We start from the raw sequence: 273,827 nt of genomic DNA on the forward strand, positions 1-273,827 counted from the left end.
TGCACATGGAGCAGCGGCAGCAGACGGAGCGGACGGACAGGAGGGAGCAGCGGCGACTGGAGCAGGTAAGTGATTTCTATGTATGTTCGTGTTTCAGTGTGTTTTACTAGTGTATGTAAACCTTCTACACTGTGTGTTAGCTCAAAAAATGGCGACACACAGTGTAGGAGGTTAGACCGTTCAAACCCCTCGTTTCTCCCGGCACTAGCCAGGATAAAGGAGGGGGGGATTCTGAGAGCTCACTAGAGCGAGGGATTTTTTCCCAATTTTGCAGCATAAAGCAATGTGGTTGCTTTACCACATGCAATGCTGCAATTTTGGGAATTGCTCCATCTAGTGACCAGTGCTGGGAAATATTATAAATTGAATCCAATTTATAATATTTCCTGACTCGTGAAAAAAATAAAAAAAATTAGAACAATGTTTAATCACCTATACACTAATTGTTTAACTAAAAAAAAAAACATGTTTTGCTGGCAACACATTCCCTTTAAAGGGAATGTCTATGTATTTGATTTTGGTTTCATGAATTAGATTTTAGTCTATATAAGAGAAATAATGTGTTCCTTGTTATGAATGTTATGGCTATTTATTTATTATGATTAAAAACTGCCTTAGAGGTGGCCATATTAGAAGAACACTCTTCCTATAGTGTCTGTATAGATAGTGCAACAGAATGTGTGTGCTTTATGGCAGCTGAAATGAATGGGAGTATAATGACAGAAACATTTCATAGATTATTATAATCTCCAGGAACTGATAACGCACAGCCCCTCCCCCAGAGACTAGGGAGTGGAAGGAAAGCTACATATAGAGCCTTATCTGTGTGTAAGGGTATGTTCACACAGCCTATTTTTGGCCGTTTTTCGGGTCGTAAACAGAACGCCTCCAAACATCTGCCCATTAATTGCAATGGGAAATACGTCATTCTGTTCCGATGGGCTGTTTTTTTACGCAGGCGTTTTTCAAAACGGCCGCGAAAAAAAAGTGCAGGACACTTCTTGGGACATTTTTGGAGCTGTTTTTAATAGAATCTATTGAAAAAAAACTCCAAAAACAGCCGGAAAAAACGCAGCGAAAATCGCGAGTGGCTTAAAAAACGTCTGAAAATCAGGAGCTGTTTTCCCTTGAAAACAGCTCCGTATTTTCAGACGTTTTTAGTCTAGTGTGTGAACACACCCTAAAAGTGTGGCTATCCTGCTTTATTTAGGCCTCCAGCAGTATGAGATGCCTCTACATATCCTGTCTATACTGCAAAGCCAACAATTCAACCTATTGTAACTTCTCTAGTGGCCATTGTGAAAATGGAAGTTGTTTTTTTTTCATATATACAGTAAATAGTCAGATTAAAAAGGAAAATGTAATTTCCTGAATTTCTCTGTGCTACTGTGACTGTTCTAATAACTGCCTGAAGACTGTTCCTTTTCAAAGAATAGCAAAGAAAAACTATAATTGCATTTGCACATTTGAATTATTTTTTATTGAATTCTTGCAACTAAAATAAAAAAATGAGTCAACTTGCAAATAGTCTTGAATAAAGAAAATCGCCTACAGTTTTGTGTATACAGCTCCTATTCAGATCTACGTGTCTCCATTGTTACAGACCACACACACCCTGTGTGGTCATTTGTTACTCCCTTTCATCTACCCTCCCCCTTCCCTTTGTACTGTCTGTAGGTTGGAAAGAAGAGGTGGCAAATGGATTAAAGTAAAAAAAATAAAAATTAATAAAAGTGTGAGTGTCTGTAATTTAGGGTCTATTTATTTTATACCGGCATAATTTTAAGAATGGCTTGAGATCAAATAATTTTTTAAGTGCCAGGACAGTGCCCTCTCAAACAACACTGCCAGAAAAGTGCCTATAATAAATAATACTGCCAGCAGAGTGTCCCACATAAACACTGCCAGCAGACTGCCTCTTGACAAGCAATGCCATCACAGTGCCCTCAATAAACAATACTTCCAGTAGCGTACATCCTCACTGGCTGTTTCCAGCTGCCACTAGGGGGAGCTCACTGCGTACATTTATACAGCTCCCATTATGGGCTAGTGGAAGCAATATAAATAGATATGCAGATTGCTTCCCCAAATGGCATCTGACAGCAGCATTTTACAGGAGATGTTACTGCTCTGCTAGGAGTCTGCTGGGTGATCTCCATTTCGGGAGACTCTCGAACAATCTGGCTGAGCAGGCAGAAATGCTTTTCCTGACTCCACACAAGTCATAAAAAAAACTGGTAGATTAACATATGATGTAAAACCTTCTGATTAAATGAAAAATAAAGCTGTTTCCTTGTTTAATTAATTTGGAAAAGCTCCTAGATCACCTCAAGGACGCGTCTCCCACCTGCGTGATTTGACCTTAAATGTGAGATCTCTCTCACTACAAAGTCCAGGTATATAGACTGACTGAATTTATGTGGAAACTAAAAACACATAATCTACATCATATCACATGAGATTATGGAAATGATCAGAATAACCTTGTGTCTCTTCATATAGTCACTAATCTCTGGTGTATACTAAAGTCATGAAGTCAGTGGTGTTACACTTCAGCAATGCACATATGCTCACGCTAAAATCGAACACACAAAGCAGCTTTTAGTACCATAAAAACACTGCGCAGACTTCACCTAATGTACACGGGACACTATGAGCTATGCTGTAATCCATTACCTGTCATATACAATAATATGGAATAGTCCCTTAGTGTACACCAGAGGTCCACAGCCATTTGTATTTGTATTTTTTTTTTTACATTTTTATATTCAGAAAAGACAACGAGAAACACAAATGTAATATAGCCGACTAAGGCCCTGTTCACATGTGCGTCAGGGCATTGCATTGTTCTGCTCTGGCCGCGGGAACCCATTGACTATTGTTTCCGGTAATTCCTGCCGGAACTGCAATGGAGGCCCCTAACGGAGTCACCGACGCAGATGTGAACAGCCCATAATTTAAGAATTAAAGCACAGTTTTTATATAACAGATTTATTTTCTAAAAAGGTTCATGAGTGGGTCAAAATATTTCGTTTTTGTCCAGAGGGTCAATTTAATAACGAGTCACATAGAAACTCCAGGATTAGCTGCAGCAGGAAGTCCTAGCATGGCACAAATACATACATGTCTTATGAAAAGCTAATTGATACTTCCAATAAATCCATCCAACAACCTCCACCCTTATTTTGCTAAGGAGACATACATATTTTAGCCAACTATCATGAACCACAATAAAGGTATTGTGAGAACAGAAAACAGGTTCACCTGAGTCATATGATGATCAATGCAATTGACATGATTAATATTAGCCTGTAAAAGTTTGCTGTTAGCTGTTACCCCAGAATTCTAGAAATTGAGATAATGATAATCTGTTTGATGACAATTGGTAGTCGTGTTTATTAAAAATGAAAGCATATAGTTATATCCATAGGACAAAAATATAACTGCTATAATACTGCCTCCTATGTACAAGATTACAACTGCTATAATACTACCTCCTATGTACACGAATAACGAAAATGTACTCACCAAAATTTTTATTTCCTGGAGTCCGTAGGCAGCACAACACATATGGATTTTAGTCCCCTAGGTACAATCAAGCAGAGACAGGTTAATTAGCAATAAGCAATTAAACAATTAAGGACTTCCCTATAAGTATGTACCGGCAACCAGGCCCCAGCAAAATTTTACGAAGCGATAGTCATAAGTCCTGCCAGGGGGGAAGCTTGACAATCTCCCAGGTCCCTCAAATATGGTTCTTTGAAGGAAAGGACCTGCAGCTCGCTTATGCGCTTGGCCGACGTGATTGCCACCAGGAAGAAGGCCTTGAAGGAGAGAAATCTAATGGATGACTCTTGCATGGGTTCAAACGGTGGCTTTGTTAGAGCCGACACCACTATTGAAAGGTCCCAGGAAGGAGAGGGTACCTGAGAGACTGGGCTAAGGTTTCTTAAAGCCTTGAAGAAGGTCTTCACCAACTGCTGGTTGGAGAAACTATTTGGGCATTAATTGCCGTGAACTGCACCTTGAGGCTGGGTTCACACGACCTATTTTCAGGCGTAAACGAGGCGTATTATGCCTCGATTTACGCCTGAAAATACGGCTACAATACGTCGGCAAACATCTGCCCATTCATTTCAATGGGTTTGCCGACGTACTGTGCCGACGACCAGTAATTTACGCGTCGTCGTTTGACAGCTGTCAAACGACGACGCGTAAAATGACTGCCTCGTCAAAGAAGTGCAGGACACTTCTTTGAAACGTAATTTGAGCCGTTTTTCATTGAAGTCAATGAAGAACAGCTCAAATGTTCGGGCGTCAAAGATGCATAATGCATAATGCATAATGCGAGGAGGAGCTTTTACGTCTGAAACGACGCAGCTGTTTTCTCCTAAAAACAGTCTGTCTTTTCAGACGTAAAAGCCAGTTCTCGTGTGCACATACCCTAAGGGTATTTAGCTTCAAACCTTTATTGAAGCCCTCCGGAAGAAATTGTAGGATAGTATTCAGAGAGACTACATTTGCTGAATTTTTAGAGCACCAGGAGGTAAACGGGTTCCAAACTCTGTTGTATACTTTGACCGTTGAAGGTCGTCTAGCTGACAGCAAGGTATTAATAACTTCTGATAAAAGCCCCATTTCTGTCAGGTTCTCCCGGTCAGTCTCCAGGCCGTAAGATGTAGACTGCGAGGGTTCGGGTGATACACCCCTTTCTGGGACAGGAGGTCCAGTGATACTGGTAGTTTCAGGAACCTGCCCTTCGAGAGAGACAATGCTAGGGAGAACCAGGCCCTGCGGGACCAAAATGGTAGGATTGCAATAGCTTCCACTTTCTCATCCCAAACTTTTTTCAATACTCTGGGAATTAACGGGAGGGGAGGAAAAATGTAGATTAATTTTCCTCCCCAACTGACAGACAGGCCATCTAATGCTACTGCATGGCGGGTGTGGTACAGAGAACAGAAGCTGAGGACTTTGTTGTTCTCTTCTGATTCCATCACATCCACGTCTGGCATACCCCACGTGGCAGCTAAGCTGCTGAAAACCTGAGGGTTAAGACTCCACTCCCCTGGATGGAGGATATTGCGGCTGAGGAAGTCTGCAGTGTGGTTCAAGGAGCCCTTGTTGTGAACTGCTGAAATTCCCAATGAATGTTGTTCTGACCAACTCATAATTCGTCTGCACTCGGTTGACATTGAGGCACTCCTCGTTCCTCCCTGTTTGTTTACATAGAACACAGTTGCAAGGTTGTCTGACTGGATCAGGATTTGGGTGTTTCTCAGATGGGATTGAAAGGACATTAGCGACAATCTCACTGCCCTGAGTTCCTTTATGTAGGAAAATAGTGACACTTCCCTCTGACTCCATCTGTTCTGAACCCATAGGTGATCTACATGGGCACCCCAGCCCCAGGAGGCGGCATCCGTTGTGAGGACTTTCTGTGGTGGGGGAACCAGAGACTTGCCGGACCGGAGAGTGTCCGGGATTAACTACCAGCTGAGGTCTTAAAGGGTGAAGTTGGAGACTTTGAAGAGGGCGTCCAGATTTCTGAGATTTTTGTCCCAGGCTCTGAGGATGTCGAGCTGTAATGATGGATGAGGTAATTAGGCCTAGGATTTTCATAGCTCCTCGAACCGATATATTCAGATGGCAAATAAGGCGTTCTATTGAACCCCAGATTGCAGAAATCCTCTCTGGAGACAATTTGACTGTCATCGACTGGGAATTCACCATGAACCCTAAAAATTTCTGTGATTCTGTGATGGTGAGAGCTGTGACTTTCTGAAGTTCACCAGGAACCCGTGAAAGTGAAGAAACTCCAATGTGGTTTGCAGATGTTCTTGTAGAAGGGACTCTGATGATGCTTTTATTAGCCAGTTGTCCAAGTAAGGGACCACACATATCCCTTTCAGCCTCAGTGCTGCTGTTCGGACCACCACGATTTTCGTGAACACACGGGGTGCCAACGAAATCCCGAAGGGTAGGCAGGTAAATTGGAAGTGCTGTACTCCTTATTGCGGCTGGACCGCCAATCGGAGGAACCTTTTGTGCGTGGCCAGAATCGGGACGTGCAAGTATGCATCCGTGAGGCCGATTGTTGCCAGCACGTTGTTCCTTTCCAGAAGGTTAATCACTGACCAGGTAGTCTCCATCTTGAAGGTTTTCCTCACCAGATATTGATTGAGGAAAGTCAGGTCTATTACCAGCCTCCAACTGCCATCTGATTTGGGCACAGGGAACACTCTGGAGTAAACTCCTTGCCCTTTTTCTGAGACTGGGACATCTTCCAGGGCTGCTTTCTGGAGAAAGACCTGCAGAAGCTGATGGACGTGATGCCTGTTGAGGAAAAAGTGGTCTGGGGGGGAGAGTTCTGAACTTCAAAGAGTATCCTCTCCTGATGGTTGCCGTCACCCAGTCGTCGGATTATGTCACCGACCACCGAGAGAAGAATCTCTGAAGCCTTGCTCCTACTTGTAGGATTGGCTGGGCATCATAAACTGTTTGGATTTTGAGCGGGGTTTTCCTTCTGAAAGGAGGAAGGGTTTTCCTGCTTCATTTTAAACGTGCGCTGACGGTCTGGAAACCTTCTTTTGAACGTCGGGGATTTTCTTCTCTGATCCCGAAATTAATGCCTGGTATCCTTCCTTTTAGGTTCAGGGAACCTAGCCCCTTTGCCTTCCCCTAAGGAATTCAAAATATCCGTTAATTGGGGGCCAAACAGAGATTCTGGCTGAAAAGGGGGGCTACAAAAATTATTTTTGGAGAGATTATCCCCAGACCATAACTTAAGCCAATGAGCCCTTCTAGCCGCATTTGATAGGTACAAGATCCCTGGATGCATAATTGATGTTATCCAGCAGGGAGTCACAGAGGAACTCCGAAGCTGACTTCATTACTGGGAGGGACTGGAGAATTTCTGCCCTTGGGACTCCACCTTCTAGATCCCTTGACAGGTGGTTTAGCCAGACCCGGAGTGCTCTAGCCACCGGTACTGAAGAGAAGGAGGCTTTGCACGAGCCCACTGCTGAAGTATACACCCTCTTCAGAAGGGAATCCACCTTGCGATACATGGGGTCTTTCAGTAGGGTTGATTCATCGGGTGGAAAAACGGCTTTCTTTGCCAATTTAACCACTGACAAGTCCAGTTTTGGAATATTCTCCCAATCTTTGGAGCCAGTTTTATCCAGTCTGTAGAGGTTTTTGAACCGAGAGCCCAGTTCTGATTTTCTCTAAGGCTTATCCCAAACCCGTTTCATCCATTCCGTTAGGACAGGATGGCTGAGAAAATTTTTACCCTTGGTAATGGGAAAATAAAACAGTCTGTCCTTTTTAGGCTTATGCTCAACCTCCTTCCCCATCTCCAATGCATCCTTCACCGCTCTGAGGAGATCATGGAGCTTATCCTTACACAGGATGTAACATTCCTCGAGGTCGTCAGAGTCTGGAGAGTCAGAGACCACCTCTGAATCTGAACCTCCTGCAGAGGAGGAATCCTCCTGGTATTGAGGATGTAGAGAGGGAGAGCGCCTGGCCCTCTTAGCATGGTGTGATGATTTTACATCCTCAAAAACTACAGACAGCTGTTGTTTAAACCATTGCATAAATCCCCTAGAATCTTCCCTGGGAGGGGAAGCGACACGGGTGGAGCATGAGATACACAGATCTGACGCAATGTCATCAGGCAGAAGCTGGAGGCATTCTCTGCAAAGCCTGTGCCTGGATTTGTGGGTCCTTTTCCTTCCTTCTCTTCTGGCAGACATCTAGAGAAGAGGCAGAAAGAAACGCATGGTAGGAAAATGTGCATAGCCATCAGCATCAAGACACATCAGGACCCATCAATGCCAGGTTTCAAAACAGGACGCAGGCATTATGAGCCTGCTGCGTCCGCGCGTCACATCCGGGGGTGGGGCCAACCTGTAACGGGGTCAACCCGGGGGCAGGGTCAACCCGTGGGGCTGGGCCAATGATGACATCACTTCCGCCCCCATCCATGCCTCTGTAACGCCTACCAGCATTTCCGGGTAACCGGGAGAGCGCGGGCGGTCGGTCCGGAATCCACTTTGGGGGATGCCCCAACAGGGGGTCTTCCTCCCCTGCTACCATTACCAGGATCAGGTAAGGTGCCCTGTCGCCGTGTACCAAGACGTTGACCGCCATCCTGGTACACCTTCGCGGCTGAGGGACAGAGGCGCAGCCCTATATGCAGCCCGGAATAATCTTTTCCTCTGTTAGAAGAGAGAAAGAAAAAATACGCTGGGGCCCGGTTTCCGGTACATACTTATTGGGGAAGTCCTTAATTGTTTATTGCTAATTAACATGTTTCAGCTTGATTGTACCTAGGGGACTAAAACCCATATGTGTTGTGCTGCCATCAGGAAACAACTACTATAATACTGCCACCTATGTACAAGATTATAACTGCTATAATACAGCCCCCTATGTACAAGAATATAACTACTATAATACTGCCCCCTATGTACAAGAATATAACTACTATAATACTGCCCCCTATGTACAAGAATATAACTACTATAATACTGCCCCTTATATACAAGAATATAACTCCTATAATACTGGACCTATATACAAGAATATAACTACTATAATACTGGCTCTATGTACAAGAATATAACTACTATAATACTGCTCCTAAGTACAAGAATATAACTACTATAATACTGCCCCCTATATACAAGAATATAACAACTATAATACTGGCACTATGTACAAGAATATAACTGCTATAATACTGCTCCTATGTACAAGAATATAACTACTATAATACTGCCTCCTATGTACAAGAATATAACTACCATAATACAGCTCCTATATACAAGAATATAACTACTATAATACAGCCTCCTATGTACAAAAATATAACTGCTATAATACTGCCACGTATGTACAAGAATATAATTACTATAATACTGCCCCCTATGTACAAGAATATAACTACTATAATACAGCCTCCTATGTACAAGAATATAACTGCTATAATACTGCCACCTATGTACAAGAATATAATTACTATAATACTGCCCCCTATGTACAAGAATATAACTACTATAATACAGCCTCCTATGTACAAGAATATAACTGCTATAATACTGCCACCTATGTACAAGAATATAATTACTATAATACTGCCCCCTATGTACAAGAATATAACTACTATAATATTGCCCCTATGTACAAGAATATAACTGCTATAATACTGCCACCTATGTACAATAATATAACTGCTATAATACTGCCCCTATATACAATAATATAACTACTATAATTGGAAAACTGAATGAATGGTGAAGTAATTTGAACAGCAGAAGAAAGTGACCTGGGAGTTATGAGATCATATGAAGGTAAGCATGCAAGCACGGTAGTCAAACTGTCGGGAAAGGCAGTAGGTTGCTTGGTTGTATAGTATGATGTTTTAGTAGTAGGAAGAAGTTGGTTATATTGTCCCTTTATAGTTCACTAGTAAGACCTCACATTGAGTGTGTCATAGGAATGCATTGTGAAAGTGACTTCCGGTCCACGCAGACGCTGTAGGATTTGTACAGTCTCATTCGTAACATAACCGCGTATGTTCGGCAATAAAGCGCCCGGTTAGAGGATTACCTGCCCTACCTTTTACCGGGTGTACTCATCAAATAGGGGCCAAAATATTTTTTTTTTTACTGAAGTGCTGCTTTAAAGAGGTTCTGTCACCAGATTATAAGTGTCCTATCTCCTACATAATCTGATCGGCGCTGTAATGTAGATAACAGTGATTTTTATTTTGGAAAAACGATAATTTTTCACCAAGTTATAAACAATTTTAGCTTTATGATAATCAGTTTCTTAACCCCTATCCGCACGAGTAAGTAACTGTACGTCATTGCAGGAGGTTACTTCCCGCACCTGGACGTACAGTTACTGAGTTTTTTCCGGTGCACACTGTCAGCGACAGTGTGAACCGGGAACCGGGAGATCAGCTGTCGCCGACAGCTGACACTCCACTCTTGCCGGCCAAAAGGCGCTCCTTCCCTCCTGAGCCCTGCAGTTTATGACCACATATGGGGTATTGCCGTAATCGGGAGAAATTGCTTTACTCCTCTACTCCTTGGGGTGCTTTTTCTCCTTCTAAAAATGAAAAAATTCTATGTTTCCACAGAAAAAAAGGTGTTTTTCATCTTCACAGACTAATTCCACTAAATTCTGCCAAAAAAACTGTGGGGTGAAAATGCTAACTATACCCCTAGAAAAATGCCTTGAGGGGTGTAGTTTCCAAGATGGGGGTCACTTTTGGCGGGTTTCGACTGTTTAGGTACCACAAGACCTCTCCAAACCTGACATGGTGCCTAAAATATATTCCTAAAAATGGAGGCCCCAAAATCCACTACGTGCTCCTTTGCTTCTGAGGCCTATATTTCAGTCCATTAGCAAACTAGGGCCACATGTTGGATATTTCTAAAAACTGCAGAATCTGGGCAATAAATATTGAGTTGAATTTCTCTGGTAAAACCTTCTGTGTTACAGATTTTTTTCATTACAAATGAATTTCGGCAAAAAAAATGAAATTTGTAAATTTCACTTCTACTTTGCCTTAATTCCTGTGAAACGCCTAAAGGGTTAAATACTTTCTGAATGTGGTTTTGAATACCTTGAGGGGTGCAGTATTCAAAATGGGGTGACTTCTGGGGATTTTCTAATATATAAGGCCCTCAAAGCCACTTCAGAACTGAACTGGTCCCTGAAAAAATGGCCTATTGAAATTTTCTTGAAAATATGAGAAACTGCTGCTAAAGTTCTAAGCCTCATTGTCCTAGAAAAATAAAAGGACGCGAAAAAAACTATGCAAATATAAAGTAGACATATGGGGAATGTTAACTAGTAACTATTTTGTGTGGTATTACTATCTGTTTTACAAGCAAATACATTTAAATTTAGAAAAATGCTAATTTTTGCTAAAATGTGAAGTTTTTCACAAATAAATATTGAATTTATTGACCAAATTTTTTCACTAACATAAAGTACAATATGTCACGAGAAAACAGTCTCAGAATCGCTTGGATAGATAAAAGCATTCCGGAGTTATTACCACATAAACTGACACGTCAGATTTGAAAAAAATCATCTGTGTCCACAAGGCCAAAACAGGCTGTGTCCTAAGGGTATGTTCACACGGCCAAATTTCAGACGTATACGAGGCGTATTATGTCTGAAAATACGGCTCCAATACGTCGGCAAACATCTGCCCATTCATTTGAATGGGTTTGCCGACGTACTGTGCAGACGACCTGTTATTTACGCGTCGTCGTTTGACAGCTGTCAAATGACGACGCGTAAAAATACAGCCTCGTCAAAAGAAGTGCAGGACACTTCTTTGGACGTTTTTGGAGCTGTTTTCTCATAGACTCCAATGAAAACAGCTCCAAAAACGGACGTAAAAAACGCCGCGAAAACGGCGCGAAAAACGCCGCGAAAAATGCGAGTTGGTAAAAAAACGTCTGAAAAGCAGGGTCTGTTTTCCCTTGAAAACAGCTCTGGATTTTCAGACGTTTTTGTTGACTACGTGTGAACATACCCTAAAGGGGTTAGTAGACAACTGGGCGTTGTGAAGAGAAGTGTATGACGCTGACCAATCAGTGACCAATCAGTGACCAATCATCGTCATCCACTTCTCATTGTTCCAGCACAGTGTGATTGTGCAGTGAAAGAAGCTGGGCTGGAACAATGAGAAGTGGATGACGCTGATTGGTCACTGATTGGTCACTGATTGGTCAGCGTCATACACTTCTCTTCACAATGTCCAGTTGGTAAAAAGTAAAAACACGCCCAGTTGTCCATTAAGAAAGTCATTAGCATATATCTAAAATTGTTTATAACATGGTCAAAAATGATCGTTTTTCAAAATAAAAACCACTGCTGTTATCTACATTATAGCGCCGATCACATCATGTAGAAGGGGCACTTCTAATGTGGTGACAGAGCCTCTTTAACCCCTTAATGACCGGGCCTGTTTGGGCCTTAATGACAAAGCCAGATTTGTTAAATCTGGTATGTGTGACTTTATCAGAGAATAACTCAGCGAAAGTTTTGAATATCCAAGTAATTCTGACATTGTTTTTTCGTCACATGTTGTACTTTATTTTAGTGGTAAAAGTAGACTGATACGATTTACGGAAATTAATAAAAAAATAGAAAAAATGAAGAAATTTTGTAAAAATTATCATTTTTCCCTATTTTTAACGGCAATATGTCACATATGTACATACATACAGTACAATTTTTTTTATTAAATATATATTTCCATCTCTTTACTCTATTTTGGCAGCACTTTTGAAAAAAAAATATTTTTTTTGAGCAATTTAGAAGACTTACAAGTTTAGTAATCATTTTATACATTTTGAAGTACATTTGGTTTTCCTGCATCAAGCCAGGTTTTCACAGGCTCATAGGAGTCAGAATGGTGGAAACCCCCACAAGTGACCCCATTTTGCAAACTACACCCCTTAAGGTATTTATTAAGGGGTGTTGTAAGTATTTTGACCCCACAGTTTTTTTGTAAGAATTCATGCAAAGCAGGCGTAAAAAAATATAATCTCACTTTTTTCATAAAAGTATAACTTTGAAGACCGATTTCTTTGTAAAGCGACCATGAGAATGAAGAAACACACCCCAAAATATATCACCCTGTTTCTCCTGTTTTCAAAAATGCCCCCATTGTGACCCTAATGCATTGCCTGGACACACGGCAGGGCCCGAAAGGAAGGGAACACCCGGAGACTTTCAGGTCTCATATTTTGCTTGAAAATGTTTTAGGCCCCACTGTATATTTGGAGAGGTTTTGAGCTACCAGAACGATAGAAACTCCCCATAAACGACCCCATTTAGAAAACTAGACCCCTTAAGGTATTTATCTAGGGGTGTACTGAGTATTTTGACCCCACAGTTTTTTGCTAAATTTAATGCATAGCAGGTGAAAAAAAATAAAAAATCACTTTTTCCATAAAAATATCACTTTGAAGACCGATTTCTGTGTAAAGCGACCATAAGAATGAAGAAACACACCCCAAAATCTATCACCCTGTTTCTCCTGTTTTCAAAAATGCCCCCATTGTGACTTTAATGCATTGCCTGGACACACAGCAGGGCTTGAAAGGAAGGGAGCACCCGGAGGCTTTCAGGACTCATATTTTGCTTGAAAATGTTTTAGGCCCCACTGTATATTTGGAGAGGTTTTGAACTACCAGAACGATAGAAACTCCCCATAAACGACCCCATTTAGAAAACTAGACCCCTTAAGGTATTTATCTAGGGGTGTAGTGAGTATTTTGACCCCACAGTTTTTTGCTAAATTTAATGCATAGCAGGTGAAAAAAAATAAAAAATCACTTTTTCCATAAAAATATCACTTTGAAGACCGATTTCTGTGTAAAGCGACCATAAGAATGAAGAAACACACCCCAAAATCTATCACCCTGTTTCTCCTGTTTTCAAAAATGCCCCCATTGTGACTCTAATGCATTGCCTGGACACACGGCAGGGCTTGAAAGGAAGGGAGCACCCGGAGGCTTTCAGGACTCATATTTTGCTTGAAAATGTTTTAGGCCCCACTGTATATTTGGAGAGGTTTTGAACTACCAGAACGATAGAAACTCCCCATAAACGACCCCATTTAGAAAACTAGACCCCTTAAGGTATTTATCTAGGGGTGTAGTGAGTATTTTGACCCCACAGTTTTTTGCTAAATTTAATGCATAGCAGGTGAAAAAAAATAAAAAATCACTTTTTCCATAAAAATATCACTTTGAAGACCGATTTCTGTGTAAAGCGACCATAAGAATGAAGAAACACACCCCAAAACCTATCACCCTGTTTCTCCTGTTTTCAAAAATGCCCCCATTGTGACTCTAATGCATTGCCTGGACACACAGCAGGGCTTGAAAGGAAGGGATCACCCGGAGGCTTTCAGGACTCATATTTTGCTTGAAAATGTTTTAGGCCCCACTGTATATTTGGAGAGCTTTTGAACTACCAGAACGATAGAAACTCCCCATAAACGACCCCATTTAGAAAACTAGACCCCTTAAGGTATTTATCTAGGGGTGTAGTGAGTATTTTGACCTCACAGTTTTTTGCTAAATTTAATGCATAGCAGGTGAAAAAAAAACAAAAAACACTTTTTCCATAAAAATATCACTTTGAAGACCGATTTCTGTGTAAAGCGACCATAAGAATGAAGAAACACACCCCAAAATCTATCACCCTGTTTCTCCTGTTTTCAAAAATGCCCCCATTGTGACTCTAATGCATTGCCTGGACACACAGCAGGGCTTGAATGTAAGGGAGCACCCGGAGGCTTTCAGGACTCCTATTTTGCTCGAAAATGTTTTAGGCCCCACTGTACATTTGGAGAGGTTTTGAGCTACCAGAATGATAGAAACTCCCCATAAACGACCCCATTTAGAAAACTAGACCCCTTAAGGTATTTATCTAGGGGTGTAGTGAGTATTTTGACCCCACAGTTTTTTGCTAAATTTAATGCATAGCAGGTGGGAAAAAAAAAACAAACACTTTTTTTCATAAAAGTATCACTTTGAAGACAGATTTCTGTGTAAAGCGACCATGAGAATGAAGAAACACACCCCAAAATCTATCACCCGGTTTCTCCTGTTTTCAAAAATGCCCCCATTGTGACTCTAATACATTGCCTGGACACACAGCAGGGCTTGAAAGGAAGGGAGCACCCGGAGGCTTTCAGGACTCATATTTTGCTTGAAAATGTTTTAGGCCCCACTGTATATTTGGAGAGGTTTTGAACTACCAGAACGATAGAAACTCCCCATAAACGACCCCATTTAGGAAACTAGACCCCTTAAGGTATTTATCTAGGGGTGTAGTGAGTATTTTGACCCCACAGTTTTTTGCTAAATTTAATGCATAGCAGGTGAAAAAAAAAACAAAACACTTTTTCCATAAAAATATCACTTTGAAGACCGATTTTTGTGTAAAGCGACCATAAGAATGAAGAAACACACCCCAAAATCTATCACCCGGTTTCTCCTGTTTTCAAAAATACTCTCATTGTTGCCCAAATCTGCTTATTAGACGTGTGGCTGGGCCAAAAAGAGAGGGAGCACCCTTTGGCTTTCAGGGCACAATTGAATAAATTCTAGGCCCCATATCATGCATTTAGAGGCATTGAGCTGCCTGAACAAAAAAAAAAACCACGCAGAAATGACCCCATTTTGAAAACTAAACCCCTAAAGGTATTCATCTAGTGGTGTAGTGGGCATGCGGACCAAAAATTTTTTAAAGGAGGAAATAATGGGTATCATTTCAGACACTATGGGTATATAATGTTTTCTTCAAACTCTTATTCGTTTCCACATGAAATAGAGGAGACGTGGTAGAAGGTTATTTTGTTAGAAATACGCCACATTAATAAATATGTGCGGCATACAGAAGAGAAGTGAAGCCGTGTATTCATAATGGATACATGTCGCTATAGACGTATTTGCCTGTACTTATGACTATGTCTTGCTGAAGAAGCAGTTGGTGCCATTATGATGTCATTGTGGACAGAATTCTGTCCTAATATAAAATCAGTCAGAGAGGAAAAAATAAACTGTACTGGAGTGACGGGCAATATCTTCAAACAAATGGAGGAAAATGTATCCAACTATGTTGCAAACTCGAGTCTGTTCACTAGATAGAAGAACACCTGCAGGGCTGTCATGACAAGGATTTTTTTTTCAGTGACTGGTTGTACAACGTCTCTTTAGCTCCATCAATCCCTATGAGGGACGAATGTGCCAAGTGACGCGGTACACCATAACAGGCCCCTGCCCGGCAAGGTAGGAACCGCTATGTGCACAAAACAACCAATCACCTACAGAATATATGAAGGGACAGTGTCCAAAACCATCTATAGGAACAGTAAAGGATCACTAATCCCCAAAATGATGTCAGTATTTCCAGAAGAACCGTAACAAAGACCATGGTGTATTGATAAGGAAAAGCTCGATTATTAGAGATCCTCAAAAAAAAAAATATCATGCCCGTATCACGGTACAGAATTAGGAATGTAACCGCTGTATGTGGCAGGACATAGTCATAAGAAAAAGGAAATACATCCCCAATTTATTCTTGTAACCATTTCTAAAATGCACGACTTCCACTAATTCAGGGGCGGCACGGGCAATGCCCACATTTATTTTTTATTTCAAGAACACTTGTGGGGTCCGTGTTCTGAATAGACAGATGTGGCTCCTGCACAATAAACTGTATTCATTTGTGAGTGATCATGTCCTGGATTTAATTGTCCAAGAATTGTATAAAAAAAATCATAAAGGGGAAATTTAGTTTTACAGTCTGAAATAAATACACTTTACTACCTCCCCATGAGAATCCCTCCCTCCCTTGGAAAGCCCAGAAACGAAACAAAAAAATATGCATAAATGAAATTGACTCCCTAAAAAGAATCCCCCCCCACCCCACCCTTTTTGGTTTCCCCTAAATTATAGATAAAATTAATAATTAGAAACGGTGTGGTAGGTCTCAAAACAGGGGTAGTTGCACAGGCCTGGATTTGAAGGGCACATGGGGCAGTAAAACCGGGAATCGCTCCTCCTTCCGTGTTTACTGCACACCCGGCATCTCTTTTGGGGGTATCTTTGGTTCACAGAGGCAGGGACGGGGTGAAGGAAGTGGCGCTCAGTGAGCCTTTTGACATCCTCTGACTCGAAGGAGTCTCTAGGTGCGGGGGAGTCAAACAGGAGGTGCTCTATAATTTTCTCCTGATACTGGAGGAAACTGAGCGTTCCCTGGGTCTTGTACAGCACATAGCTGTTGTAAGTGGCCATCTGGATAAGGTAGATCGCTACCTTTTTATACCAGGCCCTAGTTTTGCGCTTGACCAGGTACGGTTGTAGGACCTGGTCAGATAGATCGACTCCCCCATGAACTTGTTATAGTCCACCACGCAGACCGGTTTCCTCTTATCAGAGGTAGCGCCCCTCTCTCTTACTGCCACTGTGGTGTCCTCGTGCACGGTGGAGAGCATGTACACGTCCTTTTTGTCACTCCATTTGACAGCGAGCAACTGGTCACTTGCAAATGAGAGTGACGCACCCCTTACTAGTCGCCTGGACATCAGTCGTTGAAGGAAGCCGACTCTATTTTTTCGTACCGTCCCACAGGCCCCTGTATTCGCAGCATGGAGGGACTTATACAGGGGGACACTGGTGTAGTAATTGTCGGTGTACACATGGTACCCTTTTTGTAGGAATGGCACCATGAGTTCCCAGACAATTTTCCCACTAATGCCAATATCCTCTGGGCATCCTGGGGGATTAAGGTGGCGTTCCCTGCCCTCATAAATGAAAAAGCCACAGGTGTAGCCCGTTGTGCTCTCGCACACCTTATAGAGTTTCACTCCGTATCGGGCTCTTTTGGAGGGGATGTATTGTCGAAATGATAGACGGCCCTTGAAGGACATAAGGGACTCATCTACCGCTAGTTTTTGGCCTGGGGTGTATAAATTGAAAAATGAGTCACTTAGGAGGGAGATTAGGGGTCTCAGTTTGTTGAGGCGATCATAGGCTGGGTCACTTCTTGGGGGGATTTGTGTATTGTCAGAAAAATGCATGAAACGCATTAGAGTCTCATAGCGCGTTCGGGCCATAACGGCTGCAAATACAGGCGTGCTATGGATAGCGCTGGTAGCCCAATAGGAGCGGATAGAGGTTTTTTTTACTATCCCCATGTTTAGGGTAATTCCCCAAAAAATTTTTATTTCAGAAACTGTTGTGGGGATCCATCCTCTGGCAGAGCAAGACCTGGGATTTTGGGTGCCAAATTGCCTGGCGTATAAATTCGTCTGCTGGACGATTAGTTCCAGGACCTGATCGCCTATAAACAAATGAAAAAAATTATAGGGACTAAAATTTGAGACATCTGCGTTGATGCCTGGAGTCGCTGTAAATGGCAAAACTTGGGGGGAGAAAGCAATTGCAGGATCCCAAATTGCGGAAGGGACTGCAGTACTAGGCCCGTCTCCTGACGCTTCAACGCTGACCGCTGTGTCCACCACCATAGGGCTGGGGGGTCCAGTGGCAGAAGCAGAACTTGTGTCGCTTTCTGAGCCAAGTTCTGCTTCTGACGCAGTGTCCGTATCACTGCCGGAACCGCTAGAGCACAGCATGGCGTATGCCTGCTCTGCAGAGAACATTCTGCGGCTTCTGCGGTTCATGTTCACCACACTAATAATTGTTTTTTTTGTTTTTTTTTTAGAAGACAAACAAAAAAACGGGGGTGATTACGTGTAATCTGGGGTGATTACTGGTAATCTGGGGTAATTACGGGTAATCTGGGGTAATTACGGGTAATCTGGGGTGATTACGGGTAATCTGGGGTAAATTACGGACAATATTCGGACAATATCGGAACACTGGCGAGTAAGTATGTGGTGTATTTTACAGTATAATACAGCACAAGATTTGTATAGTATCTCTCTCTCTCCTCTCACAGATCAACTACAGTGAGAGGAGGGAGGGAAAGAGCACAAATCTTGTGCTGTATTTTGAAAATATGGGACTATGGTCACTGTGATAGGTATATCACAGTGACCATCTGATCAGGGACCAATTATAACGGTCCCTGATCAGTTTCCATTTACAGGCAGAATAGCTGCCTTTCACTGACAGCGCATGCGTGCGCCATTTTTATTTTTTCCGGCGGTTGGGGGGAGGGGGGGCACGATCGGAGGCCTAACAAATAGTTTTTTATCTCTTCTCACCAAACATTCATGGTGAGAGGAGATAAAAAGTCAGATTTCAATGCTGCATTAATTGTAACGGCGATCGCCGGTATTCGTTGAATACCGGCGATCGCCGGTTTGGGGACCGCAAACAACGGTCCCCAGACTGTGCTCCAAGCCCTCAGCTACCTCTGGTAGCTGAGGGCAGGGAGCTATCCCTCTGCACGGCGCCGCAATCTTAATTAGATTGTGTGCGCATGCGCGGGCGCCATTTTTTTTCTCTTCCCGGCAGCTGCGGGAGGAGAAGAGAAGGGGGACACGATCGCGGGCATCGGAGGCCCTTCAGGTTAGTTTTTTATCTCCTCTCACCAAACATTCATGGTGAGAGGAGATAAAAATGTCCATTTTCCACCGCTGCACTAGTTGTAACGGCGGTCGCCGGTATTCGTTGAATACCGGCGATCGCCGGTTTGGGGACCGCAAACAACGGTCCCCAGAGTGTGCTCCAAGCCCTCAGCTACCTCTGGTAGCTGAGAGCAGGGAGCTATCTCCTTTCACGGCGCCACAATTTTATTCTGATGCAGCGCCGTGAAAAGGCGTATGTATCAGAATAAAGGCCGTTAGTGGCCGCCGTTAAAAGGCGTATTGGCGGTCACTAACGGGTTAAAGCATTCAAGAATGCTTGGGACACACATGTGGCTTTTGTAAAAAATGTTAAGAAATGAAAAATGGGGAGGAGATATGTATAGATTACTCAAGAAAATATATATAACAATATACCCACAAAACGCACAGGCTGGCTGGACCTTTATGCTCTTTTCTGCCATCAAATATTTCTAAGTTCTTTTTCCTCTTCATAGATGTGATGTCACTTGCAGACATCTATTATCAGCCATTTCAGACTGAAGAGAAAATCTCTTTGCATTATAATTTTTGTATAAGAATAAACCCTCACAATGAACCTTGTTCACACATGCGTGTTCACAGGCTGTTTTTCATGCATATCACTGTCCATGTTGCGTTTGTGTGATTTCCATGTGTCATCAGTTTTTTCCACTTCCTGATTCCATTTTTTCCCTGCATTTATTTAGCAACTAATGCGTGAAAAACAGACAGCACACGGAAGTCATCTAAGGTGTTGTCCGTTTTTTACCCCCACCCATAGACTTTAAAGGGTTATTCCCAAGTTGACTAAAATTTTTTTTTTTAGACATTCTAAGCAGGAAATGAATTTTAAAACATTTGCTGTTAAAAAATTTTAAAAATTCATTTCCTAAGTACCTTTTTTTTACACTTGATAACTCAGCAAGTGCTGGTTATCTTTTCTAAAAAGGGGCGTGAGCGGCTCGATGTCAATCAAGCCGCTCTGCTCTGCAGTGTGCGCGCTCCCGACGTTGCTAGATATTGTAGTTCTAGCAACATCGGGAGAATGTTTGTCTCAAGCGGGCATGGTAAGCCCGATTGAGACGAACTTACTGTGAATGTCATCAACTCTACACTACACTACACTACATTCACCCCGTTTCGGCAAGCCACTTTTCCATCACCCACCCTGTCACTGTATGTAATTTTTTTTATCCGCCGCACCGGTTCTGCATCAGAACCCGGCGAACAACTAAAAATATATTAAAAAAAATACACTCACCTAAGACGTTCTAACGGCGCTCTGAACGGTCCCGTCACTTGTCATCTTCCTTCTTCTTGACGCCGCTCGCATTCATAGTAACAATGCGTTGTGGCGCAGATGACATAATCATATCAGGCACACTTGATTACGTCATCTGCGCCCACCGCTCTGTTATTGTGAATGGGAGCAGTAAGAAGAAAAGTGACGGGACCGTTCAAATCTTCGTGGGAACGTCTTAGGTGAGTTTATTTATGTATGTATGTTGTCATGTATGTATGTTGTCATGTATGTATGTATGTATGTGTATATGTGCATGTATGTTTGCATGTATGTATGTATGTTGGCATGTATGTATGTATGTATGTATGTATGTATGTTGTCATGTATGTATGTATGTATGTATGTGCATGTATGTTTGCATGTATGTTGGCATGTATGTATATATGTGCATGTTTGTATGTATATTTGCATGTATATATTTGCATGTATGTTTGCATGTATGTTGGCATGTATGTATGTTGGCATGTATGTATGTATATATGTGCATGTATGTATGTTTGCATGTATTTATTTTTGCATGTATGTTTGCATGTATGTTTATATATATGTGCATGTATGTAATTATGTTTGCATGTATTTATGTTTGCATGTATATATTTGCATGTATGCATGTATGTATGTATGTTTGTTTGCCTGTATGTATGTATGTTTGCATGTATGTATGTCTGCATGCATGTATGTTGGCATGTATGTATGTTGGCATGTATGTATGTTGGCATGTATGTATGTATATATGTGCATGTATGTATGTTTGCATGTATTTATTTTTGCATGTATGTTTGCATGTATGTTTATATGTATGTGCATGTATGTAATTATGTTTGCATGTATTTATGTTTGCATGTATATATTTGCATGTATGTATGTATGTATGTTGGCATGTATGTATGTTTGCATGTATTTATTTTTGCATGTATGTTTGAATGTATGTTTATATATATGTGCATGTATGTAATTATGTTTGCATGTATGTATGTTTGCATGTATGTATGTTTGCATGTATGTATGTTTGCATGTATGTTTATATATATATGTGCATGTATGTAATTATGTTCGCATGTATATTTGTGCATGCTTGTATATATGTATGTATGTATGTATGTTTGCATGTTTGTTTGTATGTATGTATGTTTTCATGTGTGTATGCATGTATGTATGTATGTATATATTTGTGTGTGTGTATGTATGTATATATGTGTGTATGTTTGCATGTATGTATATTTGCATGTATATATGTGTATGTTTGTATATATGTATGTATATATGCATGCATGCATGTATGGCCATGTATGATATTGTCTGCTGGCACCCTGTATCTAAGTCAACTTCGCGGCAGGCTTCTATACATGGTATAACAGTCAGTATCACACATTAAACTGAATCTAAGCCTACGACATGTTTTATTTCATTTTTTTTTATTTATTTTTTTACAGGTTTGGTATTTGGACTACGTCGGTAACGAGGACTACTTAGATGACTTTTTTTTTTCTACAATAAAATGGTTAATGCAGGTTGTGTTGGGGGTGTTTTATTTCAATTAAATATTTTATCTATATCCTTCTCTTCATGTCCGTCATACACGAATACTGGCTGGTGACCGGCTCATGCAGCTTTATGTTACCACCGCATGTGTATAAAAATGGCCGGACCATTGTACAGAACAAACACTATTACACTTTGTGTCTCCCTTATGTCCTCATAGATTGTAAGCTCTTGCGAGCAGGGTCCTCACTCCCCAGGTTTGAATTGTAAATGAACTTTGTCACTATGTAATGTCTGATATTGTTTGTTTCATGTTCCCTCTAAATTGTAAAGTGCTGCGTAATATGTTGGCGCTATATAAATAAAGATTATTATTATTATTATTACTAAGGCGAGGCTTAGTGTTAGCCGGTGCAGAGGCTAACACTAACCACCATTATTACCCCGGTACCCACCACCACCAGGGGTGCCGGGAAGAGCTTGGTACGATCCAGCTGCTGCTGCGGCGGCGGCGTATCGGGCTGGTTATAAAAATGGGGGGGGGACCCCCACGTCGTTTTTTTTAATTTAACAATAGACGGGTCCCCCACATTTTTAATAACCAGCCATATACAAGGCCGCAGCTGTCTGGCATTACATGGGTGGGAAGGGCCACTGGTTTTGTCCATTCCCAGGCTAATAACACTGTGTTAATAATGGATGCTGTCAATCAGCCAACTGCCATTATCTAGGCACTAATAAAGTTTAAAAAAAACCACAAAGACAATTCTTTTTTATTGAAATAAGAAATCCCCAACAAAACCCTCGTTAACCATTTTATTAAAATTTGAAAAAACGTAGATCTACGCAGTAGTCCAACGAATCGAAGATGTAGTCCAATCGGTACATCAAAATCTGCAACAACATAAAAAAACAGTTATCAATGTGAACAATAACAATACTTCTACTCACCTACACACATATATATATATATATATATATACACACACACGCGCACACACACAAACAAACATACACAAACACAACAAGATATATATACACACACACACACACACAAACAGACAAACACACATATACACGAACTCACACATATACAAACAAAAACACACATATCCAAACACACACATATACACAAACACACACACACAGTTATATACAAACACAACAAGATATACACAAACACACACACATAAAGAGACAAACACACACACATATACACACATACACGAACTAACACACATACACAAACATATATACAAACAAAAACACACATACCCAAACACACACTTATACACAAACACACACACACACACACTTATACACAAACACAACAAGATATACACAAACACACACACACACACACACACACACAGAGACAAACACTCACACATATGCACACATATACACGAACTAACACATATACACAAACACACATATACAAACAAAAACACATACCCAAACACACACATATACACAAACACACACATATACACAAACACATGTACACAAACAGACCCATATATACACAAACACACACATATACACACAAACACACACACAAACATATACACAAACACATATACACAAACACACACCCATATACACAAACACACACATATACACAAACACACATATACACAAACACATGTACACAAACAGACCCATATACACACAAACACACACCCATATACACACATATACGCAAACACACATATACAAAAACACACAGACAAACATCTACACAAACACACACACACAAACCCATATATATATATATAAACACACACACACACACACACACACACATATACAAAAACACACACAAACATCTACACACAAACATATACACAAATACACCCATATGTACACACACATATACACAAACATATACACAAACACATATACACAAACACACATATAAAAACAAAAACAGACAAAGACACATACCCAAACACACATATATACACAAGCACACGCACACGCACATATATATATATATACACATACCGTGCGCCTGGTGTCTTGCCTGGTGTCTCGCCTGGTGTCTCGCCGTGCATCTCAGGAAGGAGAGGATGTCATTACGCATGCGCGGCCACCGCTAAAGGTAAATAGCGGTGGCCGGGAACCTAGACAACGCGCAAGATACAAAGAGGGACCGACCTGGACTTCAATCAAGAATCGCAGGAAAACGACATCGCTGGGCGACGGACAGGTAATTAGAAAAGTTCTTATTTTTACATGGGGGAGCGTAATAGCTACATTTATCAACTTGGGAATAACCCTTTAAAGAGGACCTGTCACTACAAAGTGGGTTATTATACTCAACTAATAGCCGCTTTGTCTAAGAGTCCAGAGGTATTTGTCCTGTACTTGTGTGTCCCCCCGTTGCTGACCTATGGACCCCACTATATTTAGCATCCAATATGGAAATGACAGGTCAGCGTCAGAGGCTCAGTGGTAGCTCCACCCATTAAGAAGCGCTAGCGGCCAAATACACTTGACTAGCCAGCGGGTCACTTCCATATTGGTTGCTAAATAAAGAGGGGTCCATAGCTCAGCAACAGGGGGACACACAAGTAGAGGACAAATACAGCTGGACTCAGACACAGCGGCTAGTAAGTGAGACTACTAACTCACTTTGTAGGACCTAGTGACAGGTCCTCCTTAATGGGCGAGTCTGGTCTGCAAATATGGACCAGAATAGGACATGCTGTGAGTTTCTGGCAATGGACACATGCTCCGTTAAAAAAATAAAATAGGGATGTGTGAATTGTCCCATTGATTTGCATGGGTCAGCGTGCGGTCTTAAAACCGACAGCACACTGACGAGAAACACGTCCACGTGAAAACGGCCTGACAGGGAGTAGCGTTGAACGAAGCGTGCTCATAAACTGTGGGGGGGGGGGGGTCGTAGTGATCAGTCAATTACCAGTGGCGTATATAGGGGTCACAATTGTGACCGGGCCCCAAGGCTTAATACTTTCTGTGTCCTCCACATCCCACACTGTGCACCCGTCGGCACGCAAGGTAGGAGAGAGAAGACTGACCACTTGGACACTGCCTCACAAATTAAAGTTTAAGGGTATGTGCACACACACTAATTACGTCCGTAATTGACGGACGTATTTCGGCCGCAAGTCTCCCGGACCGAACACAGTGCAGGGAGCCAGGCTCCTAGCATCATAGTTATGTACGATGCTAGGAGTCCCTGCCTCGCTGCAGGACCACTGAAAACATGATTACAGTACGGGACAGTTGTCCTGCAGCGAGGCAGAGACTCCTAGCATCGTACATAAGTATGATGCTAGGAGCCCGGCTCCCTGCACTGTGTTCGGTCCGGGACTTGCGGCCGAAATACGTCCGTCAATTACGGACGTAATTAGTGTGTGTGCACATACCCTAACTGTAAAGCCTGCAATTACACTTCAACTTTTGATGCCATAGTCGGTAACGGTGTAGCGGATTATGATCCACTCCACGGTCTGTACCAAGCAGCCGACCTCCTCCATGTGTCGGCCAGTGAGTGAGTGATCTCACTGCCGAGAGAAACTATAACCTATAGAGTCAGTCTCCGGCAGATTGGAAAAGCATGTCGCGCCGTGGCTGTTGCCAGCTGGAACAGTGTAGTCCCTCACCGCGCGGCCGATATCAATTAGGTAGCCAGCTGCTTGCTATATGCCTAGTATCTTGTCCTCCCTCAATCGTCGTCCTGGGGCATCCTCTGACATCATTTTCACCAGGCTCAATTGGCGCCAGCATATCCGGCCCCCAGAGAAAATAAATATCAGAAGCACAACCAGCAACCAGACCATATGGACCACATAGAAATCCCAACTTCAGGGGGTTGCTCGCAGAAGATAGTCCCAGTCCTGGGGAAATAGCAGATCCAAATAAAGAGAAGGAAGCCGCAGCACTCCAGTGGAAAAATTTGTCTTTAATTCACCAACACATCACCTGCAACGTTTCAACCCTCATAGGGTCTTTTTCAAGCATATCTGGCCCCAACGGTTCTGTATTGGTGCTGCCATATAGTACCTCCATGAGGCATCTGATCATAGCCTGAAAGCAATACGGCACTACATATTCTAAAGAAGAATACCTTCATACTACGGCATCCAGTGGAGTATGCCACAATTATTTTCTCACATATTCCTTATCAATTTGAGACAAAAAACCTGTGTGCCACCTTAGAAAATTGTGGGCACATGGACACCATTATACAGACCCAAACAACCACATACATGGGCCCTAACCCAATGCGAATTCATACTTTAAGCCTGAGTAATGAGACAACTAGTTGCTAAGGACATACTGTGCCTAACAACCACAACTTATTCACTGGTATCAGTGTATCCATAGCAAACAGACGGTCAGACATGTCTCCACTTTTCCTCTGAAAAGCTGGATTGGCACTGCTGGGCGCAAAGAAGGGGGAAAGCAGCTTTGTCCCAATTTCTTGTCACCACCTACCCAAACAAGCATACCACGCATAGTGCTGCGGAGGACGGTCCACTCGTATCTTCCTTTCTCATGTCCTCCCTCCTGCTCCGCTGTAAGTTCTTCCTATACCCTTCGTCTATAGTTTGCTACACAACTGGGTCCTTCAAAAAGCATGCGTGTTCATATTCTCTCATGAATGCCAATACAAGAATGACAATCCCACGATCTGCCAATGGTTTATAATGAACTTTCATCTGATCTTTCCATTTGGAGTGCTGCCTTAGGCCCCATGCACACTAATGTGCTTTTGCGGCCGGAATTCCCCCGAAAATCCACAGAATTGCGGCCCCATTCATTTCTATAGGCCCATGCCCATGACCGTGGTTTCCACAGTCTGTGTATGGCCCAGGAGCCTGGACCGCAGGAAGAATGGACATGTCTTATCACGACAGTGTTCTGCGGTCCAGGCTCATAGGAAATAACGCAAGGCCTGAGATTTGCCGGCGGCTCACGGCTGTCACTCCGTGGCCGGCCGGCTGGCCAACCCAAAAATCACGGCCGTACACATGGCTACGGTCGTGTGCATGAGGCCTTAATCTAATCTACGCTGTGTATTTTAGGGACTGTCTGGACTAAGTCTCTAGGAGACGTGCACCAAATTCTTTGGTGCAATATCAAAGTGCTGCTGTTTTCCTGTGAATGTATGTATGGATCACTGTACCAGGTAATCAGATTATAAGAAATTAAAGCAATGGCAAGGATAAGTGAATATGCCATTGTTCCCTTCTATAAGAAAGCCTCATTTGCATAAATATAAAAATGGTAATAACTTGGCCAAAAAAAAAAAAAAAAGTTACTCTTATCTCCATTGCAGCGCCGATCTGCTGCAATAGGAGATAGGGGTTGCAAAATCTGGTGACAGAGCCTCTTTAACTGTACTACAAAAAAATATTTAAAAAAAAAAAATCAACAGGGCAAGACAAGTCTGTGTTGTGGCCTCAGCTTAAAGGCTATGAAAACCTTTGAAGACTTTTTTTCTTTTATTTATGAAAACAATGTATTATAGTGTTTAGCACAACTTTGTAATGGTTTTTATTAAAACATTTTCTTTACTTTTTGATATAGAAGCTGTATCTTGTGCTGAAACCCGAATCCATCAGGTTAGTGGGACTGACTGCTTCAGTGATAGCGGGTCCTGCGTGTCTCTGCCACGTAGGATGCACCGGTTATCGATCACTGAAGCGGTCAGTCCTGTCCTGCTGACCTGACAGATTCAGGTTTCAGCTTCTATGTATCCAAAATACATAGAAGCTGTATCTCAAAAAGTAAAAAATAATAAATTACAAAGTGGCGCTAGAAATTAAACACATTGTTTTAGTCAAAAATTTATCCATAGCCTTTAAGGCTCCACAGCAACATTCACGAGTCAAAGTAAAATCATAGTATTTCTGCAACCTGACCATCATTACTTACATATGGGTATAAAAAAAAATAAAAAAGGTGCAACAAAGCAACAAAAAAAAAAATCGGACTTGGTTGTTGCGGTTTTGGAGCTGAATACAATGAAAGACAAAAACCAAGACTCTTTAACATACAGTTTTTAATTATTTTTTTGCTCATATTTTCTTTTCATGTGCTTCACCCCCTTTCAGTGCGACAAGTGCGTGCAATGCATCGGACTAATGTACTGCACACCCCTGTAGAACCTGAAGGATAGGCGACTGCAGCTGTATCTGCTGTAACAAATACATTATATATATTTATATTTCTCTGGGGAAAAAAAACAAAATTCATGCATATTGCACATTTCAACACTATGTATATAAAATAATTTGCCTTATATACAAATACAAGTCATTTAGTTGATTTTTTTTTTTGCAGTTTGCCTTTGTGTTTAGTCATTGAACTGGCATGGCACAGTTTAAAATCAGAAGATACAATAAAAGCAGTGACCACCTTTGTGGGTCCTGCCTTGGCATAGAGAAGGCAGAGTTGGCAGTAATACCCAGAAGGGTCGTGGAACAGAGCAGTAGATTGCGACATGCAGTGGCAGCTTCCAGGGAACGATCGGAAAACCTGAGCCTCTAAACGGGAATATCCAGGTAGAATGAGGTCTAGATTCAGCATGCAGTAAAGCGAAAGACCACATTTATTTTCATTATTAACGCACTGGGCAACTTTACATGAGGCCTAATTGAAGCGAATAGCTATAGATGGCTTGTATCGACGTCACCTGTTTATTTCTTGCTTCGTTCATTTGCCCTGGTTACATTGGGCATCTACGTATTAAAGCTACTGACTTCATCCCTGAACGTTTGCTAAGCCCATTAAAACCTTTATATGTTGCTGCTCAGTGGACGTTCGGAAAAGAGAATGGCCGACGACACAGTACGCGACCTACAGACACCACTGAGCGACCCAATCCTCAAAGATCTCCAGAATGGTATTCACTGATGATCGAGAGCAGAATAGTGTCAGAACATGAAGCCGAAAAGGTAGCAAGTACACAGTGCCTCACTTTACAAATGTCTGACTCGTCTTTAAAAAAATAAATTAAAAAAAGAGACTGAGGATAAAAAGGGTTAATTTGATGTTTTTATATAATTATACCATACGGCTTGATTGAGGAGGTGCCAGCCCATGCCAGTGTCTCACTTTTTTTTTTTTTGACATGCATCATATTCCATACATTAGCTAAATAATGTGGCTGCTATAATAACTTCCAGGTTTCAGAAAACTTGCGGTGACCAAGATGTTCCGGAACTACAACCCCTAGCATGATCAAAAGTCACAGACCACTGCTGTAGCCTTAAGATGCATACAATGAGACGCTTTGGGCAGCAGTCACCACCTCTACCCTGGTCATCCGATTTACATGCATGTTCAGCCTGTGCACATTACGGTCTATTCGCACAGGTGTTTATATTTGGTGCATAAGTCAGGAAAATCTCACAACATATTTGCCAAATATAAATCCTGTAAATCATCATGCCATACGGTATACATATTGTTGCGGTAGCCAACTGTATAGGAAAGCGCACTATAATAATAATAAAAAAATTGCGACCTAATCCTTCGGCATCCGTTGGGTCTATGGACTATTTAGCATACGTGACGGGAGTAATTCACACTGATCATGGTATGAATAGAGCCTTGTGTCTAGAGACGGATCATGACATACGATGGATGTTCTGCACGTGTGAATAGAGCCATAGCTGAAAAAAAAAACCATCACAGCTAATATTGTGTGTCAAGAATGACCAGCTGATGAGTGACCAGTGCCCAAACCCACTCAATGTGCAGGTCTATTTTTTTTGAAAGAATCAAATTTCCATGGAGAGCTTGAGCAGATTTTCCCGATTTTATATAAATAAAGCTTAATGATTGTTTAACGAAACGTTATACAATTTTCGAATAGACTTTGCGCGTCAATTTGTAATCATTTTCAATATTCCTGCTTGCGGTCAGTGAGTGGAACTTTCTTCTTTACCTGCAGTCTGATAATATTCACACGTGAACGTTTGCTACAGTTGTATACAGCGTGGGTAATCCTCTGTGAGCCAACATAAGCACACATCTCTCCTGTCCTGATAGTTTGCTACAATGTATCAGTGTTGGCAAAATACATTAGCTGTCTGGGCTGTTCAGCACACCGAGGATTGTCTACACTGGATACAATTGTGCCCCACTCAACTGTGAGAAGTATGATGCCCGTACTGTTGCTCCCGTTACCGTGGTACACAAGAATGTTTCCATTTTCCAGAAATCTTGGAAATACGAGCAAATATAAAAAGTTATCAGAAAGTTGCTGAACGTTTCAATATACAGGGATTATATTCTATTTACATAAAACTGGAAAATCTCTAACTATATAAATGCACGAAATTCCACACTGTGTCGTCCGCAATATTAAAAACTATGAAACTAGTCTCTAACTGCTCGTGGTAGATCATGCTCAGATAAGCATTTTCCCCTGGATATCTGTAATAAAAAGCACTGCCGAAAACTGGACTGCGGGAGCCGCTATAACCCAATGCATTGCAATGAACCGCTTTATTCCGCAAACAATGCTCTGCCACATTCTACAAAAGGATCACAGATGGTGACATTTCCCTTCCACAAGGTCTGCAGGGTACAGGTGAATGCAGTGATAGATCCCGGTGGATTTTCTGACGTATTGTTTGGTATAAGGGGACATAAAACCATATTACAATAAATTCCATAGACCAACGAGATAGGATCTGCTCAACAGACCCTGAGAGACACAACGTACGTACTGCAGACCGAAACCTATATCACATCAGTGTAATACTGAACCTTCTAATGACAGGCGGCGGGGAGGAGGAAACATTCTGTGTGCCTATGTACTAAATACATGCTGCTCGTCTAAACATAAGACTGATGTGCTTGTGTTCTGCATAGAAGATGATGAACATATGCCAAAATTCCATAGAAAGCGGTGAAACATCCGGTGCAGCTGACAGAGACCGGAAATCCTGCGCAGGGTGGAAGTCTAGCGCCTATCACTGCAATGATGGATCCACTTTCTATTGCTTTATATACAGTCCATAATACACCAAATACAAAGCAAGAGCTATACCAGCAAGGGTCCGGATGATAGGTCCCCTTTAAAGCGTCCTTCCCCCCCCACCATTCGTTTTATTAATTCACCAGGAACTACTAAAGAAAACGCTTTCTACCTGGTCACTCCTTCTAGATATTGAATGTCTGACTCCACACCTACTAGTACAATATCCTACTACAGATTCTACTTTATATTTCAGGAGGATGTAAGGCTGCTCTGTACTGGGGAGGTCATGATCTCTGTCTGGAGTGTTAGAAGTGAGCTGACACCTCTCCTGACAAGTCTGATTTAGTAACTAATTACATTACCTATAAAATAACAATTCTGGAACAACTTTTCTTACAACTCTATGATGTGCCATACCTCTGTTATTCCTCCTGGAAATGTATGAATGACAGCTGGGTGTTAACCATGCCACTTGTCATTATAAAGTATGTATGGACCCATCCAATTGAGAAGGGCAATGGTCACACCCTGTTGTCTATTTTTTCATACATTTCCAGGAGGAATAAACAGAGGTAAAGCATAATGCAGTTATAAGAAAAGATGCTACAGCATTGTTATTTTATGGGGAATACACATATTTACTAAGACAGACATGTCAGGAGAGGTGACAGGTCATCTATACTCATCTGCAGACCACCAACTCACAAAACATGTGATGGAATCAATAGGACTATCTCATGTAAAACCTGGAATCATTTAACATACAATTTGGACAATGCATCATAAAGGCGTAAACAGTGGAACGGTTAAACTCTAAAACTTGTACTGCAAACAAGTACAACCAGGAATACATCGACACACGCAATTGTTCACAGTTTTTGTGGGGGAGGGGAGGGTGAAACCTAAATCTGACAACCAGGGTTTTTATTTAAAGAGGCTCTGTCACCAGATTTTGCAACCCCTATCTGCTATTGCTGTAGATAGGAGCTGCAATGTAGATTACAGTAACGTTTTTATTTTTAAAAAACGAGCATTTTTGGCCAAGTTATGACCATTTTTGTAGTTATGCAAATGAGGCTTGCAAAAGTCCAAGTGGGCGTGTTTAAAAGTACAACTGGGCGTGTATTATGTGCGTACATCGGGGCGTTTTTAATACTTTTACTAGCTGGGCGCTCTGAAGAGAAGTATCATCCACTTCTCTTCAGAACGCCCAGCTTCTGGCAGTGCAGATCTGTGACGTCACTCACAGGTCCTGCATCGTGACGGCCACATCGGCACCAGAGGCTACTGTTGATTCTGCAGCAGCATCAGCGTTTGCAGGTAAGTCGATCTTACCTGCAAAAGCTGATGCTGCTGCAGAATCAACTGTAGCCTCTGGTGCCGATGTGGCCGTCACGATGCAGGACCTGTGAGTGACGACACAGCGTGATCTCTCGAGAACACGGCTGTGTCTGCACTGCCAGAAGCTGGGCGTTCTGAAGAGAAGAGGATGTTACTTCTCTTCAGAGCGCCCAGCTAGTAAAAGTATTAAAAACGCCCCGATGTACGCACATAATACACACCCACTTGGACTTTTACTTTTAAACACACCCACTTGGACTTTTGCAAGCCTCATTTGCATAACTACAAAAATGGTCATAACTTGGCCAAAAATGCTCGTTTTTTAAAAATAAAAACGTTACTGTAATCTACATTGCAGCGCCGATCTGCTGCAATAGCAGATAGGGGTTGCAAAATCTGGTGACAGAGCCTCTTTAAAGATAGGATTACCTAGTATACGGCTGCAGGCAATGAGGGAACGGTGTCATATAAATAAGTGTCTAGCATCGGTGCACTCTTGGTTATTGCTGGATGGATAGATCTGGTATTTTCTATAGACACGTTAAGATTGCTGGAGTGGATATAGAAGGGTTTATCACAGTTGTAGTAAGACAGGCAGAGAGGTCCAATGGTTGCCCCAAGGGTTAAACAGGTGTTTGGTTATGACAAAGAATAAAGCCATTTGTTAAGCCAAGGGAGGAAACTTGTCCATGGGCATCACCTGATGCCAGTGCCATCACTTGGGGACATGTGGATATACACACACTAGTATATATTTATAGATTATACATTAAAAAAAAAAAAAAAAAAAAAAAAGAATAAAACTATTTTATAAACTAGGATCTTCGATTTCCTTGACGTTCGCAGACCGGGGAGCTGGCTCTGAAAGTCTGGCTCCAGTGTGTGCAGCTCAATGTCAAACAAGGCGTCTCTTCTGTTCCCAATACGGCTTTCTCTGCAGCAACTGACAAATCTGGGCAGTCAGGGGGTTTTTGCCAAGCCGACTTCTAGGACTGTTTTTGACCCCAGACAGGCTGAAGGTTGCGAAGTATCTGAAGGAGGATACCCTGCGCTTCCACGTGCTGCTTCACTTGGACAGTTTGCTGATGACTCTTATCAGAGCTGCATTCTCGTCCTTCAGTCTTTGATTGTCTGCCTTCAAATCAGACAGGACCTAAAAAGGAGATCAAGTATAAAGTCAAGACTATATTTAAGGCAGGTCTGCTATAGTTTTTTTTCGGCCAGCGCTATACTAGACTTTTTGTAGCGCTGCCGATTGATTTTAACTATTGCGCTACAGCTGCAGTCCAAACTAATACATTGAGTTGCATCAATCTTGAGGACTGCAGCGGTCACTCAAAAGTTAAAACAAATAAAATAGGTAGCGCTACAAAAAATCTCAGTGAAACCGTGGCCTAACAGGACCAACATACTGGTTAGAGAATTCAAGGGGTATTCTTGTTTCAGCAAATGTATTCTTTGCAGTATGAAATATTATACAATTTGCCAATATACTTTCTGTATTAATTTGGCATATTTTTTAAAACCACTCAAAGAAACCGGTGTGATCATCGCATGACCAGGACAGAGTTTTACCCCCTGGAAGTAGACAATGACGGTTCCTATTGAATGACTGCAGAGAAAATTGTGAGGAATAACTTTACTACACAACGAGGCATGGATTACATGATTGTAGCGCTACGGATTGTCCATATAACAGCTGCAGTCCACAGGATTGCCTACAGTTCAATGTATTCCCTTGGACTGCAGCGGTAGCTCGATAGTAAAAATCAATCTTTGGTGCTAAAAAAAAAAATCTCTGTGTAGCCCAGACCTGAACAAAATGAGCTTTAAAGTCCATGTCTTGTTCTTGCACACGGCCATGACCGTAATGACAGGCCGCGGTTGCTGCCGTGGACAGCCGCCCGCATTTTCGGCCCATAAAAAGCAAAAGATAGGACATGACCTATCTGTTGCTATTTACAGGCCGTGCTCCCATACTTTGGACACCTTCCCGTAAATAAATGGGAAGGTGTCCGTGGACAATAGCAGTGAAGAGGTCCGTAATTGCGGACTGTAATTACAGATGATTCTTACGGTAGTGTGCATGGGGCCTAACAGTGTGCACACTAATAAATACAGAACACTTTATGGTGAAATCATTTACTATTAAAAGGGTCACTGATTTCATTAAACGGACAGGTCAGCTTATATCAGAGGGGTCTGGGTATTGAAACCACCACTGACAGCTGGAATGAGGAGACAATCACTGGCCTGAACACTGCCCCCTACAGCTCCGGTCACGATTTTCTTCCACTCTTCCTATGGGTGGAATAAGCTGAAGACGGACGATTATCTATCAGGCGCACTTCAGCGAGCTGTGGCTTTCCAATGCCAAAAAGGGCAGACAGGAGCCGAATGAGCACAGTGCTCTAGAAGTGTAACCCCCATCAGGACCACGGCCTTCCATCGCCGGAACGCCTGCAACTAAATTTCACTATTTGCAATATCACATACGGGTGAATTATTATTTATTTATTTTTTTATACTTTGGCCAAATATTTGTTTTTATTTTTGGGGCACAGATGAGGCTTTAATGTGTTACCAAGGCAGAATCGGCATCTTTCAATTTTTTACGTTTTATGAAGGGGAAAATGAGGAAAAATTGGTGAACACACAAATTTCCTTAATTTTTTTTCTTTTGTAATTTATCATAATTTTTTTTTAACTGGACAAACTTATGTCACAACACAATCCCCGTTCTCTTCAGTGCATAATGAGAACAAATATGCCCACATTGCCCCACTATAACACTCAAGAACAAAAAGGTCACAATTTTTTTCTTCTAGCGCAACGCTTTCCTCCAGGTGATAGATGGGTTCTATAAACGAGGCTGAGAACCCGTGTACAGAAATTTTTATTGTAGACATTAGAACAAATAGGGGCGGAGATAGGGAGGAGAAAAAAAAAAAAAGAGCTAGTGACTGGTAAGGATTTGTGCGCACTTTCTGTGATATGCACGCATTATTATATGTATATTATACGTCCATGTCACAGAACACAGTCCCTGACAATGTGGGTGGATTAGGGGAGGTTCTAATTTTTTTTCTTCTCTGGAGGAGAATGAGAACCGATAATAGTGATCTGATGTCTGCTGACCATTAGATCACTATTAGCAGTGATCTGCATAGAGAGGAATGCCAGGAAGACACAGATCATGTCCCCCCAGCATGCTCCGCTCCTCTCCACCAAACTGTTGGAAGCCTGTGATGTCATCAAGTCATCACAGGTTTCCATGGCAATGGCCCAAATGCAGGAAGGAAGCTTCCTGCACTTAGTGCCATTGCAAAACAGTGTTAACTTTGAGCGCAGAGTTTATCATATTTAGGGAGCTTAACATTAAAGCTTTCTGTAACTTCAGCAGGATTGTCCTAACAGTGTCCGCCCCATCTCTTTAATGGCAGAGCACTATACACCGCGATCTGCCATCAAACAGAATGACGTCAATTTATCTTGCTGCAGCAATGTAAATAGCCAGATTGGAGACGTGAGAGGGCTAATGAAATGATATTGATCCTTTAAAGACATGATATTGATATCACTTGTCATTCATACAATCCGGAAGAAAGTGGAGACATTACCTTTAACTCTTCTTCAAGTTCAGCTGCCTTTCGTTCTAATGCTCTTCTTTCCTGTGGGAAGAGATGGCCCAGAAAAGGTTAAAGTATTGCACAAAAAAGGACAGGGCTTCGCGAAAGGGGCCGTGGTCAGTTAGGGCATGACAAATTTACGCCAGCTTGTAGTTGGTGCAGATTTCCCTTTTAGGTGCGCAGGCAGCCAGAGACGCATCTAACTTGTAAGGCACGCCATCCTTAATAAACCCGTGTTTACGTTAAACTGACACTGCATACGCCGGGAAAGCTCTCAGCGTACAAGTTAAACGTATCCATAAGCCCCAATTAACCTGATGGAAGTCAAAAAGAGTGCCGTTTTGGTATAAAAATTTTTTTTCTTGCTGGGTAGAATAGTATGGTTGACTATGCTATTCTATCCAGAAGCCACTGTTAGGCATTCGTCACCTATAGGTTATAATGGCATACGCTGAATTTATACGTTATGAGGCGGTCACCAGAAATGTTCCTTTTAAACCAGCAACAGTAATATAGTGATAATATAGTGTACCGTCACCTTAATCTAACCGGTTTTCCTTTTGTCAACGGAGTGGCTCCGTTGCAGCGAAAATCACATTATTACTTATATGCAAGTGAGCTTTTTGGAGCAACGAGGGCGTCACCGTTACTCCAAACAGCTCTACCTTCTATCCCCAGTACGTCCCTTCCTTCCATCTTTGATTGACAGGGCCAGGCAGTTTAGCAGTAGTGATCACACCCGCACCTTTGCTTCTGAACGGCACATGCGCAGTACAGCCGATTAGCCCGGTGAAACTTCAGTGATGTACTGCGCATGCGCCAATTCAGAAGAATAGGCGCGGGCAAGCTCAGGAGAATCGGGGACAGGGGTGATCATGGCTTCTACACTGTCTAACCCTGTCATACGAAGGCTGGCTGGGTGGCTGGATGGATGGATGGCTGGATGGATGGCTGGCTGGATGGATGGATGGATGGCTGGCTGGCTGGCTGGCTGGCTGGCTGGCTGGCTGGCTGGTAGAGTTATTTGGAGCACCGGTGGCGCCCTCGTTGCTCCAAAAAGCTCATTTGCATATAAGGAATAAAGTTATTATTGCTGCAATGGAGCCACTCCTGAAAATTTAAAAATACCTTTAGATTCAGGGGAGGCTACACTATATTTCTATGCTTCTAGTTTGATAGGCAAATCTCTGGTGACAGACTCCCTTTAAACAAAGAGACTCCTGTCGCTTTTTAGTGACAAATGCCACGGTTAGGCATTCATCACAGCCTCCATCTAAAGAATACTTTGGGAGCTTTATCTACCGTATATGTCAAACGGAGACCATAAGCGTAACTTTGTAAATACTTTTTTTTACAGCTTTTATAACCAGTTTGATTTATATATCCCCATTCATATACATCGCACATTTCATGTATAGATCTCAAGAGCACCACATTACCATTTAAAGGTATTTCACAAACAGTGCGGCTGTAATGTTGAGTCTCTTACTGACTGGCATGGACGGTGACAAAGACATAAGCCATCTCCATACAGACTGTGATAAGACCTAAAGGTCGGAATCTTTTAGACAACTCACTGATCATTTAAGAATGGGCTTGTATTTTGAGCAATGAGATGTTGATAATAAAATATTTAACAACCAGTATAATACATACAAATCGCTCCAGCTCCAGCAAGGCAGGTCTCTCTGCATGGCGTTCCTGACGCTGGGGAAAGACAGAAATAGTTCATGTAAAGTTCTGTAAGAAGCGATGACAAGCATGGAAAATAAACTGGAAACATCTTTATACAATTAAAAGGTCGGCACCACCAAAATACTAAATGCAGAATATTCACGGAGGATGATCCTTGACCTGTATGTTCAGGTAGAAAAGTATCACATTACATGTGAGGAACAGGACATGGGCAAGGATAATAGTCATGAAGTAAATAAAAAATACAAATAAAAACAACAATTAATCTTAAAAGTGGAGACTATTGTACAAATATTAGTAAAACATGGCTGCTTTCCTCCACAAACGACGCCATTTCTTGTCCGAAGGCTTTGCCGGGTACTGCAGTTTTCCCCTATTCACTTAAATGGGACTGAGCTGCAATACCACACATTGCCCATGGATAAAAATGGCATTAATCTTCTATTCCCACTAAAAATAGAACATATCAACAGTAAAAATTGTTATTTTCAGTCAAGTAAAATTTCCATTAAGCCATCACTATAATCTAGGAGGCTGAGTGGCAATCAATAGGACTTCCATTACAGCACCCACATGTAATGCCACCTAGCTTGCCCAGACCCATTGATGACAAATCTACTTTTTTATCCATTGATATATCACTCGTTCCTGTATTGCTGCATAACTAAGCATGAATGCCATTCAGGAAGAGCTGGTTGACAACCTCATGGGAGCCGTAAAAAGATGCATTTAAGAGACCACTAAACAGAACTAAGAAATATGACGGAAGAGGACGACTCAAATTCCCAGAAGAGTGAAATGTTTTAGCTGCAAACATCGGACTAACTCCATATTAATGGCTATAAATTTAAAATGTGACGTCATAAAAGCTCCAGCAGGTGTCCCAATACATTTGTCCACAGTGTGTGTGTGTGTGTATATATATATATATATATATATATATATATATATATATATATATATATATATATATATAAAATTTATTTGGTCATGTTTTGACAGATTGTGAATCATGAAATAGTCCTGTACGAGAGTAAAGTTAGACATATTGTATGTCAGAATAATGGAGTGTCACGCTATTAATAAGGATTATTTGCATGAATTATACATAAGTACGATCAACACCCGTTTTGTTCCTTCTGAGCAGATTTTAATGCGTGCCTAAAAATAGCCGTAATTATGACTTTAACCATATGATGTCGTGTCCAGGGCACCACCATAAACAAAGTACCTGCGTGACCCGCTCCAGCTCCAGCTTTAACTGAGTGAGTTTCAGCTCTGCCTCCTGAAGCTGTTCTCTCAGCGACTCATTTTCAGAAATTAAATCTTCATATAACTGTGAAGTGACCAGAAAACAGAAATCTACCGTCAAATAAAGTAATTCATAAGTGCCTTAAAATAAATTACTCATAAAGCAAACTCCGGCAGAAAATAAAGTTTTACTAAATGGACCCCACAACTTCGCTAAAAAGACGACTTGGGACATTTTTGACCCAACTGCCCCACATGCTTGTTTTTTTAATGGGGGGGGGGGGGCTCTGGCAACAGTCCTCCGTGCGGACTAATTATGGCAAATTTCACCCCTTCCTGACAATGATGCTATTGGCTGCAGCTTCAGGGCATTGACGTCATTGCTGCCCACAGCACTGTATTTGCTTGGAAAGCTTTACACTCGATTATAGCCCATTCCTGATAATGTCCTGTATAGCTAATACCTGCTGGACACGGATTCAGCGGGGGGCTGGATATTGCTTAGTGTTGCTGGTCTCCTACCACAGACAAACCAGTATTGGAGGCTACAGATTTGTGAGAAGGAGGAAGGGGGAAATGGCTGATCTCCTGGGACAGATAGAAGAATTTATGTTTTTCACAGACTTGACTTTGAAGGAGTCTTATAGAAATGTTGCAGAGAACACAGGGGTTAGTTTCCTTCTGATCTCGATCAATCTCAGCTGTCAGTCAGTGGGTCTTAACCAAGGAGTTTTTAATGTATTTTTTTTGCATGTTAAAGGCTATGTATAACCTTTGAACTGACTTTTTTTTTATTGTTCATTTGCCTTCTAAATGCAAAATTAAACAACTCTCTAAAATAGTCCTCATTAAAAATGTTGTATCTTTTTTTTCTTCTGTAGAGTCTGTGTAACTCCTGTAAACAGCTGGTTTCCTGCAAATTCTAACTCAAATCCGTCAGTCAGTCCACTTCTCCTGACGTCTGACTAAACCGCTCACCCCCTCTCTTCTCTGTGTGTTCAAGTGTTCAGGGAGAGCAGATCATACAAGCGGTTAGAATCAGCGTAGATAGCGTGTGCTCTCCTCCCTATCAATATGCTTTTTATATATTCTGACTTGATGTGTATAACCTGCTGCTACCGCCAACACAGAGAAGGGAGGGGGAGAGCAGTTGAGTCAGCCGTCAGGAGCAGTGAACTGACTGATTCGAGTTAGAATTCGCAAGAGACCAATTGTCTACATGAGTTACACAGACACTACAGCAGCCAAATGGTAGGACATTTTTTTTTTTTTAACAAAGACTATTTAGAAAGTTGCTTAATTCTGCATTTAGAAAGCAAAGGAACAATAAAAAAAAATTTCCTCAGTTTAAAGGTGCCTTTAAGAGTTCCACTATAGAACAAATTTTAAGGGGTAATACAAATACATTGTTCCAGTACATGAATTAACCAGAACCATATTTCTATTTACTTATGTTGGTAAGAAATAGAAAGTTCCAGAAAACACTCTGAGATTGTCCGGTCATTCTTTGATGATCACGTTAGTTGATGTAATGCTAATATCACATTGTTTGTATGCAGAAGAATCTCATAACTTTTGTAATCTCCTAAAGTCTGAATGAAGATGAGAAGTCTCCCAAAGAGATGTCAGTGAATGGGGATTAGTGAAGAAGATGTCCACGTACCTTTTTGTAATCTTTGTCAGACTCATCCCTGTGCCTTAGAAATGAGTATGTTCCTGCTCTGTATGGCAAAATACTGTTTAGGCTTTCTGTTACCCTGCAATTAGAAAGCACCCAATGTATTGTATCTATGCAGCGGCAGGTATAGACATTTATAGCAAGCAGAACTGAAAATGTACTTTTGGGCAGAATTTCTAAAGGTAAACTTTATGTACCGTAAGTCGTTTTTTCTTCTAGGTGGAGGTATTTATTTTGTATTCTTTTTCACCCTTTCACCTGTGCACGTGTGTTCACTCTGCTCTCGCTTCCAATGGTCTAGTTTTATATTTATTTATAAGTGGGGTGGTTTATGGCCATCTGATGAGATATACTGTATATCTTTTACTTTATATATTTTTTTATAGGATATGAAGCATAAAGATCTCATCATGAACTCATATGGATCACAATAGTTGTACATAAATGCATTGGGCTTTCTATTAGATACACACTTTTTGCCCTTTGCTTTGCCCTTTCCCAAAATGGCAATTCGGTGCGTCCGTTTATGGCGCATTCGTTGCTCCCCGCCTCCATATGGTGTGGTACTAGATTGGACGCACACATATCTTTGTGCTATGCCATTGGGGATTGTGGGCAGCGCGTCCGGCATGAAGGGACTCACCCATGTATATGTCTAGCAGTTTGCCCTTTTACAATATGGAGTGCTGCATGCGCCGCCCCTGCTTCTCCCTCTCTGTAGTGTGTATTTATGTTGACGGGCATGGACATGTGCAGTCGGCATCTTCCGCATGCCGGGATTGGGAGCCCGGGGCGTGTGTTCGCCGCACATTGGATTCATTCTTTACACAGGTGTGTATTATATATTTATCGTCATAGCATTTTAATGAAACATCACACCCCGTGTGTTATTTTATTGGATTATTCTACTTAAGACTCCTCCCAATATTCCTTCTATTTAAGAACGATATCCTCTACCACTCCGTACCCCTTGAAAAAGCTGATGGCGAAACGCGCGTCAGGGCTCTTAGTGTGGTGGTGGTCGTGTGTGTGTGTGTGCGTGTGTGTGTGTGCGTGCGTGCGTAGCGAGATAGCATTCAGCACACTGGTTGATATCTGCTTTAGATTCTTATTTGGGTCCTCACATATACATTATATATATATATATATATACATACATATATATACACACACACACACACACACACACACACACACACACATATATACATACACACACACACATTTCTTCTAGTGGGATTACAATGACAAACATTGTTACTGTAGTGTATAAAATACTATTCCCCCTGTAGTGCATCATGCTGTACCATGTTGTGTTTCCACTGTGAGTTTCATTATACGTACTGCGGTCCCCTTATTCCCACCACATTAAATGTTTTTTTAACGGTGTTGAATTTAAGGTCTTGTTGGCCAATTTGTTTTAAGGTCATTTGTAATAAAGACTTCAACTGTTGTATGGTGCAAACTGTGTACTATTAGTTCTTTCTTTGATGTTGATACGAATAGGTTTACATAGAAGTCTATAGATATGCTCCCTATGTAAGTAGTGTCTGCGTGTTCGATATATAAAAAAAAAAGTATATTCCTTGAAATTGCCAGTAAAGGGGTGGGGTAGTCTATTGAGTAGGGTTTACCTTGATGGGACAACCCCTTTTAAAGGTTTAATAGAAAGAATCACTAGGAAGTGACAATTACCTGTGTCCAGATGTGTCATTGTGGTTTACAGCCTCTGTATCCTCATTGTCTGTAACCTGTAAATTGAAGAATTGAATTAGGCGCCTCTGGAAAAACGGTCAGCAATGGTAATATAAGGGCATACAGGCAAATACTGATAGAACCAACATTGTGAACGAGTGACTCAAAGCTTTGCAACACTAAAGAGTCAAAGTAAACAATGTAATAAATGTATGCCCCTCCAGTAAGGAACAAGGAAAGCCGTTTCTCATGCATGAAGATTTAATCTGGAAGATTACTAAAAGGAAGCTGCTCTGAAATCATTCTCTACCAATAGTTGTCTCTTTGTGTCCTCTAGTGGTAATATTAGTTTGTCATCTGGCCTAAACATAGGTGGAATAATGAGCATGCCGCGGATTATAAAATCTGCATCGTGGTCACTATTCCGGGCAGATTTTTACTGGAACATATGAATGAGGCATAACATACTCTATTCACATGCATTGCTTGCAGAATGGTTGTGGATTCTGTCCTAACAGTATTCATAACGTATGAACCAGGACTCATACTCTTTTAATGACTTATATTAACCCTGTTAAGGAGGACGTCCCAGCATCTTATGTACATATATTACCTTTAAACCACTCCCTCCATTACCAGAACATTTTTTTTTGTTCTGCTTCGCCCCTCTCCCCTCATTACCGAGTAATGATCATCCGTACTTTACTTTGGTAGTTCACTATAGTTAGCCAATGGGGCGTGAAATGCAGTGACTCTCCCTGGGTGGAGCCATCTTCACTGCCTCTGTCCAATCAGCAAGAGGCAGCTTTAGACAAATATGTTTGCAAAGAAGTCTTCTTTCGCGAGACCATGCTAGGCAAGGCTGGTCATAAGCTGCCTTGCAATGATTGGACAGCATCCGAAGTAGTGAAGATGGCTCCACCCAGGGAGATTCACTTTAGTTCACGCCCCGTTGGCTAAATACAGTGAAATAGCATATGGGGCACCTAAAGTACGGAGCATCATTACTCAGTAACGTAGGGAACTAGAACAAAAAGAAAAACAGTGCTGGAAAAAGGGAGGGAGCCGGCCAAAGGTAATATATGTACACATGATGTTAGGACCTGGTGACAAGTCCTCTTTAAAAACAGCTATGTTGGGTGTGGCAGTATTCCATGTATAGGGATCCTTTAATGGCTTCTTAAGGGGGTTATCCAGGGACCATAAAACGAAAAAAATAAAAATATATGTGTGTAATCAGCAATTGCACATTGCTAAATTTAACTGCCTGCAAGAAACCATATTTTTTCATATCTCACCACACGCCGGTGTAACAATGTTGCTGCTCTGTACCTTCCGTGCTTTGGGTGGGGCTTTTCCTTCAGCTACGGAAGGCACGCCCACCCTCCGCTCTGCACTTCTGCAGCGGTAATTGTTCCCGCCGCTGCGTGAACAATGTGCATGCGCGGGGAAACTAGACAGCACTGTGGGAGAGAGGACTGGCTAACTTTCTCAACATCGTCGCAGTGCCATTCCCCCCCCTCGTGGTCACGTGCTTTGATGATGCGCCAACACAGGAGAGAGAGCCTTCTCGATCACGTGACTTCAAAACGGAACTTCTAATTTTCATACTTGACATCAGCGCACAACAAGAACAAGAAATATATTAGTAAGTCAGCTTAATTTAGGTTAGTTTAATATTGAAATAGAATTTTATGGCACCGGATAACCCCTTTAAGTACGTAAATGAATGTGCAACATTGAACTAAATAGCAAAAGGTCATAAGTTCAGAATCAGCATTGTACTAGACACAGTAGACCAACAATCCATATTACAGTGCTCGTAAGAATATGCTGCCATACAAGTAATGGGTGAGTTTAAGGCAAGGTGGTTCTTGAGTTTCACTTTAACTGCTCAAGGACAGATCCAAGCCTGGCGGCAGTTTGGCTGATCACTTAGGACTTGTCAGCTGCAGCCATGTCATCATAGGTTTCTGGGTGAGGTCATTAACATGTAATGTACACCCGCTCTTCAGGCATGCAAACAGAAACTCAATTGCAATGTGTGAATGATAAGCAGAGTCACAACGTACAGTACAAAGAATTCTACAAAAGGACAATATAATACACAAGGAAGTATAATAAAAAGGAACAGATAAGAGCCCGGTGACTACAACACTGCAGCAAGGTCGTCAAATGCTGAGCCGAACAAATGACTTTCACTTTTAACTCTGTACTGAATCGTTCAGTTCAAACCAGGGGAATTGGTGCTGGAAGTCCTGTAGTTTTTCCGAATATTGATGACGCGCTGACACGGCCCCACGTGGTTGAGGGCTTGCCTCCTGTGCCGTTCTTGTTGGCATGTTATCAAGCGCACGACTGCAAGGGGCTGTCACTGGAGCCTCGAGCAGAGCATCAGCTAGCGCTCTGCCCGGGACTCCAGCACTGCTCCAAATGTCACGGACCATATATGGAGAGTGACATCAGGAGTTTCCTATTGCTGGAGTCCCCGAGCAGAGAATCAGCACTGCTACCAGTATAGCAATGTTGGAGCAGTGGTCAACTTGGATATCATAATACACTCCCCTTTAGAACAACGAGGATCTGGTCACAGCAGGAACAGTAGATGGCTTTAAAAAAGGTTCAGATCTTTTCTTATCTGAACCTTTTTTATGTCCATGTGTAGAATTTTTGTTTGAATGTTGATTCAGTCTGATCGCCACTTGGGATCAAGAGGAACATTTTTCCTTTTTAGGGCAGATTGGTTATTGGTTTATGGGTATTTATCTTATTTTAGACCTTCCACTGGATCAATAGGGGTAAAACGAAGTTCTATGGTTTCTCCTATTCCTTGGTAGAACTTGATGGACGTATGTCTTTTTTCAACCGTACTTACTATGTAATTGTCTTCTGGCATTTGATGTTTTATTAAAAGGAAGACCAAGAGAAAAATGTCAACACTTTCATGTAAAGATATCTCTTTAGGCCAGGACCACACACACTGCTTTGATGCAGTTTTTTTTAGCCAAACAGAGGAGTGGACACAAAAGAAAGGAGATGAATCGGTCTTTTCTTTATACCTTTCCTTTGGATCCACTTCTGTTTGGCTAAAACGGAGCCAAAAACTGCATCGAAAATGTGTGTGTGATCCTGGCCTTAGGGCTTTTTACTTTGTGGCAAATAAGTGAGGTCTTTCTCCTCTAGTCATAACATATACGTAGATGTGAGCTGGGTTGTCGCATTATCATTAATTCTAGAAGAAATATCTGTTACCCTCAGACACGAAGAAGCAGTTCCAGTAAGAACTTAACATTGTTATATGGTGACTGCTTCCTAATAACACAACAGATTTGACTGCAGTAAATTATATATATGAACGGATCTAATAAACCTGTTCTAGTAGATAAAATACAAGCCTGACAACCTATGCTTGTCTACAAATGATATCATTGGCACGTTCCATCATTAACACTGCTCTGAATTCAAGAGCCCCCCGGCTAATGACGTCCTACACTAATCTTTCCCTTCAGGCCTCCCACAAACAAGCGTGTTTGGTCCGTGTTATGTCCCTGCCTCGCTGCAGGACAAGTGTCCCGTACTGTAATCATGTTTTCAGTACGGGACAGCAGTCTCGCAGCGAGGCAGTGACACCTAGCGTCATAGATAATTATGATGCTAGGAGCCCTGCTCTCTGCCGTGTGTTCGGTCCGAGAAATGCGGCCAACATACGGACCGAACACGCTCGTGTATATCCGGCCTTAGACTACATAATACTCAAGCGTTACCAACAAGCTGGTCATACACATGCAATATCATTTCACCAGAAAAATTGGTGCTTTATTTCAATAGGGAAAGGGGAATATGCCATTGCCTGACCCCTCTGGCAGCAACTTATCTCCTGCTGGAAGAATGGATCAGGCACGTTGGAATCCAACATATACCATCAAGGGGCGATCAGGAGACCCCCATACACATTAGATCGGCAGGCTCGTCTAAAATTAACATGCCTAGTGCATAGCTTTACAGTACAGCAGCAAGTATTTACCCCCATGTTTGCGGATCCCAGTTCTTTCCTCCATCTTCTTCGGTCTCTTGTTGTCAAATGGTTTGTTTCTGTTTCACGATCTTCTTTGCGAACGCTTTCAAGTTCCACTGTAGGTGAAAAGAAGTTTTGTAAGCCACACCAAACATAGAAATTATCGAATTATTGCACAATGCAATATCCTAAATCTATCGATTTATGGACTTGCATAAAGTTTTTGTTTTTTTCACTAAACAAGTTAAAGAGGCTCTGTCAACAGATTTTGCAGCCCCTATCTGCTATTGCAGCAGATCGGCGCTGCAATGTAGATTACAGTAACGTTTTTATTTTTAAAAAACGAGCATTTTTGGCCAAGTTATGACCATTTTCGTATTTATGCAAATGAGGCTTGCAAAAGTACAACTGGGCGTGTTGAAAAGTAAAAGTACAACTGGGCGTGTATTATGTGCGTACATCGGGGCGTGTTTACTACTTTTACTAGCTGGGCGTTGTGTATAGAAGTGTCATCCACTTCTCTTCACAACGCCCAGCTTCTGGCAGTGCAGACACAGCCGTGTTCTCCAGAGATCACGCTGTGACGTCACTCACAGGTCCTGCATCGTGTCGGCACCAGAGGCTACACTTGATTCTGCAGCAGCATCAGCATTTGCAGGTAAGTAGCTACATGGACTTACCTGCAAACGCCGATGCTGCTGCAGAATCATCTGTAGCCTCTGGTGCCGACACGATGCAGGACCTGTGAGTGATGTCACAGATCTGCACTGCCAGAAGCTGGGCGTTGTGAAGAGAAGTGGATGACACTTCTATACACAACGCCCAGCTAGTAAAAGTAGTAAAAACGCCCCGATGTACGCACATAATACACGCCCAGTTGTACTTTTACTTTTCAACACGCCCAGTTGTACTTTTGCAAGCCTCATTTGCATAAATACGAAAATGGTCATAACTTGGCCAAAAATGCTCGTTTTCTAAAAATAAAAACGTTACTGTAATCTACATTGCAGCGCCTATCTGCTGCAATAGCAGATAGGGGTTGCAAAATCTGGTGACAGAGCCTCTTTAATAATCACCAATCCATGAACATTAAGAAAAGCTCTTGGCGTACTCGCTAAACGTGTCCAGAGGCCTCTATTAGCCAACACATGCCAAAAGAGAGTGTCCCTTTTGGCCTCAGTTGGGCTGGTATACCTTTTTTTTTTATTAGGTATGAAATAGCATAGTAGACTAAGCTATTCCATACAAAGCAGAAGCCAAAAAATATATAGCACGCTGTGTACTTTAATTTCACACGCGTTGTATGAAAATTAGGTTGGAGTGTCCTCCGAACAAAGAAGTGTCTACAGAGCAGTTGATTGACGGCTTTGCTTGTGTGAAGATGAAGAGAAGCAGAACTGTCAATCAACTCCAAAGGGGAAGGGAGTGGATGGAGCACAGCACAGCTAATTTGAATACGGCACAGCAAAAAAAAAAAAAAAAAAAAAAAAAAAGTTTTTTTTTTTTACACTCTTAGATCTTCAACACTGGTATGTTCCTACTACTTTACCCTATCGCTAACTAGTGGTGTCAGCCTAAAATCCCATCACAGACCGACTTCAACTGACAAAGTGATTGTCAGCCTTTTAACACCATATCGTTTTAAGGTTAAAAATGATGTGCTGATTCGTTTCTTAATATATCTTTATGGAGGTCAGAGCTCCCATTTTCTAATACAGAGCTCCAGGTCAACCTGCATAGAGGTTAAAAAAAAAAATTCCGTCTGGGGGAGTTCAGGAGCTTACTGCATGCAGTTTTAAAAACCAGTATGCAGTAAGCGCCCTCTAGTGGTGGCTGCAGACAACAAGAATTTCATTATTAACTCTATTCAGGGGTGTGGGAGCTCTGTATAAGAAAAACAGACCACCGCAGCCCCATCAAACAACTGATCGGCCGGGGGTGTTAACAACCAGACCCCAACCGATCTAATATTTATAGGCCATAATTTTAAAATACTGAATAACCCCTTTCAAGGAAACAATCTCTAGATCAGGGCCCATTAAACCCCGTTCTACCTTCTTGTGCTCATGCGGACTCCCGGCCACTTACGGATTACATGGTCGGGAGTTCTAGAAACATTGTATCTCGCTGAGCCACGCGGTTTCCGTAGCTGCCATAGAACTGAATAGTAGTTATGGAAACAGCGTAGCTCGCATGCTACATTGCTTCCGTAACAGCCATTCACTACTATGGGAGTTACGTAAACAGCGTAGCTCAGCAAGTTCTAAAGATAAGTGCGGGACAGAGATGGGACCCGCATCGGACGTTTATGACATAGCCTGTGGATAAGTCATAAATGCCCCTCATGGGAAAAACCCTTCAACTCCCTCCATAGAAATAACATGTCTAGCCAAGTCAAACAGTTAAGTTTATAGGGTAGCAGGGGATGATAGTTGAAGGTCACTACAGCTATTTATGATCTATGACAAGCTGCACAAGTGATGAGGGCACGATGAGTAAATTCAGTGAAGTGAATGTAAAGAAAAACAAAGAAGCAAAATGATAACATTGTATAACCTTTGTTTGATGGAGTATTCACAGTATTTACAGGTGCAGGTGTTACAGTTTCAGTGTTCAGTCCTAACCGAGATCTTCGGACCAGATCCTGTTCAAAAGCACAAAGAGAAGAATTAAAACGTTGTTCTCAAATTTCCGATACATATTCATGTGCTACAAAACTCATCTCCAGGACACTAAAAGTCCAGTTTAGTGCTGAACTGACCACTGTATATATTGTACAGCAATTCAGCACTAAAAAATGTCCTATCTTTCTACGGATATTGGACGTGACTCTGGCGGCACACACGGTCATGTGCATTAGGGCCAAGTACCTGAGAATGCATTGTGGGAAAACATGAGTACCATCACCTTAATGCATCGTCCCCAAATCTGTCCTTAGGAAAATTCATGCACAACTGTAAGCACATCCAGTGCCAACCCCAATTAACTTTATTTACAACGTCCCATAGAACTCCTTTGAAGGGGTTTTCAAATTATTACTTATGACCTATCCACAGGATAGGTGATAAATATCAGATTGGTGGGGGTCTGACTGCTGGGACCCCCACCGATCACGAAAACGGGCTTACCTGGCCATTCATGGGAGCCCGCATAGGAATGAAGCGGTGGTGCGCATGCTCGGCCACCATTCCATTAATTTCTATGGGGCTGCCGAGCGCTACCTTCAGAAGCCCCATAGAAACTAATGGAGCGATGGCCGAGCATGCACACTATCTCTCCATTCCTATGGGGCTCCCAGGAACAGCAAGGTAAGCTAGTTCTCGTGATTGAAGGGGGTGCCAGCGGTCAGACCCCCATTGATCAGATATTTACCACCTATCCTGTGGATAGGTGATGAATATTGATTATGGGAAAACCCCTTTAAGAAGCAGCCCACTTCACACGCTCACTGAAGATCTGTGAGCCAGAAGGCAATCCCTTCCTATGTAAAAGGCAATGAAGAAGATTTTCTGTACAAATGATTGCCAATAGGAGACAATCGGAGGACAAATCATGAAGACCGCTCTTTCCTAGTTCCATCAGCAGTAGTAACTTTACTAGTACTGTGTAATGCAGAAGTGAGATGAACTGGGTATTAGTAGAAATATGCATAAGACGGAGTTCAGCGTGTGCTGGAGCCTTTACAGCCATCAATGACTCCTGTAGAGACATTATTGTGGCCCCTGCTTCTATGTTACAATATAAGAGTATGAACAGGATTTTAAGATGTTCAGATTATACACATTTACAAGGACTGTACCTTTTACCATACTAGACTTTTAACCCCTTAAGGACGCAGCCTAGTTTTGGCCTTAAGGCTCAGAGCCCATTTTTCAAATCTGACATATTTCACTTTATGTGGTAATAACGTCGGAATGCTTAAACGTATCCAAGCAATTCTGAGACTGTTTTCTCGTGACACATTGGGCTTTATGTTAGTGGTAAAGTTTGGACGATATATTCAGTGTTTATTGGTGAAAAATGTCAAAATTTAGAGAAGATTTATAAAAAATAGCATTTTTCAGAATTTAAATGCATCTGCTTGTAAAACAGACGGTTCTACCACCCAAAATAGTTACTAGTTCACATCTCCCATATGTCTACTTTAGATTGGCATCGTTTTTTGAAGATTCTTTTATTTTTCTTGGATGTTGCAAGGCTTAGAACATAAACAGCAATTTCTCATATTCTTAAGAAAATTTCAAATGCCTTTTATTTAAGGTACCTGTTCAGTTCCAAAGTGGCTTTGAGGGGCTTATGTATTAGAAACCCCCATAAAACACCCCATTTTAGAAACTAGACCCCTAAAAGTATTCAAAACAGCATTTAGAAAGTTTATTTAACCCTTCAGGCATTTCACAGAAATTAAAGCAAAGTAGAGATGAAATCTACAAATTATGCTGAATTTCAATTGTATTCAATTTTTTTCTGTAACAGAGAAGGTTTTACCAGAGAAACACTACTAAATATGTATTGTCCAGATTCTGCAGTTTTTAGAAATGTCCCACATGTGGCCCTACTGCGCTCGTGGACTAAAACACAAGCCCTAGAAGCAAAGAAGCACCTAGTGCATTCTGAGGCCTCTTTTTTATTAGAATATATTTTAGGCAGCATGCCAGGTTTGAAGAGGTGTTGAGGTGCCAAAACAGTAGGAATCCCACAAAAGTGACCCCATTTCGGAAACTACACCCCTCAAGGAATTAATTTATGGTTGTTGTTACCATTTTGACCGCACAGTTTTTACACAGCACGTATTTGAATTGGGCTGTGAAATTTAAAAAAAATGAAATTTTTTCCAATAAGATGTAATTTTTGATAAAAATTTCTTATTTTCACAGGCAACAAAATACCCCATTTTGTTGCCCAATTTCTCCTCAGTGCAGCAATACTCCATTTGTGGTGATAAACTGCCGTTTGGGCCCATGGGAGGGCTCAGAAGGAAAGGAGCGCTATTTGTTCTTTGGAGTCCAGATTTTGCTGGATTGGTTTTCGGGTGCCATGTCGCATTTGCAGAGCCCCAGAGGTATCAAAGCAATAGAAACCCACCAGAAGTGACACCATTTTGGAAACTACACCCCTCAAGGAATTCATTTATTGGTGTTGTGACCATTTTGACCCCATAGTTTTTTCACATAACTTATTTGAATTGGGCTGGGAATTCAAACAGAATTAATTTTTTCCAATATGTAGTTTTGGCAGAAAATTTCCTTTTTTGACAAGAAATAAAATACTCCATTTTGTTGCCCAATTTGTCCTGAGTGCGGCAATGCCCAATTTGTGGTGATAAACTGACTTCTGGGCCCATGGGAGGGCTCAGAAGGGGGAATTTCTGGTGCGAAGTCATGTATGCAGAAGCACCTGAGGTACCAGTAAAGTTGAAACCACCAACAAGTGACCCTGTTTTAAAAACTACACCCCTTAAGGCATTCATCTAGAGGTGTAGTGAGCATTTTTACCGGAGACATACACCCCATAAACTGTAATGTGGGTTCTCCCGGGTATGGCAATACCTTACATGTGGCTGTTATCAGCTGCCTGGGCACACGGCAGGGCTCAGAGGGGAAAGATGAGGGGGATAAGCTGTGCGGAGTGCATCAGGGTAAGTAAAACTGGGGTAGATTAAAAATCAAGGGATGTATGATACATTTTGAAGCACTCTTTCATACAGAGCTCTGGTTATTCGGGACACGTGTCACATTGATATATTGTGTCCTCCCTTATCCCCCTCTTATAGCAGACTTTGTACCTCTTTTGACTTTTTCTTTTCTTGCCAGTTTGGGGAACTTTTCCTGGAAAGTGTTGCCCTGGTACGATGCGTGTGGCCTTGCTTCCAGAAGTACTTGGTGCCCCCACCCCCCTTCTTGATCCCTAAAAATTAGTTTCTTGATAACCACCTCTTGAAATTCCAGGAAAGTTCCCGTCTGGCCTGCACATCGACATAGCACGTACACATTGTACAATGCCATCTGTATGATGTGCCCGGCCAGCTTCTTATACCACACCGCATGGCGCTGTAGGGCTTCAGGACTTGATCTGACAAGTCCACCCCTCCCATGTACCTATTGTAGTCCAGGATGCAGTCTGGTTTGGGGGTCTCTGTACTGGTACATGGGTACTGGTGTGGCATCTCTCTTGTCTTGTACGTGACACACAATATGTTGCTGCTAGATTGTGCCCTGCTCTCACCCCTTCTGAGTGTTTGCCCAAACAGAGTCTTAGTGAGGCCTCTCAGATTTAGTCTAGCAGTGCCACATGCCGCAGGACTTCTGGAAGCGAGGCAGTTGAAGAGTGGGACGCTGGTATAAAAATTATCCAGGTAGAGATGGTAACCCTGGTCCAGCAGTGGGTGCACCAAATCCCACACAAATTTTTGCATTAACTCCTAGTAAGGGGGGCGGCATTCTGGGGGCTGAATACTGGTGTCCTTCCCTTCATATATCCTAAACCTGTAGGTATACCCTGATGCACTCTCGCACAGCTTATACATCTTCTTGCCATACCTTGCCCTCTTACCCGGCAGGTACTGGCGGAATTGAAGCCTCCCTTTAAAATGTACCAGGGACTCATCAATAGAAATATAATTCTCGGGGGTGTATGCTGGGAAAACCGGCCACTGAAACGGTCTAATAGGGGTCTCCGTTTATACAAACGGTCAAAACTGGGGTCGTCTTGGAGTAGGCAATGCTCATTAGGAGAAGCGAAGTATTGCCTCGTTTTTTTATTTTATTTTTAGGTTCCAGTTCAGTTCTGAAGTTGCTTTGAAGTTTCTAATATATAGTTGCCTATATATTAGAAACCCCCTATGAAACACCCCATTTTAGAAATTAGACCCCTCAAAGTATTCACAACAGCATTTAGAAAGTTTATGAACCCTTTAGGTGTTTCACAGGAATTTAGAGCAAAGTAGAGGTGAAATGGATTTTGAGGCCTCCTTTTTTATTAGGCACCATGTCTGGCTTGAAGGGGTCTTGTGGTGCCAAAACAGTGGAAACCCCCCAAAAGTGACCCCATTTTGGAAACGACCCCTTGAGGAATTCATTGTCGTTTTCTTGGGGTGCATGCGGCTTTTTGATCAGTTTTTATTCTATTTTGAGGTGGCGTGGTGACTAAAAAACAGCAATTCTACTATTGTTTTTTTATTCTATTTTTTTTTACAGCGTTCACCGTGCGTTATAAATGACATATTCACTTTATTCTGCGGGGCGATACGATTACGGCGATACCAGATGTTTATAGTTTTTTTTTATGTCTTATGGCGTTTGCACAATAAAATAATTTTTGTAATAAATCATTCACTTTTTGTGTTACCATATTCTAAGAGCCAGAACGTTTTTATTTTTCAATCAATAAAGCCGTGCGAGGACTTATTTTTTGCGTAACGAACTGTAGTTTCGATCAGTACTATTTTTAGGTACATGCGACTTTTTGATCTCTTTTTATTCCATTAATTGGGAGGTGAAGTGACCAAACAATTGTGATTCTGGTACGGTTTATTATTATTTTTTTTACGGCGTTCACCGTGCAGGATAAATAATGAAATAATTTTGTAGTTCAGGCCGTTACGGACGCGGCGATACCAATTATGTATAGTTTATTTTTTTATTTATCTATTTTTATTAATAATAAATGACTGATAAGGGAAAAAGGGGGATTTTTACTTTTATTTTCTTATTTTTACACATCTTTTTTAAACTTTTTTTTAACTTGATTACTTTGTCCCACTAGGGGACATGAGGGCAGGAGGCCCTGATCGCTATTCTAATACACTGCACTACATGCGTAATGCAGTGTATCAGAGCTGTCAGCTACTCACTGACAGCAAGCATAGTGGGTCCTGACTTTGTCAGGACCCATTAGGCTTCCGTCGATGGCATAGCCGGCGCCATTGTTTGGTGTCCGGTTGCCATAGTTACAATCGCCGGCCGCTATCGTGTAGCAGGCCGGCGATTGTAGCTTAACCCCTAAAAAGCCGCGATCTCTATTGAACGCGGCTTTTAAGGGGTTAATCAGCGGGGACACAGTGATCGGTCCCCGCTGTAGCTGTGACAGCTGCTGTACGAGACAGCAGCTGTCACAGCTCCCGTATGTGTCGCGAGGACGGCCGAAATGGCCGTTACTCCCGTGACGTACTATTCCGTCATGGAGCGCGAACAGGGCGGTTTCCATGACGGAATAGTACGTCACTGAGCGTTAAGAGGTTAAAGTTATGAACAAAACCACTTCAAAAATAAAACCTCATCAAAAAAGATTAAAATACTAACCATATTTTCTGCAGTATGCTCCTTGTCCACTCTCGCTCTATCATCTGTTTGTTCAGTAGACGGGAGATCTACAGACTTCCCTATCGTCTTCTCGGCTTCCTTCAGGTCAGTTAGAGTGACACCCTAATAATAATAATAAAAAATATATAGCCGGAATTTACTATATCTTTAACGTATATGACAAACTGATCTACATACAATAAGAGCAAAGCAATACAAATCCCAAATAATTCCTTCTATACCAACTACTCTACCTATTCGTGCTTACCATCTAAAAGGTCAGTGCAAAGCGAAGGCTTCACGTAGAATGTATATGGAAAGTTTTCTGCTTAAAAGGGGTTGTCCGACAATAGCAAAATTTTTCTTTTGTGAAATGAATAAGCTTTGTAATCTACTTTATTTTCCAAACCTACACAGATCGCAAATTTTCAGCCCCTGTCGCACAGTGCTGGAAGTTTAGACCAGCCGTTCTTGTGGTGACAGGGGGGGGGGGGGGGGGGGGGGGGAGCACTAAAGAGTGGAACCCCACTGTTGAGAACTGCTTATCAACAATACTTGATACCAGCACTTCTATAACAGAAAAGGTGACCCCCACTGCTCACCCCAAAATCATAAAGAGGTCCTAGTGCAGATGATCAGTGTCAACAGCAAATATCCATTTTTTTTTCAACATTTTTATTTAAGGCCCTGTTCACATCACGTTTTTTGGCCTACATCCCACGTATACACTGGAAAAAGATCCCCCCATATATGTTAATTGTAGGCTGTGACGGATGCCTAACCATGGCATACATTGCCAATAGGCTATAATGGTTAAAAAAAAAAAAAGCCTGCTTTTTTTTAAAACTGCCATCAAAATCCTGAAGGAAACTTGGAGACCGATTTTTTCTACTTGACAAAAAAACCCTCTATGTGAACATTTCCTAAGGAATCAGTTTAACGCAACCATCACCCATATGGTTTAATGGTAGCTGTTTAATGGATGTGTCATGAAAAGCTCATGCATATATCCATTTAACAGATCCCTGTGATGGATGCCATACAGTGGTATCCGTCATTTATAGGCGGCCATGTTAAAAAACGTATACTTTTTTTTTTTTTTTTTTTTAACAGGACTCTGCGAGATGGAATAGCAAAGTCTTATGCGCTATTCCACTTTTTTTTTTAGGCATATTGGTGTACACCAGCCGGAGGCCAAAAGGACAGTCTTGTCCTCTGTCTGACAATAGAGCCCTAAAGACATGTTTAGCGCGTATGTCAGAAGTTTTCCCAACGTACCCGCTAAGCAGAAAACATGGAGAACAATACCTAATAAGTAGCAAAAGTTGAATCTTTTACCTGAGTTGATCGCCTTGACTGCCTCATAAGCCGTGAGCGAGCTTTCCTTTGAGACTCGGATTCTTCATCACGAACAGGTGTTTGATACGACCTGATAAAAATAATTTGAGTAATTAAGTTAATGGTTCCATAAAGTATAACAATTTTCCCTATGTACGCATTCACGAAATGAAAGCTAAAGTGCTTATATAGGGGCTATTTGTGCTTATTGGACAGAGCCGATCACCACTCTAACTATGTACTTGCTGGAGCACCACAGCCACTTCAGCCTGCTGATCGTGGAGGTCAAACAATGACGGCCTTAGGCTATGTTCACACGCTTAACAAATAAGGGAAAACAGCTCCTGATATTCAGCCAGTTTTTTAAGAAACTAGCATTTTTTGCAGCGTTTTTGGGGCTGTTTTTCTATTGAGTCAATGAAAAATGGCTCCAAAAACAGCTCAAGAAGTGACATGCACTTCTTTTTACAAGGCGTTTTTTACGTGGCCGTTTTCAAAAAAGTTTTTGTCGGAACAGAACGTCGTATTTCCCATTGAAATCAATGGGCAGATGTTTGGAAGTGTGGAGGTTTGGAGGTGTTCTGCTACCGATTTTCCAGACGTTCTTCGGGCCAAAAATAGGCCTTGTGAACATACACTCACTCTAAGAAAACCCCTTTAAAACTGATAATTTTCCCATTTAGCTTGGCTCTATTCTATGGTGGTGTAAGGGTGAGGGCCAACAGGTAACTATGTAATTGAAAATCTCAGAAAAAGAACAAAATGGGTAAAAAAAAAAAAAAATCCAACCTGTCCAATACATTTTCCTTTTGATTGTCATACAATAGGTGAGGTTCTGGCAGACCACATAGAAAATTATTTTCAAATGAATTTTCAGCGGTAAGGGATTAATGTTTAAATCACAAGAATGCAAGGCTTGATAATCAGCCTGCAGTGATCGTCACAAGTGACCTGGACCCCCGAGGAGAAGAGAAGGTTTTAGGAGAAGCAGAACATGCAGGCGAGAAGGGTCTTACCTTCGCTTGTCTTTGGCATCAGTACTGGAGCTTGTGCTGGAGGACGAAGTGGAGGAAGTGGCAGTCATGCTGGACAAAGTGTTTGTGTGCAATTGTGTGGTGGGAACCATGTCAAGTTTCATCTGTAGTCCACCTTCTAAGTCTCTATTAAGATGATCGAAGTAAAGATTTGGTTTTCTAACCATTACAAAAAGCTTATACCCAAGACTTTACAGTCCATATTACTTCAAAAACTAGAAGTTAGTACAGCTTGATACAATGATATGGTTTGTGGGTGATTTTGTATTAGATTAGTGGAGAAATAGGACAGAGAAAGAACCACGGTGTTAAGTGATTTGTGGATTAGAATACAGGTGGGTGATATGAGGTTACGATGGCGGCATTGGGCTCGTGACCGGCAATACTTACTCTTTCTTGGTGTCTGGCGGAGATTCCGTCTCTGGTAGGCTGAATATCCTCCTTGTTGGAGTAGGAGCAACGCGAGCCATACGTGGCTCTTTATTCTAGGAGATGGGAAAAGAAATATAAGTGAATCCTTTCCTCTCACTCATTCATAGAGGTCATCTAAAAAAGCCCAAACACCAGGAGAATAACAAAAGGGCAAACATCCAAGTGTACATGTATAATATACAACATGCCACACGCTATATACAGTATGCAAAAAGCCACACACATGATCACATCATTGAAGGATTCAGTACAGACGCATGGTTACATCTACATTACATTGTCGTCATTTATAAGAGATGGGAAGAATACATATTCAGTATCACTATAGGACCGGTCATTACATGCAGTTAGTACACAATGATGTTTCTCTTTGCACAATACCCATTCCAGCAATTATATAAAGGCTCATAAACTGGATGCTTCTGTGTGAGGCCTAAGGGGATGATGACCATATAGTTCCCTCAGTGTGCAGATCTAACTGTAGCTGTAAAGACCCCTCTTTACTAAATGATATTTCAAGCCACTGACCAATGATCATCATTACGATCCTCGCTGCCAACGGGAAGGCATTTCCTCCCAGCCCGGAGCTTCATTAAAGGGAACCTGTCACCAGCATTTTAGCTATAAAGCCAGCAATACCTGGTGAAAGTGGGTGAAAAATCATTGTCATCTAAGCTATAAATATGTTCTAAGTAAGCTCTGTAGCTTTAGTATTCCGTTTTTCAGTGGTCCCACGCCGTATGCAAATGAGCAGAAAAGAGTCAAATCTTCATCTGAAAAGAGTCAGGTTTTCATTCCTCCAGCGTCTCAGAGTGGACTTCACCTCCTTTTTGATTGACAGCTTCTTAGCCAGTCAGGGTCAGACAGGTGGCAATGGTGGGCGGGGTTAAGAAGCTGCATCCCAGAGGGAAAAATAATTACCATAAAAGGCGGGAAGAGTTTAAACGACGATATTTACAGACAGAGGAGGACTTCAGGAAAGAAGAGAACAGGAACGCACTCTGGACAGCTGCGGCCATTGAGGGGTCAGGTGAGTTTAACAGGTAAGATGTTGATGACAGGATCCCTTTAATGCAAATCGACAGATTCACTTAAATGGGGCAGAGCTGCAATACCAGCCACGGCCAATAGACAAGAGTGAGTTGGTTACTGGAGAAAACTTATATTCTCAGGCAACGCCTTTAAAGAAGCAGTCCCGACAAAAATGTGTATTCCCTGGCCCATTGGAGAGGCACATTATGTAAATTGTGGTGAAGGTAATCTTCTTACCGGTGGCTGTATGTGTGAGTTATCCACTCCCTTCTGCTCCTCAGCTGTGTCATGTGACCAACAATAGGACTCTCCAACCGCCACAGCGTCTCGTGTGGACAGGAAGTCAGTTTCTCCATTCATTACTATCACCGCCACGATGTGAGTCTTATAGGAATGAATGGAGAAACTGACTTCCTGTCCACACGAGACGCTGTGGCGGTTGAAAAGTCTTATTGCTGGTCACATGACACCGCGGAGGACCAGAATGGAGGGGATAACTCACACATACAGCCACCAGTAAGAAGATTACCTTCACCACAATTTACATAATGTGCCTCTCCAAAGGGCCAGAGAATTTAAAAAAAACATTATGGGAGTGCTTCTTTAACTGGAGTGAAGCGGATTTCCCCCTTCTCTTCTGTCAGCTTTGAGCCATGTGTAATATGCCATGTCAGTCAAACTGGTTGCTAGGGATAAACAGCCTAACAACCAGTCTTCTTTAATAAAACGGTTAGGCAGCTCATCCCTAGTCTGTCTTACATTACCCAGGCCTTCTGCTCACATCAGAATTACAACTGACCAGAGGGCAGAGAAGGAGTAGAACCATGCTTTTCTACAGATCTTACCGCCACATTAACCATAGTATTGACACAACGGAAAACAACGTAGAAATCTTTCCATTAGAATCCATGGCGGCGCACGAGGCACCTCACCACTACTTCTTAGCGAATATTGATAGGCAGCATTTTTAAGAAGATCCATTCACATAAAACAGCTGCGTCCATTGTGTACATGAAACATCAGCCCTCATCGGACAGGGAAGACTGAAGTAATACATGAATTATAATGCGGTATACAGTACAATCATTACACAGGACATCTATTACACGACACCACTCTATTCACATATCTAAAAGCAAGCTTTGTTTTCTTGCTGCTGCAGCTACTACCGCTATACTAAAGCCCAGCTATTTGTACGTCCCTACCACTGAGACTTGTAAGCTTTTTTCCGGCGGACTGCACAATGGTTTACTGTGCGTAGTGACGCGGCTGCTCACTGCCACCGCTTCTAGATTTCTTTTCCACTTCTGAAGGATCTCCCAAATGTCTGGCTTCTGAGATAGCAGAACAAAGAAGGACTATGTAACAAACATTGAACAACTAGAAAGATTCACCTTCACTTACCAACAAAGAAGTCAGAATTAAAGTCTAAGGCTGTACACACGGGCAAATTGCAGGCGTATTTCGGCACAGAATATGCCTCGTAATACACTTGCAAGACGCCTAGGACAGCCCCATTGATGGGACATACGCAGTGTAGACCAGACGAGGAGTATTTGTACGCTGATGAATTCAAACACGCCTCATAAAAAGAAGTGGTATGTCACTTCGAGGCTTTTTTGAGGCAGATTTTTTATGTTTCCAATGGACTATGCGCCAAAAACGCTTTGAAGAAACACCTAAAAATACTAGGCAAATTTGCCTTAAAAACGCCTGGTTTACAGGAGCCTTTTCTAGGCGTATTGCAAGTGTATTCTGAGGCACATCACGTCCAGAAATATGACTGCAATTTGCCCGTGTGAACACAGCCTAACCCTACTCCAAAGCTAAAAATTAAGGCTTGAAGCGGCAATAAATGGACTTGATCCGCAGCTTAACGGTCCATGTGACAAGGACGAAACACTTTGAATCTTGTTTTCTTTCCAGTTTTTTATTCCCAATTTGTTTTTCTCCATCATGGATGGGAATGATGGTCCCAGGTTGTGCCCATTTAGTCAGCCATTAAAGGGGTTATCCAGGTTTTTAATATCATTAGACTGGTGGGGGTCCAACTCGCCACCCCTCCCAATCAGCTATTTGAAGAGGCTGCAGTACAATACCTCGCACAGCCGATACGAACGAAACGGCGTGTGCAAGGTACAAACGAGAAGGAAACCATGCAACAATGAAGAGGCTGCGGTGCTCGTACGAGAGTCGGACCCCCACCAATCTGATATTGATGGCCTATTCTAAGCATAGGCCATCAATTTTAAAAACCCGGATAAAACCTTTAATACAAATGGCATCCATCCAAACGGTTTGCTTGTTAGCAGAAATATCAGAGTAATGTCATATAGGTGTGAACTCGAAATTACAGTAGGAAAGCCCCTCGAATCCAGCAGCTGTACAGTGTGAAGACCCTCATATTTCCGCTTCCTGGACCACTAATCGTGAAAAAAGAGGGGGTCAGATATGGCGTGGCATTTCCTACAATTGCACTGGAATCGGACAGTTCTTCACATTAGTTTTGTTTGGCTTTCCATCTATTTCTCCACTCTCAGCCTAATAAGTAGGTTAGTCTTTGATGAAAGCAGTGACTAGAGAGATTTAAACTTGAAAGAAATCCATAAAGAGAATACTCTTTCCATGTTTTAAGCCGAACAGACACACTAGATAGTGGTCTGTGACCAGGAAAACGACATGAGTGATGGCCTTGGACTTATGCCTGGAAGAGTACCATAACCATAGACAGAGTCCGGCTGGCTTTTCTACCATCATGCCAGATCCTTACAGTCTCCTCCTCTAGTGATTGTATTAAGAAAATCTCAAGCATTTCGATTTTAGTAGAATTCTCATCGGAAGGAACCCTCATAATGTTACTGGGGGTAGTCCAGACTGCTCTCATGCTACAAGGTGAAAAACACCTTTTGGTCTCTTTCCCTCAATAAGTGCTGGCATGATACAATCGTAAACTGCTCAAGACCAAATCAATAATTGTAAGACATATAAAAGGTACCCCCGCACATGAGTATACGGAGAACACCTTCAAATAGGAATCTCCTCTCACTTTACTGATCAATAGAATCAAATTAATGAACTGCTCACCCTCTCTTGGGTGTCCAGTCGGGGGCTGGATGCAGAGCGCTTGATTCCTGGCTCTTTGAAGCTACTGTCCTCTACCTTGGCATCTTGCAGAGCCCCGAAGCTGCCAGTTTTCCGTAAGCCTGCCCTCAAGTTGGTAAAGGAAAGCTGGCATTTCTCTGTGATGCTGCACGGTGCCCTAGAGAACTACAGATACGGAAGAAGGGTATGTATAGGGGATTGTGATGGATGCATCCCAATTTTGCCACTCAAGAAAACAAAATCACTTCTGGCATATACATATAGATAAGGACGAGTTGCTGATTATAATAGGTTGCAATATAACAAAACTTAATAGAAAGCAGATATGACTTGATTATCTTGTAAGACTACAGGATGATGTATATATAGAGAAAATGAATATTAGGGCAAAGCAGTGCGAGCACGATGGTAAAAAACATGCTGGAATAGATGGAGGCACCACGTAATGTCATTCATACTCTAACGTGATTCCTGATCAATGAGATCAAAAGGTTGCCCGGGATTAGAAAACAGTGCCACTATTATCCATGGGCTGTGCCTGGTATTGCAGTTCAGCCCCACTCACTTGAAAGGGCATGAGCGGCGATACCAGTCCATAAACAAAAGTGGTGTGGTTTCTTGAAAAAAAACAAACGAGAAAAACAAAACAAAAAAACAGACCCTTGTTTTGAGACCCGGGCAACCCCTTTGGGTCAATATGAAGAGCGTCATCTCGTATATAATGGCTTTTGCATTGTAACCCTAACTAAGATTAGAACGAGTCATTATAGAAGCCAAAATGTCTTAATCCAAATGGATTCATTTTGCGAATAAAACGTTTTATTGCTAATATTACATAGACGTTGTAAGCACAAACCATTATACAAGTCGATAGAAGCAAAAAGGGTCAGAAAAGCCTAAACATTCAAGCTCCTCTTTAAAATACATATATCAAGAAAACAGACTAGATCCTCAAAGAGCAACTCCAGCGACGTCACCCATCAGACATTTAGGACGTATCCTAAGGCTACGCCAGCAGTGTCTATTGTCGGGATATCCCTTTAAATGAGCCAGTAATATGCTCACAGCAGCGGTTACTTACCAACCCCAAAGAATATAGCATCGCCTAAAAACATTGAAATCAATGCGGCATAATAGAGGGGATAATTCAGAGTTCTCCATTACATTCATTTTAAAGCATTTCCTCGATGAATATATCCAAATATAATTGTGAAGATCATGTGTGACTGGAGTCTCTCTTTAAAGAAACCACACGCAAGCACGAATGGGGTAATGGGTAGATATTCTCCTCGTTCCTGGAAAGAGTATTACAATTGGTGCTAAGCAACCAATCACGTCACAGCTTTCATTTTCCAAAGGGCCTCTGAAAAATGAAGGGTGGAATCCGATTGGTTGCTATGGGCAACCACTCCCCTTTTCCTTACAATAGTTGTAATAAATCTTCCCGTTGCGTTACACTGAAACCACCTGAAGCATGGCCGAGGCTGGAGCCACACACAGCCGCTGTGCATAAGAATAGATCACATTTTTTAAAGCTTATATAGTATAAGTAGTATGGTACAAAAAGAAAAGTCATGGGGTAAAATGTGCGCTACATTAGTTGTACCAGTCATGCAGCAAAATCCCATGTGTGACCCCAGCCTGACAGGACATGCTATAAGCGAAAACGCAGCACCAGGCGAGCAAAATAAACAAAGGAAGCAGTCTCGACTCCGATTCATGAACAAGGACCTGTCTCCTCTCCCGACATGTCGGTTTTAGTAAATACTTGTATTCCCCATCAAAAAAACTAATTCTAAAGCATTTTTTAATAACTCTTAGTTTTGCCATTCCTCTGCTATTCCCCCGGGAAATAGTGGAATAAATTGACAACTAGGCAATACCATTAGCCTTCTTGATAGGGTGTCGGACATTGCCAGCGTTGATTGGACAGTGACAGACCGTTTATACACCCCCGTTTGACAAACGGAATGGTAAAACCCTTTATTTATACATTTCCAGGAGGCATAAAAGAGGAACAGCACGATGCAGAGTTGAAATCAATGGTAATGCAAAGGGAAAGCTATGGTTTCCGTTTATGGGTTCCCCTGACGAAAAGGTCTGACGGAACCCGTGAACAGAACCCCGACACAGATGTGAACGAGGCCTAATCTTCATGCATAAAGCAGCACACGCATGCAATGGATGATGTGACATTTACAAGATATAAGACATTTGATTATAATAAGCAGTACATCAATATAGTAAGTCGCGGCATTATGTGCCACTAAGGCTGTGTTCACACGAGCATGTTCGGTCCGTAATGGACGGAACGTATTTCGGCCGCAAGTCCCGGGCCGAACACACAACAAGGAGCCGGGCTCCTAGCATCATAGTTATGTACGACGCTAGGAGTCCCTGCCTCTCCGTGGAACTACTGTCCCGTACTGAAAACATGTTTTCAGTATGGGACAGTTGTTCTGCAGCGAGGCAGGGACTCCTAGCGTCGTACATAACTATGTTGCTAGGAGCCCGGCTCCTTGTTGTGTGTTCGGCCCGGGACTTGCGGCCGAAATATGTTCCGTCCTTTCTGGACCGAACATGCTCGTGTGAACCCAGCCTAAATGTTAGTCAGAATTTTGGTCTGATTTTAATATATAGTCCGGTTATAATCTACCATGAGGAGAGCATTCACGTAAAAACATAGATGAACAAAAACGTATACAAATGGCTGCATGTAAAGAATGTACTAGTGGATAGGTCATGAGTCGTCTGGTAGTGGACAACCCCTTTAAAAGCCAGAAACAAGGAGGACAGGAAGGTTGTGATAAAGACACTCGACGCCAAGGCACTGTTCACATTAGCGGTTAATAGAGCGGTTTGTATAGGTGGTGTTTTTTTTATAGTTATTTACTAAACACCACATGTGCAGTTTTTCTGGTGGTAAAAATCAAGGGGCGAGGGACCACAAAAATGCCCGGGGTGAAGCATGCTGTGGTTATAAAAGTCGTAAAGCCTCAGCAATTATTAACACAAACACGTGAACGCTAAATGCCTGAGCACGTTCCCGTGACCGTGTGTACAGAGCTCAGCGGTGTCATTGTACTCCACCATATAAATACTTTTATCGATTGCTATAAAATGTGGCCAATGACTAGTTCGCTGCACTTTTTTTCTCGGTCGCATGGCACGCATACACACAAGCACCGTACAAGAGTGATGGGATCGCCAGTCACCAGCCAAATTATTTAAATAAAAAAAAATCCTAATCAGTTTATTATAAGGATCTGAACATGATTTACAGGTCATTTCTTTTAGAAGCAAAACCTATGGAAAATCAAACGTAAAAACTGCGGCCATGCATTTTAGGGTCTATTTACACTGCAGTGAAAATTTGGCATACGAGTCGGTAAATGCTGCGGACACATAAGCAAAACATGTCCATAGACCTGTATGGGGCCACTGGATGCCAAGAGAGTGCTCTTTTTTGGAATTTGCTGGGGCGGTATAGGTCAGTATACTTGCATTTGTGCTGTATAGGAAAGTTCAGCATATATAGAGCGCAGTATACAGGTTATTACAATGGTCATTGATGAGAAACGTGTATAACTGTATGTCATAAGAGGCATCTGTAGGAGGTATACAGGAGCAAAAATAAAAAAAAGTCTTGCTCCACATTGTGTGAATGGTATAGATTTTTAAATATCTGGAATAATGGTGAATTTCCTTTAATATGACATTTGATAATCCATAAAGTCTGATAATCCGGCACTCTCTTCCATCACAGAAGTGCAATTTATTTTGCAGTTTTAAGCTACACGGCGACAATGGTTTCCACGGCCAACGATTGCAGTTTTGCGCCCCCAGCAACATGGGTAATAAAAGTTAAGATGGTTGCTTGGCGACCAGCAATTTGCCGCGACTGCGAATCCCCAGCCGCAAGGAATCCAATTCTGGTGGACTTCTTGTGACTGTGGTGTCGTGGTAACTTGCGGGTCGCAAAGCAACAGTATTCACTTTCGTTACCTGCAATGCTGGCAGTGCGGCCTGTGCCGTTGCCAAAGTCGCAGAGTAGCCCTAAACTAACGCTCTCAGAATCAGAAGAATGAGCAGAGAATCAATAAGGAACTTTATCTAGTAAAAACACTAGAGTACAGAATTTTAGGTTTCTATTTAATTTGGGGTTTTCCGTCTGAAGGTTGTATATCCTTATTTGCTTTTCAATGACCGTCCAAAAAAATAATCAAGTATATTTGCCAATCCGATAAAGTCCGTTCGCATTGATGTCAGATTAAAGGAGTTTTAGTGTAGATATGAAATCTTTTCCCCATGGAATAAAATCCCACATCGGCCAAAACACAAAATAAGGATGTGTATGAATGTAACCTATAACTAGACAAAACCGGAGTCTGGCGCAGGGTACTGTAGTAAGTGACATATATTGCACGGATCTACCCACTTGCAACCTGCCAACGAATGTGGGTAGAGAAGTGCCAGGTCTCAGATTGATGCTTTTAACAAAAATAAAAGCAAATCTGTAAATTTCCAGTGCGGGCAACTGGAAATCTGCTTTAAAGAGGATCGGTCAGCTCTCCTGCCATGTCTTTGTTGGTAAATTCTCGCATTCCCCATTAAATAATTCCAAAGCAATTTTTCCTTAGAACTCGTGTTGCATCATTCCTCCTGGAAATGTAGGAATTAATAGACAACTGGGAACTGGGTGTTACCATTCCCCCTGTCAATGGGGCGTTTCCCTGTACATTCTTAACCTGTCCAACAGAGCCGTCATTGTCAGACTGCGTAAACGCACGCCCGATCAACATAGATAGGTAACCCGCAGTTGTCAATTTGTTCATACAGTTCCAGGAGGAATAACAGAGGAACAGCACAATGCAGAGTTCTAAGAAAAGATGCTCCAGAATTGTTATTCTATGAGGATTACAAGATTTTAATAAAAACAGACATGTCAGGAGAGGTGACCGATCCTCTTTAACTTGCAGTAGAAAAACATACATTTTTGACAAGGTGACAGGGAATCTTTTCTAATAAAACTGTATAATATTTGGGTATTTTTTTTATATCTTTTATAACCAAGGAACAGAGGAAAGAAATAAGGGGGGGAAAAAAATACAACACCACAAAAACCAAAATGAACACGCACAGGCATACACTACAAACAAGACAAATGTTGCTCACCGCAGCCTTTTGGCCTCTTTGGGGCACCAGAATGATGCCGGTTTTGCGCAAGCTCTGACGCCACATGGAGGGACCTATTGGTCCAGCAAGGGGCAAAATGGGAGTGACAAAGGTGAGAAGGGGCTGGCGGGATGGAAGGAAACACACAAGCAGGCACACAATAGACATTCACACAGTAAAAGGGAGCAAGTAGGGAAGCCGGGGGAATGGAAAGGAAAATTAATAGAGAGAAAAATTAAAATCAGAAAAGTGTAAGAAAAACAAAAACAAAAAAACAACCAGACACCTCAGATGAAAGGGACAAGGTGGCAGGAGGAGGAAAATGAAAAGTGGTTAGAGACAGAAAGGGAAAAGACAAAAAGACAGAAGAAAGATCGGTGCAGAACTAGCAAATTTATCTTGTGAAGTTTTTCATACAACATAAGCACAAGGTGACAGAAAACACCATTTATCAAAAGCTTCCACCCAGCGTCAATAAGCTCCAAACAAGGCTCGAAGAAAAGTACTTTAAAGTGTAGCTCCGATTTAAACACAAAAATATTTGGGTAATTCTCTGCTAATCTCATAGATTTTCAGCTGGCAGATGGTTGAGGGGGCAGGCTATAGTCAAGGGGGTGTGGTTTAACATTATTTGTCACCTATTGCAGACCGAGCAGTGGGTAAGGCGTCCTGCAGCGGCCACTTATCTTCTTTAGATATTTCTCAGTTTTGAATACAGTAAGAGAGAATAGGAACAAAGGAAACGAGATTATGGAAGGGATTGCTGGGAGTTTTTATTTTCTTGTGTATTTTCTATGTTCAGTGTCCCTTTAAGTAGACTTTTCTTCAGAAGAGAGTGCTTCTTTAATGCCCTGGGCAAGGCAGTCTAAGTGTATGATCAAACGCAGCAAGGGTCGTTCCATAAATGTGAACAGGATTATTTTGGCAAAACCCTTTCAAAAGAGTAGGACAGTTGCAGAAATTTCTGCGAAAAATATTCCGTGTGTGAACATACCCTTAAGGCCCATTCACACGAACATGAATAACGTCCGTGTGCTGCGCATGGAAATCACGCGCAGCACAGTTACCCATAGATTTCAATGGGGCCGTTCACACTGCGTGTCCTATATTGGTGTGCTTTCACGCAGCTACGCGCCCATTGAAGTCCATGGTTGCGTGAAAACCACGCACTGCACACTGCACAACTTTCACAGATTAGATGTTATGTGCACTCGGAGCTACACTTTAATGATGAAAAGCTCTGGCATTCTGCAAGGCATTGAACATTTGCTGCACAGAAACATGCACGCGGCCAATGAAGTAATGGGGGAAAGAAGCAATATCCTACAACGATAAAGTTTCGGAACTAAAAGTCATGCTGCCGAACACCTGACAATAACAGTGAATAGAGACAATTGTTATAGCAATAAATTAATAAAGTCAATCAAAAAAACCTAATAAGTATCAATATGTGGATGGGCATCATCCTTGAATATCCCCTATTTGCAAGCCATTATGATCATACAATCCTAGCTGCAACTTTAACACCTCCTAATAAATCAATAAAAAAACAAAAACACAACACTTTCCATATGTGATGCGATCATCTAAACGGAGCCGTGTATAACCATTCCCATCTTCTGATTCATTTGCTGGAATGACCGAGCTTTTAAGTTATAGCAGCTGTAAGAAGATCAAACATATGTGACTGGGCGCTACTGCCAGATTTGGTGCGTCTAATGCCAGTGCATGCCAATTATGTGTGTAAGTGCCTGCACCCATGGCACCCTCACTGTATAGGTGCCATTAATGTGGTCTTGTATAGTGCTCAGCATTGGGAGCCCCAATAAAGACGTAGCACCCGGTGACATGTATTACTTTGAGCATCTTACAGCTGCTCTATCTTAAAGGATTTGTCAATAAGATACATCCCCTTTAGTTCAAAGATTTGCCATTGAGCACGTAGAGCTGTAAAGGAGATCCCCTAAAGAATTAGCCAGTAGTATGTGTGTAAGCGGAGCGAGCAGTGCTTGGCTTCACAGACTGGAAGTCCGGGGCTGCAGTGTTGTGGTGATCTCATGACAACGTTTCATTACATGGACTATGTTCTGTTTTATGAATTTGGAGGAGTTACAAGAACCCAATAAGAGAACATCACAGTGCCGCTCTCACCAGATCATCGTCAATATTATAGGATTTACTGCATTATGCAGATCTCACGTAGCTATAAAGAAGTGTGCATCTCCCTCCCGATCCCACACAGATGCTCCTTCACTATGCGATTTGCACAGAAGGTACACAATGCATAGGGAAGGCAAAAGAAAGCTAAATGTTGGCAAAGATCTGGTGTCCAATGTTAGTAAAAATACATATATAGGAAAGGAAAACGAATCAGACAGAAGAATAACGGAGGTATAAATACAGACTTGGTCTTACCTTTTGGTCAGGTGACGACGGGCTCGGAGTGCTGTTCTGTGGCTCTGGCAATAATCCATTTTCATTGACCTGCACATTCGTTTTAGAATCTGTAAAGAAAAATAAAGCAGTTACATTTAGTAAGTGTAAGGAAATTCTAAAATAGCTGCTCAGCAATCCAAATGACATTGTTTATATAGCAAGCCATCAGGAGACCATTGAAGGGGTTCTCCGGGACCTTAACAATGGCCTGTATTTAGGATACGACATTAATGTTAGATCTTGGGGTCTGTTGTGAATCTAAAAAAACAAAAAACAAAACAGAGTCCAGTACAACACAGGTGAATGGGGCTTTTCAAAACCATTAAATATCTGCAGCGGTTGGTAGGACTTTCACACAACATGCCATCCATTCCAGACCTGTAGATCCGTATTTTACTTGTGGCAAAACGCGCTTGTAATGCATTTGGATATTCAGGCTAGTTTCATCCTGTATTTTTTTATGATGCGTGTGAACTTAGCAGAGGGGTACTAGAGTTAGTGAAATACTCAGCACCTACACCAGATGTACTTCTGTAATTTACGCATTATTATTTTTTAAATTATACCGGTTGATTATCGCTTATGAAGAAGAAGGAGAAGGAGATTCCCCCACTTTGGGAGACAAAAAAAGGCTTCACAGAGACAGGTATGGGAAGGACAAAAGAGAAAAGGGAAAGTGGGGATAGGAATTACAACTGAACGGCACATACATGAAGAACAAGCAATAGAAGGTAACCGGTCAGCAGGTTTATCGGCCTCAGTTTTGAGGGTAAAATTAGGGGAGGGGAAGAGCATTTTACACACACCTCTTTTTCTCAATCATGCAAGTTGCATGACCGAGAAACCAACCCTTGATTTCCCCAGCATGGTCGCAAGCGCCACTCTCTGCTCTGCGTGACGGCTCTAGCGGCCAACCAGGAGACCACTCAAGCGGTCACTGGTAGCAGAGGGGCGGGGCTTGCAGCGTGCAGTGCAGGAGCACTAGCACATCAAGTCCCGCCTCAGTGGCAATTTCGATTGGTGTGTTGCGGATCAAACATTTTCTCGGTCATGCAACCTGCATGACCGAGAAAAATGGCATGTTTAAAATGCCCTTCCCCTCCCTTTTATAGCCCTTCAAATGTTTTGGGGGCCTTAATACTACTGACAGGTTTCCTTTAGGCTTTATTCACACAAGCGTGTCAGATTAGCCTGCGCAAAAAAACGGACCATATTTCATGTCCGCGTGCCATCAAAGTTCTTTCACTTCCGCATTAGAGTCCTTTGCGTGTGAAATCAGTTTCACGTCCGTGATTCTCTGCAAGCACTTTTTTTTATTTTTTATTTCTCAGCATTTCTTTGGCAACTGATGCGTGAAACACGGACAGCGTACAAATGTGGTCTGTGCGCTGTCAGTGTTGTTCACGTACCCATAGACTTCAATGGGCGACAAGGTCTGCAAAAACAGACCAAAATAGGACATGCAGTGGGTTTCCCGCAACGGACACACGCTGTGTGAAAAATCACGCATTTGTCTGAATAGCCCCATTGATTTGCATAGGTCCGTATGCGGTTAGTTATTTCAATGGACAGCACAATGACGCAGGCACGCTTGTTCGAATGAGCCCTTAAAGAGGGTTTCCCCCATCAGGGACATTTATGACATCCACAGGATAGGTCATAAATGTCAGATAGATGCGGGTCCCACCTATCTCTAGAACGGGGCCCCCTAAACCCTGTTCTACCGCTCTGTGTTCCCGTTGAAGCGTGTGATTTCCAAACATGTTAGATGAAAACCGTATATCTGGCATGCTACGCCGTTTCCGTAACTGCCAATCACTACTATAGGACTTACTGGAACAACATAGCTTGGCGAGCTACGCTGTTTCCATCTAATATGGCGAGAGTTCACACGCTTCAACGGGAGCACAGAGAGGTAGAATGGGGTTTAGGGGGCCCCGTTCTAGAGATAAGTGGGATCCGCATCTGACATTTATGACACATCCTGTGGATATGTCATAAATGTCCCTGATAGTAAAACCCCTTTAAAGGATTGTAAAATAGGACTGAATCCAAGCCTACCGTCCGTGTGAATAGTTTAGCAATTGTGGCTAAAAATGTCTATCAGTGTGTTTGGTGCAACTTTCTAAATACTTTTTATTAAAAAATAATTTTTACTTTTTGAGATACAGCTGCTTTATATCCTGTGTACAGAGCAGCTATCTCTAACTCTGAGACCTGAGTTCGTCAGATCCGTGGGACTGCCGGGTTCAGTGTCAGCGGGTCCTGTGTGTCTCACACGCAGGATCCACCTGTAATCGATCACGGCTAAGTTATGTCAGAGACACGCAGGACCCACTGACACGAGCGTATTTCACGTCCGTGTTATGCGCGTTAAGACAACGGACGTCACACAGACCTATGCAATTCAATGGGGTCATTCAGACATTGTGTTTTTCATGCAGCGTGGTACCAGATTGTCCCGCAACAAATAAGTCCTCACACGGCTCCGGTGGAGAAAAAAATAAAGAAGTTCTGGCTCTCGGAATATGGCGATGCAAAATGTGCAGTGTTTTCTAAAAGCGGATAAGATCCGACACCATTTATCAGTGCGACACCGGGCACACATCTATGAATTATTATTTATTTACCGCATTATTATACCCTCTTATTATGCCCTGATGTTCTCCGCACAGATTACATATAATCTGATGTACTCCGCACAGATTACACATGCCCCCACAATATAAACTGAAATACCAGCAAAACCCCAAACAGAATAACTACCAAGCAAAATCTGCGCTCCAAAAGCAAAATGGCGTCCCTCCCTTCTGAGCCCTGCAGCGTGCCCAAACAGCAGTTGCGCCCACATATATGGCATCACCATACCCAGGAGAACCCACTTAACGCTTTATGAGGTATTTGTCTTCTGTGGCACAAACTGGGCACAACATATTATGCACTAAAATGGCATATCAGCGGAAAATTGCAATATTCACACCATCCGCTGTGCATTAACCCCTTTGCGCACTATAACTTAATAGCACGTCATGGTGCGGGGGTTGATGTATGGAGCGGGCTCACCCCATACGCTGCGGGCGTCGGCTGTGTATTACAGCTGACACCCAGGACTAACAGACAGGAACAGCGATTGCGCTGTTACAGGAGTCTGTAAAAATAACAATATACTGCAATACATTAGTATTGCAGCATATTGTACCCGCGGATCCAATGATCGCTGGTTCAAGTCCTCTAAGGGGACTAATAAAATGTGTAGAAGAATTAAAGTTATTAGTAGTGAGAGAGAAAAAAGTTTAAAGTTTAAAAAAAAAAAAAAAACCTTTTCCCATTTTTCTTCTAAAGTAATGTAAAAAAAATAAACAGAATTGATATCGCTACGTCCGGAAAAGGCCGAACTATCACAATATACCATTATTTAACTCGCACAGTGAACACCGTAAGAAACTTAAATCATTTAAACCGCCAAAATCGCTGTAGTTTTCATTTTTACCGCACGGCGAAAGCTGTAAAAACTATATTACTATATTTTCCTATTTTTTTTTTCAGTTTTCCAGTACTTTTTATGGCACTTTAAAATGGTATCAATAGAAACTACAATCCCGCAAGAAATAAGCCCTCACATCACTCTACTGACGGAAAAAGAAAAAAGTTATGGCTCTTGGAAGGCGGGTAGTGAAAAACGAAAATAAGAAAGCAAAAAATGGATCAGTCCTGAAAGGGTTAATTCATTTCTAATGAAAAAAAATGTATGACCCCATGTGGGGTATTTCATTACCCGGGAGAAATTGCTTTACAATAATTGGTTGTTTATTTCTCCTTTATCCCTTGTGAAAATTCAACATTTTAGTGGAAAAAAAATTGTGATATTAATTTTTTCCGCCTAATTCTAATAAATTCTGCAAAAGACCCGTGGAGTTTAAATGCCCACTATATCCCTAGATAAATTCCTTGAGGGGTGTTTCCAAAATTGGGTAAGTTGGGGGGCTTCCACTGTTTTGGTCTCTCCAGTGCATTGCACACGTGGCATGGCACCGAAAAACAATCCAGCAAAATCCGTGCTCCAAAATCCAAATGGCGCTCCTTCCCTTCTGAGCCTTGCTGTGGGTCCAATCAGCAGTTTATTACCACATATGAAATATTACCGTAATCAGGAGACATTGCTTTACAAATGTTGGGGTGCATTTTCTTCATTACTTCTTGTAAATATTAAAAATTTCTATGTTTGAGAAAAAAAAGTAGATTTTCATTTTTACAGACTAACTAATAAATTTTGTGAAAAACCTGTGTGGTCAAAATGCTCACAATACCTCTAGATAGATTCCTTGAGGGGTGTAGTTTCCAAAATGGGGTAACTTTTGGGGTGTTTCCACTGTTTTGGCACCACAAGACCTCTTCAAACCTGACAAGGTGCCTAAAATATATTCTAAAAAAAAAAAAAAAAGGAGGCCCAAAATCCTCTAGGTGCTCCTTTGCTTCGGAGGCCGCTGTTTCTGTCCATTACCACACTAGGGCCACATGTGGGATATTCCTAAAAACTGCAGAATCTGGGCAATAAATATTGAGTTGCGTTTCTTCTGTGTTACAAAAACAAATGTATTAGAAATGAATTTCGGCCAAAAAAATAAAATTTGTAAATTTCACCTCTACTTTGCTTTAATTGCTGTGAAACGCCTAAAGGGTTAAAACACTTTGTGAATGCTGATTCGAATACCTTGAGGGGTGCAGTTTTCAAAATAGGGTGACTTCTGGGGATTTTCTAATATATAAGGCCCTCAAAGCCACCTCAGAACTGAACTGGTCCCTGAAAAAATGGCCTATTGAAATTTTCTTTAAAATGTGAGAAATTGCTGCTAAAGTTCTAAGCCTTGTAACGTCCTAGAAAAAAAAAAAGGACGTTCAAAAAACGATGCAAACAAAGTAGACATATGGGAAATATAAACTAGTAAGTATTTTGTGTGGTATAACTATCTGTTTTACAAGCAGATAAATTGTGGTGTTTTTCAGAAATAAATACCAAAATTAATCGACAAAATTTTTTCACTAACATAAAGTACAACATGTCACGAGAAAACAATCTCAGAATCGCTTGGATCGGTAAAAGCATTCCAACGTTATTACCACATACAGTAACACGTCGAATTTGAATAAAATCGGCTGGGTCCTGAAGGCCAAAATAGGCTGGGTCCTGAAGGGGTTAAAATTGGATGTAAGAAAGCAAAAATATATTCAGTAAAGCATTCCTATAGTCAAGGAAAGGGTCCAACCGATCAGATGGTCTCACATTTTAAAAGCTTGCCCTCCAATAAACGGACTATGTCTGATCTCCTGTATTTTTGTGTTTGAAGAAGGGACTATGCAAGGACTTCCAGCTTATCGCAATAGTCCATTGGGCAGCAGACCGATGACAAACCAATTTATATTGTGTATTTGGAAGAACAAGGTCAGCGTTCAATTACGGCAAACAGGGGATTACCTTGATACTGAAGTTTAATTTTGAGTTAATGAGACGTTGGACTCGTTTCCAGTGAGACCCAGTTATTAGACAAGACCACCAGATGTGTGCCAGAGATCTCACTCCACCACAAGTCCTGGAGCAGGTGTTGGGACACGTAGGGATACATTTAGACATGGTCTCTGAAGTCAGAGTGAGAACTTATAGGACGCCTCTTCAATGTTATTTGTGGGGGATAAAGTGCTCGTCTTATCAAAGATCTGGTGCCAAGTGCAATTCTGGAATATTCCCTAAATCCTTTTCCCAAGTCCTCATATATGAAATTGGATCCGTGTAAAATAAACTGTGAAATGGACTATAGAGTTGAGATAGGACCTTTAGCCCGTGGAGAATTGTGACAGATTACTTCAGAGGGTGCAATTTTGTAATCCTTTGTGGTATATTTAGGAAATGACGAAAAAGTCTATATTTGCATATACCTGTAATGTTCCCTTATAGAACCTGGTGGTCCGGACAGAGACCGGTTTGTTATTTTTATACATATTGGACACTAAATGTATGCCAGTTTGAGACCACCCAGAACATTGCCCTGGTGGGAAATCGGGGTTGAGAAGTGATTTCCTTAGCGAAGCAAACTTTTGGGGAAAAATACAAAGGTATAAGTTGTTGGGGGTCTCTAGAGAGTTGGACCCCCAAGTCAGTCAAGCGAGATTGTTTCCAATGTCCTAGGTTTTTGTTTTTTTTGGCCCGAGTAGAAATGTATAGATGCCCCTAACCGTCCCCCAAGACCAAACTGCAACAGTGCTTGATGTAGGTATTACCAGCAAGCCAAGTCGAAAAGCCTTTTGGAGTTGTTGTTGAGAGAGGATGCATGCAATATTTCATTCACGAAAGCCTACTGTTGTCGTCATTTTTTTTAATTATTATTATGTATGTATTTTTTTGTCTTTCACACGGCCAGTGCACTTCATTATAAGCATTTGCATGGAGAGCAGTTCCCTAAAGTACTTTTATTATGATTCTGCCTGTGATCCAGCAGACACGGCTTCATCAATCATCATGTGTCTGTCAAAAGGGTGAAGCAAATCCATGTCACTGCTCCATTATGAAATCACTTCACCTGTTAAAGGAAGCTATTCCTAGAACACAACTACATTCAAAAAGTGCTGTATGTGTGGTTTCCCAATGTTCTGGCACCACGCGGAAAAGTGGGGACGGCTCTACTCAATTTTAGCCAGTAGATGGCGCCATTAAACAAACTGAAAACCAACATTACTGCACATGTTCAACTAAAGGTCAATAAACTTATAGAGGATTATGAAAGGAGACTCCATTTCCAGTATGTAACGTAATGTTTAGGGTATATAATGCATCGAAGTCGTTTAATGCCCAGCTAATAAAAAAACAACATGAATGTTTAGTAAAACAGTCAGAAGTTCAGAACATTTAGTGAGGGAACAGAAAGCCATAATGGCAGCAAAATGACTCTGATTTTACTAGGCAAGAGTGCACCCCCCTTCCTAAGTGTGGTAATGAAAATCAGCACCTCCATAAAGCTCATCAGCAGAGGGAAGCATGAAGTGCTCTAAAGTTTCCTGCTAGACTGCTGCGCTGACTCTGGACTTGATATAACACAGTGGACCAACACTGCTGCTCAGTGGTCCAAAGTCCTGTTTTCAGATGTAAGTAAAATTTGCATTTCATTTGGAAAAATCGGTCCCAGAGTCTGGATGAAGAGTGGAGAGACGTCAAGACAAGTGTCTTGCGGTCCAGTGTGAAGTTTCCACAGTCAGTGATGGTTTGGAGGCCGTGTCATCTGCTGGTGTTGGTCCACTGTGTTATATCAAGTCCAGAGTCAGGAAATTTTCGAGCACTTCATGCTTCCCTCTGCTGACAAGCTTTATGGAGATGCTGATTTCATTTTCCAGCAGGACTTGGCACCTGCCCACACTGCCAAAAGTACCAATACCTGGTGTAATAACCACAGTATCACTGCGCTTGATTGGCCAGCAAACTCGCCTGACCTAAATTCCATAGAGAATCTATACGGTATTGTCAAGAGGAAGATGAGACACCAGACCCAACAATGCAGACGAGCTGAAGGCCTCTATCAAAGCAACCTGGGCTTCCATAACACCTCAGCAGTGCCACAGGCTGATCACCTCCATGCCACGCCGCATTGATAACACCTCAGCAGTGCCACAGGCTGATCGCCCCCATGCCACGCCGCATTAATAACACCTCAGCAGTGCCACAGGCTGGTCGCCTCCATGCCACGCCGCATTGATAACCCCTCAGCAGTGCCACAGGCTGATCGCCCCTATGCCACGCCATATTGATAACACCTCAGCAGTGCCACAGGCTGATCGCCTCCATGCCATGCCGCATTGATAACCCCTCAGCAGTGCCACAGGCTGATCGCCCCTATGCCACGCCACACTGATGCAGTAATTCATGCAAAAGGAGCCACGACCAAGTATTGAGGGCATATACTGTACATACTTTTCACTTGACCAACATTTCGGTATTAAAAATAATTTTGAAATTGGGCTTATATAATATTCTAATTTTCGGAGACAGTAAATTTTGGGTTTTCATTAACTGTTACCATAATCATCAACATTAAAAGAAAACAAATGCTGGGAATAGATCGCTCTGTGTGTAATGAATCTATAGAATTTATGAGTTTCACTTTTTGAATTAAATTACTGAAATAAATTAACTTTTTGATGATATTCTAATTCATTCAGAAGGACTAGTGTGTATATATATATATATATATGCGTTAGCGGTAAAAAGCAACTTAAAGAGGCTCTGTCACCAGATTTTGCAACCCCTATCTGCTACAGATGATTCTGCAGCAGCATCGGCGTTTGCAGGTAAGTCGATGTAGCTACTTACCTGCAAATGCTGATGCTGCTGCAGAATCAACTGTAGCCTCTGGTGCCGACACGATGCAGGACCTGTGAGTGACGTCACAGTGCTGCACTGCCAGAAGCTGGGCGTTCTGAAGAGAAGTGGATGATACTTCTATACACAACGCCCAGCTAGTAAAAGTAGTAAAAACGCCCCGATGTACGCACATAATACACGCCCACTTGTACTTTTACTTTTCAACACGCCCAGTTGTACTTTTGCAAGCCTCATTTGCATAAATACGAAAATGGTCATAACTTGGCCAAAAATGCTCGTTTTTTAAAAATAAAAACGTTACTGTAATCTACATTGCAGCGCCTATCTGCTGCAATAGCAGATAGGGGTTGCAAAATCTGGTGACAGAGCCTCTTTAAATGTAAAATAATAAATAGGAATTCTGACTTTGTATTCTCTTACCATTTACAGAGTCAATGTTTTCTTCTGAGCTTGAAGAACTTTCCTCATCGCCAACAGTTATCATTCCTAATGTTTTCCTCTCTTTTGACTGGTCTTGCACGGATATCTTTTCTTTGCTGCTCATTCGACACACAGAGCTTCTGAAAAGTGGAACAAACAAGGCCGGCGTCAGCAATGATATCACGACACTACAATGTATCGTCATTCATTCTGTGCTGCAGTTTATGCACGAGTCTCCCAGAATTGAAAGCACAAAACACCCCTGGCAGAGAACGCAATGACTGCAGGTGGCACACAGATCTTTGACTGGTTGCTCATTGTCAGTGATTTGCTGTATCTGCTGTGAAAACAGAAAGACTCAACATTGATACAAACGACAAAAATAAAAAGGTGAAGATCACAGCGGTCATATGTGCAACACGTTCCCAAAGCTGGAAAAGCTGTACCTAACACCACTGCTTACACAACTTCACAACATTACCATAATAGAAATGCTGAAAGTGATAGATCACAGCTAAGCGTCAACTGAACAGGCTTCATTCATGGCAGACATCTATTTATAGTGGGAGATGGGAGAATTAGAGGGGTTAACCAGCTTTGCAAAAATTATCTACAAAAGGGCATTCGGCACCAATGTTTGAAAATTCATTTTATTACATATGGGATTATTCAATGAAATAAACTCTTACTTTTTTACTGTTATATTAAGCCATGTTTCAGAAATTTTACTTAGTAGTCGAAGGGTTTTGCCTTTCTATGAACGAGTCTAAAGGTTGGAGCTTCAGCGAGGGCTTTGACCAATCAAGTTCACTGTTCCTTAGAAGAAAGTGGGAGGTCACACGACAGGCCAATCAGATGGCACCTCGTAGCATTGTATAGAGTCCAAGACCTTTATGTTCTTTTACACCTTGCACCCGAACAGAGGCGCTATCAAGGGTTAATAAAGAACAACTGTCTTCCAAGACACAGATAACGTACTCGCCCTGAATGGTGCGGCAGCGGTTGACAGAAGTAGTAAACATGGGGAATACCTTCGTGACCCTGCTGGAAACGAGCACGTGGGGGGCAATTACTCAAAGAAGATGACAAGGGTATGTTTATTCACCCACATTGGGTCTGTTTTATAAATGGTTATCTTCTGGCTGGAGTTTCACTCTAAACGTCACCTCCCATTTGGACAAGCCCTTTCCATATGCCATTTTATTACATAACAGAGAGGGTTCCCCAGGTTGGGACCCCCATCTTTGAGAAGAAAGCTGATTCAAAGAGTGACTACCACTCGCAGACCCATCTCGCCTATGTTTTAGATGGTCGTCGTATTGATTTAAATATGAACTACAGTTGAGCGTTTTGCTCCTTCCGCTGTGATCAGCGCTCCATATCAGGCTGAAGACGACTTACACAGAATGTTAATGAACACATTCAGCTTGACAGGGAGCACCGAATACAGCCTACAGGGTAGGGCACTCAGCTGAGCACTTCTGCGCCTTCATTTCAGCAACGCTCAGGGTTTTAGCACCCAGACACCCACCGATGCAAACTTTTGAGACGTCTCTAAGAATGAATCGAATGAAAAGAACTCCTTCAAAGGGTAAATTCACACACTCCAGACTTCTATGCACATATCGCACTAATTTACAGCGCAATATATGTGGATGCAGTTTTAAAAGCTCCATCCACATGTAGTGGAAAAAAAAAAAAATCAGCGTGCGTGAAATAGGGAGGCATGATGCAGATTTTTAAATATGTAGCAGATCTGCAGCAGATTGTCACAGCGGATTTCCCCCTGTGCACACAGCAAGTGTATGGGCTTTTGTGGAATGCCATCCACATGCATTTAATCACTGATTTTCGGACGCGGATTCTGCATTGAAAATCCGCAGGTAAATCAACAGCTTGTCCGCAGTGTCTGGACTTGGCCTAAGACCACCACACACAGAATAGAAGTGGCTTCTAACACAGATCTGCAGCAATGCTACACAATATAAGCTCACCTCCTGTGTTTACTAGTGTTTACAGTCTGTTGGTCCATGCCGGTATCAATAACTGCTCTTTTAAGATTTGCCTCTTTTTCACTCCGTAACTACAAAAAACGGCAACAGAAATACATTAGTGGGATCAAGAAATGTGTTCACAGAAATTTTTGCTTAAATGGTCACCGTCGTTTCAACAAACTTTGCATAAATCAATAGTAGATAAGAATATAAGACATTTTTAAATATATTTTATTAGAGAACATTGCCTCATTCTCCACTTATGAGCCACTTCTGCTCCTCCCACCTGCCTCCTGAACTGATAATTCACTCTCAATTCGCTGCTAAAATCTGTCTAGAGAGATCAGATAGATTATCAACTCACTGAGGGATCAGGTTACATGCTGCCCATAGAAGCCTACGGAGAGGGGGAGAAGGTAATAGGAACAGAGAGACAAACACAGACGTGCTGCTGCTGGTAAGAGGTATATGCCACTCCAGTGCTGGATTCTTAGTTATACTGCATGTCTTTTATTGTAAACCCTTGAATTTAATGACCGGTGGATGCGCTTCGAGCAGAAATCACCACCACCACATGTTCCCGGTAGCTGTAGATAAGTTTTGCCAAATGTTGGGAAGGAATTTTGGACCATTTCTCCCTGAAAAAAATGTTTTCAGTTGATCAATATTTCTGGGATGCCTTGCGTGCACAGAACTATTCGGGTCATGCAACAGCAACTCGATAGCGTTTAGGTCAGGACTCAGCTATTTACTTGTGTGCTTTGGGTCCGTGTCTTGTTGCATCACCCAATATCTCTTCAGCTTGAGCTCCTGGACTGCTGCCCTTACATACTCCTGTAAAATGTTTTGATACACGTTTCGATTCATTGTTCCCTTCCAAGGCATCCCCAGGGGCATCAAAGCAGCCCCAAACCACCATGCTCCACAGTTGTGATAAGGTTTTGGTGTCTGTGAGAATTGCACTTTTTACGCCAACCGTGGCGTTTTGCATTTGTGCTAAAAAGTTCCACTCTTGTTTTATATCTGACCGTAGAATATTTTCCAAGAATTATGTGGAACATCTAGGTGATCTCGGGCAATCTTTTCATTGGACACCAGCTGCATCATTCGTGGTGTTAGTCTTTTAAAACAATTCTAGTTCAGTGTTTTTCTAATAGAAGACACATGAACAGAAGTTTTTGCAGTTTGTAGAGTCAGTAAGTGTTATGCGGTCACCCCTTTCATATTGTGCTCTTGGAGGGACACCTGCCCACTCCTAGGTAGTGTAGCAATAGCCCTAAAATTAATCTGTCTAAACGAGGATTGATGTACACCAAGGCTTTAGCAATGTAGCTGTTTCCAGCTTCAGGCCTCTCTATAACAAGTCTTATAAAAGCAGTTTGCCTCGAGACATGGTTCGCACTACCAAATCTTTCATGGGAAGACCAGATTTGCCAGTAACCAGTGTGCCTTTATTTATTGGGCAAAGCACATGTGAACCTCACACTCACAAACTTAATATCTTCATTAAAACGCCTTTTGCCAAATAGCTCTTAAATAAGTCATTATCACGGACCTTTTTTGCCCTGCACTTTTGATGTTTACTCAATGTGCTCAATAAAAGACACGAGCAGTACAACTATGTGTTATTAGTTTATATGGATCGCCACACCGATCAGCTGTTCCGGCGCCCAGAGGCAGCCAGAGGCTATGCTGTGATCAGTGCTGGCAGCAGTAGGCTCCGACCACTGTATAGCGGCCATGTTGGGTCACTTGAACAGGAGAAGAGCTGCAGCACGGCCGCTATACAGTGATCAGAGCCTTCTGCTTCCGCCACAACATCTGCATAGCTCCCGGCTGCCTCAACAGCTGGTCGGTGCATGGTCCGGGTGACGGACCCCACTGATCATATACGAATGACCTATCCTGTGGAGAAGTCAACAGTATAAGACCCAACCCCAACAAGGACAACCCCTCTAAAGGTCTCAAGCGCACAGCAGAGCCCAGAAGCAAAGCTTGGGGAGATGCGGGAAAGCACTACTTAGATGAATTTTCCAAGGCATGCCCTTATCAATAAGCACTGCTACCCCCAGCCACTACCTCAAGACTACTGTGGCAAGGTTGCCTGTAATAGGTTCCATCGTGTTTCTGTCATTGTGTTCCTCATTTTGTCCACCAAAAACAACTAAATGTGCTGCCTTACTTTCTTCTAAGTTTGCACAGAGGTGACACAGATGTGAACAGAGCCTAACTTAGCTTAAATTCAGAAATAAAAAAAAGCATGTGTGAGCATTACTTACATCTTCCTGCTTCTTCTGCAGCTCTTCTAAAAGGCCAACAATCTCCTCATCTGCCACATCACAAGGCCTCTGACCCTGAAAGCAGAATATCCTGTGAGAAGGATACACGGCACATAACCAACCATGTACACAGTATGAAGACGACAGTATGAGAAAAGACAACAAAGGTCAAAAGCAGCTGCCCATGGGTGGGTATAGGGGCATTCTTTACCATCAATTGACGTGCTGATGTACCAGCAAATAATAGCCTATAGATTAAAAAAAAAGAAGGCCAATCTTTACTTAAAATAGCAATTAATATACCAGAGATTTAGTGAGGATATCCATTTATGGGGATTTTGTGACGGATCTTCATGGTCCATTCAGCATCATGATATGCTGTCCATGATGATTACATAATATTAATCAGGTCTTACCACATTATTGAGGGCATTCATGTCACAGAAGTTTTCCACCAGAAGTCGACAGGCATCTTCCACTCCCCAGTGGGCAGCGGCATGCAGGGGCGTCCAGCCATCTTTATCCCGCACATTTGGATCAAAATTGGCCTGAAGCAGAAGCCTAGTCAGAGAGTGTGGACAGAGGGACTTCAATGGCCAGCTCCAGATCCATTATGCAAAAGATGATCTCCAATTTAACCAGCTTACCTCATGACCTCTATGTAGCCTTTAGCTGCTGCCACGTGCAGGGCGCCGGCCCCAGTCTTTGGATGCCTGATGTCTTCCCTTTTCCCTGCATTCAGCCACTGTCGGGCGTCTTGAAGCATCACCTCCTCCTCCTCCCGCTTGGCTGCATCGATGTCTATGCCTACGATGACAAGAACATAATGGCATCTCAGAACTAGAAGTATAGAGAGGACTTGTATCCTATTAATATATACAGCGGTCGGAATTCTCCAGGTTCTTCTTCCATCCTCGCTCATTTCACCTCTAGATCCATTCTTTAGGGAGCCAGGAACTGGGAGCATCTTTGGATCTGTTCTTGGATCCGGCTGTAACTATTCGGCTGATAAACATATTACAATCTTATATACAGCTCCAATTTGTCTACAAACCTGGATCATCAATAGATGTTATATGGCAATAGCCTGTACCGATGTTTCAGGGTTCTCTGTACATTTTTAGTAAATTCCTTTAATCATCCTTGCTATAAATAATTATACAGTGAACTCTGCAGCATACGTCCCTCGAGACATATATTACACCAAGTATTAACTGGAAGACTACAGATTACCGGTTCTTAATATAGCTCTTGATATCACCAAACAGTTGTGCGAGATATAGCGGGATCATTGTGACGAACACATAAGAGGTGTATTTGTAGTCCGGGTTAAACCCTTAACATTTTACCCTGTATTATGATCTGGCCCTTTCTCCTTTGGCTTAACCTTAGCTCAGGCTGCTGCTGCTCCATTCTGCCCTCATGCTTTACACTGCAGTATTGTGTCCTGAGATTGGCTGCTTTGTATTATAGCCCATCAAGAAGTCTGTGCATATTGACATATGCAGTCAGCACTGCCTCCCGGTAAATGACATATGCACAGACAGTACTGCCTCCCGGTAAATGACATATGCAGACAGTACGCCCTCCCTGTAAATGACATATGCACAGACAGTACTGCCTCCCTGTAAATGACATATGAACAGACAGTACTGCCTCCCTGTAAATGACATATGCACTCAGTACTGCCTCCCTGTAAATGACATATGCACAGACAGCACTGCCTCCCGGTAAATGACATATGCACAGACAGCACTGCCTCCCTGTAAATGACATATGCACAGACAGTACTGCCTCCCTGTAAAGGATATATGCACAGACAGCACTGCCTCCCTGTAAATGACATATGCACAGACAGCGCTGCCTCCCGGTAAATGACATATGCACAGACAGTGCTGCCTCCCTGTAAATGACATATGCACTCAGTACTGCCTCCCTGTAAATGACATATGCACAGACAGTACTGCCTCCCTGTAAAGGATATATGCACAGACAGTACTGCCTCCCTGTAAATGACATATGCACAGACTGTACGCCCTCCCTGTAAATGACATATGCACAGACAGTGCTGCCTCCCTGTAAATGACATATGCAGACAGTACGCCCTCCCTGTAAATGACATATGCACTCAGTACTGCCTCCCTGTAAATGACATATGCACAGACAGTACTGCCTCCCTGTAAAGGATATATGCACAGACAGTACTGCCTCCCTGTAAATGACATATGCACAGACTGTACGCCCTCCCTGTAAATGACATATGCACAGACAGTACTGCCTCCCTGTAAATTACATATGCACAGACTGTACGCCCTCCCTGTAAATGACATATGCACTCAGTACTGCCTCCCTGTAAATGACATATGCACAGACAGTACTGCCTCCCTGTAAAGGATATATGCACAGACAGTACTGCCTCCCTGTAAATGACATATGCACAGACTGTAAGCCCTCCCTGTAAATGACATATGCACTCAGTACTGCCTCCCTGTAAATGACATATGCACAGACAGCACTGCCTCCCTGTAAATGACATATACACAGACAGTACTGCCTCCCTGTAAAGGATATATGCACAGACAGCACTGCCTCCCTGTAAATGACATATGCACAGACAGTACTGCCTCCCGGTAAATGACATATGCAGACAGTACGCCCTCCCTGTAAATGACATATGCACTCAGTACTGCCTCCCTGTAAATGACATATGCACAGACAGTACTGCCTCCCTGTAAATGACATATGCACAGACAGCACTGCCTCCCGGTAAATTACATATGCACAGACAGTGCTGCCTCCCCGTAAATGACATATGCAGACAGTACGCCCTCCCTGTAAAGGACATATGCACAGACAGCACTGCCTCCCTGTAAATGACATATGCACAGACAGCACTGCCTCCCTGTAAATGACATGCACAGACAGTACTGCCTCCCCTTAAATGACATATGCACAGACTGTACGGCCTCCCTGTAAATGACATATGCACAGACAGTGCTGCCTCCCTGTAACTGACATATGCACAGACAGTACTGCCTCCCTGTAACTGACATATGCACAGACAGTACTGCCTCCCTGTAAATGACATATGCGCAGACAGTACTGCCTCCCTGTAAATGACATATGCACAGACAGTACTGCCTCCCTGTAAATGACATATGCACAGACAGTACTGCCTCCCTGTAAATGATATATGCACAGACAGTACTGCCTCCCTGTAAATGACATATGCACAGACTGTACAGCCTCCCAATCTCATTAGGCATGGGAACCACATGCCTTCCTGACTTGTGAGACAGAAATTGAAAGCCGATTTCAGAAAGTGCATTTCTCTACAAATAGAAACAATGGTTTGCATAACACAACAAGTAAAAGAGAGAAGAGGTTATGGTACTTTTCCACCGTCCAATTCGTTGATCGGCATTGGTTTGCTCCTTTCACAAGGAACTAGTATGGGGACGAGCGCTCGTTCCCATACATTTCCATCATGTCGGCAGCACATTTACCTGTTTTCGCAGGGAGCTATGCGGACGACAACGATAATATTTTGGGCATTTAAAACAATACAATCAGCCGATGAACAAGCGTTTGCTTGTTCATCGGCTGATCGTTGCCTTGTTTACACAGGGCAATTATCGGGAACGAGAGTTCCATAAACACTAATTTCCTCGGTAATTGGCCGGTGTAAAAGGGCCCTTAGAGATCGAGAGAGTTCTGGACAAATTGCAAACAGTGGTCTACATTTCACCTATGGCTGTGATAAAAAAAACTCTACAATGAATCAACAGGGTTACAGATTTTCTCTGCTCCTTCCCTACTATAGGTTAAGATTGATCAGGCTTTAGTCACCTAAATCGATATTCGCAATGTATGAAGTGCAACCAGAATTTGTGAGTGACCCGCGTCTGCAGCTTTTTCATCCCTTTGCAGGTCTTTAACCCTTTCACGGCCAAGGATGTATGTAATACATCATAGGACTTTAAACGCTTGACACGGCTAAAATATAAGGACTAGAGCTTAGATCTAGATGCAATATTCATGGTGGAGCACTCAGCTGGTCACAGAACTGGATGAATAATCTTAGGAGGGGGGGGGGGAGCTGCAAGTGATAGCAGAAAGAAAGATCTCATCCTATTACAGTCATCCCTCCACCCCGTACTACCTACAGTGACCTCAGGGGGGTGATAAAGGAACTTTCCTTATGTTGTCATCCCTCTTACCAATCAGGGATGTGGTCTCTTCAGTTCTGGTGATTATGTGCAGATACGTGCATGTAGACACAGGTATAAGTGGACTGTATGTACTCTGCACATCATATACTTTTATCTTTAGAAGCTGTTGTGCATCTCAGGCTTGTCTGCTTGGGTCAGACTTTTACCCACAAAGATTGAGTATTTATGTCTTTTTTTAAACAATGTTTCACTTTGATGCAAAATTACATGAATGCTCCCACGTGTAAATTGTTGAGCAGCATTTTGACAACGTGCCAGGCGTCCGCTTTCATAAAAAAAAAGTGGGTATGGAGGTACATTGTTTTTATTTATTTTTTATTGTAGAATTAAATTATTTTTTTGTGCAGGTCAAAAGTACAAGAGAGGAATTTTCTCTCTACAAGCTTGCTCAGTGGGTAGGCCTTTCCTAGAATGATGCAAGAGCTGTGCACCGATGCAGCTGCATCCCCCTCCTCTCTGCCTTCTATTGTATCAGATCTAGACAGTTTTTTGGGACTGTGAGGAAGTTTCTGAATATTTACATAAAATCTGCCAGCAGAGAAATAGAAACTACAGGCTGCTGAAGGTATTACATAAGATATGATACAAAGTTTGATGCATAACCTGTACTAGGGATTAATTTAAAAAAAAAAATTATATATATATATATATATATATATATATATATATATATATATATACAGGCACACTAACACTAAACCAGTTATTCAATGGCCATACATGAGCATGACAGAATGGCCTTCTAGGACTTCGACCATATACTACTACACATCCTGTTATATGGCCAATTTTACCACAACAATCCTCTCCGTTGTAAGGGTGTTATTTCAGGACATTGTTGTTTTATGGTTAAAAAAATGACAGTAGTGACTGCTCCTGGATGTTAAAGTATAGCCTGTATTTAATGAGGGTTGCCCCATCGGGGCAACTCGCGTCCACACGCCCCATAAGTCTTTGAAAGTGCCAGAGAAGCATAACACTTCCGTATGCGTATTCTACATTTATTCCAGCTTTTAAGCTTTGTTTGACCTTCTGGAATAAATGATTTAAAATCTGTTTGCATTGTGGAAATGTTTTGCTGTGTAGTCAAGGGTCGTGCCGGCAATGGGCCTCATTTTCCAGCATGAAGTAGTTTTCCTGTCATGAATTAATTGCTGCTGTTTGGAAGAAGATTAGCGAGTGCCAGGACTCTCACCTCTCTTTGTAATTTCTGCACGAAGCAGAGTCTCCATACAGTCATCTTCAGCAATGTCCAGTGGAACATCCCCGTCACTGTTCACAGCAGCAATGCTGGCCATATGCTTTAAGAGATACCTGGAAACAGGTTAAAAAAAATAAAGTGTCATGAGTCTGCAAAGTAGTCAACAGCTTTAAAAATATATGCACCAGGTAAAGTATAAAGCCATATTGAGGGCCTACTCTTAGCAAGTGGGACTGAGCAGTGTAAACAATGAAGTGAAGGCGGCACTCATTGTACTGATCGGCAAAAGGCCACCATATATTTTGAAGGAGTTTTCTGGCTTGAATTAAAGGCTATGGACACCAATTTTTATTACATTCTCCCATAAAAAAAACAAAAAAAAAAAACAACCAAAATCATTAATCAAAAATATCCTATCGTTTGGGGCTACAGCTGCTATTCAGACCTATGTGTCTCTGTGGTAATCGGCAACAAACAAAACCATTGTACTTCCTTCCATCTGTCCCCAACTTCAAGGCCCTGTTCACATCACGTCCGAGACTTTCACCATGCACATAGGTCAGGAGTATTGCCCAACATATACTGCTGACTGAAGCGCTGATGAATGCCCTTGTATAGTGGAATAGGTCACCCATATGCTCCCAAAACAAAAAATACCACAGTATAATTTAATGCAGGATGCCTCCTCAAAGACATGATTAGACAACGCTTTTCTATAAAGCAAAAAATAAAAAAAAGTATACCAAACTGACAGATGCCATAAGGTCACTCTTTTGGTGTCCATGGGGTGAGTGGAGCCCTATAAATAAGTTTGGAAAAGTTACCGGCATATACACTAAACTTGGTGTGAACAGAGCCTAACATTTGGTAGATTAGAAAGAAGTAGGGGACAGATGGAAGGAAGTATGACTTTGTATCAGACCATAAAAGGTTTGTTTTTTTTTTGTGGTCGGTTACCACGTACTATTCATAACGCAGTATCAATTTCCTTCTGCTCCCTTTAAAATTAAATTTACATTAAAACTGGAAAGCCTTTTTAACCCTTTAAGAACACAGACAGTTTTTATGTTAAAGGCTGTAGACGCCATCGACATGAATTATTTTTTTTTTACACATGTTCGTAATACCTGGTGTCAAAGTTGCAATAAGACTCATGCTGCAATCTTCATTCTTTCAATCATTTTCAGACCCGCTGATATTCAGTTTGCAATATGTTGTTAGTTTCAGACTTTTCTCATGTGGTTGTGTCCCTCCCAGTAATAAATGATATGTGAGGTCTGTGTGTCCAGGATGCTGCTACCTTCATTAGCTCTTATATAGCACCACAGCTTCATTCCTGTACTGCTTTCTCCTGCTACAGCCATAAAGGGGTCTCTTCTCCCTCGTCTGGACACCTATACTGAGGTGTGTGTGATTTCCCCCTCACTTTGCAGTGTTTTTGTAGGCCTTTCTCTCCTTTTTCTCTACACTGTTAGCCTGCGTGATTCCCCCCAGCTTTCCTCTCTATGTACACGCTGATAAAGTTCAGCCTATGTGATCTGCCCTCCCTAACTATGCTTTCTCCCCTCTCCACACTCTGATCTGCCATTTACAACCTCCTCCCTCTCCCTGCTGCCATTTATAAAATGGAGAGTCGATCTATGTCAGAATCAGCAGTACAGCCAGTTATGTACAGGAGTTAAGGTCCATTTATACAAGCAGATATTCATATTAGCCATCTTTGATACGATTGCTGTAAATGATCTAATAGAAATTACACACCAGTATTTACACAACATAATTGTCTCAATCGAAATTCATTGTTTGGTTGCCTATTTAACAATGTCACATTTTGGCTATCAAACTATTCATGTTTACATACCAGAATGTCATAACGACCAATGATTATTTGCACAATCGAAGAGTGTTTAATCGCTAGCTGCTACACGTATTCACATTAAGCGATTATCGTGCCTGCCCGCTTGTTAGCGTTGGAATCTGTCCAATTAGCTGCCTGTGTAAATGGGCTTTTAATTAGACTCTACAGCAGTAAAAAACGGTAGGACATTTTTAGTGAAGACTATTTAGAAAGTATCTTAATTTTGCATTAAGGAAGCAAACTAGCAAAAAAAAATAAAAAATTCAGTGCAAAGGACTAAAAAAAAAAAAAATTTTACTTGCTGTCCCACCGCATTTTTTTTCTTTTTCTTTTAACAGCCATAATTTTTTTATGTTTTTATTGTTGCAACTCTATATGGGCACATTTTCTCAGTGGCACTGTTAGGGTAAGGCCACACGATGCAGCCACGTTGCATTTTCAAACCGCAGCAAGTCATTTTTTAATAGAAGTCTAGGGTGAAATTTGTGTTATGGACAGACTGCTGCTATTATATTACAATGTGTTTTTTTGTGCAGTTGACTGCATCTTCATAATGTCCGACTGCATGCGGTTAATGACCGCGCTGCCAAAGTTGTTGCTGAACTGCTTGTGGTTTTGCTAACAGTTCTGCAATGCATTGTAATGAACTATATACAGGAAGCACGTAACAGTTTTCACTGGTGTTGAAGTTTATGTCCATCAATTATCTCCTTTATAATGCTGCAGTTCTGTTGCGTTTTTTTTTAGAGACAAACAACGAATGCAGTTGACCACATGCGGTTCTCATATGCAACAAAACCGCGTAAATGACGAACTGTGTAGCCTTACCCTTAACACCTTAGTGACTGCCCCATAGTGTTTTTAGGGCGGCCACTAATGGGCTTTATTCTGATGCATCGGCCTTTTTACAGCGCTGCATCAGGATAAACAGAGCAGGGAGCCGTTAAAGGTCCCTGCTCTAACGGGTGAGATCGATATATCATATCGATCTCGCCTGTTTAACCCCTCAGATGCAGCGCTCAATAGCGTGCACCGCATCTGAGTGGTTTTGGAGAGAGGGAGGGAGCTCCCTCTCATCCCGACACCCGGCGATACGATCGCCAAGTGTCTGTGTCTCCAATGGCAGCCGGGGGCCTAATAAAGGCCCCCAGGTCTGCCTGGAGCGAATGCCTGCTACATCATGCCGGAGGCATGACCTAGCAGATGCCTGTCCGTTTTAAACGGCTGTAATACACTGCAATACAAAAGTATTGCAGTGTATTATAATAGCGATCGGAGAATCGCATATTAAAGTCCGCTAGTGGGACTAGTAAAAAAGTAAAAAAAAAAAAGTTTCATAAAGTTATTAAAAAAAAATTTGAAAAAAATGAAAAACACACCTTTTCCCCTTACAAAGTGCTTTACTATTAAAAAACAAAACAAAATAAAAGTAAAAAAGTTACACATATATGGTATCGCCGCGTCCGTAACGACCCCGATTATAAATCTATTACATTATTTAACCCGCACGGTGAACGCCGTAAAAAATGTAATAAAAAATGATGCCAAATTTGCTGTTTTCTGTGAATCCTGACTTTAAAAAAAATGTGATAAAAAGTGATCAAAAAGTCGCATCTACTCCAAAATGGTACCAATAAAAACTACAAGTCTTCCTGCAAAAAAAAAAAAAAAAAAGCCCTCATACAACCGCATCCGCGAAACAATAAAAAAAAGTTATGGCTCTTCAAATATGGAGACACAAAAACAAATAATTTTGAAAAAAAAAAAGCGTTTTTACTGTGTAAAAGTAGTAAAACATACAGAAACTATACAAATTTGGTATCGTTGCAATCATAACAACCCGCTGAATAAAGTTATTGTGTTATTTATATCACACGGTAAACGGCGTAGATTTAAGACGCGAAAAAGTGGCGAAATTTCAGGTTTTTTTCTATTCCCCCCCCAAAAAAAAGTTAATTAAAGTTAATCAATAAATAATATGTACCTCAAAATGGTGCTATTAAAAAATACAACTTGTCCTGCAAAAAACAAGACCTTATACAGCGATGTCGATGCAAAAATAAAAAGGTTATAGCTCTTGGAATTAGGGATGCACGGTGCATCGAAACTTCGATACTGTTTCGATACTGTGCATCCCTAAACGGTTCGATACCGCTATTTCCTGTATTTCGATACTGAGCTGCGAAGCCGCACAGCTCCGTATAGTAATACATGAATGTATGGGAGCGCGGCTGTGTAATTCAGCCACAGCCCCGCTCCTGAGTCATGATACGTTCGCGGGGTCAGGATGATGCGATGCGGCCGGCGCTGCACTAATGATTGCCGGCACTGGAGACAGAACATGGCGGGCACACTGCAAAACACCCCCATGTTCTGTCCTCAGTGCCTGAAACTCCGCTCATTAGTGCAGCGCCGGCCGCATCACCTCATACTGACCGCGCGCGCACTTCCTGTCAGGAGCGGGGCAATGGCTGTATTACACAGCCGCAGCCCCGCTCTATAACGGCGGAGATCAGAGAAACCTCTCATCTCCGCCGTTATTCCCCTGAATGCTGCGATCACAGCGGACTGCAGCATTCAGGGGAAAATGAGAAGGGGGGATGCCCCTGGATCGCGTCACAGGGAATTCCTGTGACGCGATCGAGGGCCATACCATATATGGGCAGACAGCCCAGGGTCTATTGACGGACCCCAGGGCTGTCTTACCATATTTCATGTTGTTAGGACATACCCAAGTATGTCCTAACAACTGCCTGTGTACTATACATACACAGGCTAATGTACTGGCACATATCTGATATATGTCTGTGTGTTATCTGTCCACAGGCTAATGTACTGGCACATATCTGATATATGTCAGTACATTAAAGTTTAAAAATAAAGTAAAAACAAAAACGCTGTCAAAAAATGAAATAAACACGGCTTTCATTCACTTATTAATGTGAGGCGCGAGGTGCGATGAATTTACCCTCCATGTTCCTCACATTAATAGTAATTAACCCCATCATGTACCTCGCACATTAACCCACTATGACTGAGAAACATGATGGGATTAATTACTATTAGGCTGGGTTCACACGACCATGTTACGTCCGTAATGTACGGAACGTATTTCGGTCGGAAGACCCGGACCGAACACACTGCAGGGAGCCGGGCTCCTAGCATCATAGTTATGTACGACGCTAGGAGTCCCTGCCTCGCTGCAGGACAACTGTCCCGTACTGTAATCATGATTACAGTACGGGACAGTAGTTCCACGCAGAGGCAGGGACTCCTAGCGTCGTACATCACTATGATGCTAGGAGCCCGGCCCCCTGCAGTGTGTTCGGTCCGGGTCTTCCGGCCGAAATACGTTCCGTACATTACGGACGTAACATGGTCGTGTGAACCCAGCCTCAATGTGAGGTGCGTTCAAAATTCATCACACGTCGCGCCTCACATCAGAAAACTGAAGATTTTTTTTTTTTTATTACTGTTGGCAAAGTATCGAAATTGGTATCGAAATCGCAATACTAAATGAAGTATCGGTATCGAAGTCCAAATTCTGGTATCGTGACATCCCTACTTGGAATACGACGATGGAAAAACGTAACAAATGGCTTGGTCATTAAGGTCTAAAATAGGCTCGTCATCAAGGGGTTAAGGTACATAAACATTCACATTTAACTTTTATGTTTTGCTTTTTCTATGCTGTTCATCATGTGGTATAAATAATATACCAACTTTAATCAACAGGGCAGTTACAATTACGGCTAGAACACAAATATATATTTTTATGTTTGATCACTTCTATTCAATAAAAAAAAATCATTACGGAAAAAAAATGTTGTTTTGGTTTTAATCTACTTGCATATATCTATAAACTGATAGTACACAGGCAGTTGTTAGGACATACCTAAGTATGTCCTAATAGGAAATATGGCCAGACAGCCCTGTGGTCATTCAATGGACCCTGGGCTGCCTGCCCATATATGGTATGTCCATCGATAGAGTCATAGGCATTCCCTGTGACGCGATCCAAGGGGCATCCCCCTTGAATACTGCCCAATACTTAGTCAGCTTTAATCGCAGAATTCATGCGAAAAGCAGAAGAGATCAGAGGTTTCCCTGATCTCCGTCGTTAGAGCGTGGCTACGGCTGTGTAATACAGCCATTGCCCCGCTTGACAACGATGGGACCAGCGTTTTACTAATGAGCGGCGACGCTGGCCCTGAAGACAGAACATGGGGGTGTTTTGCAGTGCGCCCAACATGTTCTATGTCTTCAGTGCCGGCGCTCATTAGTGCGGCGCCGGCCGCAACACTTCATGCTGACCATGCACGCACACACTTGTCAGGAGTGGGGTAACGGCTGTACTATACAGCCGCAGTCCAGCTCGGACTACATTCATGTGTTAAAATACTAAGCTGTGCGAGTTAACAGTATTGAACCGTTTGAGGGTGCACAGAATCCAAATAGTATAGATATTTCAATGCATTATGCAACCCTTCTCTGTAATGACCTTTGATACATACATTTATACTTAGTAGAGTTAAAGACAGCTGAGGGCTGACCTAATAACTATGTATTTCTTGTATACTCGTGGCAGAAGTCATACACAATGTTCCATGTGCGATATGACTAGCATGCCGCTAGATGTACAGCCATCATTGAGTAACATAGCGGCAACACCAGACTTACTAATAGAAGACAATTTAAGAAAAAAACAAAAACGCAGTTATTAATGTTACACAAAACGCGCATAATTAACCCTTTACTCACTCTGCTATTTCCATGTAGCCACAGGAGGCCGCAACGTGTAACGGTGTCCATCCTTCGTTGTCCGCTTGATTCACATTGGCACCATGGTTAACTAGGAATTCTACCACTTCTAGGTTCTCATCTATACATGCCTAGCAAAAAACAATATGACACAGTCAAAAACAAGAAAAATAAATAATGCAACAAATTGCACATATACAGTTACAGAATAATCCCCAAAACAAGTAGGAGAAGAAGTTTTCTGCCAATTCTTCTACTTAGTTATTGTATTCAATTTATCAGTTGTAAAAAAGCTGTGTGACAAATAATGTAGCTGCCATTACAGCGCCCTCCGCAGGTGAATGTGCAGGGAAATTGCTAACTTTGTTTTTCTTTCCCTCGATTTAAATGGGTGCCATGAAATAAGAAAAAAAAGTTACTGCTTTATTCCAGAAATAGCGCTCCTTTTTCCCCCATGGCAAGGTATCGTAGCACTGGTGAAATAATTCACTGAATATAAGAGGTACTATTTTAAAATCACCATTATCATATTGATTTTGCAAAAAAAAAAAAAACATTGATCATTACTGAAATTCTGAAGACTGACGCAGGCATGTTGAATTTATATGGGAAATAAGCTGTGGTGAGAAGAGTCTACTAGCGATCTCCCCATCATGGAAGCACACATGCTTAGCTGAGCCACATGTTTATGCCTAACATTTAAAATGGGGTCTCTTGAACCCCCCCCCCCCCCCTACCTTGTCCCTCTGCTTTCTGGCCTCCTAGTTACGAGGTGGCTTAGAGTATTGAAACAGTCTAGCTACATTGTTTCCGTAACTTCCATAGAAGCCAACAGGAATTCGGGAAACAACGTAGAACAATGAGATACTCGGTTTCTGTAGTTCCCGAAACAATGTAGCTTGCACAGGTATGCGGTTTGGGTACTCGCGGCCACCTTGTAACTCATTATCTGGAGAGCAGCGACAGTGGGACAACATACATCGCGGGCCGGGTTCAGTTTTAAAGATAGGTGTGGGTCAGACGTGGGACCCGCATCGATCAGACATTTAAAGCTTATCCTGCGGATATGCTATAAGGGAACATTCACGTGGCGGAATTGCTGTTGAATTTCCGCTGCGGACAGTCTGCTGTGGAATTCTCCAGCGGCCGTTTTTTACAGTTGTTTCAATACATTTTTAGGCAAGTTCGTTCAGACGTTGTGGAAAACTCCGCTGCGGACCATAGGCTGCGGTGCAGAATTTTCCCTCCGCAGCATGCACTGTCTGTTGCGGAGAATAATTTCACTGCGTATTTCAGACTTTGCAATGCAAAAACTGAAATCTGTGGCAAGTCCGCTGTGTTTTCTGCAACGTCTGAATTACCTGTCAAATATGCAAATGTTGGTGCAGATTCGTTGCGTAATTGCCCCATATCTGCACCAAGATTTGCAGCGGAAAAACTCTGCCACGTCTGAACATGGCCTAAATGTCTAAAAGGGGGAATACCGTTTAAGAGCGTTTGCAAAGTTGCTTCACTTTTCATTTAAGATTCAGTATAGCAAATAAAACACTTGTTGGGAAGGTGGATGGGGCTATTAATAATGTTTTTTCCTTTCACTGTTAACCTAAATTCGCAGTTTCCAGGCTGAGAATCAGAAAAATAGACTTGGAATGGAGAGGAGCGTGAGTTGAATGACAAGGTGTCTGTGAGGCATGACTGTCCATATTAAAATATCTGGTTCAAGCTACAGAAGGGAAAAAAAATAAATTATCTGGTCAAAATCTGCACATATGAAAGCAGCAGCTGGCAAGCTCGACCGTGAACTACGACAATCCCCGTCCCCTGACCCAACAGATGGTGCACTGCGCTAAGTTAGCCAGCGGTCAACATGTCAAATCCATTAGTCGCGTAACGGCCAAACTAACCGGGCACTTACAAACATCATACTCCATGCTCTCTCTTTACTAGGGTCTGTGTAAGGATTATCGGTCAGCTCAGGCACTTTATAAACCATGCTCATTCAGGGGCCCTCAGCCATTTCTCGAGCTTCACTGCAATAGTATGCAAGAAGAGAACGCAGGTCAACCAGGTCAGAGATTACACAAGTGAAGCTAACCGAGAGAAAGTAGAGAACCAAGGGTCACGCAGGGTTTGAAAAGGGAGACAGATGTACGCGGGTGATTTCTGCTCTGTAGTCAAAGCCTTCTATGTGAAGCTGTTAAATGGAGTCTATGTAAAGAATACTTCATAACGCCCCATGCACACGACCGTAATTTTAATTCGGAATTACGAATGAAATTGCGGACCCATTCATTTCTATTGGCCACGTACAGCTTTTCGTATATTTAATTTACGGATGTGCGTCCGGGCCATAGAAATGATCCGCAAATTTTAGAACATGTCCTATTCTTGTCCAAAATTGCGTCACGGACTGGCCCATACAAGTCTACGCTTCCGAAATTAAATTGCGGACGGCTACGGAGGTGTATCCCTAGCCGTCGGATCTATATTTGCAGAAAGTAAAAACTATTACAGTTGCGTGCGCATGTGGCCTAACTGTATCCATAAAGTTCCACAAGTTTATAATATACTTGTGTTCAATATCTCACCATTTTGAAGATGTCGGTTTGCAGTCAGGGATAGCAAACCTGCACATAGCTAATCCTGCTCTCATCTGAGAAGTGAATACAATTGTATCAATTTAGGCAATGCTCTTGGAGTTAAATAAATTTTACACCGGCCGACACTTGGCTGATGCAGTGTGCGCCGATCAAGGAGACATCGTTGATCGGTGCTCGCTTGCTCCTGTCACACAGAGCTATGGATGGGGACGAGCGGTCGTTACACCGATCGCTGGTCCCCATACGCCATTATCATGTCGGCAGCGAGTCTCCCTGTTTACACACCAAGATGTGCTGCCGTGCCGACAACGATAATCTTTTACTTTTTTAAAACTATACGACCAGCAGATGATCGTTTGCTCATTGATCTGTTGAGCGCTGCCCTTTTTACACAAGGCAATTATCGGCAACGAGCGTTATATGAACGCTTGTCTGCATGATAATTGCCCAGTGTAAAACCCCCTCATCTGCACAAATGCCTCTGCTAGTTTGCTACAATGTATCAGTCTGGAGTCCAGGCTGTTTGTATCCAGTGTAGGCAATTCTCTGATCTAATTATAGCCACGTTAAGGGGGTTTTACACTGGGCGGTTATTCGGCAGACAAGCGTTTATAGAACGCTCGTTGCCAATAATTGCCCTGTGTAAACAGGGCAGCGATCAGCAGATGAACGCGCAAACGCAATCATCTGCTGATCGTATAGTTTTAAAAAAGTAAAATATTATCGTTGTCGGCAGCACATCTTGGTGTGTAAACAGGGAGACGCGCTGCCGACATGATAATGTATGTGGACGAGTGCCTGGAGTAACGACTGCTCGTCCCCATCCATAGCTCCGTGTGACAGGAGCAAGCGAGCGCCAATCAACGATGTCTCGATCGGCGATCGCTGCACCCGCCTATTGTCGGCCACTGTAAAAGGCCCTTTAGGCTATGTTTACACTTGCATTGTATAATCTGTTACTCAAATTAGTTTTTAGATCAGCATAAGGATAAAAATGGATCCGTTCCGGTCATGTGCGTGGGGCCTTAAGGTGTTTACACATAATTATTATTCTGATGAAAATGAATCAGAGCCATCTAAACAATCATTGCTCCGTTCTAATGCACAAATCAATCAGACAAACAGCAGAATTATTTATTGTTCATATATAAAAATTATCATTATGGGTCCAGATAAAGTGAAATTATGTCAATGGGCATTTTAAGCTTTTATTCATGTTTGATGCCATATATCTAGGCACTCTATGCACATGTAACTGGGACTTTTTGCACTAATAGGTTGGAAACTGTATCTGGTCAATGAACAGTAATAATAATAATTCATAATATGTCCTTTACCCCTTCCCGCTGTGGCCACTTTTGACCTTCTAGACAGCCTAATTATTATTTTTTTTAAATCTGTCATGCGTCACTTTGTGATAATAACTTTGGAATGTTTTTACCTATCAAAGCGATTCTGAGTTTGTTTTCTCGTAAAACTTGGACTTTAACTCCTTCCCGACATTTGTCGTAAGTATACGTCATGGAAATCCAGTGCTTCCCGCAAAATGTTGTATATGTACGACAAATGCATGGCACCGGCTCAGAAGCGGAGTCGTGCCATCATCCCCGGATGTCAGCTGTATCTTACAGCTGACATCCTGCAGTAACAGCGGGGACCGAAGTTAGCTTCGATCCCCGCCATTAACCCCTTAAATGCAGCTGTCAAACGCGATCGCTGCATTTAAGGTGTTTGCAGCTCATCGACACCCCAGCAATGAAATCGGTGGCTGCAATGGCAACCAGAGGCCTAAAAGTGGCCTCCCGGGGTGCCTTCCGTAGCCGCCGACGAGATTGCGCCGGCTCAAGAGATGAGCCGGAGTCATCAGCGGTGGATATCAGCTGTATGTTACAGGTGACATCCACCTGTAACAGCAGGAACCGGAGCTAGCTCTGATCCCTGCCATTAACCCCTGAGATGCAGCGATCAGATGTATCTTTGTGGTTGCTAGCAGATCGCCAGCTGTGCCCTGCAATCGCACGACTGCCGACTGCTATTATGACAACAGGAAACCTACGTAGGTACTGCAATGTATTAGAAAAAAAATCTGACAGTTGGACCTTCAAGTCCCCTAGTGGGACTAAAGGAAAGCGTAAAAAAAAAAAAAAAAGTGAAAAAAAAAAAATAAGTTTTAAAAAATAATAAAAGTTTTAAGTAATAAAATAAAACATAAATCGCTTTTTTTCCCTTATCAAGTCCTTTATTATCTATAAAAAAAAAAAAAAGAACATACATATTTGGTATCGCCGACCGTAACGGCCTAAACTATAAAAATATTATGTTATTTATTCCACGCGGTGAACAGCGTAAAAAAAAAAAAAACTTTAAAAATAATGACAGAATTTCTGGTTTTTGGTCACTTTGCCCTACAAAAATTGAAATAAAAAGTGATAAAAAAAAAATCAAAAAAAAAAATCGCATGTATCCAAAAATGGTGCCTATAAAACTACAGCTCTTCCCGCAAAAAACAAGCCCTTATACAGCTCCGTCGACGGAAAAAATGAAAAAGTTATGGCTCTCACAATATGGCGACAGAAAAAATACATTTTTTACAAAAGTAATTTTATTGTGCAAAAAGTTGTAAAACATAAAAAAGTTCTATAAATTAGGTATCGCCAGAATCGTACTCACCCGCAGAATGACGGTAACATGTAATTTATAACGCATGTGAACGCTGTATAAAAAAAAAACTATGCCAGAACTGCTGTTTTTTGGTCACCTTGCCCCTTAAAAGATAGGATAAAAAAAGTGATCAAAAAGTCACATGTACCCCAAAATGGTACCAATAATAACCACAGCTCGTCCCGCAAAAAAACAGCCCTCATGCCACTACATCTATCAAAAAATTAACTGGGTTGAGGCTCCAATTAGTCAGGAAATAAAAAATATGCAGATGAGGGGAACATTGTCTGTTTCAAGAGGCGATTTATCGGGGCCCTAAAAATAGGGAACCAGGAAGGGGAGGGCCCAAACATATCTGCTGGAAGCGAGGGCGCCCGTATTATACCAGGACAACACTTCCCAGCCAAATTCCCCAAACTGCAAAGGTGTAGAGTGTGGACCAAAAGGGAGATAAGTAAAGACACCATTTATTAGTGCGACACCGGCCTGTGCAGAAAGGATTGCTTCACAGCGTAACACACATCTATAGATTATTTTATGGTTTACCCCATTATTATACCACCTGACTATGCCCCTGATGTAATCTGCCCAGTTTACATGTACCCCCACATTATAAATGGAAACACCAGCAATACTCAAACAAAACTACCACCAAGCAAAATCTACACTTCAAAAGCCAAATGGCGCTCCCACCCATCTGAGCCCTACGGTGTGCCCAAACAGCAGTTTACTTCCACATATATGGCACCGTGATACCCGGGAGAACTCTTAATTTTTGGGATGTGTGTCTACAGTGGTATAAGCTGGGCACGACGTACTTCCCACTGAAATGGCATATCTGGGGAAAATTTTTAATTTTTACTTTGCACCATCCGCAGCATATTCATTTATGGAAAAGACCTGTGCGGTGAAAATGCTCACTACACCCCTTAATAAATGCCTTGAGGGGTGTAGTTTCTAAAATGGGGTCACTTCTCAGGGGTTTCTTTTATTATTTCACACCAGAGCCTCTGCAATTGTGAACCAATTCTGTGTAAATCGCCAAATTAGGCCTCAGTTTCGCATGGTATTCTCTTCCTCCTGAGCCCTGTCAAATGTCCAGGCAAATGATTAGGGCCCCATGTAGGGTGATTCTAAATCTGGGAAACACAGCATAATAATTAGAGCGCTGTCTTGTTATGGTGGCACAAGCTGGGCAGATATTGGCATATCTATTGAAAAATCCCATTTTCACTTTGCAATATAGAGTGCACACTAAGTTATGCAAAACACCTGCGGGGTTAACATGCTCACTACACCCCTAGGTGAATACCGTGAGGGTGTAGTTTCCAAAATGGGGGGTTTCCACTGTTTTGGTCCAACAGGGGTTTTGCAAATGCGACAGTGACCAGAAACCAATCCAGCAAAATCTGTACTCCGAAAGCCAAATGGCTCTCCTTCACTTCTGAGCCCAAAAATTAGTTTATAACCACATATGGGGTATTGCCATACTCGGGAGAAATTGCTTAACAAATGTTGGGGTTCTTTTTCTGCTTCATATTTTGAGAAAATGAAAAAAAAAAATTTGCTCTAAAGCTACGTCTTATTGAAAAATTTTTTTTTACTTTCACTGCCCAATTCAAATAAAATCTATGAAACAGCTGTGGGGTCAAAATGCTCACTACACCCCTAGATGAATTCCTCAAGGGGTGTAGTTTCCTAAATGGAGTAACTTTTTGGGCGTTTTCACTGTTTTGGTCCCTTTGCAAATGCGACATGGCCTCCACAATCCATTCCTGATAAATTTGAGCTCCAAAAGCCAAATGGCGCTCTTTCCCTTCTAAGCCCTGCCGTGTGTCCAAACAGCCGTTTATTACCACATATTGGGAATTGTTTTACTCGGAAGAAATTGCTTTACAAATGTTGTGGTGCTTTTTCTCCTTTAGTCCTTGTGGAAATGAGAAAAATTAGCTAAACCTACATTTTCTTTGAAAGAATGTAGATTTCCATTTTCACGGCCTAATTCCAATAATTTCTGCAATAAACCTGTAGTGTCAAAATGCTCACTATAACCCTAGATCATTTCCTTAAGGGGTGTAGTTTCCCAAATGGGGGCACTTTTGGGGGATTTCCATTGTTTTGGCACCGCAAGAGCCCTTCAAACCCGACATGGTGCTTAAAATATATTCTAATAAAAAGGAGGCTCAAAATCCACTATGTGCTCCTTTGCTTCTGAGGACGGTGCTTCAGTCCAGTAGCACGCTAGGGCCACATGTGGGATATTTCCTAAAACTGCAGAACCCGGGCAATAAATATTGAGTTGCGTTTCTCTGGTAAAACTTTGTGTTACAAAAAAAATGGATTAAAAATGAACTTCTGCAACAACAAAAAATGAAATTTGTACATTTCATCGCTACATTGAAACGTCTAAAGGGTTAAGAAACTTTCTAAATGCTGTTTTGAATACTTTGAGGGGTGCAGTTTTTAAAATGGGGTGACTTTTTGGAGGTTTCTAATATATAAGGCCCTAAAAGCCGCTTCACAACTGAACTGGCCCCTGTAAAAATAGCCTTTTGAAATTTTCTTGAAAATGTGAGAAATTGCTGCTAAAGTTCTAAGCCTTGTGACGTCATAGAAAAATAAAAGGAGGTTCAAAAAACGATGTCAATCTAATGTAGACATATGGGGGATGTTAATTAGCGACTATTTTTTGTGGTATTACTGCCGGTCTTACAAGCAGATACATTTAAATGTAGAAAAATGCAAATTTTTCGCTAAATTTTGGTGTTTTTCCCATTTAAATACTGAATGTATCGAGCAAATTTTGGCAGTAACAAAGTCCAATGTGTCACAAGAAAACAATCTCAGAATCGCTTGGATAGGTTAAAGCATTCCGGAGTTATTACCACATAAAGTGGTGCTACTACATCAGGCCGCAGTGTGGGGCCATAAGACCATTCATCCCTGTGGGTAAGCTTGGATACATACTGGTTAATACGTAACGGATATTTTTCTGTTGCATGATTACTATAGATGTCAGATTTTTCTTTCTACTTGTACTTACCTTGACTTTGACCCTCTCTTCTTGACTCATTTATAATTGGCGTAAATCATGCAATCCTTTAACTCTGGGCACTTAGGAGTACATGGTTTTGTATAAACCCTCTGTCTCCCCCAATAGAACTTGTTATATCACAAACTAGGATACATGTATGCTCATATAATAATATCTAGACACCTAAATTTGGTCTCTGTGAGGTATATATAATTATTAAGAACTCTCCTATGTAAGTTTTCCTGGATTTAAATTATTTTGATGCAACCACACTGATTTTTTTGATCTCTTTAAACTTTTATACTATGTCATAATATATTGTATGTTCTAATAAAATTTTGCAATTATTTTCTAACTAACTGTAGCGTCATGGCTTCTGTTTCTCCAATTGTTCTATAAAGTGAAACGTGTCAGATTTGAAAAATGAGGCTGTCAGGAAGGTCAAAAGTGGCTAAAGACGGAAGGGGTTAATGCGGTGGTAAAATTTGGTCGAAACATTCAGTATTTAATTGTGAAAAACACCAAAATGTACTGAAAAAAGGGAAAACAAAACAAAAAAACAAACAAAAACAATTCCGACAAGGAATAAAAGGAGAATAAGCACCCCAACATTTGTAAAGCAACTTCGCCAGAGTACGTAAATACCCCATATGGGGTCCTAAACTGCTGTTAGGACACGCGGCGGGGCTCAGAAGAAAACCAGCGTCACTTGGCTTTTGGAGCACAGATTTTGCTGGATTGGTTTATCGGTACCATGTCACTTTTGCAAGGCCCTTAACCCCTTCCCGCTCCTGGACGTACTATTACGTCATGGCAGCTGTATCGTTCGCGCTCCATGACGGAATAGTACGTCTCGGGAGTAACGGCCATTTCGGCCGTCCTCCCGACACATACAGGAGCTGTGACAGCTGCTGTCTTGTTCAGCAGCTGTCACAGCTCCTACAGCGGGGGCCGATCGCTGTGTCCCCGCTGATTAACCCCTTAAAAGCCGCATTCTATAGAGATCGCGGCTTTTTAGGGGTTAAGCTGCCATCGCCGGCCTGCTACGCGATAGCGGCCGGCGATGGTGACTATGGCAACCGGACACCAAACAATGGCGTCCGGCTATGCCATAGACGGAAGCCTAGTGGGTCCTGACAACGTCAGGACCCACTATGCTTGCTGTCAGTGAGTAGCTGACAGTTCTAATACACTGCACTACGCATGTAGTGCAGTGTATTAGAATTGCGATCAGGGCCTCCTGCCCTCAAGTTCCCTAGTGGGACAAAGTAATACAGTAAAAAAAAAGTTAATAGAAGTTGTGTAAAAATAAGAAAATAAAAGATTTAAAAGTATTAAAAGTAAAAATCCCCCTTTTTCCCTTATCAGTCATTTATTATTAATAAAAATATATAAACAAACAAATAAACTATACATAATTGGTATCGCCGCGTCCGTAACGGCCTGAACTACAAAATTATTTCGTTATTTATCCCGCACGGTGAACGCCGTAAAGGAAAATAATAAACCGAACCACAATCACAATTGTTTGGTCACTTCACCTCCCAAAAAATGGAATAAAAAGAGATCAAAAAGTCGCATGTACCTAAAAATGGTATTGATGGAAACTACAGTTCGTTACGCAAAAAATAAGTCCTCGCACGGCTTTATTGATTGAAAAATAAAAACGTTCTGGCTCTTAGAATATGGTAACACAAAAAGTGAATGATTGTTTACAAAACGTATTTTATTGTGCAAACGCCATAAGACATAAAAAAACTATAAACATCTGGTATCGCCGTAATCGTATCGCCCCGCAGAATAAAGTGAATATGTCATTTATAGCGCACGGTGCACGCTGTAAAAAAAAATAAAAAAACAATAGCAGAATTGCTGTTTATTAGTCACCACGCCACCTAAAAATAGAATAAAAACTGATCAAAAAGCCGCATGCACCCCAAGAAAACTACAATGGATTCCTCAAGGGGTCTAGTTTCCAAATTGGGGTCACTTTTTGGGGGTTCCCAATGTTTTGGCACCACAAGACCTCTTAAAACCGGACATGGTGCCTAATAAAAAAGGGGCCTCAAAATCCACTAGGTGCTCCTTTGCTTCGGAGGCCGGTGCTTCAGTCCATTACTACACTAGGGCCACATGTGGGATATTTCTCAAAACTGCAGAATCTGGGCAATAAGTATTGAGTTGCGTTTCTCTGATAAATCCTTTTGTGTTATAAAAAAAATGGTATAAAGAGGATTTTCTGACAAAAAAATATAAAAGTAAATTTCACCTCTACTTTGCTCTAAATTTCTGTGAAACACCTAAAGGGTTCATAAACTTTCTAAATGCTGTTGTGAATACTTTGAGGGGTCTACTTTCTAAAATGGTGTATTTGATAGGGGTTTCTAATATATGGGCCCCTCAAAGCAACTTCAGAACTGAACTGGAACCTAAAAAAATAAATAAATGAGGCAATACTTCGCTTCTTACATTATACTGATAATGAGCCGTGCCCACCCCGAGATGACCCCAGTTTTAACCGTTTGTATAAACGGAGACCCCTATTAGACCGTTCCAGTGCCCGGTTTTCCCAAGCATTCACCCCCGAGAAGTGTATTTCTATTGATGAGTCCCTGGTACATTTTAAAGGGAGGGTTCAATTTCCGCGAGTACCTGCCGGGTAAGAGGGCAAGGTATGGCGTGAAGATGTATAAGCTGCGAGAGTGCATCCGGGTATACCTACAGGTTTAGGATATATGAAGGAAAGGCCACCCCCAAACCAGACTGCATCCTGGACTACAATAGGTACATGGGAGGTGTGGACTTGTCAGATCAAATCCTGAAGCCCTACAGCGCCATGCGGTGTGGTATAAGAAGCTGGCCGGGCACATCATACAGATGGCATTGTACAATGCGTACGTGCTACGTCGATGTGCAGGCCAGAGGGGAACTTTCCTGGAATTTCAAGAGGTGATTATCAAGAACCTAATCTTTAGGGACCAAGAAGGGGGGGCACCCAGTACTTCTGGAAGCGGGGCCACACGCATCGTACCAAGGCGGCAACACTTTCCAGGAGAAGTTCCCCAAACTGGCAAGAAGGGAAAAAGTCAAAAGAGGTGCAAAGTCTGCTATAAGGGATGACACAATATATCAATGTGACACGTGTCCCGAATAACCAGAGCTCTGTATGAAAGTCAGTTTTAAAATTTATCATACATCCCTTGGTTTATAATTTACCCCAATTTTACTTACCCTGATGCACTCCGCACAGCTTATCCCCCCTCGTCTTTCCCCTCTGAGCCCTGCTGTGTGTCCAGGCAGCTGATAACAGCCACATGTAGGGTATTGCCATACCCGGGAGAACCCACATTACAGTTTATGGGGTGTAGGTCTCTGGTCAAAATGCTCACTACACCTCTAGATGAATGCCTTAAGGGTGTAGTTATTAAAACGGGGTCACTTCTTGCGGGTTTCAACTGTACTGGTACCTCAGGTGCTTCTGCATACATGACTTCGCACTAGAAAATCCCCAGTAGGCCAAATGGTGGACCTTTCCTTCTGAGCCCTCCCATGGGCCCAAACGGCAGTTTATCACCACAAATGGGGTATTGCCGCACTCAGGACAAAATGGGCAACAAAATGGAGTATTTTATTTCTTGTGAAAATAAGAATTTTTGAGCTAAAATGACATATTATAGGAAAAAATATATATTTTTTTTTAATTCCCAGCCCAATTCAAATAAGTTCTGTGAAGAAACTATGGGGTCTAAAAGGTCACATTACCCATAAATGAATTCCTTGAGGGGTATAGTTTCCAAAATGGGGTCACTTCTGATGGGTTTCCGTTGCTTTGATACCTCTGGGGCTCTGCAAATGCGACATGGCACCCGAAAACCAATCCAGCAAAATCTGTACTCCAAAGAACACACAGCGCTCCTTCCCTTCGGAGGCCTCCCATGGGCCCAAACGGCAGTTTATTGCCACAAATGGGGTATTGCTGCACTCAGGAGAAATTGGGCAACAAAATTGAGTATTTTGTTCCCTGTGAAAATAAGAAATTTTGATAAAAAAATTACATCTTATTGGAAAAAATGTCATTTTTTTAATGTCACAGCCCAATTGAAATAGGTGCTGTGAAAAAACTGTGTGGTCAAAATGCTAACAACAACCATAAATGAATTCCTTGAGGGGTGTAGTTTCCAAAATGGGGTCACTTCTGGTGGGTTTCCATTGCTTTGATACCTCTGAGGTTCTGCAAATGCGACATGGCACCCGAAAACCAATCCAGCAAAATCTGGACTCCAACAAACATATAGCGCTCCTTTCCTTCTGAGCCCTCCCATGGGCCCAAACGGCAGTTTATCACCACAAATGGGGTATTGCCACACTAAGGACAAATTGGGCAACAAAATGGGGTATTTTTTTCCCTGTGAAAATAAGAAATTTTGATCACAAATGACATTTTATTGGAAAAAAATTACATTTTTTTCATTTCACAGCCCAATTCAAATACGTGCTGTGAAAAAACTGTGCGGTCAAAATGCTAACAACAACCATAAATGAATTCCTTGAGGGGTGTAGTTTCCAAAATGGGGTCACTATTGGGGGATTCCTACTGTTTTGGCACCTCAACACCTCTTCAAACCTGGCATGCTGCCTAAAATATATTCTAATAAAAAAAGAGGACTTAAAATGCACTAGGTGCTTCTTTGCTTCTAGGGCTTGTGTTTTAGTCCACGAGCGCAGTAGAGCCACATGTGGGACATTTCTAAAAACTGCAGAATCTGGACAATACATATTTAGTAGTGTTTCTCTGGTAAAACCTTCTGTTTAATAAAATTGAAATTCAGCAAGAAAAATGAAATGTGCAAATTTCACCTCCACTTTGCTTTAATTCCTGTGAAATGCCTGAAGGGTTAAAAAACTTTCTAAATGCTGTTTTGAATACTTTGAGGGGTCTAGTTTTTAAAATGGGGTGTTTTATCAGGGTTTCTAATACATAGGCCCCACAAAGCCACTTCAGAACTCAAGAGGTACCTTAAAAAAAAGGCTTTTGAAATTTTCTTAAAAATATGAGAAATTGGTGTTTATGTTCTAAGCCTTGTAACGTCCAAGAAAAATAAAATAAATGTTCAAAAAACTATGCCAATCTAAAGTAGACATATGGGAAATGTGAACTAATAACTATTTTGGGTGGTATAACCGTCTGTTTTACAAGCAGATGCATTTCCATTCTGAAAAATGCAATTTTTTCAAAATTTTCTCTAAATTTTGCAATTTTTCACCAATAAACACTAAATATATCGACCAAATTTTACCACGAACATGAAGCCCAATGTGTCACGAGAAAACAATCTCAGAATCGCTTGGGTAGGTTTAAGCATTCCGACGTTATTACCACATAAAGTGAAATATGTCAGATTTGAAAAATGGGCTCTGAGCCTTAAGGCAAAAACTAGGCTGCGTCCTTAAGGGGTTAAGGTACCAGTAGGCGAAAATACCCAAAAGGGACTCCATTTGGGAAACTACACACCTTGAGGAATTCACCTAGGGGTGTAGTGAGCATGTTACCCGTGTTTTCCAGAAAGTAGCACTCGATGTTGTAGAGTGGAAATTTTAATTTTTCTATGACATTTATGCCATTTCAGTGTCCAATATGTGGTGGCCAGATTGTGCCACCATGAAAAGACAGCTCCCTAATCATTATGCTGTGTTTCGCAGTTTAAGAAACACCCTACATGTAGCCCTCATCTTTTGCCTGGACATACGACCAGGTTCAGGAGTGAAAGAATACCATGCAAAATTGAGGCCTAATTGGTCGATATACAAAGTATTGGTTTCCAATCGCAGAGACTCTGATGTGAAATAATAAAAGAAACCCCTGAGAAGTGACCCCATTTTTTAAACTAAACCCGTCCAGGCATTTATTAAGGGGTGTATTGAGCATTTTGACCCCACAGGTGTTTTCCATAAATGATTGCACTGCGGATGGTGTAAAGTAAAAATTTCATTTTTTTTTCCTAGAGGTGACATCTTGGTGGCAAAAATGTTGTGCACAGCTTGTGCCACATACCCCAAAAATTGTTAAAACGATTCTCCCGGGTATGGCGATGCCACATATGTGGAAGTAAACTGCTGTTTGGGCACAGTGTATGGAGTGCCATTTCGATTTCGAAGTGTGGATTTTGCTTGGTAGTAGTTTTGTTTTGAGTTTTACTGGTATTTCAGTCTATAATGTGGCATAATAAGAGAGTATAATAATGGGGTAAAAAAAAAATAATCCATAGATGTGTGTTACGCTGTGAAGCAATCCTTTCTGCACAGGCCGGTGTTGCACTGATAAATGGCGATGTTTCGTATCCCCCCTTTTGGTCCACACTCCGCACCTTTGTAGTTTGGGAAAATTTGCTGGGAAAGTGTTGCCATGGTATAATACGGGCACCCTCGCTTCCAGCAGATATGTTTGGGCCCTCCTGTTCCTGGTTCCCTAGTTTTAGGGCCTTGACAAAGCGACTCTTGAAACAGAAGAAATGTTCCCCTCAGGCCTGTACTACTGCCTATTTATTCTTTCTTGACTTATAGGAGCCTAAATTTTTTCATAGACGTAGTGTTAGGAGGGATGTTATTTTGCGGAACGAGTTGTAGTTTTTATCGGTACCATTTTGGGGTACATGCGACTTTTTATCCTATTTTCTGGAAGGCAAGATGACCAAAAAAACAGCAATTCTGGCATTGTTTTTTAGGTTTTTGATTTTTTGGACAGCGTTCATCATGCGTTATAAATGACATGTTAACTTCATTCTGCGGGTCAGTACGATTCCGGCGATACCAAGTTTATAGCACTTTAGCTTTTACAACTTTAAATAAAATTACTTTTGTGTAAAGAATGCATTTTTTTCCGTCACCATGTTCTGAGAACCAGAATTTAAAAAAAATCGTTGACGGAGCTGTATGTGGGTTTTTCTTTTTGCGAGACGAGCTATATAGTTTTTATAGATACAATTTTTGGATACATGCGACTTTTTGGTCACTTTTTATTCCAATTTTTGGAAGGCATCGTGACCAAAAACCAGCATACGGCCATAGTTTTTGTAGTGGTTTTTTTTTTTACGCCGTTCACTGCGCAGGATAATATATTTATATCTCAGCCTGTTACAGTATGTATGGTTTATTCTTTTCAACAATAAAGGACTTGATAAGGAAAAGAAAAAAAATAAAGTTATATACACACACACACGGACAGCAAGCGGATGTGATTAGGCTCCGCCTCCGGGGGCCTAATCGGCTTCCATAATTGGCAGACCAGGAGGCCACTGTTAGACCACCTGTTGCCATAGTAACAGTTGGCACCCCTGCCAATGGTTACTATGGAAGGACATTATACTTTTGAAATTGGAAGGACTTTATATTTTTTTGCGTATTTTATTGTTGGCAAAGTATTATTTTGGTATGGAAAATCTCAATACTATACGAAGTATCAGTATCAGTATCGTAGTCCAAATTCTGGCAACGTGACAACCCTAGACAGGGGTATAAGTTTTGGAGGCGTAGCCCATGTTTTCTGGTCTGTCCTCACAGTAACTTGGAAGCTTTGGAGTTACTACCAGAAAGAAGTCACAAAGCACATGTGACCACCATTCATCCAACCAAAAATGTTTTACGCCTAGATCTATATCTATCTATATATATATATATATACACACATACACATATATATTAGGGATGCACGATGCATCGAAACTTCGATACGGTTTCGATACTTTGCATCCCCAAACGGTTCAATACCATCATTTCATGTATTTCGATACTTAGCTGTGTGGCCGCACAGTATAGTAAGATATGAATGTATGAGAGCGGGGCTGCGGCTGTGGGATAGTCATTGTCCCTCTCCGGAGTCCTGACATGCACGCGCTGTCAGGATGATGCGATGCGGCCGGCGCTGCACTAATGAGCAGCGGCACGGAAGACAGAACATGGCGGCTGCGCTGCAAAACACCCCCATGTCCTGTCTTCAGTGCCTGTGCCGCCGCTCATTAGTGCAGTGCCTGCCGCATCCCCTCATGCTGACCGTACGCACACTAGTTGTCAGGAGCGGGGCAATGGTTGTATTACACAATCGCAGCCCCGCTCTATAACGGCGGAGATTAGAGAAACCTCTCATCTCCGCCGTTATTCCCCTGAATGCTGCCATCAAAGCTGACTGCAGCATTCAAGAGGAAGTGAGAAGGGGGATGCCCCTTGGATTGCGTCACAGGAATCCCTGTGACGCGATTGAGGGACATACCATATATGGGCAGATAGCCCAGGGTCCATTGAAGGACCCCAGGGCTGTCCTACCATATTTCCCGTTGTTAGGGCACACTTCGGTATGTCCTAACAACTGTCTGTGTACGATCAGCTAATGTACTGTAATATAAATATATGCCAGTACATTAAAGTTTAAAAATAAAGTAAAAATATTAAACAAAAAAAACAAAAACACACATACACCTTTTTTACAATAAACAGTAAAATAAGTCTCAATACATAAAACATCCACACACATTCAGTATTAGCGTAGCCGTAATCACTTCACAACAATTTTTTTGCATCATTTATGATGTGTACGCTGTAAATAAAATAAAAAAACTGCTTTCTTTCACTTATTTTGGGGCACGAGGTGTGATTATGAATTTAACCTCCATGTGCCTCACATTAATAGTAATTAACCCCATCATGTACCTCCCACATTAACCTGTTATGAGAAACATGATGGATTACTATTAATGTGAGGCACATTCAAAATTCATCACACCTCGCGCCTCACATCAGAAGACGGAAGAACTTATTTTTTTATTATTGTTGGCAAAGCATCGAAATCGCAATACTAAACGAAGTATCGGTATCGAAGTCCAAATTCTGGTATCGTGACTATATATATATATAACTAATAATGTCCTTGCAGCTCAAAGCTTGTGTCCAGGAGACAGGGAAAGAGTGACGGAAAATCAAGTGGAAAGAGAAGAGGTGCAGAGAGTTCACGTAACGTACTGGCGTTGGGCACAAGCAACGTCTCACACTCCGCTCATGAAACACATGGGTCGCCCAGTTTAATGTGTCTGGCAAGGATCCTACTTGATTTAATCCTCTACTGGGAAACAACGTGGATGGAGTCCAGAGCCAATGTTTACCTCATCCGAAAAGTCATTTTCTCTGCTAAAAACACAAGTGGAGCTCTGCTGATGTCATTACCCATTGCAAATCCATTCCCAGCTGCAGAGAATCCTGTTCTGCTCATGATGAAGCGAACAACGTTTTTACTGAAAAGCAGATATCATAGGGGCGTTACTGCCCTGATCTCTTTCCCAGCGCTGCTTACACTGCCAACAGTCTTTCCGCAGGCTGTTGCAAGCACTTCCAGCAAACATCTAACAACCTCAGCAGCCTGGATGAATGGTCTAAACATGCTGCGAGCAGGCACATATAAAAAGAGAAGAAAAATCACAATCCAGTGTCCTTTAAAATGTATCGCTCATTTACTAGCCAATAACAAAAAGCAACCAGGAACTCCATGTGAGGGTAAATGCAAACAAAAAAGAGAAAGCACAATACTATTTTCCATGCATTACCGCGGTGGACTCAAACCTGTGACTCTCTAGTGGTTCGGAAACTACAAAACTAGGGAGTCACATGTTAGAGACTACCGCATCACAGCAAGCAGACAATCCCTCTAAGACTGTTACTCTATTAACCTAGGTAAATAATAAAATTGTGGCTGCCTGAAGTCACCACTAGGGGGAGCCTAATGCATGCTCCTATTGAAGTCAATAATACCTCTGTATGCAGTAACAGACCCTAGTCAGAATTTAATCAATTGCTGTGTAGGGAAGTTGCAGCCAATCTGAAGGCCAACAACCTCAAGATTGGGAAGTATATTCGGACATTTAGTGGACTAGAAAACACAGGGACTAGCAAAACTTTTTAGATATTTGATTAAAACCCCACATAGCAATAAGAAAATGATAAGTGTTCTTCTTGTCTTTATCCTGTTGAATTGTATGGGATGTAGACAGATAAAATCCAGGTTCTCTTAAACGTCAAAGACACTTTACTTTGAGGTTTTCTTGACTTTCTACACCATGTCAACATGTCTTTACCACTGGACGACCAACTTGTTTATGGAGGAGTGGGGAAAATGTATGATAGAGAGATATACACAAACACACAGTCACACACACAGGGTCACGAAAAAGCGTATATACTATAATACAGATAGACGTCCTTTATAGAGAACATATGGAGGAACACATGATAATTCCCTTCAAGACCACCCTTCAGTGCTTTAAACGTGTGATATTATGACAAAAACAAACTAATTATATATATATATTTATTTATTTTTTATTATACCCCAAATTGCATCCATAGAGTTGTGGAGAACAGACATCTGTTACATTAGGATGGCAGCTAGTGAGTATCAATGTAAACATGTGGGGGGCAGATCAAGTGCATGGAGATCCAGATAGGTCACCCTCTGGCCTTGGCTTATAATGCCATGCAATACGGACCCCACCTATTCAGTCTGTTGGGGGTCAGAAAACTATTAATCAGGGAGTCTGAGGGTACCCCCAATAAACAATGACAATTGGATCTGCATTCTCCACCCTTATGCTTTTCTCCACCTTATGCTTTCTAATAATTATGACTAAATGTCCATGATTCCACACTGCAACAAGTACACACTTGTTAATTTAAAGTAACGGCGCCTTGGTGTAGATCTTGTGCACAATACTAAACAAGGCACTGTCCCCTTTAACAGTAAGTGGGTTATTTCGGTAACTGGCTGTGTTCTATTGTTAACAGTCACATCAGGCTTCCTGTCTTCAGCCAGAAGATCAGGGCTCGTGTCGAGAAAAAACTTGCCAAAAGTGGGTAGAAGTGACTGCTGAAAGGAGGTGTGTGGAAATTCTTATATAGTGACCCTATGAGTCCATATAATAAGCTGCAACAACAGCAATTACCTCAAATGGTTAATATTGGAAATGCAAGAAGGAGAATGCTTCAGAGGGCCGCAGGATGGACGGCCGTACACGTCAGACAGCCCATGGACACAAAAGTAGCTGCATGCATGTACCCATTACCCTGGAACATGGATACCATACTAGTACAGACCCATAGGCACTCCTTATGCGGTCATATGTTGTACTGTATCCATGAGGTACTGAGCACATTCATAATCCGGTATGAACTCCAAATACATAAAATATAGGAAACTGGAGAATATGGGCGCATAGAAGGCGAAGGACACCCGATGACAAATCTAAAAGGATAAAGACAGATTGTGCCGCAAAATACGCTGCAGATTTTTCCCACAATGTGAACTTACGATTTCATCAAATACATACAAAAAAACAATATAAAAAAAAAAAGACACCTCGGTGCTGCACATACCCCATAGACTTGAGGGGCCAGTTAAGGCACCACAGAAGGTAATTTAACCGGTTCCCAACCGCTGGCTGTGTTTTTACGGCCAGCGGTCAGGGTCCTTAAAACCCACGCCATAGACTTTTTACGGCGCGGGCAGCTGAATGTCGGGTCTCCGGCTGTCGGTGACTGCCGGGGACCCTGACGGGAATATAGAAGCAGCTTTCGCTGCTTCTGTCTTCTCTGATGACTTGTACACAGCGCTCAATGAACGCTGTGTATAGGAATAAAGGTAGCGGTCGCGCCGCTGTCTCTATTGGTCCCGGTGTTCATGTGACTGGTCACATGATCGCCGGGTGCCATTAGTGACAGACTGCTGCTGGGTCTAACTAGACCCAGCACAGACCTATTAGTGACAATCGTCACTATGAGAGGGCTGATTTCCCCTGCTGTGCAGCCCCAGTTACAGTGGAAAAACATGGTGTAAAAGAAAGAAAAAAAAATAAAGTCCCCCAAAGGTCTTTTTTGACCTTTGAGGGACAGACTATAGTAATAAAAAAATAAAACGTAAGTGCAAAAAAGTAAAAAAAGCTTATTTTTTTTTTACTATTATTATCAAACTTGAAGAATAAAAATTCTAAAATAGCAAAAAGGATGTGTATAAAAATGATAAAAAAATAAAAAAGAAACCTGCATTGTCTACGAAAAAAAAAAAAAATGCAAAAATCACGTTGCTAGCCCAACAAATAAGTTATAGCCGTTTAACGAACGCGTGCTAAAAATGGCTAAACGGTGTCTGGTCCTGAAGGCTCAAAATAGCCCGGTCCTGAACTGGTTAATAATTGTTTTGAGCCTTGACCTCAATACAAAAAAAAAAAGAAAAAAAGTTAGTTGCCGGTATCAGATTTCTAGGGGCGCTAGCGACCTGGGATGTGGGGGTGAGTTCTATAACACGATGTATGTGCAGCTACTACAGAGGAAGATGAATGTTTGTGAATGGTCACATATAGCAGCTCCAGAAACTCTCAAAAAGAGGTCAAGGCCCGTCAGTGAAACCTGTGCCCAGGTATAGCCAGCCTGAAACTTCCAAATTCCCAGCCAGACTAAAAAATAAATGTTGTGGCTTACACTATAAATAGGCTTCTTAGACAACCGTAGAAGACCAGCAATGGAAGAGTTAAGACACTTAGCGTGTAGCTTCAGCTCTTTCCATATGTGGGATGAGCGCCTCCAGTAAAGTGCTCTTCCTGCAATAAACGGGCTCAATATTCGAGAGTTAACCCTTTGAGCATTATTTTTAGCAGCATTTTGGACGGTGTATGAGAAGTCAGTACTCACAACCTGCAGAATGATCACAAACCAGTCAAACAACGCAGCGATCAGAACAAAGTACATAATATAGCAACTAAATAGAAGAAAATACAAGTGGCAACTAAAAGCTATGCCTACGTAAGGCTTCGTTCACATCTGCGTCAGGGCTCAGTTCATGGGTTTCGTCGGAGCTTAGTCTACTACGCTATTTCTTTCGTCAATATGACTAAATCCTTGCACAACGGAGACAAACGGAAACTATTTGCACCGGATTTTTCACCATTGAAATCAATGGTGATGCAAACTGAAACCTATGGGTTCCGTTGGTTTCAGTCAGGGTTCGGTTCATGGGTTCCCCTGACGGAAAGCTCCGACGGAACCCAAGAACGGAGCCCTGGCGCAGATGTGAACGAAGACTACGAGGAGAGGACAAATCCATCTGTTATGACTAGCCAATATCCCTACAGAAAACAGTAAATCTAAGGCCCTGTTCACAACACGCTTTTGGTCGCCGTTTAACGTATAGGGCGGGAAAATCTCCCGACGTATAAGTTAAACGAAAGCTGTGATGGATTCGTCACATTTAACTGATAAGTCATAAAAAGCCTTTGAAAAACTTTAGACGTATACATGTGACGGATACCATACAGTCCAAAGAAGAAGAAGAAAAAAAGACTGAGGCGAAGCAGCCTAGGTCCCGGTATATGGAATGGCGTCACATCATCCTAGATCGGATAAACCCCAGTTGATCGACTACAATATTTCCACCAGTGTTCGAATAACAGCCCATATCTCCAATAATATCCAAAACCTGGTACCTTTTCATCAAACAGAACAGCAAAGTTTGGACCCATCATGCATATAGGGTCTCTGGGGCCTCTGCATGTGGCATCTCCCATAAGCTACCATGTTAAACAGAAGCATACATTTGACGTTTTTTTTTACTGCACTGTGTGGGATGGAGTAGCGTACTTTACTGCACTACTCCATATATTTTTTTTTCTTTTGCTGTATACGGACCTATAGAGGCCAGACAGAGGCCACAAGGACACGACCTCCGTCTGACAATGAAGCCCCATGGACACATTTAGTGTCTAAGTCTGGGAGCTTTCCCGATGTACACACTAAACAAACAAAAACAAGTGACGTAAACCGGCCCGAAAGCTCATCTTATCTATTGTTCCCTGGTATCAGTTATTTTGAAATGAGGAGCGGCTGACTATCCTGTACTTCAGTGGGATAACTGACAGAAGCGTTGGAGTTATATACACAGTAGGAGTAATGGGGACTAATGTCTACAGCATCTGTGCCTCCCTGCCCAGAGAGAAGTAAAGCTTCGGCAGTACATAACGTAATCCTAAGGGTATGTTCACACGCACTAATTACGGACGTAATTCGGGCGTTTTTGCCCCGAATTACGTCTGAAAAATGCGCCTCGATAGCGTTGACAAACATCTGCCCATTGAAAGCAATGGGCTGACGTTGGTCTGTTCACACGAGGCGTATATTTACGTGCCGCTGTCAAATGACGGCACGTAAATAGACGCCCGCGTCAAAGAGGTGACCTGTCACTTCTTTGGGCGTAATTGGAGCCGTTATTCATTGACTCCAATGGACGTGGCGTTCAAGCGCCTGCACATGCCGTTACGGCTGAAATTACGGGAATGTTTCCTCCTGAAAACAGCCCCGTAATTTCAGCCGTTACGGACGCTGCCGTGTGAACATACCCTAAGGGTTACACGCAAAACTGCTGTAAAATACGAAGCGGCTTTCAAGAGAAATCAGCCTCTGATTTTCAGCAGTTTTTGAAACAAACATTTTTTTTGCAGCCGTTTTTGGAGCAGTTTTTCTATGGACAAGGAAAAATGGCTCCAAAAATGTCTCAAGAAGTGACATTTTTATGGAGCATATTTTTTTTTTATTTTTTTTTAACGTGCAGTTAAAGCCCCGCCTTAACAAAACGCTGTTTTTCCCATTGAAATCAATGTGCAGATGTTTGGAGGCGTTCAGCTTCTGTTTTTTCAGCTGGTTTTCGAGCAGTTTACGCTCTGAAAAACAGCTGAAAATAAGCAGTGTGAACATACCCTAAAACCTGACCAAGGACAGGCCCTGAAGGAGCTCCTGTCCTTGTAGAACATCTAGCAGCTCTTCTGTTATATGGAAGGACTGGATTTGTAGAAGGCTGTGTTTAGGAAGAACAGCTCTATTCTTCCCATCAAAATGACACCATAACGTCACACAATAACATACGTGTGCTCATGCTTCTCCTTGACCCGGTCCTGGCTGAATGTAAGATGAGCCCCTTTGATAGTCATGGCCTGCGTCTGCGGCCCAACATTTAGATCATTGCTGGTCAGCCACTGGTCTATGGAAATGTCTTCTGTACAGACAGAGCAAATCAATGAGACAAACTGACTTCAGCAGCCATGCAATAAAAACGGTCATAGGCACCAATCAAAAACCAAAAAAAATAAAAAATTAGGCGCCAGCAACAAAATTTATAGGCGCATCATGCACCACCACACGCCATATATCGGACCAGCACATCGCATTCAGCACATTTACCACCCCGGACAGAAATGATGGATTCCCCACAATTTGAGGATGTTCACCCAAGTTCTTTACTACGTAGCAAATACAGAAATCACAGAAATGACACAAAACAACGTTGGTTTATTAGGCTGTGTTCACGCAGTCGACTGCGCTATTGGTTTCGTCAAGAACAGCGGAACCCTGTCAACGGTGACAGACTGAAACTAATAGCTAGGTTTCAGTCACCGTTGATATCAATGGTGAGTGAAACGGAAGCTCAAGTTCCCGTTTGCCTTTCCGTTGAGGGGTTGACCCGACAGAAACCTCCGATGGAACCCCTCAACGGAAGGGCAACGGTGATGTGAACAGACCCTTAGCTGGACATTCTGACTTCGTGAAACAGAAAGCAAACAAATGATATTCAATTATTTTATGAATGGCCTCTTTTTTTGGGAATCACCTTGTAATTTGCCTTTCTAAAATCGCGACAAAATTCTAAAAATGGAAATTAGTCTGCAGTTAAAAGCACATATAGACCCCAAACCGAACCACGCGCGCAATATAATGCATAATACCGCCAAATTCTTCATACCATGTGAGGGGCTGAAATGCACTTGGTTATGTGCACGAGGGCCTTAGGCCATGTTCACACATCACGGACTTGCCTATGGAAAATTCAGTGTGGATTGTTCGGGAAATCTGCAGCTGACACTCCGATTTCTGCCACAGATTGGTCAGTAGATCTGCTCACAGGTTAGACCTCATGCACACGAACGTACTTTTGCGACCGCAATTCCCCCTAAAATCCACGGGAGAATTGCGGCCTCATTCATTTCAATGTCATAAGTGATAATACAACAGACTCTGCTTAAACCTACAGACATACACATAAATAATGGGGTGTGGAGAGGCTCAGAAATCTTAGGAAGCTGCATCAGCCAAAAAAACATGAAGTCATGGAAAAACAAGAGACTCTGCATGAAATACATCCCAGAGTAATGACCATCCCAGATCCAGCACCGCAGTTACACATAGGACTGTAGTATCCCGACGTGATATAATGGGGGTATTCCCAGCTCATAAAGTCATGGCATATCGATATGTTATTCCATCACTTTCTGATCAAAAGGGGGACAGACCTCTGGGGAACCCCAATCCTGAAAATTAAGGGGCTGCAGCACTGTTTTTAACTCTGCGCCCCTGTCAAAGTTTTCCCTCACAGTGGCGTTTCTGGCCACAGGCTGTTCGGGGACTGCAGTACGACCCCATTCACCCGCACCGTTTGCATCTCCATTGATTTCAATGGTGACTAATCCGGTGCAAATGGTTTCCGTTTGTCACCGTTGTGTAAGGGTTCCGTTGTTTTGACGGAATGAATAGCGCAGTCGACTACAGTATTAATTCCATCAAAACGACGGAACCCTTAAACAACGATGACAAACGGAAACCATTTGAACCGGATCAGTCACCATTGAAATCAATGGTGATGCAAACGGAAACCTATGGTTTCCGTTTGGATTACGTTCATGGGTTCCTCTGACGGAAAGCTCAGACAGAACCCATGAACAGAGTCCTGATGCAGATGTGAACGGAGCCTTCGTTCTATATAAATTCCGTTTTCATTTTGGGATGTAACAAAAAAACCATTAGGGATAAATTTACATGTAGATTTACAGCAGAATTTCAGTGAAATTCCATCGTGTTTTCGCAGGAGGAATGGTCATCCTTTCTGTGGAATTTATTAATTGTGTGTGGACGACATTTGTTTGCCGCTACCGTAATACGCAGTATTTACGCTACGTGTGAGCTTAGCTTAACACTAAAAGTAACATTTGTAAAATAAAAGAAAAACACCCCCGAGCTCCGGAAGCACATGGGAAATGGGATCCGTCAAACCGGTTTTCCCTTACATATTCATAAACAAAAAAATAACCACAAAGCTGCTGAGAATAAAAATCCATCAGCAACTCCACCAAAACAGAATTACTTCTCTAGTATCCTCCTAGTAAAACCGTGAGCAATATATAAAGAAATCTTCCAAAGGTTTTCTTGGAGATCAGCCATTTTCTTATAGGCCACAGATCATACTTTTCTCTGGCTGTAAGGCAACTCGCTGCAGCAGGAGCCCTCCCCCACTGCTCTCTCTGCTAGACCATGCACCCGAAGCCCCTCTGCCTTCTGGAATGGATTAAAAGGAGATAAAAACACAAGACTTTCCACTGGGGCAAAAACGCATAATTTCCTGCGGTTTGTACAGCAGAAAATAGTGCAGATTTTGCTGCGCTTTTCACAGTCCTGTGAGATGGTGAGATCTCCACTGAAAAACACAGCAATTCAGTCCACTTTCCGCAGCAGGACTTGACATGCTGCGGTCCGAAAAATATGCACCGAAGATCAATTCCTGCTCAGAATTTTTACGTGGCGTGTGGATGACCGTTGTTAAAGAGGCTCTGTCACCACATTATAAGTGCCCTATATTGTACATGATGTGATCAGCGCTGTAATGTAGATTAGAGCAGTGTTTTTTTAATTTAGAAAAACGATCAATTTTGACTGAGTTATGACCTATATTAGCTTTATGCTAATGAGTTTCTCAATGGACAACTGGGCGTGTTTTACTATATGACCAAGTGGGTGCTGTACAGAGGAGTGTATGACGCTGACCAATCAGCGTCATACACTTTTCTCCATTCATTTACACAGCACATAGCGATATAGCTATATCACTATGTGCAGTCACATAAACACACTATAACGTTACTGCAGTGTCCGGACAATGAATATATATTACCTCCAGCCAGGACATGATGTGTATTCATTCTCCTGACCACTTCGCTAAAACAATCCCGACACTACAGCACAGCAAGCGTAATCTCACGAGATTACGATGTAACCTGTCATTTCAAACAAGATTATGCTTGCTGTAGTGTCGGCATTGTTTTAGCGAAGTGTCAGGAGAATGAATACACATCACGTCCTGGCTTATAATGTGGTGACAGAGACTCTTTAAATCTCATCCACTACTGTATTTTGCTGCGTTAAAAATACGCATCAATCCCGCAACGCGTGGACGAGCTCTTACACTGGTGCATAAGCGCCACATAAATGGAATGTATCTATAGGGTCCCAATTACCCAAACATTTCTTTGGCATTAGCCAGGCAGGCATACATTGGGATATTTTATTTTTTAACAGCTACAGAGGCAAAAAAAGTATAACACTTTTTTATCATGGGAGCTTATTGTGAATGTACGCCACCTAGAGAGACCAGATACGCGCCTTGTAGCCGATCGGTCTTATAAATGAAGGGGACCTCCGCTTTTAACGAAGAATCTCTAAGGGTATTTGAAAACTACTGATACCATGAACCAGAATTTGAGCAGATCAATTTAATGGATATCAAACAGACTGTATGCTTCAAGACGATAAATTGTTGACAGTATCAACAGAAAGTAACCATGTAACCCAGATAAGAGATTACAGTCGCCCTCAACAGATGAACCTTTCTAATCAGTACAGAAGACACGAGGGAGGGACGGTCACTAGGAATACGCACGCTTTTCCTTGTGTTTGTAATGTAGATCACTGTAGACCGTCTATGCTCATTGTTTAGGATGGAACGTATCACATAAAAAAAAAAATCTTAATTCAAAGCAGATAGTGAAAATCTTATTTTCTAATCTGTTTTTATGCTTTCTTTGAAGTTTTTTTTAATTCTATTTTCTCTACATAATGGGGCAGCCATCTTGCCCGAGCTGGAGTTAAGAGCATTTAGATATATGCTTTACAGCAGCCGCATGGACCATAGGAACCGGTTGACATCTATGGGAGAGTGTTGTGGGCGTGCTCTGTGACCTGCGCAGAGTTCATTGTGCGGGGAGGGGGAGCCATGTCCATCACCTATTGACGTTTCATCCCACGTTTACGATGAAACCTTAGATAACCATCGGCCGACAACTATTACAACCCCTCCCACATACACGCTGGGCCGAGGCACGCACGTTTTTTCAATGGGGAGAGAGGAATAGGGGCCCTTTTACACGGGCAGATGTTCTACTTAGTCAACGAGCACCGATCAACAATATAGAACGTAGATCGGCGCATGTTTGCTCCAATCAAACGCAATGCTCGGAATGTATGGTGACGGACGATAGTCAATACGATTGATCGCCCTCAGACATTTCCATCACGTGGGCAGCAAGTCCTTTGTTTAACACAGGGAGATGTGCTGCCAACACGCAACAATTTTTCTAGCCACATAAGACTCGACCAGCTGATTGCTGCCCTATTTACCCAAGACAATGATCAGGAACAGGTGTTCATATGAACGCTTTGTTTCCCCGATCAATGGCCTATATGAAAGGGCTTTAAAGCGTACCACCGTCTTGCAATCTTACTAAAGAGATCCAAAAAAAATTGAATTATCCATTAATTCATTGCATAACCATTTCTAGGACAGAACTAGGTATCAACTAAATGGTGTGTGTGCCGTGAGGAAACACGAACCGTGAAGTCCCAGAAAGAGCGCCCCACTGTGCATGTGTTGTGTCTGGCATTGAAGTTCAGTCCCATTCACACGTGTTACAATTGCAGTACAGTTACCAGAATGTTTTCTCTTAGCTCCTATGTGATCAAATGATCAGGGCAGATTGAAGTGAGCAGAGATATTAAGTGGCAGCAAGCAGAGATTTCAGGGTATGTTCAGGCTGGGTTCACACGACCTATTTTCAGACGTAAACGAGGCGTATTATGCCTCGTTTTACGTCTGAAAATAGGGCTACAATACGTCGGCAAACATCTGCCCATTCATTTGAATGGGTTTGCCGACGTACTGTGCAGACAACCTGTCATTTACGCGTCGTCGTTTGACAGCTGTCAAACGACGACGCGTAAAAATACAGCCTCGTCAAAAGAAGTGCAGGACACTTCTTTCAGACGTAATTTGAGCCGTTCTTCATTGAACTCAATGAAGCACAGCTCAAAATTTACGGCTGTCAGAGAAGCCTCGCAAAATGCGAGGAGGAGCATTTACGTCTGAAACGAGGCAGCTGTTTTCTCCTGAAAACAGTCTGTCTTTTCAGACGTAAAAGCCTGCTACCGTGTGCACATTCCCTTACTAAAAAAAAAGTCTGAAAATACAGAGCTGTTTTCAAGCGTGTTTTTTGGAGCGTTTTTTCTATAGAGTCAATGAAAAACTGCTCCAAAAACGTCTCAAGAAGTCACATGCACTTTTTTCGCGGCAGTTTTTTTACGCGGCCATTTTTCAAAACGGCTGCATAAAAAAAAACGGCCCGACGGGACAGAACTCCGCTTTTCACGGTCAGATGTTTGCAGGCGCTCTGCTTCCAATTTTTTCAGGCGTTTTTCAAGGCGTAAATGCCCAAAATACGCATGAAAACGCTACATGTGCACATACCCTTAGGCTTCACTCACATCTGCGTCGGGTTTCGTTTATGGGTTCCGGACGTTTCCGTCAGGGGAACCCATGAATGGAAACCATAGCTTTCTGTTTGCATTACCATTGATTTGAATGGTAACGCATCCGTTGCGAATGGTTTCCGTTTGACCCCGTTCCTTAAGGCTTCCGTTGTTTTGACGGAAATCATTAGCGCAGTAGACTACGCTATTGATCCCGTCAAAACAACCATTTGCAATGGATGCATTACCATTGAAATCAATGGTAATGCAAATGGAAAGCCATGGTTTCGGATCATGGGTTCCCCTGATGGAGACGTCTGACGGAACTCCAACGCAAATGTGAACGAAGCCTTAAATGTGAGAAATTCATACAGAAAGTATATTAGAAAATTGCATTACGTAATAACTTATTTGCCGAAACCAAAGACCCCCGCTGTGATGATGTAGGATGAAATGCTCTTAAATAGAATGAAATCGCCTTCAGTTCTAGTAAAGATATTGCACAATGTAGTTACTGTTCTACAATAACGTTCTGCAGCCGCTACAAGTTACAGCATCATATTCCCAAGAAACTGGTGTAAACCCCACAACATCTGTAACAGGGACTGAAGAGGAAGTGATAAAGTAAAGCAAATGCTACAGAAAACACATTGAGGACAAGTATTGGGGGCTTCATTAGATAGAGAGACTTCCGATGGTAAGACGTTTGACTGCTGAGAGGATTATTTCCCAAAGGATCCACGCTGACCCTGTTATTATTCTTTATAGGACGGGGAAGCCTGAGAAGCCGGCGAGTAAAACATAGATACAGCAGGCCGCTCTCCGAACAAATCTGACGCTGAACTAGTATACGTGTCAATCTGATCCAAGTCGAACACCTTTTTTTTTTTTTCCTAAGGAAAGAAATCAAAGTCTACAAGATTGGTATATTAAGCCAGACAAAGATTTCTAAGCAAAATGGGGGGGGGGGGGGGGGCACAAAAAAAAACAAACAGTGGAAAACGTACTAGGGCTGGACATGTTAACTAGGAAATCTACACTCCATGCATTCTGTGGCTACGTTTTCACCCGACATCGAATAAACCGCTCACTGACGCCATCAAGCTCCATCCCTCCTTGCAGAATCGGTTACATGCCGCTCCTACCAGGCAGACAGAGCACCCAGCGGGTGTGGAGGTCATAAGTATCTGTGTTGGGAATAACCCTTTAAACGTGACATCCCCATATGCAATTTTATTATCCAGCATATAGTGCAAAAGATAAATTACTTAAGCGGGGGCTGAGCAGCAAAAAAATATAAAAATTAGACAATTTTTGGCCGACCAATGGCGTCTATTCGTGACAGGAAAAAGTGTGACAGGCGACGGCCAAAGGCATCTGTAGAAAAGTTGATCTGCAGTGTTGGCTTTTTTTTTGGGTGCAGTCCTGTAAAGTCGTTCATGCCAAACGACAGACCTGCATCCCATCAATAAACGCCAAGACCAGGCGTATAACCAGTTTAAGATTACCAGCTTATTGTATTTATATAAAACCCATACATATATCTCGTGTTCACAGCGTAATACATGAAAATAAATAAGCATTTTTCAGAACCCATTATATAGATGAAGCGGGTAACAAAATCACGATTGTCCCAAGCTTCAGTTTGTCTAAAAAAGTAAAACATTGAATTAAAACGCAAGGCTCTCGACACTAGCGCCATGGCTTCGATTTAGGACAGATCCTGACACTTTGCTCACTTTAACAGGGTTCATCAGTTTTAAGTATTTTTGACAGCAAGAATTGCACTGAAGACTTAACTATTCTTTCCATCACAAATACCCAAAAAGTTTGACGGAGACCCAAACAGAACACAGAAAAAGGTGTGTACAGAGCCCAATAATATACGAGGGGACACTTTCTCATACAAGATTAGCATACATGTCTGTTCTGTACAGTCCTGGCCAAAAAAGTTTTGCGACGGACACAAATTTTCGTTTTTCACAAAGTTTGCTGCTTCAGTTTTTATAGTGACAATTTGCATTAACTCTAGATTGTGAAGAAGAGTGATCAGATGAATTGCAAAGTCACTCCTTTTCATGAAAATTAACTTAATCACAAAAAATGAACCCCATTTCTCCTGCATTTCAGCCCCACCACAGGATGACCTGCTAGCATTATTTCAGTGATCTTCTCGTTAGCTCAGGAGAAAGTGTTAACGAGGACAAGGCGGCTGATATCACTCTTGTCATGCTGATTGAATTGTAAGAGCAGACTGGTTGCTTTAAAAGGGGGATGGTGCTTGAAATCATTGTCTTTTTCTGTTAACCATGGTTACCTCCAAGGAAACATGTGCAGTCATCATTGCTTTGCATTAAAAGGGCTTAACAGGCAAGGACATTGTTGCTTGTAAGATTGACCCTAAATCAACCATTTATCGGATGATCAAGAACTTCAAGGAGAGAGGTTCAATTGCTGTGAAAAGAGGCTTCAGAGCACCCAAGAAAGTCCAGCAAGTGCCAGGACCGTCTCCTAAAGAGGCTTCAGCTATGGAATCAGTTCAATACCAGTGCAGAGATTGATCAAGAATAGCAGCAGGCTGGTGTCAGTGCTTCTGCATGCACAGTGAGGCGAAGGCTTTTTAGGTTGGCCTGGTTTCAAGAAGGGCAGCAAAGAAGCTACTTCTCTCAAAGAGAAACCATCAAGGACATAATGACATTCTGCAGGAAGTACAGGGACTGGACTGCAGAGGACTGGAGTAAAGTTATTTTTACTGATAAAGCCCCTTTCTGATGGTTTAGGACATCTGGAAGAATGATCGTCCAGAGTAAAAGGTGAGCGCTACCATGAGTCCTGTGTCATGCCAATTGTAAAGCATCCTGAGACCATTCATGTCTGGGGTTGCTTTTCAGCCAAGGGAGTGGGCTCACTCACAATTTTACGTAAGAACACGTCCATGAATAAAGAGTGGTGCCTAAATATCCTCCAAGAGCAACTTCTCCCAAAGATCCAGGAGCAATATGGTGATAAACAATGCCATTTCCAGCATGATGGAGCCCCATGTCATAAGGCAAAAGTGATAATTGAGTGGCTCAGTGAACAAAACATTGACATTTTGGGTTCATGGCTAGGAAACTCCCCAGATCCCAATCTCATTGAGAACCTGTTGTCAATCCTCCAAAAGCGGATGAACTAAATAAATAAAAAAAATAAAAAAAAGACAGTGCTTGGAGTTTATCACCATTTCTAATTAGACAAGAATGGGATGCCATCAGTCAGGATTTGGCCCAGAAGAGGATGTCCAGCATGCCAGGGCAAACTACAGAAGTCTTGAAAAAGAAGGGTCAACACTGTAAATATTGAGTCTTTGCATAAACTTTATGTATTTGTCAATAAAAGTTGAAAAACTTATGAAACACTTATAATTGTACTTCAATATACCATAGAAACATCTGACTAAAAGAAAAAAAAAACACTTTGTAAAAACCCAAATTTGTGTTAGTCCCAAAACTTTTGTCCTGGAATGTACTCCACAAACCGAAGCTATCCATGGAAGTTGCATTACCACTTCTTTATTTAGCCAGGAAATAAGCGGCTTTGAATCTAGAGTCTGGCAGCCACTTATCTCACTTCTCCCTACTGAAACCTCATACCCATTCAGCGGAGATGAACGAGCCGGTCTACAGGGGAATCTGGGCCGCTTCACACAAATATAACATGTTGAACACCCTAAGCGAGGCATTATTGGCTCTACTGTAGATGGATCCCGGCACGGAGATTCTAGTTCTTATAGTTTTATCAGTGGTGTGACCCCTCCCTGGTATGCTCATATATAATAGTGGAAACCAGCAGCGCTTCCTTCCCAGCACTGCAATGTGTTGATCTTTATTATCAGCCTGTAATCGGTATGAGCCGGCAGACAGAAGACCACACTGCACATTCCTGATGCATTTCTAAACTAAATCCCTAATCAGTTAGTAGGATCTAAAACAGAGTCATATAGTCAGGCTAAGAACAGATACAGGAGTGGGGGGTGAAGGCAACGCACCAAACACCAACTATACAAGGGGCAGTTCACACAGTTTTTGGGCATCGATTTTGACGTGGAAACTGTGCCAAATTTTTTTTTAAAAAATTGCCCTCCCATTGGTTTCAATGGGAGGCAGAGGCGGTAATTTTCCCTCTGAGGCTTTTGGCCACTCGTGTGAAAAAAAAGCGGCATGTTCTTTCTCCGCCTCAGACCTCCCATTGAAATCAACGGGAGGCAGAAAAAAAAATGCGGAGCTCGTTATTCGCTGCATATATTGCCCGAGGTCCTTGCATTAGATTCAATGGCCGCTGTTAACATACGCAGCGAAAAACGCATAAAAATAAAAAAAATGCAAGCAGTTCAAAATCTGTCTGAAAATTCCTAAAAGAATTCTGAAGCTAATTTTTCCTGCCCGCAAAAACAAAACCTAGTGTAAACTAGGCCTAAGGCTACATAGCAACAGGGCCAAAGACCACTGTGATGCGCTGCCTGCACTGCAGTAATGAAAGGGATTGTAACCATGCTGCAACTCGCATTCTGCTGCCGCTGCTAGAAGTCCTCCAAGTTTGGATTTCTTCCGACTGTCGTGGCGCGTTAAACAGCGAGTTGCAATGCAGCCACATTCACTTTCATTACTGAGATGCAGCCAGCGCGATACGGTGATCACACAGCGACCTTTGGCCATGCCACCGGTGACGTGGCCAAAGTTGCCACGTAGCCCTAGTCTAGAATTTTTTTTATTTTTTTTTGTTAAAAAATTATTATTTGAGTGATTATGTAAAGGATCTGCCAGGCACAGCTTCTGTATCCACGCCCATAGATAATCAGTCTGCACCTGAGTCTACGTCTCGGAGACTGACTCCATCTTCCACCACTCAGGATGGCAGGCTTAGGAGTGGGAGAGCCTATCGTAGCCTGGCCAGACGGAGCTAGCTCCCGCCCTCTGTCTATTTATACCTGCCTTTCCTGTTCCTCCTTTGCTTGTGAATCTTCTCGTATGGTTTCCTGGCCCAGCTACAGCTTCTATCTATTTGTTCCTGCTCCATACTGACCCTGGCTTTCTGACTACTCTCCTGCTCTGCATTTGGTACCTCGGACACTCCTGGTTTGACTCGGCTCGTTCACCACTCTTGTTGCTCACGGTGTTGCCGTGGGCAACTTCCCCTTTTCCCTTTTCTTTGTGTACCCTTGTCTGTTTGTCTCGTGCACTTACTGAGCGTAGGGACCGCCGCCCAGTTGTACCCCGTCGCCTAGGGCGGGTCGTTGCAAGTAGGCAGGGACAGAGTGGCGGGTAGATTAGGGCTCACTTGTCCGTTTCCCTACCCCTATCATTACAGATTACAGTTTAAATTTTTTCACAAGTCAGGAAATTAGATTCTAATTTATAACATTTCCATGTGCTGGGCACTAGAGGGAGCACTTCCCAAAATTGCAGCATGGTCAATGTGGTAAAGCAACTTCATTGAATTATGCTGCAAATGTGGGGTAGACACACTCGCTCTAGTGTCCTCACACAATCCCCCCTCCCTTATTCTGGCTAGTGCCAGGAGAAGGAGGGGGTTGAATCTTCAAACCTCCTACACTGTGTCCCGCCATTTTCTGAGCGACTGAACAGTGTAGGAGGATTAGATACAGTGCTAAGCAGACAGTATCACACAAACATAACTTACCTGCTCCTGCCGTCGCTGCTGCCTCTGCTCCTATTCCTTCCGCCTTCACATATGGCCGGAAGTCGTCATCTGACTGTCTGGCAGCGGCTTCCAGTTCACATGAAAATGGCGCCGGATTTCGCTCTGCTAACGAGCTTCGTTTTGGTCTGTGTGGGAGCGGCGCATGCCCACACAGACGGTGTACACTATAGTGAATGGAACGGCTCCCGTTCGCATTCTCTATGGGGTTGTATGTGCCGTTTTCCATCTCTGTATGTGTCGTTAATCGACACATACAGAGATGAAAAAAAAATGGCAGCCCCCATAGAGAAGTAAAAATAAAAAGTAGACAGTAGAACACACAAATACATTTTATTTTTTGATCATACTAAAAGCAATATGATAAAATAAAAAGAAAAAAAAAATCACGACACCTTCCCTTTAAGTCTATAATGGAAGCTATGATGCAGTATATGCACACCGGATACCAGCGGTGGCCAAGAGACTCCATTGACTTACAAATAGGGTCCATCGGGTTACGCCGAGGTGTATGTACTTTAGACAAGAAAAATAGTGCTATATGCAACGCTATTTTTCCTCGGCAGATATGACTGAATTTGCGATGTAGGCTCCTAACGCCAGGCATGAACACAGTATATATCGATACACAAGATACACAGTGGTGCTGCAGAGAAAGTGAAAACTTAGGGTCAGTTCACACACTCCAGATTTGATGCAGATCAAATCTACATTTAGAAAAAACCGCAAGCGCGTATTTGTTATGGTGCGGATTTTAACATCGAATTGATCTCTATGATGAAAATCCGCAATTAATACGCATTGAATCCGGCAGTGAATGTCCATGCTGTGAAACTCATGACATGTCCTATATTTGCCCGTGTTTCTCGCTGCACGCACCCATTGAAGTCAATGGGTGCGTGCAAATCGCGCTCGGCACACGGAAGCACTTCCGGGTGCCGCGCGTGATTCGTGCAACAATAGTAAAAACAATGAATGAAAACCGAAAAGCACCACGTGCTTTCTGTTTGTAAACATAAAACCAGAGAGTGTCATCATGATGTCGGCTGCGCGAAAATCATGCAGCCGCGCACCATATGCTGATGACACACGGACCTTTTGCGCGCGCAAACCGGACACATCCGTGTGAATAAGGCCTTACTGATAGATTACAGCTGATCTTTGGGAGTTCCAGCAGGGAACACTTTGTGATCAGTTTATTGTCAAGGAACGGCCCGTCCTGGGGCTCGTTTGCTCCGGTCACAAGGAGTTATCAGTAACGTATAGGGATGAGCACTTGTTACTCCGATCACTCGTCCCCATACATTTTATCATGTTGGCAGCGCGTCTCTGTTTACACAGGGAGATTTGCCGCCAACAAGGATAACATTTTACACTTTTAAAATGTTTGCTCGTTCATCTGCCGATCGCTGCTCTGTTTACACGGGACAATTATCGGCAATGAGTGTTCTATGAACTAGCGTTTGCCCAATAATTGGCCAATCTAAAAGGGTCTTAAGAAGTAGGGATTGTCCAAAACAGAGAACCCCTTTAACGCTTATAGGAGACCTGCTAAACCGCAGCCAAAAGAAAAAGGACCTGCAGAGAAAGGACCTGCAGAGAAAGGACCTGCAGAGAAAGGACCTGCAGAGAAAGGACCTGCAGAGAAAGGACCTGCAGAGAAAGGACCTGCAGAGAAAGGACCTGCAGAGAAAGGACCTGCAGAGAAAGGACCTGCAGAGAAAGGACCTGCAGAGAAAGGACCTGCAGAGAAAGGACCTGCAGAGAAAGGACCTGCAGAGAAAGGACCTGCAGAGAAAGGACCTGCAGAGAAAGGACCTGCAGAGAAAGGACCTGCAGAGAAAGGACCTGCAGAGAAAGGACCTGCCTGCACAAGGCAAAGCAACATGCAAAGTAAACACTGTCCTCCTTTTCTATGATTTGTATACAGAGCAAAGTAAGAATAGTCAGGCCTGTAGCGTAAGGAGGTGCGCATTTGACACATTCCTATAATGCATATAATTACCAGCGCAACTATTCACCACTGGTCTTGAAAAACTCAAACAATGTGTGTTTACATGTATCCTCGAAACTGCGATGAAATTGAAATGGTCCATAGACGAGGCACCAAAAACTAGAAGAGTAGTTTCATTGTCAGACCATTAAGCGATTACATTTACACCTAGCGATTTGCAGATCTTACGGATTGATCGGTTACAGATTGACTATGTTACGGTTACCGCTAAAAAAACGGAAACCTTGCGGAACAGAAACCATTTGCAACAGAAGCATTATGATTGAAATCAATGGTAATGCAAATGGAAGCTAAGGCTTCAGTTTGGCTTTACGTTCATCTGTTCCTCTGATGGAATGGATAAATGGAAACACCAAACAGAACCCGACGCTGATGTGAACGAGGCCGAAGACACAGTATAGTTTTTATAGCCTTTAGAGTCTATAGTAAAATATGAAAAAAGGTGTCGCGTTTTTTAAAAAGGTAATTAAACGCACAAACTTCTGACAAGTCCTTGTCACGTCAGAAGTTTTGATTGGGGGGATCCGAGCACGTAGACCACCACCAATGGCTAAAACAAAGCGGAAGAAGCGCTTGTGTGAGAGCTCAGCCGCTTAGTTTCTGTTCGGCTTTTTTACGGAAAGCCGATGTAGCGGTGTACAGGCTCATAGACTTTCTATTGAGTCTGCATACTGCTACATCGATTTCCGGAAAAAGTATAACAGAAACTAAGCGGCTGAGCGCTCACACAAGTGCTTCTGCCGCTTCGTTTTAGCGATTGGTCGGGGTCTCAGTGCTCGGATCCCCGCCAATCAAGACATCTGACATGTCACTTGTAACAAATAAAACTAAAGGAACTAAAATATTAAAAAAAAAAAAAAAAGTCTTCACACGGGCGGTTACACTGCGTAAAGTTACACTGCGTATCCACCTCGGTGGCCGCAGGGAATTCCAGGAGAAAAACCGGACCAAACTGTCTGCTGCGGAAAACTGCCGCATTTAGGAGACAGCTGCAGTCTGATTGGCTGCAGTGGTGGTCACATGGGATGAAACGTCATCCCAGGAGGCCGGCCTGGAGGAAGAAACGTAGATCAAATTTGTGGCACTCTGCAAAGTCTGGGTGATATAGGTTCCCACCCAGTCAGTATAACAAGATAAACTCAAGCACTCCTCTGGTCAGTATGCGAAGAAAAAATTAGTGTCGGATCAGGCAATAAAATAGAGAAAATATGTTAACGTTTCGGCCACAATCCGGCCTTTGTCAAAACTCTATAAATAGATACAGAAAATGATAAATATATTAAAGCGAGTTGATAAAAAAAAGTCACAATCCTAGAAAACATATAAAGTGAATCACATATGTATAGTTAGAACAATAATTCAGGATAAACAAGCAGGTCAATGTGGAAACCCCTGGATTCCGTTCAGGGCCCCGTTCTGACGGAAAGCTCAGACGGAAAGTCAGAACGAGACCCCAACGCAGATGTGAACAGAGCCAAACAAGCAGCATTTACACAAATCCAATGCTGCGAAATAAAATTCTGCACCGCAGGTCAATTTCTTAGCTGTTCTCCACAGCGTGTGGATGAGATTTGGTCTATCTCATACACCTTACTGCTACTGTATTATGCTGCGGATTTTCCACAACGAATTCCGTTGCAGGAAAATCCGCAGTATTTACGCAACATGTGAACTGACCCTTAAAATACTACACTTTTGGAAGGTACCGATTCTCCTTGCAGAGATTTAGTGCAATGCTTCCTGGGAAAAAGTATGTAAAATAGTGTTTTTTGTAGGAGAGAAGAGCTATGTGAAGGAGGCCTAAAAGCAAAAACTGGTTTTGTGAGTGAAGATATTTTATTAATTATCGGCCATAAATAATTTTGTTTGGAGATACTTGTTTGCACAGTATGTGTTTGTGTTTTATTTTATGGCATAAAAGGTCCTCTGTGGGAGCAAGTCCTGCCAGCAGTGAAGTCACACACGGCATCACCATGCAAGGAGGAATAATTTATCACATGAATGGCGCCCTGTCAATGTTTATTTAATGATATAAACTATCAAATCAAGACGTGAAACGGTCAAGGATCAATCGTAGACACAATAGGAGAGATTTACTAAGGCTTTGTTCACAACTGCACTAGGGTTCCGTTCCGACTGAGCTTTCCGTCGGAACGGAGCCCTGACAAACACAAACGGAGACGAAAGGTTTCTGTTTTCATCACCATTGATGTCAATGGCGACGGATCCGGTGCCAATGGTTTCTCCGTTTGTCTCCGTTGTGCAAGGTTTCCGTCGTTTTGACGGAATCAATAGCATAGTCGACGTAGTCGTACTATTTCCACAATAGGTGGTGAGGGAGGCGTAAAAAGGCCCAAACAATTTAAATTTGCGACTTTTGGGCCCTTTTATGACTTTTCTACGCCAGAAAAATGGCGTAGACAGGTTGATAAATTCCCTACATAGTCATTTATGAACAGTCCAAAAGATGCACTTTAGTAGAGGAGAATAAGAATATGCAAATAGATAAGGGTCTATTCAGACAGCGTTTGCAGTGTGCGTCAGAGGAGTATCTCCTGCCACTTTATACACCCGTCAATATCTGCTGTGCGAACCTCGTCGCAACATCTAAGAGACAGTACACATCAAATATACACAGCCAACGTTAGTCTAATGCGTATGGCCACCTTTAAAAAAAATAAATAGCAACACTATGAGAATCTTATGTTCTGTGATCATGAACCAATAGGCACTCCACATGCCAACTCTACGAGGCCCCACATTTTCCCGTAGTAGCAATGTATGAAATTTGAGGCATACAGATGTATAGTATGGGCACACAACAGGCTATAGGCACCATATTACAGATCTTTACAACAAAGCCATGTGTATGGGACCTTGGACTTAGGCCTTGTGCACACTGTCGTTTTATAGATCAGTCTGATCTGGCCACTGTAGGGTTAAATACTGTGCTGACAGACTTGAAGTTAATCTAAGGTGATTATGTAGGATCAGTGAAGATTGCCCTCTTTAAAGGAAGTTTTCTCCAGTTTTGCCCAGTACATCAAGCTAAACTCTGGGGCCTGTTAGCATTCACTGCAGTGAGCTTATCAATAGGATCCACATACCACCCATAAACATAAATGTGGCGGCTCATGGCAACCAGAGCCCAGGTTTCAATTTCCTAGTACAAATCTGAACTCTAATTGGTTGTTACTTACGACAAGGTCGCTTTCTACACGACGACGGTTCACTGTGCAATGTTAACTCCCTTCCCGACATTTGAGGGGGGGGGAGGGTATGGAGCGAGATCACAGGCTGAGCCCATTCCATACTCTGCCAGGGACGACTGTATGTTACAGCTGACACTTAAATGTAACGGCTGGGATCGGAGATAACTCCAATACCGACCATTTAACAACTTAGATGGAGCTCTCAATATTGACTGCTGTATCGAAGCTGTTAGAAAGAGCGCGGGGGGGGGGGGCATCTGTTACCCCATAGGATTTATTGCAGACACATATACACATATACCATAGAGGAGGAGGGACCAAATGACTTCTATGGGAGAATTTTCTAGGCATGCTGTGTGACCTGTGCAGTGTACAGGGAGGGGGGAGGAGCAGAGCAGTGTCCATCACCTAATGTCAAGTGTGTGTGTGTGTGTGTACACACACACACACACACACACACACACAGAGAACAATGAGATGACTGCTGAGAAGTGATCTCTACAGAACAGGAAGGGTCAGTCTATTGTGGGGCTCTGTGGTCAGTATAAAAAAAAATAAAAAATACTACAAGATTTTAGATTTTTTTTTTTAATATATAGGTAACATGCAAAATAAGTATCCGTAGCGCTCCATTAGCCCAACGGAGGCTAAAGAGGGTGTCCTTTTGGCATCCATCGGGCCTGCAGTGGGAAAAACTACTGAAAAACGTAGATACAAGTCATATAATAGTCACAGATAGTATCATTCCTCATGTACACAGTGGTTTATTCTGAAAAGCCATCTAAAAACGACAGGTATGTGTGAACATAAAAACTTGATTAACCCCTTAGTTTCCACCAATACGCCTTTTCACGGCAGTCACTAAGGGGCCTTAAGCTAGGCCGTCGCCTTTGCACGGCGGCCCAGTCTAAGTCCTGCACGGGTGTCACGTGCAGGCTGGAGCGAGTGCTCGGCTGTCTAATGACAGCCGGGCTCCTGTTCCAACGGTCGCAATCGAAGTTTACTTAGATCGTGGCCATTTAACCTGTTAAATGCTGTGGTCAATAGCGACCTCGGCGTTTAACTTGTTTACAGAGGGGGGGGAGCTCCCTCTGTCACCCATCGGCAGCCCGCAAATGCAATCGCGGGCCTCCGATGGGCTGCCATGGCAGCCGGGGACCTGATAAAAGCCCCTGGATCTGTCCTGGGAATATGTCTATTAGGACGTACCAGAGGAACGTCCTAAGAGATTGCCTGTCGGTTTTACACGGACAAGCAATAATGCTTTGGTATACTAAGTATACCAAAGCATTATAGCAGCGATCTAAATATCACATAGTAAAGTCCCCTAACGGGACAAAAAAAAAAAAAAGTAATGTGAAATAAAAATTACAGTAAAAAAAATAAAACCATTTTTTTCCCCATAAAAAGTGTTTTTATTTAGTAAAAGTGTAAAAAATAAATAAAAGTACACATATATGGTATCACCGCGACCATAATGCCTCAAACAATAAAGTTAAAATGTAAATTAGACCGCAAGGTGAACACTTAAAAAAATAAATAAATAAAAAAGGCGAAATTGCAATTTTTTTCCATTACCCTCCAAAAAAGTCATAATAAAAGTTAATCAATAAGTCCCATGTACCCAACAACAGTACAAATCAAAACTTAGTCTCGTCCCACAAAAAAATAAGCCCCAAAAAATCACTACAACAGAAAAAAAACCAAAAAAAAAACGACGGCTCTTGGAAAGCGACAATGCAGACAAATAGTTTTAGTTCAAAAGTGTTTTTACTGTGCAAAAGTCGTAAAACATAAAAATCCTCTACATATGTAGTATCGTCGTAATCGTACCGACCCATACAATAAAGGTCATGTGTTATTTACGCCGCACAGTGAACAGCGTCAATACACCTAGAACCATGGTTTTTTTCTACTCCCCCCTCAAAAAAGGTTAATAAAAGTTAGTCAAAAAATTATATGCACACCAAAACGATGCCATTAAAAAGTACAACTAATCCCGCAAAAAACAAGCCCTCATACAGCTATGTCACCGAAAAAATAAGAAACATATAGCTCTTTGAATGCGACTACAGAACAACTGGAAAAATAGCTTGGTCATTAGGGCCTAAAATAGGCTGGTCACTAAGGGGTTAAACAATAGTAATTTTCTGATAATTCATTCCCTTTAAAGCGAAGGTGTCATGTATTTTTTTTTTTTATCTAATTGCTTTTAGTATGATATTAAAATAAATTTTATTTAGTTGTGTTCTACTTTTTTCTTACTTTTACGTCTCTATGGGGGCTGCCATTTTTTTTTCATCTCTGTATGTGTCGGTTAATGACACATACAGACATGGAATACGGCACATACAACCCCATAGAGAATGCGAACGGGAGCCGTTCCATTCACTATAGTGTACGCCGTCTGTGTGGGAACGGCGCATGCGCCGCTCGCACACAGTCCAAAAGGAAGGTCTTTAGCAGAGCGAAATCCAGCGCCATTTTCATGTGGACCGGAAGCCGCGGCCGGACAGTAAGATGACGACTTCCGGCTGCGGCTTCCGGCCATATGTTCAAGGAAGCGAAGGCGCAAGAAATAGGAGCGGAGGTGGCAGGAGCAGGTAATTTATGTTTGTGTATGTGATGTGTGTATTATGTTCGTGTTATACTGTCTGATTACCACTGTATCTAATCCTCCTACACTATGCAGTCGCTCAGAAAATGACGGCACAGTGTAGGAGGTTTGAACATTCAACCCCCTCCTTCTCCTGGCACTAGCCAGAATAAGAGGGGGGATTATGTGAGGACACTAGAGGAGAGTGTGTCTACCCCAAATTTGCAGCATAAAACAATGAGGTTGCTTTACTACATTGACCAATGCTGCAATTTTGGGAACTGCTCCCTCTAGTGGCCAGCACATGGAAATGTTATAAATTAGAATCTAATTTATAATATTTTCTGACTTGTGAAAAAAATAAAACAATGTGTAATCACTTCAATAATAATTGCTTAACTAAAAAAAATAATAATAATTCTAGCGACAAATTCCCTTTAAGGCCTCATGCACAAAACCGTTTATGTTTCAGTCTGCACTGTATTGGGAGAATAGTGCATCTGATGGATGCTGAAATGGAAACAAAATCTGTCTGATTTTCAAATGCAGCCCAAAAGGGGAGATCCGCTGCAAAATCCACATGTAGCTCAAATATATGATGAAATGCTTTCATCCAATTTTCTATTTTCATTGTCTTCAACACAAAAGGTTTAGTTCATACTGAGTTTTTTGCAGGCATAAAAAAAAATCTGCCTCTGAATTCATTCAGGAATTTTGAGGCAGATTTTTTATTTTTTTTTGCAGCGTTTTTTGCAGCATTTTTCGCCTGTGGCCATTGAAGCTAATGCAAGGACCACGAGCAAAAAACGCTTGTAAATGAGCGCCGTGGGTTTTTATACCTCTAATTGATTCAAGGGGTGGTCAAAGGCGGGAATTGCGGCTAAAAAGCTGCCCAGGAAAAAAATAAAAAACGCTTCTGCCTCGCATTGAAATCAATGCGACTACAGAAGTTTTTTTTTGCCGATTCCGACGTGGTTTCCGCGTCAAAATCAACAACAAAAGACGGTGTATGAACAGGGCATAAGGCCCAGTTCATAATAAGTTTTTGGGCGCTGATTTGGATGCGGAAAAGCGTCTGAAACCACCTCCCATTTCAATGGGAGGTGGAGGTGTTTTTTTTCCCAAAGCAGCCTTTATCCGCTTGCAGTAAAAAAAAAGCGGCATGTCCTCTCTGGCCACGGTTCCGCCTCTGGCCTCCCATTGAAATCAGAGACAGTGTTTTCTGCCCATGGCGCTCAATCCTCCCAAAACCGTGGCAAGATATCTTTGATCTTAGATTTTTTGTGCCTGCAAAATACTTTGTTAGAACAGGGTCTAAAGGGTTTTTGAGGCAGATTTTATTTTGTCTCGAGTGGTCAAAAGCCACCCCGTTGAAATGAATGGAGTGCGATTTTGTTAAAGAGGCTCTGTCACCAGATTTTGCAACCCCTATCTCCTATTGCAGCAGATCGGCGCTGCAATGTAGATTACAGTAACGTTTTTAGTTATGACCATTTTTGTATTTATGCAAATGAGGCTTGCAAAAGTCCAAGTGGGCGTGTTTACAGTAAAAGTCCAAGTGGGCGTGTATTATGTGCGTACATCGGGGCATTTTTACTACTTTTACTAGCTGGGCGTTCTGACGAATCAGCATCATCCACTTCTCTTCAGAACGCCCAGCTTCTGGCAGTGCAGACACAGCGTGTTCTCGAGAGATCACGCTGTGACGTCACTCACTTCCTGCCCCAGGTCCTGCATCGTGTCGGCCACATCGGCTACAGTTGATTCTGCAGCAGCATCAGCGTTTGCAGGTAAGTAGCTACATCGACTTACCTGCAAACGCTGATGCTGCTGCAGAATCAACTGTAGCCTCTGGTGCCGATGTGTCCTCGCTCGTCCGACACGATGCAGGACCTGGGGTAGGAAGTGAGTGACGACACAGCGTGATCTCTCGAGAACACGCTGTGTCTGCACTGCCAGAAGCTGGGCGTTCTGAAGAGAAGTGGATGATACTTCTCTTCTCAACGCCCAGCTAGTAAAAGAAGTAAAAAAACCCCGATGTACGCACATAAAACACGCCCACTTGGACTTTTGCAAGCCTCATTTGCATAAATATAAAAATGGTCATAACTTGGCCAAAAATGCTCGTTTTTTAAAAATAAAACCGTTACTGTAATCTACATTGCAGCGCCGATCTGCTGCAACAGCAGATAGGGGTTGCAAAATCTGGTGACAGAGCCTCTTTAAACCCCATTCACATGTATAGTACTGTAAAAAAAAAACTGCTCCAAAACTTTGTGACAAAAGCACCATGTGTGAATAAGGCATGATAATCAGCAAATCCTTGTCTTATATAAAAGATGTCAAATCCCCAAATATGTGTTGTAGTTAAAGAACGCTCAACTGCGCAATTCAGAAGCAGGTCACATAAAAGTGTAATTGGCTTCAGATTATAATCAATGATCATTGTTTATAGCTGAATCACAGACAAATTCGACGTCCTGGTGCTATACAGCGTTCTGCCTATAGCACAGTTGGCAGGGTCATACAGCCACAGCGGCGCAACTTCATCCAGTCATTGTACACGTTAGGCATCGTTTACACTGGTGCCACAGCTTCCATTTTTATAGGATCCACGATGAACATCATGATCCATTACAATACATTTCTTTACCCCATTAATTTATAACAGGTGCACAAGATTTCAACACATTGAATGGGGTTTTCCCATCATAGCAAGTAATGGTATATTTCCAAAATAGGCCGTCACTTCCTGATCGGTGGGGGTCTGACTGCTGATCCTCAATATAAAAAGGAGCTAGTTAAATGCTTCTGGTCCTTCACAGGTTTTTCTTGCAAACCGACGCTCCCATCAATCCAATCAAATGGAGTGGTGTTGCAGATCCTTGCACAGCAGGTGGATGGGAGCGCTGCTGTGTAAGGAAAAAGCAAAAGGTCCCTTCGTTCTTGGGAATGGCCAGGGTCCCAGACGCCCACTGATCATAAAGTTATGCAATATCCTACTAATATACTATATTATATGATGGGAATACCCCTTTAAATACAATCATTTTGATATAATAGAGGAACACTACATCTATGGTCATCTTCCCAGTGTCAGGGCAGTACAGTGTGACCCAGAGGTTATCTGCACATTAATCCAACCAAAGTCTTAAAGCGGCTCTGTCACCACATTATAAGTGCCCCATCGCCTACATAAGGAGACCGGCGCTGTAATATAGGTGACAGTAATGCTTTTTATTTAGAAAAACGATCTATTTGAAAACACTTTATTAGAGATTTTTAGTTTATGCTAATGAGTTTCTTAATGTCCAAGTGGGCGTGTTTTACTTTAGACCAAGTGGGCGTTGTACAGAGGAGTGTATGACGCTGACCAATCAGAGACCAATCAGCGTCATGCACTCCTCTCCATTCATTTACACTGCACTAGCGATATAGCTATATCGTTATGTGCAGCCACATACACACACTATAATAGGGATGCACGGTGCATCGAAACTTCGATACTGTTTCGATACTTTGCATCCCTAAACGGTTCGATACCGCTATTTCCTGTATTTCGATACTTCGCTGCGCAGCCGCACAGCTCAGTATAGTAATACATGAATGTATGGGAGCGCGGCTGCGGCTGTGTAATTCAGCCACAGCCCCGCTCCTGAGTCCTGATAACATGTGCGCACGGTCAGGATGATGCGATGTGGCCAGCGCTGTACTTATGAGCGGCGGCACTGGAGACAGAACATGGCGGGCGCGCTGCAAAACACCCCCATGTTCTGTCCTCCGTGCCTGAACCGCCGCGCATTAGTGCAGCGCCGGCCGCTTCTCCTCATGCTGACCGCGCGCGCACTTCCTGTCAGGAGCGGGGCAATGGCTGTATTACACAGCCCCGCTCTATAACGGCGGAGATCAGAGAAACCGCTCATCTCCGCCGTTATTCCCCTGAATGCTGCGATCACAGCTGACTGCAGCATTCAGGAGAAAATGAGAAGGGGGGATGCCCCTGGATCGCGTCACAGGGAATTCCTGTGACGCGATCGAGGGCCATACCATATATGGGCAGACAGCCCAGGGTCTATTGACGGACACCAGGGCTGTCTTACCATATTTCAGGTTGTTAGGACATACCCAAGTATGTCCTAACAACTGCCTGTGTGCTCTCTGTCTACAGGCTAATGTACTGGGATATATCTGATATATGTCAGTACATTAAAGTTTAAAAATAAAGTAAAAACAAAGTATTGTTAAATGTAAAAAAAAGACATTCACCTTTTTTACAATAAACATTAAAATAAGTCTCAATACATAAAATATTCACACATTCAGTAATGGCGCGCACAACAATTTTTTTGCATCCTTTATGATGTGTACGCTGTAAAAAAATGAAATAAACACGGCTTTCTATCACTTATTAATGTGAGGCGCGAGGTGCGATGAATTTACCCTCCATGTTCCTCACATTAATAGTAATTAACCCCATCATGTACCTCGCACATTAACCCATTTGACTGAGAAACATGATGGGATTAATTACTATTAATGTGAGGCGCGTTCAAAATTCATCATCACACCTCGCGCCTCACATCAGAAAACGGAAGAATTTTTTTTTTTTTATTACTGTTGGCAAAAGTATCGAAATTGGTATCGAAATCGCAATACTAAACGAAGTATCGGTATCGAAGTCCAAATTCTGGTATCGTGACATCCCTACACTATAACGTTACTGAAGTGTCCTGATAATGAACATACATCACTACGAGCCTTGACGTCATGTCTATTCAGAATCCTGACCACTTCTGAATCTTTTTTGTGAGATTCCAGCAAGGCAAGCGTAATCTCGTTTGAAATGACAGGTTACATCATAATCTCGCGAGATTACGCTTGCCATGCTGGAATCTCACAGAAAAGTTTCAGAAGTGTCAGGATTCTGAATAAACATCCAGGCTGGTCGTGATGTATGTTCATTATCAGGACACTGCAGTAATGTTATAGTGTGTGTATGTGGCTGCACATAGCGATATAGCTATATCGCTAGTGCAGTGTAAATGAATGGAGAGAAGTGTAGGACACTGATTGGTCAACGTCATACACTCCTCTGTACAACGCCCACTTGGTCTAAAGTAAAAACACGCCCACTTGGGCATTAAGAAACTCATTAGCATAAAGCTAAAAATCGCTCATAAAGTGGTAAAAATAGATCGTTTTTCGAAATAAAAAGCACTGCTGTCACCTACATTATAGCGCCCATCTCCTTATGTAGGAGATAGGGCACTTATAATGTGGTGACAGAGCCTCTTTAAGAAACAGGGATGTCTGGACGAGTCGACCAGACAGCGACATCCACAACAAGGCAGCTACTGATGACAACGCATTTTTTCTTGCAAGGTATCATAATAGTTATTATATAACTGCAATGTAGATAAATATTGAACCATAAGATGAGGGTAAAGGGATGAATAATTGACCTGGGACAGAGCTCCTCACATAGTTCTCATTGACATCACCTTAAATAAACATTGTGGAGAAAATAAACAAATATTTATAACAAACAAAAAACAGGAAAATAAAAATCAAAGAAAATAAAAAAAAGAAACAATTGACACTTTCTATAGTACAAGCAGAGCTGCCATTACGCTGCCTGCATATAACTAGGCTTCCGTATTAGTTGTCATCCAGTAATAGCACTATCGAGATATAACTGGGCGGCTGGATATCTTAACTGACAGCTCCTTCCTGGTGTCATTGGGAACTTGCCAACCAACTGCAGAGATAAGACAATGAGTGACCTCCCTGGATCTGTGACATCTGTGCTGTAATAGAGGCACAGAGATGCAGTCCTCTACCGGGACTAGAACAGCAAGAGCCCTCGTATCCCAGACCTGTCTATCTACTCCACAGTTCACTCATCATGACTGTAGATAATGTCAGAAAAGCATTGGACACAGGTTAAAGTCAACCACATACATTACAAAAACAATCTGGACAATTTTGGGGACCACCAGCAATGGCTAGGATGAAAACACCCCAGACCTCAAACTGGGTATCCCAAGTCGACAGTTCCACTTGACTTTGACCCCAAGAAACAATCTCCTGAAATGTCTGATGTTTGTTGTAACCAAAAAATTATTGAAGCGTAGCTCCACTTAGAAAGAATGCCGGGTCTCCAGACCAAAATGTAACACTGACGGCGGGAGATGATGCAGGGGTGGCCGGTTGGCAATGTCAAAGCTTGATCTGCATAGGAGCTTTAAACCTGTCACCAGACTGAAGTCATCAGTGGAGGTGTCTGCTACAGGACCACTCACTCTGGAGGTCGACCATGCAAAAATTATCTAAATCTTACTGTCGGTTACCAATAAACAATCCTGCAGATGAGAGGGGCCCACGTGTAATGTAAACACTTTCCCGGATTATGGCCATTCCACTATATTGTACATCGCTAAGAGGATGCCAATATTGACCATATAGAGCCGCTGTGGGTGAAGCCAAAATAGCACTTCTGTGCCACGGTGCAGCCATCAGAAGATTCAGCTGTCCATGATTCAGTGTCACTACTGTTCATACTTGTGATCAGTGACTGACAGAGACAACATCAGTGACTACTAGACTGAGGGGATAGAAGTGTAATATGAAATCAATTACCTGTTACCTTAGTGACGGAGAATTATATACAAATCATCAACCTGCCTGACCAGAAACATTCAATGCCCCAGTACACTGTCAGATGCGCACTCTGATCACCAGTGGGCACACAGCCCCTCTCTCTGATCACCAGTGAGCGCACAGCCCCTCTCTCTGATCACCAGTGGGCACACAGCCCCTCTCTCTCTCTGATCACCAGTGAGCGCACAGCCCCTCTCTCTCTCTGATCACCAGTGGGCACACAGCCCCTCTCTCGCTCTCTCTGATCACCAGTGGGCACACAGCTCCTCTCTCGCTCTCTCTGATCACCAGTGGGCACACAGCCCCTCTCTCTCTCTGATCACCAGTGGGCACACAGCCCCTCTCTCTCTCTCTGATCACCAGTGGGCACACAGCCCCTCTCTCTCTCTCTCTCTCTCTCTGATCACCAGTGGGCACACAGCCCCTCTCTCTCTCTCTGATCACCAGTGGGCACACAGCCCCTCTCTCTCTCTGATCACCAGTGGGCACACAGCCCCTCTCTCTCTCTCTGATCACCAGTGGGCGCACAGCCCCTCTCTCTCTCTGATCACCAGTGGGCGCACAGCCCCTCTCTCTCTCTGATCACCAGTGGGCACACAGCCCCTCTCTCGCTCTCTCTGATCACCAGTGGGCACACAGCTCCTCTCTCGCTCTCTCTGATCACCAGTGGGCACACAGCCCCTCTCTCTCTCTGATCACCAGTGGGCACACAGCCCCTCTCTCTCTCTGATCACCAGTGGGCACACAGCCCCTCTCTCTCTCTCTCTCTCTGACCACCAGTGGGCACACAGCCCCTCTCTCTCTCTCTCTCTCTGACCACCAGTGGGCACACAGCCCCTCTCTCTCTCTCTGATCACCAGTGGGCACACAGCCCCTCTCTCTCTCTCTCTCTGATCACCAGTGGGCGCACAGCCCCTCTCTCTCTCTCTCTCTGATCACCAGTGGGCGCACAGCCCCTCTCTCTCTCTCTGATCACCAGTGGGCGCACAGCCCCTCTCTCTCTCTGATCACCAGTGGGCGCACAGCCCCTCTCTCTCTGATCACCAGTGGGCGCACAGCCCCTCTCTCTCTCTCTCTGATCACCAGTGGGCGCACAGCCCCCCTCTCTCTCTCTCTGATCACCAGTGGGCGCACAGCCCCTCTCTCTCTGATCGCCAGTGGGCGCACAGCCCCTCTCTCCCTCTGATCGCCAGTGGGCGCACAGCACCTCTCTCTGATCGCCAGTGGGCGCACAGCCCCTCTCTCTCTCTCTGATCGCCAGTGGGCGCACAGCCCCCTCTCTCTCTCTCTCTCTGATCGCCAGTGGGCGCACAGCCCCCTCTCTCTCTCTGATCGCCAGTGGGCGCACAGCCCCCTCTCTCTCTCTGATCGCCAGTGGGCGCACAGCCCCTCTCTCTCTCTCTGATCGCCAGTGGGCGCACAGCCCCTCTCTCTCTCTCTGATCGCCAGTGGGCGCACAGCCCCTCTCTCTCTCTCTCTGATCGCCAGTGGGCGCACAGCCCCTCTCTCTCTCTCTCTGATCGCCAGTGGGCGCACAGCCCCTCTCTCTCTCGCTCTGATCGCCAGTGGGCGCACAGCCCCTCTCTCGCTCTGATCGCCAGTGGGCGCACAGCCCCTCTCTCGCTCTGATCGCCAGTGGGCGCACAGCCCCTCTCTCGCTCTGATCGCCAGTGGGCGCACAGCCCCTCTCTCGCTCTGATCGCCAGTGGGCGCACAGCCCCTCTCTCGCTCTGATCGCCAGTGGGCGCACAGCCCCTCTCTCGCTCTGATCGCCAGTGGGCGCACAGCCCCTCTCTCGCTCTGATCGCCAGTGGGCGCACAGCCCCTCTCTCGCTCTGATCGCCAGTGGGCGCACAGCCCCTCTCTCGCTCTGATCGCCAGTGGGCGCACAGCCCCTCTCTCGCTCTGATCGCCAGTGGGCGCACAGCCCCTCTCTCGCTCTGATCGCCAGTGGGCGCACAGCCCCTCTCTCGCTCTGATCGCCAGTGGGCGCACAGCCCCTCTCTCGCTCTGATCGCCAGTGGGCGCACAGCCCCTCTCTCGCTCTGATCGCCAGTGGGCGCACAGCCCCTCTCTCGCTCTGATCGCCAGTGGGCGCACAGCCCCTCTCTCGCTCTGATCGCCAGTGGGCGCACAGCCCCTCTCTCGCTCTGATCGCCAGTGGGCGCACAGCCCCTCTCTCGCTCTGATCGCCAGTGGGCGCACAGCCCCTCTCTCGCTCTGATCGCCAGTGGGCGCACAGCCCCTCTCTCGCTCTGATCGCCAGTGGGCGCACAGCCCCTCTCTCGCTCTGATCGCCAGTGGGCGCACAGCCCCTCTCTCGCTCTGATCGCCAGTGGGCGCACAGCCCCTCTCTCGCTCTGATCGCCAGTGGGCGCACAGCCCCTCTCTCTCTGATCACCAGTGGGCACACAGCCCCTCTCTCTCTGATCACCAGTGGGCACACAGCCCCTCTCTCTCTGATCACCAGTGGGCACACAGCCTCTCTCTCTCTCTGATCACCAGTGGGCACACAGCCCCTCTCTCTCTCTCTGATCACCAGTGGGCACACAGCCCCTCTCTCTCTCTCTCTGATCACCAGTGGGCACACAGCCCCTCTCTCTCTCTCTGATCACCAGTGGGCACACAGCCCCTCTCTCTCTCTGATCACCAGTGGGCACACAGCCCCTCTCTCTCTCTGATCACCAGTGGGCACACAGCCCCTCTCTCTCTCTGATCACCAGTGGGCACACAGCCCCTCTCTCTCTCTGATCACCAGTGGGCACACAGCCCCTCTCTCTCTCTGATCACCAGTGGGCACACAGCCCCTCTCTCTCTCTGATCACCAGTGGGCACACAGCCCCTCTCTCTCTCTGATCACCAGTGGGCACACAGCCCCTCTCTCTCTCTCTGATCACCAGTGGGCACACAGCCCCTCTCTCTCTCTCTGATCACCAGTGGGCACACAGCCCCTCTCTCTCTCTGATCACCAGTGGGCACACAGCCCCTCTCTCTCTCTCTGATCACCAGTGGGCACACAGCCCCTCTCTCTCTCTCTGATCACCAGTGGGCACACAGCCCCTCTCTCTCTGATCACCAGTGGGCACACAGCCCCTCTCTCTCTCTGATCACCAGTGGGCACACAGCCCCTCTCTCTCTCTCTGATCACCAGTGGGCACACAGCCCCTCTCTCTCTGATCACCAGTGGGCACACAGCTCCTCTCTCTCTGATCACCAGTGGGCACACAGCTCCTCGCTCACCTGATGCAGGGCGCTGATGCCGTCGGTGTTGGTGCTGTCAATGATCTCCTTCCCGGCCTCCCCCCTCAGCATCTCCTCCGCCTCCAGCAAGTCTCCTCCGGCACAGGCTGCCAGGAATTCCGCTGCCCGCTCGAACCGGACAGTGCGGCCATCCCCTTCTCCCCGGGATCCAGACTCCCCTTCATCTTCTTCTTTCCCGTCCCCAGTCCTCCTCCTGCGCCGCTGCCACCGGGGCTCGGCCGCCTCCTGGTTCGTGCAGGACCGGGCCCACTGCCGGAGCTGCTCCCTCCGCCTCTCTTTAGCCTGCGCAGCGGCGGCAGCTCCTTCCGCCATGTTTTGTTTATGTCTCTCCCCGATGCCGCCGCCTGAACCCCCCTTCTTCTCCTCCGCCCTTAACGCCTCAGATTCCTGCCGCCAGACTGCTGCTCTGCGCGATGACGTCACCAGGCTGCGCCCGCACGGCGCGTTGGGAGATGTAGTTCCACCGTTAAAAACGCTTGTAGTAGTGTCCAACTTGTTTGTAGTTTACAATTTTTATAAAAAACGCAGAAATATCTTTCTATCATCAGGGTAATAGGCAAACCGTATCATTGCAGCCTCATATAATACGATCGCACTAGTGTTCAATATATGGCAAGAGCACAGCGACACCTGCAGGAAGCGACTGGGTACTACATTCCATAAAACAGACCGTCCAACTTTCCTGTTATCACTTAGTCTGGATCGGCACATTTAAAAAAAATTAAAAATAAAAATTAGGATTAATACAATAATAATCATGAAAAAAAATTGTGCACCTTTTGTCATAGAGAATTTAAAGAGTCGGCTCTCAAATTTTAGCCACATTTCCATAATGACAGCCAGAGAGCTCTAATATACAGTACCAGAGTGTTCCCTTAAATTTTCCTGCCCGGTTTCCTATGTTCAGTGAGGGCTGGAAACTGGAATCCAATAGACAAGATGATCAGAAACCTCAGGACACAGATACAGTTGTACCCATTTCTGAAGCAGGGAACCATCAGCTCCCTGCTTTAGAATTAGTTCAGAGCGGAGGAGTAGAGGGAGCTCCTCCGCTCACCGAGGACTCCCCAGGCACAGTGCTACTTTAACCGGTTCAGGACTAGGCTGTTTTACAGCTAAATGACCAGAACAAATTTCACAATTTTGCTATGCACTTCTTTAGATGACTATAACTCAGCAGGTGAATAAAGTTCATGTTTGAATTTTACATTCTTTTTAAAGTACAGATAGAGCTTTATTTTAATGGCATTTGTCAGTATACATCATTTTTATTTTTTTTCTCTAAAGTGGGCAAAATTGGAAAAAAATGCAAGAATTTAGCAATTCCGTCAGTTTATGCCAGCATTTTTGCACGCACAGTATAGACCACGGACAAAATTCATCTCCTTTCACATTCTTCCATTTCCCCCGTGCACGGGGATACCAAATATGTGTGCCTTATTCACTGTGTGGGCATGTGCCAGGGCTTGGCATAAAAGGAGGCTTTTCGGTCCAGGAATTCTGCACTTGATTTTATAGCCTCATACTGTATTCTGGGGGGCTAATGCTGCTGAAACATTAGAAACACCCCATAAATTACTTAATTCACGCAAGTAGACCCCACAAGGTTTCCTTCAAGGGGTTTATCATATTTTTAGACAGTCCAGTTTTCTTATGAAAGTTTCTTGAATAAGATGGAAGAAAATAAAATGAGCAATTTTTTAGCAAGTGCGTCAGTTTATACCAGCATTTTTCACACATAGAATGGACCACAGACAAAATTCATCTCCTTTCACATTCTGCCACTTCTCCTGTGCATGGGGATACCAAATATGTGTGCCTTATTTATCACATAGAGAAGTAGGAGGGCGGACGATACAAGAAGCTTATTTCACAAATCGCTTTTTTTCAAAGCTGGTTTTACAAAACTCAACAGCGTTTCTATAACACTTCCAAAATATCTGCTCTTGAAGCAGAAATCCCAAAATATTCATCTAGGGGTATAATGGGAATTTATTTTTTGGGGTTTTCTAAAATAAGAAATTGCAGGTTTATGCAAATGGAGCTCTCCAGCAGATGAACTTTAGGGAATATGCAAACATGACATCCACCCCCCACCCATTCCCTCCCTCACCCTTGGAGTAAAATCAGGGGAAAAATAAAAACGTAATGTAGGGCAAATATATTTTCAACGAATTAACTAAAATCTAATAATGCAGAACTTTGTGGTATTTTTTAAAACATGGCTCAATGCACAGGCCTGGTTGCGAGGGACATGAGGGACAGAAATATCGGGAATCTTTGCGGTGCCCGTCTTTTCTGCAGATGCGGCACTTTTTCTGGGGGTTGCTTCTGGTTGGTGTTGGGGGAATCCGACTGATGAAGTGTCTTTCAGTCAGTCGCGTGACATCCTCAGACTGGGGGCATTCTCGGGTGTCCTGAACATCAAAAATGCCTTCAATAATTTTCTCCTGGAAATCCAGGTATGTGTCTCTGCCTCTGTTTTTTTTGTAGAGCACAAATGAGTTGTGGATTGCCACCTGTAACAAATAAATGGCCACTTTTTTGTACCAGGTTTTTGTTTTACGTATTACTAAATAGGGCTGTAAAACCTGGTCGCTTAAATCCACCCCCCCCATGTACTTGTTATATTCGGACACGCTCACTGGTTTGTGCTTGTCCGATGTTGCCCCTCTTTCCCTCACTGCCACTGTTCCTGCGGTATGAATCGTGCTTAGCACATACACATCTTTGCGATCCCTGTACTTGACCGCCAGCAATTCTTCAGATGCATAAGCACAGGCCCTTTACCATGCGCTTCCCCACTAATTGCTGCGGAAAACCAATTCTGTTTTTGCGCATGGTACCACATGCCCCAGTCCTTGCAGCATGCAAATGCCTAAACAGGGGCACACTGGAATAAAAATTATCACAGTACAGGTGGTACCCCTTGTGAAGCATAGGCTGCATTATCTCCCACACGATCTTACTGCTGGTGGAAAGATCAGGGGGGCATCCAGGAACATTTATTGTGCGGGCGCGCCCTTCATAAATCCTGAAGGCGGTGGTATATCCTGACCCGCTGTCACACAATTTATAAAGCTTGACGCCATATCTTGCCCTTTTGGAAGGTAGATATTGGCGAAAGCTAAGTCTGCCATGAAAGTTGAGGAGGGATTCGTCCACACTTACATTCTGCTCAGGGGTGTAGAGTTGCAGAAATAAATTATTCAGGGAATTTATTAGCGGTCTTATTTTGAACAACCGATCCCGGTTTGCATCGGTACTTGGCGGGGCCTGTGCGTTGTCATTGAAGTGGAGGAACCTCATTATTGTCTCATAACGAGACCTGGGCATTACTGCAGAATATACTGGGGTGGCTTGGGCGGGTCTTGTTGACCAGTAAGACCTAATGGAGGGCTTTTTGTCAATACCCATATTTAGGGTGAGCCTCAAATATTTTTTTAATTCCTGCAAATTGGTGGGCGTCCAATCTCTGGCATGGGTGGATGAAGGTTTCTGCCTTATATACTGAGCGGCATATAAATTAGTTTCATGGACAATCAGATTTAGGATGTCGTCCGTTATAAATAAATGGAAGTAATCCATTTGGACAAAATTTGTATTGTCCACGGTTATGCCAGGAGTGGCAGTAAATCCGTGGATTCTAGACCCAAAAGATGGGGCAGGTGCCCATACAAGAGCCTGAACTGGAGGGACCAGGCTGTCCCGTGCTACAGCGCTACTTGGCCCTGCGCTTTCATGTTCTGCAGTTTCAACTGCGTCAGGGACAACGTCCCCTGAAGATGAATGAACCTGAAGTGACGCTGTCATCCTCACTGCCTAAAACAGGTTCCATCTCTGATGCCATCTCTGATGCGGTCTCAGACTCTGACCACAGCATGGGGTATGCCTCCTCAGCGCTAAACAACTTCCTCGCCATAATGTCACTAACACTAACTAAACAAACTTTTTTTTTTTAATTATTATTATTTTTTTTATAAACACACAAAGTAACTGGTATATATATATATATCTACACTAACGCTAACAAAAAAATAAACCGCTATTGATATATATATTATATATATGTGGATATATATATATATATATATAATTATATATTCCCCTCCTGCCTATTCTAATATAATAAAAGATAGAAAGGTAGATACATAGATAGAAAAAAAGATAGATGGATAGATTGTATAGATAGATAGAAATCTATCTATACAAAGAGTGTATTGATGTGTAACACTGTATTTTTTTCCCCCACAGTATTCTTCTGGCAGCAATTCTCTCAAGTCTCTTCTTCTCCTCACACTGAAACAATGTGTGAGGAGAAGAAAAGAGGCAGGAGATTTGCTGCCAGAAATTCAAAAATAAAAACAAATGTGATCGCTGTGATGGTTTTCACAGCGATCACATGTTCAGGGACCATCAGATTGGTCCCTCATATTCTGCCCAGTGCTCAGAGCTGTTAGTAACAGCGTGGGCACAGGGCTGTGTGCACACGATTGCGTGCACACTATATTTACATAGAAATGCATGTGATCGCTGTGATTGGTCGTCACATGTTCAGGGATCAAAAGATTGGCCCCTGACACTCTGATCAGTGCCCAGGGCTGTTAGCAACAGCCAGGGCACAGGGCTGTGTGCACGCGATCGCGCGTGCACACTCTCTGAAGTGCAGCCGTAATTAGTCTATACGGCGGACTTCAGAGACCCTGACTGCTGGCCGTAAAAACACAGCCAGCGGTCGGGATCCTGTTAAGCGCTGTGCTCAGGAAAGCCCTTGACGTCACTGTCCATATATGGACAGTGACGTCAGTGGCTACTCCTTGAGCAGAATCCCCGTTGCCGATGATCTGGCCAGGGATTTCTCTCCTAGAGGAAACCCCTGAGGTCAATGTCCATATATAGACATTGACATCAGGGACTCCTCCTGGAGCGGAATCCCCAGCCAGAGTCGGCAACGGGGATTCCGCTCAAGGAGTAGCCACTGACGTCACTGTCTATATATGGATAGTGACATCAGGGCTTCCCTCTAGGAGCGGAATCCCCGTCCTATGATCTGGCTGGGGATTCTGCACCTAGTAGGAGTCCTAATGGCGCTATCTACAGAGGGGGTGGTGCTATATTCAAGGGAGGGTGTGGCACTATCTACATGGACACTGGCACTATATAGGGGCACTATCTATCTACAGGGGACACTGGTGCTATCTACAAGGGCACTGGCACCAGGGGCAGCTAAGGCGGCATTATATTTTATATGGGCAGCTGGGGAGCATTATGCTGTATGGGGCAGCTATGTGGGCATTATGCTGTATGGGGGCACCTTTGGGGCATTAAGCTGTATGGGGCAGATATGGGGCATTATACTGTATGGGGCAGCCATGGGGGCATTATGCTGCACGGGGCAGCTATGGGGTATTGTAGCGCCCATGGCCGCGGGGCGTCGGGTTCACTCACCTCCCGACGCCCGCAGCCATGGATCTGTGAGCGCTGGCCTCCGTCTCCCTCCTAGGAGAAGCCAGCGCTCACTTCCGCTCCGTCCGGCCGGGTCCCATAGGGTGCGCGCACACGCTCGCGCCCGCTCTTAAAGGGCCAGCGCGCGCACATGAAAACAATGATCATTAACCCACGTGATTCCCTGTCCTATAAGAATGCCCCAGCCCTTCTGATCCTTGCCTGAGCGTTGTTAGTCTTTCCCTGTCTGTCTCGCAAATGGTCCCTTAGTGTCTCCCGTTCCAGCTGTTACTCGTGCCCTATTACCGTTCCTGTATTCCGCATTGTTCCTGTGCCTACCCGTGTTCAAGTGTCATCTGCCACGTCAAGTGTCATCTGCCACGTCAAGTGCCATCTGCCACGTCAAGTGCCATCTGCCACGTCAAGTGCCATCTGTCACGTCACGTGCCGTCTGCCACGTCAAGTGCCATCTGCCACGTCAAGTGCTATCTGCTCATCGGATACTGCCCGCCACGTCTGGCGCCACTTTCCGCACCTGCCTCCATCCGTGCTGAAGCCACAGTCACCGTCCGGACTATTTCAGGTACCTAAGCATTACTGTCTGCTATCTTACTTTCACATAGACTGTGACCTGGTCTGCTGCCTCCCCGCTACGGCAAAGCGGCCTAGTGGGTCCACAAACCCAGTGTCCGTGACAGGTATTATGCTGTATGGGGGAATTTGTTTAGGCTTTATACTGCATGGGGGCATCTGTATGGGCATTATACTGCATGGGTGAATCTGTGGGCATTATACTGTATGGGTGCATCTGTGTGGGCATTATACTGTATGGGGGCATCTATGGGGCAGTATACTGTATGGTGGCAGCTATGGGGGCATTATCATGTATGGTGGCAGCTATGGGCCATTATACTGTGTGGGGCAGCTATTTGGTATTATACTATGTGGGAGGCACTATGGGCGCATGATACTGTGTGGGCTGAAGGAAATGTGTATGGGCGGGGATTGGGTGGCATTAGAGGTGTGGCTTAAAAAGAAAAAATTTGCCTGGGTACTCTGTGATGCAATCAAGGGACATAACTTATATGAAGGACCCCAAGGCTGTCTGACTATATTTCCTGTTGTTAGGGATGCCCTAAAACTGCCTATGTACTATTAGTACACAGGCTAATGTACTGGCATATACATTTCTGCCAGTACATTAAAGGGAACTTGTCACCAGCATTTCACCTATTGAACTCTCCTCACCCCTCGCTGGATGTTGCTGTCAAAAGTTCATTGCCGTTATCCCCGCTCCTAAACTCCTCCGACCGCAAATAACCGTCTGCAAACATTTTGCGCCTTTTATGGTAATAATCCGTCAGTCTCGTTTGTTTCTCTTATGCCCGCCCCCCGCCAAAAACAGGCCCGCTCTGAATGCTGAAATGTCATCTGAGATAGCATGTGCGCCCGTCATGTATGGTCCGACTCCCTTCCCTGCTTCGTCCAGGCCTCAAATCTAGTTACTGCGCATGCGCTACTATGTTGTCCCGTTGTACACGCACCAGAACAAGAACAGGACATCAATTCGCAAGCGTTGGATTTCGTGTGTGCTAGGGAGGAGGTGAGGAGCTGTTACTCACAAGTAAGGAGGTGGGGTTAACTCGGAAAGGCTTGAGGAATGAAGCTATGACTCTCATGCTCATTAGCATATGGCGCGGGAACACTAAAAAAAGGAATACTAAAGGTACAGAGCCAATTTAGAAGATAATTATAGGTTACATTAGGTTACATTAAAAAAAAAATTCACCCACTATCACCAGGTATTGCTGGTTTAATAGGTGAAATGCTGGTGACAAGTTCCCTTTAAAGTTAAAAAATAGAAATCTGAATAAAAAATCCCCCTATGGGATTAAAAAGAAAAAGTAACATACACACAAATGCAAATTTTTTACAACAAATAAACTTTATTAAAATGAAAGTCCCAATACATAAAATAATATATACATATTTGGTATCATCATAACCGTAACAACCTGCACAATAAATTTAAATCCTCATTTATATATCACTGTTTGCTGTAAAACAAAACTGCTTTTTTTCTGCATTTTTACCAAAATAAAAATGTATATAAATTAATAGATCATGGCCTCATGCACACGACCGTATTTTTTCCCACCCGTAAATACTGGCGTAAATACGGGTCCGGTGTCACACGTATTCCACCCGTTTTGCACCAGTATTTACGAACCCGTGCCCGTAAATATGGGTCCGGTGTCACACGTATTCCACCCGTATTTACGAGCACGTTTTTGGCGGCAAAATAGCACTGCACTAATCGGCAGCCCCTTCTCTCTATCAGTGCAGGATAGAGAGAAGGGACAGCCTTTTCTGTAATAAAAGTTAAAGAAATTCATACTTACCCGGCCGTTGTCTTGGTGAAGCGTCCCTCTCTTCACATCCAGCCCGACATCCCTGGATGACGCGGCAGTCCATGTGACCGCTGCAGCCTGTGATTGACCTGTGATTGGCTGCAGCGGTCACATGGCCTGAAACGTCATCCAGGACGTCGGCCCGGATGTCGAGAGGGACGCGTCACCAAGGCAACGGGCGGGAGACCGGACTGGAGGAAGCAGGAAGTTGTCGGTAAGTATGAACGTCTTTTATTTTTATTTTTTACAGGTTTATACTGATCGGTAGTCACTGTCCAGGGTGCTGAAAGAGTTACTGCCGATCAGTTAACTCTTTCAGCTCCCTGGACAGTGACTATTTACTGACGTCGCTTAGCAACGATGCCGTAATGACGGGTGCACACATGTAGCCACCCGTCATTACGAGAGCTCCATAGACTTCTATGGACTGTCCGTGCCGTTATTACGGCCTGAAATAGGACATGTTCTATCTTTTTCAACGGCACGGGCACCTTCCCGTGAGAAAACGGGAAGGCACCCGTCGCCAATAGAAGTCTATGAGCCCGTTATTACGGGTCGTGATTACGACCCGTAATAACGGGAGTTTTTACGGTCGTGTGCATGAGGCCTAAATGTACAAAAAAAAATGTCACCTACATAAAGTACAACTCGTTTCACAAATACACAGTCTTATACATCTTAAAGAGGCTCTGTCACCACATTATAAGTGCCCTATCTCCTACATAAGATGATGGGCGCTATAATGTAGGTGACAGCAGTGCTTTTTAGTTAAAAAAAACTATCTATTTTTACCACTTTATTAGTGATTTTAGATTTATGTTAATGAGTTGCTTAATGCCCAAGTGGGCGTATTTTTACTTTAGACCAAGTGGGCGTTGTACAGGGGAGTGTATGACGCTGACCAATCAGAGTCATGCACTCCTCTCCATTCATTTACTCAGCGCATAGGGATCCTGTTAGATCGCTATGTGCTGTCTTATACTAACACATTAACAATACTGAAGTGTTTAGACAGTGAATAGACATTCCACGGGATGTCTATTCACAATCTCTGCACTTCATTACTGTTTCTATTGTAGTTACAGCAGAGGAAGCGTGATCTCGTTGTAACCTGTCATTTACCGCGTAATCTCGCGAGATTACGCATCCTCTGCTGTAACTACCACAGACAGAGTAACGAAGTGCAGGGATTGTGAATAGACATCCCGTGGAATATCTATTCACTGTCTATACACTTCAGTATTGTTAATGTGTTAGTATAAGACAGAACATAAGGATCTAGCAGGATCCCTATGCGCTGAGTAGATGAATGGAGAGGAGTGCATGATGCTGATTGGTCAGCGTCATACACTCCTCTGTACAACGCCCACTTGGTCTAAAGTAAAAATACGCCTACTTGGGCATTAAGCACCTCATTAGCATAAATCTAAAATCGCTAATAAAGTGGTGAAAACAGATCGTTTTTTTTAAATAAAAAGCACTGCTGTCACCTACATTATAGCGCCGATCTCCTTATGTAGGAGATAGGGCACTTTTAATGTGGTGACAGAGCCTCTTTAAGGGCATGGTTGGATTGGCCCACCAGAGAAGCAGGGGATCCTAAAACAATAATGGGCCTTAAAGGTCCAGCAGAAGTTAACCCCATTTGGAGTTCTTTGGAGCCAATCACTTGCCGCTAGGGTCTATTTCTTATGGGATGATTGACAAATGACCTATTAGACCTTATTGATGATATGTCCTATGTGTACAATGATAACAACAAGGACTATGATGAAATAAAAAGTGGACATGTACATGTTCTATATAGATGGAGGGTGGGCCCTCAGAATCATCTCCTCTGGTGGGCCAAAGGAACTCCAGTCCGACACTGCTTAAGGGGTTAACCCCAATTTTGCTATTATGTGAGGTAAATTATTGGGACACTTATTATTGTGTTGTTATGAATTTTGAACCTCCATGTGCCTCACAGCTCTGGCGAATACCTCAGAGTAGCCTTAGATGCTGTCGGTCAGAGTCGCTGCGGATTTGGGGTTGCGGTTAACGTGCACGCTCTCTCCTGGCAGACTCCAGCAGCCTTGAGGTAATCGCTAACATTACAGTTTGAACAGGGTACAATTCTGCCACTGCTGTCATTCAAGCCAAGGCAGGTTGGAAAAGGAAATATTTTTATGGGTAGCGCATACTATTTTGATTTTGCAATAGTTTTAAGGAACCTAATAAGGTTTTATTAGCTGCATTGCTGCTCCGCCTGCCTCAATAATACCGATCAGTCACCATCCTCATAATCTTTTTCACCATTACATAAGCAGTCTAAAAACTTGCATGCTTTACATTGGAGAAACAATGGTGGAAATTATAAGGTCTCAGAAGATGTAGTAATAACGTGACTTCACCTGCAATATATGTTGTAAGCTGAGTACAAAAACCTAAATTACTAACTGTAGAACTTTTCTAGAACTATTTAGAAAATTGATCTTTCCCAACAGAGGCTTATGGTAGACAAAGTAAATGAGAATATTTGGTGATTATATTATACAAGAGTGCTGTTGTCATCATGACCATTTAAAGGTTTTTAACCTGGTCAAGATTTTAATGAAAATGAATAAGAGGTTGTAACAGCCACTTCCCTATCAGGAAACCCCCATTGATTATAATTTTACAGTTGTGTCCACCTTCACTTTTTCTTGAATTTTCTTAAGGACTCTTATTTCTCAGGATTTTTAACATGGGAGCCTATGTTATCTCTGGCCACTCATCTCGCAATATGTTGAAAGCCAAGAGAAAAGATAAGGCAGGACCCATATGAAGTCTGTCCTGCAGTCCTGAACTCTATTTCTAACTAAAGCTATGTTCACATCTGCGCAGGAGGCTCCGCCACAGATTTCGTCAAATTTTAATGCTAAAAATAGTGCAGTACTCTTTTTTTTTCTGCGAAAACATCAGACACCACAGCAATACCCGACAGACCCCACAGACATCACTAGGCACTGTGTCGTGGTTTCCGTTATAAATAAAAGCCATGACTCCGATGTAAACAGACCCTAAAGGATATTAACCCCTACCCGCACCAGGACGTAACTGTCCGTCGTTGCGGGAGGTTACTTCCCGCACGAGGACGTACAGTTACTGAGTTTTTCCCGGTGCACACTGTCGGCGACAGTGTGCACCGGCAACCGGGAGGTCAGCTGTCACCAACAGCTGACACTCCCCTCTTGCCGGCCAGCGGTCCTTTGCCGCTGATTTCGGCGAATTAACCCCTTAAATTCGTCAATCGGGTGCAATCGCCGAATTTTGGGGGTTTCTAACATAATCGCGGGGTTTGCCGATAGTTACTATGGCAAACGGAAGCCAAACAATGGCTTCCGGGTCTGCCATGGACGGTAGTCCATCAGGACCAACCTTCGGCTGATCCTGATAGGCTTCCTGTCAGAGTGACAGGAAGTCACTGTGTCGTTCCCGATGGCACACTGTCGGCGACAGAGTGCATCGGGAACTTGGAGATCAGCTGTCCCCAACAGATGACACTCCAGTGTTGCCGATCAGCGGCTCATCGCCGCTGATTTCGGCAATTAACCCGTTACATGTGGGGCTCGATTGCGATCTCCGCATGTAGCGGGTTTGTAGCGCATCAGCAGCTCCCATGCAATCGTGGGGGCTTCTGATGCTTGTGATGGCACCCGGGGGCCAGACAACGGCCCCCAAGTCTGCCATGTATGTCAGCCTATGAGGATCAGCCTCTGCTGATCCTCGTAGACCAACTGTCAGAGTGACTGTGACGTCACACTGACAGTTGGAATACGTTACACTACCTAGGTAGTGTAATGAATTCTAGCAGCGATCAGAGCTGCAGGTCAAAAAATGAAAGTGTAAAAAGTAAAAAAAAAGTTAATAAAAATGTTTTATAAAAGTGCAAAAATAAAAGGTTTTGTATTCCTATAATAAGTCATTTATTATAGGGAAAAAATGAAAACGTAAAAAAAGAGTACACATATTTGGTATCACCGTGTTCGTAACGACCCAAACTATGAAACTATAATGTTAATTTTTCCGCACGGTGAACGCCGCAAACAAAATAAACGGAAAACTGTCAGCATCGCTATTTTTTGGTCACCACCCCTCCCAAGATATAGAATAAAAGGTAATCAAAAAGTCGTATTTACCCCAAAATGGTACCAATAAAAACTACAACCCGTCCCGCAAAAAACAAGACCTCCCACAGCTTTTTTGACGAAAAAATAAAAAAGTTACGGCTCAGAATAGCGTGTCCCAGAAAATAAATTATTTTGTAGAAACGTAATTTTATTGTGCAAACGCTGCAAAACTTGAAAAAAACTATACACATATGGTATCGGCATAATCGTACCGACCGGCAGAATAAATTAAAACGTAATTTATTGCGCACGGTGAACGCTGTAATAAATAAAGAATTTAAAGCGCCAAAATCGCTGTTTTTTGGTCACCTTAGCTCTAAAAAAGATCCTGAGGGGCCAAAATGCTCACTATACCCCTAGAAAAATTCCTTGAGGGGTGTAGATTCCAAAATAGGGTCACTTTTGGGGGGTTTCCACTGTTTTGGTCCCTCCGGGGCGTTGCAAACCCGACATGGCACTGAAAACCAATCCAGCAAAATCTGCGCTCCAAAATCCAAAAGGCGCTCCTTCCCTCCTGAGCCCTGCTGTGGGTCCAAACATCAGTTTACGACCACATATGGGGTATTGCCGTAATCGGGAGAAATTGCTTTACAAATGTTGGGCGGCTTTTTCTCTTTTATTCCTTGTAAAAATGAAAAAATTCTATGTTTCCACAGAAAAATAGGTGATTTTCATCTTCACAGACTAATTCCACTAAATTCTGCAAAAAAACTGTGGGGTCAAAATGCTAAGTATACCCCTAGAAAAATGCCTTGAGGGGTGTAGTTTTCAAAACGGGGTCACTTTTTGGGGGTTTTCGACTGTTTAGGTACCACAAGACCTCCTCAAACCTGACATGGTGACAAAAATATATTCCTAAAAAAAGGAGGCCACCAAAATCCTCTAGGTGCTCCTTTGCTTCTGCGGCCTGTGTTTCAGTCCATTAGGACACTAGGGCCACATGTGGGATATTTCTAAAATCTGCAGAATCTGGGCAATAAATATTGAGTTGCGTTTCTCTGGTAAAACCTTCTGTGTTACAGATTTTTTTTTATTACAAATGAATTTTGGCAAAAAAAATGAAATTTGTAAATTTCACCTCTACATTGCCTTAATTCCTGTGAAACGCCTAAAGGGTTAAAATACTTTCTGAATGTGGGTTTGAATACCTTGAGGGGTGTAGTTTTCAAAATGGGGTGATTTATGGGGACTTTATAATATATAAGGCCCTCAAAGCCACTTCAGAACTGAACTGGTCCGTGAAAAAATGAGAAATTGCTGCTAAAGTTCTAAGCCTTGTAACGTCCTAGAAAAATAAAAGTATGTGAAAAAAAATGATGCAAACATAAAGTAGACATATGGGGGATTTTAACTAGTAACTATTTTGTGTGGTATTACTATCTGCCTCCGGCATGATCTAGCAGGCATTCGCTCCAGGCAGACCTGGGGGCCTTTATTAGGCCCCCGGCTGCCATTAGAGACACAGACACTCGGCGATCGTATCGCTGGGTGTCGGTGGGATGAGAGGGAGCTCCCTCCCTCTCTCCAAAACCACTCAGATGCAGTGCACGTTATTGTGCACCGCATCTGAGGGATTAAACGGGTGAGATCGATACTAATATCGATCTCACACGGCAGAGCAGGGACGCCCCCAGCCCTCAGCTGCCTCTGGCAGCTGAGAGCAGGGAGATTTGACTGCTCCCTGCTCTGTTTACTTATCCTGATGCAGCGCCGTAAAAAGGCTTATGCATCAGAATAAAGCCTGTTAGTGGCCGCCGTTAAAAGGCGTATTGGCGGTCACTAACGGGTTAACATACCAAGACATTTTGGATGATTAGATGCTTAAAACTTTATGGTAACAATTTGGGGAAGACCCTTTTCTGTTCCAGCATGACTGCGCCCCAGTGCACAAAGCAAGGTCCATAAAGGCATGGTTGGGTGAGTTTGGTGTGGATGAACTTGACTGGCCCGCATAGAGCCCTGACCTCAACGCCATCTAATACCTTTGGGATGACCTAGAACAGAGTTTGTGACCCCGACCCCTCCTTCAAAATCAGTGTCTGACCTCACAAATGCTCTTCTGTATGAATGTACAAAAAATTCCCACAGACATACTCCAATATCTTGTAGAAATACTTCCAACAATAGTGGAAGCTGTTTTAGCTACGAATAGGGGACCAACTCCATATTAATGCCTATGGATTTTGAATAGGATGTCATAAAAACTTGTGTATGAGTCCCAATACTTTTGTCAATATAGAGTATATAATACAGGCCTACATCACAAGTCACAGTAAAACCATTCTCGAAAAGCAGACCCTTTTTAACGCACAGAAACCTACCCAGCATTTTTAGGTGAAGAAGTTGGCAGCTCTAAGATGAGTGTACAAATAAGCAGGCATGGGATTCGGCCGGTTCGCCCCGATTCTCCCGAACCGGTTGTTAAAATTACAGCCAGTTTGGGGAACTGGGGTGAAGCGGGAACCCAGAACCGGACTCCTGCACTTAATTGTATCCGCATCCTAGAATGGGCAAGATTATTCTTTTTTGTGAAACAGCAACTCCCCGCATATCCTTACCATTGTTCAGGCTATACTGGAAGCTGTCATTTTATGTTGTACAAACTTATATGGCAGGGGTTAAACTGAATTTGCAAATGATTTCTGTACTGAGCTGTATTTGTGCTTGTGCTGTATACATGTACTCAGCTTTGTTCTGGTGCTGGATATATGTACTGAGCTTGGTTCTGGCACTATATATATGTGCTGAGCTTAATTTTGGTGCTGTATTTATGTGCTGGGCTTTGTCCTGGTGCTGTATTTATGTACTGAGCTTTGTTCTGGTGATATTTTTTTTTATATATATATATTTATATATATATATATATATATATATATATATATACAGGGTGGACCATTTATATGGATGCACCTAAATAAAATGGGAATGGTTGGTGATATTAACGTCCTGTTTGTGGCACATTAGTATATGGGAGGGGGGAAACTTTTGAAGCTGGGTGTTGACCATGGCGGATATTTTGAAGTCGGCCATTTTGTATCCAACTTTAGTTTTTTCAATTGGAAGAGGGTCATGTGACACATCAAACTTATCGAGAATTTCACAAGAAAAACAATGGTGTGCTTGGTTTTAACGTTACTTTATTCTTTCATGAGTTATTTACAAGTTTCTGACCACTTATAAAATGTGTTCAAAGTGCTGCCCATTGTGTTGGATTGTCAATGCAACCCTCTTCTCCCACTCTTCACACACTGATAGCAACACCGCAGAAGAAATGCCTCCCGATCTAACTCCCTTAGACTTTTATCTTTGGGGTCATCTGAAGGCAATTGTCTATGCTGTGAAGATACGAGATGTGCAGCAACTGAAACCACGGATACTGGAAGCCTGTGCTAGCATTTCTTCTGCGGTGTTGCTATCAGTGTGTGAAGAGTGGGAGAAGAGGGTTGCATTGACAATCCAACACAATGGGCAGCACTTTGAACACATTTTATAAGTGGTCAGAAACTTGTAAATAACTCATGTAAGAATAAAGTAACGTTAAAACCAAGCACACCATTGTGTTTCTTGTGAAATTCTCGATAAGTTTGATGTGTCACATGACCCTCTTCCCATTTAAAAAAACTAAAGTTGGATACAAAATGGCCGACTTCAAAATGGCCGCCATGGTCAACACCCAGCTTGAAAAGTTTCCCCCCTTCCATATACTAATGTGCCACAAACAGGAAGTTAATATCACCAACCATTCCCATTTTATTTAGGTGTATCCATATAAATGGCCCACCCTGTATATATATATATATATATATATATATATATATATATATATATATATATATATATATATATATATATATATATATACAGTGAAGGAAATAAGTATTTGATCCCTTGCTGATTTTGTAAGTTTGCCCACTGTCAAAGACATGAACAGTCTAGAATTTTTAGGCTAGGTTAATTTTACCAGTGAGAGAAAGATTATATTTAAAAAAAAAAAGAAAATCACATCGTCAAAATTATATATATTTATTTGCATTGTGCACAGAGAAATAAGTATTTGATCCCTTTGCAAACAAAACTTAATACTTGGTGGCAAAACCCTTGTTGGCAAGCACAGCAGTCACACGTTTTTTGTAGTTGATGATGAGGTTTGCGCACATGTTAGATGGAATTTTGGCCCACTCCTCTTTGCAGATCATCTGTAAATCATTAAGATTTTGAGGCTGTCGCTTGGCAACTCGGATCTTCAGCTCCCTCCATAAGTTTTCGATGGGATTAATGTCTGGAGACTGGCTAGGCCACTCCATGACCTTAATGTGCTTCTTTTTGAGCCACTCCTTTGTTGCCTTGGCTGTATGTTTCAGGTCATTGTCATGCTGGAAGACCCAGACACGAGCCATTTTTAATGTCCTGGTGGAGGGAAGGAGGTTGTCACTCAGGATTTGACGGTACATGGCTCCATCCATTCTCCCATTGATGCGGTGAAGTAGTCCTGTGCCCTTAGCAGAGAAACACCCCCAAAACATAATGTTTCCACCTCCATGCTTGACAGTGGGGACGGTGTTCTTTGGGTCATAGGCAGCATTTCTCTTCCTCCAAACACGGCGAGTTGAGTTAATGCCAAAGACCTCAATTTTAGTCTCATCTGACCACAGCACCTTCTCCCAATCACTCTCAGAATCATCCAGATGTTCATTTTCAAACTTCAGACGGGCCTGTACATGTGCCTTCTTGAGCAGGGGGACCTTGCGGGCACTGCAGGATTTTAATCCATTACGGCGTAATGTGTTACCAATGGTTTTCTTGGTGACTGTGGTCCCAGCTGCCTTGAGATCATTAACAAGTTCCCCCTGTGTAGTTTTCGGCTGAACTCTCACCTTCCTTCAGGATCAAGGATACCCCACAAGGTGAGATTTTGCATGGAGCCCCAGATCGATGTCGATTGACAGTCATTTTGTATGTCTTCCATTTTCTTACTATTGCACCAACAGTTGTTTCCTTTTCACCCAGCATCTTACTTATGGTTTTGTAGCCCATTCCAGCCTTGTGCAGGTCTATGATCTTGTCGCTGACATCCTTAGAAAGCTCCTTGGTCTTGCCCATGTTGTAGAGGTTAGAGTCAGACTGATTAATTGAGTCTGTGGACAGGAGTCTTTTATACAGGTGACCATTTAAGACAGCTGTCTTTAATGCAGGCAACAAGTTGATTTGGAGCGTGTAACTGGTCTGGTGGAGGCTGAACTCTTAATGGTTGGTAGGGGATCAAATACTTATTTCTCTGTGCACAATGCAAATAAATATATATAATTTTGACTATGTGATTTTCTGTTGTTTTTTTTATATAATTTTTCTCTCACTGGTAAAATTAACCTAGCCTAAAAATTCTAGACTGTTCATGATTTTGACAGTGGGCAAACTTACAAAATCAGCAAGGGATCAAATACTTATTTACTTCACTATATATATATATATATATATATATATGTGTGTGTATATATATATATATATATATATATATATATGTACTGAGCTTTGTTCTGGTGCTGTATATATGTATAGAGCTTGGTTCTGGTGCTGTGTATATGTGCTGAGCTTTATCCTGGTGCTGCAAATATGTACTGAGCTTTGTTCTGGTGCTGTATATATGTACTGAGCTTGGTTCTGGTGCTGTTTATATATAGGTACTGAGCTTTGTTCTGGTGCTGTATATATGTACTGGGCTTGGAGCTGGTGCTGTATATATGTTCTGAGCTTGGTTATGGCACTGTATATACGTACTGAGCTTGGTTCTCATGCTTCATATAAGTCCTGACCTTGGTTCTAGCACCATATCTGTGCATTAGCCGGGAGATTTGTTGTGACTTACTGTGCACGCTGCACTATCCTCCAACCTTCTCACAGTGCACAGTCAAACTAAATGGGCTGAGCACGCTTAGAATATTGAATGTGCGCATATAGGTCTATACATAATGGATGAGTTTAATATAATATGTGGCTAGGTTAAACATTCTGGACAGGGAATTTCTTTATTTGGAGTGCACTTTAATATAGGGTGTATTTGGAATATTGTAAATGTTTTATTTGATTATTAGAATAATTTTACATGGCGCGAAATACTGCGATCACCCCACACCCCTGCGCATATGTCTTTGTCAGCAAAACAGAGAAACTGTTGTTCAAAATTTGAATCCCACCCCTGCAAGTAACCCCTTTCTTGGGCGTGCAGCAACTCCACAGAGCCTGACCAGTGACAATAGAAAGGGTTATAGCAATTCATTGTAACCACTTCAGTTCACACATGATATTGTATTGCATCCGCACAACCTGAAACAGCTGGAAATGTCACATGAGTAATGATAATCTGATTTAGCAATCCTTGATGAGGGTGTGAGCTGGAAGGACTGTGACATGTGACACAAAGTGGTTTAAAGAGCAAATTAAGTAATGTTTTTACATAATATCTAAACTTAATAACGTATATCAGTCGGCTTTAATCCTAGGTCTCATTTATCAAAATTACATTTTGCTCATAGCATCTAATCACAGCTTATTTTCTTCCTGAGCGGGTTAAGAAGTGAACTGTGATTGGTTGCTATGGGCAACAAGGCAAGATTTCGTATTACACAGTTTCGATTAATAAGGCCCAAAACTGAAATCTTTCATCAGTCTGTTCAGTAATTTATCGATTTAATCTGTTGCCGGGAAACATGGGTGACAACCGCCATCACAGCTTCCCATTTATTATAAACTCCAGAATAACGAATCTTCCTAGTTATGTAGTGATTCATCCCATGTGTCTCTACATAACTAGGCAAATTAGATATTCAGCTAGAAGTAACAGGAATGGCTGCCATATTAGCTGCCATTCCATGTACATTACACGCATTTACAGAAGAAATCAGACATTACGTAGCGACAAACTTATTAACAAATCAAACAAGAGGAGTGAGCGGCCTGCTCACAATAGCTTACAACCAATGAGGATTGTTTGTACAATGTTTCGGCCATTTTTTATAAAATTAGAATAGTACATATAAAGCTGCATGAGCCAGTCACCAGCCAGTGTCTGTGTACGACAGATATGAAGTGCAGATTAGGGTGCAAGGAATGTGGGGGATACTGTTGATTGAAGGGGTCAGGTATTGTTGAATAATGGTAAGAAAAGAACAGAGGTCAATTTATGGAATGTGATAGGCTTGCCTAAAAAGATGGGACGCAAATACAATTAAATACTTTAGGCAGTGGCGGATTAAGTAGACCATGGGCCCTGGGCTGTTACCCAAACTTGGGCCCCCCTTCCTCACCGCCGCCCTGCCGTAACTATTTTTAACACTACTTTTTTGGGCAAGCATTAACAGTTTTACGATTTCCCTAGTCACAGGGCTGTGTCCCTACATACTGAGAGTATCACACTGTGCAGGGACACAACCTCCTGACAAGGGGAATTGTCTATCAGTCCTGGACTGCAGAAAGACTTTTTGTGAAATACAAGGATTCCTATAATAAACATGTCAGGAGAGGTGACAGATTCTCTATAAATCTAGTGACTCACAGGTGACGACGTCTCAGATTCTAGTAGTTTTTTTCCTCTTTTCTTCTCCATCCGGTCCAGCGCTCATGACGACTTCTCCCGGCCATGACTCATTTCTGCAGAATTTGCCACTCAGACGTCTCCTCACTTTTCCAACATTTCCACACCTATAAACGAAAATAAAGTTATCATGGTGCCACATACCGTACCCCTAAATATAATAGCACCAAACACTGCGTGCCTGAATATAATAATACCACACACTGTAAAACACCACATACACACAGCCCCCTGTACATAGTGCCACACACAGCCCCTGTAGATATTACACACCCCGATAGATATCGCCATACACAGCCCCCTCTATATATCACACATCACCCCCGTAGAGAGCGTTACACACAGCCCCATATAGATAGTGCCATACAGTCCCCTGTAGAGAGCGCCACACAGCCCTCCCCCTCTTGTAAATAGCACCAAAAAGCCCCCCCTATAAAGAGCGCCACACACATACCACTGTGGATAGCACTACACAGCCCCCCCTTGTATATAGTGCCACACAGCGCTCCCCCTTGTATATAGTGCCACACAGCGCTCCCCCTTGTATATAGTGCCACACAGCACTCCCCTTGTATATAGTGCCACACAGCACTCCCCTTGTATATAGTGCCACACAGCGCTCCCCCTTGTATATAGTGGCACACAGCGCTCCCCCTTGTATATAGTGGCACACAGCGCTCCCCCTTGTATATAGTGGCACACAGCGCTCCCCTTTGTATATAGTGGCACACAGCGCTCCCCCTTGTATATAGTGCCACACAGCGCTCCCCCTTGTATATAGTGCCACACAGCGCTCCCCCTTGTATATAGTGCCACAAGGTTATGTACACATTTAAAAACTTTATATCATAATTTATATATATATCTTAGTATGTGTGTGATTGATTGATTTTATTTAAAAATATTTTTACTTTTTGAGATACAGCTGCTTTGTATCCTGTATCCGTCAGGTCAGCAGGACTGACAGGATCAGTGACACGCAGGATCCACCTCAAATCTATCACATCTAAGATTATAATTTAGCGCAGGGCCCGTTTCACTGATCCCGTCAGTCCTGCTGACCTGACGGATACAGGATACAAAGCAGCTGTATCTCAAAAAGTGAAAATATTTTTCAATAAAACATAATTACAAAGTTGCACCAAACACATTTTTATAAAAAATAAATAAAAACGACGTGATTTTTGCGACGTTTTTTCTGTAGACAATGCAGGTTTTGTTTTTTATCGTTTTTATGCACACCTTTTTTGCTATTTTAGAATTTTTATTCATAAAGTTTGAAAATAATAGTAAAAAAATAAGCTTTTTTACGTTTCAGCTATTTTTTTTGGTAATAACATAGTTTTACCCTAAAATAGACCTTTTATTTGTAATCGTCATTGTTTACCGTAAATTTTAATATATTACATGTCTATATTAGGGTAATTGGGTCAGCGCTAGCGTTACAACAATGATTGGCGGAGGGGGAACTGTTTTTTTGGGGTGGGTATTTTATGTGTATTTATTATTTAAATTTTTTTTGCACTTTACTTTATTATTACTATGGTCTGTTCCTTAAAGGTCAAAAAAGACCTTTGGGGAACTTTATATATTTTTTTTCTTTCTTTTACACCATGTTTTTCCACTGTAACTGGAGCTGCACAGCAGCCCCAGTTACAGGGGAAATCAGCCCTCTCATAGTGACTATTGTCACTAATAGGGCTGTGCTGGGTCTAGTTAGACCCAGCAACAGTCTGTCACTAACGGCACCGGCGATCATGTGACCAGTCACATGATCACCGGGAGGAATAGAGACAGCGCCGCTGCTGCCGTCTCTATTCCTATACACAGCATTCATTGAACGCTGTGTAAGAAGACATCGGAGAAGACAGAAGCAGCGAAAGCTGCTTCTGTCTTCTCCTCAGGGTCCCCGGCAGTCACTGACAGCCGGAGACCCGACATTCAGCTGCCCGATCGCGCGGGCAGCAAGTTAAAACCCGAGCCGTAGAAAGTCTATGGCTCGGGTTTTAAGGACCCGTCCCTGACCGCTGGCCGTAAAAATACAGCCAGCGGTCGGGAACCAGTTGGGAAGGAGGATAACTAACCGCAGCGCCGGTGACCGCCCGCCCGGCTCTTCTCTTGCTTTGGAGTAACAGAACAGCCGTCCGTCGCTGTTCTGTTACTCAATGGCGGCGCCCGCACTTGTCAGGGAGGCGTGTCCTAGCCCTTTCCCGGCAAATTCCCTGCTCCTCCCCTCCTCATCTTCGGCAGTTAGATAGCTAGCGCGCTGAATAGGTACCTTTGTAAGATGATGTGCGGTTCGGGCTGCCATGGGCCCCCTGGGAGCCTCGGGCCCCGGGCGGCCGCCCGAATCGCCCATATGATAATCCGCCACTGACTTTAGGCTATAGACCACGTTAGGCCTGCAGCCTATAAGACAAAGAGACAGAATCCCTGAACAGGCCAGCGTGATCACATCACTGGATCACGCTGGCCTACGCAAGGGTCCTGTCTGGAGGCTGTGGAGCAGCTCGTCTGTCACACGGGGCTTAGTGTGTTGCGCTATCTACAAGATTGTGGCTGTGTGATGCTAGCTACAAGAGGGGGGCTATGTGGCATTATCTACAAGGGGGCTGTGTGTGGCTCTATCTATTATATATTTATTATCATTATTACCAGCTGGGGCATTGTGGGTTAGTTTGTTTAGAGGATGGGGTATAGGTGTGGAGGGTGCTGGAAAAGCGAGAAACCAACATGTCTGTGTGTCAAATTCTGCAGAGACGAGTCGAGGCTGGAATAAGTCGTCACAGTGGTCTAGACCGGATGAAAAAAAGGGAAAGTGAATGACGAACCAGAGAAGACATCACCTGTGAGTCACTGGATATAAATGTGCTGTAATCACTTACACTACCGTTCAAAAGTTTGGGGTCACCCAGACAATTTTGTGTTTTCCATGAAAACTCACACTTATATTTATCAAATGAGTTGCAAAATGACTAGAAAATATAGTCAAGACATTGACAAGGTTAGAAATAATGATTTTTATTTGAAATAATAATTTTCTTCTTCAAACTTTGCTTTCGTGAATGAATGCTCCATTTGCAGCAATTACAGCATTGCAGACCTTTGGCATTCTAGCTGTTAATTTGCTGGGGTAATCAGAAGAAATTTCACCCCATGCTCCCAGAAGGCCCTCCCACAAGTTGGAATGGCTTGATGGGCACTTCTTGCGTACCATACGGTCAAGCTGCTCCCACAACAGCTCTATGAGGTTAAGATCTGGTGACTGCGCTGGCCACTCCATTACAGATAGAATACCAGCTGCCTGCTTCTTCCCTAAATAGTTCTTGCATAATTTGGAGGTGTGCTTTGGGTCATTGTCCTGTTGTAGGATGAAATTGGCTCCAATCAAGCGCTGTCCACAGGGTATGGCATGGCATTGCAAAATGGAGTGATAGCCTTCCTTATTCAAAATCCCTTTTACCTTGTACAAACCTCCCACTTTACCAGCACCAAAGCAACCCCAGACCATCACATTACCTCCACCATGCTTGACAGATGGCGTCAGGCACTCTTCCAGCATCTTTTCAGTTGTTCTGCGTCTCACAAATGTTCTTCTGTGTGATCCAAACACCTCAAACTTCGATTCATCTGTCCATAACACTTTTTTCCAATCTTCATCTGTCCAATGTCTGTGTGCTTTTTCCCATATTAATCTTTTCCTTTTATTAGCCAGTCTCAGATATGGCTTTTTCTTTGCCACTCTGCCCTGAAGGCCAGCATCCTGGAGTCGCCTCTTCACTGTAGACGTTGACACTGGTATTTTGCGGGTACTATTTAATGAAGCTGCCAGTTGAGGACCTGTGATGCATCTATTTCTCAAACTAGAGACTTTAATGTACTTGTCTTGTTGCTCAGTTGTGCAGCGGGGCCTCCCACTTCTCTTTCTACTCTGGTTAGAGCCTGTGTGTGCTGTCCTCTGAAGGGAGTAGTACACACCGTTGTAGGAAATCTTCAGTTTCTTGGCAATTTCTCGCATGGAATAGCCTTCATTTTTAAGAACAAGAATAGACTGTCGAGTTTCACATGAAAGCTCTCTTTTTCTAGCCATTTTGAGAGTTTAATCGAACCCACAAATGTAATGCTCCAGATTCTCAACTAGCTCAAAGGAAGGTCAGTTTTATAGCTGCTCTAAAAAGCAAAGCTGTTTACAGCGGTGCTAACATAATTGCACAAGGGTTTTCAAGTGTTTTCTAATCATCCATTAGCCTTCTAACACAGTTAGCAAACACAATGTACCATTAGAACACTGTAGTGATGATTGCTGGAAATGGGCCTCTATACACCTATGTAGATATTGCATTAAAAACCAGATGTTTGCAGCTAGAATAGTCACTTAGCACATTAACAATGTATAGAGTGTATTTCTGATTAATTTAATGTTATCTTCATTGAAAAAATCTATGCTTTTCTTTCAAAAATAAGGAAATTTCTAAGTGACCCTAAACTTTTGAACGGTAGTATATATGGCCTATGTATAACTGACATCTACCACTATACGTTCACTACATGGTGGTAATAATGGTCTTTGTATAGTGGTTATTATTCAGTCACTATGTGGTCATGGTGTAGCTGTATTATTCAGTAACAGTATGGGGGAATTATTCAGTCACTATGTGGTTATGGTGTAGCAGTATTATTTGGACCGTATATTGTGTTATTATTGGTCTTATAATAGTGAGTTGTGTTCAGTAACAGTATGCAGGTAATATTTAATCTGGTATAGTGGTATGATTTAATAACTGTATATGTATATAGATATTTTTTGTGTGAGAGGGGGACATATGCTTTGGGGCTTGCAACACTTTTGGACACACTAGAAATCAGCGATGCAGTTCTCTGCACACCGCCTTCTGAATTGACTGCATTATTGATGCAATAATTCATCATTTGGGGCCCCACTTTTAACTTTGACCAGGGCCACACTTTGTCTAAAAACTGCCGTGGTTGAGAAGTGATCTGATAGTCCAGGGTAGTGCATACCAGAGAACGGGTGCACCACAAGAAAAGTCTTGGATTATGGAGGATGTTAATCTCAGGTCATTGGCAGAATGTAGAGCATGGGTTGGGTGGTAGACAGAGATGAGGGAGAAGATATAGGAGATGCAGCACTGTGGAGAGCTTTGTTGGTGAGAGTAATAAGTTTAAATAAATATTCTAAAGTGAAAGGACAACCAGTGCAATGAGTAGAGGCATTGGGGTAATGGTTGGTCAGAAAGATGAGCCTGGCTGCTACAGGATAAATTGGAGAAGGGAGAGTGTAGGGGAGGGGAAGACCGATTAGTTATGAGTTACGTTAATCAAGACAAAAATGAATTTAGAGACAATAAGAGTATTGGCTGTTTCCACGGTAGGAAAAGGGCGGATTCTGAAGATATTTTTGAGATGCAGAAGACATGATTATGCAAGTAGTTGAATATAAGGAGTAAAGGAAAGATCTAAGTTCAATATAACCCCAAGACAGACATGTTGCCTTTGAGTTATGGTAGCACCACACACTGATATGGAGACATCAGATTTAGGGCCTGTTCACATCAGCGTTGTTTTCCCATTGAGGGGTTCGATCGGAGGTTTCTGCAGTGGAACCCCTCAACGGAAAGGCAAATGGAAACCTTAACTTCCGTTTCCATCACCATTGATATCAATAGTGACGGAAACATTGCTAATGGTTTCCGTTTGTCACCATTTCCGTCAGGTTTCCGTTTTTTTGACGGAATCAATGGCGCAGTCGACAGTAGTTGCCATTAGATTTAGCCATCCGGAGATCATTTGAGACTTTAGTAAGGGCAGTTTCTGTAGAGTGTAGAGTGCAGAATTGTAAGGGGTCGAGAAGAGACTTAGCAGAGAGATAGAACCATACCGAAGAAAAAGAGCTTTACCGTCTAAGTATACAAGAATATATAAATTTTATTGATAGAAAATAACATACATTTAAAAACACATCATAAGAAGACTCTAGTACTAGTACCGTGGTACACAATACAGCACAGGACAAAAATAGGTAGCAGAGTGGTATATTAGAGCAGACCCATATTCACTACCCATACACTAAGGTATATAGTGGTATCTCATCCAAATGGATCATATACTGATGGTTCTCAATGTCCTAATGTTTATGTGGCAACAATGGATATATACCTGGCCAAAATAGAATGACATAGGGAAAATCAATGAATATATGGTGAGCAGTTATAGTGATGCTGTCTTACCCATTATAAAGTGAGAGTATCAGGATATATCCGTGCTGGGAGGTCCACAGTACAACCCCAATGCGCGTTTTGCTATCTTTGGTTGCTTCCTCAGGGGGTACATTTGGATGAGATACCACTATATACCTTAGTGTATGGGTAGTGAATATGGGTCTGCTCTAATATACCACTCTGCTACCTATTTTTGTCCTGTGCTGTATTGTGTACCACGGTACTAGTACTAGAGTCTTCTTATGATGTGTTTTTAAATGTATGTTATTTTCTATCAATAAAATTTATATATTCTTGTATACTTAGACGGTAAAGCTCTTTTTCTTCGGTATGGTTCTATAATCATGGAGCAGTCTATTTGACGTAATATGGGGGGAAGTTGGTTCTCCAAACTTTACCTAGCCTATAACCAATATATGCTTAGAGCTTATCTATCTATAATTAGCAGAGAGATAGCAGATTAGGCAAAAGTAGACCGAGCGTTCCAGGAGTTTAGAGATGAAGGGGAGATTAGAGACAGGTCGGTAGTTACCAGAGCAAAACGGCTCAAGAGCATTGAGTTTGAAAGATGAGGGAAAGATCCCAGAAGAAAGAGGTTAAAGAGAACCTGTCACCAGCATTTCACCTATTAAACCAGCAATACCTGGTGGAAGTGGGTGAAAAATCGTTTTTATGTAACCTACAATTATCTTCTAAATTGACTCTGTACCTTTAGTATTCCGTTTTTTATTGTTCCTGTGCCGTATGCTAAAGTGCATAAAAGAGTCATATCTTCAGTCGAAAAGAGTCATATCTTCATTCCTCAAGACTTTACAAGTTAACCCCGCCTTCTTACTTTTGATTTGCCGCTTACTTTTGATTGACAGCATTCAGGGCAGGCCAGATTTTGGTGGTGGGCGGGCATAAGAAGAGGAACGAACGAGACTACAGGGTTATTACAATAAAAATTACAAAATGTTTGCAGACCGTTATTTACAGTCAGAGGAGAAGTTTAGGAGAGGGGATAACGCCAATTAACTTTTTACATCAGCTGCCAGCAAAGGGGCAGTAGCATTCAATAGGTGAAATGCTGTTGACAGGTTTCCTTTAAATATTTTAACCTCTCTCTTTCTTCTGCCTAAGAGAGAGACTGGACGAGGTGCGAGGGAATGGGATCACGAATGAAGATAGTAGGGCTAGAAGAAGACTAGAGACTTCTTCTGTTATTAAGTTAAATGCTGAAAGTGAAGACGAAGTGTGAGAGGGAAGGAGATCAATGCTACTTGGGCTGTGGGGGGTAATTTCATGGCAGTTGTTGTCAATTTAACTTTAACATAAATGGACAGGTCTTCAGCACTGAGATCTGTGATTGGCGTCTATACTTTAGGACTAAGGAGGGAATGAAAATTATGAAAGAGTTGTTTTGAATTATTATTGTGGAAATAAGAGAGGTGAACTAGGCTTGTATGGCAAGATGAAAGGCAGAGTTGTATGTTTTGAGTATGAACTTTTAATGGAGGAAGTCTGCTGACGTATTTCCTCCATAGACATTTGGCACATCTAGAGCACCACTGTAGAAAACGAGTTTGAGATGTGTGCCAATATTGCCACCATCTGTGTCTGGAGGTATGGATAGTAGAGGGGGCTTCTTTGTCTAGTGCACTTTTGAATGTTTCCTTGAAATGTTTGGCAGCCAGATTAAGATAGGCGAGGGAATAGCTAATGAAAAATATCCAATAATCTTGGAAATTTAATATAAGGTCCTAATTCTTTGACAAAAATCGGCTTGCACACTCAGTACCAGGATATTTACCCATTCATTCCCAGCAGGAGCTTCACGCTAATTCAAATATAGACACAGCATCTTATGTTGATATTTGCTTGGTCTTGGCAAAATAGGTACAAAACACCTACAAATACGCCTTCCCTGTTCCTTACCATCTATGCCCTTTTTTGCCAACATTTTTCTTCTTATATAATACTGATAGGATTCTACTGTTCTTGTTGAATCTACTTAAAAATAACTTTCAGCTGAGATCTATTTAAAATCATTATTCCGTGCCAATTTCTCTTTCATCTTGGATTGTGACTTGCACACAGGGGTTCTTAATAAGTTATTTTTCCCATGGGAATTTCAGTGTGGGAATAAAATTCACTCTTATTATAGGGGTTTCTTACCCAAAACAGCTAGGAAGATGTTTCTGTCTCATAGAGTATAAAGGAGAGTATCCCCTTGCAATGCGGCCGCCACTCCACTGTCACAGGGTACTTAGGACCAACTGGTCGAACCCGAACCAATCCAATATTTATCCCATATAATTCCGACATACCATAAAATTATGTGGTGGGAAATCCTTTTACATAATACATGAGTCTGGAAACCATTGAGGTTTTATACATATATCTTTTGTAGCAAAGATGAATGTCTCTATTAAACTGTTTTATTTGTGTACTGTGATATTACTCAAATCAAGATACCTACTGTCACATGAAAAACCACAGATACCACACTATGATGTAAAAATGAGCTCCGGCAGATGACAGATGTGCCAGTCTATTCATTCTTACTGTATGTCAGGCTTAATTTGGTCAAGGATGTGCTGTCCATGGCTTACTTAAAAATCTTTCACTGATACCAAAGTTCAAAGGGCGTCATTACATTTGCTGTCCCATGTCTTTATTGTTCATCTATTCCATAGAGAGCCATAAAAATACCATTTTGCATTGCCATAGTCAATAAAGCACATGTTGACTTCCTTCAACATAGTATCTCTTCCCTGGGTATTCCTGAATTTGTCTTGAACACAATAAATCGAAGGACTTGTCTGGTTTGGACAATCCCTTTCCATCTGATAGGTCCCAGCAGGGAAAATTGGGGGAAGCCCCCACAGTCAGCTCTCTGTTGGTGGACCAGTCATGTACAATTTTGCAAGGTAATAGACAAATAACCAAAAACAAAATGACCCAGATCTTGAAAAACACATCATCCTTCTGGTTGCACTATGATTCTGGAGCGATACAAGGATGATCCAAATGTTTTGAAAATATTTAATGGGACAGATCTATCTAATGAGTCAACAGGATTCTAATGAACTTAGTCTTTGGCATAGTTGCAATAGTGTCTGAAAGTTTAATATAATATTTTATTTTCTGTTTTGGAATTAAGAAAAGTGCTCTTTCGGATTGAATGATCGACTCTTGATCTTTACACATTTTGCCATTTCTGTGTGTTTGATATCTGAAGTGGCATAGAAAATTCCTTATATATGATAAGCTTATGCAGTAAAAAAAAAAAAAGCATGAAGCATGAGGTGGTTTACAAGTAAGGAAATGAAAGTGTAAGAAGATGAACTTCAGGTCACCGTTGAGTCATCTCAACAGACTATGAACTTCTACTTTCAGGCCACGTAAGCTGTTGTTATAGTATATGATCATTGTCACTAACAAAGGAGTCTGCCTGAATCTGAGAAACATAAAATTTAGACTGGCTTTACTCTAAAAATCTGCAGTAAATCCACATGTATTCCACAGACTATAATCAGATTTTACCTCTAAGGGCATGTTCACACGTGGCAGAGTTTTTCCGCTGCAAATGGTGCAGATTTGGGGCAATTACGCAACGAATCTGCACCAACATTTGCATATTTGACAGGTAATTCAGACGTTGCAGAAAAGACAGCGGACTTGCCACAGATTTCAGTTTTTGCATTGCAAAGGCTGAAATACGCAGTGAAATTCCGCTTCTTCTCCGCAACAGTCAGTGCATGCTGCGGAGGGAAAATTCTGCACCGCAGCCTATGTTCCGCAGCAGAGTTTTCCGCAATGTCTGAACTAACTTGCCTAAAAATTTATTGAAACAAATGTAAAAAACGGCCGCTGGAGAATTCCACTGCGGACTCTACGCAGCGCAGCGGAATTCCACAGCAATTCCGCCACGTGTGAACCTGCCCTAATAGAGTAGATGAAATCCGCTGCAAAATCAGGAACAAATTCATGGCAGAATTTTTAAATCTGCAACATGCTCTCAAATCCATGCGGATGTTTTCTGCTACATGTGAATAGGATTTTCTAAACCCCCATTTCATTATGGATATTTGGTACATATTCCAAACCAAGAATTCGTAATATGTGTATGTAAATGCAGCTTTTCTTGTAATTTCAAAAGCTGCAGATAGGAAGATAGATAGATAGATAGATAGATAGATAGATAGATAGATAGATAGATAGATAGATAGATAGATAGATAGATAGATAGATAGATATTACAGATGATAGATGATAGATAGACAGACAGATAGATAGATAGATAGATAGATAGATAGATAGATAGATAGATAGATAGATAGATAGATAGATAGATAGATAGATAGATAGATAGATAGATAGATAGATAGATAGATAGATAGATAGATAGATATTACAGATGATAGATGATAGATAGACAGACAGATAGATAGATAGATAGATAGATAGATAGATAGATAGATAGATAGATAGATAGATAGATAGATAGATGATAGATAGACAGATAGATAGATAGATAGATAGATAGATAGATAGATAGATAGATAGATAGATAGATAGATAGATAGATAGATAGATAGATGATAGATAGATAGATAGATAGATAGATAGATAGATAGATAGATAGATAGATAGATAGATAGATAGATAGATAGATAGATAGGTAGATATGAGATAGATAGATAGATAGATAGATAGATAGATAGATAGATAGATAGATAGATAGATAGATAGATAGATAGATAGATAGATAGATAGATAGGTAGATATGAGATAGATAGATAGATAGATAGATAGATAGATAGATAGATAGATAGATAGATAGATAGATAGATAGATATAATACAGAATACATTTGCACTTTTAACCTGAATGTTCATACAATGTCAAATAATACCACACAGCGCCAACACAAACCAGTCATTCAGTGCCCAAATAATACCACCATACATACAGTAAACAAATAATAATACCATATCCACATAACACTGCAATATATTGCCCACACAATACTGTCATTCAAATTGGAATGTTTTACCACTCCACTCTCATGTTGCCTCAGGGGTTCCCATACATGAGGGGTCCCCTAGGAAATGGGGGTCCTGGGCAATCACACACTTTGTCCCCTAAAACCGGCCCGTGGACTTCACCACAACAACAAAAGTTAATTGAATTCACTACTGTAATGATTCGTCACTACTAGACCGTGAGATTCATCTGACACATGAATGATTACATTTGTGAGTAAGAAGACCACAATGATAATAAATCACACTTCAATTTCTCTGAGCGTTGTGGTAAACCATAAACAAGATATATATTTTTTAGACATGCAAAACATAAAAAAATCAGACAGATGTTTTTGCATGGCTATTTATTTAGCAAGGGACATATTTGTGGTTGTTGGCCTTAAAATACATAGAAATCTGTAAACAGTTGCTGACAATGCATTTCGCTCACATTGTACTAAACTGCATACAAATGGAAGCAGCAGTCCAGTATATCATTGTGGTTGGGTGATCGTCTAGTACAGACATAGTATGAAATATAGAGCACAAGAAGTATTCCTGAAGGATGGTTCCAATATTTTACAGCATTGCGCAGTCACCATAATGGACCTTTACTTCCAACGTCCACCTACACGTCCTTTTCCTGCACCTTTTTTGCTAAGGAAAAAAATATATATATTGATTATTATCAGATATTAAAAATATATGTCTGTGTTACTACAATTGTGTTTTAAAGGCAAATAGGTTTTCATGGAATTGCCCTGATTTAACAATAGGAAAGGAGATGTCCACGAGGGCATTTAGGATGGAAATAGTGATGGGTACAACATAGATAAGCAATATGGAAAATATGTATTCTTCATCATTGGTCCCTTGGCATATGCCTCTGCAGGCTCACATTAGGATGACCACGCTAACAATCCACGTTTTACAATCCATCTGCTTGGATACTAAGAACACTGGTTTACTCCATGGACCACTGGTCATTATCACTTTTATAGCAAATTATAAATGTGACTATGTCCACCTTAAAATGTGCACCGAACTGCTTTAATTTCCCATCATTTAAACCAGAAATAAAGGGGCTATCTCACTAAGACAATGAGGACATATCGCTAGCATTCCATCAGTACAGGTCCAATCACCGTGACCCTTGACGATTAGGGTATGTTCACACGCTTAGCAAAAACGTCTGAAAATATGGAGCTGTTTTCAAGGGAAAACGGCTCCTGATTTGCAGACGTTTCTTAAGCAACTCGCGTTTTTCGCAGCGCTTTTTACGTATGTTTTTGGAGATGTTATTCTATAGAGTCAATGAAAAACTGCTCCAAAAACGGCTCAAGAAGTGACATGCACTTATTTTTTGCGGGCGTTTTTTACGCGGCCGTTTATCAAAATGAGCGCGTAAAAAAATGCCCCGTTGGAACAGAACGCCGTTTTTCAGATTGAAATCTATGGGCAGATGTTTGGAGGCGTTCTGCTTCAGATTTTTTTTGGCCGTTTTTCGTCCGTTTATGGCCCGAAAAACGGCCGAAAATAAGTCGTGTGAACATACCCTTACTAGAAGGAAGTGGCGCTAAGAATGTGCCACCTCATGGTCACCCGTTAGACTAAATTAAGCCAACAAAATATCCCTTTGAGCACTTAGTCTGCCACTCCCCTCAAGACTAGTGGGAGGGGCTATCACTATTTAATGCACACTCCTTCTGCAGCATTCTTTGACCCGTCTGCGTCCTGATGGGAACGGGTTTTCACCCACCCATCTACCTAGTGAGTATGGCCTTTTTTGTGGTTTTGATATTTATGTCCCATTTTTTCTGTTTGTGTTTTTAAATTAGGAACGAAAAGTTCTGGTTAGGGACTCGCAAGGCACTGGGGACCCTTGACGTTGGGTTGCGAGCTTTGCGTATTTTGGCCAAAATGACAACTAATACCCCATGTTTCATGGATATTTCTTACTACGTATACTACACTTTTTTTCAGGACGCAGCCGGGTCTTATATGCTGGGAGGGCATGATGTGCTGGCGTTTGGTTTGGAATGCAGAGCAGCCCGCTTTAGCTAACACTAGCGGCGTTACAAATAGGCTGTTATTCGGCGAGATACGCCATGCCTGACGACCAGCACATTATCCCTCCACGTATTACACATAGTACTGACACCCCATGTACTATTCACAGCACTGACCCCTATTCATCACATTTATTTTATTTATTTATTTTTATTACATTATTACACAGTTCTGACACTTTCATACATACATATTTATTTTTTACCATCCATTCACACCCTAGCACTACACTGACACACATTTATCGCACACCTTTGAGCACTTAGTCTGCCACTCCCCTCAAGACTAGTGGGAGGGGCTATCACTATTTAATGCACACTCCTTCTGCAGCATTCTTTGACCCGTCTGCGTCCTGATGGGAACGGGTTTTCACCCACCCATCTACCTAGTGAGTATGGCCTTTTTTGTGGTTTTGATATTTATGTCCCATTTTTTCTGTTTGTGTTTTTAAATTAGGAACGGAAAGTTCTGGTTAGGGACTCGCAAGGCACTGGGGACCCTTGACGTTGGGTTGCGAGCTTTGCGTATTTTGGCCAAAATGACAACTAATACCCCATGTTTCATGGATATTTCTTACTACGTATACTACACTTTTTTTCAGGACGCAGCCGGGTCTTATATGCTGGGAGGGCATGATGTGCTGGCGTTTGGTTTGGAATGCAGAGCAGCCCGCTTTAGCTAACACTAGCGGCGTTACAAATAGGCTGTTATTCGGCGAGATACGCCATGCCTGACGACCAGCACATTATCCCTCCACGTATTACACATAGTACTGACACCCCATGTACTATTCACAGCACTGACCCCTATTCATCACATTTATTTTATTTTTATTACATTATTACACAGTTCTGACACTTTCATACATACATATTTATTTTTTACCATCCATTCACACCCTAGCACTACACTGACACACATTTATCGCACACCTTTGAGCACTTAGTCTGCCACTCCCCTCAAGACTAGTGGGAGGGGCTATCACTATTTAATGCACACTCCTTCTGCAGCATTCTTTGACCCGTCTGCGTCCTGATGGGAACGGGTTTTCACCCACCCATCTACCTAGTGAGTATGGCCTTTTTTGTGGTTTTGATATTTATGTCCCATTTTTTCTGTTTGTGTTTTTAAAATATCCCTAGGAGCTGAACTGGCACAGCAATTTAATTCTAGCGATCATGAATCACATATTCCATCAATGTCTTAGTGAGATAATCTCATGGGAAAGGAAATAAGGGCGGGATATCATGTTACATAACAAGGAGATTTGAGATAAACATCAAGTTAAACCCATGTAATTCATGTGTTGATCCAGATGAAGGCAAAAACCTTTGCGAGGCAGTTGCCAATTGGCAGGATAAAAACGAAATCTGTAGCAAGGTTGCCAACCTCAGTTTTTTTTATAGTATCCTTTTTTCTGGACAATTTTTACAGATACATTGGAAAACCATAAGGAATTATAAGGATTCAAATTAATATATGTATATGGCTTAATAGCACGTGGGCCAATAAAGTCCAAACTTTTTTTCACTTATTTTTGGGAGTGCTGCCTCTATTGGTATTACTGTATACCTAAGGCTTGCAGGCTATAAGTCGTGGGCTCTGCACCCACCATTGACAATTAATATTTGGTGCTGCTCTGATTTTCCTTTATTTATAGCTTAATATAGTGATATTCACACTTTAGCAGCCTGCACGGTGACCTCTTAAATAATGATATTTACAATCCCAATAATCTGTACAAGCTTCTCCAACAACATTTTTCACTGGAAAATGTACAGTATTTCTATGGACTATCCAGCAATTTACAGAAAGTCGGCAACCCTGATCTGTGGGTCAATTGAAAAGGCGCTAAAGTTAACCATGGCATAAATACAAGAGGAGAACTAGATATTTGTGAGTCCTAAAATCATGCGGGAGGGTTCTACTGTCATTTATAACTGCTAACACATATCTTTGATAAATTATAAGACATTATTATAAATTATTACATTATTACACAGTGGAGCTCATACCACAGATAAATTCTATCACATATAATATCTATCAACTGGACCTTTAGGTCTCACAGCTTCTTCCATTAAAATCTAAGGCCAATGTGTACTGCTCAAAAACATTAACAAGTGTTAGTAATTATAGGTAAGATCTTCTCGACACAGAGGATCATGAGAAGAACGTGGTCATGTTATTTGCCCGCACTTAGTTCTCAGTCAGTATCCTTTAAAATGATTCTTACTCATGGTTACAACCCACAATGTATTAGTCAACATCTTATAGGCGTGTTTGGTTTCTTATTGATCACATCCAGGAAACTCCAAATCCTCTGTAAACTGAAATCGTTTTCGGTCATAAACCTTACCCAATGTCTGAGATAGAAGAAGGCAACAGAGGTAACATATGCCTTGACCCCATCATCAGTTCAATAAGAATTTCTCAATCACATTGCATCTCTGCACTCTCTAAATATAGAATACTAATATAATACTACGTTAAAGATCCTGTCAGAACTCTATAAATACTTGCATTCCCCTTTAATTAACAATCTTGTATTGCCAGTTCCCCTGTTATTCCTCTTGGAAATGAATAAATTTAAAATTGGGCGTTGCCATTCTCATTGTCAATGGGGAGTGTCCCTACACAGTATGACACTGTCCAATCAAGGCTGACAATGTCTGACGGTATAGAGACACACTCTTTTGATAACGGGAATGCTAACACCAAGTTATAATTTTATTCATACATTTTCAGAGGAAATAACAGAAGAACAGCACAACAGAGTTCTAAGAAAAGATGCTCCAGATTTGTTATTTTATGTGGCAATCTATTTTATATCAAGTGCATTAATAAAGTACACACATGCAAGTATACACTCATAAATCAGTCTCTGCTCTGTCAATCCTACATCTACTGTAAATCTTAATATGCCCAAAACTCACAGGTATTACAGTCCCGTTAAATGGGTTTTCCGGCGCTCAAATATCCACTGCCTATCCTTAGGATAGACCATTAATACCTGATCAGTAGGGGTGCAACTCCTGGCACTCGTGCCTATCAGTTGATTATTTTTTTATCCAGGCACAGTGCCATAGATTTAGTTATGCAGCTGATCGGTGGGCGAGTCAGGACTCAGACCATCACTGATCAGACATTGATATATTTTGATAGGCCCTCATTATTGGTGCTCCATCAACATTAGCACTGAGATCTCTGAGGTAAAAGCTGAAGGACCACAATGCTTGTAAAAGGTGCCTTTGCTCCTTCATTTTAGATATGTCCCAGTTGAGGACCCCCCACACATACAATGATGAAAACATAGAGAAATCTCAGACGTTTTCCTTAAATTGAAAATAACTTTAAAGGCTATGTTCGCCTTCACAAACCAATATTCTTTTATTGTTCCAATGCATCTAAAATCAATAATGAAGCAACTTTGCAAATAGTCTTAATTAGAAATCTCCTATAGTTTTGTGTATACAGGTCCTATACATGCCAATATGTTTCCATGGTAATAGACAGCAAACAAACTCTGTGTAGTCTGATCCTGTATTCACACTACCTTCTATAAGTCCCCTAATTCTTACTAACATGCATTTGGTATGTAAGCGAGAAGTAGAGGAAAGATGGAAGCAGTATGACTGCAGGATTCAGGCTACACGTTTGCTTTTGTCTGTTACCATGGAAACATATAGGCCTGTATAAGAGTTGCATACACAAAATAATAACAAATTCAGAATCGACTTTGCCACCAATCTACTAAATCACATTGTGAGATATGTTCTTTACTAATTCACAAATAGGGTAATGGCTATTTAAACATAATTTGTTACAGGGTATTTGGTGCCCATATTCGTTCCATATTGCTGGGGTCCAGAGCTATGACAATGATGTATGAAAACATACACCTATATCTTAAGGCAGCATTGACTTCTGTCAAGAGATTTTTTAAATTTTAACTCCCAATTTCTCTCACTATATTACTGTCCCTATACATATACAAGGCTGGACTGGCTATCTGGCAGTTCTGGCAAATGCCAGGTGGACTGGTGCACAGTGGGCTGGTCTGGCTGCCACCCACATAGATTTTTTAGGTCCTCCAGGAGAGAAATCCCCGGCCAGAGCATCGGCAACGCTCTGGCTGGGGATTCCACTCCTAGAGGGAGCCCCAATGGAGCTATCTACAGGGATGGGGGTGTAGCGCTGCCGGCCAGGTGGGGTGTGTGGGGCGCTATCTACAGGGGGTATGTGTGGCACTATCTATAGGTTGTGTGCATGTGTGGCACTATCTATAGAGTGGTGTGTGGGATGTGTGCACTGTGGCACTATCTACAGAGGGCACTAACTACAGAGGGCACTGTGGCATTATCTACAGAGGGCACTGTGGCATTATCTACAGAGGGCACTGTGGCATTATCTACAGAGGGCACTGTGGCATTATCTACAGAGGGCACTGTGGCACCATCTACAGGGGGCACTGTGGCACTATCTATAGAGGGCACTGTGGCATTATCTACAGAGGGCACTGTGGCATTTTCTATGGGGGTGTTTGGCACTATCCACAAACATAACTGTGGCAGTATCTACAGAGGACACTGTGCCAATATCTAGAGGGCACTGTGCCAATATCTACAGAGGGCACTGTGGCATTATCTACAGAGGACGCTGGGGCATGATCTACAGGGGGTGGTACTGTCTACAGAGGGCACTGTGGCAGTATGTACAAAGGGCACTGTGGCATTATCTACAGAGGGCACTGTGGCATCATCTACAGAGGGTACCATCTACAGGGAGCACTGTGGCATTATCTACAGAGGGAACTGTGGCATTATCTACAGAGGGCACTGTGGCATTATCTACAGGGGGTGGCACTATTTACAGAGGGCACTGTGCCATTATTTACAGGGGGTGTGGCACCATCTACAGAGGGCACTGCAGCACCATCTACAGAAGGCACTGTGGCACCATCTACAGAGGGCACTGTGGCATTATCTACAGGGGGCACTGTGGCATTATCTACAGGGGGCACTGTGGCATTATCTACAGAGGGCACTGTGGCATTATCTACAGAGGGCACTGTGGCACTATCTAAAAAGGGGCTGCCCAATCTTGACATTCTTGTGTCCGCCAACCGCTGCCAACTGAGCAGCCAGACTACAGTTAGCGACATAAACTGTAAAACTGGATTGCTAAAATAAGCACGTGGAGTAAATGTGCAAACTTCCGGTAAGTTTAAACCTAGCGCTATTATTATAGTAATGTCATATTATTATAATAATGTAGTAATGTTATAGTAATTAAGTATTACTATAGTAATGTAGTATTATTATTAAAGTAATATAGTATTGTCATAGTAATGTAGTATTATAGTAATGTAGTATTATAGTATTGTAGTTTTATAGTATTGTAGTTTTATAGTAATGTAGTATTATAGTTATGTAGTATTATTAATATAGTAATGTAGTATTGTTATAGTAATGTAGTATTATAGTAATGTGGTATTATTATTATAGTAATGTAGTATTATAGTAATATAGTATTGTTATAGTAATGTAGTATTATTATAGTAATGTTGTATTAGTCTAGTAATGTAGTATCAGTCTAGTAATGCAGCATTGTTATAGTAATGTAGTATTGTTATAGTAATGTAGTATTGTCATAGTAATGTAGTATTATTATAGTAATGTGTTATTGTTATAGTAGTTCAAATAAGTAATTGATTAACAATAATTTGTATTGTATAAAATTTGAAAGTAATGCGGCCCGTCAACTTCAAATTTTTTCTATATGTGGCCCATTTACCCGACCGAGTTCGAGACCCCTGGCCTAGATCGTGATTTTGATATACATCTGTTTATGTAATGACTAATGTACTATCCCTACTTTAGGGGGACATTATATATTGCTCAATATCAGAATCTTGAATTTTTTGGTGACGATGACCAGGGTTGGCAGGAATGCACATTTTTTTAATTTTATGAAGCTTCAATCACTGCTGTGAGGATATAGTATTATATATATAACATTATTTTGATAGCTATTTATAGTAACATTCGTAGATAAGTATGACTTATTGATTGTATTTTGGTTACATTGAGGATAGGTTAACTGTGCAAGCCTGCACTTTGATCCTGTGTGACGTGGCTGAGAAAGGACCTGGAGTGATCTGAAAGCTTGCATTTCCTAATGCTTAACATGTATCTATTTGCTCATATGATACATTAAAGAATTTTCTGCATTGCAAGCATGGCCGCCATCAGGGCAGTACTAGAGGTACTGCTGTACGGGGCCCGGACCAAACCTAACTGAAAGGGGACCCACCGACTGCCGCCGCTTGCCTTTGGTAGAAAAAAACATTCCCCGGCAATGGGGCCCGTTCTTTTCACCAAAGTAGTGTCGTGGGCAGCGGGCCCCCCCTACCTGATTTTGTGATGCTGCTCTGCCCGGCCGTCAAACACCGCCCCCCTTCACGCACCTGCACGCACGCAGCCTCGCGCACTCGGCCGCTCGTAGCCACACGCACGCAGCCGCGCGCTCCCGGCCGCTCGCTCCTCTGCTTTCTGCAAAGTATGTCCCCCCCTTTTTTTTTTTTACTAACCTCCTCCTCCTCAACGTAAGTGTGTAGTTGCGTAAGGAGAGGAGGAGTCTAGTTATAGCGCTGCGGGCGTTTTCTGATCCCAGCTATTTTCTGGAGCCTGGAGGTGGAGGACTGGACCTGGAAGACGTGGGACAACGAGGACTGGAGTGGGAGCCAGCAGCTCTTCTGACACAGTAAGTAAAGTGAAAGTGCTGATTAAGTATGGCCCTGTTCCCACAGAGATTATTCTGCAGGCAGAAAAAATCTGCCTCAAAATTCCTGAAGGAATCTTGACCTGCCTACACTTTCTTGCCGCATTTTTTGCGGCGTTATTCACCCGCGGCCATTGAAGACCGCAGGCAAAAAACGCAGTGAAAAACGCTATTTTTGCCTCCCATTGATTTCAATGGGCGGTCAGAGGCGGAACCGCGGCAAGAAAGAACATGGCGCTTTTTTTCCTCACGAATGGCTCCCATTGATTTCAGATAAAATCAATGGGAGGCAGTTTTGGGCGTTTTTTGGCGTAGACTCCGATGCAGTTTCCGCGTCAAAATCAACACCAAAAAATCTCTATGTGGACTGGTCCTTATTAGGGTAGGAACACACTAGGCACAACGCTGCAGATTTTATGCAACAAAATTAATTGTGGAAAATCCGCAGCGTATTGCAGTAGCAGCAGAGTGAATGAGATTTGAAGAAATCTCATCCACACGCTACAGAAAAAATCTGCCCCAAAAAACTTCATTTATTGACCTGCTGTGTTTTTTTAAATCCGCAGCATGTAAATTTATGCTGCGCAATCGCTGCGCCTCTGTTGTGGGTTTTCCCCATTGAATTCAATGGGTATTTAAAACACGCAACAAAGTGCTATGTGTTGTGATTTTTGCACGCGGAAATGTTGCGATTCCTCCGCAAAAATCACAAATGAGAAAAAAGGTGGTTTTTTTAATTTTAAATAAATAAAAACATTTATACTTACCCCAGCCGTAGTCTAGGCGACGCGATCCTCTATTCTGAGCGCAGTCCGGCCTCCTGTCCTGACGTTTCATCCCATGTGACTGCTGCAGCGGTCACATGGCCTAAAGGCGTCATCACAAGAGGCCGGGCTACGCTCAAAAGAGAGAGACGCATCGCCTAGACTACGGCCGGGGTAAGTCGAAACTTTTTTTTCTCTGCAGGATTTCCGCAGCGGACATGACGCCCGAAAAACTGCACCACTGTTTGGTGCGGTTTTGCTGGCGAAATTCCCTGTGGCTAGCGGGGCGGATACACTGTGTAGTTTTATGCAGCATATCCGCCTAGTGTGTCCCTTATGATGTCGCTCCTGAAGCTGCTGCCTGTCTCTAAATAGGCAGTTGGTTCAGCAGAATTTGTAATTGTTTTTTTAAATTTTTTTCTTTTTATGTATCACTCAAAAAGCGTGATATGGTACTGAACGGAGTACCGTTAATGGGCGGTGCCACGGGAGGGGGGCCCAGACAATTTGGCTGTATGGGGCCCTGAAATTCCTGATGGCGGCCCTGATTGCAAGTGATGTGGAGGATTAATTTTTTTGCCTTATTTATTGGTCAGCACGGACCTGTCCATCCATACTCCACGTGCCCTGGCGATTTAGTGCCTGAACAGCTGCTGTCCAGATAGATTAGATGGATAGATAGATAGATAGATTTCTCTCTGACCAATCCCTGTCTTTGTCCATCACTTTGTGTCTCACTGTCCTGACAGATATACAACATATTACACAATTTATCCTGAATGAAATACAAGCTGGGGTAACATACAAAAAAACTTCCCAGTGTCTTTGTCTACTCTTAACTTAGTTTTTTAATTATATGCAATTCACCTCCTGCAAATAAAAAATGCCAAATGCAAATGGCATAAATTTGAAGCTGAATTTGGTGCATCAGGTCACTTATACCCTAAACATCTCGTACTAGACATTTTCTTAGCAATAAATAAATGATACTTACAATTTCTGTGCATGACTTATACGGTTGTAAAGAATATTAATCTAAAGGGAAAAATAGTGACAGTTATAAGTAATATACATATAAATGTGTGTGTGTGTGTGTGTGTGTGTGTGTGTGTGTGTGTATACATTATGTATGTGTCATGCATGTGTCGTCTTATCTATACAGTACCTCATATTTCTGTGTTTTCATATTCTCCATGAGATCATACTTTTCAGACTCCAGCTGATACATCCAGTCTGATAGCTCTTTAGCTTTCTCCCTGTTACAGTAAAGGACAAATAGACCTGTTGTTATTAACAGCAAGTTGTTAATAGTTTTTCATAATCTGATCACAAAAATCTCAATATGCATCCAAAATAACAAATTAAGCAACTTTGGAAATAGTCTTGGTTAATTACAGTCTTGTGTATACAGCTTCTATGCACGCCTATGTGTCTCCATGGTTACAGACTACATACAAACCCAGTGTAGTCTGATCCTGCAGTCATGTGTTACTTTCTTTCATCTGCTGCCTTTTCTGCTGTCTGCAGGCTAGTACATCATCATCTTCTGTAATCATAATTGGGCAGATTTATTGATAAGTTGCTACTTATGAAATGGCATAAAATGGATGCGCCAGTATTAGCAATATGTCAGGATTTCTTATCTGCCACTACACTTTTTTAATGGGTAATTGTGACATCTGAAACATTTGCATGTGTATGCATTGCTGGAGAGTGAGGGTTTGTATCGGCCGCAATCGCGGACCGCCGCCTCCTCTTACATGCTGACGGCAGCGACTGCAGACCTCTCTCTTCCTGCCAACGTCTCACTCCCCGGAGACGCCAGCACATGCATCCGCTCTGCCCTGCAGTGACCACTAGGGTGCGCACACGTTCCCGGCCTTAAAGGGCCAGCGCGCGAACATGTAAATAATTTATTATTTATTCCCAGATCACCCTGTACTATAAAAAGGGTTCTGTCCTTTCACTCCTTGCCTGAGCAGTTTTTTGTTTTCCCATGTTAGTCTTAGCAAATGGTCCCTTAGTTGTATCGTGTTCCCAGTGTTCCCGTGCTCTGCTATCTGTATACTGTATCCCGTGCTGTGTTTGTTCCTGAGACTTGTCTAGTGTTTGTGCCACCTGTCACGCCTCCTGTCATACACCACATCTGGCAGAGGCGTAGCTAAGTTCTCCAGTACCCAGATTCAGTTTGACGCCCTCCCCAGATTCAGTTTGACGCCCTCCCCCCAAACCTCTTTCCTGACATCTTCTTCCCCCTCACCATGTTTGCTTTCTCTAACAATCGATGAGGTGTCATTTTTTTTTTTCACTTTTTTTATGTAACTCGAGCATAAAACCATTTGTACATTTTATAAGCAACTTAGTTCTATAAGGTACTTAACATAACAATAAATTTAAAAGAAAATAAACTAACGAGGTCAGTGTGACGGACTAAAACATATTGTATAACCGAAGCTAATGAGACTACATGGTGACATAATGAACAGCCCTCTCATGTAGACACTGCCACACAGCCCCGCTTGTAGATAGTGCCACGCAGCCCCCTAAAAATAGTGCCACACACCTCCCTTGTAGATACTGCCGCACAGCCCCACGAGTACATAGTCCCACGAAGCCCCCCTGTAGTGTCCCATCTCCACCTTGCAGATAGTGCCACACAGCCCCGCCTGTAGATAGTGCCACACAGCCCCCCCTGAAGATAGTGACACACAGTCCCTGTAGATAGCGCCACACAAACCCCTTTGTGGATACTGCCACATAGCCCCCCCCCCCCTTGTAGACAGTGACACATATCCCCCCCTTGTAGATACTGCCACACAGCTTCCTCTGTAGATATTGCCCCCCCCCCCTAGAAGAAAGTGCCACACAACCATTGGGGCTTCCTCTATGAGTGAAATCCCCAGCTAGAGGGTTGCCAACGCTCCGGCTGGGGATTCCTCTCCTGGAGGAGCCCTTAGCGTCACTATCCATATATGGACAGGGACATCAGGGGCTCCCTCTAGGAGCGGAATCCGACTGTTGCCGACACTCTGGCTAGGGATTCATCTCCTTGAGAAGCCCCTGGCGTCACTGTCCATATATGGACAGGGATGTCAGGGGCTCCCTCTAGGAGCGGAATTCGACTGTTGCCGACACTCTGGCTGGGGATTCCTCTCCTGGAGGAGCCCCTGGCATCACTGTCCATATATGGACAGGGATGTCAGGGGCTCCCTCTAGGAGTTGAATCCCTGGCCAGAGTGCGGAGATTCTGTCCGGGGAGTCCACTCCCAGACGGAGCCCCTGACGTCCCTGTCCATATATGGACAGAGACGCCAGGGTCTTCTCCTCGAGTGGAATCCCCTGCCAGAGCGTCGGCACAACTCCCCACCTTCCCTCTTAGATGCGTCTGGGGTACGTGCCCCGCCTGCCCCCCCATAGCTACGCCCCTGACGTCTGGTGTCCTCTGCCACGCCTGAAATAATCAGTCACATGTGGCGTCATCTACCTTTAAGTTCCATCTGTGCCTAAGTTTCTGCTACTGTCTGGACTATTTCAGGTACTCTTGTACTAGGACTTTGTATAGACTGTTATTTGGCCAGCTGCTAGTCTGCTACAGCGGTGCGGCCTAGTGGGTCCTCATACCCACGGAGCATAAGAGTATGCTCAGGTCATGGACCCCGCTGGTCAACCCAAAACCATGATGACGTCACAAGTCATGCAGGCATACATGTGAGACCTCCGGTCACCATAGGACCAACTCCTCCTGGAGGTGAACGCTATTTCATATCGGCTGGATGCGCAAGCTGCAGTCTTCATAGCACCTGCTCCTATTGCTCCTGCTGTTCCTCCTGCTACACCACCTGTCAGTACCAGTGCCGATCCCCGATTCTCCCTGCAACTACCTCCTCACTAAGACGGAGATGCAAGGACCTGCAGGGGATTTCTGAACCAATGCCATACCCACTTCAGACTACATGCAAATGCCTCAAATGATGCAAGAATTGCCTTCATAATCTTTCTCCTTACTGGCAAGGCCCTGGCATGGGCGAGCCCCATTTGGGAACGTTAGGGGCCAGAGACCCGTGACTTAGTGTTTCTTACAGACTTTCCGTACAGTATTTAAGGAACCTGGGAGAGTATCTTCTGCAGCTGCATCTCTACTGACCCTTCGCCAGGGAGACATCTCCGTGGGCGAGTACGCGATTCAGTTCCGTACCTTGGCTGCAGAACCAGCCTGGAACAACGAGGCCTTGGTGGCTACATTCTGGCAGGGACTGTCTTCAGAGATTAAAGACTAGCTTGCCGATCAAGATCTGCCACCTACCCTGGATGATCTCATTCTTCTGGCCACCCAGATTGACATGAGGATCCGGGAACGGTCCCAAGATGTTCACGGGGAAAAAAGATTCCTAGGCTGGCTCCTACTTTCCAGCAACCCCTGCTGCCCTCACCAGCTGGTCCACCAGAGGATACTATGCAAGTGGACCGGCTCAAATTGTCATTCCAGGAGAGATAACGCAGATGCACTTCGGGACTTTGTCTGTATTGCGGCCTCGGAGGCCATTTTGTGCATTTGTATCCCCAGAAGCCAAAAAACTCCAGTGCCTAGGATTGGTTGGAGAGACAACCCTAGGCGGAACGGTGCTAAACAAAAATTCTCTTCCAAACTGTCCATTCCCGTGACCATAGTGTCCAGTGAGAAAACGCACCGTGTCTCTGCCTACCTGGAGTCAGGGTCTGCAGCAAACTTCATTCAACAAGACCTAGTGGATCATCTCAAGTTGCCCACAGTCCCACTGGAGACGTCTCGGGCTGTTGCCTTGAGTGAATGGACTTCCTCTGCCCGATCCGATCGTGTCTGACACCAAGCCATTGAAGCTCCAAATTGGAGCCCTTCATACTGAACTGATTAAATTTCTTGTCTTGCCTAAAATCCTGTTCTGCTGGGTCTGCCTTGGCTCTGGTTACATGCCCCAGTCCTGGACTGGAATTCTGGAGAAGTTCTCCATGGAGTTCCAAATGTCTCCACCGCTGCCTGTTACAGATCCCTCCTGCCCAGCCTGGACTGGAATTCCGGAGAAGTTCTCCATGGGCCTCCAAATGTCTCCACCGCTGCCTGTTACAGATCCCTCCTGCCCAGCCTTCTCTGCCGCAGTTATTAGTAGGATTACCTCCTCATTTTGCTTAGTTTGCGGATGTCTTCAGCAAGAAGGAGGCTGAGATGCTTTCCCCACACCGGTCTTACGACTGTCCAATTTAACTGGTCCCAGATGCTTCACCTACCCATGGATGGGTATATCCTCTCTCCTTGCCAGAGACCCAGTCCATGTCAGCCTATGTCAAGGAGAATCTGGAGAGGGGCTTCATACGAAAATCCTCCTCTCCTTCTTCTTTAAAAAGAAAGACGGATCTCTTCGACCCTGCATTGACTACTGTGGTCTCAACCAGATCATGGTCAAGAATAAACACCAATTGCCACTGATATCTGAATTATTTGCAAAAATATTATTATTGCAAAGGACTTTGTCACAGATCTTCCTCCCTCAGCAGGATGCAATACTGTCTGGGTGGTGGTGGACCGATTCTCGAAGATAGCACATTTTATTCCGCTGACCGGCCTACCTTTTGCTACTTGACTGGCTAATCTCTTCAGTCTACACATCTTCCGCTTGCATGGCTTGCCTCTTTATATAGTGTCTGCTCAGGGGGGGGGTCAGTTCTCCTCAAAATTCTAGAGAGCACTCTGTAAACTCCTAGATGTGAAATTGGACTTTTCCTCGGCCTACCATCTCCAGTCCAATGGTCAAGTCGAGAGGATTAACCAAATCATGGAGAATTAACTTTGTCACTTCATCTCCATGCTGCATGATGACTGGTTACAGCTTCTACTAAGGGCCGAGTTCTCGTATAACAACCACACAAGTGTGTCCACTACTTCCATGCCATTCTATATTGTACTCCTCTACGGCGGTGCGGCCTAGTCGGCCACATACCCACGGATCGTGACAGGGTTTGTGTTGCCAGAGAGAAAGAGGGAGAGATGTGCTGTCAAAGAGAAGCCAATGAGGTCCATGTGTCAGCCTATGCAAGCGTGAGTTTTAGTTGGAAGAAGCCTCCACTTGGAAAAACAAATGACAGACATCAGGAAACATACCATTGAATTTAATTGTTAGATTGTGCATTTGAATGCGACTGTTCAGTTCTGTATTCTTTTGTCCGGTCTGTATTGGGATGATGCCCTGCGGACTTCCTATTTGGAACTGTTATTTGGTCACTGTATGGCAGTATTATTTGACACTGTACCTGTTCTGTGACCGAATAATACCACAATACTGTCACAAAACAATACCGCCATTGTTTGGTGACAGTATCGCGCTAGTATTTAGTATTATTGTGGGTCTATGTCCGCACCAAGCCAACTTGGGCAGATGCCAGGGCTTTTGGGGCCCCTGACGATCTAGGTAAACATACTCTACACTTTTCTAATTGAGGGGGGAGTAGACAGGGGGCCAAAAGTTCTCAAACTGATATGATAAATAATTCTTTATTCCACAGGCAGGAAACAAAACCTTGGTTTGGCCAGTTATCTTCAAATGAAGTGCTTCCATATGCAAGGAATAAGTTACTTGTTATCTGAACTGTTGGTCTGCTGCATGCCTCTAATTATGTTACTTAAAGAGGATCTTTCACTAGTTTATAAATTCCTTATATCCTAACAAATCTACTAGACGCTATGATGCTGATAATTACAGTGTAATTTTTATTCAAAAACGTTTATTATTTGAAAACTTATAAGCATTTTTCTAAATATTCTAATTTGGTGATACTTGCCAAATGGGAGTTTACTCTTTCTTTTCACTCTTGGCAGTGTAATGTTTTCTGTATGACGCTGTCCAATCAGCATACAGTTCTTCTCTTCCCAGCCCAGCAACATAGCGTAATCTTATAGTACACAGTTTCTATTCCCAACTGTGTTTTCAACTGGTGATATCTCCGGTTGTTTCACAGCCATAACTGCGATCCTGGTGTCATATGAGAGATTAGAATCTCATCTTTTATAAACCACCGTTTCAGGTGGTCCACAGCCCGAGATATGAAGTGATCCCCCTTCCCTCCTGCCTCAGTCTCTCACACTGTGTGTGAAGCAGCTTCATGCTGATAGGATAGGGTCCGAGGCTGTGAGGTAGCTCCACTTCAGGAGAATCACTAGTGTTGACACGCACTTGTCCAGTGTAGCCTCATTTGCATATTTAGAAAAAAGCCAGTGCCTGCGTCAGCACCCGGCGAACCTGGGCAAGTGCCAGGGCCCACTCCCCTTCGCGTGACCCACTCGGCCGCCGGGTGCTGACGCTGCCGTCATGGCTCCTCCAGGAGGAGAATCCCTGGCCAGAGTGTTGCCGACGGGATTCTGCTTCTAGTGGGAGCCTCTAGTAGGTGGCTTAACTACAGCTGTAGTAGCCATAGCGGCTCCTACGGGGCCCACGGCATGAGGGGGCATGTGCCACCCACCGTCACAGGCCCCACAATGCCCAGTGGACCCTCTAGCAGCCGCTATGGCTGCTACAGTGGTAGCGATGCCGCATTCAATAGTATCTGCGTCCTTAAGACGCAGATACTATTGAACGCTGTGGCAGAGCAGGGAGGTAGCTCCTTACTCTGCCATTTATTAGGCTACAGACTCCCAGGCAGAGTGCTAGTAGCACTCTGCCCGGGACTTTGCCTCTGGTGTTTCCCCTGACATCACTGTCCATATATGGACAGTGATGCCAGGAAGAGAGAAGGAGTCCCAGGGAGAGCGCTAAAAGCGGCTCTGCTCCGGGACACTCTTTGGGGAAGCCCCTGACATCACTGTCCATGTATGGACAGTGATGTCAGGGGCATCCACAGAGTTGGAGTACTGGAGCAGAGCCTTTACTAGTACTCTTCCCGGGACTTCAGCTCTGCTCCGGACATCACTATCTATATATGGACAGTGATGTCAGGTGCAGAGCAGGAGTCCCAGGCAGAGTGCTAGCAGGGAATATAGCTCTGGGGTTGCTCCTGACGTCAGGGGCGCCTCCTGAATCGGAATCCCCAGCCAGAGCGTCGGCACTGCTCTTGTTGGGGATTCCTCTCTTAGAGGGAGCCCCAAAGGCTCTACGTACTGGGAGGGGGGCTGTGTGGCACTATCAGGGAGGGGGCTGTGTGGCACTACAAGGGAGGGAGGCTGTGTCGCATCACCAGGGAGGGAGGCTGTGTGGCACTACCTGGGAGGGGGACTGTGTGACACTACCTGGGAGGGGGCTGTGTGGCACTACCTGAGAGGAGGACTGTGTTGTACCATCTACAGTGGCCACTAAATTTATAGGGGTACAAACTGGGGGCCTAACTTTTTATGGGGACAAAACAGGGCCTAACTTCTATATGGGGGCACAAAGTGATGTTTTCTCCCATTTTACTGCCGCCGTGAGTTTCCTTGCAAAGGGGCACACTTAGTCTGTGTCGCCCAAGCGCCCACATAAACCTGGAGGCGGCACTGAAAAAAAGCTCATAACTTTTAAAATAATAAACGTTTTGGGACACAATTTTCACTAGCATTATCAGTGTGACCGCGCCTATTAGATTAGCTAGGAGATAGGGCATTACTAAGCTGGTGACAGATCCTCTTTAAGGAATGTGTAACACATGTCCTGCTCCTAAGTGTGCAATGTACCTTAGCTGATTTTCATTAATTTGATCAATGGATAAGGGTTTGTGCCGTTCCGCTAGAATCTTTCTCTTCATTTCACGACCGGTCTGTCTCTTCCCTCTCTTCTGCTCTGCCTAAGAAATAAATAAAATGAGGTTTACCCACAAATCTACCAACAGATACAATTACTATGATACAATTACTATGTACACAGTTATTATATCAATGCTCTATCTAAGGGACATACTATGTTTTGACCATGTAATTAATGAAAATACATTTCAATCATGACAATGACTTACCTTCATGAGATAACCCCCATACTGGGCTCCCATGTTGGAAAGAACTTTTTTCTTCTTGGCATCATCATCAGCACGTTTTTTGGCTTCCTCTTCTTCTTTTCTCATTTTTTCTTCCTATAAAATATCAAGTTTCCACTGTGAATGTTTGTAGCAACATTAACCCACTCTGCCATGGCAGCACATCGTTTATTACTGTATTGAGATTTGCAGCTGAGAGAGGTCTTCTGCAGTAGACAACTACCCTGGTGGTTTTTGGAGGTTATTATAGGCAAATTAATGCTAATAAAAAATATTTGGGTTAGGAAGTTTGACGATTATATGTAATACATGTTCTTAATTGCAAATAACTAAAGGTGACACTATGGGAAATTGACAAGTGCAATTTACCAGCAGATCTAACTCCGACTTGTATGATTTTTGCAGATACTTGTCAAATATCATGAGAATTATTTGTGCAGTATAGTTGAAATTGTACACATTTACATTAAAAATCTTGCATCAACAGTCATATTGCTTAAGACTTGCTAAAACTATTGCTTGTAAGGTCACTTCTGCTATTTGTTTATTTCTTGTTTTTGTTTTTCAGACAAACATGGGAACAGAACAAATCACAGACCTAAAATATAATAAAGTAAAACTGCCTGTTCCTCCAGTGACCTGTTCCTGATCAATTTTGCTGTGCAATATCCGTTATAAGAGGATGATATGATACCAGTTGTATAATGGGTATTTTATTGGCACAATAAATCACGTGACTGTTGAGGTCCATGATATTTATGCTTACTTCTATGGCTTGCAACAGTTGTCTAATAGTCTGCTACACAAAAATTGCCAACCCCCCCCCCCCCCCCCTTGCAGGTTTTTTGTGGCCTCTCGTTGGATGAATCATAGGGTAAAATTTTATTGGCCAAAGTCACCGTCTAGTCCGTGCTCTAATCTTATATAAGATGGGATGAAATGTTATTTAAAACATAACCCGTACCACCCAGGCCTGCAAAAACAGCAGATACATGAGTTAGCAGATACATTAGCAGATAATGCTAATGCAAGAAAGACCGATTCATACTTTTATCATTAGATTTATGTGAACAGCTTCTAGGGAAGGGAACTTTATAGAAGTTTTACCTCCAAAAGATGTTTAGCTTTGAATGGAATTGCAGCACAAAAAATAACCAATAAAAAAAATATCAGAAGAAAAAAATAATATGTATAAAAAAATAAAAGAATAATATATTGAGCCTAGTAGATAATGCTGGAATCTCTTTGGTTGCTATGGGCATTGCCTCCTTTTTGTTGGCACTAGTTTTCATAATAAGCTATGGTTTATTTACCGCCATTCTGGCTTGTCTCTCTCGCTCCTTCTCAGTCCTGAAACGTTGTTGCTCTGCACGTTCAGATCTGCGGTTTTCCTGAAGAAAAACAAAAATTAGATCGTATCTTGTCCTAATAAAAAAAAAACTATCATGACATGTTCAGAAGTGTTTCTGAGCAAAGAAAAATAACGATATTATGGCACTTTACGGAAACTCAGGGGACAGTCTACCACTTAATGCTAAGGTATGAAAACATCATGAAAAATTGTCATTAATCTTTTTTTTAGCCAATAATAAAGCTGTAGTTAACACTGGTTTCACACATGGCATTTCATGGGCATCTGCCATTTCTAATGTGTTTTTAAGGCAACATCAATCTGTGACGGAATGGGAAAATATAATTGTCCAATTCCATATGATGTCCAAAGTAGAGTGTTGGGAGGCCTGGCTTCTGCTATGGACATAGGAGTTCCCTTTGGATGCCCCAAAGCAAAAAGACCTTAAAGAGGCTCTGTCACCAGATTATCAAATCCCTATCTCCTATTGCATGTGATCGGCGCTGCAATGTACATAAGAGTAACGTTTTTTGTTTTTTTTAAAACGATCATTTTTTGCCAAGTTATGAGCAATTTTATATTTATGCAAATGAGCCTTTCTAATGGACAACTGGGCGTGTTTTCTCTTATTTCCAACTGGGCGTGTTTTGTGTTTGTAACATCTGGGCGTGTTTACTTGTTGAAAGGCTCATTTGCATAAATATAAAATTGCTCATAACTTGGCCAAAAATGATCGTTTTTAAAAAAAACAAAACGTTACTGTTATCTACATTGCAGCGCCGATCACATGCAATAGGGGATAGGGATTTGCTAATCTGGTGACAGAGCCTCTTTAAGGGATTAATTGTTTTTTAGTCAATTTAATTTTATTTACGACCTTTATTGGTCCCAAAGTTTTGGTGATGCCAATCTTACCAAGGATTCATCCTCAAGACCATATTATGGCTCCATAGATGTTCTGGGTTGTACAGAGACATAATATTGAGTTAATGTTATCCTATGGAGGTTTTCATAACCCAGTGTGCTGCCATATGTTTGTACTGAGAATTTTTTTATTCACCCTTAGGCTATGTTCACATGCTTAACAAAAAACGTCTGTAAAATACGGAGCTGCTTTCAAGCGAAAACAGCCCCTGATTTTCGGCGTGTTTTTTAAGCAACTTGCGTTTTTTGCGTCGTTTTTTACGGACGTCTGCCCATTGATTTCAATTGGAAAAACGGCGATCCATTCCCATGGGGCGTTTTTTACATGGCCGTTTTTAAAAACGGTGTGTAAAAAAATGCCCCGTAAAATAGAAGTGCATGTCACTTCTTGAGCCGCTTTTGGAGAAGTTTTTCATTGACTCAATAGAAAAACAGCTCAAAAAACGGCCATAAAGAAAACGCAAGTTGCTTAAAAAACGGCTAAAAATCAGGGTCTGTTTTCGCTTGAAAACAGCTCTGTATTTTACGTCCGTTTTTGGTTTGCCGTGTGATCATTGCCTGAAAATACTCTCAATGTACCAACGTAAGAAAAAAATAAATCATACAATGCTCCATTGGATGCCATGTGGGTGCCAATTTTTCCCGAAGAAGTCAATGTATACGGAAAGATTGTACCACTTTATACAGAGTTGCGTAAAAACCTCTGTATAAGTACAATTTTTTGCCCCCATAAACTGCTAGAAAAGGAGGACCAATACAATATGGAACTGCACGTCTGAAGTTTGCATATCCTTACAGACAGAGGTGTATCTTGAATCTCCTGGGCCCCAGTGCAAAATCTTTAACAGGATGCTCTACCTATAATTTGCTATTTATAATACTGGTGTCTTCTTATGTGGTAGAGGAGCTCTGGGCCCCTCAGGGACCCAGGCCCTGGTGCGACTGCTATCTCTGCAACCCTTACAGCTATGCCCCTGCCTACAGAGTACTGTATCATGCCGATTTTTCATATGGTCGTATGCATAAGGACTAAAGGTATATATTGTCTGAAGTTATGCCAAATATAGAACATGTGAAATAATTATTATGTCATTAAATAAAACAAATTGCTTGTTTGAAGCCAGATTATTCTAAATCTATTACAACAAATATAACCTCTGCCGCAGTAATTTGCTCATGAATAATTGTATATAGCACGTACGCCCACACCTGAGCTGTCAATCACTGTTCATACTCTCATGGGGTGGGGGTAATGCACATGGCATTTTTCGGCTTGCACTTGTCAATACCTGCACTAATGTGTAATTTATTGGCTGGGCAGACACGACAAAGATTTTTGCATTAACCTTTCCATAACTCAAAACAGCTTTCACGCAGACAACCAAGCCCAATTGTGCCGCACAGAATTTACAAGGAGTCACATCAATGTCCCAATCTTTCTAAACAAATAAATCAATGTTTTTGGGGTGTGAGGGCAATTGTTACATTTATTGAGTTGAATAAATAAGTAGCCACACCTATTTTAAGGGGAAATCAACCCAAATGTGATCATTTGACATGTCATACATTTCCCTTTATGCCCATTTTAGGACTGGGAGCCAGTATAATCTTAGGACTGGGAGCCAGTATAATCTCAGAACTGGGAGCCAGTATAATCTTAGGACTGGGAGCCAGGGTACTATTCTATATCCTACCTAAAGACTGTCAGTACATTGGAGTGAGTTGGGCACAGCCGCAATGCTCTCATCCTTAATATGACATTGATAAATGGAAATTTGTGAGGCTTTTATAAATGTCATAATACATTAAGCAGTTAAACCTGAAATAATAGTGGTTACTCCAGTTGCATGTAAAACTATCAATGATGCTGGAGCAACTCTGCCATTGGGATTAGATCTATTAATGCCTGTCTTGTATTTCTTGCCTGGGTTGTCCAGGATTAAAAAAGGCATGCATTTTATCCAGAAACAGCACCACTCTTGTCCATGGGCGATGTCTGGTATTGCAGCTCTCAGCACCAGTCACTTAAATAGGGATGAGCTATCATATAAGTCGCAGACCATGGACAAGAGTGTCGCTGTTTCTGGAACAAATGGAGGCCATTTTTAATACTAGGCAACTCTTTTAAAAAGATATTTAGTAAGGCCAGAAACTGGTACCTCTGGGTATATTTAACAAGTATACAAGCATCTAAACTAAATGCTTTTGGGGGCATTCATCACTGTCTGTATCAAGGAGATCTGACACCGTAGCTTTTTGGCTCCGATCGCATCTGGTTTTAGCTTTCCATCAAAGTATTTCCTGATGTATTTCTCAGTCAGAAGACGGTGCATATCACATACATTTTCTATACATTTTTACTAAATGACCCATTTGATATTAGGTGTATATTTCTAAATACACATACTATTCTATCCTTTAGGCCAATTATTTCTTCTTCTTCCTTCTTGCGTTGTTCAAAATGGACATCTATCAATGTCTGAAGTTCCAGGAGATCTTTTTCCATTCTCTTCCGATGGATATCCTAAGATTTCAAATTATAACAATGCATCTTTAGTCATGTGCTATATAACATTTATGTGATTAAACACTAGTGAGTTCAAAATAATCATTAGAAATACTCAATACTTTACAAAAATACTCGAGCCACTTACATCAAAGTCAACTCTTTCTCCCTCTGGAATTTTTGGAGGGGCAAGCTGGGGCATCATGGGTCTACTGTATAATCACAATAAAACATGAGATAAAACAATACTATATCTCACCATATTATACTACTAAAGTTTGGCGATATGGAACCTTACAATGTTAATATTTCAACCTGAAACTGAAATGTAGATATTTTTTTAGTTATGGTTCTAGGAATCCCGTGTTTGGTGGACAGTGCCTATTTCCCTGGCTAAAAATCATACACAGATTTTATAATCAGTCCATTTACTTATTTAAGGTGGTTTGTCACATTAAAGAGGTTGTCTCATCATAGTCATTGGTGGCATATTGCTAGTGCATACCATCAATGTCTGATTGGCAGGTTTCTGACCTCTGTGACTACAACATTAGATAATCAGTCTTAGGAAATCACCATGACGTGGTTCTACCGTGGACTGGCTTTGACTGTAATCGAGCCACCAATGATCGAACATTAATGTCATATCGTAGCAATATACCACAAATGTTTTTGATGAGACAACCCCTTTAACTTTTTGTAAACCAGGAAAGCCTTGTGAATTCTATGATACAAAGTTGTATCTACGCTTTCCTTCACCCGGGGCAGGGAAACTAGCCCTTTATCTAAATAACCTAGTAAAGGCAGAGTGACTTCTTGGTGCCAAGCGCCCAGCAACTATGGCACATGTCGTGCCAGCCCTGCAGCTCCAAATTTGCCCTGTTTTGGCATGTTTGACAATTTCATTGAGTAGACCCCACACTAACAGTATAACTATTGTCAAAGCATTCCAAATATGACCATTCTTGGTCATTGAGTGGAACTAAATAATTTAAGAATTAAAATTATGACTAAATTTAAAAAAAAAGTTTCACATTATCTTTTCATTCTCAGATATTCTACAAATGTTCTTTAGTTTATGGCCTACTAGTGACATGGCTGAAATTTAACAACATCTGATATACAATATGAAATCTTCCTACTTGACAGTTTAATGTGCCGGTAGAGATGGAGAATGCTTACCTTGGCCTGGGGCGCTCCTCCTCTGTTAACAAAGAGACAAAATATTATTACAGTCTTCAGCGAGTAATAAAATTTGACATTATACTGACATGTGAGTCATGACGTAATCCTCTCCCTGTCACAAGCCTAACAGGGAAGGTGTTAATATTCTCTGATGTCGGATTTTACAACTTAACATCATTTAATTTCCCATCAAACATGGTGTCAATTAGCACACACGCCAAAATGGTCCCTGCCCTCAAACACTTATGTTGTGAACTGATCCCCAGGGATTGAAGTAGCTCCATAATCTACCTGTCAAATGTGGATTTGCTATGATAGCGATATGTGTTGAATAAGCTGCAAAGTGGAAATGTTGAAGTGATGTTTTCAATGGAACATGTATGACTTAAACGGGCTTACACGGAAGTTTGTGCTTAAGAACACAAAGACATACCATATTTTCAGTGGATTGTGATTAGATTTTTCCATATAAGCCAATTAGCCTATATTTTGAGTTTTCTATTGAATACAAGTAAATTTTTTCTGAGGAACAGTCCTGCGTGGCAAAACTACAGGGTTTGATCACATGATGTTTGAGTCATACGTGTGGCGTATACATCAGGAAATAGTTCCAACGTACTGTATACCTCCAATGAATGTAATGTAAACAACTGTATGACAAATAGTTGTATATGTTGCTTATGGGCCACCATTGCTAAATAAAAAATATATATTTATTTTATACTGCATGGTATTTCTTTTTGCATGGCTCAACAAACAATCAAGTGTGGTATTAACTAAAATGAAAAGAAGATGGGGCAAACAAGTACCAAGTCCTCCTGTCAAAGGTGATTAGAGCTGAAGTGGTATTAACCAGCACCAGAAGTTGGCAAGCCTTTACTATGGGGGCCCCACACCTCTATGCATGCACCTAATAAGGGTACTGACAGAACTGTATTTGGGAGGAGCTGTGGGCAGCCCCCAATGGCTGGGGTGGAACTGTGGATTAAAATGTGTGTTGAAGGGCAGTTCCTAGGACACAGAGGGGAAATCTGGATCATAGTTCACTGTAATCAGCGTAATTATCGCTATCTTATGCTGCCCGTGGTCCGGGCAACATGAACTTCCCGACAGGTTTCCTGTAATCAGGTTGGTGCTGGATTTTTGTTTGCTATGAAGCGCCCGCACCTTGTTCCTCCAGACTATTGGGGCACTTGTCCACAACATGGCTCCCATCCACATTAAAAAAATAAAAATAAAAATGCTGTTATCTATTTCACTAATCCAATAGATAGTAGCCTGTATACGAACCCCCCTTGCTCCCGGTTCTTGTTCAGCTCTGGGTGCCGCTGCACTGGATCCTTACACTGTCTAGTATCAGGACATAGTGTGTGTTTAATTTAGTTAAAGGGGTTGTCCAGTTTGGGGGCTGTTTTTTATAGTGATGACCTATCAATAGGATAGGTCATCAGTATGTGAGCGGTGGGGGTCCGACAACTGCACTGATCAGTTGTTCTGGCTGCCTCCGGGCACTGGCAGTTATGCAGGGGTCGGTGCCGGAAGCAGAAGGCCCGACCACTGTATAGCGGTTGTGCTGTAGTACTGCAGCTCTGCTCCTGTTCAAGTGAATTTGAGCAGAGCTGCAGTAACCCAACACTGACGCCATACGGTGGTCGGAGCCTTCTGCTTCCAGCACCGACCCCTGCATAGCTCCCGACGTCTGGATGCAGCCAGAAGTGCGGGGTCCAAGTGCATGACCCCCATGGATCATATTCTGATAAAATTAGTATAAAAAACAGCCCCCAACTTGCAAAACATCTTTAAGTTCCAGGTGTGGGGAGGGGGGGAATGACACTGAATCTTTCCCCGGATGAAGGAAAGCCTAGCTACAGCTCTACCTCTAAAGAGAGATTCCTACAAGTCTTAATGCCCTTTTACACCGGCCAATTATCGGGAAAACAAGCGTTCACAGAATGCTCATTCCCCATAATTGCCCTGTGTAAACAGGGCAACGATCAGCCAATGAACGAGCAAACGCTCATAAGCTGATCATATCGTTTTAAATACTGCAAATATTAGCGTTGTTGGCAGAACATTTCCCTGTGATGTGGGAGTCGCGCTGCCAACATGATATAAATGTATGGGGACGAGCGATCGAGTAACGAGCGCTCGTCCCCATACTAGCTCCTTGTGAGCGCTGATCAACGAGCTGTCTCGTTGGTCGCTGTAAAAGTACCTTTAGACTCTGTTCACATGCGCTCCATGACTTCCGTTTAAAATGGAAACCATGCCGCTGTGCTATGTTTACATTTGCGTTCGGCCCTTCTTTTGGTGTTCTGTCAAAGTTTCCGTCATTTTGATTACATGAATAGCCCTTACATGAATAGCCTTTGACGCTATTCTTGCCGTCAAAAGTTACGAAAACCTTGGCGACACCCTGAACGTAAGGGCCAAACGCAAATGTGAGCATAACTTAGCTGACTGCTTCCAAGTGTTCTGTAACCTTTTCCATACTTCTGTGCTTTTTTTTTTTTATAGGATAATAGGACATAAAACTTTTTTTTTTTTTGTCAAGAAGTAGAGCTCATAGCTGCCAACTTACACAGAAACATTGTAGCTATGTGCATTAGTTGCTAAGTCTGTCAGTATACTTTTTGTTTCTATGCTTTATTTTATTGAATAAAACATTATGTTTGGCACATCCAGTTGATAGTTATTGAAACTAGACATGTAATTGTTTTAATAGAGCAGCTAGTGGATGTCAGGACACTGAGCTGAAATCTATTAGTGTAAGAGCCATACTGCCTTCAGGCGTTCTCATTGATCCTAGAACATGTATTAATTTCCCTGCACACATACCACAAACCATCCGCAAGAAGAAAAGGGGCCGGGAATTGTAAAGACATTTTATGGGAATAAATGCACTGACATAGTCAACATATCGGCTTTGAAGATGTGTTATCGCCTTCAGCCCAATTCAGCATTGAAGGAAACGGCAAGGTTTACTAAGCAGCGCTAGGAAAATCCTGGACTGATTCCCCCTATATATGCGTTTTTGTGTGTGTACAATTAAAGATTTTTTTTTTTTTAATGATTATAAGATATACAATGGACTGTAAATATCTTGGAGGCACTTGCAATAAGCACTACTCACTCTTTAAGTAAATGTCTCACTTTTATATTTGTTTTAAGTCCTATTTTCTGTGCTGTTTCATTTCTTAATATATCATTACATTGGCCGGAGCTTGGTTTTTCTGAAACAGAGCTCCAAAGCCATATATTTTGTCTGACTGCAGCTGCCACTAGTGGGAGCTTAAGAGCTTACTGCAAACTGGTTTACTATTGAGTTCAATGTATAAATTGTATGCAGCAAGCGCCTAAGCTCCCCCTAGTGGTGGCTGTATTTAGACAAAATTGTATTATATGACATTTAAAAAAATCATTAGCACAGAATGGTAAACATTCACTTTAAAGTTGTTTTCTGACAGTAACTTAAAACATTCTCTGACAACTCTGGTGTTGAGATTCTGGCGTGATGATGTGTCATTAATAATGATGTGATATCATCATGCCAGCGATTGGCCCTCATAGTGGGTTTACTTATTCTTGAAACGTTTCTATACTGTTTTAATAATAAGGCGTTTAGTCCTAAAATACTAATAGAGATAATTTTGTGATATAAACCCCTTCTCTACCATTTATTAGCTCTCTGAGTGCAGCCAGAAGCAAAGCAATGGATGTGTATGTGCACAATATTAACTCTACAACGGCCTCATTTTCTCATTTATGTGTTATGGTCTATAATTCTCTAAGGATTTAAAGCAGACTGGACTAAATTTGAAAAACTTCAATGCCAACAATACAACTCTATATAACAGATAGATAAATAACCTTCAATTATTAATTCTTCTGTGTGTGGTAGCGGCTGGCTGTATGGCATTTTGACCCAAGTAACGAATTGACTAGCCATGTATAGAGTATGTATTGAAATAACCTCCACACACGATAAAGCTTGGTTTAAAGAAGATGTATCACCTATATATACACGGTCATATTTAAGGTCTTGAACTTAGATATGATTGTTATTAGCTGGATCCTACGTGTCAGAGACACGCAGGACCAGCTTTCAGCCGAGCCATCCGTACAGCTGACCTGACGAAATCGACTTTGACAGAACAATACAACTTCTTTGTATACAGGATACATAGAAGCTGTATCTTAAAATGTTTAAAATAAAAGGTAAATAAGAATCAATAAAAAACGTATTTACAATTAGATAAAACATATATATGTTTGGCTTCAAAGGTGTACATAACCTTTAGGGCCAGTTCACACTGAGTTTTTTGGTGCTGATTTCGACATGGAAACCTCATCGGAATCAGCACCACAAAAACGTCCGAAACCCCCTCCCATTTGTTTCAATGGGAAGCGGAGGTGTTTTTGTTCCAAGGCGTCTTTTAGCCACTCTTGAAAAAAAAGCGCCATGTTCTTTCATGCTGCGGTTCCGCCTCCGATCCCCCATTGAAATCTATGGGAGGCAGAGAAAGTGTTTTTCGCTGCGTTTTTCACTGTGTTCAATGGCCGCGGGCGAAAAAATGCTGCAAAAACCGTGGCAAGAACGTGCAGGCTGGTCAAAATCTGCCTCAAAATTCCTGGAGGAATTTGGAGGCAGAATTTTTCTGCCTGCAAATTCCTCCCTGTCAACTAGGCCTTAAACTTTAGTTTGTAAAACTGGAAAACCCCTTTAATAGTATCCAGATGTGATGGCATGGAAAGTTTTGGAGCGGTTCTAAAACGTTTCCCAAATTGTACAAGCGCAGCCACTGATCTGCTGAGCAACAAGCCTCTTGCATGTTATGCTTTGTGGTCAGTGTGAGGGGGTAAGGCTACGCTGCCTCATATGCTTATTTGGATAAAGGGACAAGCCTTACTAGTATGGCACACTTCATAGTTCAAGTAATACATGAAAATTCAAGCCAATAAATATTAATACATAAACGTCAATGTTTTGATGACTATTCCGGGTGCAATATTATCTATTACCTTCTACATGTTCTCCATACTCCTCTGTACCAGCAGGATGGCATGACAGACAGCAAGATGGCAGGAGAGGCAGGCAGTAGCAAAATGGCAAAGAGCAGCAATAGCAGCAGCAGCAGAGCAGGAAGACACAGGTGAAATTTAAAGAGTAACTACTGTTACAGAAAAAACCCTATCACTCCTTATTCAGCAGTAATTGTGTATTAGTCATAAGGGCTGGTCCACACGTAACGGAATTGCTGCAGAAAATTTCTGCAGCAATTCCGCAGAAACTAGCAGATCATGCGTTTTCTACTGCAGAAAATGGTGCGTATTTTGCCATGCTGTGAGATGGTGATATCTCCTCTGAAAAACGCAGGAATTCAGTCCACTTTCCGCAGCAGGAGTTTCGTAAAATATACGCACCGCAGATGAATTTCTGACCAGAAATTTTACGCAGCATTAGATTGAGATTTGTTAAATCTCATCCACTTTGCTGCTGCTGTATTCTGCTGCGTATTTTCCATCTGCAATTCTGGACAGAAAATACGCAGCAATTCCGTTACGCGTCGACAAGCCCTTAGATGTAGTGCATCCCTCCCTCTCGCCCTCTCTCTCTCTCTCTCTCTCTCTCTCTCTCTTATGCTGTTTCATTGATACCCTGAGACAGAGAGACTGCAGCTCCATCTTCCTCTTCCCCCTCCTCCCAGTCTAACATTCGTTGCCATACACTAGACAGATTTTTTTTGCTGACTGAGGAGGTTTTTGCAAACAAGAAAGGCGAAACTACAGGCTGGTGGGAGGTGGGGAAGATCTACTCCCCTTTATTACAAAGTTTCACATATGACCACTAGTGCTGTTTTCTTTGCTTCCTTGATGTGTTCTCAGGTCCTATATGATCATATGTGGTAGTGCTACCGTATCTCTATAGAACTGCCTGGCGCTGTCTTTGCTTTTAGGAAATCCCAGATATTACATTGGGACTAGTCAGACAAGGGATACACCGCACAGGCTCGGTTTGGTTCCTGGTTCCTTTCTCATTGCTTCTTGCTGAACCTCATCCAAGCAGCACATGGACCTATAGATTCCATATAAGCTACTTAAAGGGATTGTCCACAACTAAAGAATAGGGATGGAAACTACAAAATCATAGAAAGAGGGTCAGAGCGAGTCAATAGTCATAAATGCCACATATAGAGCATGTTGTGATTTATATAACACAGCATGCTGTAAATCTGGCACAAAACTGCAGAGGGAAAAAATGCAAAGTGTCAATGAAAGTTTTATAAACAGTGCACATATACAGTGACAACATCTCCACCGAGTTGCAATATTTATGTGTTTGGCAAAATCTCTTGTATGAATTATTATTTTTGAATAATGAAATAGTCTAATTAGTGTAATACTTCTCATGTGAATGTATGTACGCCTGGATGTAATCTTAGGCTGGGTTCACACACCCTATTTACGGATATAATTCGGGCGTTTTAGCCTCGAATTACGCCCGAAAATACGGCTCCAAAGCGTCGGCAAACATCTGCCCATTCATTTGAATGGGTCTTACGATGTTCTGTGCCGACGGTCATGTTTTTTACTCGCCGCTGTCAAAAGACGGCGCGTAAAAAAGACGCCCGTGTCAAAGAAGTGCCTGTCACTTCTTCAGACAAAAATGGAGCCGTTTTCCATTGACTCCATGGAAAAACAGCTCCAATTACGTCCGTAATGGACGCCGCGAAAAGCGCCTGCACATGCCATTACGTCTGAAATTCCGGAGCTGTTTACAGCTCCGTAATTTCAGACGTAACGGAGGCTGCCGTGTGAACATACCCTTAGAATGGAGATATCTGTGCAGTGTGTAATCACCTTAGCTAGTTAGAGGGTAGCGCAGGCGTCATTGTGAGGGGTGGAGATATTATGCCATATACTAATATAAATACCTCAGACTATGATCACTGAGAGCTGACAGTCTGTCATTTCACTGTGGATTTTCTATTATAAGAAGCTTTAGACAAGAAACATATTGAGCTCTTAAGGTCCTTTTACACCGGCCTCGTTGATCGGCGCTCGTTTGTTCCTGTCACACGGAGCTATGTATGAGGACGAGTGCTCGTTACACCGATTGCTCACCCCCAAACATTATTATCATGTCGGCAGCACGCTCCCTGTTTACACAGGGAGATGTGCTGCCGACAACAATAAAATTTTGAGCATTTAAAAAGATATGATCAGCTGATGAACGAGCATTTGCTCCTTCATCTGCTGATCGTTACCCTGTTCACACAGGACAATTATGGGGAATGAGCGTTCTATGAAAAAAGGCTATTATTCAGCCAGACTTGATGAATTAAAGGGGTTGTCCACTACTAAACAACTGATGACCTATCCACCGGATAGGTCATCAGTATAACATTGGTGTGGGTCCGACACCCGAACCCTGCACCATTAAGCCTCTCCGGCTATCTCCAGGCATCGGATGTTATGCCACATAATGCTATGTACGGAGCACTGCCTCACTTTTATGGGTCTTCTATTTTAGCTTTAGGGTTCCTTAATAAAGGTTTAAAGGGTTAATCCCAACTTAGACATTTATGGCATATCCTGTGGATATGCTATAAATGTCTAAATTGGGAATAACCTTTAAAACAAAAAACACTTTCCAGCTAGAAATAAAAAATGCACATAGGAATGTAATGTGTATGGGAACTACTCTGTGTCCAGATAGTGAATGAATGAGCTTTTTTTGCATCTCTTCTAGCAGGAAGTGCCAGCACCTTGTCAAGGTTATCAATAAAAGGTATTTACAGTGCTCAAGTTAATGTTTCCATCCTGGTGAACTGCAGACAGTCAATACTATCATAATATTTTATTATTATATGTTTTAAAATATCATACATTTAGGCTGGGTTCACACGTGGCGGAATTTCACTTAAATTCCGCTGCGGACACTCCGCAGCGTTAATCCGCAGCGGAGCCGTTTCTGCATTGACTTCCACTTCTATTTAGAAGTGTTCGTTTAGACGATGCGTAACATTCCGCTGCGGAGCATAGGCTGCGGAGCGGAATTTGGTGTCCGCAGCATGCTCTGTCTGTTGCGGAGCAGTGGCGGACTCATGGCGGAATTTCTCCATTGACTTCAATGGAGATTCTAAGTTCCGCAATGAAGTCCGCAGCTGTCATGCACATGTTATGTGTGCTGCGGATGCGTCTTGCTTTTTTAACATGACATTTCTTCATTCTGGCTGGACCTATGTATTTCTAGGTCTACAGCCAGACTGAGGAAGTCAATGGGGCTCCCGTAATGACGGGAGCGTTGCTAGGAGACGTCTGTAAATAGTCACTGTCCAGGGTGCTGAAAGAGTTAAGCGATCGGCAGTAACTGTTTCTGCACCCTGGATAGTGACTACCGATCACAATATACAGCAACCTGTAAAAAAATATAAGTTCATACTTACCGAGAACTCCCTGCTTCTGTCTCCAGTCCGGCCTCCCAGGATGACGTTTCAGTCTAAGTGACGGCTGCAGCCAATCACAGGCCAAGCACAGGCTGCAGCGGTCACATGGACTGGCGCGTCATCCAGGGAGGTCGGGCTGGATGCCGAAAGAGGGACGCGTCACCAAGACAACGGCCGGTAAGTATTAAATTCGTTTACTTTCACTAGGGAAAGTGCTGTCCCTTCTCTCTATCCTGCACTGATAGGGAGAAGGGAAGCACTTTTCCCGCAGTCCGCAGCAGCTAGTCCGCATCAATTTACTGCACATTTTGTGCAGATCCGCAGCAGAATCTGCAACGCAGATTCTGTGCGGCATTGATGCGGACAGTTGCGGAGGAAATCCGCCACGTGTGGTCATGCCCTTAGGGAATGTTCAATCGTTCAGGATTCGTTCAGGGTTTGCATTAGACAGATTTGCCATAGATTTTGAAGATAATCTGCGACAGAAATACACAGCTGAATCTTTCTGATACGAATTGGTATACAGATCTGCAGGATTTTCATACCGATCTGCAGCCGGATTGGCTTAATTGAAGTTCAGTGGCGCTAAAACACGGCTTTACAGCACGGAATCCACATTAATCATGAACATGATGGGCATTATAAAATCTGCACCGTGCTCATTATTCTGCGCAGAGTTTTTCCTGAGCATGTGAATAGGGCATTTAATACAATTTACCATTCAAATGCATTGCCAACAGAATGCTTGCAGTTTCTAGTCACATTTAGTGTGTGGGATCCATGCATAAATCCTGAAAGAATCCACAACGTGTGAATATGGCCTGACTGTTTGCAACCTTTTCATATACAGTAGGCTCTTTTGAGCGCTATAGCTGCTTTTGCGTTCATCCACCACCAGTTTATGGTTAGCTGGATAAAACATAGTGAGGCAAGGTCGACAGCTATGGATGGAGAATAAGCATTGTGCAGGAAACACGGTTACACACATTACCTTCTCCAGCTTCTTCTGTGGGTTCACATCATAGCAACAGCAATGGAGGCAGCGGCAGAGAAGCAGATCATAGCCAAGCAAGAAAGACAAACGAAAGAGGCTGCAGTTTAACATGTGTTAAATGACAATAGACATACAATTATTAAATCTGCTCACACTCAGAAACATGTGGTCTATTGGCCTTTTTACCGATGACCTCATCCCTATCTAGCTGGCCGATTACGCTGAATAATTGGATCATGCAAGATCAAAGAGATGTTTTCTGATGATAACCACATCTTAACATGGCTTATACAAAATCCAAGTCATATATACTGTATTCGATTACTTTCTGCCTTTCTGGTAGTTCAGTCCAACACAGTTATCGTATCTGTCTGTATTATGAGCTACTGTCATATTTATGTATTGCTTGTGCTATCTTATGTCACTTCAGTTACACTGTCCAGGAAGAGGGATATCTTCTGTAGTGATCGGTTCATCTTTGGACTTTTTGTTTATATTGCGATATAATCTACATATTATATTCAGTAACTTTGCAAATACCTTACTTATGCTGTGTCGTTCTAAGGGTGTTAGGAATGATACTGATGTATATGCCGTACCTGTACATAGCCTATAATGAACCCAAAGATCGCCAAAAGAGTAATAACGTAGAAAAACCGTATACTGCGTGAATAACTATTTTATGCAATGGGAATGAATGGGCGACGCAGACTGTGAAAGGCTTTGTTCACATCTGCGTCCTGGCTTTCGTTATAATTATTTAATGGATACCAGTGGAGCCCGACAGACCCCATTGACTTAGAATACAATCCGTCAGGTTTTCGTTGTGGAGACCCTTGTTTTGACAGGAAGAATAGCACTGCATGCGCTGCTTTAGCCTATTCTTGTCAAATCTGACGGAGTTTGTGTAAGAGGCTCCAACGCAAATGTGAACAGAGCCTTAGGCCTCATGTACACGACTGTTGATTTTGTCAGTGTGCTATCAATCTTTTTTTAACGGATAGCACACTGACCCATTTATTTCCATGGCACCATGCACACAACCGTGATTTTCACAGATTTATGTAGAAGCTGTGGGACCGAGCCGCAAAACTCAGAGCAGGTCTTATTCGTATTTGCCATTCAATGTGAATACCGCAGACAGGGCACGTATGCCATTCAGCGTATATGGGGGGGGGATTTTCCCAGAACATACTCTTAATACGCGCAAAAAACGTGGTGTGAATAGAGCTTTACTTTAGATTAAATGATCTGCAACCTGTAACTCTCCAGTTAATGCAAAACTACAACTCCCAGCATGCCCTGACAGCCATTGGCATTGGGCTTAATCAGCATTTGCATATTTTCCATAATTGGTATGTCCACTGTTTATGTCATCAAAATTGTTTGATTTGGAAACAGGAGAAATTCAGTAATAAGTAGTCCAGGGCATTTTTGGTGCAATCAATCCCCATTTTGTTTAACTTGTTAATAAAAGTAAATAGGAAACGACATTAAGCCAAAGCAAAGTATATGCAAGTAATATATTACCAACTAAAATTAGCAGTCAGGAAATCCAACCCTCTGCAAGGAAGTGCACAATGATACTTGTATTTCCTGTGAAAACCTGCGCCTGTTCCAAACTGAATGAGCTGTTAGTAACAACTTGGTGAGCGATGTGCTTGAGGCAGAAGTGTAGCTCAAGACTCATGGGCCCTGGTGCAAAAATGTAGCTTGCCCCCCCCCCCCTCCTGCGTGCAACATCCCTTTACACCAGCCGTGATCCCTCCTACACAGTAATGATGCAGATCATTTGTACCCCATACAGTACATATGCCCCCTTTTGTGCCCCGCAAAGTAATAGTGTCCTCCCACAGTAATAATACCAGCTTTGTGCTGTGATAGCTGCCCCCTATGTGCTCCTACACATTAAAAATTCTCTCTCTGTGCCGCACAGTAATAGTGCCCTTCTTTGTGCCGCCACACAGTAACAACATCCACCTTGTGTCCCCATAGTAATAATCTCCACTTTGTGCCCCACATAGTAATACCACAAGTTTATAGTGCCCTCCACAAGGTAATAGTGCCCTGTTTGTGCCCCCAAAGCATGGACCCTTAAATCAGACCCCAGATCAGACAAAAACAAAATATATTTACTCACCACCTTGGATCCCCACAGACTGCACAAGGCCTCCGCTGCAGCGCATAGAAGGTCCTGTGCCAGAAACCTTGCCTGATTTGGCAGCCTGTGGAGATCTGGTGCACGCCCCCTGTCTGCCCCCTTCCCCGCCAGACCCGCTGCAACCGCGATGGGTCCCACTTAGTGGCACTACAGTAATGCCACTAAGTGGGACCCACCATGTAAGTCTGTAGTAGTTCTGTAATGCAGTAAACTACAGTATACAGTATTGAAAATATTTTACAAATAAAAAATTTTAAATGCATTTTTTCACTTGAAACATAAATTAGAACTGGTTAAAGGAGTGGTTCAGAGTTTGAAAAACATGTCAGCTTTCTGTCAGAAATAGCGCCACAACTCTCCATGGATTGTTAGCTGGAATCGGCAGCCCAACTCCATTGGAGTTAGTAAAATGAATATTTAGCTTAGAAGCCACTTTGGATAACTAAGCAGTTGTTATAAAACAAGCTGAGTCTTCTGACAGTCTGGTAGGAAAGGCACAGGGAATTTAATATTCATCTTAGCCCTGTAAGGCTTCGTTCACATCTGCATCAAGGCTCCGTTCATGGGTTCCGTCTGAGCTTTCCGTCAGGGGGACCCTTGAATGGAAACCAAACAGAAAAAAACCATAGGGTTCCATTTGCATCCCCTTTGATTTCAATGGTGACAGATCCATTGCAAATGGTTTCCATTTGTCACCGTTGTGTAAGGTTTCCGTTGTTTCGACTGAATCAATACCGTAGTCGACTACGCTATTGATTCCATCAAAATGGATAGGGGCATATGAAAGAGGAGAGTCTAATATTTCATATGACACCAGGATTGTAGTTCTAGCTGTGACACAACCGACTGTATGATGATTGGACAGCATCATACAGAAAACATTACACCGCCCAGAGTGAACAGATACCTCCCATTTGGCAAGTATAGCCAAGTTAACATATTTAGAAAAATGCTCATAACTTTGCAAATAATAAACTTTTTTGAAAACAAATGACACTGTAGTTATCCGCATCATAGCGCCTAGTAGATTAGTTAGGAGATAAGGAATTAATAAACTGATGACAGATCCTCTATAAAGCTATATGCTTCCATTATTGTGAATAGATTAGTTTCAACACTCCCATCCTTGATATCTTATGGTCAGGTTGGTTTCGTCAAGGGTTGTCAAACTTCAGATGGAACCAGACGCTTTATAAATATTATAGCAGAGGCCCATAGGACTGAACTGCCTTCTTTGCTTCTCACTTTGGACGAGGAGAAGGCGTTCAATGAGGTACATTGGGGTAATCTGAGAGCCATCCTTGACAAATCTAGACTCAAAGGTCACATTCTTCAAACATAATGGCTCTCTTCTCCTTCCCATCAGTATAAATCTACACATCTGCACTTCATCAGTCCATTTAACATCGCTGTCCACACTAATATTTAATCTCATAATGGAACCCCTTGCCCAACATGTGAGGGAATCCCCAGCCATTAAAAACAATATACACCTTTGAAAGCTTTTTTTATTTTTTTTTTATAAAAGTATCTATCAGTGTGATTGGTGCAACTTTCAATATACTTTTCATTCAAAATAATTTTTACTTTTTGAGATACAGCTGCTTTGTATACTGTATACAGAACAGCTGTATCTAGCGCTGAAACCTGTATCTGCCAGGTTAGTGGCACTGACAGGTTCAGTGACAGCAGGTCCTGCGTGATCGAGCTGCTATCGATCACATCTAAGTTCATAACTTAGATGTGATCGATTACAGGTGGATCCTATGTGTCAGAGACACACATGACCCGGTTTTATCGATCCTGTCAGTCCCGAGGACCTGACGGATTCAGGTATCAGCGCACGATACAGAAGCTCTGTATACAGAATACAAAGCAGCTGTATCTCAAAAAGAAAAAATATTTTTAAATAAAAAGTTCTTTGAAAGTTGCACCAATCACACTGATAGCCATTTTTATTTTAAAAAAAACAACAAAAAAAACTATTTTTTTGCAGGACAAGTTGTAGATACTCACGGCTCAATTTATTGTACCATATAATGTAGTGGGAAATATTTGTGGGGTGGAATGAGAAAAAAGCAGTGATTCCTCAAATTTTTGGGTGGTTTCGCTTTTATGCCGTTCACCATGCCATAAAAACAGCATGTTAACTTTATTCTGCGGGTCAATATGATTACGTCAACTCCAAATTTATATAGTTTTTATATGTTTTACTACTTTTACAAGGAAAAAACAGATAGTTAAAAATAAAATGTGTTTTGTCGCCATATCCTGAGAGCCATAACTTTTTTTTTCCCGTCGATTGAGCGGTACAAGGGCATACGTTTTGCAGTGCGAGTTGTAGTCTCCATTGATAACATTTTGGGTTACATGAGACCTTTTGTTGATTTTTTATTCCATTTTTTTGTGGGAGATGAAGTGACCAAAAAACAACGATTCTGGTGTTTTAATGTTTTTTTACGGCGTTCGCTGTGCGAGTTAAATAATGTTATGTTGTAATAGTTCGGGCTTTTACAGACGCATCAATACCAGTTATGTAATTTTTTTTGTTACATTGTTTTTGGGGGAAAATGGGAGAAGGTTTTTTTATAATTTTTTTATAAATATTGAAAAAACTTTTTTGTGCATTTAACTTTTTTTATTAGTCTTGCTAGGGGACTTGAACAAGTGATCGTTGGATCGCTTGCATTATATACTGAGATACTAATGTATTGCATTATATCGTTACATAGACAGACCCCCAGGAAGCCCTGCCGGAAGAGTACAAAGATAGCAGATCTGGGTGCCTTCATTAGGCCCCCAGGCTGCCATGCCACCCATCGGCACCCCGCAATCGCTTCACGGGGAGGGTAATGCAACGTCACACTGGGCCGCCTCACTGTTTCTAATGGCTTCTAAGGAGTAAAATTAGTGGGAACCCACTCATTACACTGAAGTGTCGACTGTTGCACACAGCCAACAAGCTTGTTCTATGGAGCAGAATCAGCCCGTGACCCCACTTCATACTCCCCCACCCGACCTTTGCCGTATATATACAGCTGATGTCGGGAAGGGGTTAAAGATAATAAAATTGGCAGAATAAAGCATAAAATAGGGCTTTTTTTGATTATGTCATCCCGGCCATATCCTCCATAAAGACTTCCCTTAGGGTATGTGCACACGCCAGCTGTAATTTACGGCTGAAATGACAGACTGTTTACAGCTGCGTCGTTTCAGCCGTAAATGCTCCTCCTCGTTATATACGAGGCGTCTGTGACGCTCGAATATCTTGAGCTGCTCTTCATTGAGTTCAATGAAGAACGGCTCAAATTACGTTGCAAAGAAGTGCCCTGCACTTCTTTGCCGAGGCAGTCAATTTACGCGTCATCGTTTGACAGCTGTCAAACGACGACGCGTAAATTACAGGTCGTCTGCACAGTACGTCGGCAAACCCATTCAAATGAATGGGCAGATGTTTGCCGACGTATTGTAGCCCTATTTTCAGGCGTAAAACGACGCATAATACGCCTCGTTTACTCCTGAATATAGGTCGTGTGAACCCAGCCTGACAGTACTCCATACTATACTTTAAAGTTTTAGCAACCTATTTTATTATAAAATGAACACATCTAAATCGCTGGTCCTAAATATGGGAAATTCATCCGAGATAAAAACCACTTGGTCGAAACTGAACTGCTATATCTCGGTATTTTTCCTTACACATCCCTTATCTAAACTTCACTCGGTCAACTATACACAACTAATCAAAATAATCCAAATATACCTCTCTACTTATCCTAAACCCTTCGCTTGGCTGTTTTGCCATGATCAAGATGATGTCCCTTCCAAAAATCCTATATAATTTTAGGAATGTTTGAATTCACTTTCTGACCTCGTATTTAACTCAGATTAAAAATACTGATCAAGGCATTTATTTGACAGAATAGACGCCCAAGTCTAGCTGCTAAAACTCAATATAATCCAATAGTGAAAGGAAGATTAAGTAGTCCATGTATTGCTTCTTATTATTATGTATTATTACTAGAACAGGACAGACAATGGTGACATAAGAATGGATAGAAGCAAAGGGTATCCATGGAATTGGATATCATTGGTTCCTCCTTTCTCTCTTCCCTATTATGGTTCCCTTACCACCCTCCCCACCCAACATGCTACCTATCCCCACCCAACATGACACCTATCCCCGCAATCACTTCCGGCCTTAAGATATGGTGGGAAGTGCTTGGGTCGCAGGCCATTTCTTCCCATTAGATTGCAGAACATGTCTCTAATGCTTGTCCAAAATAAAATTCCTGATATAGATTTTTCACCTTGGATGGAGAGGGGTATTATATACTTGAATGATATCCATACAGGCACAACACTAAACTCATTTGAACAAATTACTAGAACATTTCACTTTTCTAGGATTTTTTAAATACCTGCGGCTCAGGCATTTCCTTGCATCTTTTGTTTGGTCCGAGGAATAGCCCAAGTAAATTTTTTAACAACCCTTTCAAAACCTCCAAAGGCCTCTGCTATTTCTACACAGCCGTTCAGCATGACCCTTCTCCTCATGAACATGAATTTGTCAACCTACTGGAGGAGGACCTAAATGCCATGTTTTCTAGCTAGCAATTTGTCTTTAAATTACACCATCAGTGGTGTATCAATAGGGGTAGCAGTGGTTGCAGTAGTGACGGGGCCCCTAAGCCAGGGTGCTAGGAGCCACTGGTCACTGTGCAGACCCAGCGATGTGATGTCTGCTGAGGGGGCCAAGAGTGGAGGATTGCAGGGCAGAACGTGGGCAGGCTCTCCTGATTCCCAGAAAGTGCCGACGGATGGGGTGGGGATTAAGTCAGTGACGCTCGCCCAGGTCATGGCCACGTGAACGTCACTGACTCTGCCCCCATTACTGACTCCGTCCCGTACCTGACTCTGCCCTTAGTGATGCAAAGCAGTAGTGGCAACCATCTTTCATATATGGTGGGACTGTAGTATTATACGCCCATTTTGGGAAACCATCTGTATTTTGTCCCAAAAAAATGGGATTTGACATGGATTGGACACCTGCACTAGTCCTCCTTTCCCTAGGGCAAGACCAACTCCATGTGGTGGATGCACTCTTGCTATGTCCCACATTCTCACGGTGACTAGATCACACATAGGTAGAAATTGGAAAGGAGACAAAATTCCTTCTATCACATTAAGTACAAACTCAATCCAATACAACTATACCATGGAGAAAATGGTGGCTGACAGACAGGGTAATTCCTCAATATTCATGTAAATATGGGGCAAGTGGGCCAACTTCGAAACCCCAATAAAGGTAATACTCAACTTACCTTAATAACTCTAAGTGGTCTCTCTTTGCTCTAACTTATTGCATTACTGGAATTGTGAAATTGTCTAGATAACTGCATCAATGTTTTCTTTTGTGACTATTTGGACTTGAGTCCTCCTGTTTTACACTGTGTACCTGTGTTTTTTGCACTCATATAATTTATCAAAATGTTAGATTAGTGGTAGGCCGACTGCTGGGACCCCCACAGATTGCTAGAAGGAGGATTCTTGAGCATATTCTCCATCAGCTATTTACGTATCTCTTACAAACTTGTATGGAGCAAGCCACATGCTAGGTCACAGCTCCATACAATCTACTCCCTTTAGTGGCTTGATCATATTAGTGGGGATGAGGGAGAATTGGTGGGGGAATGCAAGTGGTCAGATTTCCATCATTTCAACAATTATGGCAGCTGAAATGAATGGGTGTCAATTGACAGAGAAGTGCCAAATATGATTATTGTCTCCATGTACTGATGGAGAAAAGACCCCTACCCCAGTGACAGGGAAGCTGCATACAGAGTCTTATCTGTGCATACAGTGTTACTATTCTGCCATACCTAGACCTCCTCCAATACAACATAGTTTTCATTAAATCACCCGCCCTCTAATGATAATGAGGTGACTCTGCTCATCATGACCCAGTCTATACAGCAAAGTTGACAAGTGAGCTACAGAAAACAGAAAATATCAGCCTATTGTAACTGTTCTACTGGCCTGTGTGAAAACTGGAGTATTTTTATACGGATAGTCATATAAAAAAAAACCCACTAAAAAAGGTTTTAAGCAACATATATTATAATAACATAATTAAAATAATATGAAATTTTCTGATGATACCTTCCCTTTAAGGGCATGACCACACGTAGCGGAATTGCTCTGGAATTCCGCTGCCGACAGTCCGCAGCAAAAATCCGCAGCGTACACGTTTTTCCATTGCTTTCCACAGCTTTATGGTTGGGTTCGTTTACACGTTGCGGACAATTCCACTGCGTAGCATAGGCTGCGGAGCGGAATTTGGTGTCCACAGCATACAATGGTTGTTGCGGACGTGTAGCGGACTTGTTGCGGACTCATTGCGGAATTTCTCCATTGACTTCAATGGAGAGTCAAAATTCCGAAATGAAGTCCGCAGATGTTATGTAAACAGAGATATCAAAATATGGAATCAGCGTATAACATTGGTAAAGCAGTGGTTTGGACCCTCGTTCACACAGGAGCCTGCGTTAACCACACCAGATTCTCCCAATGTACAGATGCACAACAATGCCACTGCCCCCTACGCAAAATTCCCTCACTTCACCCGACCCTACGCGTTTCTATACTTATCATCAGGGGTCTGTCAGTCTGGCCAGGATGCCAGCGATATATCTTCAGCAGCAGGTATTCTACTGCACAACACGGAAGCATGCACGCATAGATGTCAGCGGCATCCTGGCCAGACTGACAGACCCCTGATGATAAGTATAGAAACGCGTAGGGTCGGGTGAAGTGAGGGAATTTTGCGTAGGGGGCAGTGGCATTGTTGTGCATCTGTACATTGGGAGAATCTGGTGCGGTTAACGCAGGCTCCTGTGTGAACGAGGGTCCAAACAACTGCTTTACCAATGTTATACGCTGATTCCATATTTTGATATCTCTGTTTACATACCCAGTCACAAAGGGTTCGCAAACGAACTAGGACTGGGAGTATTGTGTTTAATACGTTTTTAAATACATGGTTGGGCTTTTCACAGTGGTGATTGTACCCCTGTTTTTAGATAGCTATGAAATAAAAATTATACATTTAACTCATTTATCACTTCAGTGAATTTTCAAATGTTCATATTTGTGGGAGCACAATATATATCGTTAAAATACAGTGAATTACCGCAGATGTTATGTAGATGTTATGTGTGCTGCGGAGCGTATTGGTTTTACTAACATGACATTTCTTCATTCTGGCTGGACCTATGTATTTCTAGGTCTACAGCCAGACTGAGGAAGTCAATGGGGCTCCCGTAATTACGGGAGCGTTGCTAGGCGACGTCAGTAAATAGTCACTGTCCAGGGTGCTGAAAGAGTTAAGCGATCGGCAGTAACTGTTTCTGCACCCTGGACAGTGACTTCCGATCACAATATACATCAACCTGTAAAAAAAATAGAAGTTCATACTTACCGAGAACTCCCTGCTTCTTCCTCCAGTCCGGCTTCCCAGGATGACGTTTCAGTCTAAGTGACAGCTGCAGCCAATCACAGGCTGCAGCAGTCACATGGACTGCCGCGTCATCCAGGGAGGTCGGGCTGGATGCCGAAAGAGGGACGCGTCACCAAGGCAACGGCCGGTAAGTATGAAATTCTTTTACTTTCACTAGGGAAAGTGCTGTCCCTTCTATCTATCCTGCACTGATAGAGAGAAGGGAAGCCCTCTTCCCCTCAATACGCAACGGCTAGTCCGCATCAATTTAATGCCCATTTTGGGCAGAGCCGCAACAGAATCTGCAACACAGATTCTGTGCGGCATTGATGCGGACAATTGCGGAAGAAATACACCACGTCTGGGCATGCCCTAAAGGGGTTTTCCCACACAGACTTATTTTTACAAAATAATAGAAAGTGTAGAGGAAAGCTTGTTAAGAGGTTTTTTCTACAATGCCCCTCCTCAGCACTCAACCCAGTGCCAATTTGTCTCATGAGACGAGGCCTAAGTAATCTGAGGTAGACTATTTGCTGCCCGGCAACCCTATATAAAAGGCTGTTACTGTAAGGCCTCATGCACACAACGGTATTACGCCTAGGTTTTGTACAGAGCCATATTAGGGCTACCATAGAAGTACATGGGGCCTCCACTGTACCTCTACATGCCTCTGATTTCATATGGAGGGATATGGATGTTTTTTCAATCTGAATCCAACATTTAAAAAAAAAAATCATGGCATACTACATTGGATGCATATGGAACCCACAAAAGCCTCATTGTTACCATTCCACTTGTCAATGGAGCATATCACTACACAGTCTGACACTGTTCAATTAGTGCTGACAATGTCTGACTGTGTAGAGTCACACCCTATTGACAAAGGGAATGGTGGCACCCAGTTGTCAATGTATTCATACACTTCCAGGAGGAATAAGAGAGTAATTGCACAATGCAGAGTTTCCAACCAAGGGTTCACCAGAATTGTTATTTCTTGGAGAATTTAAGTATTTACTTATGCAGAAATGTCAGTATTGCTGACAGGTCCTTTTTAAGATAATTAGAAGTAATATCTGCCATCAAAATAAAATGAGTCTAATCTGCAATTAGAGGAAGTGATGGGACAGTCACATATAAATGGAATTTTTAACACATTTTGTCAAGCAATGACACCCCCACCAATTTCTAAAACGAAGCTATCGTGCGAGCGTTGAGCTTCTTCGTTTCTGTTCGGCTTTTTACGGAAAGCCGATCTAGCGGTGTACGGGCTCATAGACATTCTATTGAGTCTGTACACTGTTACATCGATTTCCAGAAGAAGTCGAACAGAAACAAAGCAGCTCACACGAGCACTTCTGCCGCTTCGTTTTAGCGATTGGTGGGGGTCTCAGTGCTCGGACCCCCACCAATCAAAACTTCTGACATGTCACTATGACATGTCAGAAGTTTGTTGAACGTTTAGTTACCCTTTAACCCGTTAGTGACCGCCAATACGCCTTTTAACGGCGGCCACTAACGGGCTTTATTCTGATGCATATGCCTTTTTACGGCACTGCATCAGTATAAGTAAACAGAGCAGGGAGCCGTCAAATCTCCCTGCTCTCAGCAGCAAGAGGCAGCTGAGGGCTGAGGGCTGGGGGCGTCCCTGCTCTGCCGTGTGAGATCGATATTAGTATTGTTCTCACCCGTTTAACCCCTCAGATGCGGTGCGCAATAGCGTGCACCGCATCTGAGTGGTTTTGGAGAGAGGGAGGGAGCTCCCTCTCTTCCACCGACACCCGGCGATACGATCGCCGAGTGTCTGTGTCTCCAGTGGCAGCCGGGGTGCTAACAAAGGCCCCCAGGTCTGCCTGTAATGAATGCCTGCTAGATCATGCCGGAGACGCTGTATGGCGTTCCCTACAGGGGGGACGACGCTGTATGGCGTTCCCTACAGGGGGGGGCTGCATGGCGTTCCCTACAGACCCCCCCTGTAGATAACGCCAGACAGCCCCCTCTGTAGGGAACACCATACAGCCCCCCCCTGTAGATAACGCCATACAGTACCCCCTCTAGATAACGCCATACTGTCCCCTCTGTAGATAACGCCATACAGCCCCCCCTGTAGATAGCGCCATACAGCCCCCCTGTAGATAACGCCATACAGCCCCCCTGTAGATAGCGCCATACAGCCCCCCTGTAGATAACGCCATACAGCCCCCTCTGTAGATAACGCCATACAGCCCCCTCTGTAGATAGCGCCATACAGCCCCCTCTGTAGATATCTACAAAGGGGGCTGTATGGCGTTATCTACAGGGGGGCTGTATGGCGTTATCAAAAGGGGGGGTTTGTAAAAAAGGCACTATCTACTAGGGGGGGGGGCCCAGTCAAAAGTTTGCTATGGGGCCCAGTCTTTCCAAGTTACGCCCCTGCCAGGCACATCGCCGTATTGCAGTTCTTGTCCCATTCAAGTGTATGAGATCCCCTTTAAACATGTCTCCAAAACCCCTATCTAGTGGTGTCAGGGTTGTGGACGGAGTAAAAGTCAGGACTGACTCCCTTTAAGTTGATATTCTTTATGCATTCTCTACAATGGATAGATTTTAAGATTTCAAAATATAGACCCAAAAAAACATTCATTTTTTTCTCCCTCACTGTTCACTGCTCATTGTGTTGTGTCAAGAAGTTTTAAGTGTATTCTCACCTTCTTCTTCCTGCTCTTCTTCTGTTGTTAAGGAAGGAAAAAGAAACAAAGAGGGAAAAGATTATTTTTGCCTTGAGACTAGTGCAAATAAATGATGCCAAGAAAAATAGAAGTGGAGGTCCTATCCAGACATCCCCTCCAATTGCTCTATTAGAGCCCAGGGAGTTAATAGAGGAAATTCCCCATCTATTAGCCAGTAACAATAGGATCAGTTATAAACGGGATTGATCATTTACACAGAATCTATAGCTGTAATGTTCAATGTGCCTGACAATAAATTAAAATGGGTTGTCAACCCCTATCCATATGTCCTATAATTATGTCCTATATAGAATTACAAACAGAACTTACCCTCCTGTTGCTCCCTATGAGGTGAAGATAAAAACAGAAATAGGACAACATTAACAAAGCAAAACATAGTTTTATAATAAAAAAGAACAATAGTCGTTACATTGTTATTTTATAATCACTTATATAATATCCATATGTATAGTAGATGCTTGGAGAAGCAATGGTAACATTGTGCCTAGATTTAGCGTATCTGTCACCTGCCAGAGCCTACGATCTTAAGCACCTTTAAGATTTCCGAACACATTCACAATTACGCTGCATCCGATTGGCTGAGAAGACTCTTAAAGCAGAGACTTGGAACCGGACAGCTGTATGTATGACTTACTCATATTCCACTTCTTCTGTATCAGACATTATGGCAGTCGTTCACCTGTAGATTAAAAACACAGATATTTAGAAACATGTCTCTCAAAACAGGATCTCCATATGTTATTGCAGTCATATGAAAAACAAGTTACATGGTAGCAATAGACACAAGAATATCACATCTGCAATGGTACGGGATTTTGCTACAACCAATTATGTTGATAAAAGGGGAAGAACACCCCAAAGATGATCTTTTAACATATGACATGACCACATTGGTGTAGTCTGTAAGCACATCCACGATTTATAACACCCAAACCCCTTTGGATTGGCTCATAGATGGCCAGGAATTCTCTGACAATATTTTATTCAAAAGTCCATTCAAAGTAATGTCATTCTGCTCAAAATGTGGTGTCAGAGATTCCCATTTGCCGAAATCCCTGAGTGGATCCAAATAAATTTAGCATTTTTAGTCTCTTTCATTGTCTAATTTTTTTTAAATAAAAATGTCTATCAACTTTCTAATAACTTTTTATAAAAAAAATATTTTTACTTTGTGAGATACAGCTGCTTTGTATTCTGTATGCAGAGCAGCTGTATCGTGTGCTAAGACCTGAATCAGTAAGTTTGGTGGGACTGATGGGTTCAGTGTCAGCGGGTCCATGCAGGATCCACCTGTAACTGATCACATCTAAGTTACAAACTTAGGCGAAATTCACACGAACGTGTGCGTTTTGCACTCGCTAAAAATACAGCATTTTTAGCGCGTTGCCGTTTCGTGTGTCATCGGTGTTGGGTGCGTGGCTGCGTGATTTTCACTCATATGGCATCTTTATGACACGCGGTTTTGAGATTTAGAAAATGAAATGAAGGAGTTTGTTTTACTTTTCCCTTCATTTCTTGAACATCTGGTGCGCAAATCACGCGCAGCACACAAAAGTGCGTCCGTGTGCTGCGCATGATTTTCACGCACCCATTGACTTCAATGGGTACGTGATGCGCGAAAAACACCAAAGTATAGGACATGCTGTGAGTTTCACGCAGCGAACACGGAATGACTAGCATAGGTCGTGGCGACGTGCGTTATTTTCACGCGCGTAACACGGACGTGAAATACGCTCGTGTAAATGAGGCCTTAGATGTGAATGTTGGCATGCAGGACCCGCTGACACTGAACCCGTCCGATGCAAAATACACCTGCTCTGTATACAGGATACAAAACAGCTGTATCTCAAAAAGTAAAAAACTAATTAGAAAGTTGCATTAAACACATTTTTATTGGGAAAAAAAAATTGCTTTCGAAGGTGCACATAGAATTTAATTTGACAAAAATGGCCGCCACAGCTGAAAATAAAAATTGCAATATCTCTGTAAGTAAAACAAACATAATTATCAAACTTTGGTTGCTCAAACTACTAATTTACTAATATACGGCGTTTAAGTTTTGGGTAGGAATCCTCTTTAATTCAGGAAAAACCCCTTTGCATTACACAAATATGGGGGGAAAAAAGTCCACGTTTATGTTATTTAGATAGTGAGAGTTTTACCCTGTACATTCTCCATACTGATGGGCCTGTTACTCATATGATGTGTGTGATTCACATGCCATAAAAGACTTGAGAAAAATATACATATAATAACAATGTTTTTCTATAATCACTCTTGTCAGGCAAATAAAAGAGAATATTTATATAACGCTATGTAGATTCATTGATCGTGCCTGCTGTTTTATTAGTATTAAGAGCGTGTGGCTGATATTACAGTCATTAACAGTCTTTTTATCCTTAAGGCTGGGTTCACATGACCATGTTACGTCCGTAATGGACGGACGTATTTCGGCCGCAAGTCCCGGACCGAACTCAGTGCAGGGAGCCGGGCTCCTAGCATCATAGTTATGTACGACGCTAGGAGTCCCTGCCTCGCTGCAGGACAACTGTCATGTACTGTAATCATGTTTTCAGTACGGGCCAGTAGTTCCACGGAAGGCAGGGACTCCTAGCGTCGTACATAACTACGATGCTAGGAGCCCGGCGCCCTGCACTGAGTTCGGTCCGGGACTTCCGGCCGAAATACGTCCGTCCATTACGGACGTTAATGTGCTCGTGTGAACCCAGCCTTAGAAAGAAATGTCTGCTCCACCAGTTGATTCATTGTTGGGCGGTTCCCGCAGTAATGGGCTTTATGTTGGGTAACTGCCAGGCTAGTCTATTATGTGTCATCTGCAAAGCCCCTGGATATCGTTCTGCTTCAGAAATGTAACCAGCTTTTGGGATAAGGGTTTCTTGTTGTTCCAGGGATGAAGAATGTAACATTAAGCTGCACATAAATATTATTCTCCTTTTCAGGTCAGAAAATGCCACGGTAGTGGAGCGATCTGAGGCCTGGTCTATTTTGAGTAGGCCCCGCCATCTAACAATAACCTGATATTAAATTTAGGACAGTTGGGACAAGCACATGAAATACAGAAGTGTAATAGGATTATTGGACAGTTATAAGATCCCTGTATTAATCTCACAGACGTCAGAAGAAACAGCAATGCGACCAAGGGTTAAATTTGTCTGCTGTATTATTCCAAAAATAGTGGACACTATAATATCAGAACTGGTCAGATTTGTTGGGCTTGGTTTTGGTAAACTAATCCCAAGGCTGTTCATAAATTTTAGATAGCTGTCAGCCTAACGCTCATTCGACCATCAACTTATTCCTCCCGACTCCCCCATACACATAATGAGCGTGCATGTGTTCTCAGGCAGAAAGCCGCTGGCAGCCTCGTCTGGCAGCCGCTTATGTAATAATGAACAAAAGGATGGGGCATGTTGAAAGTGGATATGCCCGATCCTTCTCTCCACCGACATCTGCCGTCGGGGGTGAGTTGGGACACCGCCAAACACATTAGATGGTCGGCTCATCCCGCTGAAATTGGGGGGTTTGACCAACATACATCTAATGTGTAGGGCCAGCTGAATCTGCCAGAAAGTGTTCATTTTCCCAGCAGCGCTACCACAGGTGAAATGAAGTATTATACAATTTCCTCCAGAATTATACAGTTCCCTCCAGCTTTTTAAAAATTGTAATAGGGTGGAATAAGAAGTGGTCACACAGCTTTTCCTGATATTTATTGCTAGGAGTTGGATTTCTGTTCTTGCACAGAGCAACAATGCCCCATTTGCCTGCACTGCGGAATAGAAGGGGTGATCATGCATATATACTTATATCCAAACATCTCTCATTGGATAAGCGGCTGCCAGACAATTTTCAGCAAATGGAGATAAGTTTAAAAAAAATCTTAAACAGAAGTAATGCACACTAGAAATCATACTAGAAAATAAAAAATCTTTAGTGTAAACATATATTTAAATATTATATATATTGTATTGCTGTATGCTTCATAGTGTAGCAGAAAAACATGCATTTCGTTCAGTGCTCCCGGAAACATGTGGTTTTTACTTCTTTTTATGATAGAAATGCCAACTTCCTTTAATATATTGTGAATTCATGTTAGTCAATCCTCAGTGTTATTTTTTATGGTGAATCCCAGAAAGGGAAATAGTTATATACAGTAATTACCATAAAAAGGCTCTGTTCACATTGGAGTTAGGAGCCTCTATTTGTTATAAGGGTTATATCACTTTTTATCGCATGAATAGCACAGCATGCAGCGGTATTCTTTGCGTCAAAATGGTGTAAACCTCGTCAGAACCCAAACACACCCCATTTAAGTCATTGGGATCCGTCAGTCGCTGTTCATATTCGTCGTACAATGGATCTGGCGCAGTGTCATGAACAGAAGCCATGACGCCAATGTGTACAGAACCTAACAAATATATTATTTGGTTATAGTGTCATATGTAACAGTGTTGTCATATTTTGCATCATAGTTAAATGTATTTTTTATGTATACAGCAATTTCAATCTATGAAGCTTGTCTTCATATGGCATCTATGTTTACACTTATACAATATTATATTATCTTTGAATATGTTTGTGTTTATATTGACAAAGATTTGTTGATTTAATAATATACAATTTCTGGTCCTTGAAGTCTCTTGTTAGGCTTTGTTCACATCTGAGTCGGGCTTCAGTTCATGGGCTCCATAAATGCTTTCCGTCAGAGGAACCCATGAACGGAAACTAAACGGAAACCATAGTTTTCCTTTTGCATTACCATTGATTTCAATGGTAATGCTTTAGTTGCAAATTCTTTCTGTTTGTCTCCTTTCCATAAGGTTTCCATTTTTTTGGCGGCATCAATAGTGCAGTCGACTATGAATTCCACCAAAAAAACGGAAACCTTACGGAATGGAGACAAACGGAAACCATTTGCAATGTAACTGTTACCATTGAAATTAATAGTAATGAAAATGGAAAGCTATGGTTTCTGTTTGGTTTCCATTGATGCGTTCCCCTGACGAAAAGGTCTGACTGTACCCATCAACATAACCTAACGCTGATGTGAACAGGCCCTAAGATATGTTTTTTTTTAAATTAAAGCAGAAGCAGGAACCTGGTAGCAAGCGTTTGATTTTCCCACAGTGCCACCACAGGAGAAATTAAGCATTACATGGTACCTATTGAACTAAATTAGTTCTTTATATAATGCATTGACGTGCTGGGTCCTCCACAGAGGGTCACACTACTTGTGGATGTTATCTACTCCAGCTCATTCATGGAGGTCTCCAATGAAGGACTCCCTCTGTTAACTCAGAATACCCTACTAGTGAATTTGTAAAGGGGTTTTCTAAACCAGACACCCCCTTTAACATTCTATTTGTCCGAATTGTAGGTGTTAAATAGGTAATAAATAATTATAATTTCTATAGAGATCAATGGATTGATTCTTATACATTTTATTAGTAAAAACATACTAAAAATAAATGGAGAGAACAACGTTATGGACAAGGGTTGTAATTCAGCTGGAGAGAAGCGCAGGAATAAGATGGAAGTCATGGGATCCAGATACAAGTGGGAAAGTTTACTGTAAAAACAGCACTGGAATGCTCTTCCTATGGCGCTGGTTAAATCTCAGTGGGGTTACCTCTGCTCCAACATAAACAGCAATAACTCTATATTTAACAATTCCCTATGGGATCTAGAAGCTGAGGTATTTATTGTACAAGGCATATTTGGAAAGGGATCTGAATTTGTCATTAAAGCAATCTGGAAATCTCAGGGTACTATTGGAGCGTCCAGACTAGAGGGATAAGCCGACAGCTGCTTAAATGTCAAGTTTATTTTCATGTTCTGCTATTGTCTTATAGTCCTTTGTAATCTCACATCTCTTTAAATATAACACATTCCTCTCCCTCCCGGGTGCCAGGAACATGGGCTTTCTGTAGTCAGTAACACCTCTGCACTCCTCATCAAATCACAGATCATCATCACATTGCTCAGATAAGCCTCGTGAATCATGTTCTAGTCTGTTCTGAGCGCAGATATAGGATGAGACAGACCTGCAGTTTTCCATATGGTATGTTATAATGTACGGTGCACGGGAGATAAAGAAGTATAGACTTACTTTACAGGGATCTTTATAGCAATGCTCCATTGTATTGTATTTACAAGGTGCACACATTCAGGACACAGCAGTTGATTCCCATGTGAACTGATGCTTAAATAGGTTGTCTAGGATTAGAAAAAAAGGTGTGTGTTTTTTCTAAAAACAGCACCACGCTTGTCCATGGGTTGTTGCTAATATTGCAAGTAAATAGGGCTGAGCCTGGACAATCCCTTTAAATTATACTGACATTAGATATATTATAATTTAACCCCTAAATGCACACCCATATGCCTTTCCATGGCGGGCATTAAGGGATTTATGACACTGCACCATATTTTCAATGCATTGTTTCACAAGCCCAGCATGGGTGTCACGTCCCAGCTAGAGCCGGTGTTGGGCTGTTTAAAGACAGCTAGGCTCATGCTCTAACAGGCGGGATTGAAGTTACCTGAAATTCTGCCCGCTTAACCACTTTGATGTCACTGTTAATAGCGACCAACACCCCCCTGTCACCCTATCGGCACCCTGGCGACCCGATCGGTGATGGTTTCCATGACAGCTGGGGGCCTAACAAAGGCCTCCTAGTCTGCCATAAGTCTCTGCTTATTAGACCGCAGTCTAATTTTACATGGTCTTCCACTGATTTCTCCCATATCTCATGCAATATTTGTGTAGACAATGCTAGCATGCAGCAGGGCATATTTTAGGTCAGTGGTCCCCAGTTTCTACAATGTTTGCCCTCTATAACCATTTGACTTATAAGTGAAACGAACAGAGAACTGTAGACCAAGTGTGATGGAAAGAAACCAATTACAAACATTACATACATATGGGCCCTTGGTGTCTTATGCCGCTTACTACTGTTAATTATCACATAAACCCTATTCCTCCAGGATTCCATTCTTTACATGACAGAAGACCAATAGTGATCCCCTATACTTGTGCCTTGTCAATATTCATTGAACTGTAAATATACATGGAGTCATTGGTGTTAACTAGTTCTCTTATTACCAAATCATGGTGCTAATGGGACACTGTTTATTTTCTCTTGTTCTATATCGAGATAGCCTGAGTCACTCACTTACAGGATTAGCCGGGGATAACAGGCTTCAACTTGTCCTATATCACTAATGAGGTGATCATCAGGTTCAGTATCATTCCATATGTTTCCCCAGACTATCATATAAACAGGCAAATAGAGTAATGTACTGTATTATAACAGAGAATCTTCTTAAAGGATATGTACACCTTTGTAAGCATTTTTTTTAATTTAAATTAAATTAATGTATTTGGTGTTTTTATGCAACTTTAAAAATCACTTTTGTTAAAATATTTTTTACTTTTTAAGAAGCTTCTATGTATTCTTTATACATCGAAGCTGTATTGTTGTGTCAAAACCAATTCCGTCAGTACAGCTGAACTGACGGCTCGGCTGAAAACTGGGGTCCTGCACGTCTCTAACACACATTATCCAGCTAATAACGATCACATCTAAGTTATGAGCTTATTGTTATTAGCTGGAGATCGTATGTCAAAGACACGTAGGACCTGATCTCAGCCTAGGCGTCCACACTTGTTCCAAGGAACACTGTACACCGTGTATGGTTTACAATAGTTGAGGAAAACTGCTGTTTGGTTAGTGCACAGACGGGCCAGGTATTTGTTTTATTTATATGTTGCAAGTCTTGTATACTGGATAAGCACTTGTTTATTTTTTTGTCTACAGTATAGCCAAGCATGGACTCCAAACTTGAATGGTATCTACATTTCCATTGCCAAATGCAACCCCGGACCATTAATTATTCGCGGGGGTAATATAAAAGGACTTTAAAGGGCTCCATGAGTATTCCCACCATGCTTAAAGTCATTTTGCCTGACAAAATAGTGCTGCATGCTGCGCTATTTTGTTGGACAAATATGATGGAATCTGCGATGTGAACATAGCCTTATGGAATATGACCAGCTATGTACATTTTCCAACTAATGGTATTTTACATCTTGAAGCTAAAAAAATGTAGATGTTCATTGTGTTACAATCAATCTTTGTGATACATTTGTATTAATATATAAAGTAAAGAAAGTTACTTCATAGAATAATTGTCAATCAACAGATCTGTCTATTTGCAATATTAAATGAAGGCAACCCCTGTCTATATGGCCTATTACGGCACATGGATGTTGGGGGTTCCCGGCTTGGGACGACCATTCTATAAGCTAGAATAGATCCCGCTCTGGTGAACCCGGCACGTCCATGCATTGCATGCTGCAGGGGAAATGTATAGCCAGATGTGGTTTCCTCCGGCGATAACATCTCATGTTAATTACCGGGGCATACGGAAGCCATACCCGTGTTCTGACTGCCTGGCCAGCTTTCATTCAAAAAGTGGTTATCTTCCCGAGACAAAACTTTAACATGTTGTCTGGCTTGGCTGAACATTCTTGGTAATTCTTATTATTAATTCAGGACATGAGAATTTGTCTGGGAGAAACCAATAGAATTACAAATAATAAAAAATAAGTTTCCTAGAAATCAGACATTGAGTAGCCATAAAGATTTGATAGTGGGAGAATCCTGTTAAAATGACCACGATTCACTGAAAATATCTTGCATATGTCCATATCATATGAGATAACTTCCCAGCTACCTCATGAAATAATATAGATACATTATATACCACAGCCAATACTGTTAACATGGAGGACCAAAGAAGACTGGACTAAGGGCTCATGCACACGGTCGTATAAAGGATATGTATTGTACAGATCGGTAATTTGACACCTATAGAAGTCTATGGCCTCATACTGTACCTCCGTATGCCTTAAATTTCATACGTGACATGCTCCATCGCATGCTGTATAACAGAGGTATTCTCTAAAAACATAAAAACATTGATTCTAGGGGAGAACACGATGCTGACCTGAGGAACCACTCAGCGGCGCACAGTGTGCCTCCTAAATACAGAACTGTAGGGACATAGTGTGCTGCCCTACCCGCACCATACACCCTGTTTACTGCGGTTATTCCACAAAGGACATTTATCACCTATCCTGATCGCTGTTTGCCCAACCTGCTGAGACCCCACGAACATTAGAACGGAGGTCCGAGCCCTCCTTTCCTCCTCACTGCATGACCGCTTGGGAACTACGTTCTAGTGATTAGTGGGAACCCCAGTAATCAGACATTTATCACATATCCTGTGGACTACAATTGCCACATGCCGTATATTTAGAGTAAATTGAGTGTACTTAAGAAAAAATTGTCAATGTATGTACAGGTAAGATCTCTAACTGGTTCCATGTTACTTTTGTTGGCGCTCTACTTCTGTAATGTAAATGGTTATAAGAATGGAACAAATTTTTGTCCTGATTTTCTGTGAATGATCAAAGCGCAGATACATGAAAGAGAATAGTAAATGCTAACATCAAGGGTTTATTTTAATATCCACTGCTGGCAATAAGAAGAAATATAACATATACTGTATATGTAAAAGTCGGTGAGTTGTGAACCTGCATTTAGTAACACTAACATTAAGCAGGTGTTTTACGTGGAAGTGACATGTTCTGGCTTACCTGGTCCGGGGTGGACCCTTCATCATGTTTGCTCAGTTGAAGTGAATGGTGTGACCCGGACACACACAGTTATTATATCCATGGGAGCTTATCCACCTCTTTAAGAGCTATTCTAGTGATCATTTGAGGACAAATAGCTTCTGGAATACTATGGATCTTACCTTCATCCAGACCTCATTCAGGGTCAGTGGATTTTATAGTTTAAATAGACTGGTTAAATTAAAGCGTAAGGTACTGATCATGTATAGGGGGCTGATATTGGGGACTAGGCTTCACATGCTTACATACACTCCCTGCACATTCATCCTTATATTTTATTTGTATGAGGGCAATCCAATATATGCAGCCTGTGCAGCTGCACGGGGGAGCCTGCAGTCAAGGGGGACCAATGCTACCTTTGAAAACCAAAAATTGTCTATCCCATGTACGGGCTACGGTTATTCCCTTCCATGTCTCTCAATTACTGGTGCATTGACACACCTATGAGGGATTTTCTTGAGAGCCATGAATGGGGGGTGTATGGCTTAGCACCCCATTGTCATCATATTGGCATTTAAAAAAAAAAGGGACCCATATACTGTTTTAGCACGGGGGCCTTCTATTGTCAGTGTCAGTGTCCCTGAGGGCAATACATACATTGCTGTTTCTGCAGAAATCCTGCTAATGCCAAGCGAGGACTAAGATTTACAATACAATACATATTAATAAATCAGAACATTATATGAGTTGAGTGATTAAAGATTGATAAAGCAGTAGTCTTAAAAAGTAAGAAATTCCTTTAAGTATTTTACATGATCAGATAAGTTATTACTGGTAACATATGAAACATTATATATAATACAATATAAACCTGCAGTCAATATAAAAGTATTAGTCAATTAGAGGAAGAATTTCTTAAGGCCGGGGAACTTACCTCTGCACCTTATACACGGTGGTTGACGCGATGGACTGACAGCTAGGAGCGCCTGATATCAGTCTGTAAAGGAGCTGTCCGCAGAGTACGAGGCTTTAGTGTAAGAAACTGGACACCACTGTTTTGCATCAGTCACATTTTATTGGGTGAGTGAAAGCCCAACATCAATATATGGAAAGCTACTATTTGAGAAAACACATTTATGCTGCAGATCCTGGCATCTCAAAATAACTAGTGATGTAGCACTAGACTCCAGGGCGAGAGACAAAGATAAAGTTATGGTTGATTGCTTACTGACCTTGTTCACCTGTGTGTGTGTGTGTGTGTGTGTGTGTGTGTGTATGTGTGTGTGTGTATGCATGTATGTATGTGTGTGTGTGTGTGTATGTGTATGTGTGTGTGTGTGTGTGTGTGTGTGTGTGTGTGTGTGTGTGTGTGTATGCATGTATGTATGTATGTATTTATGTATGTATGTTTGTATGTATGTATGAATGTATGAATGATTCGTTTTAAAGAGGTGTGTTATTAGTCTAAGCAGAGAACCCCCTGCAATGCCGTGTTTACACTGTTTCTTCCACTGGTAATGGTGGATTGCAGGGCGTCTCAGCTAGGGTTCACTTTCTTTCAGAAGACCTGCAATATGAAAAATAGCTGCCCAAACTAGTACACCCCTTTAAATATATAATCAAAATGATCACTTTTTTGGGGAGGGAATCACTGTTCTAGTTACACGTTTACATACATCTGTACATCCATAGAAATCTATGTATACAAACCTCCCAACTTTCAAGTATCCCAAAGTGACAACTAAATTTTTTTCCTTTTAAGCCACTTCTATATCTCCACCTAATCCCCGCCCATTTACACCCGATTCAGCCCACAGAGTATTATGCTTTTATATTTTTTTCATCGATTGAGCGGTGGGAGGGCTTATTTTTTGCGGGACGAGCTGTAGGTTTTATTGGCACCATTTTTTGGTACATACGATTTTTTTTGATCATTTTTTAAGTGCTAAGGTGACCAAAAAACTATTTTGAGGTTTTACATTTTTAAACTCAACGTGCGAGTTAAATAATGGTATATTGTAATAGATCGGACTTTTACGGACGCAGTGATGCCAAATTATTTTATTTTTTACATTGTGCTTTGGGAAAAAAAATGGGAAAAGTTTTTTTTAATATATAATTTATCCAACATTTTTTTTTTTTTTACACATTTTATTAGTTCCCCTAGGGAACTTGAACCAGCGGCCACTTGTGGAGTTACTGAAACACCGTAACTCGCAGAGCTACGCTGTTTCCCTAACTTCCATAGTAGTGAATGGCAGTTACGGAAGCAGCGTTCAGTTCTATAGGAGTTAGGGAAACAGCGTAGCTCTGCGGGTTATGCTGTTTCAGTAACTCCACATGTAACGAAGTGGCCGGGAGAGCACAGAAAGCTAGAACAGGGTTTGGGGTTCCCCGTTCTAGAGATAGGTGCGGGTCCCTCTGGGACCTGCATCTATCTGACATTTATGACATATCCTGTGGGATACATGTGAGATCACTGGGGGTCCGACCGCCGGGACCCCCAGCGATAAGGAGAACAGGGGACCAATAGTCACCCAAAGCACTACATGAGAAGCCTGGACTTCCGGGTTCCGTGTCCGGCTTATCTGTTCCGCAGCTCCATAGAGATCAATGGAGAGCCGCTCGCGCATGCGCAGAAGAATTCCATTCATCTCTATGAAGCTGCCGGACACAGAAAGCGGAAGTCACAGCTTCTCATGTAGCACTCTTGGTAACTTTCAGTCCCCGTTCTCCTTATCGATCACACATGTATCCCCTATCCTGTGTATAGGGGATACATGTGTTTTATGGCACAAGCCCTTTAAACTGCCAGGAACAGCGAAATTGCTGTTCCTGGCCGCTAGAGCAGCGTGTCACACCAGCAGTCTATGGAGCGGGCTCAGCGCGTGAGCCCGCTTCATACATCACTCCCCGCCCCGCTCCATGATGTGCCGCCACATCATGGGTCGGGAAGGGGTTAAGTAATGAAGCGGCCACTGTCACACTATCTACAGGGGCAATATGGGGCACTATTTACAGGAAGCAGCGTGTGGCACTATCTAGAGGGGGCACTGTGGTACTATCTACAGGGGCACTGTCACTATCTTCAGGGGGCACTGTGGCACTATCTTCAGGGGGAGAGTATGTGGCACAATTTTCAGGAGGCAGTGTGTGACACTATCTACAGGGGGCACTATGACACGATTTACATTGGCGCTGTGACATTATCTACAGTGGTCAGTGTGTGGCACTATCTAAAAGAGCACTATCTACAGGGGCAACTGTGGCAGTATCTACAGGGGTCAGTGTGTGGCACTATCTATAGGGGCTGTGTGTGGCACTTTCTAGAGGGACAGTGTATGGCACTATTTACAGGGGGGCAGTGTGTGGCACTATCTACATGGGCAATGTAGCATTATTCACATGGGCATTGTGGCACTATCTACAGTGGGCAGTGTGTGTTGTATCTACATAGCCACTGTCTACTTGGGGCACTATCTACAGTAACCATTGAGGCACTCTCTACAGGGCAATGGTGGCACTTTATACAGGGGACACTGTTACACTATCTACTTAGTAAAGTACAGTTGCCGGTAAGTCTCCTGCTTTCTATACCATCTTTTCCTCGACACGCCTGCGCTGGACCTCACATCAGCCTGGGCTTCACTTCTTTATATGCACACAATATTTATTACCAGAAAACCCGCTTATGATAAACATGCTGTAATCCCATCCATCTCATCTAGAATGATGGAACCCGGACCTTGAGGAGGGATCCACAGGGGATTAAGATCATCCTTATGGATTCATTTAAGAGCTTAATAGTTATTTCCTGCCGGTTGTAGGGCAGTTTGAGCGGTCTACCAAGTAATACCTGTCACTGGGCCACAGCGGTCACCCACGTGACAGCTGGGCAAAGCGAGGAGACCCAGCAACAGTTTATGGATTGGGGAGTTACAGTCAGCTGACCTTTAGTTTAGAATATAAGTTAGGAATATGTAATAGTCTTGGCAGACCATCTGGCATATATCTAAAGAAGTTGTGACAATGACCTGCCTGCCCTCCCTACGGTTAATTTTTTATGTTTTATTTATTGTATTGAAAAAATTTTGAGTGAACATACTGATTTTTGGTAGGCTTGAGCTTATGGTTGGTTAATTTTATGTTAATAGTTTGATTGTTATTATTATTACATTTTAATAAATGGTTTATCTGTTAACTTCACCATCTAGTTTGTGTCGTTCTTTATTCCAACAAGGTCAATTTGGAATTGGTATGTTTTGTGATCCCATGGGCGGTTAAAGGGGTTGTCCATGCACAGATAACTGATGACCCATCAGGGTAGTCATGTGATAAAGCCTAGGCAGATCACTGACAGGTCCTGAGTAGATCACGGATGCCTCACTTCAACAATGAGGACACTTCACAAGTTTTGGACTAAAGCAGGAGTAATTGCTATTACTATAGTCCACTGTTTTTGTTTTCTACCATACTGACTGACACATTCTTCCCTCCACTACCTAAACGAATTAGCCTCCATTCCCACTGAATATGCGCCAAACATATCCATAGGGCTCCAACATCAGTCGGGTGACAAAAGAGTGTCCCTCATCCATCCATTGGGCTTGTACATAGTACACTATTACATACTGAGGAATCCAGTTAAATTTAAAAAAATAAAAATAAATATATATATATATATATATATATATATATATTCATTCCCAATGGAAGCCTATGGGCGATGTTTGCTACTGTATGCCTATACAGTGGCATACGTCGGATGCTTACGTTGGGGAATTGTCTATACGTATTGATTCAATGTATACTCCGAAGCCTTAGCTCTTCGTGAAAATATGCTGTGTTTCAGTTAAATTTTATGGAGGAAACATTTGTGGACTTGTGCAAAAACAAAATAATCAAGTAAAAAAAAATGCCACCTTGTATAAGTACAGTGTACGGCCTAAACAGGGGCTTCTTGTCGGTAAGAAAAAATACATTTATATCACGCTAGATCTTAAAGGACCAGTTTCACGAAAAAAAAATTTTTTTAGATCAATTTGATTTTAGTGTTTTATTAAACATTTTTTTATTTATTTGTGTGTTTGTGTTTTACTTTTTTTTATTTTTTCACTTTTTCTTCCCTATGGGGGCTGCCATTTTTTTTCCCATCTCTGTATGTGTCGATTAACGACACATACAGACATGGAATACGGCACATACAGTCCCATAGTGAATGCGAACGGGGCCCGTTCCATCCACTATGCTGTACGCCGTCTGTGTGGGAACGGCGCATGCGCCGCTCCCACACAGTCCAAGTTGAACTGTGCGACGTCCGGCGCCATTTTCCTGTGGACCGGAAGTCGCGGCCGGACAGTAAGATTACTACTTCCGGTCGCGGCTTCCGGACTTGTGCATTTGGAGCGGCGGTAGCAGACGGAGCGGACGGACCAGAGGGAGCGGCGGTGGCAGGAGCAGGTAAGTGATTTCTATGTATGTTCGTGTTTTAGTGTGTGTTTACTACTGTATGTAAACCTACTACACTGTGTGTTAGCTCAAAAAATGGCAGCACACAGTGTAGGAGGTTTGACCGTTCAATCCCCTCCTTTCTCCTGGCACTAGACAGGATAAGGGAGGGGGGATTCTTAGAGCTCACTAGAACGAGTGAGTTTTCTCAAATTTTGCAGCATAAAGCAATGTGGTTGCTTTACCACATGCAATGCTGCAATTTTGGGAATTGCTCCATCTAGTGACCAGCGCTGGGAAATATTATAAATTAGAAGCTAATTTATAATATTTCCTGACTCGTGAAAAAAATTAAAAAAATTAGAACAATGTTTAATCACCTATACACTAATTGTTTAACTAAAAAAAAAAAAAAAAATTTTTTTCTAGCGACACTTTCCCTTTAAGAACCTTCTATCATTTTACAGTAGTGTAGCGTCCAAGGCCTTGGACCGCCGGGCTTACTCACCCCCCAGTGGCCGCAGCCATGGATCCGTGAGCGCTGGCTCGCATCTCCTTCCCAGGAGACGGCAGCACTCATGGTCTGCTGTGTCCCGTAGGGTGCGAGCGCACGGTTGCATCCGGCCTTAAAGGGCCAGCGCACGCACACGGGAATCATCATCAATTAGCCCATGATTCCCCTGGACTATAAGAATGGCCCTGCCCCTTTGCTCATTGCCTGAGTGTTGTTAGTATTCCCATGTCAGTCTTGCAAATGGTGCCTTCGTGTTATCCTGTTCCCGTTTTTTCCCGTGCCCTGCTACTTGTATCCTGTATCCCATGCTGTGTCCTTGTTCCTGAGTCTGTTAGTGTTGGAGTCGTGTCCTACTGCACCTGCTGTCTTCTGCCATGTCCCGTGTCATCTGCCTCGTCCTGTGTCATCTGCCACGTCCAGTGTCATCTGCCACAACCAGTGTCATCTGCCACAACCAGTGTCATCTACCACATCCAGTGTCATCCGCCACATCTGGCGCAACCTGCTGCACCCACCTCCATCCGTGCTAAAGCCTAGGCCACTGTCTGGACTATTTAGGTACCCTAGTGCAGAACACTGTATTGCATGGGTGCTCTGTTGTTTGGCCAGCTGCCTCCCCGCTTACGGTGGTGCGGCCTAGTGGGTCCACATACCCACAGACCGTGACAAGTAGATCTCTGCCTTGCCAAGAATGACTACTTCCTTGTTAAATTGTTATCGCCATGGATATGCCATCACTTTGTGATCATGGGGGGCCGACTTTCGGGTCCCCCACCAACCCAGAGAATTAAGGCTAGCATTACCAGGGTAGGAAAGGCCAAGGTTTCTGGCCTTTCCCAGCCTAATAATACTGGCCTGTGGCCGCTCCAGTGCCTAACCATCACTACAGATGGTCGGATACTGATTTGCACCCGGCTCTTCCCGGTACCCCTGCTGGCGATGGTTACCGCGGTAATAATGGGCATTAGTGCTAGCATTTTCACTGGCTAACTTAGTAATGGACGTTGTCAATCAGCCAGCGTCTATTACTAAGGCGGTAGTAATGAAGTTTGAAAAAAATATATGGACATAGAAAAAATATTTTATTGAAATAAAAAAGCCCCACTGTAATGACGGGGTAGGGAGACAGACAGGTGAGCCCTAATCTACCCGCCACTCAGTCCCTGCCTACTTGCACGGCCCATCCTAGGCGACGGCGTACAACTGGGCGACGGTCCCTACGCTCAATAAGTGCACGACAGACCAACAGACAAGGGTACACAGAAGCTAAGGGAAATGGGGCAGTTGCCCACGGCAACACCGTGAGCAACAAGAGTAGTGAACGAGCCGAGTTAAACCAGGAGTGTACGAGGTACCAAACACAGAGCAGGAGAGTAGTCAGTAAAGCCAGGGTCAATTTGAAGCAGAGGACAATAGAACAAGCAGGAGCAGCAGAGCCAGGAAACAGGACAGAATCACAGGCAAAGGAGGAGCAGGAAATGCAGGTATAAATAGACAGAGGGCGGGAGCTAGCTCCGTCTGGCCAGGCTGTGATAGATTCTCCCACTCCTCAGCCTCCCAGCCTGAGTGGTAGCAGATCGAGTCACTCTAACAGACCTAGGCACAGATGCAGGCTGATTAATCACGGGTGTCGACAAAGAAGCTGTGTCAAGCAAATCCATTACACCCACACTTCCCTTATTAACCATTTTATTGAAAATTTAAAAAGCCGTCATTGAAGTAGTCCTCGAATCCGACATAGTCCAACATCCATCTGAGGCTTAGATACAGGGACCATGTGTGATACTGTCTGTTGGACCCTGTATCTAAGCCTACCACAAGGTAGGTTTAGATACAGGACCCCAGCAGACAGTAATCTTATACAGTATACGATTACTGTCTGCTGGGGCCCTGTATTTAAGCCTAACATGTGGTAGGCTTAAATACACGGCCCAGCAGACAGGATGCTGTCTGCTTGGCCCTGTATCTAAGACTACCACATGGTAGGCTTAAATACGGGGCCCCAGCAGACAGTAATGTTATACTTACCCTCTTCTTCAGCTCTTGGCACAGCAAAGGCCATCCAGCGTTGTGACGTAGTGATGTCGTGACTTCCTGACATCAAAGATGTCAGGACCGCCGCTGCAATCGGGAATGAGGAGGGTGAGTACACTGTTACCATAGTAACAGGGGCCCATGTAGTTTATTATATAGGCCCCAGTTACTATAGTAACTTTTAGCAGACGTGGTGCATTGGGCCGCGGACACCACTGACTTCGGGGTCCGGTCGCACTTGCGACTGCTGAGACCCCTACAGCTACGCCACTGTTCACATATGAATATAGCCACGGTGATATTCATTTAGAATTTGTACGTTGTTTCCCTGGAGTTGTAGCTCTAAATAAAAGTATAGGTTTAATGACTTTTGAAGAAATAGTCAGCACACAGAGAGAGCCGGCCCTATAGCTCCATTGCTTGGTGACTGCATTACTCACTGAGTATCATTTAGTTCTATGAGAAATAAGCGACAGAAAATGATTTTACTTAACACATTGTTGATCCTTTATTGCAATCTAAGGTGAAGGGTCGTCAGTAATTTACAGTTTCTTTCAAGAGGCCCCTCTTACCAGGAGAGGAATCCGAGAACAATGTAGCAATTATTACATCTGCGTAGTATGCTGGCATTGTTATAGCCATGGAAGGGTGAAAGGTTCTGTCAAGTAACATTGTCGAAAAACTACCGGGATGGGTCTGTAACTAGAATCCCTGCAGCTGCCCGCAGGATGATAAATTTAGCTTCTAGGGTGGATTCTGACAATGTTGGGGGATTATTTAAATCCGTAGAGCTTAGCTTCATTTATCCACACCTGGCCCAGGCCATAAGTCTTTCAAATACAATCACAAATCAGTGATGCTTATTGGGTGGGAGTCATTTTATCAAATATATAAAACATTTCAATCTGTAATTTTCTGGTGTGTGATATGGTTGAGCAGTACTATGTGCAAACTATTGTGATTAGAACAATTTGGGTGCCTTAAAGGGGTATTACGGTTTCAAAAAATATAGCGTACTCATTATACAATAATGAGGGAGAGATAAAGAAATATGATGGCCTCAAAATGCAATGAATTCAACTTACAATGGCCTCTCATGGGATATCGTAAATTGAATGCAGCCTCAGTTTGTGATCACTCCGGTGGCAGTGGTGAACAGCAGCGCACACAACTGGCTGAAATATCCAGCCAATCAGCATACACCTGTAATGGGCAGCACACATGTGACTGGCTGAGAGTCAATAGCCAATGAGCAATTTTATCTGAATTATCCTGCACCCAATCAGCATCACTGGTTCTCGTGGGAATGTTGATTGGATGAATACAGTGCTGTACAGTACTATTAAAGTGCCAGCCACACATGCTTTTCATAGTGCCAACCACATATGCCCTTAAACAGTACCAGCCACATCACCCCCATTGTAGTGCCAGCCACAGCACCCCCATATAACGCTCAGTGTACACCCCACAGAACTGTCCCTTTGCCAGGTCGTACAGCAGCCACAGCCATAACTACAGCAGCTATCTGTATTAGGGTATATTCACATGCACTGTTTTCAGCCGTAATTCGGGCGTTTTACAGCTCGAATTACGCCTGAAAAAACGGCTCAATTACGCCTACAAACATCTGCCCATTGCTTTCAATGGGTTTTTAACGTGTTCTGTTCCTACGAGGTGTCATTTTACGCGTTGCTGTCAAAAGACGGTGCATAAAAAGACGCCTGCGAAAAAGAAGTGCATGTCATTTCTTGGGACGTTTTTGGAGCTGTTTTTCATTGACTCCATTACATAGTTACATAGTTACATAGTTAGTACAGCTGAAAAAAGACACATGTCCATCAAGTTCAACCAAGGGACGGGAAAAGGGAAGGAAAAAATTCTACACATAGGAGCTAATATTTTTTTGTTCTAGGAAATTATCTAACCCTTTTTTAAAGCCATCTACTGTCCCTGCTGTGACGGCTCCTGCGGTAGGCTATTCCATAGATTCACAGTTCTCACGGTAAAGAAGCCTTGTCGCCTCTGCAGCTTGAACCTTTTTTTCTCCAGACGGAGGGAGTGCCCCCTTGTTTTTTGAGGGGGTTTTACAAGGAACAGGATTTCACCATATTTTTTGTATGTGCCATTAATATATTTATATAAGTTAATCATGTCCCCCCTTAGTCGTCTTTTTTCAAGGCTAAATAGGTTTAATTCTTTCAATCTTTCCTCATAACTTAAATTCTCCATGCCCCTAATTAGCTTCGTTGCTCTTCTTTGTATTTTTTCCAACTCCAGGGCATCCTTTCTATGAACTGGAGCCCAGAACTGAACTGCATATTCTAGATGAAGCCTCACTAATGCTTTGTAAAGTGGCAATATTACATCCCTGTCCCGTGAGTCCATGCCTCTTTTAATACACGACAATATCCTGCTGGCCTTTGAAGCAGCTGATTGACACTGCATGCTGTTATTGAGTTTATGATTTACAAGAACACACAGATCCTTCTCAACAAGTGAATCCGCCAGTGTAGCTCCCCCTAGGACATATGATGCATGCAGGTTGTTGGTACCCAGATGCATAACTTTACATTTATCTACATTAAACTTCATCTGCCAAGTGGACGCCCAAACACTTAGTTTGTTTAAATCTGCCTGCAATTCATGAACATCTTCCATAGTCTGAACTATATTACATAGCTTGGTGTCATCTGCAAAAATAGAAATAGTGCTATTAATCCCATCTTCTATATCATTAATAAATAAGTTGAATAATAGTGGTCCCAGCACTGAACCCTGGGGTACACCACTTATTACCGGGGACCATTCAGAGTAGGAATTATTGACCACAACTCTCTGGATACGGTCCTTGAGCCAATTCTCAATCCAATTACAAACTATATTTTCTAAACCTATAGTCCTTAATTTACCCATTAGGCGTCTATGGTGGACAGTGTCAAATGCCTTTGCATAGTCCAAAAACACTAAATCCACAGCGGCCCCTCTGTCTAGACTTCTGCTCACCTCTTCATAAAAACAGATTAGGTTAGTTTGACAACTTCTGTCCTTAGTAAAACCGTGCTGGCTGTCACTTATAATGCTATTTATTGTCACATAATCCTGTATATAGTCCCTCAATAGCCCCTCAAACATTTTCCCCACGATGGATGTTAAGCTTACTGGTCTATAATTACCCGGGGAAGACCTAGAGCCCTTTTTGAAAATAGGCACCACATTTGCCCTGCGCCAGTCCCTTGGCACTATACCAGTCACTAGAGATTCTCTGAATATTATGAAAAGGGGGACAGAAATAACTGACTAAGCTCTTTAAGAATTCTAGGGTGTAACCCATCTGGTCCCGGGGCCTTGTGCACATTTATTTTATTTTATTTAGCTTGGACCATATCTACATTCATCCAATTCAGTATATCAACTGATATATTAACAGCACTGGCACCGGCTACATCAGCTGCTCTTTCTTCTGTTGTATATACAGAGCTAAAGAACCCATTTAGTAACTCTGCCTTCTCTTGATCCCCTGTGATCAACTCCCCATTACCATTATCTAGGGGTCCTACATGTTCAGACCTTGGCTTTTTAGCATTTATATACTTGAAGAATTTTTGGGGATTTGTTTTACTATCCTTTGCCACCTGCCTTTCATTTTGTATTTTTGCTAATTTTATTACATTTTTACAGATTTTATTAAGCTCTTTATATTTTACAAAGGCTACAGCTGTACCCTCAGATTTGTATTTTTTAAATGCCCTTTTTTTGTCATGTATTGCCCCTTTCACAGAAGGTGTAAGCAATGTGGGGTTTAATTTGAGTCGTTTATACTTGTTACCTATAGGAATAAATTTTGCACTATAATAACTCAAAGTAGATTTGAAAATCTCCCATTTATCATTTGTCCCATTATTTGACATTAGTTCTTCCCAGTCTATATCCTGAATTGCCGCCCTCATCCTGGGGAAATTGGGTTTCTTAAAATTAAATGTTTTTGCCCTCCCAGCCTGCGTTTGTTTTTTACAGTATAGGTAAAATGTAACTATATTATGATCACTGTTACCGAGGTTTTCACGAACATTGACATTCCCAACAAGATCTGCATTATTAGAAATGACCAGATCCAACAGAGCTTCACCTCTAGTCGGGTCTTCCACAAACTGGCCCATAAAATTTTCCTGCAACAGGTTGAGGAAATGTCTCCCCTTTGCAGTTGAAGCTGAACCATGACACCAATTAATATCCCGGAAATTAAAATCTCCCATTATCACTACAGTACCCGTCTGTGCAGCCCGCTCCATCTGTTTATATAGCTGAACTTCCATCTCCTCAGTTATATTGGGGGGTCTATAGATTACACCAAAAGTAATTTTTTCAGTGTTTACCTCCCTTTCTAGTTCCACCCACAAGGTTTCAACCTCCTCACAGTATTCACCCACTATTGTCTCTTTCACACTCGCCTTCATATCATTTCTCACATACAGACATACACCACCGCCTTTCCTATTTGTCCTGTCTTTCCGAAAAAGTGTAAAACCCTGTAGATTTACAGCCCAGTCATGTGAAGAGTCCAGCCATGAAAAACAGCTCCAATAACATCCGTAAAATACGCCATGAAAAACGCGAGTAGTAACAAAAACGTCTGAAAATCAGGAGCTGTTTTCGCCTGAATACAGCTCTGTAATTTCAGACGTATTTTGCTAAGCAATGTGAACATACCCTAACTGTTGTGCTTAATTTTTATCGATCCTTCTTTTTTCTTCCTTAGTATTAACATTTTGGGGACTTTGGAACCAATTATCAGTTTTCCATAGAGTTATGGTTTCAAAATACAATGGTCGTCCCCAAATAATATTGTATGTTGAGGGACCACTGTATATATATATATATATATATATATATATATATATATATATATATATATATTTACATACATATAAAAATAAATTAAAAAAGCAGCACTGCCTGATGTAATACCAGGTGCAAATCCTCACCAGACACTTAACTAGTGTCTCTGAGTAGTAGCAAAAACATAAAACTATGAGGTAGCACTCCAGTTAAGCCCTGTTCACACAGAGTATTTTGACAATTTTTTTGCGCGGAAACCGCTCCGCAAAACTCGTCAAAAAACGTGCGAAAATGCCTCCTATTGATTTCAATGGGAGGCAGAGGCGGTTTTCTCCCGCGAGACGGTTTTAGAGAAAGAAGGAACATGCCCTATCTTCGCGCGTTTACGCCTCTGACCTCCCATTGACATCAGTGGGAGACAGAGAAAGAGTATTTCGCTGAGTTTTTAGCCCGTAGCACTCAATGGGCGCGAGCGAAAAACGCCGTGCAGGAAGGTCAAAATCTGCCTCAAAATCCGAAACTGAATTTTGAGGCAGAATTTTCCTCCTGCAAAAAAACTCTGTGTGAACAGGGCCTTATAGGGAAGAAGTGAAGGATCACTTTATTTACTGGAGTAGGGATGAAACGTTGTATCTGAGTGAATAAAATAAACATTTACTTTTTACTATAACTGTAGAGCTGCCTCAAATTTTGGCTAACATATACAGTACTATGCAAAACTTTTAGGCAGTTGTGGAAAAATGCTGCAACGTACAAATGCTTTCAAAAATAGAAGTGTTAATAGTTTTTTTTTATCAATTAGCAAAATGCCAAGTGAATGAACAGAAGGGAGATCTAAATCAAATCAATATTTGGTGTAACCACCATTTGCCTTCAAAAGAGCATCAATTCTTCTGGGTACACTTGCACACAGTTTTTGAAGGAACTCGGCAGGGAGGGTGTTCCAAACATCTTGGAGATCTTCTGTGAATGTAGGCTTCCTCAAATCCTTCTGTCTCTTCACATAATCCCAGACAGACTCGATGATGTTGAGATCAGGGCTCTGTGGGGGCCATATCATCACTTCATAGGCTCCTTGTTCTTCTTTATATAGTTCTTAATGACATTGACTGTATGTTTGAGGTTGTTGTCCTGCTGCAGAATAAATTTTGAGCCAATCAGACGCCTCCCTGCTGGTATTGCATGATGGATAAGTATCTGTGTGTATCTGTCTGAGAGTTTCATGTCACAGGTCCACCATGGCAAAACTGGGAACAGCAACAAGACACAAGGTAGTTATACTGTATCACCAACGTCTCTCCGAGGCAAAGTTTTCAAAGCAGACTAGGTTTTCAAGATGTGCTGTTCAAGCTCTTTTGAAGAAGCACAAAGGTGCGTGCAGATTTAGATCATACCCCTGTGGCGGTGGAGATTTTATCTACTAAAAGGAGAACCATGGTACAGCATCAAAACATATAATATGGGACTCGTTTAAGGAATTTATTAGAGGGGTCTATTATCAAAATACACAAGAGGTTAAAAAAAACAACAAAGACGGGTAGAAGAGGTAATCAGGATGGGAGTGATCATGGGGGAAGCAGAACATGCCTTTCACAGAGGATCTGAGACACTGGCTAGGTTCAAAAAAGTTGTAGAATATAAAAAAAAAAAAAGACGCGGAACAGCAGTTATCATTGTGTACAGTATGGAGCTTCGGGCAGGCCAGGAAAATATTTATCCACGCTCATCAATAACCAGATTAAAAATAATTGTATTAGCTCAGTTTATTCCCCCAGTGGTACTCTAAAGCGGGATCCAAGAGAAATAAATGATATTTTCTACTAACACTACACCCAATCTGGAGTAAAATATCAAATAGACTAATTAGACCAGTACCTGGACAAAATACATTTTGCCGTTTTTTTGTAGAACAGGCACAAATCCTAGGGGCTGAAATTGATCTGAAATAACTTGGTGAGACATTATCCACAGCCCCTTTAAATAAATTGATGGGGTTAGATGGGATATCGTTCAAAATTTGGAAGCAGCATTCTACTATTATACTACGCTATTTTCATAGAATGACTCAAACTTTTGTTAATAATAATCAACCTCCTCTGTCTGTGTGAGAAACCTCGATAACTGTAGTATTGAAACCTGGAAAGGATTTGTGTAATCCCGAGTCTTATAGACCCATATCTTTAGTTAATTGATGCAAAGCTAGTGACTAGAGTATTAGCCACCTGCCTGGTAAAGGTCATTCACTATATTATTCATAATGACCATTCAGGTATTATGCTGAATAAGTCGATAGCTTATAATGCTGGGGGGGGGGGGGACACTCCATACTGTCATTGGATGCCCCAAAGGTTTTTGAGAGTGTGAAGTGACCCATTTTGTGGAATGCTATGCATAAATTTGGATTTCCCCCAAGCTTTATTAAATGGGTTAACCCTTTCAGGACTGATCAATTTTTTGCTTTTTAATTTTCAATTTTTTACTCCCGGCTTCCCAAGAGCCATCACTTTTTTATTTTTCCGTCAATAGACCAGTGTGAGGACTTATTTTTTGCTGGTGGAGTTGCAGTTTCTATTGCCACAGTTTAAAGTACCATACAATGTACTGTTGTAAAGAAAATAAAATAAAAAAGAGGGATACTGTAGGCGCTGCTTGGTTGATAAAAGTTTGTTTATTGCATAAAGCAAGGTAAACAGATTGCTACGCGTTTCAACGCCGGACTGGCGTCTTCCTCAGGCAGATAACTCATACAGTACAAGATCATGCATATATATACACATACAAGTGAACAGTAATAGGGCCAATTCAGTAAAAAAAACGCCAAAACCGGGGAAAGGTCAAAGGTCACAGAAACAACTCTTGTTTATAAAGTTGGAAAAAAAAAAAGGCCAATGTGGCATATGGATGGTCCGTGTGTAGCAGTGTGACCTAACTGACATAGATCATGTGCTAGGTAGGAAGCCCGTAAGTAACAGTCAGTTCATGTTAAAAAACTAAAATAATTCATATTTAATATTTAATAAATGTCATCGAAAAAATGAAGTAAATAGCGTATGTGATTAGATGAATATGATATAAATATGGAACATATAATATCAAAGACTCCTTACTGTTTATCGGATAGAGGGATGTCACGCCTCCGGGAGCCATCACAAACAAGGACCTTGGAACGCACCATGAAACGCACAAACAAAGGGCATTGTATGGGCGTCATGACAACCATTATGGCAACTCATGAGGGCCAGATGTCCATGAAACGCACGGTGGACCGCAAACCGCACCACACGGAGCAAAGTACAGAGGGGAGATGAATGGTAGGTGCAAACCTATCTTTTTATATTAATAAACATTTGTGCTTCATAATCATCGCAATTAATAGAATATTAGATACTAGGCTATTAAAATATAAAATTATTAAACTATTAAAATATCGAAATGCTCCGTTGAGAGAGAGATAAGTGTATGCATAAAATATAGTATTACGATAGTCAATTGTTTGGAAAACAGAATAATAAAACAATGATAATACAAGGGTAATAATAATATCGCAACAGTATAGTAATAATAATATAGTTGCTGAAATACAATTTAGACAAGATATTATTAGATTGACAATGGGATGATAAGTACAATGAAAATATAATAAAAATATGCCAAGAGGAGATAGTTTAAAAAATAAGACAGTTGTTAAGATACAGTTGCTGGGGCCGGGGATATTATTAGATTGACACGGTTGGATCACCTTTTATGATGAAAATGAGGTCGTCAATATAACGCTTATAGAAGATGATATTGTCTTTATACATATGATCACCAAAAATGTATATGTTTTCAAAAGCTCCCATGTACAAATTAGCATACGATGGGGCAAAACGTGATCCCATCGCACAACCTTTGGTCTGTTTAAAAAAATTTCCTTCGAAAGTGAAGATGTTATGAGTGAGTATAAAATCAATGCTATTTATAAAAAAATTGATTTGTTTGTTCGGGAGACGTGCATCCGTTATCAGAAACGACAAAATTGCCTCTGTACCTAAATCATGTGGAATATTGGTGTACAAGGATGATACGTCTGCAGTTAGGAACCAGTGGTCAGTTAGATCATAAGTGGTTTGTAGCGCAAATAATTGCAATTTTGATGTCCTGACAGTCACTCCCATTGAAAGCATACCGTGTGAACTTTCTGACAGATTTACCAGACTTAAACAGAGGGAGAATTTCTGGATCTATAAATTGGGGACCTTACATCCAAATGGGCTTAATGACATCACGGAATCTTCATTAGATTAATTCCTCAATTCTATCTCCCTTCCCATTGTCAATCCAATAATATCCCCGGCCCCAGCAACTGTATCTTAACAACTGTCTTATTTTTTAAACAATCTCCTCTTGGCATATTTTTATTATATTTTCATTGTACTTATCATCCCATTGTCAATCTAATAATATCTTGTCTAAATTGTATTTCAGCAACTATATTATTATTACTATACTATTGCGATATTATTATTACCCTTGTATTATCATTGTTTTATTATTCTGTTTTCCAAACAAGTGACTATCGTAATACTATATTTTATGCATACACTTATCTCTCTCTCAACGGAGCATTTCGATATTTTAATAGTTTAATAATTTTATACTTTAATAGCCTAGTATCTAATATTCTATTAATTGCGATGATTATGAAGCACAAATGTTTATTAATATAAAAAGATAGGTTTGCACCTACCATTCATCTCCCCTCTGTACTTTGCTCCGTGTGGTGCGGTTTGCGGTCCACCGTGCGTTTCATGGACATCTGGCCCTCATGAGTTGCCATGATGGTTGTCATGACGCCCATACAACGCCATTTGTTTGTTCGTTTCATGGTGCGTTCCAAGGTCCTTGTTTGTGATGGCTCCCGGAGGCGTGACATCCCTCTATCCGATAAACAGTAAGGAGTCTTTGATATTATATGTTCCATATTTATATCATATTCATCTAATCACATACGCTATTTACCTCATTTTTTCGATGAAATTTATTAAATATTAAATATAAATTATTTTAGCTTTTTAACATGAACTGACTGTTACTTACGGGCTTCCTACCTAGCACATGATCTATGTCGGTTAGGTCACACTGCTACACATGGACCATCCATATGCCACATTGGCCTTTTTTTTTCTCCAACCTTTTATTTTTTCTTTTTTTTTTTTTTTATTTTCCAACTCTATAAACAAGAGTTGTTTCTGTGACCTTTGACCTTTCCCCGTTTTTGGCGGTTTTTTTACTGAATTAGCCCTATCACTGTGCACCTGTATGTGTATATATATGCATGATCTTGTACTGTATGTGTTATCTGCCTGAGGAAGACGCCAGTCCGGCGTTGAAACGCGTAGCAATCTGTTTACCTTGCTTAATAAACCAACTTTTATCAACCAAGCAGCGCCTACAGTATCCCTCTTTTTTATTTTATTTTCTTTACAATTTTCATCAAGGCAACTCCTTTAGGTGTTTGCGTTTGGGGATCGGCAGCAGCTTGCACCTCTTTGCATTTACCTGCCAGTATTTGCAATTTGGAAAAAGAAGCACATATTTTGTTTCCCTGGAAAAACAAACCTCTTCTGGCGCCGTGTCCTTTTTTCTTTATCTATCATTATACAATGTACTGGGAAACTGAAAGAAAATTCTTTGCGGGCTGAAATTAGAAAAAATTGACATTCATCAACAGTTTTTTGGGTTTCGTTTTTATCACCTTGCGGTAAAAATAACAACTTAACTTTATTCTGCAGCTAAATATGATTACGGTTATACCAACTTTATAAACTTTTAATATATATATTTTTTTCACTACTAAAAATGTTATTAAACTTTTTCTTACACGTTGTATTAGGCTGGGTTCACACGACCATGTTACGTCCGTAATGTACGGAACGTATTTCGGCCGGAAGACCCGGACCGAACACAGTGCAGGGAGCTGGGCTCCTAGCATCATAGTGATGTACGATGCTAGGAGTCCCTGCCTCGCTGCAGGACAACTGTCCCGTACTGTAATCATGATTACAGTACGGGACAGTAGTTCCACGCAGAGGCAGGGACTCCTAGCATCGTACATCACTATGATGCTAGGAGCCCGGCTCCCTGCACTGTGTTCGGTCCGGGTCTTCCGGCCGAAATACGTTCCGTACATTATGGACGTAACATGGTCGTGTGAACCCAGCCTTAGTCCCCCTAGGAGACTTGAACCAGCGATCGTTAGATATATTGTCATATTGTAATTTTTACAGTCTCCTTCCGGTTAAGCTCTGCCAGAGGCACGGCTTAAAGGGGTTTTTCCGGAACCAGTTAACTAATTTCTATTTCACTGCACATATAAAAATAATGTAATTTGTAAAATACTTACGTTTTCATTTCATCTTCTAACACCCGATTCCAGTTCTGGTCAGGTGATGCGTCTCCAGTAGCAAAATCCATACTTCTGGCGCTAGCCCGTCCATGATCTGCGTTCCGTTTCCGGCTGGCTCAATGTGCGGGTACATCATTCCTGACCTTACTGTACACTGAGGGAAGAGGTGGACCGGATACTCCCTTTCTTCTGATTCTTCTAGTTTCCAGTCTGCTGCTAGGGGAGAGAAACACTGCTAGTCTCTGAGCATGCATGGTAAACCCTGCTAGTCTCTGAGTATGCATGGTTTCTACACTAGCTGTGTTCATCACGCATGCCCACTCCTGCACTATCACAGCACCTGCGCGTCATTTTCTCCCCCTAGCAGCGGGCCGGAAACTATCAGAAGAAATAAGATGTCAGGAGCCAGTTGCTAGTAGCGCTATCACAAGGACTCCGGCGCTGGGGTTAGGGGATTCCACAGAGTCCCGGAGCAGAGCCTATACTAGCGCTCTGCTCGGGACTCCGACTCTGGGGAAGCCCATGACAACACTGTCCATATATGGACAGTGATGTCAGGGGATTCCACAGAGTCCTGGAGCGGAGCCTATACTAGCGCTCTGCCCGGGACTCCGGCTCTGGGGAAGACCCTGACAACACTGTCCCTATATGGACAGCGATGACAGGGGATTCCACACACTGTCCATAAATGGACAGTGATGTCAGGGGATTCCACAGAATCTATACTAGCACTCTGCCCGGGACTCCGGCTCTGGGGAGGACCCTGACAACACTGTCCCTATATGTCAGGGGTTTCCACAGAGTCCCGGAGCGGAGCCTATACTAGCGCTCTGTTCTGGGACGCCGTCTCTGGGGTCAAATGAAGTTTATATGGACAGTGATGGCAGGGGATTCCACAGAGTCCCGGTGCAGAGCCTATACTAGCACTCTTCCCGGCACTCCGCTCTGGGGAAGCCCCTGACAACACTGTCCATATAGTAGTCGTGATGAGTCCCTGCTGCCAGCGCATTGCACGCTGGGACACAAGCGGTGCATGCCGGGAACTGTATGACCAGAAGAGCAAGACAACGAACACACAGAGGTAAACAAACCTCTCAATGTAAACAAAAGAGAATGATGGTAAATTAACCCCTTGAGTACCCAGCTCATTTTGGCCTTGAGGACCAGACCCATTTTTTCAAATCTGACATGTATCACTTTATGTGGTAATAACTCCGGAATGCTTTTACCTATCCAATTGATTCTAAGATTGTTTTCTCGTGACATATTGTGCTTTAGTTTAGTGCAAAAATTTGGTCGATAAATTCATTGCTTATTTGTGAAAAACACCAACATTTAGCGAAAATATGAAGAGATTATGATTTTTCCAATTTTAAATGCATCTGCTTGTAAAACAGATAGTAATACCACACAAAATAGTTACCAATTAACATCTCCCATATGTCTACTTTATGTTTGCATCGTTTTTTGAACATCCTTTTATTTTTCTATGACCTCACAAGGCTTAGAACTTTAGCAGCAATTTCTCATATTTTTAAGAAAATTTCAAAAAGCGATTTTTTCATGGACCAGTTCAGTTCTGAAGTGGTTTTGAGGGCCCTATATATTAGAAACCCCCATAAAACACCCCATTTTGAAAACTGCACCCCTCAAAGTATCCAAAACAGCATTCAGAAAGTGTTTCAACCCTTTAGGCGTTTTACAGGAATTGAAGGATGTAGAGCTTAAATTTTCAAATTTCATTTTTTTTTACAAAATTCATATGTAATACATTTTCTTCTGTACCACAGAAGGTTTTACCTGAGAAACGCAACTCAATATTTATTGCCCAGATTCTGCAGTTTTTAGAAATATCCCACACGTGGCCCTAGTGCGCTAATGGACTGAAACACAGGCCTCAGAAGCAAAGGAGCACCTCTTGGATTTTGGGGCCTCCTTTTTTCAGAATATATTTTAGGCACCATGTCAGGTTTGAAGAGGTCTTGTGGTAACAAAACAGTGGAAACCCCCAAAAGTAACCCCCATTTTTTAAACTACACCCCTCAGGGAATTTATCTAGGGGTATAGTTAGCATTTTGACCCCACAGGTATTTTGCTATATTTTCTGGAGTTAGTCTGTGAAAATGAAAATCTACTTTTTTTCTGGAAAAACGTAAAAATTTCTAATTTTTGCAAGAAATAAAGGAGAGAAAGCACCCCAACATTTGTAAAGCAATTTCTCGCGATTACGGAAATACCCCATATGTGGTAATAAACTGCTGTTTGGACCCACAGCAGGGCTCAGAAGGGAAGGACCCCCATTTGGATTTTGGAGCTCTGATTTTACTGGAATAGTTTTCAGTGCCGTGTCACGTTTGCAACACCCTGGAGGGACGTAAACAGTGGAATCCCCCCAAAAGTGACCCCATTTTGGAAACTATACCCCTCAAGGAATTTTTCTAGTGGTATAGTTATCATTTTGACCCCACAGGTTTTTTGCTGAATTTATTGGAATTAGTCTGTGAAGATGAAAAGAGACTTTTTTTTGGAAAAAACACAGAATTTTCTAATTTTTATAAGGAATAAAGGAGAAAAAGCACCTCAAAATTTGTAAAGCAATTTCTCCTGATTACGGAAATACCCCATATGTGGTAATAAACTGCTGTTTGGACCCATGGCAGGGCTCAGAAGGGACGGAGCACCATTTGGATTTTGCAGCTCAGATTTTGCTGAATTGGTTTCTGGGGGCCATGTCGCATTTGCAGAGTCCCTGAAGTACCAGTACAGTAGAAATTCCCCAGATGTGATCCCAATTTGGAGACTATACCCCTGAAAGAATTAAATTAGAGGTGTAGTGAGCATTTTGAGCCCTCAGGTGTTTTATAGATTTTATTAGAATTGGTCCGTGAAAATGAAAACATTTTTTTTTTCCAATAACCTGTAGCTTTAGCTCAGAATTTTTCATTTCCACAAGGAATACAGGAGAAAAGACACCCCAAAATGTGTTACACAATTTCTCCTGATTACGGAAATACCCCATATGTGGTTGTAAACGGCTATTTGGACATACGGCAAGGGTCTAAACGGAAAAAGTGCAATTTCGTTTTTGGAGTGGAGATTTTACAAAATTAGTTTTTGACGCCATGTTGCATTGCGCTGAGGTACGAGTACAGTGAAAACTCCCGAGAAGTGACCCCATTTAGGAAACTACACCCCTCAAGGAATTCATCTAGAAGTGTAGTGAGCATTTTGACCCCCAAAGGTTTTTCAGAAATTAGTGCACAGTGGATGTTGCAGATATAAAATTGCCATTTTCCACATATATGCTATTTCAGTGCCCAATGTGTTGGGCCCAGCTTGTACCACCGGAGACATACGCCCCATAAATTGTTAAGCGGTTCTCCAGAGTACGGTAATACCCCATATGTGGTCATAAACCACTGTTTGGGCACACTGCCAGGCCCAGAAGGAGCGCCATTTGGCTTTTGGAGCGCAGATTTTGCTTGGTAGTAGTTTTGTTTAGTGTTTTACTGGTGTTTCAGTTTATAATGTGGGGGCATATGTAAGCTGGGCGGAGTACATACATTTTTTGCGTGACACACTGTCGTTTTTATTGGTACCATGTTTGGCTACGCGCGACTTTTTGATCACTTTTTATTCCATTTTTTTGGAAACAACGTGACCAAAAAAGGAAATTCTGCCATTGTTTTTTATGGTATTTTTTTTACGGTGTTCACCGTGCTGGATCAATAATATGATATTTTTTTAGGTCAGGCCGATACAAACGCGGCGATACCTATTATGTCTAGTTTTTGTCTTTTTTTTCATTTTTTTTCTAATTATAAAGGGCTTGATCAGGGAAACAAGGCAATTATTGTTTTTATTACGGTAAATGTGTATTTATTTATTTATCGAAAACTTTTTTTTTACTTTTTTTTCGCTTTTTATTTTACACATACTAGGGGACTGGAAGATCTGATCTTCTGATCCCCTGTACAATACACTGCACTACTTCTGTATGTACTGATGTAGTGCAGTGTATTGTAACTGTCACTTTACAACTGACAGTTGAGCCTATTACATCCTGCCTTGGGCAGGACCTAATAGGCTCCCGTACCTGGCAACCAGGAAGCCATTGCTAGGCTTCCTGGTTGCCATTGCAACCATCAGAACCCCGCGATTTTTCGCGGGGGGGGGGGGCAATGAGGTGCAGAGGGAGCCCCCTCCCTCTGTATCAATCACTTAAATGCCGCTGTCGCTATTGACAGTGGCATTTAAGGGGTTAAACTACAGCGATCGGAGAGGACAGTGATCGCTGTAGTTGCAGTGGGATGTCGGCTGTATATTACAGCCGACATCCGATGAAGATGGAGCGAGCACAGCTCCTGTGCCCGCTTCATCCTCAGGGCGTTACTATACGCCCATTTTCGGGAAGGGGTTAATAAAAATAGTGTTTGTTTTTTTGACACCGCTTTCTCTGATCTCCTCACGTATCTCACAGAAGTGAGGAGATCAGAGAAAGTGACAGGAGCTTTCTCCTGCAGACGACGTCACAGACGGCTGTGATTGGTCAGTCTTCAGAGACTGACCAATCACAGCAATCGCCGGCATTGGGGACTGCTAATTGGTCCCCAGGCCGGTAGCAGAGACGGTTAGCTGTCAATGACAGCTGCCGCCGCTGTTCTGTCACTATGTGATTTCACATAGTGACAGTTTATTCCTGCGCCGTAATAGTACGTCGAAGGTACGCTGGAATAAGCGGCCAGCGACGTACTATTACGTCGAAGGTACGCAAGGGGTTAAAAAATAAAAATGTAGATAACGATATTTAGGGGGTATTAATAGATAAATTGAGAAACTTTGCAGTGATTAAAAAAAAAAAAAAAAGGTATTGGAAAACCCCTTTAACAGAGGCAGAGTGAAGGCAGACCTAGGGGCCTTCATTAGGTCCTTGAGCTGCCATGACAACCATCGGCACCCTGCGATCGAGGAGCCTCCCCCCTCTTTTAACACCTCAGATGCTGCGGTCCCGATTGACCACAGCATATAAGGGGTTAAACGCCTGGAACTGCGCGATCGCTATATCAGGGCCCAATGGCGAAGGTAAAAACAAATGAGACCTTCTCCCCCTTTTTTTTGTTAAAAGGAGGAACGCATCAGGGATGCCCCTTATCCCCTTTATTGTTTTTCGTTTTTATAGAACCATTCGCTATGTTTGTAAGAGCACACATAGGAATTAAGAAGGGGTTTGAATGTACTAATATTACATAAAATATATCACTGTATGCGGACGACCTGATGGTATACATTAAGGATGATGTTTTAACTATGCTGATGATTTTTCAAATGCTGAGGGAATGTGGATTGTTCTCAACAATTGATATGAATACAAACAAGTCTATAATCCGGCCTCTCAATAATGATACTAGTGAAGATATTGGAGGGACCAAGGCAAAACTCCAAGAGGAAGTTTTAAATGCTTGGGCATAAATATTTCTAAAAATGTTCATGATTATATCCCTATTAACGTCTTGCCCTTGTTGGCAAAATTAAGGAAAAAAGCCAAGATATAGAACAAAATGGATTTGGGAATGGCAGATAGATTGGCATTGGTCAATATGATTGTTTTACCGCACCTACTTCATGTATTATCTAATTCCCCAGTTTGGTTGAACGCTAACATATTTAAAATCATCGATAATTTAATCCCTACCTTAACCCCTTCAGGACCCAGCCTGTTTTGGCCTTCAGGACCCAGCCGATTTTTTCAAATCTGACATGTGTTACTTTATGTGGTAATAACGTTGGAATGCTTTTACCTATCCAAGCGATTCTGAGATTGTTTTCTCGTGACATGTTGTACTTTATGTTAGTGAAAAAATTTTGTCGATAATTTTGGTATTTATTTCTGAAAAACACCACAATTTAGAAAAAATTAGCAAAAATTTGCATTTTTCTAAATTTAAACGTATCTGCTTGTAAAACAGATAGTAATACCACACAAAATAGTTATGAGTTAACATTTCCCATATGTCTACTTTATGTTTGCATCGTTTTTTGAACGTCCTTTTATTTTTCTAGGACGTTACAAGGCTTAGAACTTTAGCAGCAATTTCTCTTATTTCAAAGAAAATTTCAAAAGGCTATTTTTTCAGGGACCAGTTCAGTCTGAGGTGGCTTTGAGGGCCTTATATATTAGAAAATCCCCAGAAGTCACCTCAATTTGAAAACTGCACCCCTCAAGGTATTCGAATCAGCATTCACAAAGTGTTTTAACCCTTTAGGCGTTTCACATGAATTGGGCATGTAGAGGTGAAATGTAAAAATTTAATTTTTTTTGCAGAAATTAATTTCTAATACATTTTTTTTTTTGTAACACAGAAGGTTTTACCAGAGAAATGCAACTCAATATTTATTGCCCAGATTCTGCAGTTTTTATAAATATCCCACATGTGGCCCTAGTGTGATAATGGACTGAAGCACCGGCCTCAGAAGCAAAGGAGCACCTAGTGGATTTTGGGCCTCCTTTTTTTTTAGAATATATTTTAGGCACCTTGTCAGGTTTGAAGAGGTCTCGTAGTGCCAAAAACAGTGGAAACACCCCAAAAGTTACCCCATTTTGGAAACTACACCCCTCAAGGAATTTATCTAGGTGTATAGTTAGCATTTTGACTGCACAGGTTTTTCGCTAAATTTATTAGAATTAGTCTGAAAAAACATAGAAATTTTTAATATTTACAAGAAATAATAAAGAAAATGCACCCCAACATATGTAAAGCAATGTCTCCCGATTACGGTAATATCCCATATGTGGTAATAAACTACTGATTGGACCCACAGCAAGGCTCAGAAGGGAAGGAGCGCCATTTGGATTTTGGAGCATGGATTTTTCTGGATTGGTTTTCAGTTCCATGTCGCGTTTGCAACCCCCTGGAGGGACCAAAACAGGGGAAACCCTCCAAAAGTGACCCCATTTTGGAAACTACACCTATCAAGGAATTTTTATAGGGGTATAGTTAGCATTTTGACCACACAGGTTTTTCGCTAAATATATTGGAATTAGTCTGTAAAAATTAAAATCTACTTTTTTTCTGAAAAAACATAGACATTTTGAATATTTACGAGGAATAATGAAGAAAATCACCCCAACATTTGTAAAGCAATGTCCCCTGATTACAGCAATATCCCATATGTGGTAATAAACTGCTGATTGGACCCACAGCAGGGCTCAGAAGGGAAGGAGTGCCATTTGGATTTCGGAGCACGGATTTTGCTGGATTGGTTTTCGGTGCCATGTCGCGTTTGCAACACCCTGGAGAGACCAAAACAGGGGAAACCCCCAAAAGTGACCCCATTTTGGAAACGACACCTCCAAAGGAATTTATCTAGGGGTATAGTTAGCATTTTGACCACACAGGTTTTTTGCAGAATTTAGTGGAATTAGGCAGTGAAAATGAAAAAAAGAACCACAACATTTGTAAAGCATTTTCTCCTGATTACGGCAATACCCCATATGTGGTAATAAACTGCTGATTAGACCCATGGCAGCGCTCAGAAGGGAAGTAGCGCCATTTGGATTTTGGAGCACGGATTTTGCTGGATTGTTTTTCGGTGCCACCTTTGCAACGCCCTGGAGAGACCAAAACAGTGGAAGCCCCCCAAGTTACCCCATTTTGGAAACCCCCCTCAAGGAATTTATCTAGGGATATAGTGGGCATTTAGACTCCACGGGTCTTTTGCAGGATTTATTAGAATTAGGCGGAGAAAATTAATATCACAATTTTTTTCCACTAAAATGTTGCATTTTCTCATTTTCACAAGGGATAAAGGAGAAATAAACAACCAATTTTTATAAAGCTATTTCTCCCGGGTACGGAAATACCCCACATGGGGTCATACATTTTTTTCATTAGAAATGAATTAACCCTTTCAGGACTGATCCATTTTTTGCTTTCTTATTTTCGTTTTTCACTACCCGCCTTCCAAGAGCCATAACGTTTTTCTTTTTCCGTCAGTAGAGTGATGTGAGGGCTTATTTCTTGCGGGAGGAATTGTAGTTTCTATTGATACCATTTAAAGTGCCATAAAAAGTACTGGGAAACTGAAAAAAAAATAGGAAAATATAGTAATATAGGAAAAAAATCGGATTCAATTTTTGGGGGTTTTCGTTTTTACAGCTTTCGCCGTGCGGTAAAAACGAAAACTACAGCGATTTTGGCAGTTTAAATTATTTAAGTTTTTTATGGTGTTCACCGTGCGAGTTAAATAATGGTATATTGTAATAGTTCGGCCTTTTATGGACGTAGCGATATCAATTCTGTTTATTTTTTTAGATTACTTTTGAAGAAAAATGGGAAAAGGTTTTTTTTTTTACTTTTTTTTCTTTCTCACTACTAATAACTTTAATTTTTCTACACATTTTATTAGTCCCCTTAGGGGACTTGTACCAGCGATCATTGGATCCGCGGGTACAATATGCTGCAATACTAATGTATTGCAGTATATTGTTATTCTTACAGGCTTCTGTAACCGCACGATCGCTGTTCCTGTCAGTTAGTCCCGGGTGTCAGCTTATGGGGTGAGCCCGCTCCATACATCAACCCCCGCACCATGACGTGCTATTAAGTCATAGTGCTCAAAGGGGTTAATGCACAGCGGATGGTGTGAATATTGCAATTTTGCACTGATGTGCCATTTTAGTGCATAATATGTTGTACCCAGTTTGTGCCACTGAAGACAAATACCTCATAAAACGTTAAGCGGGTTCTCTCGGGTATGGCGATGCCATATATGTGGGCGCAAACTGCTGTTTGGGCACGCTGCAGGGCTCAGAAGGGAGGGACGCCATTTTGCTTTTGGAGCGCAGATTTTGCTTGGTATTTTTTCTGTTTTGGGTTTCGCTGGTATTTCAGTTTATAATGTGGGGGCATATGTAATCTGTGCGGAGTACATCAGGGCATAATAAGAGGGTATAATAATGCGGTAAATAAATAATAATTCATAGATGTGTGGCCGGTGTCGCACTGATAAATGGTGTCGGATGTAATCCGCTTTTAGAAAACACTGCACATTTTGCATCGCCATATTCTGAGAGCCAGAACTTCTTTCTTTTTTCACCACCGGAGCCGTGTGAGGGCTTATTTGTTGCGGGACAATCTGTACTTTTCATTGGTACCATTTTGTGGTACAAGCGATTTTTTGGATCACTTTTTATTAAAGTTTTTTGCAAGCCGGGTGACCAAAAACAAGCAATTCTGACAATGTTTTTTAGTTTATTTTTTGCGGCGTTCACCGTGCACTATAAATGACCATTATATTTTATTCTGCGGGTCGGTACGATTACGGCGATACCATATGTATATAGTTTTTTTTTTAATGTTTTGCAGCTTTTGCGCAATAAAATCTCTTTTTTATCAAATAATTTATTTTCTGTGACACCATATTCTGAGAGCCATAACTTTTTTATTTTTCAGTCAATTCTGAATCTTTTCTGTGAGATTTCCAGCAAGCCACTCGTAATCTCGCGAGATTACGGAGGTAAACGAGATTTATTTTCCCTTGCTGGAAATCTCACAGAAAAGATTCAGAAGTGTCAGGATTCTGAATACACATGACGTCCAGGCTGGATTTCATGTGTATTCATTATCAGGACACTTGATTAACGTTAATCTCTGTTTATGTGGCTGCACATCGCTGCTGTGTAAATCAATGGAGATGAGTGCATGATGCTGACTGGTCACTGATTGGTCAGCGTCATACACGTAAACACGGCCAGTTAAAAACACAATACACGCCCAGTTGGACATAACGAAAAAAAAAACGCCCAGTTGTCCATTTCAAAGCTCATTTGCATATATATAAAATAGCTCATAACTTGGCCAAAAATGAACGTTTTTAAAAAAAAACAAAAAACTTTACTGTTCTCTACATTGCAGCGCCGATCACATGCAATAGGAGATAGGGATTTGAGAATCTGGTGACAAAGCCTCTTTAAGCAAGGCACAGGGAGGATATGAAGTTCCTAATTTGAAACTTTATATTTTGTCTTCCCACCTACGACATCTGCATTATTGGGAAGAAAGTTTGGTAATATGGTGTATGGGAATGTGGATAGACTGACCTCATACTCTATATTTCAGATACTTGATTCTGGCAGGCAGCCATTTAATCGCTTTCTGACTTGTAAATTGATGCATAAATTATGGATAAGCATCAGACAGCTAGGGGGTCTATCCAATTCAGTAGGTTTTTTTTACTCATATGGGACAATATCTATCTAAATAATTTTTATTCATCACAAGCTGGGGGTTATTGGAAAAGGAGGGGGTCTTCCTGGTTTACCATATATGAGGATGGAAAATTCCTCACTTTTGAAAAAATATTTAGAGCAAATGAGGCACCACTTTCTCAAATGTTTTATTATTCTCAATTACAATGTTTATACATGTCTTCGAGAAATAACCATAGGCTTTTAGTAGATTCATCTAATTGGTTAGGAAAATTTGCTATGTCCTCGTCTAAGAGAGGTTTCATTTCTAGATGCCATGACACCATACAAAGGGTATCCATTAGTCGGGTAAACCCACGATTGAGGGAAAGGAATTAAGAGAAACAAGGTGGGCCAAAATTTTTGCCAATACTTCTACCTATTTGATTAACTACACTACAATGGTCAGCCCCCCCCCCCCCCCCATTATAATGTAATGCTATATCTAACGGAAAATTGTTCATTTCATGGGAAACTTATTTTGTCTATTCTCCTTTTCTGACCTACATTCTGGGCAAATCTTTAGGTCTATGGCTATCTGTGGTTGTATTTAGCGCACTGTACCTTTCCAAAAGCTCATTAATCATTTTGACTTTTCATTTTGTCAAAAGTATAAATATTTGTCTTACAATATTTCACATTTTTAATTTGTCCCTGTCAACGCTGACTTTCCAAAAGCTCTCCATTATGGCTAATTAAAGAAGACCTGTCACATCCTCTAACGTATAAAACCAGCTGGATACCTTACTAGTTGCTGCAGCGTTGAGTGCAGTGTTGGTTTCCTTTTCCTGATAGCCACCCACGTTTCCCTGCAATCAGCCCCGTTAGTTTCAGTGACATGTAGAAGTAGACTGACAAGTGGGCGTCCCTAGCCTTCACTGTCAACCTCAGTCATGCACACTAGACGCTGAGAGCTGGGGACTGGCCACTTGACAGTCTAGTCCTACAGGTCACTGAAACTAACGGGGCCGATTGCAGAGAAACATGGGTGGCTATCAGGAAAAGAAAACCAACACTGCACTCTGCGCTGCAGTGGCTAGTAAGCCATTCAGCTGGTTTTATATGTTAGAGGACGTTACAGGTCCTCATTAAGGAGGATCCTGAGCAGAAGACCCCCCCACCACCGATTATGTGCATATGTACTAATAGCGCATATAAAACTATAATCACATGTATAATGAGATTGTCCTGCCACACAATGATATCATCAGAACTATTATAAAGCCCCCCCTTAAAAAAAAAAAAAAAAAAAAAGCCTTCAGAGGACTTAGCAGTCTGTGGAGATCTCTATGCATAATTAATATGTCAACACTAGTAGTAGAAGCAGATTTGTATTCCTCATAGTCAATGGTACATTCAGCATAGAGGTGGATAGTATATTAACTTGCTTAATCCTGGTGTTCCTCGGAGGTGGGGCTTGTGGTAAAGTGGGGATGGAGTGGCAGAAAGTTTTATTTCCTGGTGTCCAGTTAAAGTGGGGTAATATTTTTTCCCCTGGTTTCCAGTGGGGGAATGCTTTTTATTCTTTGGTTTCCATCGGGTATGAGGTTGGAGTAGGTTAGATTCTTTGCAATCCAGTGGGTAAGCGGTGGGAGAATGTAATAGTCCTTTGTTTCTATGAGGGAGCTGCAGCACAGGGCAACAGTTCATGGGTTCTAGTGGGTTGAGAAATTAGGTTATAATCTCTGAGATCAAGTGGGTGAGGAGAATGTTTTCATTTCAATGGTCTGGGATTAATGACATCACTGCATATGCACAATGACATCTAGTTTTGTGATGATTCTTCTGGCTTGCTAAGCAGCCAATAACACCAGCACAGTAATCAGTTACTCACCAGGAACTGGTATTGATGTGAAGAGTTAAGATGTGTGAGTACCACTGGGCCTTATGGCCTGTTATGATAGGAAAGTCTATATAGCAATGGCCGACCTTCCAAACATGGTGGACTACCAGAGTACCAGTTACTACTGACACCTGCAGGTGTTATCAGAAGCTTGACAGAAAGAAAAGCCATAAAGATAAGATCAGGAGTGAGATATATGATGAGGGGGTGGCGTGTTTGTTTCCTGTACTGGTACATGTGTGGAAAAGTTTTATATGAGCCGTTCTGGTAATGATCGAATAGTAATCATTGTTCCTAGTCTATGCAACAACATTTATAATGGAATGATGGTTTTATTATTGGTGAGCAATATGTTTCAATACTTACGCTGCGGCACCGGCCTCATAATGGGATTGGATTCTTTATTACTAAGGCAAAAGGTGGCCCCTAGTAGGATCAACATCTACTGGATCACCACAGGATCGTGTCCTGTAGTCCAACACCACTTCTATCATTATGTCAACGCACTTAACAAAACCGCTTACTCATTCCGTTCTTGTATCCTTATTATTAAATGTTTACATTTCATTAATCTCCTTAGTTCATTGCATTCTATAAAGCTTTGACTGAGTCTCGAGTTTTGCGATGTAGTCAACTCTGAATTACCTGTACACAGGGATTCCCACGCAGTGGGTTTTATGCTTCTCTGTCATTGAGTGGATTAATCAATGAACATAGAGTTTTCTTTTAGTGTGTTTATTTTGAATGCCTGACAATAGAAGAATTGCACTTCTTAGGTGGCCAGGCTTTTTTTACTTGCTTGGACAAGGCATTCGTGAACCAGCCTAACACTGGTATTATGTAGTCCTGCCAAATGACTCACTGAAGTATTATTTGGAGGGGTTTTGTTCTTTCTGGAGCAGGAGGTCACCTACCATGCTTCTTATATAGCTTTCTGCAATTCATCTTCCATTGACCTTTATAGGAAACTCTTTTTACACTGGTTTTACTTGGCAGCAGAGATTATTTGCTCTATAAATCCCTCCTAACGTTAACATACTGAGTGGGTAGAACAACGCCTCTGGGATTTGATGCAATATTTAGAGAATCCTGAGTCACACAGGTTGTGGCAATGGTAAAGTTATTCTTATATTGACCAAATCCCCAAAACATGACAGCTTTCAATAACCATATTTAAACAAAGGGCTGAACTGCAATTTCTATATTGCCATACAAAGGGTCAGATTTAGGCGAGACTCAATGAGTAATTCTCTATGGTTCACAGCAGAAGAACATATCTGGTTTAACAAGGTTTCTATTTTTTTTTACTTAAAGGGGGTTTCCAGTTTTATGTAAATAACGCTTAAAAGGAGTTGTCCAACAAAAAATACTTATCACCTATCAACAGGGGCTCGGGACCCCAGTTCTAGTGATCGATGGGGATCCCAGGAATGGGGGTCCCAACAATCAGTTCAGCTATTGTAACGTCCGCGGTCGCAGACCGCAGATTGCTATCATCCTGCGAACGTCTTCTTCCCCAGAGATGCCAGCAAATGCGGCCGTCCTGTCCTGCAGTGACTACTAGGGTGCGCACACGTGCTCATTCCCGGCCTTAATGGGCCAGAGCACACACATGTTTTAGATTGACTAATTGCTCCCATGATCACCCTGGACTATAAGAAGGGTCCTGCCCCTTCCTTCATTGCCTGAGCGTTGTTGTGTTTACCCGTGTTAGTCTTTGCAAATGGTCCCTTAGTGTTTTCCAATTCCCAGTGTTCCCGTTCCTGCTACCCGTATCCTGTATCCCGTGCTATCTTGTTGCTGTGCCGTAGAGAGTTGGAGTGGTGTTGTGTCGTATACTATGCCTGTTAGGGATCTGCCAGGTACTACGTCTAGGTATACTCCTGGGATTAATCAATCCACACCTGAGGCCAGACCTGTTCGACTGACACCCTCTCCCACCAACCAGGGTGGCAGGCTCAGGAGTGGGAGAGCCTATCGCGGCCTGGTCAGTCGGAGTTAGCTCCGCCCCCTGTCCTTTATTACCTGCTGTGTTCTCATCCTCAGTGCTTGTAATTCTTTTGGATTCCTGGCCCCACTGCTGCTTGCTCCAGCCTGCTTCTGCCGTGCTTCTGCCTTGCTGCTGTTCTGCTTAACCTGCTTTGCTTTGCCTCCGGCTTGCTTCCTCCTCCGTGCTCACTTGGGTATACTCCACCTTATCCTGGTCCTGACTACTCAATCACCGCTCCGTTTCCTCGCGGCGTTCCGTGGGCTACTGCCCCTTCCCTTGCGTGTTCCCTGTTTGTTTTCCCGTGCACTTAGACAGCGTAGGGACCGCCGCCCAGTTGTACCCCGTCGCCTAGGGCGGGTCGTTGCAAGTAGGCAGGGACAGGGTGGTGGGTAGATTAGGGCTCACTTTCCCTTCACCTCCTTCCTGCCATTACATAATTACAAGCCCCTTACCTAGTCTACCATTTCCCCTACGCTGACGCTATCATGGACCCCCTTGAGACCCTGACCCAGCAGATGCAGGGCCTCTCCCTACAGGTCCAGGCCCTGGCCCAGAGGGTCAACCAGGGTGACGCTGCCGTAGTAGTTCCCCTCACCTCACCTCTAGAACCCGACCTCAAGTTACCTGACCGGTTCTCAGGGGACCGTAAGACGTTTCTCTCCTTCCGGGAGAGTTGCAGACTGTATTTCCGCCTAAAACCCCACTCCTCAGGTTCCGAGAACCAGCGGGTGGGTATCATCATATCCCGACTCCAGGAAGGGCCCCAAGAGTGGGCCTTCTCCTTGGCTCCTGACGCCCCTGAACTTTCCTCTGTTGATCGCTTTTTCTCTGCCCTCGGACTCATTTACGACGAGACTGACAGGACTGCTTTAGCCGAGAGTCAGCTGGTGACCTTACGTCAGGGTAGGAGACCGGTTGAGGAGTACTGTTCTGATTTTAGAAAGTGGTGCGTAGCTTCTCGGTGGAACGATCCGGCCCTAAGGTGCCAGTTTAGGTTAGGATTATCTGACGCCCTGAAAGATCTGCTGGTTAGCTACCCCTCTTCTGACTCCCTTGACCAGGTTATGGCCCTAGCAGTACGACTTGACCGACGTCTCAGGGAACGTCAGCTTGAACGCTTCAATGTGCTCCCCTCTGACTTTTCTGCGATCCCCCCCGAGGTCCCGTCTCCTCGCCCCTCCACGGAGGACTCGGAGGTACCTATGCAACTCGGGGCCTCCATGTCCCCTCGACAACGTAGGGAGTTTCGCAGAATGAAGGGTCTCTGCTTCTACTGTGGGGACGACAAGCATCTTCTGAACACCTGTCCCAGGCGCAAGAATAAAAAGCCGGAAAACTTCTGCGCCTAAGTGATCATCGGGGAGGTCACTTGGGCGCACAGGTATTTCCCGTTAATGTGAAACGCAATAAAATTTTGCTTCCCTTTCAGGTCTCGTTTGCTGGCCGGTCTGCCACGGGCAGTGCTTTCGTGGATTCTGGCTCATCTGCTAATATCATGTCTGTGGAATTTGCTATGTCTCTAAAAATGCCTTTTATTGATTTACCTTATCCTATCCCTGTAGTAGGTATCGACTCAACTCCCCTTGCTAATGGTTATTTTACTCAGCATACTCCTGTTCTTGAACTCCTGGTTGGCTCCATGCATTTGGAGCAGTGCTCTGTACTGGTGATGCAGGGATTATCGTCTGATCTGGTATTAGGTCTTCCCTGGTTGCAGTTGCATAATCCCACGTTTGATTGGAATACTGGGGATCTCACCAAATGGGGTAATGAATGTCTTATGTCATATCTTTCTGTTAACTCTATTTCTCCCCGGGAGGAGGTAAACACGCTTCCTGAGTTTGTTCAGGACTTCGCCGATGTGTTTTCTAAGGAGGCCTCCGAGGTGTTGCCCCCCCCATAGAGATTACGATTGCGCCATCGATTTGGTGCCTGGTGCCAAGCTTCCTAAGGGTAGGATATTTAATCTTTCATGTCCTGAACGTGAAGCTATGAGGGTGTATATCCAAGAATGCCTGGCCAAGGGTTTCATTCGCCCCTCGACTTCTCCTGTAGGTGCTGGCTTCTTCTTTGTGGGGAAGAAGGATGGTGGTCTTAGGCCGTGCATTGATTATCGTAACCTGAATAAGGTCACCGTAAGGAACCAGTACCCACTTCCTTTGATTCCGGATCTTTTTAATCAGGTTCAGGGAGCCCAATGGTTTTCTAAGTTCGATCTACGGGGGGCATATAACCTTATCCGCATCAAAGAGGGGGATGAGTGGAAAACTGCGTTCAACACACCCGAGGGTCATTTCGAATACCTGGTCATGCCCTTTGGGTTGTGTAATGCCCCTGCTGTCTTCCAGAATTTTATTAATGAAATCCTGAGAGATTACCTGGGTAATTTACTTGTTGTGTACCTTGATGACATACTGGTGTTTTCCAAGGACTGGTCCTCCCACGTGGAGCATGTCAGGAAGGTGCTCCAGGTCCTTCGGGAGAATAATCTGTTTGCTAAGACTGAAAAATGTGTCTTTGGGGTACAGGAGATACCATTTTTAGGGCAAATCCTCACTCCTCATGAATTCCGCATGGACCCTGCCAAGGTTCAGGCTGTGGCGGAATGGGTCCAACCTGCTTCCCTTAAGGCGTTACAGTGTTTTTTAGGGTTCGCCAACTATTACAGGAGATTTATTGCCAACTTCTCGGTCGTCGCTAAGCCTCTTACGGACCTTACTCGCAAGGGTGCTGATGTCCTCCATTGGCCCCCTGAGGCCGTCCAGGCCTTTGAGACCCTCAAGAAGTGCTTTATCTCGGCCCCCGTGCTGATTCAGCCCAACCAAGAGGAGCCATTTATTGTGGAGGTTGACGCATCCGAGGTGGGAGTGGGGGCCGTCTTGTCCCAGGGTACCAGCTCCCTCACCCATCTCCGCCCCTGTGCTTACTTCTCTAGGAAGTTTTCGCCCACGGAGAGTAACTATGATATTGGCAACCGCGAACTTCTAGCCATTAAATGGGCTTTTGAAGAGTGGCGGCACTTCCTGGAGGGGGCCAGACACCAGGTAACGGTCCTTACGGATCACAAGAATCTGGTTTTCCTAGAATCGGCCCGGAGACTTAATCCTAGACAAGCTCGGTGGGCACTATTCTTTACCAGATTTAATTTCTTGGTTACCTATAGGGCTGGGTCCAAGAATATTAAGGCTGATGCCCTGCCACGTAGTTTCATGGCCAATCCTCCTTCCGAGAAAAATCCTGCTTGTATTTTACCCCCTGGTATAATCATTTCTGCCACGGATTCTGATTTAGGGTCTGATATCGCGGCTGATCAGGGTGCAGCTCCCGGGAACGTCCCTGGGGACAAACTGTTTGTTCCCCTGCAATACCGGCTAAGGGTACTCAGGGAAAACCATGACTCCGCTCTATCTGGTCATCCTGGCATCTTGGGCACCAAACACCTCATTACCAGAAACTATTGGTGGCCTGGGTTGCCTAAAGACGTTAGGGCTTACGTCGATGCTTGTGAGGTTTGCGCTAGGTCCAAAACCCCTAGGTCCCGACCTGCGGGCCTACTACATTCCTTGCCCATTCCCCAGAGACCTTGGACCCATATCTCCATGGATTTTATCACCGATTTGCCTCCATCTCAGGGCAAGTCGGTGGTGTGGGTGGTAGTAGACCGCTTCAGCAAGATGTGCCACTTTGTGCCCCTTAAGAAGCTACCGAACGCCAAGACGTTAGCTTCTTTGTTTGTGAAACACATCCTGCGTCTCCATGGGGCCCCAGTCAATATCGTTTCTGACAGAGGGGTACAATTTGTTTCCTTATTTTGGAGAGCCTTTTGTAAAAAGTTGGAGATTGATCTGTCCTTCTCCTCCGCCTTCCATCCCGAAACTAATGGCCAAACGGAGAGGACTAACCAGTCCCTGGAACAATATTTAAGGTGTTTCATCTCTGACTGTCAATTCGATTGGGTCTCATTCCTTCCCCTTGCTGAATTTTCCCTGAATAACCGGGTCAGTAACTCGTCAGGGGTTTCCCCGTTTTTCTGTAATTTCGGGTTTAACCCAAGGTTCTCCTCCGTTTTCCCTGGTTGTTCCAATAATCCTGAGGTAGAGGATGTTCATCGGGAACTGTGCACTGTCTGGGCCCAGGTTCAGAAGAACCTAGAGGCGTCCCAGAGCGCACAAAAGATTCAGGCGGATAGTAGACGTTCTGCTAACCCCCGGTTTGTCGTCGGGGATTTGGTCTGGTTGTCGTCCAGGAACTTGCGACTTAAGGTCCCGTCCAGGAAGTTTGCTCCCCGATTTATTGGGCCTTATAAGATCATTGAAGTCCTCAACCCTGTATCCTTCCGTCTGGAGCTGCCCCCATCCTTTCGCATACATGACGTCTTCCATGCCTCCCTCCTTAAACGCTGCTCCCCGTCCTGGTCCCCCTCGAGGAAACCTCCTGTTCCCGTTCTCACCCCTGAGGGGGTGGAATTCGAGGTGGCCAAGATTATGGACAGTAGGATGGTCCAGGGCTCCCTCCAGTACCTGGTCCATTGGAGAGGGTACGGGCCGGAGGAGAGGACTTGGGTACCTGCCCGTGATGTTCACGCTGGGGTATTGATCAGGAGGTTCCACCTTCTCTTCCCTACTAAACCGGGTCCTCTTAGTAAGGGTCCGGTGGCCCCTCATAAAAGGGGGAGTACTGTTAGGGATCTGCCAGGTACTACGTCTAGGTATACTCCTGGGATTAATCAATCCACACCTGAGGCCAGACCTGTTCGACTGACACCCTCTCCCACCAACCAGGGTGGCAGGCTCAGGAGTGGGAGAGCCTATCGCGGCCTGGTCAGTCGGAGTTAGCTCCGCCCCCTGTCCTTTATTACCTGCTGTGTTCTCATCCTCAGTGCTTGTAATTCTTTTGGATTCCTGGCCCCACTGCTGCTTGCTCCAGCCTGCTTCTGCCGTGCTTCTGCCTTGCTGCTGTTCTGCTTAACCTGCTTTGCTTTGCCTCCGGCTTGCTTCCTCCTCCGTGCTCACTTGGGTATACTCCACCTTATCCTGGTCCTGACTACTCATTCACCGCTCCGTTTCCTCGCGGCGTTCCGTGGGCTACTGCCCCTTCCCTTGCGTGTTCCCTGTTTGTTTTCCCGTGCACTTAGACAGCGTAGGGACCGCCGCCCAGTTGTACCCCGTCGCCTAGGGCGGGTCGTTGCAAGTAGGCAGGGACAGGGCGGTGGGTAGATTAGGGCTCACTTTCCCTTCACCTCCTTCCTGCCATTACAATGCCTGCTGTATTTCACCACGCCTGGTGTCTGCCTGCTGCCAAGGCCTCATCCGAGCCTGCCATCGCTACTGTCTGTATTGCCACAGGTACCCTTTTTTTAACTATTGACTTTGCCTTGGTATCCTGTTTGGCCAGCTGCTATTCTGCTACGGCGGTATGGTCCAGTGGGTCCACACACCCATCCTGACAGCTATCCTGTGGATAGGTGATAAATGTCCATTGTGGCACAACCCCTTTAATCATAGTGTTTCCTCATTATTTTGTAGATCACTGATTGCTGTCAGTGAAATGGACCAAGCAAAAGCTTAAAATCACACACTTACGTTTTGTATGTTCGGTCTGGTACATTAATCGATTGTTTCTTTATTTACTTACTATATATTTACAAGCTAGAATATCTATTTATTTACTATTTATATCTATTTAGTAATCTCTCTATATATAGAATGTCTATGTGATATCTGTCTTTTTTATTACTTTATTTAATCTATCTATCTATCTATCTATCTATCTATCTATCTATCTATCTATCTATCTATCTATCTATCTATCGATCTCTATCTAGATTTAGCAGTAATGCATATTTATTTATATTTAGCGGCTTAGGTTACATTAGTGTTCGCAGTGTGCTGTCGCCATTTTCTTGTGTGCTGTATACATTTGCAGTCACAGGCGTTCTTGGACCTGTATACACGTTTTGTTTCATTTTGTTGGAATGTGCTGTTCAAACTTTGGTATTTATGTGATTCATATATGTGGGGTTAGTGACTGCCTCCATTTTTTGAACTTGCACTCCTCCCATTTTGCCCTGGGTGATTTTAATTAGTTTAATTCTGGTTCCTACCATCCCCGGATATATGTAAGTTTAGTCCCAGTTCTGGGTGTATGAGCAGTGTTTGGGACCCACCTTATAGGGGAAGCCTTGTTGTGGCAGGTGGGCTTACACAATTTGATTAAAATGTGCACTAAGAACCGCACTATTGTAACTAGATTTAGCAGTAATGCATATTTATTTATATTTAGTGGTTTAGGTGGCATTAATGTTCACAGTGTGCTGCGCCATTTTCTTGTGTGCTATCCATCTATCATCTATCTATCTATCTATCTATCTATCTATCTATCTATCTATCTATCTATCTATCTATCTATCTATCTATCTATCATGAATGAGTTTCTATTGAAGAAAACTAGATACATAATAGGAGACAGTAGGTTAAAGTTATGTTATGGGAATATCTTTCACACATTGTCATGTTACTGGAAGTGAATTGACATGGAATAAGTTGAAGCAGTAAAGTGACACAACACATGTAGAATTTATATCTGTTGATAAGTGTCCTCCGCTTCTCCCCAGTCAGCTGTTATAGTCAGACATTGACACATTGTTCCCTACAGGCAGCGCACTGACAATGACTGGTATGTTAGCCATGTACAGGGAACTTTCAGAACTACACAGTAGTCTTTCCATAGACTGTACAGTGAATACATAGCTAAACTAAACTTGTGGACATCACACCCATGGAATGTGAGTTTTCTTCCAAGTATTAATGCCAATGGAATGATACGGTTCATATACATGATTACACCTACTACATCATTGACATTTTCAGGAATTGTATTAGGGTGTGTCCTCAGAAAATTTCATTATTGTGTATTTTTTTTTGTAAGGGTGAATGACTAATTCAACTCTGCTAAATCTGTAAGACTCATGGAGACAGGCGAAGTAGGATGATGAGTGTAGTTTCCAATGGGCAACAGCAAAAAATGTAGTTTATATTTTTCAATTGACCTATTATTGTGACACCCCTATGTCAATGGAAGCTATTTCCTTCTTTAGTTACTAGTCATAAGTGTATA

The 273,827-nt window shown here is 42.5% G+C and overlaps 2 protein-coding genes across 8 annotated transcripts; both read right to left on the bottom strand.

The window, feature by feature from the left end:
* Window positions 1-32,614: 32,614 nt before the first annotated feature.
* On the bottom strand, window positions 32,615-147,092 carry PPP1R12C (protein phosphatase 1 regulatory subunit 12C). 5 transcript variants are annotated; one of them, XM_075839910.1, is made up of 24 exons: window positions 146,506-147,092; window positions 94,149-94,279; window positions 87,524-87,642; window positions 82,744-82,903; window positions 82,513-82,657; window positions 82,097-82,171; window positions 79,818-79,906; window positions 77,824-77,963; window positions 69,018-69,106; window positions 66,603-66,725; window positions 61,410-61,592; window positions 59,531-59,659; window positions 57,252-57,346; window positions 56,844-56,987; window positions 55,828-55,918; window positions 54,490-54,612; window positions 48,746-48,833; window positions 46,199-46,305; window positions 42,175-42,230; window positions 40,465-40,558; window positions 38,782-38,886; window positions 37,512-37,562; window positions 35,847-35,897; window positions 32,615-33,379 (listed from the first exon to the last, which is right to left on the bottom strand). In XM_075839910.1, the coding sequence occupies exons 1-24, from the start codon at window positions 146,836-146,838 to the stop codon at window positions 33,293-33,295; spliced, it is 2,808 nt and encodes a 935-aa protein (XP_075696025.1). In that variant the 5' UTR covers window positions 146,839-147,092; the 3' UTR covers window positions 32,615-33,292. The 5 variants fall into 5 exon arrangements, with proteins under 5 accessions (XP_075696025.1, XP_075696026.1, XP_075696028.1 ...); XM_075839911.1 differs by lacking the exon at window positions 66,603-66,725 and having other exon boundaries at window positions 146,506-147,090; XM_075839913.1 differs by lacking the exon at window positions 59,531-59,659 and having other exon boundaries at window positions 146,506-147,090.
* Window positions 147,093-177,732: 30,640 nt separating this feature from the next.
* TNNT1 (troponin T1, slow skeletal type) lies at window positions 177,733-223,725 on the bottom strand. 3 transcript variants are annotated; one of them, XM_075838846.1, is made up of 10 exons: window positions 223,710-223,725; window positions 201,920-201,941; window positions 200,886-200,949; window positions 200,639-200,755; window positions 197,270-197,347; window positions 195,939-196,052; window positions 195,661-195,770; window positions 188,155-188,245; window positions 187,984-188,024; window positions 177,733-178,029 (listed from the first exon to the last, which is right to left on the bottom strand). In XM_075838846.1, the coding sequence occupies exons 3-10, from the start codon at window positions 200,940-200,942 to the stop codon at window positions 177,984-177,986; spliced, it is 654 nt and encodes a 217-aa protein (XP_075694961.1). In that variant the 5' UTR covers window positions 200,943-200,949; window positions 201,920-201,941; window positions 223,710-223,725; the 3' UTR covers window positions 177,733-177,983. The 3 variants fall into 3 exon arrangements, with proteins under 3 accessions (XP_075694961.1, XP_075694962.1, XP_075694963.1); XM_075838847.1 differs by lacking the exon at window positions 223,710-223,725 and adding an exon at window positions 211,364-211,430; XM_075838848.1 differs by lacking the exon at window positions 223,710-223,725 and adding an exon at window positions 206,945-207,007.
* Window positions 223,726-273,827: the final 50,102 nt, after the last annotated feature.

The sequence above is a fragment of the Rhinoderma darwinii genome, chromosome 10 (genome assembly GCF_050947455.1).
Source record: "Rhinoderma darwinii isolate aRhiDar2 chromosome 10, aRhiDar2.hap1, whole genome shotgun sequence".
NCBI lineage: Eukaryota > Metazoa > Chordata > Amphibia > Anura > Rhinodermatidae > Rhinoderma > Rhinoderma darwinii.

Bases quoted from the DNA above. Each gene is read 5' to 3' on its own strand.
- PPP1R12C (XM_075839910.1), bottom strand. From the start codon at position 146,838: ATGGCGGAAGGAGCTGCCGCCGCTGCGCAGGCTAAAGAGAGGCGGAGG. The intron at 87,643-94,148 runs GTGAGTAAAGGG...ACCTGTTTCCAG, and splicing joins GGCTACATGGAAATAGCAGA to GTATCTCTTAAAGCATATGG. The intron at 66,726-69,017 runs GTAAGACCAAGT...CCATCCCGCCAG, and splicing joins CGTCGTCACCTGACCAAAAG to CCCCTTCTCACCTTTGTCAC.
- TNNT1 (XM_075838846.1), bottom strand. From the start codon at position 200,942: ATGATGCCCCAGCTTGCCCCTCCAAAAATTCCAGAGGGAGAAAGAGTT. The intron at 195,771-195,938 runs GTAAGTCATTGT...TTTATTTCTTAG, and splicing joins ATGGGGGTTATCTCATGAAG to GCAGAGCAGAAGAGAGGGAA. The intron at 188,025-188,154 runs GTACTGTATAGA...TTTTCCCTTTAG, and splicing joins TGAAAACACAGAAATATGAG to ATTAATATTCTTTACAACCG.